Raw genomic sequence first — 288358 nt, 5'->3', positions numbered from 1 at the left:
CAAGAGCTTTATTCAGATGCTCTTCTGTGATGACTGACTCTGATCTGTCCTTGCTTCTTTTTATAGGAATAGAAGCAGCCCTAATTTTCTTCTTCTCCATTCTATCTGCTAACTTATCAGCAGCGTATTCCTTAGCCATCCTTTCCATGGCTGGAGTTACTTCAAACATAGAGTTTTTCAACTCAAGAGGAGCTTTCTTCTTCTTCAACTTGGGATCAGCTTCTTCTTTCTCTAACTCGTCCAGAGCTTCATCCAACTTCTCTTTATGGTAGACAGTTTCAGTCTTTCCTCTCTTTCTCTTAACACCTTTAAGTTGCTTGCCCTTGTCAGCAGCAGCTCCAGATGCAGTAGCACTCTTAACTTTCTTCACTTTAACAGGAGCAGCTTCATCCTGAGTGCTTGCATCTTCCTCCAAGATGTACTCAGCTACTAAATTGGCTAAGATTTCAGGGTTGCTTTCCTTAAAGATGGGAGGAAAGTCCCTGATTATCTCAGTCTCAGCAGTTGTCATCTCTAACCACTTTTCATCTTTAGGGGCTTCTTTGAAGAACTTCATAGAGTGTAAGCTCCTGCTACTGATAGTCCTTTCAGCAGTAGAGACTTCGAAACATTTATCAGAAGCACTCCTTGTCCTTTTTAAGAACTCCAGCACCCTTCCTTGATGAAAGATTTCAGACAGCAATCTTCCATAGGGTACTTGTTTTCTTCCTCTTGTAATGCTTTCGTTTATGGCCCAACAGAGATGATCCATTACATATCTTGGGAAGTTTATCTTTTCCAGAATAGCCATGAAGTAAATTGCTAGCTTCTGTTGATTGTTGGGTTGGTCAGATCCTCCTGCTCTTTGAAAGAAGCAATCATTACTGAATTTCACCAACATCCTGTTGTGAATCTCCATTTCAGAAGGCTTTGCATCTTTCTTCCCACCCAAAAGAGTGTTGTAGTAACCTTGTAGCAGGACATCTTCCTTCCTGACTATTTCTTGGAATCTTCCCTCTGCATGCCTTCTACAAGCTTTAGCTATAACTTCCTCAGTGATGGTTATAGGAATGCCCATCACTTCAGACCTTATTTCTAAGCTGTCAAACGATGTAGGATTCATATCCATGACCATTTTCCCTTTCTTTGACCCAGCTTGTTTGCTTACGACTTTTGCAGGCTTTTCATTGTATACTTCAGCTTTTAACCAAAAGTTCTTGACCAAGTTCACATATGTTGGCCCATTTAGCATTCTGAAATACTCAGACAGCTCCTGTGTCTCTATTAAACCTTCCATGTTTACTTCGTACTTCTTGAGTGAAGTAAAATCCACTGGTGACTCTATTTGGACTATCAAGGATTCCCATGGAATATCCATAGTCTTTTCTTTGTAGATGGACCCAGATTCTGATACGCTTTGCTTGTTTGATGTAGATTCTGAAACTTTTGAGCTTGATGATGCCATTTGATGATTGACGAAGATTTGAAGAAGATGAAGATTTTAGGGTTCTAAGTTTGAGAGAATGCGCTTACTTCGCAAAAGGTTTGAGAGCAAATGTGTTTGTTGTGAGTGAGTAGTGTGTGAATTGACAAAGTGTTAAAAGTAAAACGATTGCAATTCAAAAGAGACAAACAAACATAACATTAATGACAAAATTGGGGGCGCGTGAAAAGTACTTTCAAAGCTATTAAATCATCATTGCCCTTTTAGTTATACACCAACACATACAGGCCACGTAAGAAGTTCACAGAGTAACTACCAAGTTAGTGGGCCAGAAGTTACTTTAAAAAGTAACTCCCAACGTTTCCACTAATTCAACTATTCAGAAGCAACAAATCCAGCTTCTGGACTTCAGATGCTGATGTCATCATCAGAAGCGAGTTTTCCTCAGAACCTCAATAAAGAGCTTCTGATGGACTACCGCTTCTGAACTAACTTCAGAACCTAAAATCCTATTCAGGAGCAAGCAAACATTTAATCAGACACGAAGTGCATGTTCAAATTTTTCTTTATAAAATCAAATCTTTCAACAGTTAAAGGCTTAGTAAATATATCAGCCCATTGATTTTCAGTATCAATGAATTGTATATCTAAAATTCCTTTTTGAACATAATCTCTGATAAAATGGTGTTTGATTTCAATGTGCTTAGCTCTTGAATGCAAAATTGGATTTTTAGACAAACAAATAGCAGCAGTATTATCACAATAAATGGGAATACTGTTAGCAGTTATCTGATAATCTTCCAACTGATGTTTCATCCAAAGTAGTTGTGTACAACAACTTGCAGCTGAAATGTATTCTGCTTCTGCTGTAGACATAGCAATAGTTGTTTGTCTTTTGCTAGCCCAGGATATAAGATTATCACCCAGAAATTGACAATTGCCACTGGTTGATTTTCTTTCAATCCTATCACCAGCATAATCAGCATCACAGAATCCAATTAGCTTATAATCTAAGGATTTCCTATAAAGGAGTCCAAGATTAGTTGTTCCCTTCAAATACCTGAAGATTCTCTTGACAGCAGTCATATGAGATTCTCTAGGATCTGATTGGAATCTTGCACACAAGCATACACTGAATAAAATATCTGGCCTAGATGCAGTGAGGTATAACAAAGAACCAATCATACCTCTATACAGCTTCTGATCTACTTTAGCTCCTTCATCTTCTTTGCTCAGGTTGCACGTAGGATGCATTGGAGTGTTCATCACTTTACAATCTTCAAGTTTGAACTTCTTCAGAAGCTCCTTTGTGTACTTTGATTGATGAACATAGACTCCATCTTTGCATTGATTGATTTGAATGCCAAGGAAGAACTTCAGCTCTCCCATCATGCTCATTTCAAATTCATCCTGCATTAACTCAGAAAATTCCTTGCAAAGAGATGCATTAGTAGAACCAAATATTATATCATCAACATATATTTGCACAACAAGAATATCTTTTCCAAGGGTCCTTCTGAAGAGTGTAGTGTCAACCTGTCCTCTCTTAAAATCATTTTTGATTAAGAAATTACTTAGTCTATCATACCAAGCTCTGGGAGCTTGTTTCAAGCCATATAGTGATTTCTTCAGTTTAAAAACATGGTCAGGATATTTAATATCCTCAAATCCAGGAGGTTGCTTAACATACACTTCTTCTTCTATGACACCATTGAGAAATGCACTCTTGACATCCATCTGATATAATATTATGCCATGATTAACTGCATAGGAAAGAAGTAACCTGATTGCTTCCAATCTTGCAACTGGAGCAAACGTTTCAGTGTAATCAATGCCTTCTTGTTGACTATACCCTTGTGCAACAAGCCTGGCTTTGTTTCTTGTTACTTCACCTTCCTCATTCAGCTTGTTTCTGAATACCCATTTTGTTCCAATAATGTTCTTGTGCTGAGGTTTGGGTACCAGATCCCACACGTCATTTCTTTGAAATTGATTCAACTCATCTTGCATAGCTAGGATCCATCCATCATCTGAAAGTGCTTCATCAACTGTTGTAGGTTCAATCATTGAGATCAGTCCAATCATTGACTCTTCTTGTCTGAAATGAGATCTTGTTCTTCTTGGACTATCTTTGTTTCCAATGATTAGCTCCTCAGGATGTGAAGACTTGTGTTTGAATGTGTTTCTGGGAGGATCTTCTTGATGTGAGCCATCTTGTGCTTCATCAGAAGCAGCTTCATCTTGTGCTTCTGATGTGGGTTCAGCTTCTGGACTGTCTTCAGACTCAGCTATCTGATCAGGTTCTGGAGTAGCTTCAGGAACCTGTATCTCTGCAAAACTTTCACCTTGCTTTGAAGTTTTATCTTCAAGCTCCTTGTCATCAAATTTAACGTGCACAGATTCTTCAACACAGAGTGTTTCTGAATTATACACTCTGTATGCCTTTGACCTTTCAGAGTAACCTAAAAAGATTCCTCTTTGGGCCTTGGCATCAAATTTCTTTAGGTAGAGCTTGTTGTTCAGAATGTAACATGTACATCCAAATTGATGAAAGTAAGAGATATTGGGTTTTCTTCCTTTAAAGAGTTCATATGTTGTTTTCTCCAAAATAGGTCTAATATAGATCCTGTTTTGAACATAGCATGCTGTATTCACTGCTTCTGCCCAAAAATGTTTTGGTAAATTGTTTTCATGAATCATGGTTCTGGCCATTTCTTGTAAAGTTCTATTCTTTCTCTCTACAACTCCATTTTGTTGTGGTGTTCTAGGAGAAGAGAATTCATGGAAAATTCCATGTTTTTCACAAAAAGCTTCAAATGGCTCATTTTCAAATTCTCCACCATGATCACTTCTGACTTTCAAAATTTTTGATTCTTTTTCAGATTGAATTTGAGTGCAGAAGCTACTGAATACATCACACGCAACATCTTTACTCTTAATGAATTTCACCCAAGTCCATCTGCTGTAATCATCAACAATGACTAATCCATATCTACTTCCATATAAGGATGCAGTACTCACTGGTCCAAATAAATCAATATGGAGTAATTCTAAAGGTCTTGAGGTTGAAACAATGTCTTTGGTTTTAAAAGATGATTTCACAATTTTCCCTCTCTGACATGCACCACAGAGTGCATCTGAATGATAGTCAATGTCTGGTAGCCCTTTCACAAGTTGTAACTTACTAAGCTTAGAGATTAATCTCCAGTTAGCATGTCCCAACCTTCTGTGCCACATCCATTTCTTATCATTCACTGACAGTAGGCAAATCACCTTCTGATCAGCCAGTTCAGAAAAATTGATTTTATAGACATTGTCAACTCTCTTTCCCTTGAACACAATGGATTTGTCTTCCTTGTTGATTACTGTACAGTTGGGTTTTTCAAAAAGCACATCATAACCATTATCACAAAATTGACTAATGCTCAAAAGGTTATGTTCAAGACCATCTACCAACCATACATTATTAATTGAGGTAGAGGAATTACCAATAGTTCCTGTACCTATGATCTTGCCTGACTGGTTGCCTCCAAATTTCACATTTCCTCCCTCTTTCATTGTTAGGCTGAGGAACATGGACTTGTCTCCTGTCATGTGTCTTGAGCAACCACTGTCTAGGTACCATGACCTTTGCTTTGGCACTGCTCTTAGACATACCTGCATCATTGACATTTTTAGATTTAGGTACCCATTGTTCTATGGGTCCTGGAAGGTTAGTACTTAAGGCTTTACTCTTCACTTCTTGTACCTTGTGCTGTGAGTTGGGTTGCTTCTGATTAACCATTACCTTAGGTTTTGGTACTTCAGAAGCAGTAACTGTCTTCTTCTGAAACTTAGACTTCAGAACCCCAGATTTTGGTTTCACCAGACTCTGAGGAATAGGTTCTGATCTTTTCAGGATCCTAACCTTTGAAGTCTTGGAATCAGATTTGATCATAACCTTTGACTTAGAGTTCTTTGGCTTTGAAGTAATCTTAGCCTTAGAACTAGAAGCTTCAGGTTCTGATTGAACAACAGTTTCCAACTCAGCACCTTCTGGTACAAAGAATGTTTTCAGACCTTCCTTGATGCATTCACAACAAGACTTTAGATTGGTTTTATCAAGTTTCACTTCTGGAAAACCAATTCCTCTGCCATTGTTCTTGTAAATGCTATAAATCATAGAAGCTACTCTGCTTCTGTCAATACCAGATATAATGAAATCTTCAAGAGCAATTTCATGATTACTTAAAGGTTTTTCATTACACTTTTCTTGTAGCTTCTGACATAAGAACCTGAGCTGATCTTCATATGTTTTACACATGAAATCAAAGCCCCTAAGTCCTTGTTCAGAAGCTTTCAGATCCAATAGAGTTGATTTTTGCTGTTGTACCAAATCAGCATATTTTTCTTTTAAATCCTTCAACTCATTGGTTCTTACTTCAAAGTGTGTAAGAAGTTCTTTAAGTGACTCAACAAGTTCATCTCTGGGAATTTTGGAATATACCTCGTTTTCATCTTCTGAGTCTGAATCTGATCCAGCTTCTGAAGTTGCTGTTGCTACCAACCCAACAGCTACCTTTGCATCTTCATCAGCTTCCTCTTTATCAGATCCAGATTCACTACCCAAATCATCCCAGGTTGCCATTAAACTCTGCTTAATCTGCTTCTTGAATTTGCTTGGTTTGAATGTAGACCTCTTTGACTTGTCCTTTGATTTTTCTCTTTGAAGATCAGGGCATTCAGCAATGAAGTGACCAGGCTTCTTACAGTTGAAGCATCCCTTCTGATCTTCTTTCCTTGAGCTTCTGGAGTTACCCCTTTTGGCGAGAAACTTTCTGTTCTTCTTGGCCAGATATTGAAGTCTGTTTGAGAGCATGGCCATTTCAGCAGCATCTGGTTCAGAATCTGAACTTGACTGTTCTTCCTCTTCAGATTCAACCACTTTGAGAGCTTTTGATGACTTGCCTTTGGATGGAAGAGCTATTGATTTACTCTTCTTAGTAGACTCATGTTCATTAAGACTTAACTCATGAACTTTGAGAGAACTAACAAGATCTTCGACACTTAAAGTGTTTAAATCTTTAGCTTCCTCAATGGCAGTCACCTTAGGTCTCCATCTGGCAGGTAAGCTTCTGAGAATCTTGCCTACATGATCAGAAGCAACATAGCTCTTCTTCAGAATTTGTAGCCCAGAGACTAAGGTTTGAAACCTTGAGTACATCTCCTCAATAGTTTCATCATCCTTCATCTTGAATAACTCGTACTAATGTACAAGCATAAGAGCTTTAGCTTCTTTGACCTTCTTGCTCCCTTCGTAGTTAGAACAGAGTGAAGCAAACATAGCTTTAGCAGTGGATTTGTCACTCATCTTCATGTACTCTGCTTTAGGTATGGCAGTGACAAGAGCTCCTCTGATAATATGATGCTTCTTGTAGAGTTTCCTCAGTTCAGGAGTATGTTTCTTTCTATCCACAGCAGCTCCTTCTTCATCAAGGACTAAATCACCAACACCATCTTCCAGAATATCCCATAATTCTTCATCAAGGCTCATGATGTAACTGTAAAAGTTGGTCTTCCACCAAGAGAACTCTTCAGCATCTCCATTGAACTTTGGAACTTTTCCAACACTTGTTTTCTTACTATCACTATAATCATGTGAGACATTTTTATAGCCAGTATCACTAGAACCAGAACCATTAGGAGGAGGAGTAGTCATGTTTTTCTCAGATCTTTGACTGTTGCACGGTTAAGTGTTACACAACAGACCAAGGCTCTAGATACCAATTGAAGGTGAGAAAAACACAAGAAGGGGGGTTGAATTGTGTTTTGAAAAATTCTTCGTTTCTCTAAACAACTGAATACACTGATCAGAAGCTAAGTGAGATAGCTTCTGAAGTGATGATCAGAATCTAAATGCAGCGGAATAAAACAGAGAGAGAGAAGAAGAACGACACAAAGCAATTATACTGGTTCCTTCCACAATCCGGAAGTAGTCCAGTCCCCCTTGCACTTCCAAGGAGATTTCACTATGAGTAATATCTGATTACAAATGCTCAAGCACACAAGCAAGAGACTTCCAATGCTCAAGCACACAAGCAAGAGACTTCCTTTGCTCAAGAACACAATCAAGAGACTTCCTGCTCAAGCACAACTGCAAGAGACTTCCTAACTAAACAAAATTACACAGAAAATTGTTTAAGGTTGAACACTTGATATACAATCAGAGGTGCTCACAATACAAATCAGATACAGACTCAATGGACTTAAGAATTTCTAAGATATGACTTTGAGACACAGAAATTCTAAGTGAATGCAGAACAATTTCAGCAGAGGTTTGGTACTTGTGAAAATCTTGTGAGTCTTTCGTTCAGCGTTCTTGCATTACCAATTCTCTAGGTCTTCACTCCTTTATATAGAGGTGTGAAAGAGACGTTGTGAAATTGCCAGCACACCAAAGAGTCGTTGTTGAAGCTTGATCTTTCACCAATGATCTTTTGCCTGATTTGGTTGTTGTCCTATGAAGAACAAATTTGAAATCCATTCCTTATCCAAAGGAACATCTATGCAGGCGAAACCGTATTCTGGAGCTGTTTTCTTGTCCTGTAGCTCGGACACAAAACAGAGTAGTGGAGAACGTGGTTGTACAATTCGTACAAAGTACAATGTCAACGCTTTCGTCCAAATTGCAAACACACGCCTTCAAACACCTTTGAAATGACCGTTGCAAACTCCACTAATCCTTTGTTTGTGTTTTCGAATCCAATAGACAGCTTTTGCATTGATAATTCTTCAATTCTTGATTCTTTGCAAATCCAGTTGATATTCAGCTTCTGGTGAAATGACTTCTGATGAGGCAGCTTCTGATGATGCAGCTTCTGATGAGATGACTTCTGCAGCTTCTGATGATACAGCTTCTGATGATGTGGCTTCTGGACCTCTTGTCTTCAGGAGCACTATTCTTCAGGAGCAGCTTACTTCAGGAGCGCTATTTCTTCAGGAGCAGCTTGTCTTCAGGAGCGCTTTTTCTTCAGGAGCAGCTTGTCTTCAGGAGCGCTTTTTCTTCAGGAGCAAGTTGCCTTCAGGAGCGTCCAAGCTTCAAATTTTTGTTGTTTCCATAGCTCTTTATTTGCTCATTCAGAACCAATGATGATGTAACTTTATAATTATGGTCCTGTACACTTGAACAAAAATTAGCTAGTCCAATTTACAATTTTTAATACCTTGTTATCATCAAAACTCTTTAAGGTTTATTGTTAAACACATTTTGTTCCAACAATCTCCCCCTTTTTGATGATGACAAACAAAAGTATTTAAAATTGATCAATTGTTGTTAATCTAATTAACAAGTTGACTTTGGGGTTCTGAGGTTTGTAAGCTCAGAATCTGAGGTTTGTAAGCTCAAACTCCCCCTGAGTCTGATAGTCTTTAGGGTGAGGTTTGTAAGCTCCCCCTAAGTTCTATCCAGGTTAATTAAATTCATTTTTCGCGCAATAATATTATCAGAGCTTAAAAGCAAAATTGAATCATTGAAAGAATTAACTTATAGATAAGAAGAATGGTTCAATTAACTTTACTTGAATTTTGATACTCCTTCGTTCATTCATAGCTTATACCAATAAGGTAAGAAGATAGAAGTTTTTCAAAAATTTCAAATGCCATTAATGGGGCTCAGAGCCTTTAAATACTTGTCACATATACTCCCCCTTTTGTCATTATCAAAAAAAATTAAAATAAATCTAAACACAAAAGACAAAAAGATATGAGAAAAACTCAAACGTGAGAGAGTATACTAAGCAATGAACTAAATAAATCAGAGCAAAAAAAAATCATGTATATTCAATTGTCAGAAGCAGCTAAACAGTCAGAATCAGTAAGCATTCAGAAGCAAAAGAAATAAGACAAGATGATTTCAGAAGCAAGGACTAAGAAAATAAAACACACAACAAACAAAAAGTAAAACACAAGGGTGTGCAACTAAGGGTTGGTTTGATGTTGTTTCTTCATTTCTTCCATTTCTTCAATCTTCTTCTTCAACAGTTCTTCAAGTTGTTGTTGCCTCTGAAGAAGAGCTTGTTCCCTTTCCTTAGCTTCTTGTTGTTGCTGTGCCATCTGTTTCTTCAGAAGCTTACACAACCTTGCTTCTCTGGTCAAGTAATCCGTTTCAAAGAAGAAAGGCTGGTTTGCCAGGAGCAGTGTAGAGCTTCTTACTCTCAGACTCTGATTCACATGCTCCATTACCCTTCTGACTGAAGCTTGCTTGACTCTGATGCATTTAGCCTTGATTTCTTCAATAAGCCCAGCTGCCCGGTTCTGAAGAGATGCCCAGGAGTCTTCATATGCACCTGTGAGATCAATTGTCCTTCTTTGATCCACCAGATTATGCATCTGACTCAAGATTGTGAGAAGCTCAGAATTAATATATCCAGATTCCAGGATGTTTGTGGGTGGATGTTCAAGGATTTCAAGATCAGAATCACTGATTTCTAAATCTTGAATAGGGTTAGGAACTGGAATGGTAAGGTGTGTTTGTGTGTTTGAAGATGTGGGCTGGTCAGAAACAATGTGTGTGGTGGAGGTTGAGGCTTGAACGTTGACTAGAGAGATGTCAACATCCATGGGAGTTGGTTCTGGTGAGTGTTCAGGTAAAGGTTGAAATTCAGTTTCAGATGGTGGTTGTTGTGGTGAAGTTGTTGTTTGAGTGTTGAGTTGGGGGTCAGTGATGGCTATTGGTGATTGTGGGGGTGTTGTGGGTTTTTGTGGTTCAGGTGTTTGTTGATGGGGGTTTTCTGAAACAACATTTTCAGAAGCAGTTGCTTCTGGAGTTGTTTCAGAGGCTTTTTCTGAGGCTTTGTCTATGGGTAACTCACCTGAGTAGTGGAGAGCAAGATTGTCTAAGACAGAAGTGTCTTCTATTGGTTCAGGTGCTGATGGTGAAGAGGATGAAGTGGGGATAGAGGTGACTGGAATCTGGATTACCTGATCTGCAGGGCCAGCTTCAGAAGTGATAGTACTAGGTGCTTTCAGAACCGCTTCTGAAGCTTTAACAGCCACTTCCTTGACTTCTTCAGACTTCTTCTTGAAAAATTCATCACAATTCTCCAGACCTGAAGCCTTGAGCTTTTGATCCCTCTCCAAATTGTATTGAGCTTCTTTCCTTTTTAACTCAGCTAGCATCTGAACAGCTTGCCCATCAGCTTCTTTCTCCATATCAGAAGTTACTTCAACCATTGGAGTGAAGGTTAGTTCAGATGCCTTCTTCTTGTGCTCATTTGCCTTTATCCCATCAAGAGCTTTATTCAGATGCTCTTCTGTGATGACTGACTCTGATCTGTCCTTGCTTCTTTTTATGGGAATAGAAGCAGCCCTAATTTTCTTCTTCTCCATTCTATCTGCTAACTTATCAGCAGCGTATTCCTTAGCCATCCTTTCCATGGCTGGAGTTACTTCAAACATAGAGTTTTTCAACTCAAGAGGAGCTTTCTTCTTCTTCAACTTGGGATCAGCTTCTTCTTTCTCTAACTCGTCCAGAGCTTCATCCAACTTCTCTTTATGGTAGACAGTTTCAGTCTTTCCTCTCTTTCTCTTAACACCTTTAAGTTGCTTGCCCTTGTCAGCAGCAGCTCCAGATGCAGTAGCACTCTTAACTTTCTTCACTTTAACAGGAGCAGCTTCATCCTGAGTGCTTGCATCTTCCTCCAAGATGTACTCAGCTACTAAATTGGCTAAGATTTCAGGGTTGCTTTCCTTAAAGATGGGAGGAAAGTCCCTGATTATCTCAGTCTCAGCAGTTGTCATCTCTAACCACTTTTCATCTTTAGGGGCTTCTTTGAAGAACTTCATAGAGTGTAAGCTCCTGCTACTGATAGTCCTTTCAGCAGTAGAGACTTCGAAACATTTATCAGAAGCACTCCTTGTCCTTTTTAAGAACTCCAGCACCCTTCCTTGATGAAAGATTTCAGACAGCAATCTTCCATAGGGTACTTGTTTTCTTCCTCTTGTAATGCTTTCGTTTATGGCCCAGCAGAGATGATCCATTACATATCTTGGGAAGTTTATCTTTTCCAGAATAGCCATGAAGTAAATTGCTAGCTTCTGTTGATTGTTGGGTTGGTCAGATCCTCCTGCTCTTTGAAAGAAGCAATCATTACTGAATTTCACCAACATCCTGTTGTGAATCTCCATTTCAGAAGGCTTTGCATCTTTCTTCCCACCCAAAAGAGTGTTGTAGTAACCTTGTAGCAGGACATCTTCCTTCCTGACTATTTCTTGGAATCTTCCCTCTGCATGCCTTCTACAAGCTTTAGCTATAACTTCCTCAGTGATGGTTATAGGAATGCCCATCACTTCAGACCTTATTTCTAAGCTGTCAAACGATGTAGGATTCATATCCATGACCATTTTCCCTTTCTTTGACCCAGCTTGTTTGCTTACGACTTTTGCAGGCTTTTCATTGTATACTTCAGCTTTTAACCAAAAGTTCTTGACCAAGTTCACATATGTTGGCCCATTTAGCATTCTGAAATACTCAGACAGCTCCTGTGTCTCTATTAAACCTTCCATGTTTACTTCGTACTTCTTGAGTGAAGTAAAATCCACTGGTGACTCTATTTGGACTATCAAGGATTCCCATGGAATATCCATAGTCTTTTCTTTGTAGATGGACCCAGATTCTGATACGCTTTGCTTGTTTGATGTAGATTCTGAAACTTTTGAGCTTGATGATGCCATTTGATGATTGACGAAGATTTGAAGAAGATGAAGATTTTAGGGTTCTAAGTTTGAGAGAATGCGCTTACTTCGCAAAAGGTTTGAGAGCAAATGTGTTTGTTGTGAGTGAGTAGTGTGTGAATTGACAAAGTGTTAAAAGTAAAACGATTGCAATTCAAAAGAGACAAACAAACATAACATTAATGACAAAATTGGGGGCGCGTGAAAAGTACTTTCAAAGCTATTAAATCATCATTGCCCTTTTAGTTATACACCAACACATACAGGCCACGTAAGAAGTTCACAGAGTAACTACCAAGTTAGTGGGCCAGAAGTTACTTTAAAAAGTAACTCCCAACGTTTCCACTAATTCAACTATTCAGAAGCAACAAATCCAGCTTCTGGACTTCAGATGCTGATGTCATCATCAGAAGCGAGTTTTCCTCAGAACCTCAATAAAGAGCTTCTGATGGACTACCGCTTCTGAACTAACTTCAGAACCTAAAATCCTATTCAGGAGCAAGCAAACATTTAATCAGACACGAAGTGCATGTTCAAATTTTTCTTTATAAAATCAAATCTTTCAACAGTTAAAGGCTTAGTAAATATATCAGCCCATTGATTTTCAGTATCAATGAATTGTATATCTAAAATTCCTTTTTGAACATAATCTCTGATAAAATGGTGTTTGATTTCAATGTGCTTAGCTCTTGAATGCAAAATTGGATTTTTAGACAAACAAATAGCAGCAGTATTATCACAATAAATGGGAATACTGTTAGCAGTTATCTGATAATCTTCCAACTGATGTTTCATCCAAAGTAGTTGTGTACAACAACTTGCAGCTGAAATGTATTCTGCTTCTGCTGTAGACATAGCAATAGTTGTTTGTCTTTTGCTAGCCCAGGATATAAGATTATCACCCAGAAATTGACAATTGCCACTGGTTGATTTTCTTTCAATCCTATCACCAGCATAATCAGCATCACAGAATCCAATTAGCTTATAATCTAAGGATTTCCTATAAAGGAGTCCAAGATTAGTTGTTCCCTTCAAATACCTGAAGATTCTCTTGACAGCAGTCATATGAGATTCTCTAGGATCTGATTGGAATCTTGCACACAAGCATACACTGAATAAAATATCTGGCCTAGATGCAGTGAGGTATAACAAAGAACCAATCATACCTCTATACAGCTTCTGATCTACTTTAGCTCCTTCATCTTCTTTGCTCAGGTTGCACGTAGGATGCATTGGAGTGTTCATCACTTTACAATCTTCAAGTTTGAACTTCTTCAGAAGCTCCTTTGTGTACTTTGATTGATGAACATAGACTCCATCTTTGCATTGATTGATTTGAATGCCAAGGAAGAACTTCAGCTCTCCCATCATGCTCATTTCAAATTCATCCTGCATTAACTCAGAAAATTCCTTGCAAAGAGATGCATTAGTAGAACCAAATATTATATCATCAACATATATTTGCACAACAAGAATATCTTTCCCAAGGGTCCTTCTGAAGAGTGTAGTGTCAACCTGTCCTCTCTTAAAATCATTTTTGATTAAGAAATTACTTAGTCTATCATACCAAGCTCTGGGAGCTTGTTTCAAGCCATATAGTGATTTCTTCAGTTTAAAAACATGGTCAGGATATTTAATATCCTCAAATCCAGGAGGTTGCTTAACATACACTTCTTCTTCTATGACACCATTGAGAAATGCACTCTTGACATCCATCTGATATAATATTATGCCATGATTAACTGCATAGGAAAGAAGTAACCTGATTGCTTCCAATCTTGCAACTGGAGCAAACGTTTCAGTGTAATCAATGCCTTCTTGTTGACTATACCCTTGTGCAACAAGCCTGGCTTTGTTTCTTGTTACTTCACCTTCCTCATTCAGCTTGTTTCTGAATACCCATTTTGTTCCAATAATGTTCTTGTGCTGAGGTTTGGGTACCAGATCCCACACGTCATTTCTTTGAAATTGATTCAACTCATCTTGCATAGCTAGGATCCATCCATCATCTGAAAGTGCTTCATCAACTGTTGTAGGTTCAATCATTGAGATCAGTCCAATCATTGACTCTTCTTGTCTGAAATGAGATCTTGTTCTTCTTGGACTATCTTTGTTTCCAATGATTAGCTCCTCAGGATGTGAAGACTTGTGTTTGAATGTGTTTCTGGGAGGATCTTCTTGATGTGAGCCATCTTGTGCTTCATCAGAAGCAGCTTCATCTTGTGCTTCTGATGTGGGTTCAGCTTCTGGACTGTCTTCAGACTCAGCTATCTGATCAGGTTCTGGAGTAGCTTCAGGAACCTGTATCTCTGCAAAACTTTCACCTTGCTTTGAAGTTTTATCTTCAAGCTCCTTGTCATCAAATTTAACGTGCACAGATTCTTCAACACAGAGTGTTTCTGAATTATACACTCTGTATGCCTTTGACCTTTCAGAGTAACCTAAAAAGATTCCTCTTTGGGCCTTGGCATCAAATTTCTTTAGGTAGAGCTTGTTGTTCAGAATGTAACATGTACATCCAAATTGATGAAAGTAAGAGATATTGGATTTTCTTCCTTTAAAGAGTTCATATGTTGTTTTCTCCAAAATAGGTCTAATATAGATCCTGTTTTGAACATAGCATGCTGTATTCACTGCTTCTGCCCAAAAATGTTTTGGTAAATTGTTTTCATGAATCATGGTTCTGGCCATTTCTTGTAAAGTTCTATTCTTTCTCTCTACAACTCCATTTTGTTGTGGTGTTCTAGGAGAAGAGAATTCATGGAAAATTCCATGTTTTTCACAAAAAGCTTCAAATGGCTCATTTTCAAATTCTCCACCATGATCACTTCTGACTTTCAAAATTTTTGATTCTTTTTCAGATTGAATTTGAGTGCAGAAGCTACTGAATACATCACACGCAACATCTTTACTCTTAATGAATTTCACCCAAGTCCATCTGCTGTAATCATCAACAATGACTAATCCATATCTACTTCCATATAAGGATGCAGTACTCACTGGTCCAAATAAATCAATATGGAGTAATTCTAAAGGTCTTGAGGTTGAAACAATGTCTTTGGTTTTAAAAGATGATTTCACAATTTTCCCTCTCTGACATGCACCACAGAGTGCATCTGAATGATAGTCAATGTCTGGTAGCCCTTTCACAAGTTGTAACTTACTAAGCTTAGAGATTAATCTCCAGTTAGCATGTCCCAACCTTCTGTGCCACATCCATTTCTTATCATTCACTGACAGTAGGCAAATCACCTTCTGATCAGCCAGTTCAGAAAAATTGATTTTATAGACATTGTCAACTCTCTTTCCCTTGAACACAATGGATTTGTCTTCCTTGTTGATTACTGTACAGTTGGGTTTTTCAAAAAGCACATCATAACCATTATCACAAAATTGACTAATGCTCAAAAGGTTATGTTCAAGACCATCTACCAACCATACATTATTAATTGAGGTAGAGGAATTACCAATAGTTCCTGTACCTATGATCTTGCCTGACTGGTTGCCTCCAAGTTTCACATTTCCTCCCTCTTTCATTGTTAGGCTGAGGAACATGGACTTGTCTCCTGTCATGTGTCTTGAGCAACCACTGTCTAGGTACCATGACCTTTGCTTTGGCACTGCTCTTAGACATACCTGCATCATTGACATTTTTAGATTTAGGTACCCATTGTTCTATGGGTCCTGGAAGGTTAGTACTTAAGGCTTTACTCTTCACTTCTTGTACCTTGTGCTGTGAGTTGGGTTGCTTCTGATTAACCATTACCTTAGGTTTTGGTACTTCAGAAGCAGTAACTGTCTTCTTCTGAAACTTAGACTTCAGAACCCCAGATTTTGGTTTCACCAGACTCTGAGGAATAGGTTCTGATCTTTTCAGGATCCTAACCTTTGAAGTCTTGGAATCAGATTTGATCATAACCTTTGACTTAGAGTTCTTTGGCTTTGAAGTAATCTTAGCCTTAGAACTAGAAGCTTCAGGTTCTGATTGAACAACAGTTTCCAACTCAGCACCTTCTGGTACAAAGAATGTTTTCAGACCTTCCTTGATGCATTCACAACAAGACTTTAGATTGGTTTTATCAAGTTTCACTTCTGGAAAACCAATTCCTCTGCCATTGTTCTTGTAAATGCTATAAATCATAGAAGCTACTCTGCTTCTGTCAATACCAGATATAATGAAATCTTCAAGAGCAATTTCATGATTACTTAAAGGTTTTTCATTACACTTTTCTTGTAGCTTCTGACATAAGAACCTGAGCTGATCTTCATATGTTTTACACATGAAATCAAAGCCCCTAAGTCCTTGTTCAGAAGCTTTCAGATCCAATAGAGTTAATTTTTGCTGTTGTACCAAATCAGCATATTTTTCTTTTAAATCCTTCAACTCATTGGTTCTTACTTCAAAGTGTGTAAGAAGTTCTTTAAGTGACTCAACAAGTTCATCTCTGGGAATTTTGGAATATACCTCGTTTTCATCTTCTGAGTCTGAATCTGATCCAGCTTCTGAAGTTGCTGTTGCTACCAACCCAACAGCTACCTTTGCATCTTCATCAGCTTCCTCTTTATCAGATCCAGATTCACTACCCAAATCATCCCAGGTTGCCATTAAACTCTGCTTAATCTGCTTCTTGAATTTGCTTGGTTTGAATGTAGACCTCTTTGACTTGTCCTTTGATTTTTCTCTTTGAAGATCAGGGCATTCAGCAATGAAGTGACCAGGCTTCTTACAGTTGAAGCATCCCTTCTGATCTTCTTTCCTTGAGCTTTTGGAGTTACCCCTTTTGGCGAGAAACTTTCTGTTCTTCTTGGCCAGATATTGAAGTCTGTTTGAGAGCATGGCCATTTCAGCAGCATCTGGTTCAGAATCTGAACTTGACTGTTCTTCCTCTTCAGATTCAACCACTTTGAGAGCTTTTGATGACTTGCCTTTGGATGGAAGAGCTATTGATTTACTCTTCTTAGTAGACTCATGTTCATTAAGACTTAACTCATGAACTTTGAGAGAACTAACAAGATCTTCGACACTTAAAGTGTTTAAATCTTTAGCTTCCTCAATGGCAGTCACCTTAGGTCTCCATCTGGCAGGTAAGCTTCTGAGAATCTTGCCTACATGATCAGAAGCAACATAGCTCTTCTTCAGAATTTGTAGCCCAGAGACTAAGGTTTGAAACCTTGAGTACATCTCCTCAATAGTTTCATCATCCTTCATCTTGAATAACTCGTACTGATGTACAAGCATAAGAGCTTTAGCTTCTTTGACCTTCTTGCTCCCTTCGTAGTTAGAACAGAGTGAAGCAAACATAGCTTTAGCAGTGGATTTGTCACTCATCTTCATGTACTCTGCTTTAGGTATGGCAGTGACAAGAGCTCCTCTGATAATATGATGCTTCTTGTAGAGTTTCCTCAGTTCAGGAGTATGTTTCTTTCTATCCACAGCAGCTCCTTCTTCATCAAGGACTAAATCACCAACACCATCTTCCAGAATATCCCATAATTCTTCATCAAGGCTCATGATGTAACTGTAAAAGTTGGTCTTCCACCAAGAGAACTCTTCAGCATCTCCATTGAACTTTGGAACTTTTCCAACACTTGTTTTCTTACTATCACTATAATCATGTGAGACATTTTTATAGCCAGTATCACTAGAACCAGAACCATTAGGAGGAGGAGTAGTCATGTTTTTCTCAGATCTTTGACTGTTGCACGGTTAAGTGTTACACAACAGACCAAGGCTCTAGATACCAATTGAAGGTGAGAAAAACACAAGAAGGGGGGTTGAATTGTGTTTTGAAAAATTCTTCGTTTCTCTAAACAACTGAATACACTGATCAGAAGCTAAGTGAGATAGCTTCTGAAGTGATGATCAGAATCTAAATGCAGCGGAATAAAACAGAGAGAGAGAAGAAGAACGACACAAAGCAATTATACTGGTTCCTTCCACAATCCGGAAGTAGTCCAGTCCCCCTTGCACTTCCAAGGAGATTTCACTATGAGTAATATCTGATTACAAATGCTCAAGCACACAAGCAAGAGACTTCCAATGCTCAAGCACACAAGCAAGAGACTTCCTTTGCTCAAGAACACAATCAAGAGACTTCCTGCTCAAGCACAACTGCAAGAGACTTCCTAACTAAACAAAATTACACAGAAAATTGTTTAAGGTTGAACACTTGATATACAATCAGAGGTGCTCACAATACAAATCAGATACAGACTCAATGGACTTAAGAATTTCTAAGATATGACTTTGAGACACAGAAATTCTAAGTGAATGCAGAACAATTTCAGCAGAGGTTTGGTACTTGTGAAAATCTTGTGAGTCTTTCGTTCAGCGTTCTTGCATTACCAATTCTCTAGGTCTTCACTCCTTTATATAGAGGTGTGAAAGAGACGTTGTGAAATTGCCAGCACACCAAAGAGTCGTTGTTGAAGCTTGATCTTTCACCAATGATCTTTTGCCTGATTTGGTTGTTGTCCTATGAAGAACAAATTTGAAATCCATTCCTTATCCAAAGGAACATCTATGCAGGCGAAACCGTATTCTGGAGCTGTTTTCTTGTCCTGTAGCTCGGACACAAAACAGAGTAGTGGAGAACGTGGTTGTACAATTCGTACAAAGTACAATGTCAACGCTTTCGTCCAAATTGCAAACACACGCCTTCAAACACCTTTGAAATGACCGTTGCAAACTCCACTAATCCTTTGTTTGTGTTTTCAAATCCAATAGACAGCTTTTGCATTGATAATTCTTCAATTCTTGATTCTTTGCAAATCCAGTTGATATTCAGCTTCTGGTGAAATGACTTCTGATGAGGCAGCTTCTGATGATGCAGCTTCTGATGAGATGACTTCTGCAGCTTCTGATGATACAGCTTCTGATGATGTGGCTTCTGGACCTCTTGTCTTCAGGAGCACTATTCTTCAGGAGCAGCTTACTTCAGGAGCGCTATTTCTTCAGGAGCAGCTTGTCTTCAGGAGCGCTTTTTCTTCAGGAGCAGCTTGTCTTCAGGAGCGCTTTTTCTTCAGGAGCAAGTTGCCTTCAGGAGCGTCCAAGCTTCAAATTTTTGTTGTTTCCATAGCTCTTTATTTGCTCATTCAGAACCAATGATGATGTAACTTTATAATTATGGTCCTGTACACTTGAACAAAAATTAGCTAGTCCAATTTACAATTTTTAATACCTTGTTATCATCAAAACTCTTTAAGGTTTATTGTTAAACACATTTTGTTCCAACAGATTAAGCAGAGTTTAATGGCAACCTGGGATGATTTGGGTAGTGAATCTGGTTCTGATAAAGAGGAAGCTGATGAAGATGCAAAGGTAGCTGTTGGGTTGGTAGCAACAGCAACTTCAGAAGCTGGATCAGATTCAGACTCAGAAGATGAAAACGAGGTATATTCCAAAATTCCCAGAGATGAACTTGTTGAGTCACTTAAAGAACTTCTTACACATTTTGAAGTAAGAACCAATGAGTTGAAGGATTTAAAAGAAAAATATGCTGATTTGGTACAACAGCAAAAATCAACTCTATTGGATCTGAAAGCTTCTGAACAAGGACTTAGGGGCTTTGACTTCATGTGTAAAACATATGAAGATCAGCTCAGGTTCTTATGTCAGAAGCTACAAGAAAAGTGTAATGAAAAACCTTTAAGTAACCATGAAATTGCTCTTGAAGATTTTATTATATCTGGCATTGACAGAAGCAGAGTAGCTTCTATGATTTATAGCATTTACAAGAACAATGGCAGAGGAATTGGTTTTCCAGAAGTGAAACTTGAGAAAACCAATCTAAAATCTTGTTGTGAATGCATCAAGGAAGGTCTGAAAACATTCTTTGTACCAGAAGGGGCTGAGTTGGAAACTATTGTTCAATCAGAACCTGAAGCTTCTAGTCCTAAGGCTAAGATTACTTCAACGCCAAACACACACACACACACACCTCTATCCAACTCATCCACTTTTCACACAAACCCACCCTCTTCACCATATACTAAAAACAAAAATTCAATCTAGTCTACTTTAAAGGTTACGACCCTTCAAAAATGTCGTTTGAGACATAGAAATAGTTTCATTCATCACCCTTGATACCCTACCCGCCAAAACTTTAAAGAGTATCTTGTATAAGCCCCATAATAAGGAAATGGGGTGAAAATCTTTCAAAGATAAGGGGATTCACCTATGGGATCAAGGTAACAAAATATGACAAGAAACTTTGGAGCCTTTCGTATTCATGAAATTGATCAAATAAAATTTGCACCTCACTTTCTTTCACCACCAATTTGATGTCCTCCGTAGTAAACAGAACACTCAACTCTTGGCTCACCTCAAAAGAGAGGGTGCTAAAATGTGCCCCATCCAACTTCAGCCTCTCGCAATTTGAAGAGGGTACTTGCCTCTTAAAAATATTCCACCACCACATTTCTTCTCTCGATCAGTATTTGCACCCGATCAATTTCAACCTTAAGGGGTTTGATTGAATTCCGGTCAGATTTTTTTTTACACATCTTTGGAAATATTTGGTATTTGAATCCCCTTTGTTGAGCCACTACGACCTCGCCCTTTGCACCATCATAGAATCCTTACGCTTCAAAAGTTCCCACTATTCCCAAAACAAAAAATTTCTTGTTGCCACCTCGTGGTTATCTAGACCTATAACCTCCCCTTTTAAATCTAACTCTGCAATATTCTCCCTTAGCTTATCTACTTTAGTATCCATATTCCCATATTCCAGCCTCTCCCAATTTGAAGAGGGTACTTGCCTCTTAAAAATATTCCACCACCACATTTCTTCTCCCGATCAGTATTTGCACCCGATCAATTTCAACCTTAAGGGGTTTGATTGAATTCCGGTCAGATTTTTTTTTACACATCTTTGGAAACATTTGGTATTTGCATCTCCTTTGTTGAGCCACTACGACCTCGCCCTTTGCACCATCATAGAATCCTTACGCTTCAAAAGTTCCCACTATTCCCAAAACAAAAATTTTCTTGTTGCCACCTCGTAGACCTATAACCTCCCCTTTTAAATCTAACTCCGCAAAGCTTATCTACTTTAGTATCCATATTCCCATATTCCACTTTACTCCACACCCCTTTCAAGACCCTAAGTTTTGAGATCAAAACCACCCTCATCCACCCACTACAACTATGCCCGCTCCACATTTCCTCCGCTACCTTTTCGAACTTACGATTTTCAAGCCAAAAATTACTAAACTGAAACGGTCTCGGTCCCCAATCAACATAACCTCGCTCTAGTAACAACGAACAATGATCCGAAACATCTCTCGACAACACCCTAAACACTACACTCCCCCATTGTTTGACCCACTCTTCCAAGATAATCATATTATCAATACAACTCATGGTCTGCCCATTTGGGTGATACCGAGTGAATTTCCGACCCAAAATATTTACATCATCCACCTTTAACTCTCTTAAAAAAATGTTTAAAAAATTCATCCCTGCTACACTTGATGCTGAACTACCCTCATTTACACCCCTTCTTTCTTTCTAACAATACTAGTGGCGTATCCAGGACCCTGGACTAGGGGGTGCAGACTATTTTACCTAAATAATTTTTCACTTCAAAGAGTCGTCTCTTATTGCACCATAAACAAGTTAGTTTCTACCATTGTATTAATATACCTCACGATTAAATTAAATGAAAATATAATGTGTCTTTTTTATTCAATGGTAAAAAAAAATATTTGCACTTATTTTAGTAAAATTTAGTAAAATCTCATTATAATAAATTTTGTATCCCTAAAAAAAATTAGTAAAATTAGTACTTTTTAAAACGTTATTAAATTATGTAGCATTCAAATTTTGGTGAAGTAATTTAAATGTTTAACATGGTCATAGTCTTTTTTTTAAAAAAGTCATAGGGTCCGTTTGGATTAGCTTATTTTAGAGCTTATACAAATAAATAAGCTTTTATGTATTATTTATAAGTTTTTAAGGTATTATATGAAAAAACAGTTTATAAAGATACAATTTTTGTTAGTGATAACTTATAAATTAAAACAAAAACTTATTTATTACATAAGCTATTTTTCATAAGCTTAAAATAAGCTCAATCCAAACGGAGTCATAGTCCTTGTAGACAAAAGAAATTGAAAACAAAACAACATAAAATGCAAAAAGTAAAACATGTTGTCCACGTCCAGTATATTATATATCACTTACGATGGAATTTCACAAGAAACGTTAATGGTGTAGGGGCTTAATCAGTTGGGATTTGGAAATAAGCTCTTCGCATTTAGTTGAGAAAAAAAAACACCAATGAAACACAAACATTAAATAAAAAAGGCAAAAGTAAGAGATATAATCAAATCAATTAAAGAAAGTAAACAATAAGGATGAATATAAAAAGTAAAAGTTAGATACAATCGGGTCTTTATAATGTTAAAATTGAAAAACAATGTGCATCTAAAAAATACAAGCGTCAATATCTAATAGTCTAGAGGGGTGCAGGTCAGCAACAACTTTGATGTGAGAGAGTGTTGAAGCAGGGTGCGAAGCAGGGTGCGAAGCAGGTGCAAAATTAAAATGTCAGGGTATGCAAAATACATATAAACTATGATTACCGAGAGAAAAAGTCAAAATCCAGGGTGTGCATGTTCATAGAGGACTGGCTCCGCCCCTGAACAATACACTGCATTAAAATCACCTACAAAGCACCATGCACCCTCAACCAAACCCCTCTCCACCTCCAACAAAGAATCTCATAACCTCCTATTTGTCATTAAGTCACATTTAGAATAGACATTAACAACAAAGGTCCTCATCTTCAACACTCCCCGCTCTAGACACACCCCAAGAAAACCTTCTTGCGTAATCGAGAAAAGAAGGTTAGAGTTCGACTTAATCCACTAGGACAAGATACCTCCACTATTTCCCTTCAAATACAATAGTCAATGTTGAATCAATTGCAAATGAAATGAACACAAAAAAGCAACCTAGCTTTATGGATGCTAAAGGTGCCAATGAAGACAAAAATTTAAAGTTTGAACTGATATATGAAATTATTCAAAAATAGTTGTTGCAGAAGTGACTCAAAATTGGAATTCAGGAGATGCAAAAACCGGTGGCCGGATTTTGGAAATCGGGGCCCGATTTTTTGCTCAGTTTTGAGACTTTTGTCTCGGAAAAAATCGGTGCCCGAAGGGTGCAAATCGGCGCCTGATTTCTTACTTCAACATAAAAATTAAACGTATTTTTATGGACTGGATTTGTTCTAATTTTATGAGGGATGCTTTTACTATAAATATAGACCTTATATCAGATGAAACCTTTAGAGAAAGGGGGACTGAGAACAAGGGTTTAGAAGGCAACACAAAAACTAGGGTTTGTAGAGTTTGCTCTTGGCAACAAACACTAGGGTTGGGATTGATTCATCTTGGGAAACACTATTAGGATTGAGTCTCTTGGTCACGAGAAGAGATTAGGACTTTGGGTAGAATTAGGTTTGAAGACTAATTTTTATAACCTTTTGTTATCTTTTGTAAAGTTACTCATCATAATAGTGGAACGAATGACCGCTCTCCCCCAGACTAGGTCAGTATTGGATCGAACTGGGTAAACAAATTTTGTGTGTTCTCTCTTCTTTTCTCTCGTTGTTGTCTTATTTTGCTTGTGTTTATAACTGTCACCCACTTGTTTTGGTTGCTTGATTATTTTACTCCACACATCAAATTTTTATTGGTGTGGTTTTTTATCGAATTCACAACAATAGTGTTATTGATCACATTCGGACTGCATAAATGCTACTCTTGCTAATTCTCATATGTTTTATTTTGTTATTGTTATGCAGAGAATCATAAAGACTTGGTAAATGTAAACTAATATAAGAGTGTCGATCAATCTATCTATCTATCTATTTTAATTTATTAAATCAGATCAGCCAAACAATTTAATGACATCTCAGCTATTCTAATGCCATGAAATTGTAGTTTTGCCATGTCAAGATTTATCTGACATGTCACCTTTGAGTGGTGTGGGCATATATTGTTCTCAGTGTATCATGATGCACAACCATTTTTCCACAGTGCCCAAGCTTCTCTAAAACCTGTTTCCTCCTTCCTACGTTTCAGCTTGCAAATACAAATAAATAGAATTAATTTTATTTTTTGAGGGAAAATAGAATTAATTATTGGTTAATCCGTTATCATCTTTGAGCAAATTATATTATTATGTTACTTCAGTTACACTATGTGCATTAAAGTCAATATTCGTTGCCACACGCCCATTTTATTTTCCAGTTATGTAGGAATTCTTTGACCAAAACATGTTATTATTTTATTTCAGTTACTTCCCTACGGTACACTGGTACTGTGAGTCTCAGTTCCTTCAAACTTTTTTATTCTTTTCAAAAGCTTTTGGGGAGCAAGTTGTATTGTACTATGTTAGTTTTTCAACATATGTTTAACATTTAGAAGAAATAGAAATATGCAGTCATTGCATTTCTACTATTCAAATATCAAACTATATATAAATTACAAAAATTATTGCTTGATTTGTTGAAGCTAATCTGCCTCATTTCTTCTTTATTAGGACATGTTTTATTCTGTATTGCAAACTTAGCAGCAGTTCTTGCACCCTCCTTCCAAAAAAAAAAAAAACTGTATTATGATCTCCTTGCTCTGAAGCAATTTGAGAATCTTGAGGTATTTTCATGTCTATCCTCCATAATGCTTTCAGTTTCAAACCCTTATTATCAGTACTCTTAGCTTTTAATAAAGGAGAATGTTGTTTATAGCGAAAATCAATTCGCAGAATTTCACGACCCTTTATTTTGCTAACCGCTTCAGTGCTTAAGTGGAAGTTTTTTTTTGTTTGGCACCAAACAAGTTTTCGCGAGATCACTCTCGCGTCTGGGCCGTCCCTGAGGATTCGGAGGCTCGGCTCTGGGAATGAAAAGAGGTCAGTGATAAAATCAAAACATATTTTTTTTTTTAAAAGAGCAATGTTCTATTTATATTTTTTAAAAGATAAATATAAGGTGTCGTATATATGCAGTACACCCAAAGGTGAAAATGACTACCGTATACATGAGGAACCCCCACCTAACACCAGGAGCAAGAGGACCTAATTCTAATAGGTCTAAAAGGCTAAAACAAGGGGACAGAAAATGGCTGGGGGTATTAAAAAAAAATTGGAGGGCAGTAGTACTAGTGGGTATTAATTTTTTTTTTGAGGCCCATGGCTGAGGGAGGCCCAGTTCTGTTGAGCTGTTTGCACCCCTCAAGGCCGGGGACTCGCGTTATATAGCACTTCCCTTTAATAAAACCAAAACCTAAGTTTCTTTACAATTTTCTCTTTCACGTGTATTTTTTATAAAAATAATATTTTTAGTTTCTTGAAGAGTGGTTTATGTATCCTCCTTTAAAGCCTTCACGTACACAATTGTTAACAATAAAAATTATAAACATTTTATTCTGCACATAAAGAAAAGGAGTGACATTGGCACACCTACACTAGCTGAGTGGGAATGGAATTTATATCTTTCGTATGTTCCCCATCTATCAAATTAATTAATCTACCCTCATAGCCTCCTATTCCCAAATATTAAGCATGTGCAAATGCATGCAAAGTCTCTAAAAACAATAGCATCACATTAAGTTGATGAACTTATTCAATAATCGGTTGAAACTAATTTAAATATACCTTCCAAACAATGTATTAGCCAATATTTGAAATGCAAAAGAAATACAAGTTGAAATGGTAGTTTCCATAAATCTATAAAAACAAAACACTTATGCATACGTAGGGTTGCACAAGGAACAAGTTTGGATGGGTTATAAGCAACCATAAAATTGTCCTAAATTTTGATATCTTTCCACTTTGAAGTCCTAAACCCGAAAAAATCCAATAATCTATGGATCCATATAAAAGAGGTTTATTTCAGGCAAAATCGTATTGACCCGAAGTATATGAAAAATAGTTTTAGTGAATTTGTTACTACAGGAAAAAAAAAGATTTTTTTTCACTTAAATATTTGAACTGTTCTTTTTGTAAAAAAAAATTGTGTGAGACAAAGTTGAGACCAATCTAAAAACATTCCTTAAAAAAAAATATCGCAATTGTGCAACGCGTGGGTCTAAATCTAGTGAAGATAAAACTTAACTAGAAAGCACCCATGAATAATTCTAATTAACATGCCAATGAACCAAATTTCAGAAATCACAACAACAATCTCCATTATTAAACCAAATTGAACTCATAGCAAAACAACTATGTAGTCAAACAAACATGTATTTTATTTAATACAATAATAATTATAGAAGGTTGATAGCACAAGGTGACTGAAGAACGAAAGTCAATTATCCATTCAGAGTAAACCGTGGACTAATAATGTTCTCCAACTAGTTGTTGTCATACCAAGACTGCTTTTGAAGATAATCAATTATGCTCTTATCCACTTGAAAAGCTTTGGTAAGAACTTCGTCGGAAATAAGAGGATCAGATTTAAACAAAGCATTTGCAACGGTGATAACTCCTGGATTTTGACTGCTTAGTCCAGCGATAGCAACCGCGTTGCCATATCCTACATTCAGTTGAAAATGAATAAGACCAATTGGGAACACAAACACATCACCCTTGTTGAGCACCTTGGTAAAGAGCCGGTTGTTGTCTTGGTTTGATGAGACAAATCCAACATAAAGAGTGCCTTCGAGTACTATAAGGATCTCTGTTCCTCTAGGGTGGATGTGAGGTGGGTTTAAACCCTTAGGCGCAAAATCAACGCGAGCCAAAGATATACCAAGCGTGTTAAGTCCGAATAGTTGGTCTACAGTGACTGGAGTCACTTGAGATCCTAGTGCATTAGAGGCATTCCCAGCTTCAACATGTTTGAAGAAATCTTCAGCTTTAACAAGTGCGGGGTCTTTACAGAATTTCCCATTCACGAATACTGCAAATTATCAAATCATAGTTTTGTTATATCAAAAAAAATTCATTAGTATAATTCTTCTAGTCATGACCTAGCTAAACCAGCAATCACTGAGGACCAAAACAAAAGATTCTATACATACAAGAACTAAAACCATAAAAATATATTTATTGAGAGTAAAACTAAAATGTTTGATATTTGTAAGGAGCATTTGTATATTTAAGCCTAAAAATTGAGTAGTAATTAAGACTTAAGGAATATATACATACCACCATCTTTGGGGTCTTTGATTGCAACACAAAAGTCTTGGAGAGGGCTAGGGTCATAAGCAAAGGCAACAGATGATGCCAAAGCCAAGATGCTAACAAGGAAGTATACAACCTTCATCTTGCAACTCAGTACTACTCTTTAATATTCTTTTGTAAATAAACTTGTGAGAATTGTGTTTTTGTTGCATGTATTGCTTGCTATTTATAAGAATGAAACATTGATGTTTTTTGCATTTGATATTTACCGTCATTAATTTTTTATTAAACAATGAACCATTCTTTAACAACTACATGTATACTTGATCTCCAAACCAAAGTCAAGACCATTTTTAAACTTGTCTTTACCTGTTCTCTTAATGGTAATTTTATAATGTTCATGTATTAAATTTGGGTTAAATGAAATTAAGATAAGTTTAGACCAACACGATATGACACAAGTGATATATGCTTCGATCATTTAACCAATTTGTTTCGAGTTCGATCTTCGGCATATGAGCATGGCAAAATATATGTTAGGAGAGGTCGGTCAATTCCTTAAGTTTGCGAGTTTGAAGGGGAGGGGAAGGGAAGGGTTTGAGGGGTGGAAAATATGAGGGAAAATGGAGAAATCTTTCAAATTTTTAAAAGAGTAGTTTTCTAGAGAATGATAAATTAATGTATATGATTACTATATTTTTAATTTTAAAAATAATATAACAACATAGATTAAATATGAAGATTTCATATAAACCCTCCAAAACCCTCTTCTTTCTGTATTATGAAGAAAAGTTAACCCCCCAAAGCCCTCCCCTCCCATTTTCCTCTATTTCTTCCACTTGCTCATTCCTTTTTTCAAAGCCTCCCCCCCCCAGCCCCCCAAACTCGCAAACAAAGCCTAAATGAATTTCAATTATCTCAAGTGATTATTAGTCTATGATTTGTTTACAGGATACCTTTGTTCAAACAAAAAAAAAACCTACGATAAATTAGACTTTTTCTTAGTTTTTGAGAGTTAATTATAAACAATATATAGTTGGTGGAATATGGAAAATATTCGAGTTATTTGGCACAGTCATACCATTACTAAAATACGTTCACACGACAAAATTTGAAAGACCGTTTCTGGTTTACCTTTTCAAAAAATAATTAACAAGAGGGCTAAATCAAAATATGCTCTTGTACGTAAATGTAATTTAAAATGGCAAAGGTCTTGTCCAAATCAAAATATGATCAGTTTAGACTTTGTCTTAGTTCTGGAGACTTAATAATAATTGCACTCTCTTTTGCAAACTTACCTTTTGATGACTGCATGTGATTAGGATTTAAAGTTTATACATCGTGTAGTAGTTGTGGAATTAATGTGGCAATTTCTTTGAGTAATTTGATCACAATCATGCCATCACTAATACATATTCACAAGCAAAATAGAATGACCATTTCGGAATTACTTAGTCAACAAGTAATTAACTGATGGTCATTACAATCCAAAGGTTCAAATAAAAACACAAACATCTCTTGCTGATTAAGAATCGTAGTAATTTTCATTTAAATATTTTGTTCAAATAAAATAATTATTTTTTCTAAAATGGACTTCACATTTTATAGGTCAATAATGAAGAGAAGCAAAATTTTAATTTCAATTGCCAACTTCAACTACTACTTATGCAAGTGTGTCATCATTGCAAAATATTGATTTTTCTCTTTAGAAGTAGGCCTCCGGTTAACCCGAAAAGCAACATGATTTGCCTTGGTTTAATTCCGAATCATTTTGTCCTTCTTTTGTTGAAAAATGATTGCCCACTACCTCCATCATCTACGAAGTGGAACCTACACAAGAGCGAAGAGGCGGCAACATGGGAGGATGAATTTTTGGATCAACACGATCGTTTTCGAACACTCATGGATATTGAGAAAGGAGAGAGACCAGTTTCACCTAAAAAAGAAACAAATCAACATCATCCTATTTTGTGTGACACTCTGGTTATAGGAAATGAAGAATTTGAAGATCTTGTGGAACATTTAGATGATTTAATTTCATTAGATGAAATATGACACTTTCTTTTTGGTCGGTGTTCATCCTTTTTTTGGTCGATACGTATTTTTTGGGATATATAAAGTAATGACCATTTTTTGTGGCCAAGATGTAACTAACCTTTAATGAATTATATATATATATATATATATATATATATATATATATATATATTTGAGTTTCGCATTTATTATAAGTTAATGTACTTTTAGTGTAATGTGTTGCATAATGTGGAAAATTTGACGAATTTCAAACAATTGTGTAACGTTAACGTATTATCGGTTTTGTGTAATGTTACCGAAAAATTGATAAACTATGAAATGTTGATGTTTGTAATTGCTGGATGTTGTTGTTTCGGTTTGATTTCATGCGGAATTGCTGTTTGAAATTACAGGTAAAAACATGCCAAAATATCTTGAAATCACAGTGCAGACTGCACGGTTTTTTTTACTGGTGTGAACAGTAGTTAACTACCGTTGGCCTCAGCAGTAGTTAACTGTTGCCGATTTCCTGAACGGTAGTTAATTACCACTGGGGGCTTTTTTGAAATTTTCATGTGTTATTAGGATGTTTTTTAAGTCAGAAAAGCAACTTTAAACTTATCTTAATTTGAATTAAAATTAGAAGTTTAGCCCAGAGATTTAATTTGTGGTGGGTCAACTATGCTGAATCCCCACCTGCTCTAATAATCAGAAGCTTAGGGGTGTATTGGATTGAGATTTTAAAATATTATTTTGGCAAACAAAATTCTGAAGATTTTAAAAGACTTTGAGAGATTGTATTGATTTTATGGGATTTTAAAAGACATTCTTTAAAGGACTTTTTACAATCAGGATTTTGAAAACATGATTTTAATGGATTTATAACACGGATTTGCAAATATTTCAATAGACTTTATGAAATTTTAAGATTTGAGAGGATCACATGAACTCTTAACAAAATTCAAAATGACAAGAGTGAATGAAAAAAAATTATAAACTTATAATATGGAATTGAATAATAATAATTATAATAATAACAAGTTACTCTCTATCAAAAAATAAAAACAAGTTACTCAAAATAAAAATAAAAATAAAAAAATAAAATAAAATATTAATAATACTAATAATAAAAAAAAAACGTTGCACAATAATGTAAGGTATACTAACAACAACAGCAAACCCTAGCCGTCACCCCTTTTTTCTACTTCTTCTTCTTCTTGTTAGAGGGGGTGATTTAGGGTCAATTTTGACCCAAAAATCACCCCCTCCGAGTTGTTTTTCCTTCTATCCTAATTAAATAAGTAATTTCACATATTTTCTGTTTTCTTTCGTTTGTTTCTGTGATTTCGTCATCTCTGAACGACTCTGTTTGTTTTGATTTCCCGTCTTTGTGCGGTGTGTTTTTGATTTCCCGTCTTAGTGCGGTGTTTATTTGATTCAGGTTGAAAGATTAGCTTTGAGCAAGTGCAGATCCGATCAATGACAACGACTTTGGCGTCGTCAATGTTGCAGATCCGGAGACATGAGTATTCCGGAGACTTGGATATAGTCATATTTGTAGTCATAGATATATACTTTGCCGTTTTATGCTATTAACATATATGGATGTTGTGAATTTGTTCACAAATTCGTCCTTTTTTGTTTTTAGCGAATTTGGATTTGTATTGTATCGATGTACTCTATCAATTTGAATGAATGAATATTGTTTACTTTTGTAAAAAAAAAAACAGCAACAAAACAATCTGCTAAAAAAACAAATAATGGTAAATTAGAAGGAAAAAAATTGACTTAAAACAAACGTAAAACTTGAAATTTTGTATGGTGAACAGAATTATAGAAGAAGAAAAACTTAAAACTTAAAAATAATGAGAAGCAACATCCAATAAGGTAAAAAGATCAAATGTATGATGAACAGAGAATAATAACATTGAGGGCTTATGAATAATAACAACAAGAAAAGGGTATGTGTGTAGTATGAGACAATAACAAAGCAAAAATCATGGGAGTCTTGAAAATTCTCAAGGATATTGGTGAGATTGTTGAATGAGTATGTTATGTGTATGTTTTGTTAAAAAGTCTCATAAAATCCAATTCATAAAAGAATCCAATAAAATCTGTATACTTTATACTTTTGAATACCAACAGACATTTTATAAGTTAGTCGAAATCTTATTTGAATACCATCGGATTTCGTTTCCCTGATCAAAAAGTCTTAATTGTCTTGATTGAATACCACAAGATTTATTTATATTCTACTAGCAGAAAGACGGGCATTATCATACCCGTCTGTCCGCTTTTTCTACTGCTTTAAAGCATGTGATTATTTTATTATGTTTGTTTGTATAATTTTGATTAAAATTTTAAAATATTAATGGAAATTATTGATATATTGATTTATAAACAAAATATTGTCAAGGCATATAACAAAATTATCTATGAACTCAACATATTGTAGTTTGCCTGAATATAAAATAATGATCATTTATTGTTTATTCTAATAGTAATTAGTACATCATAACATAAATGTATAAATGACATGTTATGTAAAAGAAACATTGTTATGATTGCAATAAAAGAATATCTTTAAAAACTACATTTTTCGTAAAGTCTTCATCTTCTCCTTCTATTTTCCCTTCTTTAATGAGAACTTTTGTTGAATTTTAATAAACTCCTCTTGATAAAGCTACATATAATTGACCATGGCTGAAAACATGTCATGGAAGATAGATTCCGACATTGGGAATGGTCTGCCCTTGTGACTTATTTATGGAAATTGCAAAACTTAGTCTAACGGGAAACTGTTTTCTACTAAGCACAAAGGGAAGTCCTGAACTCGCATTTGTTTTTAATTTCTTTCTAGGCAAGAATGATCTTTGTCTAGCATTGCTTCTTGTTAGGATTTCCACATCCAACATATTCTTAAATAAACCACGACATAACAAACGTGTCCCATTACACATGCCATATCTAGGGTCTGTGTTTCACAACAACATCAAAGGTGCACCTTTTTTTACCTTTAAAATATGTGGTGGGATACTTCCTTGAGCAATTGAGTTTAAGAATTCATGTTGATATAAGTTATGAGTATCCCCTTCAACCTCGTCAAATGACAACAAATTATGTTCGTCTCCTGGAAGATTGATAATTATGTCATTCAATTTTTTAACATCATCATTTGTAGGTGTAATTATGGCTTTTTCGACCATATACGATGCATCACATCCATGCAAATCTAATTGTGGAAAAATATGATCAATAATAGTTTGTATTGACTGCTCTCATTCCCATGGTAATGCAATTTGAGGAGGTATCCTCACCATATCATTGGGTTTAGTAGGTTCAACACCGTCACCAATTCGCATAAAAATTATGCAAATTCAGGATCATTCATTGATCGCATATTTTGTACCAAATGTAGGACCTTGGTATTAACCCACAAATAAGACCTAATAATACATGCATATATCATTTGTTCCTTACTACCTTTTTAAATAACTAGAAGTACTTGACGAAAATCTCCACCATGATCATAATTTTTCCACCAAATGGTGCATCACAATCTAAAATATCTTTTAGTGTTCGATATAATGTTCTAAACAGTATCTATTTGTCATTGGGGCTTCATCCCAAATTATGGCAGCTGATACTCTAATTAGCTTTGCAAGATCTTTTTGCTTTTTTATATTGCAGATGAAATTTGGTTGTACATCAAAAGGTAAATTAAATCGGGAGTGGGCAGTTCTACCACCTAGTAATAATGTTGCAGCTATACCAGATGACGCGGTTGCTGAGATAAATTTTCCTCTATTTCTCAAAGTTTCCATTAATGCTCGATAAAGGAATGTTTTACCTGTTCCTCCTGGACCATCAACAAAAAATACTCGACTCTATTTACGATCAATGACATTCATAACGTTAGAGGATTTAAATTCAAATCTTTAACATTATTTTTTTGCTCACGTTTGTTGCTAACCTTTTTTTAGAGGATTTAAATTTCAATCTTTTACAATATTTTTTGTTCAAGTTTGTTACTAATCTTTTTTTAGAGGATTTAAAGTTCAATCTTTAACAATATTTTTTGCTCACGTTTGTTACTAATATTTTTTAAAAGGATTTAAAGTCAAATCTTAAACAATATTTTTGGCTCACGTTTGTTACTAATATTTTTTTAGAGGATTTAAAGTTCAATCTTTAACAATATTTTTTGCTCACGTTTGTTACTAATATTTTTTTAGAGGATTTAAAGTTCAATCTTTAACATTATTTTTTGCTCACGTTTGTTACTAATTTTTTTTAGAGGATTCAAAGTCCAATCTTTAACATATTTTTTTGCTCAAGTTTGTTACATTTATTTTAATATTTTAATTAAATTTATTCTTATCTATTTTTTACATGTGTTATTTGTATTTAAAATTAAGAGTATTTTTGGAATGAAAATTCCAACCCAAAAGTGCTGAAAGGGGTAGTTTTCTTTATCTATCTTTTATATGTGTTATATTGGAAATATAGACTAGTAGCATATTAGACTTAGTAGTTAAGTAGTATATATAGCTTGTAACTTCCCCATTAGTGGGTAACTTTCTCATTTGTAATATTACATTTCACTATCAATAGAACAATTCTATAAGCTTTTCTCTCCTTTATCAATGGATGCCATGTTTCCTAACATGGTATCAGAGCAAATTTGGTATCCTCCTTAAAGGATTTTCCGCTGCATTTTCTCGAGAAAATCTAATTTTCTCATCTCTCCCTTGTTTCTTTTCTCATTCATTTTTTTTCCTTTTTTCGAAGAGAAAATCTCAAATTCAATTTTTGTGTGTTCGTATTCAGTTCCTTTTCTTGATTTGTTCATCAATTTCCTCATTCCAATTTTCTGTTACGATCTGTTTTTGTCTTCGTGTTTTCTCATTTTCTCGAGAAAGTTCTCAATTTGGTTACTTCGATTCTGTTTGCGTCTTTCTTTAGTTTTCAATCTGATTCGCTTTCATCTTTGATTCGAGTTTCTTTCTCGAATTCACAATCGATCGAGTTTTTCAATCTATGACTAATTCCTTTTCTTGTTATGTTTGTTTCGATTCTTGCGATTGCGCTTCTTTGCAATTTCATCCTTGCAATTTTTCCCCAAATCTTAGGGTTTGCGATTCCAATTCCATTTTGCTTTTGATTTTCGATCTGATCTTCTTTGTTTGGTTTCCAATCTGATTCGTCTTGCCTTTGTATACGGCTCTGATTCTGTTTCATGTTCAAATTGATTCTATTTTACATCTTTTTCACAATCAGTAACTGAATGAAGATGAACTTATTAAAGATTGTGTGATATTGTTGATTCTTCAATCCATATAGCATGGTTTCTGTCCTGTTGGTCAACAAGAAGCTTCGTTTCAAGATTGTTGTAACTCTTGATCGCTCCTGCACTGTTTTTGGTAATCCATTGATTCATTGCAACTGGCCTTTGGACATTGGATTGAGCTGGTTCTGCTTCACACTGATATTCTCATGGATCTTCATATTTCTGATGTCTTTAAGATTCAATTCGGCTTCAGAGCAATCAGGTTTTGATATTCCTTTTCATACCTGTTTTTTTTTTTTTACATGTGGAATATGTTGTGAAGCTTTACATTGATGTGAGGAGTTGTGGTTATGGTTTCTACCTTCGGCTTCTGAGACACAGTTTCTGATTTGGAGTCATTATCATGAGCAATTCAATTCTTAAGCCTCAAATTTGTTGAATGGTTTGGTTACTTGAGCAACTAAATCAATAATCCATTGAGGCACTTTTTTTTTTTTGTGTTTTGCAACCTGTGAGTAGTTAATTATCACAGCCCTTAAGTTTGCTGCATCGTTATTGTGCAAAACTGAACATTCACTCATGATAGTGTTGGATTAGTTGTTTTGATAATCAATTGTGAGGTAATAGAGTTCTGGTGCATTATTTGCTTATCCCTTGAAGTTCTGGTGTTATAGTGAGGAAATAGAGTTGTGTTTGAGCAGCCAGATATTGTTGGTTAACTGACTCAGAAACACTGCTGGTCATGTTATGCCATCCTCAGTTGGTACTTGTTATTGGCAGTTTGTGTGTTCATTGACCTATTGTTGGTAGTTCCATGAAGTTGGGCACACATAGCAACTTCTACTCTAGTATTTGGTGCATCAGTTTTACCCTTTATGGAGGCTTAGTTGTGTGTATTTGTCTTAAGCTTGCTGCTGGTTGGAGCATATAGGTTGAAGCCTTTCAGCTCATGGTGCCTTGGTATTTGGTTTATCATGGTGCATTATTTGGTTTGTAAGTTCTTGCTGATGTGCATATTGACTTGTGTCAATGGTTGCTCAAGTTGTGTTTGCACAAAATGGTTATTAACAGTACTTTTGCTTGCTGTTCTGTTTGGAGATTTTTTTTCTTTGGATATTTGTTATGCTTCATTCTTGGAAGCATTGGTTTTTCTTGTCTCGGCTTGGCATAGGTGAGCATCACTTTTATCTTTGGAAGCTTGGTCTTGTTGCTTCATGGTACTTTTGGTGTGAAGTTTGTTCAACATTTGACCTCCTTCCATTGTTGACTATGGCTCTTCCTTGCATTTGGTTTTTATCTTGTCTCGGCTCGGCATTGGAGGGCACCACTTTTATCTTTGGAACCTTGGTCTTGTATATGACCTCCTTCCATTGTAGACTATGGCTCTTCCTTGCACTTCTTTCTTGTCTTGTGCTTCTATCTTGAGTGATTGAACACTCTTGATGGTTAAGCGTTGTGCCTTTTAAGGCTTTGTTGATATTGGCTTCTACCGGATGGTGGTTAAGCGTTGCTTTGATGCTTCATCCTTCAAGCGGTTAAACCTTGAGTTGTGGTTTCTACTTGTTGGATAGGTTTTTGGTTGTTGACTTTACTTTTGGCCGATGTATTTCCGGCATTTCTCCTTATGTTTTCATTTGTTTGATGTACTTTTCTATTGTTCATTCCAAGTTGGAAGTGTTGTGAACACCTTCCAACTTGTGGGGGACTATTGGAAATATAGACTAGTAGCATATTAGACTTAGTAGTTAAGTAGTATATATAGCTTGTAACTTCCCCATTAGTGGGTAACTTTCTCATTTGTAATATTACATTTCACTATCAATAGAACAATTCTATAAGCTTTTCTCTCCTTTATCAATGGATGCCATGTTTCCTAACATGTTATTTGTATTTAAAATTAAGGGTATTTTTGGAATGAAAATTCCAACCAAAAGTACTGAAACGGGTAGTTTTCTTTATATATAGTATAGATAGTATAGATATAGATAAAAGTCTTGAATACCACAAGACTTTTTTATTTTTTTTTGAAGGAAAGACTTTTTTATTTTTAGAAAGTTTTTGTTTTGAAAGAAAAAAATCTTTTAAAATCTCATGAAATCCCAATTTGATACACCCTTAAATTTGCTTCCTTTCTCTATGCTTTGAGCTAGGACGACAATACTAGTTATCCATCCTAAGGAACCATATGTTGATGGCCGGCAGAATGGGAGATTATGCCTCTCACCCTACAAAATAATTTTAAAAAATTACTACTATTCCTAATTAGCAAGACATGTTTGTGTCTTTATTAATTTGAACCTTTGGATCCTCAGCTAATTATTACTTGTTGACTCGGTAATTCAGAAATAGTCATTCTATTTTTCCTTTTGAATATGTATTACTGATGGCATGATTGTGACCAAATCCTAAGTTTACAAAAGAAAGTGCAATTATAATTAAGTCTCGAGAACTAAGACAAAGTCGAAACTGGTCTTATTTTGATTTAGCCCAGAGTTTTTCCATTATAAAATTACAATTACAAAAAAAAAAATGTATTAAACTGATATAAATTTGAATTAAAATCAGAAGTTAATTATTTGTTGAAAGGGTAAATCAGAAATGGTCTTTCAATTTTTCCGTGTGAACATATTTTAGTAATGGTACGATTGTGCCAATTACTCGAATATTTTCCAAATTCCATCAACTAATATTTATAGTTAAGTCCTCAGAATTAAGAAAAAGTCAAAACTTATCCTCTTTTTTTTAAACAAAGTTATCCCTGAGCACAAGGGAGAGATTAATCATTTTAGATAATTGAAATACATTTAAGAGATTAACTTATTTCAACATATAATTTTCCATACGCACCAGCCAAAGATTAAACCCTAGACATGATGGGTAAACACCGAAAAATATACTATTTAATATTTATGCCACAGAGTGTAGGTCTAAACACCTTAGACAAAATGGGTAAACACCAAAGAATATACCATTTATGCTACACAGTGTCGTCAAAAACATTTTCATTATAAAATTACCATTACGAGAATATGTTGTAAACTCAATGTCAAATGGACACGGTACTGCAATTAAAAATGGTCTTGACTTTGGTTTGGAGATCAAGTATACATGTAGTTGTTAAAGAATGGTTCATTATTTAATAAAATATTAATGACGGTAAAGATCAAATGCAAAAAACTATAATATTTCATTCTTATAAATAGCAAGCAATAAATGCAACAAAACTCAATTCTCACAAGTTTATTTACATAAGAAGAATATTAAAGAGTAGTATTGAGTTGCAAAATGAAGATTATATACTTCCTTGTTAGCATCTTGGCTTTGGCATCCTCTCTTGCCTTTGCTTCTGACCCCAGCCCTCTCCAAGACTTTTGTGTTGCAATCAAAGACCCCAAAGATGGTGGTATGTATATATTCCTTAACTTTAAGTCTTAATTACAACTAAATTTTTAGGTTTATATATGCAAATATTAGAGGTTTTGGTTTTAGTCCTTGTCAATATAGAATCTTTTGTTTTGGTCATGAATGTTTTTTTGTTTAGATAGCTAGGTCGTACAAAAAGAATTATATTACTGAAATTTCTTTGATATAACAAAACTATGATTTGATAATTTGCAGTATTTGTGAATGGGAAATTCTGTAAAGACCCCGCACTTGTTAAAGCTGAAGATTTCTTCAAACATGTTGAAGCTGGGAATGCCTCTAATGCACTAGGATCTCAAGTGACTCCAGTCACTGTAGACCAACTATTCGGACTTAACACGCTTGGTATATCTTTGGCTCGCGTTGATTTTGCGCCTAAGGGTTTAAACCCACCTCACATCCACCCTAGAGGAACAGAGATCCTTATAGTACTCGAAGGCACTCTTTATGTTGGATTTGTCTCATCAAACCAAGACAACAACCGGCTCTTTACCAAGGTGCTCAACAAGGGTGATGTGTTTGTGTTCCCAATTGGTCTAATTCATTTTCAACTGAATGTTGGATATGGCAACGCTGTTGCTATCGCTGGACTTAGCAGTCAAAATCCAGGAGTTATCACAGTTGCAAATGCTTTGTTTAAATCTGATCCTCTTATTTCCGACGAAGTTCTTACCAAAGCTTTTCAAGTGGATAAGAGCATAATTGATTATCTTCAAAAGCAATCTTGGTATGACAACAACTAGTTGGAGAACATGATTAGTTGATTGCTTACTCTGAATGGATAATTGTCTTTAGGTCTTGAATCACCTTGTGCAAGCAACCCTCTCTACTTATTATTATTGTATTAAATAAAATGCATGTTGATTATTTGACTACATAGTTGTTTTGTTTTAAGTTGAATTTGGTTTGATATTATATTGTTGTAAAATTCATGTGATTTTTTAAAATAATAATTTTCTATACCCCATCGATTATAATGTTAATTAGAATTATTCATGGTTGCTTTCTAGCCAAGTGTTTGTCTTCATTGATAATGTTATATCAGTTTACATTATTTAGTCTTCGTGTTTCTCTGCATAACAATACAACAAAGAAAGAAATCAATACAACAGAGAATTATTAAGTACATATGGGGAGAAGCGACATATACTACAATTTACATGTTGAATAGATGTTCATTGCTTCTTGACCAACAGAAGAAGCTTGGTCGAAGCAAGCAAAATGTAAGTCATCTTAAAGTCATCTTAAACATGTTCCTGATCAACTTAGAACGAAGTTAGATGATAAAGGTGAACAGATGATATTAGTAGGATATCTTGCAACTGGTGGCTATAGATTGTTTAATCCTATAGCAAAACAAGTGAAAATTATCAGAGATGTAATAGTTGATGAGCTGTAGAATTGGAGCAGTGAATATGACTCAAGATATGATCCTAAACTGATAGTTGAACATGATTCACATAGCAATGATGAAGTTACTGAGAATGAATCCTAGGTCAGAAGATCAAATATGTCATCTATGCTTAAAGAGTTTGATATGACTGACTTAGGAGAATTATCCTATTTTCTGGGGATAGAATTCAAAATAACCGGAGGGAATTGTAATGCGTCAAAGCAAATATGATTATTATTATATACTCAGAAAGTTCAACATGCAACATCCAAGTGAAACTAATATGAAGTTTGAAAAGGATGGAAATGAAAAATAAGTGACTGCTACAATGTATAAAGGTATCGTAGGTTCACTGGAGTACTTGTGTAGCGCAAGGACATACTTAGCATTTTATGTTGGATTGATAAATATATATGGAGAATCCTACAATGTATCATCTATTAGCAGCAAGAAGAAAATGAAATATGTGAAACGAACACTGAACTAGGGAGTTTTGTTTCCAACTCAGAAAAACGAAAAGAATGCAAGGATGATTTATTACTCAAACGCAGATTGGTATGGCGATAAAGATCACAGGAAAATCACTACATGATATTGTTTATTCTTAGGTAAGGCATCGATTTCCTGGTATTCTAAGAAAGAATCATTAGTAGCTCTATTTAGTTGTGAATCATAATACATTGATATTGCAATGAGTGATTGACAAGCTTCTTGGCTTGATTCACTAATGATGGAACTGAGAATCAAATAAGAGAAAGTTATGATATTGATGGTTGACAATAAATCTGCCATTAATCTAGCCAAAGATACTATAGCACATGGGAAAAGCAAACACATTAGAACAAGATTTCACTTTCTTAGCTTAAAGAGCAAGTCGCTAAAGAAAAGCTGGTTTTGAAGCATTGCAAGACAAAAGTTCAAGTTGCAGTTACCATGACAAAGTCGTCATTGAAGATTGAAACATTTGAAAGACTAAGAAGCATGATGGGAAGAATAGTGGATTCAACCAACATGAATTAAGGACGAGTTTTAGGAGTTAGTTAATTCATGTTTAGAAGTTAGTTAATTAGTTAGTTAGTTAGGGAAGTTTGTTGTAAAGTTTTTTGAGGTGGTTACTTGGTATCCAAGTAACTTGTATCTCAAGTAATATAGTATATAAATAGTTTAGCTCTCATATGTGTTTGTATTAGAGAATTTTGCAATATACAATGCAAGTTTACTTTCTACCATAACTCTCTCTAATCTCTTGTCTCTTCTCCTCTCTATTCTCTCTTAAAGTTCACAAAATCACTCCCTTTGTTCCAACATATTATATTGAGAAGAACAAAACCTCAAGCTTATAAATAGAATTAGAGAACAAAAGGGAAGATTAATTTGTAGATATGATAAATAAACAATAAAGTTTTGTTAAGATGACACATAGTAAGAATGAATCTTTCAATATTAAAATCAACTAATTACCAATTTTTTTTCCACCATTGAATCCAAAAAATATATATAATATTAGAGGTGTTGCTACGGGGTATCCAAAAAATAATAAAAGAATGTCTATTCTTATGAATTGCCTGTGTTTTGTTTGATCTATTCACGAATCCTTAGACATTCTTTTATTATTTTTATGTATTTATGTATCTTTAGATATAAATTTTTTTCTATCTATTCATGTATCCTCACACATTAAATTAATTCAGTGAAAAATAAACAATAACAACTACAAAGATATTAAGAAGGATGATAAAGTTTTGTAACTAAAACTTGCTTGCATTAATATTACAATTATTACATTAGATTAGATTAGACTAGATAGAATAAGAAAGGGTGAGAAGTTTTAAGAAATGTGAGAAGGTTTTTCTAAGAATAATCCAAATTTAGTTTATAGAAAATGATGAATGTACTGAAGCTTATATAGACATGCATATCATCATAAATCTTCACAAGAATAGCTCAAGCTCATAGCCAGATAGATAGATAGATAGTATTTTTCTGATGCAACAACCTGTGTATGTAGAGCTTTGATGGTAATGATGGAAGCTTGCATACACGGTGCGTTTTAGGCAGCTAGTATTTTTCATTGTGCAAAATTACTTTTTTGTAGGCAAACTTGCAGTAGTGTATTTTGAGAGACTTTGAGCATGTAGAAAAGCGGATTGAGAAGTCATCAAACAAATAGTGTTTATAATTAGGTAGTGGAGTGGATAGCCAGGGCCGGACCTTAGAGTGTGCAAACAGCTCTACCGAACCTGACCTCCAAAATTTGGGGGCTCAAATATTTTTTTATTTTTACAATGCATGTTGGAATAAATATGTACTATTAATGTTTTTATCTTTTAATTATTTTTCTTTTCTCTTTTTTTGGGACTGTATTATTAAGTTCTTGGGTTCAACTCCCACCTAGTTTTAATTTTTTTTTTTGTTTTTTTTTTTGTTTTGTGGACTATATTATTAAGTTCTTGGGTTCAACTTCCACCCAGGATTAATGTTTTTATCTTTTAATTATTTTTTTTGTTCTTGTTTTTTTGGGACTGTATTATTAACAAACACATTAGAACTTTATTTTTGTTCTTATTTTTTTGTTCTTTTCAATTATTCATTTTTTTTTGCCCAAACTTATAGTATAAAATAACAAAGCTCTAACGACAAAATTATAATTATTTTCGTAAAAAATAAAACAAAATAAACGTTATAAACATTTTTTCTCCTTAAAAAAAATTGAATTTTTTTCTTGGGGGCCTCTCTTATTTTGAGAACCAGACCACAAATTTCATGGGACCGGCCCTGTGGAGAGTTTAAATGCTTTGATGCTCTTTGATTTGTTGAATAACTATCAATGTTATATGGTCATTACTTTTTCAAATCTATGAGGTTCTCGCACGTCATATTCAGATTCTAAAATCCAAACTACATATAGAACGCATGAGAAACTCATGGAGTGAAAAAAGAAATAGTCATATCATATATCAAAGAAAAAAAAGACAAAGGCCCGATTTTTGGGCAGTGAACATGCTGGCACGATATGTAGTGGGAAGAATAAAAGTTACTTTTAGTACACTAACTTTTTCATTTGGTTATGTTCTTTTAAAGGGATTTTAGTCTTTTTTGTTATTAATTTCATCATCACGCAAATAATATTCTTTAAGATCCAACCTAATTCCAAAGTTCCTTAAAATGATTTCCTCTCTTTATTAGTTCTAAAAATCATTACCAAGTTGACTAGTATCTTCTACTTCCATAAAATCGAAAACTACATGTCAAGCATATATATTAGGGGTTTGTGGCGTGGTTTGGATCGATTTTTAGGCAAAATGTCATTCGAATCACATGCGGTTTGATTTGGTTTGAATGACTATTTTAAAAAAATTCGAACCGATCCGACCCAAATATATGCAGTTTAATTTGGATCGGTTTTTGCATATCCAAAATGCAAAATATATTTTTTTATTTACTTTATGTTGAATAATATGATTTTTTTATTAATATTAAAAATACACAAACACGGCAAAATAATGTGTTTGATGCAAAATATATTAAAAAATTAAAATTACAGTATTAAAATTATCAATTATTTTTTAAACATATGAAGTAATAATAGTATTGATTAAATTAGTACAATATATAAGATTAAAAACCAACAAGCAACGTAATAATGCAATATATATATATATATATATATATATATATATATATATATATACTTATAATAGAATAAATAAGTGTTAATATTTACTTTTGCAGTTCGGTTCGATTTTGAGTAAGTGATCCAAAATCCAAACCGATCCTAATGGTGTTTACAAAACAACATCCAAACGCATCCAAAAAATATTCGGTGTTTTGCGATTCGATTTTTTGAGATTGGTTTGCGATTTTATTTTAGATCGGTTTGGATTTGAACACCCCTATTATATTGCCATGAAATGCATTTTTCCCCAAAGAAAAAGAATAATTCTTCAAAACCTTCCTGTAAAATACTCCCCGACGTCGTAGTTCATTTCATTGATGGGAAATTCGAATGGGATTCCTGACTCCACCAACATCACAAATGACTTGTCAAAATGAATGAAGCTTATTTTGTTGTAAAAATTGTTTTTTCTTTAAACGTGATTTGAGAAAATTAATTGAACAAAAAATGGTTTGTCATGTTTTTCTCATGTGCCAATATTTTAATACCACTTGGTGATACACACGTTATATCACAAGAAATAATATAACTATTAAAATCTATTTGGGGTTAACCTAATGGTTGGTTTGAGATCTTAGAGTCTGCTTCTCTCAGTGTCTCAGGTTCGATGTCATGTTGAGGTCACGCAAGTGGACGGTGGGATTAAACCCCTCAGATTAGACGGTTCTTGGGCTAGAAACCAATTTCTAAAAAATATATATATGTAACAATATAAAAAATGTGTATGTATAAAAAAATTATTAGATTCTCATATCTCCCATCAGTTGTACTCTACGCCCATATGAAAAAATTGTTGTTTTCAATTGCATCAACAAATACAATTATGTCACTTTCCATGCTTGTTTTCGTGCATTTTTTTTATAATAAGCATTTGTTTTGTCAAAATTAAGAAGCACACAAGAGATATCAGGCCTCTATTCACACACAGAAATGAGATATCACCTTTCTGTAAAAATTAAAAATATCTAACCGATCCAACATCTATTACTTCAGGACAAAATAAAATTCTAGTAGTAAGATTCTTCTCTAATAAACTTGTTAATATATTACTTCAAACGATTGTTTTTTTGTTTTAAATTATAAAAATAGTGATTTTGATATTAAATAAAGTAGATATTATTTTTAGAGATTTTTCAACAAAAAAAAAATGATTTTTTGTGTTTGCTACCGTGATGAACATTATTTTTTCTCCTTAAAGTACCAACACGTGGATCAAATGTAATGTGGATGCGACATTCGGAGGAGCGATGCCGCTATTAGAAGGAATCCCTATGGCTATCAATAAAGGGTGGGAGAATGTGATTTTTGAGACTGATATGCATACTTTGTTAGATTACGTTTCTTCCCCTGAAGATGGAGTATCTGAATTTTTTTAGCCATAATTTCGTGTATTATTTTTTAGTTGTCTTTGCATTCTAGATTTTAGGTAAAGTCTATTAAACGATAAATAAACATGGTTGCTCATGCTCTTTTTAAGGTGGCATGTTCTTAGTCTAGTAACCTGTTTTTAATTAATGATATCGATTAAGTTGACTTCAGCAAAATAAAAAGAGAGAATAATATATATATGGCTCAAAAGTCAAAACTATCATATAGTAGTGCTTCTTTTCTGGAAAAAATAATATCTGCATCTAGTCTTATTTATTTACTTTGTTTCCTGGTTTCTTATCTATAGACCGTAATTTGATTTTGAGACGTAAATATAAGGTTCAAAAATGAATTGACAAGTCAAATATATGTCCCCACACCACCCTATGAAATGAGTATGAGTTTGCTCTATTTATCTAACTCTATTTACTACTATTAATTTATGAAATAGATAGACACAAAATAGAAAATTAGTGGTGCTCAGTGATGAGGTTCACTTACAAAAATTAGTGGCGCTTATATTGATGAGGATCTCATTAATCTTTCACTTTGTTTATATCTCGTAGATGAGAAAAAAAATAAAGGGTAGATTAATGAAGCAAAGTCGAACTCATATGAAATAGAGCACAATAACAAGGCTCAAATGTGACCAGTAGTTGGTTTAGCTTATAGTTTAATCATAAAAAATATATTGAATTACATGTAGACAAAGTCTAAGGTTAAGTTGTAAAAAATCATACAAAATACATTGGGTTAGGAGGCTTTTCAGAACGTGTTTGGTTAACGTTTAACATTACTTGATTTTTAGTTGTGTGGATAATATGAAAATAGAGAAATAGACATATCTTTTGATGGATATAAGGAGGAAGAAGTATATTCTTTAGACGAAAAAGTTAAATTTCATTTTTTATGTTATTTTTAATTTTAACTATAATTATTGGAGCTTTTTAGACACGTCTCATGCCGTCCTCGTGAGCTTAGCTCAGTTAGTATGGACAATGCATAAAATATGTAAAGGTCCGGGGTTCGAACCCCGGCCACCACCAAAAAAAAGATACATGCCGGAAGACATTTTTGGTTTAATAATGCATTTTTTTGGCATGTTAAGAAAATAAAATAAAATATCCAACTAATTGGCTTGAACTAAACACAATCCACCATGACTTTTTTAGTTGATATGATGTATCGCTTATGAATCACGATAACTTATATATATTAAAAAAAAAAAAGATATTGGGGTCTTATCGTATTTTTTTAGGGGATTATCGTACTTTTTACTATTTCAAATTTTATAATTAGATGGATTGTGATACTTCAAAATACAGGGAAATACTTGGGTGTCATTAATGGCACCGTGCCATTACATCCTGGCCATTGATGACACCCAAACATTGTGGATGTATGTGTGTGATGTGTGTGTGTGGTGGAGATCTAATAGCATGGTGTCATTAATGGCACCAAAGTACCACCCCAAAATACACGAAAACATCAAAATATATTTGAGTCTATCCATCTTATAGGTGTCACTAGATTCTGTCTCATATTCAATCAATGTCCACAATGATAATACAATATGGGTCCATATACTATTAGATATTAATTAATGAAAAATCCACCATGCATTGAATATGTGGTGTGCAGTGTTGAGTCATTTTGGCATGTTTTTGTTTTGTACTTGCTCAATAGGATAATGAAAATGACTCCCACCAATCCACTCATCTTAGCTATATAGCACTAGAGCTGTCAAAACGGGTCGGGTCTACCGGGCCGGCCCGCGAAAGCCCGAAAAAATGTAGGGCTTGGACACAAAAATTTGGGCCCGTTTAAATCCGGGCCTTTTAGCCCGAGCCCGTTAAGGCCCGAGCCCGTCACGGGCTAGCCCGACCGGGCCGCGGGTAGCCCGTTTAATTTTTAATTATTTTTTGACATTATAATTTTCTATAACCCACCATGAAGATGTAATCATGATTCAATTTTTTTTGAGAAGCATAGAAATAACTATACAATAAAAATGCACCTAAAAGCACAAGAAATGCTGTGCAGAAGCCAATAGCAGTACATGAATAACAGACTACAAACGACAAAGCCATAGCCCCTTAAACTTGTGCCTATTCTCAATAATGCTCTTAACAATTCTAACCAAGAAATGTACACCCGCAACAACTATTAACCACTTACTGCACTAGACAGATAATCTAATTAAACATACCAATTACCACAATTTGAGACATGACCAAGAAGTGAACATATACTTTAGCTTCAAATGAATACAAATTTGAGCGACAATTTTAAGAAGTGAGATACTTTATAAAAAAAACCAATGGTAAATTGCTAATTGAATTGTCGGTAGATATTTTTTAATGTAATTTTTTATTTTCAAATTAAAAGCTTTAAATAACCGGGCTGGCCCGAAAGCCCGTAGCCCGCAAAGGGCCGGGCTTGGACATATATTTTTAAGCCCGTTTATCTTCCGGGCCTTTTTGGCCCGGCCCGCAAAAGCCCGAGCCCGTCATGGGCCGGCCTGTCACGGGCCGGGTAGCCCGTTTTGACAGCTCTATATAGCACTCACCTTTGTTTAGGTTTTTTTTGGGTACTCCTTTGGATATTCCCCACTTCCAACTTTTGATTGATTCATGGATTTTGTAATTAAAAAAATATGGGTCATGCTAACTTGTATCCTAAAGACACATATTAAAGAATTCAAAAAGAGTAACTTTGTATTGGAAAACATAATATTTTAACTTTAAAGAAGTTGGCTACACGACTTTTAGTATGTATATTTCTATAACGAGTTCCTTAACATGTGCACTTGAGGGCACAAGTTAGCATTTGCCAAAAAATATTGATTTATGGATTTAATTGTTGTTTTGTATGTCTACATATATGCAGTGGTGGAGCCCTTCATGGGCTAGGGTGGGCCACTGCCCACCCGAAAAAATTATAAAATTAACGATTATAGGTCTGTTTTGCGAGTTTTTATATAATTTTGTGTCGGTTTTAAGTTTTGGCTGATCCAAAGTGGTGTAGTGGCCCACCCAAAAAATTTAAATAATTTAATTATACGTCTTTTTTGCAAGACTTTAAACAATTTTTCAACGGTTATAGTTTTCCGTGGTTTCAAAAGTGTCATACGAAATTTTTGTGATGTTTATATTTGGCATGTTAGCGGAGGCTTAGACTTTCGAATTTACATAGGTTTCAAATCTTCCGCATATTGTGATGTCAACTGAAAATTATCTCAGTTAATAGTTGTAATGTACAAAAAAAGTTTCATAATTTATAGTAGTTGTTAAATATGTAATTATTTAAGTATCCACCCTAACTTTTTAGTCAAACTCTGTCATTTCAACTTCGTACTTAATGCTTATTACAACTTTAATTTGTGTTTATATATTATAATTAATTTTAGTGGTCCACCCGAGCTTTTTTTTTCTAGCTCCGCTACTGCATATATGTGTGTGCATGTCTCTGATATGTGTCTCAATGTATCCCACAACTTAGACAATTTGAGTTAACTACGAGATTAACCATTGAATTGATGAGTTCATTGGGAGCTATTTCAGAATAACATGCAAAGGTGGTATTTATTGTGCCATGAGGGAGATCCTTGTTGAGTTGGATCGGTATATAGAGTTAAGAAGAAGATGGTTGCTTTTTTGACATTCAATAGTTCATAGAAACACATGTAAAAGACTAAAAAAATCCAGCAGTAGTTAACTACTGATGGTTTTCTAGTTATAAGCCAACAGTAGTTAATTACCACTGGGGGTATTTTAGTATTTTACTTGTGTTTTTAGAAAGATTTTGATGTTAAAAATCAATTGTCTAAGAAGAACCGCATAAATGAGTTCAAACACCATGGTTTCACCTTAAACCATAAAATAATGGGTTTTATTTTTTTCCACTCTATGCGTTTTTCATACGTTCTATTTTTTCTTTTCAAAAAATCATTTGTTCAGATTATATAATTAGAATTCATATAGAGGGATTTTTGGATTATACAATTTGAAATATGTTGAAACCCATAAATGATTATGTAATTGATGTCAAAGGTCTTTGTTGACCATTGTACCATCCGCATAAAAAATGCAAAGCAATTGCAGGGATCATATGAATGATCAACAATGACCATGATATCATAAACCACTCATAATAAAAAACGAGAGAGAAAATTTTAGAATGGATGAGAAGTGAAGAACGAATGAAAACGTTGAAAGATGCAAGTCTATTTATAGCCATAAAATGTTCCTAGATTGTACATACAGTGAAAGGAAATGTTAACTAAAATGCAATTACCACACCACAAACAGTTCAAACCTTTGATGTAACGCCACATGCCACATTTTAAGATGGTTCTGATTATATAATCCAAAATCTTCAGAGAAACATTCTGATTATATAATCTGAACTATCTAAGAATGTGTTAAAACTTGAGTTTTGAAGTGTTTTGAATGATGCATAACACATGAAAAAATTAAACGGCATAATTCAAAAGCGTAAAACGACATAATAAGATAAGTGGTGATGAAAGGGAGAGTGTTCCAACATTTTTTTTTTAAATTTGATTTTGGTGCCCTGACATATTTCTTTCGTCAGGACAACAATATCAAGTTCATCACAACCTCTTGGTGTTTAGATCTTCCAAATAATTTTTTCATAGTTCTTTGTTGTGTTTTATAGTAAATGAACTAAACATGTCTATTAATACAAGTTTTTGTGCATCGTGGACCAAAGAAACTGTGGGTGCAATGCCGACCATAGAAAAATCATGTCCTCGACAAATTCGGATTATAAAATCCGGGTTGTCCTTCACCCTACAAAGTACGAGGTTTAGCACAAATAATTTAATTTCATCGACATATAGATTAAATATAACAATTTCAAATATTAAACGACATAATTCAACAACGTAAAACACATAATAAAACACAACATAACATATCAGAGATCAGCCAAACTAACTTCATATAGTTTCTCCATTCAAACCCTGATTTCTTCATATATCTTGGGTTGAATAAATTATTTTCAAATATCTTCAAAAAATCATATCAGTGAAACATCTAAATCAATTAGTCATTTAGTATTGAGCCGACTAAATATTGAGTACATGGTTCTCAACATCGTCGTCATTCCTGAGTTTTATCTCGGTAAACTGGGCATTTCCATCTGACCCGATCGATGGACGTCGATACTCAACAATGTCCACCCTCCATGTGTATCTATGGACAAGTCGACGATTGATTTGGTCCAGCTAATCCTTCAACCCAAAAAGTGTGACATCATTTTGAACCCCGACCGGTTTAGATTTTTGCCCATTGTAGTAAACTGCAACTAATTTGGTGTTCAAATCAATTATTGAAGTGTCCATGATTATTTGGTGTGGTTTACAACATACGAACAACCACACCAATTCATAGAAGTTTTTCTGTGTTGTGGACCACATAATATGTCAGTTCAATGTGGACCATAGAAAAATCCTATAATTGATTGGTTCAGATTATATCATTTGAAGTATTTGTCACCCTACAAAATACGAGTTTTAACCCAATTTTGAACCAGTTTGGATTATATAATCCGCGCGAACCAGATCAGAGTTTTACAACACATTTTTTTTAAGATACATTAGATAAATCAAATTATGATATCAAATAATTATTCTAGTTTGTCAAATATATTTGCAAATATTTACATGGTGATATATGTATGATTAAATGATTGAATGAATTGTAAATTTTTTACACGGATTATGAATACAAATTATATCAAAATAATATTATGAAATCGTTGTTTTCTGTGTCTTGTATCTGGTCCTTATCAATTTTCTACCCTCAGATAATTTCTATTTTGCTCTAAAATGTATAACTTGAAAGTCAATGAAAGTTGTCATAGGAAAAAAAATTAATAGATTTCTCTCATGGTAGGTCACTTTTTTCTTCGTTGCTTTTGTCATCAATATCTCAAACAAGGATGGCAACAGGCAAGTAGGATGATGATGGATTGCTATGCTGAATTGGACAATACCTTCTTTGATGTATTAAAAGTCTATATTTTTCATAGAAAAATGTCTATATCTAGCATTTATATGATAGCGAGAGTATTTATTTATTTATTTAGTTTTTGACGATTGCAAATATTTATTGATATGCATGAAACTCAAAATTTTATATAAAATAAAACTATTATATAATATAAGAACATTCTTTTAAAAGGAATATAAAAATATATATTAACTTTGTTATATTTCATCAAAAAAATCTACTAGATAAATATGAAATAATGAAGAAAAAAATTTAAGTCATTTTTTTTTACAAAGAAAGGCTTATATAATTCGATTTATAATGATAAAATATGTTTTTTTAATGGATTTATAATAATATGTTGAATTATGGGATATATATGTCAAAAAACAAATGGACATTAGCTATGAATAGTAAATACATTGTCTTAGTGCATGAATTATTCGACAAACTCAACATGAAATATTAGCAATTTCATAATCCTCATTAGGTTGTCTAACAAACTCAACATGAAATTATTAAATGGGAGGAGAAAAGTTTTTTACAATAATCTAATATATTATATGACATTAAACTTAGAGACAACTCGTTTTCTATTGTGAAAAATGAAAATGTCGACAATCGTTTAGAATCAAATACAAAATCAACATGTTTTTTTTTTTTTGGTACAAAAAATCAACATGTTTTAAATGAAGATTATGCATCCAAGACAAGACAAGGTAAGTAAGTAAGAAACCACAAGCTTCATCTACATATCAAACAAAAAGATGAAAACCACTCGGGTAGTAACAAGGACAGAATTACCGACGTTGTCTCTATGAAAAATTTCACAATCTCTATGCAATTTTGTTGACAGAAAAAAGTTTATATCATCATAAAATATTATAGTATATATTATGTATTTAATAGGAAAAACTATTAATAATTTTTTTGGCAGGAAAAAATCAGATACCATGATCCTTATTTTCATATAATAGATAGATATTTAATTACTACTTCCTATATTCCATTTTAAGTGTTGTTTTAAAATAATTTTTGGTTTAGAGGATAAGATGGACCCCTACAATACAATCGACCAATATTTTAGTCCTCATAAAAAAAGTGGTGTGTTTGCATTCTTATAAAAAAATTTATCACGCATTTTTAATTCCTGTTAACTTCAAATTTGTTTAATTGTTCTTAAAATTTTAAATTTGAGAATGATTTTTTTTTCAGACATATTTAAAACATTAAAACCGTTTCTTTGCAAAAAATGAGTTCAAAATTCGTATTTTAAGTATGAATTATTACTTTAAACTTAAACTTTTGGTGATTAAAAATATTCTTATTTAATTCATTCCAAGTTAAAAAATTAATTTTTATAATGTTAATACATGTTTGAAAAAAATCATTAAAAAATATAATTAAGGATAATTAAACAAATTTCAATTTAACAAAAAATAAAATTGTATGCTGAAATAGTTTTAGGGACATAAACATGCCAATTATTTTTATAAGGATTAAAAACAAAATTATCTATATCTATATGAATCAAAAAGTTATTTATTTACTTTTATTTATTTACTATCCATTATATGAGTAATGCCCCATATATTCATGGATATAGATGCTTTTGTCTCCACTCACCGACTTCTCTATCACATGCATAACATGAAAGTGAAATTTGATAAGACAAGGAAAACATGTCAGTTTTATAAAGTTATTGATAATAATATCTTTTAACAAATATAGTAGTATGTGCAATAATATTGTGATAATTGAGTTTCTGAGATAGAAAAAAGTATATGCTATTTAAGCATATAGTATATCTCAAAATAAAAAGCGAGCATAATCTCTATATCACCCAATAAATACGGATAAGCCTAAAAAAAAAGTAAGTGAGATATAATTGTCATATTTTATTTTAGGGTTAAATATGTTTTTGGTCCCTATAAATATATCAACTTTTTGTTTTAGTCCCTCTAAAATTTTCCTTCAACTTTTAGTCCTTATAAAATTTTCAATCACTACTTTTGATCCCTATTTTAAAGTTAATTTTTGTATTTTTTAATGAAATTATGCAGAAATGTGTAGAATATTGTAAAAATATTTCTAAAAAAAAATTATAATTTTTAAACAAAACATAAATTTAATATGAATTTTTAACCATAAAAAAATATAAAAATTCATATTAAATTCATGTTTTGTTAAAAAATTCTAAATTTTTTGGGAGAGATTCTTATAATATTATGAATTTTTCTGCAAAATTTTATTCAAAAATATGAATTCTACATATGATTTTACTTTAAAATAGGGACCAAAAGTAGTGTTTGAAAATTTTATAGGGACTAAAAGTTGAAGGAAAATTTTAGAGGGACTAAAATGAAAAGTTGGTATATTTATAGGGACCAAAAACATATTTAACCCTTTATTTTATAGATAGACAAAATTACAATATTGAAAACTCAAAATAAAAGAGTTGCGATTCGAACCCATAAACACGTCATTCAACCTAAAAAATTTATCATTTTTACTAGTTAAGTTATGACGTGCTATAGATGTAAGTGACATTTATACAAAGAGCAATGCAATCAAATATTAAAAAACATCTTTCAACTTAATCAAATATTATGAACTTTTTTTGTTGTAAAAAAATATTACGAGCTTTAATTTAGTTATAAAATACAACAATATAAAATTTCTCGAAGAATTGTATGGTCTAAATGTTCTATCGACTTGATAGATTAGTGTTTATGTCCTCGTGAGTTTAACTCAGTTGGTATAGACAATATATAATATATGTAAAGGTTCAAACCTCGACCATCATCAAAAGAAGATTAGTTTTTGTAGTTGCACGCAAAGATACCAATTTCACACGACAATACCTCATCTTCCAACGTGGTTTTTGTATAAATATGGCATATGTAACCACATTGCTTCCATTTAACACAGAGCCGACTCGCTCTCACTAACTCAGCAACAAACACTTTCACCGAGTCAACTCGCTCTTCTCATTTCATTTCAGTAGGGTTTTTTCTCTATCCCCTCTTCTCTCTCCAAATTCAGTTATAGAGAGAGATAAACTTTTCTAGAGAGAGAAAATGGACGCACACGCAGTGCATTTGGCTATGGCGGCACTGTTCGGAGCTTCAATCGTCGCTGTATCGGCGTACTACATGCACCGCAAGACGTTAACGGAGTTACTTGAGTTCGCGCGTACGGTTGAGCTTGAAGGAGATTCCGATGGTGGTGAGAAACGGCGCGGTGGTTCTAAGAGAAGGAACGGTGGTGGTGGTGGTTATCGGCGTGGTTCAGGTTCGTTGCCGGATGTTACGGCGATTGCTGGTGGCATTGAAGGAAATGGATTGATGCATGATGAAGGGATTCCAGCTGGATTGCCTAGGTTGCAAACACTCCGTGAAGGTATTGTTTGAATTTTTTTTTTTTTTGTGATGAAATCGTGTTATGTTGTTGATTAATTGAGTTTAGCTATGATTTGGTTATTTATTGGTGTTTAATTTGTTTAGTAATGTGTTAATCTGTTTTTGATGAGTTTAAGCAGCTTTGATTGTGTTTAAAAGTAGATGTATTTTTTTTGCAGTAACTGGTAACTGTTCTGTCATGATATTGATATTGTGGATAATCATGGTTAATCACAGTCGATGCAGCCTTAAACAAGGTTGTATTGCGGATTGCACTATGTTGCCGCGAGCTCAGTTTGCGGTCACAGACCTTTTTGAAGTCAATTCTCAGTGAATTGGAAGGGATTGTTGCTCGTTGATTGTGTTTTTCTTCGCACATACACACAATATTATAGTACATTAGTGTGTGTGTGTGTGTGTTATGAAATAAGTATCGTCTGAAGTTTACATGTTAGTGGAAAAGATTATAAACACTAATTTGAATTCATGTATGATAGTGGAAAATAGATGTTGAAGGGAGAAGAATGTACTAGGGAATAAACTAAAGCATCAGAATAATCATAAGACTGAAAAAGATTATTCCATTTCAATAATTTCTCTTGGTGGATCAATTTTTCTGGACCACATTTCGCTGTCAACCCAGCTGGAATTCAACTATACGGCTGTTGGATAGATCATTGTTTTCTTTTAGGACACTAAGGTTTTTACACGATGTCTCAGTGTCTGTAGAATTAAAATACACGTCTGATTCTTTTGTGTTTTAACTGCAAGGGTGCTAGGATAAAAATGTAGTAGAGTAGCATCAACATATGGTTTTGGAATAAAGGGTGGGAGAAGGATTGAAAAACATGCTTGTTAGATTACTGCCACTTTTGCCTTATACTATGCATCTTACTTGATACAACTCCTGCATAAATGCACGAGCTCTCTTACTGAAAGAGTTATTCTCACTACTTGGTCTGACTAAGATTTGCATCTTACAGGAAAATCTGCAAACAATGGTTCATTTAAGAGAAATATTATAAGACCAACTTCTCCCAAGTCTCCTGTTGCAAGTGCCAGTGCCTTTGAAAGTGTAGAGGGATCAGACGATGAAGATAATTTGACAGACACCAAACTGGATACAACATATCTGCACACAAATGGAAATGTAGTAAGTCTGTAATTCACCCGTTAAATGAATGAAGTTTACCATTCATTTGATATTCTATATTTAAAGAAAGCTTACTCTTGAGGGGTAACCTTGGCGCAACTGGTAAAGTTGTTGTCATGTGACTGGAAGGTCACGGGTTCAAGTCCTGGAAACAGCCTCTTGTGTAAAAAACGGGGTAAGGCTGCGTACAATACACCAAATGGCGGGACCCCTTCCTGGACCCTGCGTATGCGGGAGCTTTAGTGCACCGGGTTGCCCTTTTTCTAAAGAAAGCTTACTCTTGAGATGATAAGCATCTGTCACAATCTTTCTTTCTCTCATCTTTTTGAATGCCTCCCCTGCCCTTCCTCCTCTCCTAGGCTTGCAATTTTAGCATTTTTCCCGTTAATATTTAGCCATGCTTCGATAATCACATAATGCAATTTTATCTATTCGCGGAAGTGTACAATTTGAATTATCTCTGATATTGAATTTTAAATCACCTGTGTGCAGGGTGGAGAAGGTAAAAATCCATACGAGACTTTGCCCAATCATGTCAATACTAATGGAGAGCAGATGGCAATCACTGCTTCAAGTATGATCCGTTCTCATAGTATTTCTGGTGATCTGCATGGTGTGCAGCCTGATCCAATAGCAGCTGACATTCTGAGAAAAGAGCCAGAACAAGAAATTTTTGCTCGATTGAGAATTACTCCTATGGGTATGAACTGTCAGATGATAGTCATTCTCTTGAAATCCACTTCCTCCAAACATTTGTTTGCTAAAAACAGTTGCAATTCTAGAAAATCATTTAGCAAACACTAATTTTAATATTTTCTGTTCAGAGGCTCCATCACCTGATGAAGTTGAATCCTATGTGATTCTTCAAGAATGCCTTGAAATGAGGAAAAGATATATTTTTAAAGAAGCAGTTGCTCCATGGGAGAAAGAAGTTATATCTGACCCCAGTACTCCAAAACCTAACCTAGAGCCATTCTTTTACACACCTGAAGGAAAGTCTGATGTGAGTTATTTTTATTTATATATTTTACATTTTCACCTGGTAAAGTTGAATCTCCTCATTTTATTTGTACTATAACTAAACGAGTATTATCTCTGTTGTGCCACAGCATTACTTTGAAATGCAGGATGGAGTTATTCATGTATATCCAAACAAAAACTGTAAGTTAATGAGGAACAAGTTTCTAAATTTTGAAGTTACCCTTGTAGCTGGGTTTTTTATGCATGTTTGCCTATTACTTGCAGCCAATGAAGAGCTTTTTCCTGTTGCTGATGCAACTACATTTTTCACCGACCTTCATCAGATACTTCGAGTTATAGCAGCAGGAAATATCAGAACTTTATGCCACCACAGGCTAAATCTTCTAGAACAAGTAAATACATGTCTAAATTACTGAATATAAGAATTACTCTCCTAGATTTGTGTTCGAGTTACAGATGAACTTGTGTGTGTATTCAGAAATTCAATCTTCATTTGATGCTCAATGCGGATAGGGAATTTCTCGCCCAGAAAAGCGCTCCACATCGAGACTTCTATAATGTTAGAAAAGTGGATACACATGTCCACCACTCAGCATGCATGAATCAGAAACATCTTTTGAGATTCATAAAGTCAAAGCTGAGGAAAGAGCCTGATGAGGTGATTGTTAAAACTCTTTGTCCCTGTGCTATACCATACTTAGCAGCAACTTTTTTTATTTCTTTTCCTGGACATTTACATTGAACTGTAAGGAGGAAGATAAATCACAAATCACTTGTTTTGTAAGACACATAAATAGTACTTGTATGCTCAAAATGATTACATCCTATGTTTAAGTGCAAAAGTAAATATGATACGCAGTGCTCTATGATCTTTATGTCACAGATTACTTGAACAATGTCTTAGGAAGTGACATGAATTGAATTGAATACTAATGTATATTTTAACATTCTACAGGTTGTAATATTTCGAGACGGAACATATCTGACGTTGAGAGAGGTTTTTGAGAGTCTAGATTTAACTGGGTAACGAACTAATATAATTTAAGTTGTTGCTATAATTGTGATTGAAATTTGTTGGAAATAAATTTCATTATTAATCTTGTTTTTGAACTTCTTTTAACAGATACGATCTCAACGTTGACCTTTTGGACGTTCACGCTGACAAGAGTACATTTCACCGCTTTGATAAGTTCAATCTTAAATACAATCCCTGTGGTCAAAGTAGGCTTAGGGAGATATTCTTGAAGCAGGATAATCTCATTCAAGGTAATTTTGTTTTTTTGGTAATGGCACATATGAAGTCATCATAATTGACAATAATGTGCTTGCTTTTAACTACAACCAATGTGGCAAAAATAATGTTGCACAAATAAAAAAATCACATAAAGTATAGTAAATATATTGTTGCAGTTCAGTGATGATGACCGAAAATATGATGGAAGTTTGTATGTGTCATGAAATGGTGAACTAGTGATAGAAGTTGCATTTGTTGCAATCAATATTGTATTGAGATAACGGGGATTAATAGCTGAGTAAGTCAAGTGGCTATATAAGTTTTATTTGATGCAATTAATTAGTGAGAGATTCAACTTTCTACCTAAAAGGTGTATTTGAGTTGCAAAAAGTCATGAAGAATAAACATCAAACTTTTTGACAGTGTGTCAAGAGCATGACCCAATTTGGAGGCATTTTCATAATGTAGCCTTCATCAATATCGTAACATCTTGGGTTGCATTATATTTGTAGACAATCACCATTTTTTATTTGTGTTGCATTTCTATTCTGATACAGACTAGTTAAAATTATAGACTCGGGTTTAAAAGAAGAAAGGGAGATAACAGAGATTAATTACCCTATAATAGGATGTACTTGATGTTGTGTTGGATGTGCTACAAAATACGAAAAAGTGATTGCTATATATACTTGTACTAGACTTGTTGGGATTGTTTGATTTTCTAAAATAAAGGATTGAGCCGTACAAAAATCTGGTCTATGTTTGATTTAGAAATGGTCATAGGATAGAACAAACCCGGCCATGATTTCTCGCAAAATTTTCTATTTTGTAATTTTATTTTCTTACAATGGACAGCATAGTTTCAAAGTTCGCAGACAACAATAGTTAATGTTTCACTTGTCGACTTACAAAAACACTTCCCTTTCTCTCTTTCTTTGGATTTGTGTCATGAGGTAGATTGGACAACTTGTGTGTGGTATTGTAATAGTTTTTTTGTTTTCTTAAATTTTCAAAGTTCAAATCCTATGTTTCCACTTGTTGACATGAAATAGATGAAAATGAATCGGCTTACTTGTTTGTAATCTGTTAAATGGGTGATTTTGGTCCCAAATGTTTTGATATATGACTTACTGTTAAGAAAAAGCCACAAGTATGGTCATTGTTGGAAAGAGAACATGATTAACACTAGTTGGTTTGAGGGTGGAGATTAGGATTAATTTATTAGGGTTTGTAGATCAGTGGTTTGTATCTGTAGTCTGATAAATGGGTGATTTTGGTGGGGAGTTTGGGTAGCCCAACTGGTTTTAGCCAAGGGAAAAGGAGTTGGAGGTCCTGGGTATTGCCGGATAATGAATTAGTGGATGAAACAGATGTGGGAAAGACTTGAAAAACAGAGCTATCTATTATATAAATGTATTAGTGCTAATTTTGGAGATTACTGTGTCCAGTTATGTTAACCGTTTCAATTTTGCTCACATTGATAGGTCGTTTCCTTGGTGAGCTTACAAAGCAAGTATTTTCTGATCTTGAAGCCAGTAAATATCAGGTGCTATGCAAAATCACGATCTATACCTTTATTAATCATTTCAGAAAATATAATGTTATTGCTATTTTACTCAAGTAAATAGAACACTTTTTTTTTCTTTTCGATATCTCCTTTTTATGTCATGATCTTCTGTATGTGTGCTTCTTAGCTTCTGGCATTAACCATAAACATGGACTAGTTTATTATTAATATTTTACTCGAGTTAATTCCTCCAAGTCTGTGGTTGTGACGCCATAAGCATGTATTCTTTTATTTAAATTCAATTCAAGGCAAATGGTCGTATAATTTTATTTGTGGGTGTCTATTAATTTTAAAACACACTTTTCGTTAAATTCCATTACAGAAATACCTACTAAAATTTACTTTTTTTTTTTAATTGTTATTGGTGATACCCTTCTTTAGCTTCAGCATTTGTGCTCATAATACTTGTTACAATATTCTTTAGATAGACTCCGAAACATTTGAAATTATTTTTAAGTTTATATGCATCTTTTGCTTTGTTTGTAGATATGATACATTAATATTATCCTGCTTAAATCTCATGTTTGATGCACCAAAGGGATAGGATAAAATAAGCCATTTTCCTATCCTATCCTGACTTTCCTTTGTAATTTCTATCCTGAGGATAGGCTGGGTTAGAAATTATCCTGATGGGATTAGAAGATCATTCCATATTTATTATCCTGATATTCTGCCATTTTTAAAATATTGTCATTTTTAAAATAATGATAGCATGTATTTTCTATTATAATTAATTACATGCCATTTTTATAATATTTAATCAATTATGAGAGCAATTTTTTCATTTAATTATAATGATATCATGTTTGTTATCATGTGCGCATCAAACACATGATAGAATTAATGTTTATCATGTCCTTATCATATCCTATCTCTATCCAGCTTTATATCATATTCTGCCTCTATCCTATCCTGACCATCAAACGGGCCCTAAAGGATTGAATTTGGCATTCATTTATGTTTGTATCTATCTATAATGATTTCCCACTTCCCTTTCTAGTGGTACAAATCTTGGTTTTTGTGAATAGTATTTTACCATATATTGACCTTAATTTTTGTATACTTATTCCTAGATTGTTATTTACTCATGTATTTTGTACCTAATTCATTCACAGATGGCTGAATATAGAATATCAATATATGGTAGGAAGCAAAGCGAGTGGGACCAGCTAGCCAGTTGGATAGTGAATAATGATTTGTACAGTGAGAATGTTGTTTGGTTGATTCAGGTATTCTCTAATTATTTTCTTAAATTAGTGATTAGTTAATCAAAAAAAAGTTGGTGATTAGTTTTATTTGTTAAAATGGTATAATAAATTTATCTTCAATTCCACACTTGCATAAATCAGTAATCTCTATAGTTGTCAATTTCACAGTTTTTAGCTTCATATTACAATCGGTGGATTTCTGCTCGCATTTTGTTTAAGATTTTAAGGTTAAACATTAATCCAAATAAATTATTCTGTTGATGTCCCTTTTAGGAGTAGAAGTATCTGGTAGTATTTCAGGAACTTTTCCATTTATGGTTTAGTTTGTTCACAAGATTTTATAGCTTTGTCAATTGGTGCTAGTTCTTATAAAATCTGTCTTGCAGCTTCCAAGATTGTATAATATATACAAAGACATGGGAATTGTGACTTCATTCCAGAACATGCTTGACAATATCTTCATTCCACTTTTTGAGGTTACTGTTGACCCTGATTCGCATCCTCAGCTGCATGTTTTCTTGAAACAGGTCTGGTATTTATCTGCATATTTTCAGTTAACTTCCATTTTGTTTGCTCCATAGATGCACGTGTCAGCAGTTTGGCTCCCCAACAATAAATATTTTGAAATGACCCATCATTTCATTCTTTACATCAAAGTTAATGCTCCGATAGGGATCAATTTGATGTTGATCAGTTTGATATTTTGATGCAAAAGGTTGAAAATGAAGGACCATTTTGTTGTTTTTATCATTCAAGGATCAAACTAATGACACAATTTTTGAAGGAATGATATAGTGTTGACTCTATGTTTTAGTTTAGAGTTGTGTTATTTGTACAATCATTTGTTGGACATCTTATGGGACAACCATATATTTAGAAAGAAAAGTAGGTATTGACACGAAAACCAAAACAATAGAGAGAGAAAGTAAAAACATAATGTGAGTATGAGAGAGAAAGTCGCACAAATGTTGTCAAAAAATGGTTGTACAAATATCATTTCTCTTTAGTTTATACTGTGTGAATTCTGTATTTATGGCGACTTGTATTGACTGCTAATTGTAGAACTGTTTTATTATCTACACTTATGAAATATCTAAAAGAGTGTAAATGACTACAACTATGCTCTGGGTAAATAAGTTTTCTTATGCAGTATCGATTACTGTCATCTAGTAGGCTTGTGAAGTATTAAACATCTAGCTTTTATTTGCTTTCATTTTTAAGGTTGTTGGCTTGGATTTGGTGGATGATGAAAGCAAACCTGAAAGACGACCAACAAAACACATGCCTACGCCTGCTCAATGGACGAATGTATTCAATCCGGCATATTCATACTATGTGTATTACTGTTACGCAAATCTGTACACCTTAAACAAGGTATGTAGTTTTTCACCAGCATGGTTCTAAATTGCTGCCAGAGTTTTGGTTGTTTAAGTTGCACTTGCATATATCCTCAGTCATACTATCTTATGATAGCAGTCATTTTGATTTGACTGTCAATATAGTCCATGCATTTTTCCCCGTAGGGACCATAAAGTACTAAACTACCTTAAATATGTATTTCAAGATTTTTATGCCTATAACTTGAATATTTGAACATTTTTTTTTGTTTTGACACACTGAACTTGTCCTAATATAAAATATTTCTCAGCTTCGTGAGTCAAAGGGAATGACTACAATCAAATTCCGTCCTCATGCTGGAGAGGTATATATATTGGACTATATTTTCTATGTCAATTAATTGTGGTATGGTAATCTGATCCTTCATATTTACTCTAGGCTGGTGATATTGACCACCTTGCTGCTACCTTCCTTACTGCTCATAACATTGCGCATGGAATTAACCTGAGAAAATCACCCGTGCTTCAATATTTATATTATTTGGCCCAGGTATGGCTCTTCCATTAATCGATTATTACTTGGTTATGATAAATGCAATGACTACTTAATTTTGGTGGGTACTTTTTTTACAGATTGGACTTGCAATGTCTCCTCTGAGCAATAACTCCCTATTTTTAGACTACCATCGAAATCCTCTACCTGTGTTCTTCTTAAGGGGATTGAATGTATCACTTTCTACTGATGATCCACTCCAAATCCACCTAACAAAGGAACCGTTGGTTGAAGAGTATAGTATAGCTGCTTCTGTAAGATCTCTCTGTCTCTGTACCGGCACTTGTGTGTTCTTTCAACAGACGATGCTTACGTTTTAGGCACATTTTTCCTTTACAGGTGTGGAAGTTGAGCTCATGTGATTTATGTGAGATTGCGCGTAATTCAGTTTATCAATCAGGTTTCTCGCATGCTTTAAAGGTACATTTCTTATTCCGACTCTCATGTGAAAGAAATTCCTTGCCACCATGACATTCTTTGTTTGATGAGCATGACCTAATTCACAATGTCAATATTTAGTATGATTCTCTTAAAATAATTTGATTCCATTCATATTCAATATTTATTTTGGGGTGGGGACCCAACTCTTCCGCCACTGCCAACAAGGCAAACTTATATAACCCCTTCTTTTATCCGCCATATGAAGCGTTGCAACTTCAACTATAAACCACTATCCAATTCTCCAATTTTTACCCCCTCAAATTGAAGGTGATGTGCAAATTGGTCCAGAGCTGAAAAATGTAGACCACTACCCCTAAACTTTCTAAAATGTGCCTTTTGGTCGTTCCAATGAATTTTTGTCAAAATTAACAAAATCTTCTGATGCCCTGATCAAGAGGTCATCCGTTGTATAACTTTGTTGATGGAAAAAGTTCAATTTACTACTTTAGGCCGTACTGAATGTAGTTTCTAGTTTTAAGAAACTAAAAAATATGACAATTTATGTTAGTCTGGTGGAAAATTATATGGAAGTATCAAAATGCACACTTCAGTTTCTGAAGAGCATAAGTGCACAACGGCACAACCCTAAGCTGGAGGGTTCAACTTGGACTTTCACTTGTATGTGATGAAAATGAAACAATAGTTTCTGAATCCATACTGAGTTATTACATGAATCGTGCATAAGTTTCCATTGGAGTGCTAGCATAACATGAAATGCTGTAATGATTATGATGGTAGATCTTTATAGAAATGTGAATCTTATGCTATTTAAAAATTATAGTTGTGAAGTTTACTGCATTGTTCTCAACTGATAATTTTCTTGTTTCAGTCACATTGGATTGGTAAGGAATACTACAAGAGAGGGCCAAATGGAAATGACATTCACAGAACAAATGTTCCTCACATTCGGTTGGAATTCCGTGACACGGTATGGATTAATTAATGCTTACACCATTATATATGTTTTTCTTTGTTCTTAATTTCTCATGTAACACTGAATTTAATAAACTATGCTTGATTAATTTATATGTATGTGTTAAATATGCTATGTAAACAAGTTAGGACTGCTAATGTATTATTGGAAAATAAAATTACCTTTCATTAAATTAGCTAAATTATTTGAAGGAATTATGATGTCTCCTTTATTTGTATTTGATTACTTTAGTTTCCTTCCATTCTCTTGGGGTCCTTGTTGGTTCACAATTCATACAATTAAGGTTTTGGTCCCTATTAAGAGTAAATTAGAGTAACATCCTTCTAACAGTCCCTCAATTAGAGTAACATCCTTCTAACAGTCCCTCAAGCACCAATGCAATAATATGTTAAACTGTAAGGGCCGATCCTTGTAAAACAGACAATTTTAACTTTGATTGACAGAAACTATTAAGTACTAAATTCTGAATGAGTATAAAAAAAATACACGAACCAATATTTAATGGTAGAAATCAAAGCCTAAAGAAAAAGGAAGTACTAAGGAGCCAAAATCTAATGTGAACTTTTAAATAGATTTCTTGAGTGTTGATAAAGGGAATAACACAACGAACTGCTGTCTTTGCAGATTTGGAGAGAGGAGATGCAACAGGTTTATTTGGGTAAATTCATCATTCCTGACGAAATAGAGAAATAATGTGGCAGAGTTCTGTATTTCATACATGCGCAATGGAGGCTGTGTCATAGGTTCTACTTCCTTACTTCCTGTTCTTTTTTCATAGTGTGTGCGCTGCAGATTTTGGCTGTTTTCATATTGCAATTTGACTATTCTTGACATGTTTCGAAGTTAACTGAATGTGAGTTGTTCACTTGTATAGGGAGAAAGTGAATTCTTCAAAACCCATTCAACATCAAGAGATATCCTTAGGCTGAAGATGTTATTACAGTGGGTCAGTGATATGAACCAAATATATAATATAAATAATAACTGAAGATCACTGAGCAAGGTTTACAGCTGAATATCATTGAGCTTGAGCAATAGAGCTTGGGAAGGTGTCTTCTTTAATTTAGGCTAGAGTTAAAGATGAGGGTTGGTAATAATTGCAGCAATTGTTAATGCATGTGGATATTAGAAATAAAAGTCAATATAATCCTTTGAAGGGGAGATTCTCTCAAAATTTTGATTCCTAATGGCTTGTTAGTTGAAAGCTGATGGACCTTGTTAGAAATTTTATTTTATTGTGTAACTTGTTCGTAGATGTGAGACTGTTTTACGATCTTCGAAATTAGAATGCCAAAAAAACTTGGCTTGTGTGTGGAATTAAAAGTTGTCTCAATTCATTTGATCATTTAAATGACCAAGATGTAATGATTTGATCATCGAACTTTGAATAAAACAAAAAGAGTTGTTAAGTATTGCTATGGTTTCTTTTTACTGAAGTTTTGTTATGATAAAACTATTTAAATGAAATATGAAAATTGATAATAGCTAACTCTTGTTTGTTTGGATTAATACGTGATGTTTCTTCCGATTCACTTATATTCCTAATCAAAATGAACGGCTTATTTTGATACGAAATATTTTGATGTGAAAATTAGCTAATTTACATCACTCCAATTTGAGCTTTGCTTTATACCGCTTTTCTCCTTTTACAAACATTCATCATCTATCAGTTCATTTGTCTAAGCTTGAATACTGCTGAAATTTACAAAAAAGATCAATACAAGAGGCTGTGAGATTCAGATTCTTTCAATAAAAAAAAATGTGGCCGTGAGATGTTTCTTTTATCGACAAAAATTGAGCTTCGAATTGAATATGCAGCACCCATATTAAACTCAGTTACAAATTACCACCAAAGGATCCTATCTCCGTATCTTTTTGTGCTTTGAATGGATAAACTTTCTCGCCTCGTTTGTGAAGCTATTGATGATAGTGTGTGGAAAGCTCCTAAGGCTGGTAAAAATGGTCCCATTATTTCTCACCTTATGTTTGCAGATGATTTGTTGCTATTTGGACATGCTACTTCTAGACAAATGCATTGAATGTTCAAATTCTAGATGTATTTTGTTGCCGCTCTGGTCAGAATCGAAGGTTAGTTTTGAAAATCTTGCACTTGAAGCTATTCCTATTTATCCCGTGTTGACTATGGCGATCCCAAAAGCTTGTTTAAATGAGATTCCAAGAATTCAACGGTCTTTTATTTGGAATGATTCGGAAGCTGGAAGGAAATTTCATGCTGTGAATGGATGCAAGTGACGAAACCTAAGAAATTCGGGGGTCTTGGGTTGAGAAAGTTAGAGGTTATGAATGACAATTGTTTTTTGAAGCTTGGGTGGGAGCTACCGAGCAATGATACTAAGTTGTGGTGTGCTGTGCTAAGAGGTAAGTATGATAGGGGAAATATGAATGAGAGTGTGGTGATGCATAAACCTACTGATTCAAGTCTTTGGAGATCCTTGGTTAAGTTTTGGCCTAGACTCTCAAAGTTTGAATTTTGGATTGTTGGCAATGGTGAAAAGGTTAATGCGTGGACTAGCAATTGGATTGATACTAATCTTTGTGTCGCTGATTTTGAGGTTAGTATTTCGAATGCTTTGAGCAATGCTAGAGTTGTTGATCTTGTTGATGCTAATGGAGAGTGGATCAGTGGAAGTTGCATATTATGGATGATTGGTTGCCGCAGAACATTGTGCAGAGAATCATAGCTATTGTGCCGCCTAGTCGAGATGGAGGGGACAATTTGAGATGTTGGCCGGGTGATATGAACGGTGAATTCACAGTTTCTGCAGCTTACCATTTGCCATAGAGTACCGATTACATCAATAATAATGAACACGGAATCAAATTTGGAGGTTGCGGGTGCATGAAAGAATGAGTTTATTTATTTTAATTATTCTGCACGAAAGATCGATGACCAATTTCCAGGGAAGTCAAATGACAATTGGTAGCCCTTGGTGTGTGCATTGTGAAACTGAAGTGGAAACAATTTTACATGTATTAAGTGATTGTCCCATTGCTATGGCTTTATGGATTAATTTAGTACCATTGGAAGCTAGAGATTAGTTTTTTAGTGTGGACCTGATGCGCTGGATTGAGCTAAACATGACTAATTCTTGCAAGTATAATTTTGATTGGAAGGAATATTGGACTATAGCTTGTCATCTTCTTTGGTTTCGATGGAGAAAACTTGAGAAAATTTTCAATGGAGAGAATCTAAATTCGCAGGACAGGTAGTGTGGCGGTTAGCCATTAATTCAAAAAATCCAGAGCTTGTTAAAATTAAACTGAAAGGTTAAAATTTGTCATTTGTATGGTGAAACTAATCGATGTGAAGATACTCTAGTTAATGACGGATCTTGAGTAATTTTGTTGGAGGTGGCAAAAACTATGTAAATATATATTACAACGTTGCAAGATTTAACCATGTGTAATGAACTAGTCAAAAGGTAGGTTTCTCTTGATTATTGTTTGGGGGCCGATTCAAGTTCCCGCATAATTTGTTTTTTTGAATAAAACATTAAAATTACAATTGAAAAAGTAGAAAAATTAAAAATAAATTAAAAATAGGAGGCAATGAAACCTCGAACCAACGCCATATTGTTGAATGAATGGCCACACTTCCACTACAACCAAGGAAATCTTGCTGTATTTTTTTTTTTTGAATCGGCAAAATATTATTATACGCCATCCCCGCAAGACGCGAGGTATGGACGAAACAAGATACAAATGGTGCCGTATATAGACGGTACACCATAACCACCTAAAAACACCCCTTGAGATAAACCCACCAAAACACATCACCACCTTAAAGAGACTCCCAAAAAACAAGCACTATAAACACGGTATCCACCACCGCTCATCGTCACTACTCACCCACAAAGAACACCCTAAAAAAATCTCAGACCCCAACATCCAAGCTGAGCCATATAACGAAGAGCACCTAACCGAAGAATCATGCAACTATCACAAACCTCGCAACCTCCGATCCACCGAAAGAGCAAACACAAAGCCCAAAAACCAACTTACGTCAAAGATTTGGCTCCCAATCTCGAATCAAAAGTGATCGGCCCACCAGACTATAGACCCAAATTAGTAGGGCACCCCCGCCCCAGGTACACCAGAGAAAACCAAATCAAGTCAAACAAAGATTGCAGCTAGATCCCGACTCCCGATCTTGAATCCAAATGAACCGGCCCACCGAAAACCAATACACAACATGTAAGACGGAAGACATGGCATGCGAAGATTAAACAACATACAAAACAAAAGGAAAAGGCTCAACACTACGTGACATGGCAAGACGGAAATCTTGCTGTATAAGTAGAGAAACACTTGTGTGGACCAGGACCAAGAATTTTGGTTTGGTTACACACAAAGAGAGAAGAGAGAAGAGAGAGAAGAGAGAGAAAATGGAGAAGAGAGAAGAGAAGAGAGAGAAGGCAAATTCTTGTGTGTGTGACCAAACCAAAATTTTTGGTCCTGGTCCACACAATATTTTCTCGTATAAGTATGCCTGGTATAATATATATAGCAAACTTGGGAGATACCAAGGCTCCCATGGGTCCCCAAAGAGATCCGCCTCAGACTCTTGTAAATATGGGGTGTGATAATAAAGAGTCTTGAACAAGTCAAATTTTATTAATCGATGTTAGTTAAATTTATACTCCTAGTCTGGTTGCTTTGTAGTCTTTTTTTTTTTTTTTTGGTTTTATGCCCTCCTTGTTTCCAAAAACCCAAGGAAATATGCAGAGCTTACTTGTAATTTGTTGATAAAAGGATTTAATTTTGAAAAATCTTGTTAACAAGTGTCCCCAATACAGTTTACGTATTACACCATCCATTTCAAAATACATGTCGCAGTCGACCAATGCACACATGTCAATACACAACTTTGATCATTAATATCTTTAATTGTATATAATAAAATATTATAAATTTTTTATATTTTGAAAATATTCGTTGAGACAAATCAAACATTTTATTCATATATTACTTAAAAAATGTGATCAAATTAAGTTATGTGAATAGTGCACATTGTAAAATCGCAATATGTATTTTAAAACAGAGAGAGTATAAAATAAGTAATTATTTTAAAAAAAAATAAAATATTTCAATTTTTAATACATTACATGCATTTTCATGAATACTTACTATTTATTGTCTTTAAAAAACACCCTATAAACATTCGTTACCATTTTTCAATTTTAAATTCTTAGTGTTTAACTTTTTTTAGTTATTGTAACACTAATTAGTACGAGTTAATCTCGAGGTCTAATTCCATATTAGATTCTTCAATTTCAAGCACTTTCAATTTCAAGCACCCTCAAAGTAATCCTCCGTTTTCTCTTAGAAGAGTTAAAAAAAAAAAAAAAAATCATAGCTCACTGCTTCAATCTGTCCAAAACAACATAGAGGGCGCTTGAAAAATAAAAAACTAGGGAGAGCATGAACACAATGCTTAAGAAGTTAAGATGAATGAACATAAACATTAGACATGACGTTACTTGCCTATGAAGACATTGTCATAACATACATGACGTTACTTGCCTATGAAGACAAAACCTCCTAGATTCATGCCTTCACTACCACAAAAGACTGTCATAACTAAACACTCATATGCAATTGAACACACCTACGACACTTAGAGGAGTTCTAGCAACACTCTCTTTTGAACACTCTTTCTATAAGTTAATTCAATGTGGGTCATACACTTTAGAAATAGAACCCAAATAAAGTGGTGAGACATACATTGATTTTATCCAATAAAAAAGTGAGTGTTAAAGAGTGTCCAAAAGAAAGTGTTACTAGCATTACTTACGACACTTAACGTAGTGCCCCACCACATGCTAGCTATTTATTACAATAACTGAAACACACAACAAGGCACACTTTGATCATTGGTTAGCTATATCGCTAACATTATGACCAACATTCCTACGACAACCTAGTTTTGAGAGACATTGAAGTTGGCTAGCATAAGAGTTAACACACACGCGAATTGGATATGGAACACCCATATTAAACTCAATGCAAATTACGACCCAGGAAACATGCAGAGCTCACTTGTAACACAGTTAAACAAGGGTTCGACTTTGAATTTTTTTTTTGCAGTTAGGGTCTTGTTTAGGAGACGTTTCCCCATAACACTAAGAGATTTCAACTCTTTAAAAAAAATCAACTATTACAATTTTCAATGCAGTCAATACACAACTTTTAATTAAAAAGTTATCATTTAAAGTGCTTAAAGAGAATCTCAAAAGCATTCATTAACATTTTCTCTTTGTTGTGTTAAGACTAAATCATGAGATTCTTCAATTCCAAACACCCTCCATTTTATTTTTATCCTCCGTTTTATTTTAGAAGAGCTCTTCAATAAGACGCATAATAACCTCACTGCTTCAATTATTCAAAAAAAAAAAAAAAAACCTCACTGCTTCAAATTGTCCTACTAAAACATACTTTTATCCTCCGTTTTATTTTAGAAGAGTTTAATTAATAAAAAAACCCTTGTCTTGATTCTTCTTACTTTTATCCTCCGTTTTATTTTAGAAGAGTTTAATTAATAAAAAAAACCCTTGTCTTATATCTTCGCTTCAATTTGTTCAAAAAAACAAATGCCTTAAATAAATAATTGGAAAGAAAGCATAACATAAACACAACACTTTAGATAACTAAACTCTTAACATTAGACATTGTCATTACATACATGATGTTACTTGGAAACAAAGACAACACCTCCTAGAGTCATGCCTTCACTACCACCAAAGAAAGTCATAACAAGACATCACATGAAATAAACAAACCTAAGACACAAACATTGACTACCACATGCTAGCTATTTATTTGAAAAATAAAAGCATACAACAAGACACATTTTGGTCATTGTCATTGGTTAACATCATGACCAATTTACTTTCTTACATTAGCCTAAAACAAACTACTTTTGACACAAGTTAAAGTTAGCTAGCATAAGAGAACACACATGGTGACGATGGATCACTTGTTTTGGCTCCTACCACCACCAGTCTTGAACTTGGACTCATCAATGTCAATACCTTCCTCTTCAGCACGTTCTCCTCCTGATTTCTCCATAGTGCTCAATCCACCTTTACGCCCCATCTGCTGATACCCTTCTGTCCCTAGTTGCTCCTTCCTTGTCTGCCCTCCCTTGCTCCTCCCTTTAAGGGAAACAATCATTAATCACCATAAATAAAAAATAAGTACATAATCATATATCACCCTAAGATTTGAAGTAAATAAAAAAAAAATCTTAAAAGTATGTATATAAAATGGATAAATCATATATAACATATAACCTTCAGCAAGATGTTCCTGAGCCTCGAGGCTCTTGCCTCCAGTACCACCAGGAACAACAGTCTCTCCCTGCTTAGCCTTTTCATCAAGCTCTTGTCGGTTTTGTTGTTGAGATGCCATAGTTTGTTTTTTCTCACACAAACTAAATTTTTTGGATTGGTTGGTTATTGGATTGGTTGGTTATGCTATGTAGTGTCACTTTCTTGATCAGTACTCAAAGCTATGTGGCTAAAACAAATGGTTAAGGTTTATATAGATAGCAAAATGTGACAAATAAATTAAAAAATTAATGTTGCATGATAATATTTTTAGAGTGGTAAATATTTGAGAATGAAGTAGAAGATGACAACAAGGTAAAAAAGGAACAGTAAGAGTGTTTATGAACTGACACGTGGATTACAGACGCGGCTAATTTAGAAACAAGACACGCATGTTTTTGGAACCATATGAATGACACGTACGAGGTCTAGGGCTTAGTGAATTTTCATGGATGCGGTTCTCTCACAATGCAATTGCACTTTTTACTTTGTGTTTGATGCAATTTGTTTCTCTGATTTTATTAGAGTTGTAGAGAAATTGTATATAATGTAGAGGATAAGTATTCAGATAACTATTTAACATGTTTTGGTTGATGTAATTTAATGGTTTGATTGTGGAGACATTTAATTAAAGATATATTTATAGACGCGGTGACACCCCCAGCTAGCCTGGGCACTAGCCCGAGCTCAGCTGCTCCTCTATTTGTACCAAGTCCAGCTCAATAGCCCTTTTTGTACTTAAAAAAAATAAAATTGGGCTAAATCTGAAAATTCTCACACGCAAAGAGATCTCGGAAAGGACATTTATTTATCTCCTAATTTTATTTAGCGCACTATTGGCAGGTTCATATCTCTTATTTTGAATGGTTAATTGTTCAAATTGACCATGCAAAATAAAAAACATATATTCTAGCATTGTAATTCGAGTTTTTTCTTATTTTTTATCGTATAATACACGCATAGTATAAAAATGTGACATAGATGTTGAATTTTTTCATGATTTTTTCCATACATGTTTAGCACGTTAAAATATAGCTTTACACAAAAAATTAAATTTTTTCGACCAGGGACAAATTAAATATGAATTTTTATTCCCCATAATTATGAATTTCTTAAACAATTTATAATTAATTTGTATCTCGTTTAAAACCTACAAAATTTCATTGTGAAGGTTCTTATCATCTTCTAGTCATGCCTGCAAAATTAGAAAACTAAATTTGACCTGTGAGTATACACTTACTCGGAACAAAATTTCAATTTTGCACGTTTTGGTTGAAAAATCAAAATAAATTGAAACGACTTCGAAATGCTATGAAACTTTACAGATCTTTTTTATGTATTTTTATAGATGTCTCTGCAAATAATGAGCTCAAAATTTGATTTATAGGTCGAGATTTCCGTTGTTTTGTTTTTTGAGTTTTTGACACTTTAAAAATTCATAATCAATTGGTCGTTTGTCGAAAATTTATAATATTTTGTGTAAAGCCATATTTTAACGTTCTTAACACGCCATATTTTACGATAAATTTTTTGCCCAGGCTCTATAATTTTCCTGGCTCCGCCACATAGAGGTTACAAATCAAGGATAATAGTTTACAAGCTGTTTTTGTAATATTTAGTTAAGCTTTAGGGTTAGTTAACCATATCATATCATATAATGGAACAACATTATTTAAATAGCTAAATGTACATAAGAATAACATCCCATTTGAGCCATTATAGAATGATCCAAAAGTAGGATCATTAATTAATTAATAGGCATTTCTATGGTGCAGTCAGGAAACTGACTTTTTTGAAAAAATTATTTTATTTAGCTAATAGTATAACATTTGCAGAAGGAAATTTTGGTGTATCAGAATTCTTATATATACAGTTGTCAATGTTTTGTTATGATTTGAAGACTCTTATTACTGCTTTTAAATAAATGATGCTACAAACTGGAATTGCATTGCTTTGAACGGTTGAGATAGATGATGTTGCTAAGGTACCGATTTTGTTTGAGTTTGAAAATAGAGTTGATGCCTCTAGTTTTGTATGTTGACCACAAAGCCAATCCGACTTCCCTTTCTTTTGCTTGATGTATTGCATAGTTTTGGTTTTGTGTCTGGCTTATCAAAATTACATTCTGAAAGTTGTAACAAATAATTATGCTACACACGTTGTTGTAATATTGTGGGCAGTGTTCTCTTGTTTGAAAAGAAAAATAAAAGGCAGCAATTGATTTCAAATTCGAATAGTTTATTTCGAAAATCTTAACAACGTATAACCTAATTAAACTAATTAGAAAATTGACAAAGACTTCATCAGAAAAAGTCATTCTCATGATTTCACCATTGAATTTTCCTTAATTAATACACCATCCGGTCACTAATATAAGTAAAAATTCACTTTTTAGATACATTCAATTAATGATTTATGTGACATATAATAAACACTACATACATCATTAATTAAATGTACCTAAAAAGTGGATTTTTGCTAGGGATGACAATTGGACCCAGGCCCGATGGACACCAGCAAAAAATACCCACAATGGGCAGGGTAAAACCCCGCTTTTATGGGTATGGGCTTGGGTCCGGGTAATTACCCCCAAATTTAGATGGGTATGGGTGCGGGTAAGGGCACTATACTACCCAGACGCTCAACCCGCATATACATATTTATATAATATAATAAATATTTTTATTTATTTTTGGTGTACAATTATTTAATTTATTTAGCTATTTAAGCATAAGCCTAAACCTAAAAACTAATACGGTAATCGCTTCATCCTTATCTTCATAAGCTCACGGACTACAAATTTATGATTTAAATCAATTTGATGTTTATTTTAGCATGCACTTTTTTATATGTATTTTGAATGTTTTTATTTTGATTTTCGAGGAATATTTTGGATGATTTTTTATTTGGCTAAATACTACGATTTCTACTATTTTATGAGTTGCTTTAAAAAAAATTGTATCATAGTTTTATTTCAATTGTGATGTTTTTTATTGTCATTTTATAATTAAAGTGCGGGTAATGGGTACGGGTATGGGCACTCAGGTGCCCATAGGGTATGAGGAAGGGTACTAAAGTTGTTACCCACGAGGGTACGGGCCCGGGTACGGACATTTTTTACAAACACGGACATGGGGAAGGGTACTATAGTACCCTACCCATTGGGTACCCATTGTCATCCCTAATTTTTGCTTATATTAGTGACCAGAGGTGTACTTGTTATTGTCAAAAAGTAGGATCAATTAATTTCATTATTACGGATATATTTATCAATTAATTAGTTAGTATATTAAGACAATATTGCTCAAATGTCTTTACTTTTTTTTTTGGTAGATAAATGTCTTTAATTTAATTTCAAATAACAATTCAATCCGTATAAACGGAACAATTTAAGAGACCAAATATACAATTAAATAAACATCATACAACATATTCTCCAATGCAAATGCATTATTTTGATACATATTCCCTACTCCCTCCGGTCACATTTATAAGCAAAAAAGCACTTTTTAGATTCATTCAATTCTTAATGTATTTAGTCAATATATAGGTCAAATACATTATGTATTCAATGAACCTAAAAAGTTCATTTTTGCTTATAAATGTGACCGGAGAGAGTATGTTAAACTACTTTAGCGGGAACACACAGACCAACAAGTAGTAGTATTGACAAATTGCCTACTTTTTTCAATTTGAAATCCAAATGAAGTTGTGAGAATATCAATCAATAGCCACATTAAATTTGTTGGGAATTTGCTCAACTGAAACCGTCTAACACTGTTGTATTCTTGTAAAGAGAGAGAGGCGTGTCATAACAAGCTGGTGAGTTAATGACTAGTTGAAATTTTGATAATTGGTGTTATTGATACAAGAGCATTAACGATAGAATTACATTAATTATAGGTAGCAGTAAGGTAGTTTAGTCCAGGGATATTTTTGGAATATCAACTAGTATTTTAGAATTATTAATAGAAAAAATATACTCCATCCCTTATTATAAGATCCTTTTGAAAAAAATAAGCTGGTGAGTGGGTCATGTTAACTTGTGCCTTAAGGGCACATGTTAAGGAACCCAAAATGAGCAACTTTGCATTGGAAAACATGATAATTTAACTTTTAAGAAGTTAACTGCACGACTTTTGATACATATATTTCTATAATAAGTTCCTTAACATGTGCCCTTGAGGGCACAAGTTAACATTTACCAAAAAATAATTGTCCCTCTTTATAAGACCCTTTTACAATTGTCAACTACATTAATGATTTCTTTACAAAATTACCCCTATTTACTCTACATATTTTTTGAAAAGCAATTAATTTTTTTTTCCTTTGATAAAAGAACAACATTAAATTTTAACATGGGAACTTTCATTCATGAGAAAAAAGAGTAGTTCAGTAACTCTCATTCATGCACCATTCTTCATTCTTTGAAGGTGCCTTTATAAAGATAATTTTGTTTTACTCCTAATGTCAATCAAAGAGCTTGCAAAATGGCGCCTCCTAATCTCTATATGTATATACTCCTGTTTCATGCCCTTGTTCCTAAAAAAATGCCCAGAAATTTGCAAAATAATTCCTAAAAGTTTAAATTTTGGAGCATTCAGAATTTAAATTTTAGAAGAAAAAAAAAAGTGATTTCAAATTTTAGTAAAAAAAAAAAGAAGGTGAATGTTCATTCAGGTTACAAATTCTTGTGCCACGGCCTTTCTAATACTAGTCTACATTCAATCCAAACTTTTCCAATATTCATTCACGTTGATTTTATTTTTTCGGTGCAATGATAAAATAAATTGGTGCATTATTCAAGTAGTAGTGGGCAATTAATATAGGAAAATAATTAGTTTTGATTTCAAATATTAGAAGGGTAAACATGGAATAAAATATCATTTGTCAACAAATTTAATACAATAATCAACTTTCTTAATACCTGTGTTTTGTCAAAAAGGGTCCTATAATAAGGGACGGAGGTAGTATTTCTTTAGTCTGTGTGATTTTCTCAAATTATCTCTTGTATAAAAGATCGGAGGGAGTATTTCTTTGGTCTGTGTGATTTTCTCAAATTGTCTCCTGTATAAAGGACCGAAGGGAGTATATGCCTCCACTACTCATTGCATATTCTCTTTCATCGTGTGTCAAAGTACATAATTCTTTGCTATATGTTATGCAACCCACAATATTTACTTATTTACTAAAAATAAAAAAGATTAATCATGTATGGAAATTAAAAATAAAAAATTCCAGGAAGTTTGAAATACTTTGCAACCACATATTTTATAAATTTCTGGAATAAAATACATACCATCATATTTCTGGGAAAAGCTTTCCTAGGAAAAAAAAATTGAATCCAGAAAAAACAAACGCATCCTAAAGTTATTAATCTTTAAATAATATCATGTTTTGGTTGACATTACATAGTTAGCTTACTCTTTTTACCTTTTTCTTTTGTCAAACTAATTAAAACGAACATCCACTAACATGAAAATACTATATACCCTCCAGTCACTAATATAAGCAAAAATCCACTTTTTAAATACATTCAATTAATGATGTATGTAGTCTTTATTATATGTCACATACATCATTAATTGAATGATAGTGACCGGAGGGTGTACATCTTTCTTGGATAAAATTGGAAGGAGGTAGTTTGAAGCTGAAGTAAGCATATAGTCAAATTCATATTTAGTCAAAATCATGTATGGTTCAAAACTTGTTTCACAATTCTTGCTTTGAGTTTTTACCAATTATTGTGTTCAATTCATGTCCTCTCTCTTTTCTCTCTTGGATACATAGTGTAAATTTAACATATAACAGAAGTACAGAACTAAATCAACTATCATGTGCTTCTATAGGTACTAGGGAAAAGTTTATTTGGTTTTCCTAATGTGTTCACCTTTTTGTCCTATACTATTCTCTTATTTTACTTTCCTCTCTTCTTTTGCCAAAATTAATTTAGTACTATTGTCCAATTAGGTTGGTCAAGTTGTATTGAAGTGATCCTTTTAAGATTTCAGGTTTGACTGCCTTTAATTTGGCTAATTCATACAAAACTATGCTCTAACTTAAAATGAAACCCAAAAAGTGAACGGTGAGATTGAACCTCTTAGATTAGTCAATCATTGAGTCGGATAACAATTTAAAATAAATTAAGCTCTACATGATATGGAAAAATAGAGGGATTGCATTTTTGATCCCCTTATTTTCACCATTTTACAAAATTGACCAACAATTTTAAAATTCTGACAGTTTTGGCCCGTCTATTTAATATTTTGTCTAAAATATTTTGTCTAAAATACTTAAAATGAAACCCCAAAAGTGAACGGTGAGATTGAACCTCTTAGATTAGTCAATCATTGAGTCAGATAACAATTTAAAATAAATTAAGCTCTACATGATATGGAAAAATAGAGGGATTGCAATTTTGATCCCCTTATTTTCACCATTTTACAAAATTGACCCACAATTTTAAAATTCTGACAGTTTTGGCCCGTCTATTTAATATTTTGTCTAAAATATGATGATATAACATGTGTTTAATGAAGTTTTCAAGAAGATTTCCTTATGATTTCATGGATGAAGATATTTCCCCCATCTTTAGATCATATACCATGACATTTAAAATCTATTACATCACCTTTTTTTAGTTAAAACATATGATGGATGGACCAAAACTATCAAATTTTAAAATAGGAGGATCAATTTTCCAAGAAGATGATAATAGGAGATTAAAACTTCAATTAAACCAATTTAAAATTCAGGGTTGTAACGTTGATCCCTTTGTTATGACCGATAACCAAACAAAAGAAAGCCGTAACAACTTATCTATTCAAATATAAATCCAAAAGGCCTTACTTATTTAAAACTTGCATTGACACGAGATGTATAGAAGCTTACTCAGTATTGAAACAAATTAGAAGGTAAAGTCCAACTAGTTACAAAGGGTGTTATGAACAAAATAGCTCATCTGATATGATAAATTCAAAACTAAATAAAAACTAACATCTTCATCTACAGATTAGTATTTGATGGTAGCACAAATTTCATCACAAATGCTGCATCTTTTCGTATTAAAAGACTAACATCTTTTAATATGATGATATAACATATAATTGAATAACAACGAAGTTATGAACAAACACAAACAATTTAACATAGTATTCAAACTCATAGAATTCACATGAGCTTTCACCACAACATCTTTTCGTATTGTGTTGCACCACTTTCAACCATCCCCGGCTGGCTTTCAACACAACTCTAGGCATCTCATTGACCATACGAACTTTCATCACAAATCCCTACAGAGTTGACTATAAAAATTCAAATGGTCAAGGAGACTCCGAGAGTTAAGAATGAAGCTAAATAACAATAAGACATTACATTATTTGAATAGAGTTACAGGTTAGCGACACAATTTGTTGTATATGATCATTCTATTTAAAAAAAAAAATCAATGAAAATATTATTTGAATGTCTAAAAATTGAAAACTTGTTTGTTTATCATATAAAAATACATTACTTATAACATCTGACTCAATTGATAGAAACTAAAAAAAAAATTATATAAAAAATTGTTCTTGGACAGTAACATCAGTGCCAAATAACATTTCTCAACACATAATGTATATATTATAAAAAAGTGGACAAGACCACAATTGGTTTTGAATCGAAACAAAATGAAAACATTAGAAACTTGTATAAGTAAAAAATAAAAATATACTTACAAAATAGAATGAAACAAACAAAGCATCAGTCTTATGTGTATTTAGAAATTAATTAATTACTTCCAGTCATCTCAGATATTTCATATATGAAAACGAAATCAAACAAAAATATGTATAAAAGATAATAATAAAATGAAAAACAAAAGAAAAAAAAAATGCAGTTTAACAAAATAAAAGAGAACCAATAAACGAAAACCAAACTGAGAAGACAACAAAGTGTAAGGAGAATGAAGATGGGAAAATGAGGCGTCGGCGTTATATAGGAGAATCCGAAAGGAATTAGGGTTTCTTGTATTTAACCCCATGGGCTTTATAATATGGGCTAGATTTTATTACGAGGCATGGTGTTTTATGAGTGGTGTTTTTGGCACCACCTCTCTTTTGTGATTTCACTATTACTTAAAAAGGGTTGTGTTAATTTGAGAGATACATTTGATATCAAATTTATATAACAAATTAGATAGTTAACACGGTTTTTTTTCTTCAAGTGGCCTAGTGATTAGAGTTTCATTATTTTAAGGTGAATTTATATAATAAATTAGATGGTTAACACATTTTTCTTTTGTCAAGTAGCCTAGTGATTAGATTTTCACTATCTTAAGGTGAATAAGTGGTGAGTCCACAAGTTGTCAAAAAAAAGCGGAGAGTCTACAATTGAGACACCGACCGATACATATAAAATGCAATGTTCCTACCAACTTGCTTTGATGCACAATTATTACGTGGGGGAGTCCAGAGACTATTTCGACCAATGAAATGCATAATTAGGGACAATATATTGATTTATTATTGTGACTACTCATTACACATTCAGAAACAAAAATAATTATTTACCTTTGTAATAAGGGAAGAGATTTCTTCAAAGTCATGAGTCGCATGCCCCACTCCACTCATTTCTTATTATAATTAGGGGTGGGAATAGGCCAGGCCGCCCTTCAGGGGCCTATGACTCGGCCTACTAAAAGCTCGGCTCGGCCTACCTCATTTAATAAATGAGTCAAGCTTGACCTTTTTAAAAAGCCTATTAATTTAATTAGGCCAAACTTAGGCTTATAAAAAGTTTATCAAGCCTATCAGGTCGATCCGTATATGAGTATATTACATTTTTCCTCATTTATTATTTATATTTATATATGTCAAAAAGAATTACCGATCCTTCAAATTCTCATACCACAATTATTATTATTTCATTTTTATTTATTTATTTTGTATTTGGGATACAACACAACTCTTGATGTTTCGTACTGTTTGGAAGCTTGTTAAGTTATCATTTAAGACTCATATGATTATTTGATTTGTGTGAACTGTTAAGGCTTGTTATTGATATGCCTAAGGCCAAGTATGATTATTGGATTAAGTTTGAAATCCTTGCTGTTATCAGACATGATTGAGTTTCTATCCATCTATAAATTTTACAATTGTGTTTTATTAGTTTAATTTGTATCTAATTAATGTTTATCTCTATATTAGGTACGTTGCACAAATTGAAAGAAAAAAAATTGATGAACAAACTCTGTTTGAAAATTGTAATACAAATTAGGCTTTTAAACAGGCTAATAGGTCAGGCCAGACTTTTAAAAAGGTCAAGTCAGACTTAAAATAAAGCCTTTGACTGGTAAAAGGCCAAGACTTAGGCCTTACTTTTTTCAACTAGACCTAGCCTATTTAAGAAAAGTCCGACTCGACCCAGCTCATTCCCACCCCTAATTATAATTATAAGCAAATTTAACGAAATTCATGCATATTAAAAAAATTAGTTAAAGACAAATATATTTTTTTATCTGATAAATATATACAAACATTTACAAGAATACCCTTATTGATCTTTCCACTCTCAAACTATTAGTAATAATAATGTGCGCTCCTTTTAGAAAATTGTTTTAACTAAATGAAGTGGTATTGAAAAATCAAATGATGTTTTATTCAGGGCACTATGAGAAGGATAATATTTAGGTAAAGCTAAAATTGCTTACATTAGAGAGAAAAAAAGTGTAAGTGTTACCTTTTGAGTTGGACTCAAATCACGTTGAACATAACACTAAAAATCACAAGAACAAAGTTGAGGCTATTATTATAAAGTCCTTTTATTGTCTCTTTTGATAATTCTTTGGTAGATTTTTTTAGGAAGCAAACCCGTTTATTTGCACGTACCTTAGTAGGGGTGGACACATGTATGGCTAGCATTCAAAATTGTAATGAAAATACCAATATTTTTTTTTTTTTTTTTTACTTTGATTGTGGCTGAAATAGCTTAATCTTTTGGTCAAAAAATAATTTGCAATCCCTTTCTAGATTTAACAAAAGTTTCAAATTATGATCTACCAATGACCATTTTATCTGTGCAATTTCTCCAGTTAGACATTTGTGACAAATGTAACACATAGTTTTACATAATTGACATCTTCATGTCACAAAAAAGGGTCTTAAATCTTAATTTGTCACAACATTGCAAAAAATATTTGATTCCAAGTATCAGGAACACCAGGCAAACACCAATGTATACAATCAGCATTCAATGGATTAGTCCTTTCCTCTTCAGTTAACAATTTGCCACCAATTTCACTATAAACTGAGGAATGACCATCAATTCTATACTCAGAGATTTGTGTAATATTGATGACTGTTACTGGAACTTTCATTTTCTTGATAACTTTGGCTACAACACTCATCATACCTTTATTTGAACCACTTCCCCAATGATTCTTCTTTTTCACTGGCCTTGTTTCATTGAAACATTTTGTACCATTCTTGTTTCCCCAATCAGCACTTCTGAAAAACATGTTACATCATCGTTAGTTCAAGTGTTTACTAAATTTGTCACTTTAATGTAGTGTTGTCAAATAGCGGTTATAGCGGCAGTATGGTCTATCGCACTATAGCGTAGTGAAATTAGCATAAAATGCTATTGTCCCATGATTCGCTATTTAGTACGAAATATTATTTTGTAGCAGCTATAGAGACGCTATAACGCTATTGACTAGCATAATTTGAACAAAGTGCCATTTTTTTTTTGTGATCTACGATTGACAACACTGCTTCAATGAAACACTAGATATATAAGACGAAGTTTGAGAGAGAGAAAGAGACTTTGTATGTGCAGGGGACATAGTTGTGAAGAAGACTCTAGTTTTGTTTGGATTGATAGTTGAGTCCACCCAATTTGCCCATGTCCTCAAACCTAAGTTGTAAGCAATTGATGTATCAAGTTCTTCATACCCTTCTTCTCCATTGCTAAATGAGCCCCACCTACATTTTAAAGTTGTGATTTTCACATAAAATAATTGACTATTACTTTCACCTAAAGATAAAATGTTGATGAATGAAAATGACCATAAAGAAAAAAGATCAAGTAGTTTCCTACAAGTAAGTAGATAGCCAGGTAGGTAGGTATGAAGAGGACTTACAATGCTTTAACTCTAAGACCACTCATCCACCAAACATAGGTATTGAAAACAAGGATATCAGCTCCTGTCCAATTTTTGGCACGCTCAGTAATTTCATCAACTTTTATTATCCTCTTCTTTGGATCCCCTATTATATGAATATCAGTGTTGGACTCCACAAGAAATGGTGCCCAATAGAATTCTATAGTAGCATTATATTCCTATATCAAATGAAACACATATAAAAAAATAAATTTAGCTTTCATTGTTCAATTACAAGGAATTCCTAGTGGTATTCTTGTGTTCACTTTTGTATGTACATAATTTATAGATATAAGAGTTTCATTTAGAATTGTAGATGCTTGAATCTACGTGTTTGACATTGGATCCGGATTGCCTGCAGTATAGAAAGGTTAGATTGGAGTTGCCATGCAATTCGAGCCATTTGATCTAAATCGAAAGGCTCATATTGAAAATGTAGTTGTCATAGTCATGCATTTTAAGTGGTCTGATCAAGATTGAACGACTCATATTCCAAGATTGAACACGAGCTGTTCAATTTCGATCAGAAGGCATGAATTGTTTGACTACGACAGTGTGACTATTTTCGACTACATGGAACCTAAATTCCAATTACCTTGGCTTTGAAGATTGAATGAACGCGCCCTCGTTTCATTGACTTCTTCTTTGCAGGTATGATACCTTGAATCAAACAAACAAAAGATTCCCATTGGTTTCTTTGAAGTGAATCTCCTACAAATAGCAACCTCTTTCCTTCAAGCTTTTTGAGGGCTATCTCTGGATTAAATCTACCAAATATGCAGTAGTCTATAAGAATGTGGCTTAAATTAGGTAACCATAAACTTCAATGGACAAAAAGTGGAAGATGAGCTATGAAACACCGGCACTAGACACCGGTAATAATTTGAGTAATTTAACTAATTGAATGTAACCATACATGTTAGTCTCATCGTGTGTGTATCAGATACTAAACACGTCTTTGATCTGAAGTATCGTTGCTACATAGAAGATGAAAAAAAATATACATGAGTTAGAGTGTGAGAAAACTTACTGTGGCAAGGTACAATCTTCTGGCTGCCACTCCCAATGAAGATAATCAGAATCATTCCTTCCATTCTTGACACAAGAAAATTGTTTATCTATGTATGGACAGCTTTTATGTGAGTATAAAGGCTGTATTGAACTGTTAAATATCCATTTTCCATTAGCAACATTGCATTCTTCTGGATCAAAATCAAACCTATCATCAATCCATGAGGCATTTAAAACCACATCCTCAATTTTTCTGTCATCTGTTGGAAAATTACATTATTAAGAGTCAAAGTTGTAAAGAAAAAAAAAAAGGAAAGTAGATTGAGAATATGATGAGATAGTTTTGGTGCAATTGTGAAGCTAATTAAATTACTCACTCCGCTCCTTTTTAGTTTTCGTTTTAAGGTTATTTACACATATTAAGAAAGCGAATAAGTTTTGTTATTTTTGATGAAATTATTTTTCTGCTATGATATCCTTAATTATTTATTATACTATTCCAACTATTTTTCTCTTTCCAATAAATAATTAAGGATATTATTGATAAAATAATAGTTAAAATCACACTTCACTTTGAAAAATGACATAAATAAGAACATAATTTTTCTACAAAAATTGCAATTGAAAAAAGAATGGAGTAAGTAACTTACTAGATTTTGATTTGATGTGCTTTCTGGGACATGTTTTGAATTTGAAAATTGAGGTGGAAGAAATGAAACTGAGCCTCTCAGCATACAAAACTATAGTGAAGAGAAGAATGCAGATTGTGGTAATAATGATTGGAAGAGAAAGCTTTTTTCTAAGAAGCTTCATTGTTTCTGAAGGGTTCATGAGGAATGGAAGAAGATTAAAGATGTGAAGAAAGAGTATGAATTAATGCATAGAGAAACAGAATGATGATGAAATTGTTGAGAGGGTTTAATGAATATTTTTATTTTTTGAGTAGGAGTGAAGTTAAAGCATATATAGTAGTATGTTTGGTTCATTGGTTGTGATTAAACTATGCCAATAATGGTAGTTAAGAGTTAAGACAAAACTTGAAAGATTAACATCTTTGGTGGTTAAGAGTTAAAATAAGACTTTGAAAGATTAACAACATCTTTGGCTTTGTGTTAGTTCCATTAGTGGAAACTATAGACTAATCCTACCATTTTTTTTTTTTTGAGGGGAACTAATCCTACCATTATATGCTTCTTTATTTTATTTAAATTTCGAACCATAAGGAACATCCACCCAAAATGTATTTTTCCCCAATAAATAAGAAAAATAGATGGTATATTTTTTTAACCAAAAAGTAAATGGTACTTGAGATGGATTGAGAAACTAAGAGACAAGGAAGGAGAAAATTAGAAGAGAAGCAAAGATAGGAAAGTAATTTTTTCCAATAAATATGAAAAATAGATTGTCAAAAGATTGAATTGTTTACTCGTGACTGAAAGTTGGTGAGATACATAATTTGATAGTTTGATTGTATTTGAAAGCATAACATGGGATAGTAAGTGGACATCACAATGCATTGTCAAAACTGATTTTTCAGACACTTCCAAACATTATCCTACAATTTCAAGAACCATTTTCAATATTTATTCATTTGTCATTGTTATGCATACATAGTTAACATTGATATTGTTAATGTTAAATGAAAGTTAACTTAGTTGATAATGAGTTAATTCAAGGTTTTGAGTTTAACTCTTGCTTGCATACCTATTTAATGGCTGGTTTGTTATCATCTCTATTAACGTTATATAAACCTTGATGCCTGTCCTGACTCTGGTGCGTCTCCTAGCTCAACTCGCATAAAATTTATGTCATAAAAAAAACACTAAAATTATTGATCATTCCTTGTCTCAAATTTTTATATTAGTTCAAATTAGTTTTAAGAATGCAACAATATTAAATCTATGGGGAAATTACACAAACCTCCCCTGAGGTTTATGTAAATATATCCAACCTCCCCTCTGTTTTCTCAAATAGCAACAACACCCCCTACTGTTAGTCTCCATCCACCTTCCGTTAAAAAAATGCAAATGTATCATTTTCAATTAAAAAATTGCTTTTCATCCATTTCCACAATAAATCAATCTATTGTACACCCACGGCCTCAAATGCAATTAAATGATTGCCCAGAAAACAAAACTCACGTAGACATAGAAGCCACAACAACAACCAGGCCCCTAATTAAAACATACGAAAAGGGAAAATATATAAGAAGACCCATCTTCAAAGTTCAAACTAGCTCTACCTATTCTTCCAGAAAAAGAGACATACATAAATCGACATAACAAGATAAAACAAACATGACAAAAAATTAAAATGAAATACAAATGGAAGTAACAGTAGATTGAAAAGAAATCAAATTAAGATAAACCACACTCTCTTGCTCACGATAGGTGGAGAGGGAGGGAACAAGATGTAAAATGATTGAGATACTTTGTTGATTTTGAAGCCACCAAATTTGATGCGGCAAACACAGTAATGAAATATCATTGCGTAATCGACGGTGGTACTAGTGAAAGAAGAGACGGGAAATAACAGTCTTGATGAGTTACTTGTAGCGAGTGTTATTTTGATGCCGATAACAGTACCAGAGGCAAAGAAATTGAAAGACCTTCACATGAAGGTGGAGGGACGTGGCCAGACAATCCAAATGTTAGTGTTAACCTAAAAACAAACGGTGTTAAGTTTCTAAGGGATGTACACATATATTTTAAAAGACTTTAAGGGAGGTTAATGCCTATTATAAAACTAGTGGGGGTGTTTGTGTTGTTTGAACAAACCTCAGGGGAGGTTAGTGTAATTTCCCCTAAATCTATTAAGAGAATCAATATTAATCTTTACTATTACTCGCGTAAAAGATATTCTATTTTCTCTCAAAAATTTCATTTTGAGCCATTGGGCTTAGGAATTAATCCAAAATAGGTTAAATTACACAAGTGATATTTAAGTTTGAGGTTTATAACAATGGAGTTTGTTAGAACACACCCACTAGTTTTTATGTGGGAGTGTTTTAGCAAAGCTACACCTTAGGGTGTAATTAACCACTTTTTAGTTATTTACTTGCTAAAACACTCCCACATAAAAACTAGTGGGTGTGTTTTAGCAAATGCCTATAGGATTTGCTAGAACACACCCAGTTGTTTTTGTTAGAAGGTGTGTTATAGCAACATACACCTTGGGGTGTATTTTACCACTTTTTAGTTATTTACTTGCTAAAACACACCCACATGAAAACTAGTGGGTGTGTTCTAGCAAACCCCTATAACAATTGGTCTTAAATTATTTTGGCCACCCATAATTTAAGATTTGAGATTTGTAACAAATTAATCCTTTTAAGTGATACGACAGAAGGGTTAAATAAAAAACGTTTATAAGTGTGACCAAGATAACTTAAAACCTGTGAAGCTCGAATACAAAATGCCCGTTTGTTACGGATTAAAATAAAAGTGATTTTCATATAAAATAATTTAGAGATTATACTTTAGAGATTATATGAAAAATCAGAATCTATTTTGCGTTTGTTTACTGTAATAAAAATCACTTTTTTTAAACAAATAATCTAGTTTGTTTGGATACAACTATATAAAAGGGATTTTTTTGTTACAAAATTAGTTCAATCTTTTAAATTATATTTTCTCTCTCCTCTTAAAAAAATCTATTTTATTTTAAGCTGCTCCTAACAACTTCTCATTTGAAGCTGTTTTTAGATTATTTTTAGATTATGATTTTTTTTAAAATATGTAACAAACGGATACAATAGTCTTAAAAGTGATTATTTTTTTAAAATAAGTGATTTTTTTCTTAAAAAAGCTATAACAAACGGACTCAATATTGATACGGATACGATAGTGCACCTCCGATACGTTGATACGGGAAAATTTCAAAAATAACATAACTTATTGATAAGTTACCAAAATAATTCCACTGGACTTATGTTGCTCCTCACTTCTTCTCATTCACTCAACTGACCATTCATCAATGGCTAACATCATCAACCTTTCTTCTACACAACTTCTCTCTTATCATCATTTCCCCTCTTTTTCTCCCCAAATTACCCCTACTCTTTCATTCAATTTCCACCCCAACTCCTCCACAAACCTACGCCCAATTTCCCTCAAACCCTACCATCCCCGAAAGCCACAGTCATGGCTCGTCGCCATGGCAGTGAAAAACCTCGCCGATACTTCACCGGTGACGGTGTCACCGGAAAACGATGAAGTCACCGGAGAAGAACTTCCGTCGGGTGCCGGAGTTTACGCCGTTTATGATAAGAACGGTGAGCTTCAGTTCATCGGTTTGTCGCGTAATATTGCTGCTACTGTCTCGGCGCACCGGAAATCGGTGCCGGAGCTTTGTGGCTCTGTTAAGGTAAGATTCTCAGTTTTGAATTGAAGTGTTATGGATGAATTCAGTTATTTATTCTCATTTTTTATTTTTTTATAAATTAAATGAAATAATTGTTTAGAACAATTTGTGGCATTAATGTAGCTTGAGGATAGATGCACTTACATTATTGAATAACTATTTACATTGATTTTATGTTAAAACTTAAAACCTTATAAGATTTAAACAAAAATAAGTTTATAGTAAGATGTTTTATTTATTTTTTATATATTTCAAAAGTTTATATATTGAGTTAATTTTGAATTGGTGTAAACTTTTATACATATTGAAACCTCAATTTTGAAATACACAAGTTTGTAAATTTTATTGCAGTAGGTGTGTGTATAATAGTCTTAAAGAGTTGGTTACTCAATTGTAAATTGGAAGAGAAAAAATTAAAAAAATTGCATCATAAAATCACATCCTTAATTTCGGAGTTTTGTCATGATGGAGATTGTTTTGAATTTGATCCAATTTCATTGTGGGAGCAACTTAATGTTGTATTGTTGAGTTTCAATGACTTCACTTCCCATTTCTACAAACTTAGTTACTATTAGTTAGTGTCTTCTCAAAGAATAATTGAGCCCCTAGAATTGTTTTGAAGCTTTGGGATATAATTGAGGGGATATACTCTCTCAAGGTTAAAGAAAGGGTGATTCTTGCATAGGACATGCATCTGTAAAATCCTCTTAGAATAAATGTTGATGGAAATGCTATGAAGCACAAACTCAGATAGGAACAGGACACGGACATGTTGACACCGATTATAATTCGAAAAATGACATAATTCAATGTAATAATGTGTCGGTGTCGTGTTGGTGTGGGACACAATACATATTCAACACCGGACACCCCTAATCCGAGGAATATATATGCTTCAAAGATGGAAGGAAAAGAAAAAATGGACCTCTGCTTATTATAAGAAAATGGGGAGTGATTTAAGTTCATTTTTTACGATGAAGGCTATCTGACACATTATGATTCCCAGTGTAATTAGGCTAAGAAAGAGTATTTAAGGCGCTTTTTAGGAATAAGGGAAAGCAACATGCTGAAGTGGAATTGGTTTCTTCCTTTACTTCTCTACAAGGGTAATGGAAAGGATACTTATTAGGCACTCTTTCTTTTATAGTCTTTCATAAGGAAAGGAAATAATTGGCAGGTGGTTTTAGGAACATAATAGAGTCGAAATAAAAGAGAAACAAATGATTCTTGTTACAATGTTATTCTTGATGGATGAAACCGGAAATCTTAAAAATGTTATTTCAAACAGGAATAGTAATTGAAACATGGTTTCAAGTACTAGGAAACAGAAGGAAAATTGCGTGTTATGTTTGATTGTTTATAAAATAGGGCTAAAAGACAAATGCCAAATTTTGGTTCTAACTCATAAATATGATGATAGTTTGAAGTTGGTAAGAAACATTGGTTCAGTTTGGTGGAGGGATTTAAGGTCTATATCATCATTACCGGGGTGGTTCGAGAGAAATTTAAGAAAGGTCATAAGAGATGGAAGAGATTCTAACTTTTGGACGGATCTGTTGGTTGATGGTGATACTTTATTTAATATAGGGTAAACAGTGCTTTTAGCCCCTGTAATATAGGCCACTTTTGGGTTTAGCCCCTGTAATTATTTTTTTTAGATTCCACCCTCATAAATTTTTTTTGTTTTGGTTTTGGCCCCTGACCCCCTTGAGTCAGCAGAATCTTTGACGTGGCATGTTGCGTCACCTTTTTTGATGACGTGTCACGCTGACTATAATTAATTTTATTTTATATTTTTTTTTGGGGTACACGTGGCATTTTTTTTTTTAAAAAATTAAAAAATTCTGGAAAAATAAAAAAAATTAAAAAATTGAAAAAAAAATCTGAAAATTAATAAAAAAATTCTGAAAATATTAAAAAATTCTGGAAAAATGAAAAATTAATAAAAAAATTGAAAAAAATATTAAAAAATTAATAAAAATGAAAAAAATTTAAAAAATACGGAAAAAGTTTAAACATTCTGAAAAAATTAATAAAAATAAAAAATGATTAAAAAATAAAATAATCTAATAAAATGAAAAATTCTGAAAAAATAAAATTTCGAAATTTTCTGAAAAAAATTAAAATTCTGGAAAAATGAAATTTTCGAAATTTTAATTAAAATTCTGGAAAAATTCTAATTAAAATTTTAACGAAAAATAAAAATTGTGAAAAAATTCTGGAAAATATTTAAAAAAATTTCGAAATTTTCTTGAAGATTAATCATTTTTAAAAAAATGAAATTTTTGAAATCTTCATTAGTATTTCTTGAAATTTCAAAATTTTCATTAGTATATATATATGTCGAGCTTAGGTTTTTTCAGTGTATTTATTTCCAAATTTTTTTTTTGGGAATTTTTGTGTATTTATAAACCGAGAATAAGGGAAAAAATATGTGTATTTATAAACCGAGCTTAGGTTTTTTGTGTATTTTTCGAAATTTCGAAATTTTCATTAGTATTTTTTCCAGGAATTTTTGTGTATTCCGAGCTTAGGTTGAATGACAAGTACTTTACAAAAAAAAAAAAATGAATTTTTTTCCGTTATACGGTTGAATGACAAGTACTTTCCGAAAAAAAATATGAATTTCTTTCATTTTTCCCGGTATTGAAAAAAATTTGGAAATATGAATTTTTTGAAATTTATTAATTTTTTCCAGAATTTTTTCATTTTTTTAATTTTACCATATTTTATTTTTTATTTTTAAAATTTTCCAGATTTTTGTTTTCATTTTTATTAGTTTTTCCAATTTTTTTAAAAAATTTCATATTTCAGAATTTTTTTCATTTTTTTTTTATTTTTTTAGAATTTTTTTCGTTTTTTAAAAAAAAATTTAAAAAATATTTTTGGCTTAATTAATGATTTGGTCCCTTAAGTTATTTGTTGGTTACATTTTGGTCCCATAAGTTATTAACGTTACAATTTGGTCCCTTAAGTTACTTTTTGGTTTCGTTTTGGTCCCTTAACTATTAAAAGTTTCGTTTTGGTCCCTTAACTTAATTTTTGGTTTCGTTTTGGTCCCTTAACTCTTCCTCCGTCAACCACTTTGGTCCTCTTTACGATAGGATGAATGTATTAGCGTTAAGGGACCAAAACGAAACCTAAAAATAAGTTAAGGGACCAAAACGAAATCAAAAAATAAGTTAAGGGACCAAAACGAAACAAAAAAATAAGTTAAGGGACCAAAACGAAACTTTTAATAGTTAAGGGACCAAAACGAAACCAAAAAGTAACTTAAGGGACCAAATTGTAACGTTAATAACTTATGGGACCAAAATGTAACCAACAAATAACTTAAGGGACCAAAAGAGTAATTAAGCCAATATTTTTTTAAAAAAAAAATTTAAAAAGAAATATTTTTAAAATTTTTTTAATTAAAAAAATCAGAAATGCCACGTGGACATTCATTTACACACGTGGCATTCAAAAAAAATTGAAAAATAAAAAAAAATGCCACGTCAGCGCCACCTCATAGATTCTGTTGAGTCACAGGGGTCAGGGGCCAAAACCAAAACAAAATAATTTTATGAGGGTGGAATCTAAAAAATTTTTTTTACATGGGCTAAACCCAAAAGTGCCCTATATTACATGGGCTAAAAACACTGTTTACCCTTTAATATATTAAGAGACTTCATGATTAACATTGGATAGGGGGGATCTCCTTTGCAGACATGGTTGTAGAGGAGAATGGAATGGATTAAGAGTGGTGAATTGGAATTGGAGGTGGCGGAGACTATTTCATTGGGAAGAAGAGTTGGTGGAGGTATTTCAAGGGCTAGCTGTAGGGAGGGGGAGAATGGCAGAAGGGAGTGGGGAGGAGGGAGCGGGGGCTGGAGCACCTTTATCTTTTCAAAGGTATTTTGAGTGGAGGCCGGAAGGTTCGTGAAAAGTTTGCTTTAATTTGGTTTTCCAATGTCACGACTATTTGGAATACTAGGAATGCCACGGCTTTTAGGCATGAAGGTTTTAATGGGGAGAAGGCGGAAATTTTAGCTTGGAGGATTCTCAAGAGCAAGCTTAAAGGTTTTAGCTTTTCGCTTAACCAGTGGCTTTTAAACTCTGTGGCTTGATTTGGAGCAAGCAGGGAGTTAAGCCCTTGCGTGTTCTGGTATTGCTTGGTCAGGTGCTGGTTGTGTCCCTGCTTGTTTGCTTGAGGGGGTATGGGTTGGAGGCGAGATAGTGCGAGGTTAGCAGGGGCTTGGCTTAATTCTTGCTGCCTTGTTTGGTTGTTTTTCAGTCCTTTTTGCAGCTTTGCTTGCAGCTGCATCTTCATCTGTGCATTGGAGGTTTAGCAGTGCAATTCTGTTTTGCAGTCGGTGTGCTGGAAGCGAGTTTTCATTGTGTTTCGAATTCTGTCGCAGCAGTTTCATTTTCCGGGGTCGAATGTTTCTTGTGTAGCGGTTCCAGGGATCTTGACCTGATTGAGAGTTTTGTGCTGATACTGCTGTGATTGATTTTTCTGTGGAGTGGCTTTTTAGTATGGTTTGTCAAATGCCATATGAGACTTCTTAAACACAATAAGTGGGCACAATTTAGTGACGTCAGAACCCAGCGAAATAGTGTTGAAAGAGGGTGCTTCTGTAACCCACAATTTCTTTTGGAGATTTTCTCTTAGTTAGAAAACAGTACCATGCTCTATGTTTGTCCACACTTGAATCTATCCAAGAGTTACCATGTTTGGTTCTCTGTTTGGCCCAAACAATGGTTTGGGCTAAAGCTAAAAGCAACAAGCTTTTATCTAGACCATGATTTGAGACTTTTCAATTGTGAAATCGAACATGCACTCAGTATAACTCACATGTCATGACCCATATGTCTTTTTCTGCATTTTAAAATCATTGAAAACACCTACAGATGTAATATACAAACAGTATTTGGAAGTGATATGATCCGTTAAATTTTTTTTTTTTTTTTTTATTCTTGCACTGTTTTTATTCTGATCAAGATCACCATGCTCTAAATCTCCAAATATTACTTTCCTGATGATGAATTTTTCATTGTGAAATTGTCTACTATATAGGTTGGGGTAGTGGATGAACCTGACAGAGAATCTTTGACCCAAGCATGGAAGTCTTGGATGGAAGAACACATAAAGATCAGTGGGAAAGTTCCACCTGGAAATGAATCCGGAAACGCCACTTGGGTAAGACCACAGCCTAAGAAGAAGGCTGATCTTCGATTAACACCTGGTCGTCACGTGCAACTAACCGTCCCTCTTGAAGAGCTCGTGGACAAGTTGGTAAAAGAGAATAAGGTAGTTGCATTCATCAAGGGATCCAGAAGTGCGCCGTTATGTGGATTCTCTCAGAGGGTAATAGGCATTCTTGAAAAGGAAGGAGTAGATTATGAGAGTGTAGATGTATTGGATGAAGATTATAACTATGGATTGAGGGAGACACTTAAAAAGTATAGCAATTGGCCTACATTCCCTCAGATATTTTTGAATGGTGAACTTGTTGGTGGTTGTGATATATTGACCTCCATGTTTGAGAAAGGTGAAGTGGCTGGTTTGTTCAAAAAGTAATTATTTGTGCCGGTGAACCTGCATTTTTAGGCATTGTTTTGAAATGAGGGACTAGCTAGGAGTAGAATGTGTGGAACATTAAGGGAAGAGAAATGCAGTTCATGTCTTGTTGTATTAATCTTTTAAATTAAATTCAAGGGTAGAAAGAAAAAAAATAATTATATGTATATTTTATTGGCAAATAACGAGCCTACTAATGTCTTGTTTTAACACTTCTACTCAGTAATACTTTTAATGGTATAAGTAATACTTTTAATGGTATACTAAGGTACCGTTTGACCAGACTTTTTTACGGTCTAAAAGCTACTCTAAAACAAAGTTAATATAAAGGTCTTTAGGAAATAAGCTGAAGTTGTTTGGTTTCTTTATTTTTTTTAGTTTTAAAGTTATTTTTAAGTTAAAAGTTGTTTGGCAAAATATTGTACAAAACTTTGAATTTATTATTTTTTTGGTGGTGTCCGGGGTTCGAACCCTGGACCTTACATATATTTATGCATTGTCTCTAGCAACTGAGCTAAGCTTACGAGGACAAAACTTTAAATTTATTATGAATTAGCACAATAAATAAAAAAATGTTTAAAAATTTTTTGAAGGGAAAAAATGTTTAAAACAAAAGTAATTTTTTAAGGTACTTTATTGATATTGTGTTTGGTCTAACTTCTCCTTAAAAATGCAGAGAAGTTGGAAAAAGCCGGGGCAAACGGTACCTAAGTACTAACGTCAAGATGGGCACTAACGAGCCTGTCTTTTAGCTTTCATTGAAAGAAAAAGATGTTGCACCAAAACACAATGTTTTTTATATAAGGTCTAATAATCTTTTCATTTTATTTATTTATTTATTATAATTTACAATATTGTTCCTATTGTGGTAGATTGTTCGTAATTTAATGGGATTTAACTATTTTTTAATTGATAATTTAAATTATATGATAAGCATGATGATAAAATAGTTTAAATGATGGATAAATATAAAAGAAAAAATTTAACAAAAAGAATGTATTTCTTTTATATAATGTTATAGAGACACGTATTTGTCACCTTTCTTGTTTAATAGCATCATGTCATGTCACCTTTCTTGTTTAATAGCATCTTCCATTGTACTGTATGACGTTTTGGTGTACCAATTTGTCAACAAATAGTAAAATATCTATTTAAAAGAAGAAATGAAATGCATGATGGTCGATGGAGAAACTTGGAACATTTGAGATGGGAGAAACAATCAAAGTCAAAAGTAGAAAAAGTATTTTATTATTAAAATCAATGGACAAAGCAAAGTTCCATTTGCATAGATGGTATCTGGACCAGACGGCTGAACAAGAGAGGTTGCAGTTTCTCATCCACACAATAATATATTATGCATTCTTTTTGTCTTTAAAGAACCTTACCTATTGTAGTATAATTGGTGTTCACTAAAATGCTTGATATATATACTCCAAAAACACAATACTAAGAATAAAATAATGATGATAAATTCCTTTGCTGTGATGCATTTGTTAGCTGCAGCTGTACTGGTATCAGTGGTCTCTGTGGCTAATGCATTCACAAGAAATGACTTCCCACCTCACTTCTTGTTTGGTGCTTCAACTTCTGCTTATCAGGTTTCCCCTTCTCTCTTTTTCTCTCATATCAATTCACTATGCATGAATCAAATTTGATAGCGAATTGATTTTGACATTTTTAGATGTTCTGATGTTTGAAGTTGATTTTTAGTCTCGAATTTATTGTTCCACCCACTTTATGATCAAATTCTGGTGTGCATGAGCATGACAGCAAATGGTGCTTGTGCTGTGCATTATTTATAGATGTTTGTATTGAGGTATTGGAGTACTGTGTATCTTTTGGATTGATGGAATTTAAGGTTTACAAAAAATTACTATGTAGATGATTAATATATTAAGCAATTTTGCTTCTTTGCGAAATCACCATATACTTTGATGTGAGATTACTATTTACTACATAGATATTCTCAATCTAAAGATGGTTTTGTATTAATATTTTTATGTAATTTGGATGATATGAAAGGTAGAAGGTGCAGCAAATGAAGATGGCAGGAAGCCAAGCATATGGGATACCTTTGCACATGCTGGCAATGGTACTCTTTCTTTGTCTAAAATTTTTGTGAAGATTAATTATAAAATCGTATTGAAAAAAAGTCTTTTATAATAGTACCAAATATTATTTCATTATGTACTTCTCATAGATCCTTTATTGCTTTCCTCAAATGCATGATTATATTATTTTATCATAAAACATCTATCACTCACTCTGTCTGAATTTTAGTCCCACAAGCCATTGTGATTCATTTAGTTTTAGAAAAATTCTCATATCCAGAAGAAAAAAGTAAGAATATTTGGCTAATATGTATAGAATACTGGCTATAGAGAAAACAAAAAACAATTACTATAACAGAGTTCTTTCAAAAAAAAAAAAATTACTATAACAGAGTTGCTATTGAAAAATTATATTGATGTTATCGTGTCCTTGCTACTGCATCAGTTAGCAGGTTCGAATCCTCCCATATTAGTTGATCATTGGGCCGGATACCGAGTTTAAAAACACTAGCAAAGAAACTCTTTCTATTAGAAATTGTGTCACGCCTAGCTCAACTTACAAAATCAACGTGTAGAGTGAGGGATGCCTCCCAGTTATAAGATCATTTTCAGGCATTATCTCATCCAATGAGACTTGTGAAAACTGAATATTATATTTCAGAGATATATATAATTTACAACCACTAATGTGTTTATATAGGCTAATGTAACTTGATGGGAAGACTAATAACTAATGGGCCCAAAACAACTAATCACTAATAATAATTAAAATAAACTATTTACAACACTCCCCCTCAAGCTGGTGAATGAATATCAATCATTCCCAGCTTGGAAACAAATTTTTCAAAGTTATTGTTGTTCAGCCCCTTTGTTAGAAGATCTGCAAGGTTGCCTTGGGAAGAGACATATGGAGTGCAAATTAGACCACAGTCTAACTTTTCTTTGATAAAGTGTCTGTCAACTTCAATATGTTTGGTTCTGTCATGCTGCACTGGATTATGGGCTATGCTAATAGCAGATTTATTATCACAATAGAGCCTCATTGGTTCATCAATCTTTATCCTCAAGTCTTTCAAGATGCTTCTCAGCCATAGTAATTCACATATCCCCTGTGCCATTGCCCTGAACTCTGCCTCAGCACTAGATCTAGATACCACACTTTGTTTTTTACTTTTCCAAGTCACAAGGTTCCCACCCAGGAAAGTGCAATATCCTGTAGTCGATCTCCTATCCACAATTGACCCTGCATAGTCCGCATCAGTGTATGCTTCAAGTCTCACACTTCCATTCCTTTCGAACAAAATTCCTCTACCTGGGGTTCCTTTCAAATATTGCACAATTCGAAGTGCATCTTCTAAATGAATCTCCTTTGGTTGGTGCATGAATTGACTGACTAAGCTTACAGCAAAAGCAACATCAGGTCTAGTATGTGAGAGGTATATAAGCTTGCCGACTAACCTTTGATACATTTCTTTATTAACTGCAACATCTTCTTCTGCATTCCCCAACTTCACATTTGGATCAATTGGTGTACTTGCAGGCTTGCATGCTGTCTTGCCAGTCTCTTGCAGAAGATCTGTAATGTATTTCTGTTGAGATATGAAAATTCCTTTCTTAGAGTGAGCCACTTCAATTCCCAAAAAATATTTTAATTTTCCCAAGGTCTTGATCTCGAACTCTTTAGCTAAGTGTTGGCCTAATAGTTTTTGCTCCTCTTCATCATCACCTGTCACTATAATGTCATCCACATATACCAGCAGCACTGTTACTCCCCCTGTTTCGGAGTGTTTGACAAATAAAGTATGGTTTCCTTGGCTTTGTTTGAAGCCTAAACCTACCATAACTTTAGTGAATCTACCAAACCATGCACGTGGAGATTGCTTTAGCCCATATAAAGCCTTTTTTAACTTGCACACGGTGTTGGTAGAAGTATGTTCACCGTATCCAGGGGGTACATTCATGTAGATCTCCTCTTCAAGTTCTCCATGAAGGAAGGCATTTTTCACATCAAATTGGTGCAAGTTCCAGTTGTAGTTAGTTGCTAAAGATAACATCACCCTGACAGTATTCATTTTTGCAACAGGAGCAAATGTCTCTGAGTAATCTACTCCATAAGTCTGAGTGAATCCTTTGGCTACCAATCTTGCCTTGTATCTCTCAATAGAACCATCAACCTTGTATTTTACAGTGTATACCCATTTGCACCCTACAGGTTTCTTTCCATTTGGTAAAAGAACCAATTCCCAAGTATTGTTCTTATCAAGTGCCTCCATTTCCATGTCCATGGCTTGTTTCCATTTCCTGTCAGACAATACCTCAGCTAAAGAGGTAGGTATAATGGTAGTGTTTAGGTTGGTAAGGAAGGCTTTATAGGTAGGTGATAACTGTTCAAAGCATAGGTAGTTGGATAGAGGGTAGAGTGGCTTATTGGTACAAGTTCTAGGATCTTTTATAAGGGCAATTGGAAGATGTAAGTCTTCAGAATCTATTGGGGGTACTTCTCTGGATTTTCGTTTCTTACGCTCTATTGGGTTGGATTCTAGCTCCTCAGGTGTGGATGAGTTAGATTCTGGTTCATGTGCATGAGCAAATTCAGAAATTGAATCACAAGAATTTGAAGGGTCAAGCAAAGTTACCTCATGTAACGTCGGATCAGACTCTTGGACATGAGTAGATTCAGGAATGGTCTTTCTTCGTGTATAAATCCTTATATTTTTCCCATATCTTACATCAGCTTCAACATTTACATGATTTTTAGAATCAACTTCCGTCTCAACATTGTCACCTCCAGTTTCAACCTCAATTTCTGGCCCAAAAGTAAGGTCAGGAAGTAGAAGAGACTCATCTTCCTTACTTATATTCTCCCCCTGAAGATGAGTTTGACCAAAATAACTTTCTTGTTCATGGAAGGTGACATCTCGAGAAACAAAATACTTATGAGATGGAGGATGATAACATCTATAACCCTTTTGAGTGGAGGAATACCCTATAAAGACACACTTTAAGGATCTAGGATCAAGTTTACTTCTACCATCACTATGGATATGGACAAACGACGTGCAACCAAATATTCTAGGAGTGAGATTATTGGAGGTGGGCATATAAGGATAGAACGACGATAAAACTTCTATAGGAGTTTTGGAGTCGAGGACACTAGAAGGTAAACGATTTATCAGATAAGATGCAGTTTAAACCGCCTCCCCCCAAAATCTCTTAGGAACTTTATTTTGGAATAACATAGCTCGAGTTTGATCTAACAAATGCCCATTTTTCCTCTCAGCAACCCCATTTTGTTGGGGGGTTTTGACACATGAAGACTCATGAATAATACCTTCTTTTTGACAAAAAGAATTAAACTAGTGATTAAAGTAATCTTTGGCATTAGCAGACCTGACTCTCTTAATACTTGCTCCAAACTGAGTTTTAACCATTGCAAAGAAATGTTGAAACACAGAGGTAACTTCAGACTTTTGTTTTAGTAAATAGACCCAAGTAACTCGACTACAATCATCAATGAATGTTACAAACCATCGACTACCTGATATATTTGCAACATTTGAGGGACCCCACACATCAGTATGAATTAAACAAAACGATGAAGTACTAATTTTATTTCTGACAGGAAAAGAGACACGCTTGTGTTTAGCAAGTTCACACACCTCACAACAATGACTCTCAACATCTAAATTTTTTAAAAGTGAAGGAAATAATTGTTTCATGACTCTAAATGAAGGATGACCAAGACGACAATGGTACAAAAAGACTTTCTCCTTGTTGGTCTTAATTGATTCAGAAAAAAAGGAATTGTTGTTGGAAATGTTAGAGGAGCTGATGAGATTCTGGTTATCAAAATAATAAAGACCATTCCATTCTCTAGCATTCCCAATCGTCTTCCCCGAATCCTTGTCCTGAAAAACACAAGCATTGTCACAAAAAACAACAATACATGATAGGTCTTTTGTGAGTTTTTTAATGGAAATTAGGCTAGTGGACAATTTGGGAATATGAAGGACATTTTTTAGGATTATAGTTGGGCTTATTTGGACATTTCCTTGACCCGCTACGGTTATAAGGGAACCATCTGCTATGGATATTTTCTTGTTGCTAGGACAAGGTGAATAAGTGGAAAAGTGTGTTGGTAAGGGTGTCATGTGGTCAGTGGCTCCAGAATCTAGTATCCAATATTGGTTAGATGGTTTATCCGAAGCATTAAATCCAACAGAAAATTGAGACTTACCAAGTGGAAGTGGAGAAAGAGATATACCTGTAAATGCCAGAGAAGTACATGTTGGTTTATCCAATTCCTTAAGAAAAGATCTCACCTTTTTTATTTCATCTTGAGTAAGGGGTTGAACCAATTCTCCTTTTGACATATTGACTGATGTCTTAGAAAAGAACAAATAGCCAAGGATCAACGAAAAAGAACTTTCTATGTGATTGGATTGAAAAGAAAACACAACCAATTCAAAATATAATTTTTTTATACGATGAACAGTGCACCCGGAGCGAACAGTGCCGAAGCAAACAGCCAACAATGAACAGTATCTGCGGTATGACACAGTGCCGCGATGAACAGTGATTTCTGATGAACAACGTTTCCAAGATCTCAAAGAGTCCGCAATTAAGGCGGAAACTCACAATAAATCGCAATTAAGGCGAAAAAAGAAAAAGTAACCGCAAAGACGGCGGCTAGGGTTTATGCGGAAGCAACGCCCCCCAAGATCGGGAGCTCTGATACCATGTGAAAACTGAATATTATATTTCAGAGATATATAATTTACAACCACTAATGTGTTTATATAGGCTAATGTAACTTGATGGGCAAGACTAATAACTAATGGGCCCAAAACAACTAATCACTAATAATAATTAAAATAAACTATTTACAACAAGACTCAAACACTATTTTCACGCCTGTGACTAAACATCTAGAGCATGACTCAGGTGGCCTAATAGCGGAAAATCCAATAACAGCGACCTAATAGATCTTGCATAGACTCTGATATCATCTTAAGATTTGGGTTGGGTCTAACTGAACCCTACAAAACTGGCTTGTAGACTGAGATCGATGTCTTCTTCTTAAAATTTTATTTTCAAGCATTATCTCATCCTATGTAGGTCTTTTAATGCAATACAAGTTGATGCTATTGATTTATTAGTTCTTCTATTACAATTAATCATGTTATGTAGTTAGGGCGGATGGGTAGCTCACTTGTTTGCGCTAAGGGTTAAAAGAGTTGAAGGTTCAGGGTTTGAATCTTGATAAGGAAGAAAATATTAACATAACAATTGCCAAACTGAAATTTACAATTCAAATAAATAAATAAATAATCATGTTATACAACATTGAAATTCTTCCTTTCAATTCAATTTACAGCAGGGCTATACAAAGGAAATGGTGACATTGCATGTGATCAATATCACAAATATAAGGTCAGTAGAGATGTATATCTTTTGATAAACCAGAAACATTATAGATTTTACCAATGGAATTAAGAAAACCTCTCATCTTTGACATAGCAAGAGACTGATTTTAAGTTAGTCTTCTTTACCTAAGAAACAGTGTACACTAACATGTTTTCATTTCTTGCAGGATGATGTAAAACTTATGGCTAAAATGGGCTTAGATGCCTACAGATTTTCCATATCATGGTCAAGACTTATTCCAGGTATGATCTCACAAAAAGGTTACAAATGATAGATTCAATACTAATTTCTAAAATAATGTCAAGAGATAATTTCTAGAATCAAGACTAATTTCTTGCATCAACTGTTTATTATTTGACCTTGATCTCATTTTAATACAGATGGGAATGGGCCAATAAATCCTAAGGGATTGCAGTATTACAACAACCTCATCAATGAACTAACAAGCCAAGGTTCTTTTGCAAACTTCTTTGCTGATGTAAAGTTCAATTAGTGTTGTCAATTGCAAATTGCGAAAAATAACAGTTTGTTCAAATTCCACTATGCCACACTGCTATAAGCCATGGTAGCCGCAATTTAACAACGCTTTGTACTAAGTGGCATATCGTGGAACAATAACAATTTGATGCTATAACTGTTGTTGACAACACTGAATTAAATCATCTCTGAAAAAACCGAATTATAAAGTTTCCCCTCCTTTATTTGTAGGAATCCAACCACACGTTACATTGTATCATTGGGATCTACCACAAGCACTTGAAGATGAATACGGAGGATGGGTTAGTCGAAGAGTTATGTATGGTTCCCAAACTATTGTCTATTTTTTGGAATGGAAATAATACTGCCTATTAACATGACCATTTTATCGTATATCAGAGTTCAAAGTTCCAATAAACTATGATCCTATTTAGATAAAAAAAATTCATTACACGCTTATAGCATAAATGCTCAACATGTAAGTGCTTATGAATATGCTATTTCTATACAAAAGATAAAATAAAGTTAAATTATTTTCGTATAAGCTATAAGCTATTTTGGAGAGCTTATGAAAATAAGCTAAAAACAGCTTATGTACATGTCATAAGCTCTCCAAACCGTCTCAAAAAAAAATGCAAACTCATATAAGTCAATCTAAACAGACCATATATCTAACACAATAAGAAAACGATCTTTCTGTAATTCATACTTTGCATATTTGTTTTTATGATTTCTTGCAGAAAAGATTTCACAGCATATGTAGATGTATGCTTTAGAGAGTTTGGCGATAGAGTTAAACATTGGACCACAGTAAATGAGGGGAATGTGTGTTCAATGGGAGGCTATGATGCAGGATTTTTACCTCCTCAAAGGTGTTCTTCTTCCTCTATATTTAACTGCTCCAAAGGAAATTCTTCAACTGAGCCATATTTGGTAACTCATCATATGTTGTTAGCACATGCATCAGCTGCAAGACTCTACAGGAATAAGTACAAGGTAAACTAGTGTATGATACATGCACCAATTTACATTTTGATTTAGCTAAAGCTTTTAACATTTAGTAACATAATTGCAATATTGTAAATTGCGGATCGTGGAAAGTAGTGATTTGTTCAAATTCCACTATGTTTCAACCAATGTTTTAAAACTATGGTAACTTGCAGGTCAAGCAACAGGGGTTTATTGGATTTAACCTTCTTGTTTTTGGTTTTGTTCCAATAACAAATGCAACTGAAGACATAATTGCCGCTCAAAGAGCACAAGATTTCTATATTGGGTGGTATGTAACATTTTGATTGTGATATCTATCTCTAAAATATGTTGTCATTGTAATTTTATTTGACCATTTAAGTTTATGCAAGTTGGTCTTCAAAATAGTTTCCAATTTTCACGAATTGGCGTATACATCCCTAAATGTAAAATGGCCACCAAAATAGTCGCTCTATCAGCATTGATTGTTAGAGACTATGACATTCCATGTTAACCGAACATGTATCCCCTCCGTGTTAATCCCACATCAATGCCATCACGCTGGTGATTGATTTGCTTATGAAATTTAGGTCCCTTAGGGATTAATTTCCCCATAATTAATCCATTTTCAACTTTAATTAATGACGAATATTTTCATGTGATGATTTAAATTTTATGTGCAAGTTTGTACCTAATGAGTTGATATTGATACAAGAAGATAACAGAGGAGGGACAATGTTTTAGTTACATTTCACACTTTCGGATATGTATTTGTAAATTGGCAAAAATAAGGGTCTATTTTGACTGATGTGTACAATTTCGAGGCCCAATTTTCCAATTCACTCACTACATTAACAATCCTATATATTTACTTATACAATAATGAATTTCCAAAGTTAATTTTATCTTTTCGTTGTTGTGACAGGTTTCTGAATCCCTTCATTTTTGGAGACTATCCTGCCATCATGAAAAAGAATGTTGGCTCAAGGCTTCCTTTTTTCACCAGTAGCGAAACAAATTTGGTTAAAGGATCACTTGACTTCCTTGGAGTCAATTTTTACTACTCATTTTATGTTAAGAACAACGCGAAAAGCCTGCAGCAAAAGAATAGAGATTACACTGCAGATATGGCTGTGGAGCTTACACGTATAATTATTTCTATGTCATTTATACCAATTTTGATTACATAACCAATTGTATATTTTGGTTTAAAATTTATGTGCCTATTAATGTTTTTTTTTTCTTCCTGATTGTAGCCTACACTGTAAATGGTACATCTACAGATGAGGTAAAAGTTAAGCACAAACTTTGTTGTTCCTTTTATTCTGAGTATTGAAGCTTCAATCTCTTCCACTTACTAGCTGATTTGTTTGTTTAGATTCCAGTTATACCCTGGACGTTGGAAGGGCTCCTTCATTCATTGAAGGACAGTTATGGCAACTTTCCAATTTACATTCATGAAAATGGTAAGTCTGCCATAGATAAATTTTTTGAAAGCTTCAAGATCTGTTGGTGTAAATTTTTTTTACTATGACATTCATTGATAACTTGTTGTTTTGGCTCTTTATATTATTCATTTTAACATTCAAGGTTTAGCTTTTAGAAAATTCGGTCCAACCTATTCTATTTCTGTTGGCTTAAATGCATTTTTAACCCCTTAACTTTTAGAAAGTTGCGATTTTGGCCTCCAAACAAAAAAGTAACAATTTTGTCCCCTAACTTTACAAAACGTTGCAAAACTGCTTGGAAGACGCCACGTGTCCCAAAACAGGGGGCCAAAATCGCAACATTTTGTAAAGATAAGGGGGCAAAAGAGCGTATTTCTCTAAAGATTGAGGGCTAAAATATTTCCATCTAGATAGAGGGTTAAAAGAGCACATTTCCCTAAAGATAGAGGGAAAAATTGTTATTTTTTTGTTAGGGGCCAAAATCACAACTTTTTAAAAGTTAAGCGGTCAAAAATACATTCAAGCCATTTCTATTTCTTTATCAATCTCATCAAAACCTTCATGGACAAAATCATCAAAATCTTCATGGACGATGATGAACCTTTGAACTTCTCAGGTCAACAAACACGTAGGAATTCATCATTGGGTGACTGGACAAGGGTGAAGTATATGCATGAATATATAGGGAGCCTGCTTGACATGTTGAGGTACCTATATTTATTAATGAATTCTAATGGAGTAATGAAGTTATTTTTTTGTTTTTATTTTTCTTTCCCCTCCATAATATTTTTCTGGTTTTGTTGGAACATTGACAGGAATGGGTTGAATATAAGAGGTTACTTTGTATGGGCCTTTTTAGATGTGTTTGAATTATTAGGTGGATATGAAGCAAGTTATGGCTTATATTACATAGATTTGAAAGATCCAACCTTGAGGAGGCAACCTAAACTTTCTTCTGTTTGGTACTCAAATTTTCTAAACAATAGAACTATGGACTCAAAGATCACCATGAAAATTGAGGAGAATTCATCTGTACTCTCCAACAGCACCTTAATGTAATTAGGACTAGTTAAAATAAATGTTTTCTCTCTAGCCTGCACTCTCTTTTTTTTCTTGGTCACATTTTGCTTCTTTGTGTGACCATGTAAGAGAAAGTGGCATGAATTATGGTGTTTAAACATAGGAACATGATTAGAATTTTAATAAACAAGACATACACATTTTTCCTATTTCATTAGAACTATATGAATAAAAATGTCTTTGATATTCAGTTCATATGCAGTCTTCAATATTGCTAAGTCAGCATACTTTTGATCTTCTATGACTCATGTATACAGTTAGCTCATTGAATTATGCTCAAATAATAGATTTTTCTTCTGATTGCTATTACAGACTTGCAATAGAGTAAATTATATAAGCATTAATATGAAGGAAAAAACAGAAAAAATAAACACAATAACATATATGTTATAAATTGCAATCAAAATCGATGGATTTTAACAAACAAAAATAATGCTAAATATATGTTATAAATTGCATATAGTCATAAATGGCTCAAAGTTTAACGTCTACAAAATACTTATTTTTTAGTAGTCATAATAATTCTAAACAACCTAGACAAAATACTTGAAGACAAATCCTAGATGTCTGACAAAATACTTGTTCATAAGTGAGTAAGTGACTATTAAGTTTCAAGGCAAAGAAAACGAGCACACAATCTGAATGAAGAAGAAATGAAATGATGATGGATTGAAGGAAAGCATGATGGATTAAAGGAAATGATGATGGGTTGAAGGGAAGAGACAATCTTGTTCGCTATAGTTCATTTTGAACTAGATATACGGTCATGAAGAGGCATTGTGGTGTGAAAGAATAAAAAAATTCGGTCTTTTATGTATTTATAGAATTGGGTTACGAGTACAAACTGGGTCAAAATTGACATGTATAAAAAAATGAAAAAAACCCTTCAAAATCCTGCGATTTTGCATGGATTTCACGATTTTGTGCAATTTTTATGTGATTTTACTACGATTTTGCCTGTTCTAGGATTCTGCTATTGATTTGAGTCGTTGAAGGTGAGTAAAGTCGCAACATCTTGGATTTTGGGGTTTAAGTCGGGATTTTGACAACGATATATATAATAGCTTCAACTCAAAACCACTACAAAGAAGTAAATCACACAAACAACATTAAAAAAAAACAAAAGGAACTTAAAATCCAATGTCTCAGCATCAAACTGTCTGAAATTAAAGGTAAATATATTACAATATCCAAATATGAGACTCCACATAAATTTTCAATAGCAATTATTGACACTTTTCAATACAATGGAAAACTTGGAAAACATCAACGTATAAACTTACTGATGTAATAAAACCATGTCATATGCTAGCTTGCATTGATGCACAACATTGTTATGAAGGCCAATAGTATTGTTATGTAAGATGCTCCAATAAAATGTTATCATGCCCACACCAGTTTCCTTTTCTTCATTGTGATTGGATTGGGATGATGGTGAAGACTCAACACCTTCACACTTTCGTTTGAGGAGTGGTCCACAAAGACCGAGATTACCTCTGCAGATTTTCTCATCGAAGTCTGCAAACTGTCCTGTAATAGGTGGTGTTCCATAAAGGTTGTTATAAGACACATCGAAGATTGATAAAAAATTCAACTGGGTTAGTTCATAAAGAATCTCACCACTCAAGTTATTGTAGAAAAAGTGATTGGAATAGGACCTGACAAGTGATTATGAGATAGTTTGAACGCTCTTGTTTGTCGTAGGTCTCCAATTTGAAAAGGGATGATACCTGTTAGCATATTGCATGAGAAATCCAATCCAGTCGTTTTCTCTAGGACTTTACCTTTGTAAAAGTAATCCTTGTGCTTTGTTGTGAAATCTACTTCCAAATGTATATCTTCTGTCACTGAATCATTCTGCCATAGGACTGTACTCAACATCATATTGTCTCGTTCCAAACGAGAATTTTTGAAGCAAGATGGTGTTGAAGCATTGAACATGTTCCATGATAGGTCCATCATGTTGATCTTTTTTAATCGACACAATTGAATTGGAATACACAACTCAGAGATTATCCATCCAGTTGGGAATGTTACCTGAAAATTTGTTCTCCCTCAAGTCTAAAAGTTTCAGCTGGGAACTTCCAGACAGTTCAAATGGTATAGATCCAGCGAGATCATTCTCCTTCGAAGCTATTCCATGACTACTTCAAATAGATAAACCAAGGAAGGAAACCACCATTATTGTTTGTTATATCCAAATATTGTATATCATCATTATGTATCAACCAACTTGGGAATGAGCCAACTATTTTGTTTCTGGTAAGGTCTTACAGTATCAAATTATATTGATGTGAAAGAAAACTAGGAATGACTCTTCCTTTGTTTTTTAAGTTTCAATGTGTTCTCCAATGCTTTCTTCGGAAATATATAGATCCTGAAGTGTGGAGTGATTAGCCAAAGTGCTTACTGAAAATGGTCCTTGCGTGTGATTTTCATAGAGTTTCAAGTATGTCAAGGATGTGAGATTGTTACTGTGAAAATGGCCGTCTCAAAAAGGTATAGGTTGTGTCTGATACCGTTCTCCGTTTTAACATAGCAAACAAAAATCACAGAAACAACTACGGCAAAGTCTTATTACGTGGTGACGAAACGTCGTTACGGCTGCAACGAACGGTAAGGAATTCATTTATTTTCTGATTTGATTTTTGTGTTCTTGTCTCTTCTAAAACATTAAAACCTAATTTATTAGTGGTTAATTTGGTTTATATAAGAAAAAAATTCATTACAAAATTATGAAAGAATTATAGTTATGAAATTATGAAGAAACAATGAGAAATTAAGTTATTATACATTATATGATAGTATAAATAATTTTAATAATATTTGTGCAATGTTATGATTGAAAATAACATGAGAAAATACACTTTGGATAACATAATTGGTTGAGGCAAATGGACATGTGGCTAGTGATTCAAAAATTAAGGAAGGTTGGACTATGCATAAGTAGGGAAATGGTGATCAATAATAGTTATGAAGAAAATTGTTGAAGTCTCTTCTCTCTCTTTAGTACTCTCTTGTACTCCAATAAAATGTTATCATGTCTACCATGGTTTCCTTTTCTCCATTGTCATTGGATTGTGATGACTCGACACGTTCACACTTTCGATTGAGGAGTGGTCCACAAAGACTAGGATTACCTCTGTAGTTGTCCTCATCAAAGTTTGCAAATTGTCCTGTACTAGGTGGTGTTCCAGAAAAGTTGTTGTATGACACATTGAAGGTTGATAAAAAATGCATATGGGTTAGTTCATAAGGTATCTTACCACTCAAGTTATTGTATGATAAGTCAAGGCTCTCTATTTGGGTAAGATTTGAAAAAGTGATTGGAATAGGACCTGACAAGTGATTATGTGATAGGTTCAAGGCTCTAATTTGTTGTAGGTCTCCAATTTGAGAAGGGATGACACCTGTTAGCTTATTGCATGATAAATCCAATCCAGTCATATTCTCTAGAATTATACCCTTGTAAAAGTATTCATTGTGCTTTGTTCTGAACTCCACTTCAAATTGTAGATCTTCAGTGAACATATATACATTCAATAAAGATTCAATCGACAAACTAACATTGAAGAAAGAATTTGTATTTGGTATAGAGTCATCATCCATTGAGAATTCAAATATATGTTTGTCATCATAATTATCATGGACATATTGTCTCATTCCAAATGACATATTTTGGAAGCAAGATGGTATTGAAGCATTGAGCATGTTGCGTGATAGGTCCATTATGTCTATCTTTTTTAACCGACACAACTGAATTGGAATAACTCCTTCAAAATTATTCCCTCCTAATAAAAGAACATGTAACTTTGATAGTTTGTCCATCCAGTTCGGAATTTTACCTGATAATTTGTTCTCCCTCAAATCTAGAAGTTGTAGTTGTGAGTCTTCAGAGAGTTCAGATGGTATAGATCCAGAGAGACCATTCTCTTGCAAATACAAGATTTTTAGGCATTCAAACGTACTGAAATTTGGGATTGATCCAATTAACTTGTTTTGAGAAAGATCTAAAATTTGAAGACCGGACATGTTGGAAATCTCAATAGGGATCTGACCTTCTAATTGATTTTGAGACAAAAGAAGGACAATCATGTTAGAAACCATCCCAATTGAACTAGGAATTTTTCCTGTGATTGAGTTATTGGATATGGATAGAATTAATAATCTTGTACTGTTTCCCATTAATAGATCTTCAAGTGTTCCACTAAAGTTGTTATTATTGAGAAATAAAGCTATCATATTCACTGAGTTAGAAAATCTAGGAATGTTCCCATGTAGAAAGTTGTTGGAGAGCTTCAAGTATTTTAAATTATAACAATCTGTGGCCAGTTGTTTAGGTAACTCACCCGAGAAATGATTATGAGAGAAGTCCAGGGACCCAAGCTCTTTCATCTTACCAATTGATGAAGGTATATTTCCTTCAAAGCTATTCCATGAAAAGTTCAAATAGTAAAGACTAGGAAGGAATATATCAATATCTTCTGGAAGCAAACCACTAAAATTGTTGTTTGATATATCCAAAAATTGTATGTCATCATTATGCATCAACCAACTTGGGAATGATCCAACTATTTTGTTGCTGGAGAGGCCCACAACCATCAAATTATATTGATATGAAAGAAAAGTAGGAATGACACTTCCTTTGTCCTTGTTTATGTTGCAATTTCTAAGAATGAGTGACTTCAATTGAAATTTAGGAAACCACTTTGTTTTTTCAGTTTCAATGTGTACTCCAGTACTGTTTTCCGGTGAAATATATAGATGCTGAAGATTGGAATGATTAGCCAAAGTGCTCAATGAAAATGATCCTTGCATGTAATTTCCATAGAGTGATAAGTATGTTAGGGATGTGAGATTGGTAATGAAGGATGTAAAATTTCCACTGAACAAATTATAGCTAAGGTCAAGAACTCTGAGATTTGTTAAGTTGCTTAAACACTCAGGAAGTTTAGCCCCAAACATGTTACTGCTGATATCCAGTTCTACCAAATCCTTCCATATGCATAGTCCTGCCATAATTAACGATGCCGTGTTTATATTATGCATTTTAAAAAATTCAATATGCTTAAACTCTAAATCCTTCCATAATTATCTATGCCATAATTATCCAGTTCTACCAAATCCTTCCATATCCTGTAACCAAAAAAAAAATCCTACCATATGCATAGTCCTTCCATATGTACCTTGTGAACTTTAATATGCTTAAACTCTAATGAATGCAAATTTGTGGAGAATTGGTATATTGATTCTTTCTTTTAAAAAATTGATATGTTGAAGTTCAATTATGATTAGGGGGAATTACAATTTGAGTGTTATGTATCCTTCACAACTTATTTTGGTAATAACTTCTTCTTCTTTTTTTTTTTTGTTGTATTTTTTTTAACGAGATGTTGTATTTATTTATTTAATATAGAATATTAAGAAATAGCTTTAATAATAGCTTTAATATTATATAGAATATCATGAGAATATAAAAAATTATTATAATAAAATGTCTTAATGATGAATTATAATCTTAGAGTTTCACTTAGGATTATATTTATTATTATTATTAGTTGAATTTTTTAAAACTATTTATGGTTGAGTCTATATATCTTTTTTTGGTCAAGTAAGTGGCTAGAAATTCACCTTTTTTTAAGGTGAATAAGTGGGTTGTCCGGGGTTCGAACCCCGACCTCTACATATATTATGCATTGTTCGGAGAGTGAGTATTTCGACATAAGAGAGGAGGGTAGTGTTATTTAAGCATATTGATAGATCTCTGGCAAGTGTACCAATAACTATCGAAGTAGTAAAAATATCGTTCCCACGAGGACTGTTTTTAACTTCAATAATTCAATTGCGTTATATAATTAGGATGTATAAAAGCGTATTTTGTTTTGCCACTAGGCAGTAGATTTGGTTTGATTTTAAGAAATCAAGTAAAGAAGTAAAGATTTGATTAAGAAAATAGGAGAGAAAGATGAGATCAGATCCGTCGAATCCTCTAAGTTCCCCTAATTGGTCTACTGCACCTATTTGTTATGAATCCTTTTCTAATTTACGATGATTAACAAAATAGCCCTAATCAATCCCTTGAGTTAGGACCCTCTTCTTAAACTACAGCCCCTAATTCCTTAGGTGGTCTAATAATTCTTGAAGGTTTTACCGAACGTTAACCTATTATCACTAACAAACGATTATCTATTCCTAGACTAACCCTGTTTATTAGAACAATTCAATTAGGTCTAAGTTGAAAGCCATGGTCAGTGGTCATTCATTCTCATGAAATCAAGTTATATGTGATCAAGATATAAAAAGCATTAAGAACAATTGAATTGAATAAACTAGAATTGAATTCATAAACAAAATAGAGTTTCACAGCAACATGTGTCAATTAGGGTTACAAAGATTCATCTCGGATCTAATCTCTAAGAGATTTAGCTACTCATAATTGAGTTTACAAATAGCATGATCAATGAAAGAATTAAAACATACATAAACTGGGTTAGAGATGATGAAATCCTCTCCGCTGCAGCCTTCTGGGTGTTAAAATCGCACTTTCGTTCTCCAAAATCGTCACCCTTTTCTTCTGGCTGAGTGCAGTATTTATAGAGTTTTTGGGCCTGACCTAGTCAAAATCGCGCCGCGCAGTTGTAATTGGCGCGCCGCGATTTCCCTCAAACAGGGACATATGCAAATGTGTCTCAAAAATCGCGGCAAGGCTAGGTTTTGGCGTGGCGCGATTTGCTTCGAACAGGCTTCAATATTTCAGCTTTTTGCACTCCAGAACAGTATAAATTGCACGTGAACTCTATCAAAATGTCACAATAAGTCCTAAAAATTACGTAATGACAGCATGTCATCACAACCCCAAACTTAAACCATTCCTTGTCCTCAAGGAATTTGCTTGCAACAGTGACAAACGACAGTAAAATAACAGTTACCTGACAAAACGATAGTACCCAAAAGTTCATTCTCCTTCTAGCTAAAGATGAGCTAGTTTGACTTGTTCGCATCCACCAATTCACAACTCCTCGCATCAAATTGAAACAGGGTTCTACCAGTCGACATGCAGGTCTACATATTACCATACGCTTGAAAAGTTTCTAAATATCAATCAAAGTCAATATCATTACACACTTTTGAGGTCTTTAGGGTTATAACGGGGCTTAGGTGAAAGGTGGGATATATTTGGATAAGTAGGCTACACAAAATTTGAGTTAGGCATTCCTACGGAAGTTAAAGCACAAAGTTCAATCCAACACGTTCATTCTCCTAATAGAACAACAATTGCAAAGGTACTAGAGAATATTTATAACATTTAGGGACAATCGAGTTTGAAGTTACTCGGATTTTCAATGTTTTGTCCCTTTTTCATCATTCAATTTCTCTTTTTTTTTTGATACACCATTTTTGTGTATATTTTGCATGACAATTTCATAATTCTTTTCATTTTTGTTCTCTTATTCTCTAGTACCCCCACCCCAAACTTAGTTGGTTGCAAATTCCAATAGCAACCCCAAACTTAATCTTTAGCAACATTCTACAATGCCTTAACTCAGAAAATACATTAAGGGACAAGTCCTAAAAGTCTCTAGGCTTGTAATGTAGTTTGTCACTGAACAAAAAGTTCTAATCCTACCGGCTCACAATTGGTTAAGAAAGGATAAATTCAACAAATTAAAACAGGGTAGGCTTCAAAAAGGCTCACAGGACCAAGCACTTTTGCCTCAATGTGTAATTGACAAAGACCAATCAATAATAGAGAAACAATGCAAGTTCTAGAAATGTAGTTGCATGGAAAACTAATCTAAATATAAGTAAATTGAAAAACAAGATTTGGCAATGAACCTTATGGCTGAGATTTCTGGGAGTATGTGACTACCTAGCAACGCCGTACACTTCGCCTTTGAATCAAGTCACCCCTCCTTTAGAACTTTTGGAATACCGTTTCATCAAACAACTGTTACTAAACTGGAATAGGTCACATGAAACAAAACAAATTCATTAATAATAAACAAGTGCAGGAGCAATTACAATAGGGAAATAAGTTCAATGGACTTTGACATTAAAAAGAAAATAAAGAAAATAAATTAAAAGAAAAATGACTGAAAATAAAATACAAAGCAGAAAATGCTAATCCATCAGTAGATCAGCCCATGTCCTGATCATCATCCGAGTGTCCAACCCCCGGTGTCCTCAATCCTTCAAAGATGCCATCCCCTTGATCTTGCTCGGTGGTATTGAAATCATCAGTGATTTCCCTCCTCATGCACAACCCATACTCTTCTTGATGTGTAAAATATTGCTCCATGCGCTCACGGGAGCCTCCAAACCTCTCATAAGACCCACTAATCGGACCCATATGCAATTGAGCCTCCGCAGCAAACGCAGCTGAGAACCTAGGACGGTTCACCCACAGCTGGTCCGAAGTCCCATTCATCCAATTAGCTTGCACATGCATGAATTCCTCAAGCTTTGGGTGAAGAGGAGCATAACCCCCTTGGCTACTACTCCCTCCTTGCTCCATTTGTTGTTGCCTTGCTGCCTCCCTCTCTCTCTCCTTCATATAGCCTTCATATTTCTTCACAAACCCATCCATGACCGAGTCGGTGATCGGCTTCATATTGCTTGTGTTGAGATCACTATCATAAGCCGGCACCAACTGTTGCTCACACAACCAGTTAATTAAGCTTCCATGCCCCAATTGTGTGGTGTTTCCGGTTGCTAGATCATGAAGACTATTGGCCAAGAGGCGGCCAATATCTATAGGGTGCTCCTTGATGATGGCGTAGGCAGCAAGCACCCTCTTGAGAGGAATTTCAGAGGTGCAAGATGCACTCTCAAGAGTCTGGACCACATAAGACACCCATGCCTTGGGTACCGGCAGCATCTCCGCATAGGTAAGCATCCGGGACTTTTTCCAAGTTGACCCAGGCCTACACATGGTGGTGATGATCTCATCAAAGGTATCCTCCGTAATGGCAAATCTCTCCCTCCTCAATTTTTCAACCCAACACTCCTCCGGTGCTTGAACATTCAGCCATGCATTGAGAGCATCCGGGCTGAAATCAATGTATTTGCCTCGCACAAAAGATTGAAAGGGTGTATCAGACACCCTTGCATTTGCAAAGAATTCGACGATCACCGTTTTGTTGTTTGCTTCGTCGATCATCTCATTCAACCTCGTCCACCCCCTCCTTCGTAATTCAGACTCAAAGAAAGGATATTTCACAAGCTTTGTGAAATCAAACTTCCTCTCCCCTATGACTTCGACACTCTTCATAGATTGATGAAACTCTTGGGCTTGGTCATTGATGAAATGGATGGCGTTTTCTGGTGGTTCGGATGCGGCACGAGGGCGTTTGGATTTGCTTGTGGATGGTTTAGGGTTGGTGGCTTTCTTTGAGCGGGTGTTCCTTTGGTTGGAGGCCATTTGTGAGTGAAAGGAAGATGGTGAATGGGAAATTTGTGGAGTTTTGGAAAATTGGTGAATTGTGGAGGTTTAGGTTGATGAATGGATGATGAATTTACGGTTTGATGATGTTTAGGAAGTGATTAAGATGATGATAGTTAAGGAATTTCGTGGTTAGGTTTGTAGGGAAATTTTGACAGAGTAACGATATGAAAATGGGAATGGGAAGGATGGTGAAAAAGGCTGGTTTTATAGGCCTGTTTGGTGAAAATCGCGGCACGCCAAAATGCAAGGCGCGGCGCGATTTTGTGTTGTAACGGCTAGTAACGGCTAGTTTTGCAACGGTTGGGAAGTGGTGGGTTGAGTAACGGTCAAAATTTTTTTAAAAAATCTGGGCAGACACCATTCAAAATCGCGCTGCGGCCAAAGGATAGGCGCGGCGCGATTTTATTCAATCAGGGAGGCTGCCTTTCTGTTCCTCAAAATCGCAGCATGCCTAAATACACAGAGCGGCGCGATTTTGAGCAAACAGGGAGTGTGTTTTGCTTTCTCAGGCCAAAATTTTTTTTTGTTTTCTTGAAAAATGCCTGAGTTCCTTTAAGTTCTGAAATTTTTTGAGGAGAGAATCATGCAAGACATCAGTACCTTGCATGATTTTCTTGGCAAGAGGTATATTTTGAACAAATTTTTAAACTTTCCTGCCTTGTATTGAAAGAAACGAAAAATATTTTTGTGTTTTTATTTTTGAAAGCAATAAAATCATACCTGAAAAATAAATAGTGGGTTGCCTCCCACCCAGCGCTTCTTTACCGTCACTAGCTTGACTGATGACTATCCCTAAGGATCAGTGGATGTCTCTCCCTCTTCATTGTTTGGGAGTCCTCCTTTACGGTACCGTTCGAGCTTTTGTTCCTTACCCTTGAAAGTTCCTTGTGCACCAGACTTCCTTAGATTCACAGCTTCATCAACAGGCTTGTCACAGTACCTCCTAACTCTTTCTCTTGTATCAGAGAAGATAGAAAGCATACACCTTTGAAAAGTAACCGGCCCGTTATGCATTCCAAAGGGGATCTTCTTATAAGCAAATACACCAAAAGGATTAGTAAGAGTAGTCTTAGGCATATTGTTCCAAGTTCCCAATCCCCCATACTTGTTGTCAAGGATGTCTCCTGATGATTGTTGTTGCATAAGTTCTGTGCTTACTTCAAGTTGCTTGACACACTCTGTCACCCCAACATCTTCAACCACTTCCTTACTTTCAATAGACTTAACAATTTTTCCTTCCATAGGTTGAATAGTTTGAGATTCGAGGGAGTTTTCTTCGACTGTTTCTTCACTAACGTCAATCCGGTAACACTTGTGGTTATCATCTTCGTTCTTTATTGCCTCAAAGATATTGAAAACTACCTGCTCCTTATGGAACCTCAACATTAACTCTCCACGTTCAACATCAATTAAAGCACGACCAGTTGCAAGGAAAGGTCTTCCTAGAATGAGTGGCATATCCTCATCTTCAGCCATATCTAGGACCACAAAATCTGCTGGGAACACCAAGTCATTAACCTTGACTAGTACATCTTCAATTATACCGAAAGGATAAGAGATTGACCGATCAGCTAAAGTAATGGTCATCCTTGTTGGTTTTGGTTCCCCACACTTAAGCTTCTTCATCATTGAAAGAGGCATCAGGTTGATACTTGCTCCCAAGTCACATAAAGCTCTTCCAATGTCTGCCGGTCCAATTGAACAAGGGATAGTAAAAGCACCAGGATCCTTCAGCTTAGGTGGCAGCTTCTTTTGAAGAATAGCACTACAATTTTCAGAAAGTGCAATATTCTCATCATCCTTAGGCTTCCTTCGTTTAGTCAACAAGTCTTTCATGAACTTAGCATATAACGGCATTTGATCGAGAGCTTCGCCGAAAGGAATATTCACCTGAAGTTGTGAGAAAAGTTGCATGAACTTCTTGAATTGGCCTTCATCCTTTTCTTTCTTTTTCGAAAGGTGAGGGTATGGAAGCTTCACATATGATGGAATAACCTGTGGTTTGTCTCCATCTTTCAAAATTTGACTCTTCGACTTCCTCAAGATTGAATCTTCATCAATTAACTTCTCACTTTTTTCTTCCTCTATTTTTTTCTTCCTTTCGTTTTCAACTACTCCATGATCATTTTCTTTTTCAACTACACCCTCATCATTTTTTTCAACTACATCATTCTCCTCCACCTCAACTACATCATCAACCTTCTTTTGAGCTTTTGGAACTAAAGGTGTCAAAACCTTTTTGCTCCTTAATTCAATAGCATTACCAGACTCATTCTTAGGGTTGTCTTTAGTGTTACCTGAGAATCCGCCTTTACTTTGTTCAGCCAATTGCTTAGCTAATTGCCCCAGTTGAGTTTCAAGCAGCTTCCTAGAAGCTTCATTGTTCTTTCTTTCAGCTTCTTGACTCTTCTTCATCTCTTCAAAGTTGCCTTGAGTCATCTTCATGAAGTTCATCATAGTTTCCTCAAGAGCTGATGGCTTCCTTTGCTGTTGTTGAGGAGGAGTGAGCATCTGAGAGTTCAAAGCATTGTTATTTGAGTAGCTTAGATTGGGATGCTTGTTGATGCCTGAATTGTAGTATTGATTCTGCCTTTGATAACCTCCCATGAAGTTAGCTTCTTCATTTGCTCCTTCTGGAACACATTCACCGTTGGGATGTTCTTCACCACATAAGTCACACTTGATCGCAGCCACTTGTTGTTGCTTATGAGCCAAAGTGAAGCCTTGAAACTCCTTAGTTAGAGCTTCAATTTGTTTGTTCATAGCTGCTTGGTTGGCAAGGATAGCAGTTTGTTCACTCACACCAAACACTCCTCTTTCCTTCTTCTTAGCTTCAGCACGATACTCATTTCCAGCCATGTTTTCTATCAAAGCTTGGACTTCATGATCAGTTTTGCTTTTGAGACTACCTCCTGCGGAAGCATCTAAGAACATTCTAGTGTTTGGTGTTACCCCCTCAGTGAAGATTTGGAGGTATTGCTTCTCGGTGAACTCATGATTAGGGCATCTCTTAAGAAGCAAATTGAATCGCTCCCAAGCATCATACAATGATTCACCTTCTCCTTGCTTGAAGTTAGAGATCTCCATCTTCTTGTCCCAATACTTAGACATGGGGAAATATTTCTCCAAGAACTTCAGCTCCAATTCTTCCCATGTTTGGACAGTCCCGTTTGGAATTGTTAGCAACCAATCTTTTGCTCTTCCCGTCAAGGTGAAAGGAAATAGCCTTAGCTTCTTTTGTGCTTCAGTCACGGTGGCTGGTTGCACACAAAACTCGCAAGTTTCAGCAAAGCGGCTCAAGTGTTCATGAGGACTCATAGCTTCAGCCCCATCGAATTGCTTGTCCCTCAAACCGTTGAGGACAGTTGTCTTGATGTCGAAAGCAACGGGGTTAGCTGGTTGAAAAGTGTGGGTCAATTGACCGCGATGAGTGGCTAACCCGTAGTCTCCTAGCTTAGGTCTTGGTGGTACAACTCCTTCTCCTTCCATAGTTGCAGATTTAGGAGAGGAGACTGTTTCAGATTCGGTTGAGAGTGGCTCCGGTATTTGTTCTCGAACACCCGGTGGAACGGACTGAGCTAACCTTTGCGATCGGACAGCTTTCCGAAGTGCTCTAGCAGTCCTTTCAATTTCCGGATTGTACTCTAAGTCGTCTGAGCTCTGTTTACCTCGCATAAACAGCAAAATACCTTAGTAGCACTGCACAACGCAAAGTAATCACGTGAATATGAAAACAGAAAAATAAAAATTAAAAACAGAAAATTAAATTGCAAAAACCCTAAATTATAACGTAATTGCCTTGTTGAAATAATTCAACAGTCCCCGGCAACGGCGCCAAAAACTTGATAGATCTCTGGCAAGTGTACCAATAACTATCGAAGTAGTAAAAATATCGTTCCCACGAGGACTGTTTTTAACTTCAATAATTCAATTGTGTTATATAATTAGGATGTATAAAAGCGTATTTTGTTTTGCCACTAGGCAGTAGATTTGGTTTGATTTTAAGAAATCAAGTAAAGAAGTAAAGATTTGATTAAGAAAATAGGAGAGAAAGATGAGATCAGATCCGTCGAATCCTCTAAGTTCCCCTAATTGGTCTACTGCACCTATTTGTTATGAATCCTTTTCTAATTTACGATGATTAACAAAATAGCCCTAATCAATCCCTTGAGTTAGGACCCTCTTCTTAAACTACAGCCCCTAATTCCTTAGGTGGTCTAATAATTCTTGAAGGTTTTACCGAACGTTAACCTATTATCACTAACAAACGATTATCTATTCCTAGACTAACCCTGTTTATTAGAACAATTCAATTAGGTCTAAGTTGAAAGCCATGGTCAGTGGTCATTCATTCTCACGAAATCAAGTTATATGTGATCAAGATATAAAAAGCATTAAGAACAATTGAATTGAATAAACTAGAATTGAATTCATAAACAAAATAGAGTTTCACAGCAACATGTGTCAATTAGGGTTACAAAGATTCATCTCGGATCTAATCTCTAAGAGATTTAGCTACTCATAATTGAGTTTACAAATAGCATGATCAATGAAAGAATTAAAACATACATAAACTGGGTTAGAGATGATGAAATCCTCTCCGCTGCAGCCTTCTGGGTGTTAAAATCGCACTTTCGTTCTCCAAAATCGTCACCCTTTTCTTCTGGCTGAGTGCAGTATTTATAGTTTTTGGGCCTGACCTAGTCAAAATCGCGCCGCGCAGTTGTAATTGGCGCGCCGCGATTTCCCTCAAACAGGGACATATGCAAATGTGTCTCAAAAATCGCGGCAAGGCTAGGTTTTGGCGTGGCGCGATTTGCTTCGAACAGGCTTCAATATTTCAGCTTTTTGCACTCCAGAACAGTATAAATTGCACGTGAACTCTATCAAAATGTCACAATAAGTCCTAAAAATTACGTAATGACAGCATGTCATCACATATCGTTGGAGAGGGGAATTTAATTTACTCTTATTTAATATTTAAAATCAATAAGAAATGCATGAATCTTCATTGTAATTAATCCATCCCAAAACTATCCTTTAAAGCAATTATGAAATAAAGTCATGGTTAGATGAAAGAAAATATATTTACAAATCAATCCAATTAATTATTTGTGTTTGCTAATATTGATACCTTCAATTGAGCCGTTCATTTGATTATTTTTTAAACTTAACTTTTTCAAGTTTCTCAAATGCTGAACATCTGCAGAAAAAAAAAAAAAACATAGTTAGAAGTGTAATTTTCAATAAATCCGTAAGAACTATTAAAAAAAAATGTAAGAATTATCTTTTACTTGGTGTCAAAGTATTTCAGAGCATTCAGTGATAGGTTATAAATTATTGTTAGAATTGAGACGCGATGTCTTTGTTATTTTTATTCTGCCTGAATTACTCGTGCTGTCCCTAAACTTAATTTTGTATAACGACGTTTTTTATCTTTGTTTCATGTTATTTTTGTCTTTCTGGTCAGTTTTCATATGAATTTTCAAAATCTAGGATTATGGTGTTGTTTTGGATATTAGAATTATATCGTGGTTGGATCGGAGAAAAAAGACAGGATTTATCGACGTTTTGATTAGCTCAATGTGGGTAGACAGGTGATCGCTGATTTTGGTCTTCTTGATCTAGGCTTCTCCAGCTATCCTTTCCCATGTCTAATGACTAGTGTAACTTCCCGTGCCAAGCACGGGATTCATTTTATCTAAAATAATTTAACTGGGTTTACACATAAATAGGTTTTTCATATATTATTTGATTTTTTTAGTTTAATTTCAGTCCAAAATTTTGATATTATTATGTGGTATTTTATCCTCATATTTAAAATTGAAACAATAAATCATTGTTTATTAGGACAAAAAAGTTAAATTTTAAAAATATATAACTATTTTTGTGAGAGTCATTGCCTTCCTTCTCCTCCACCCTCCTTCTTTGCTCATCCTACCAAATCCAAACCTTCCCTTCACAATGTAACCCCACACATCAAGGAGGTGGTGAGTTGATTCTTTGACCACCTCCTAGAACCCCTTTTTTAGGATCAGTTCCATCAAACCAGTCAGCACCTGACATGGATTGTTACTCTCAAATCTGGTTTCTAGATAGAGACAGTCTGGTGTGGTTGTCTCATGTTTTGCAGATCAGTTTTTTTTTCTTGGTTTATTGAAATCGCTGTGAATCTCCTCTGTTTTGCGGTGGTTGGGTTAGCGAGCATTGTGGTTGTGTTTCAACGGCGGTGGTTGGGTTTTTTGCCGCCATTGTCATCGAGTTTTGTGTTATCCTACCAATCGTGGTTGAAGTTTTCCTTCACGATCTGATTCTAATTATGAGCTCGACATTGCTTCGAAGTTGCGTTTTTTCATATATGGTCTCGCCGAAAATGGAGGCGTTGTCGTCGTTGTCAATAGTGAATTGTATGGCTAGAAATGGCCTTTGAAGCTTGTTGTTGTCATGTTAGATGCAGTGGGTTGGTGGCGTGTGGATCTGTTTTCATGTTGGCGATCAGTTCCTTACCGCCTTCAAAATTGGGATTCGGGACTCGTCAGTTCACACATCACATTTCTTTTACAATTTGGTTTCGTGCCCGTACTGCGGGTTCGCTGGATTGTGCAACATGATGTGTGAGTCTAGTAATGAATTCCGATTTGTTTCTTTGCCCAATGGATTGTCATGTATTGTATTATCATATTGCTGAGTAGTTTCTTGGTTTAACTGGGTTATGTTATGCACTATGTCCCTCGGTCTTTTTTTTTTTTTTACAAACAAAAATATTTTAATATAATTAGGGTGTTGCAGATCTATCTGCATCCCATTTACTTAAAAGGAATATTTTTAAGAGAGTGGGCAAAAGTACAACTATACTTAAAATATAAAAACACTATAAATAATTAATATATTCTTAAAAATATATCTAATTAATAAGAGTTCAAATTAACTTTGGTTTCTCACTTAATCAATATATTAAACAGGTATGATTACCTCCGTTTTAATCTACCAGTATGAATAAAATTATTACTTTTTTATTTAATCACAATACTCTCGGATTTCAATTATAAAAAAATATCTAACTTCAAAATTTCTCTTATAACATGAAATAGAGTCAAAGTAAGTTATATTTGTTTTAATTTAGGATAAAAAATATAATTATTTATTTTTTATATTTAAGATTGGAGAGAGTATTTCTCTCGGAAGCAAATTATCTCCAGTGAGAAATAATTGAGAAAACAACTTTCTTTAATCTCCTCCCATCATTTTTTTAATCAGAGATCATGAGTCACAAATTAAAACACTCTAACCTAATTTTATTATACTTTACTGTGATTTTGATTTCGAATTCATTGCTTCCTCTTTTTCCAAACAAACACTTTCTAACTGAATCCCATAAACTAAAACCTCCACCAAATGTGGGTTAGAAAAAAGTAGGAGATCTATGCCAACCCACTCAATTACATGCAAGTTCTTCAACTCATTAATGGTGATCCTAAGAGTAAGGTTAAAAAAAATCTTCTAGTATGCTAATGCGAGATAGATCAGAGAACTAAAAATAAAGGTAAAAAACAAAGGTCATAAATATTACCAATTATTAAAAACTGTATTTACTAACATGATTGTGAAAAAAAAAATTCCTCCATCAAAATATGCATACATTTTCTTTAGTTATTTTTGTCTCCATAATTTAATGATTGAATATAACATATAATTGAATCATATTAAACAAAACATTTTATTAATTCAACCGTTAAGATAATTATATAACGTCTAAAAATAAACTGTAACATTGAAAAATAAAACTATCTTCATTACAAAAAAAAATTAAATTATTGTGTTATTTTTGTAAACAAACAATAATATTTCTTCCAATTTATAGGAAGAAAATTATAGTCACTTACCAACCAAGTAGTTGTTGTCGTAAGATTCATTGAAAACATCAGGTGCAGGTGTAAAAGAATACACGTTTGTTGGGACCAAAGCTATTTTAGATAGTTTGACTTTTGTGTTGATTGTGAAATTCAGTTTGTATTTGTTGTGTGGTGGTCGATACGAACCACTGTTGCAAGCAACATCAAATGAGAAAATCGTGAACACCATTCCCTTTTGGAGCTGCTCCTTGAACTTGTAGATCAATGTTCTTCGTATAGACACACCAATTCGATCACCCTAGATAACAATGATTAAAACACTATACTTTAAACAAAAAAATACAAAAAACAAAAAAAAAACAAAACGATATGAAAAAAATAGCTTTCGATCCATTAGAATCAACCCCATGGAAAATGGTAGTTTTTATTTTTATTTTTGTAGTCTTGAACAAACCAAGCACGAACAACCCTCACAACCAATGTCCACGATTGTTTTCTTGGCGAAATATCAGAGATGAAGTCGTGTTTCGTAGACATTTTTCTTTGCAATAGAAAAAATTACAGAAATAACTTAGAATATAGATATCAGAGAACCAGAGAACAGAAAAAAGAAAAACTATATTTTGTGATTGTTGTGTACTCGTACCCAAAAAAACGCTAAATAGTACCATAACGGTTAATATCTATTAATTATTAATTTGACCGTTTTAAAATTAATATTATCAACATCTTTAATATTATAAAATGTGCATTAAACGATTAGATTATATTTCAAGTAATATAATTTTGTAACGAATAAAAATTAATTATATAACCTTAAAAACTAATTACTACAATTAAATTTTTAATTAGTAGGTTATTGTCATAGTGTAACAGATCAAAATTCAAAATATAATTTATTCAAGTTATTTATTATAATTTTGTAACCTACCAAATTTTTAATGTACCGTATAAATGTTACTCGAATACTAATTATATTATTAATTATTTGATTGTAACGTACAAATTTTTATTGTAACATATAAATTTTAATCGAAAAAATAATTATATTAATAATTATTTGATTGTAACATACCAATTTTTTAATATAACATATAAATTTTAACCGAAACAATAATTAATTAATAATTATTTGATTGTAACGTATCAATTTTTTAATGTAACATATAAATTTTAATCAAAACACTAATTATATTAATAATTATTTGATTGTAACCAACTATGTATTTTCTGTACAATTTAATGTTAAATAAAAAACGGTTTTTAATAATAATTATTAAGCTTGTATTAAAAATTAGGAGAAATTTTTGGAACAAATGCCAAGTAGGATTATGATGATGTGGACATCTTTAGAGGAGAGGATTTTGGAATAGGCTATTTCTAAAAACTCTAAATTGTTAGTATAAAGATATGAAAGGCCCGTATAAAGTCCACTACAAGTTAGACAAAGAAATGGCAACTAAAAGTGCCAGCCACTTGTTCACATCGGTAAAAGTTTTACGAATTCTGCTCTTCTCCCAACATATTTTTCTCCCGCCCAACTGAAGTTCCCAAAATACCCCTGCGTGAGTTAACTCACGTACGCAAGTGTTAATTCCAGCATGAGTTAACTCATCCAAGTGTTAATTTCCAGCTTGAGTTAACTCACACAAGTGTTCATTCCAGTGTGAGTTAAGTTGCGCAGCACATATTAAGATGCGCAAAATTCAGTTGGGCGTGAGTAAAATGTCTTGGGAGAAGAGCATAATTCAAGTTTTACACCTTCCAAGGTCCAGTTCAACCATTCATTCATATCCATAACATTGGAGGATACCTTCAATGGATAAAAAAAGAGAAAAAAAAATGCACTTGCTTAGATTTGAAGAAAGTTGGACTAAGGATGCCAATTGGGCACTTTTAGTGCAATCTACATGGCTAGTAAAAGAGGCAGAATTGTATCAAAAATTGATGCAATCAAGTCCATTAACAATGATATTGGTGACCGCAATTGTGAAATCTGTAAGGAAATTATGATGACTTAAAAACTCATGAAAAATAGTTCTCTATGGTCTACAGTAATGAAGGGGTTGAGGAAGTATAAAGACCTTAGAGTCACCCTTTATGTCGGAGGAAGTTAGAAAGAACATGAACCAAACACATACTTTAAAAGCCCGGAACCATGATGGTCTTTCGACTTTGTTTTTTCCCAAAATAAAAAAATACTGTTGGGGAATACATTGTTGAGCTTGTTGGGTATTTTAAATGAGGGTAAGTCCCCTGATAATGTTAACCAAGCTTTCAAGTGTCTCCTCCATAAAAGGATAGATGAAAAACAAATTTATTCTTTCAAAGGTCACCTAATCAAAGACAATGCCCTTGTTGCAATGGAATGCTTCCAGTAGGTCAAAAAAAAAAAAAAAAAAAAAAGACAAATGCAAGAAGGGGGTAATGGCTTTCAAGCTAGACATGGAAAATGTGTATGACAAAATAAAGTGGTCATTTATATAAGGGGATCTCCAGGAAAAAAGTTTTTCATAGAGGCTTGTCAACACCGTCATGGGAAGCATAACCACAATTTTTATCAAGTGCTTGTTAACGGCCAACCTAGTAGCAGTTTTAGTCTAGAAAGGGGTGTATGCCAAGGTGACCCACGTTCAACTTATTTATTTCTTTGCTAATGTCTTGACTGGTTTGTTGCATTAGGAAATCCAAAAAAATTCTCTACATGGTGTTCAAGTTGCAAGAAACGACCAAAAATCACTCACTCCTCTTCATGGATGATTGCCTGTTATTCGTTTTAGCCAACCAAAAGGAAACAGAGGTCCTAAACTTTGTTCTTACACAGTATCAGAGTACCTCTCGGAAGCTGGGAAGTCTTGAGAATTATGATGTCTTATTTTATCTGAAATGTTCCCGAAAGTGAGCAAACTATAATAGGCATAAAGGTTATAGCATCCTATACAAAGTGCTTGGGGATCCCAATGATTTTTGGAGGGTCTAAGAAGGAAGTCTTATCCTTTATCTGAGGTCAAGGGTTGGAATGGGAAATGTTAGTCTAAAGTTGGTAAGAGGAGCTTAATGAATGATACTATATGGAGGATGATTTTCAAGAAGAGATACTTCTCTATGAATGATTTTATGGATGCTCAGATTGGTTACCAACCTTATTATGCATTGAGGAGCTTAATGAATGCAAGAGATGTCATAGATTTTGGAATAAGAAGTTGCATATGGAAAAACAAGAAGATGAGCAACCTATGGCTACCTAAACGATCTAGTTTTAAATTTTGGTCCCAAATAAGAAATTTTAAAAAGTGGCCTTAATGTTAGAGCTGATTGACATGTACACCAAGCAACAGAAACGGGATGTGATCTTTACTTCAGTAAATTTCAGGCTTTACATATCTGAAAGTCCCGATTTCTTGGGGACTTCTAGACGACAAATTGGTATGAGGAAATGGATAGACAAAGTCCATAACTATCTTTGGATGAGAATGCAGGTTTGTGGAAAAATTTATGAAAGCTAAAGGTGCCACAGTGTGTAAAGAAGAGTATTATGTGAACAGTGGCAAAACATATTCTTTCGCCAAGGTGCAAACTGTCATGGAAATAGATAACTCTTGACATTATATGTGTGTTCTGCCACAATGGTGAGAAATCATTGGAACATTTATTTATGCTATGTCAGGAAATACAAAAGCTCTAGTTCATTTCACCATTCAAACTTCATGTACTGTATCAGGTAGCCCTCTCAAACTGGGTGTTGCAGTGGATCTCTAATCCAACTCAAGATATCACTCAACCATTTAGCCTAACCCTTGGAGAATTCTGAAGAATCGCAATGAAGTCGTGTCCAATAAGGGGATATTCAATTCTCTTAACATTGTCAAAGAGGTATCTTTGTTCATGGATGATTTCAACATCACCTTCTCAAATCTGAATGGTTATGCCTACCATATTTCTTTCCCAAGGACTGCAAAGTTGGAAGACCCCTCCAAGTGAATTTTTAACAATTAACATTGATGTTGGATGATTTGAAAATGATGTTTACTTGTTGAGGCCTGATTGTTAGGAATCATGAAGGTATGATAGTAGCAAATTAAACAAAGTTAGATGGATCATGTGTTGGCAAAGGTTACATGACTGTGCTATCACCTATCTTAGATAACTGGAAAAAAAAAAAGTACTTAATTTTGAGAATGAAATGGATTTAAAAAATGTGGTTAAATGCATGCAAAGGGAAATGAGATATGTTGTTATATATTGATTTAATTGTTATCGACTGCATAGATTTTCTAAGTAGAATACCTATTGTAAGTTTAATGTTTGCTAAAATATGTTGTAATAGAGTATCACACAACTTAGTAGTTGTACCTAGAAACTTAGGATCTTTTCCATGAAAAGGGAAATGTCATCTTGGCTTAATATAACACATTGGCCAACTCAGAAAACAAAAAGTTATGAAACTTCTATTTCAAATTTGCATATTTTTTAATGGCTGACTTGAACTCCTCTTTTTAATTATCTTCCTTTTTTCCCAAGAATTATGACAAACAAGTTTCACTAAATAAAACTTCAATTGATTGTAACTAGTTAAACGCCACATAAATAAATAACAACCACAGTATTTTTATTTTATTTAAATAAACTAAAAAACTTTCATGGACATTGAATTCAGTTGGGGGATTTTGTAGAAGAATTCTAAAAGGAGAATGGAGAATTGTACAAATTAGAAAGAGGAAGGTGAAACTGAAGTTCACGAAAGCAAAATTAGGGAGCACAAGCCCATTCGTAAAAATGCTCTCAACAAAACTAGGAGTGTTTGACCACTAATTAATTTACTTAGAATTATTCTATTCAATTTATTTAGAGTTTGTAAACTCATTAACATAGAGCCTCTATTGAGAATATGTTAACGTATATTGTAAATTCCTAAACAAAGTTCTCAAACAGAATAAATTTTCCTATAAAATGTTTTTGCATAAATAGTATTAATAAATTTTGTGTTTCTTTGTAATAGTTGAAACAACAATAATAATAAAAAAGGAGAAATGATATTTTGACAACCACTTTTTGACAACTTTTGGACAACTTTCTCTCTCATACTCACATGATGTTGTTATCCTCTCTCTTCCTTTTTCTCTCTCCATTGTTTTTGACCAATAAGAAGTGAGAAAAACAAGGTTGTCAACAAAGTTGTCATCAAATGGATGTCAAAATATCATTACTCTAATAAAAGTACCTTCAACATATAGAGAACCAGTACGATGATTACCACTCAAGTCCAATAGTTCTAGCCAGCTAAATTTGGCAAAATCTGTTGCAAGGACATAATATATTTGTTTTTAAGAAAATGAAAAGAAAAAAAAAACATTCGTCATAATATAAGAATTGAAATGTATACCTAAAGTGGAGAGAGAACAATTGAATTCATTGTAACTCATAATCAAACTCCTTAATGCTGTGAATCCATGCAAACTTGATATGATGTTGCAGTTTAGCCCATTTTCTGAAAGGTCTAAGACCTCCAACTCCTTTGATCTCAGAAATCCTTGAACAATATACATAATGATGAGTAGTTATAAGTGTGCAAACAAGTATTGCATTCACTTTTTGTTCCGATTTCTTTCCTCCTAATGAAAAGCCTTTGTTAATTAATTTCAATTCCTACCAATGATTCATAACCACTTTTTCATTTTATTTAAAGTCTCTTATTATCGTTAAAAATTAATATTTACTTGGGGATCTTATAATTGTCTTCTAGTTCATTCACTTCATCACTTATACTCCATAAATAAATTATTGAAACAAAACGTACCTTGAGCTGAGAAGTTTTCCATAAAAATAGAACCAAACTTCAAAGTTGTTAGAGCAGTCAATCCATTTAAACTTGGCAAAATGCTACTATTTAGATCGTTCCCTGAAAGATCTAATGTCTCCAATCTTTTAAGTCTAGGAAACCCTTCAAAAGAAACATAATAAGCTGTGAGAAGTTTACACTCGATAACAAACATGTTGTATAATGATGCCGTTTACTTTCTACACAATCTCTGATTAATGAAAACAGTTTATTTCAACACTTGTTGCAATAGAGAAATAAAAGTCACGAAAAATGAAGGGGAAAAAAACAACGAGTCATGTGAAATAGAAAAACAAACCACTCAATTTGTCTAAAAATTTAAATAGGTCGATCCTTTAATTAAAGAATTTATGAAATCATTATAAAATTAAAAACATTTTCATAGTATCAATCAATATCTGAGACTATCTTAAATGAGACTATCTTAAAGACCGAATTGGTCAATAAAAAACAAACGTGACTTAATTTTTTTTTAATTTCACAGATTAATTTTAGGTATTGTTAATTTAAGAAGAAAATAGTCTAACGCCTAAATAATATTATTATGTGAGACTTATATCTTCAAATTCTCCAAATCAACCGGTGAACCTCTTTAAAAAAAATTCATGAACGTGGGTTCCATGAATTTTAATGACTATTTGTAAAAAAAATAAAAATAATGACGTGTGACATATTAACAATTTTTTTTGTCAAGTAATTTATTAAATTCACCTCTTGTAGTAAATAAATGAAGAATAAGGATTCAAACACCGAACCTAACATACTGCAATGTTCCGACCAACTAAGTTACATTTATGGAAACATTTATATATTTCTCCCTTTATAAAAGGCCTCGTTAAAATTATCTCTCTTGTATTAATTATTTTTTAATTATGCTAGTGACATAACATTTACCGTATTATTTACTTTCTTTTTTTAAGGAATTTACCATATTATGTACAACACTTATTTTTGTATTGGTCGAAATTTATACTAATCCCACCAAATTTAATAAGACCTATTGATATTCTAGATAACTATAAAGATAAAAAGAATTCATATATTTCAATCACATATATAAAAAAGAATTATTTCATTCATCCATATGCAAGATATTGTAAATACTAAAAAAAATTGACAAGATTCGAACAAGCAGTCATATTCAAGATTAACAAACTTTTTAAATTTGTTAACTAAGTGTTATATATAAGTACTAAGGTAGCATTGTTGATTGATAAAACATACAAGATTCGAACAAGCAGTCATATTCAGCATATATATTAAATTAAATAAACTATACAAACAAATTGTACCTTGAGTGAAGAAGTTATTATCTATGTTGTTAAAACCGAGGTTCAAAGTTGTTAGAGCCGTTAATCCATTCAAACTTGACAAGATGCTACTATTTAGAAGATTCCATGAAAGGTCTAATGTCTCCAACTTTTTAAGTCTTGGAAAACCTTCAAAAGAAGCATAATAAGTTAGTTTCAAAGAAACAGAGGAAGCTATGAGAGATGACGTCGAGTACTTTCTACACAATCTTTGATTAATGAAAAATGTTTCTATCAACAGTTAATTTCTAAATTTGCTGCAATATAGAAACAAAAGTCATGAAAACTGAAAGAGAACAAAAAAACGGTGAACCATGGAATAGAGAAATTAATCACTCAATTGGCCTAAAAAAATACAGAGCTCGATCCTAAAATTAAAGAATTTATAAAATCATCGTAAAATTATAAACACTTTCATAGTATTCATCAGTATATGAGATTAACACAAAAAAATTAGTATCTCAGATTATCTTAGAGACCAAATTGATGGATACAAAGACAAATATAACTTGATATTTTTTTAATTATGCTAGTAACACACTTTTTACCACACTATTTACAACACTATAAAAAGGCCTCAGTAAAAATATCTCTCTTGTCCCTATAAGAAAAATATCTCTCTTGTATTATGTATTTTTTAATTATGCTAGTGATATACTATTTACAACACTTATGTTTGTATTGGTTGAAATTTAGATTGATCTCACTAAATTTAGTAAGACCCATCTGACATCTCTCTTAATTGAGATTTGAACAATGATTTTCATGTTGCAAAATAATAATCTTTTTTAGAAAACCTAAACTCATCGGTTAATTATTGCTAATTATGTAAATATAAATTAAAATGTTAACAAATTTAACACAACAAAAAAAAGATTAATGAACTTTTTTAATTTGTATAAGTTTATTAAAGAAATGTTATATATAAGGACCAAGGTAGTACCTTCGTTGCCAATCCAGCCTTGAATTCTGTTGTAGGACAAGTCGAGGAGCCGTAGCTCTTCCAATGGACGGAATAGTGAAACATTTAACATAATAAAAGGGGTCCAATATAGTAATTCTTGGATTGATATTTCAGTTACGTGACCAGAAGAGATGCTAGAGCACTTGACTCTGTTCCAAGAACAACAATTGCTATCTCTATCATCAACCCATGAACCCAATTCATATTTAGAATAGTCGTCTTGTGACAAGATGTAGTGCTTGATCTCCAACAGCCCTATTCTCTCCTTCTCTAAGCAACCGCTACATCTTTGATTTTGCATTAACATCAATGTTAGAAAATATAAAAGGGAACTAATTATCAAACCCATCTTCATTTTTTAGAAATGTATGTATATTGTGTGCAGTTTTGCTCCGAATTCCTATAATCACCTCATATTATTATATTATATATACTAAAATTATGGGATATTTTCTATTACAAGAAACTTCCTTCAAACACAAGAAAGACTTGGAGTTGACTAGAGATGATGACATTTAAGAAAGATGCTAAACTTATCTTGCACGGTATCCAATACGTATGTGCACATTGTAACCTTATGGGAGTCATAGTTTGGTGATTTGAAGGAAGGATGTAAGGATTTGAGTGGTAAAGTACGTAATTAACTACTAACATCAGTCATTAAAATAAATAACATTAAAGCTATAGTTGTATTGGAAAAAACTTAATAATTATTTTTTTAATTTTTACCCCTTCACAACTTGTTGTATGGTTACATGTGAAATACTTAAATTGAAACATTCTCCCAATTTATATATCATTTTACAATATCAATAAATCATTAATTTTTTCCTTCTATTATACTTGAAATGCTGTTTTAGCTATTAAATTTTGAGCTAACAACAGGGAAAGGAAAAGTAAGACTTGGAAAAAAAAAATTTGCCTACAATTGTTATTTGAATTTTCCATTCCTGGTCTATGTTGTAAGTCAGTATTTGAATTTTCCTTCTATTGGGACTTTTCAGTCTTGCCCCAAATTCCTGCATTCACCTTATATTGGGACTTTTCAATTGCAAGAAACTTCCTCGAAGCACAACAAAGACTTGGAGTTGACTAGAGAAGATGACATTTGACAAAGATGCTAATGTTATCTTGCAAGACTAAATTCGTATGTGAACATTACTGGTTTAATACTCTCTCCATCCTAATTATAAGTTGTTTTACGGTAATAATAAAACATTAATGCTAATTTTCCTTTTATACTCTTAAATATTGTGAACATTATTTATTAGTTTCACTCATTTCAATTTTTTAATTTATCTTTCTCATACCATTTATTAAGACAATTGTGTAAATCAACTCATAATATCTTTTTCCTATACAAAATTAATTACATTTCTTAATACATGTGAAATGACCAAAACAAAATATTATTTCATTTTTTAATTACATTTTATAATGACCAAAACAAAACAAAATTAATTACATTTTTTAAAGGTTGATTTTATCTTTCTCATTACATCTTATTAGAACGGAAGGTTGTTATGGGAGCTTGAGAATGATGCATCGATGTTGCACTCTAACCTTCCTCTTGTCGGTTTCTGCCACCATTGCTCTGTGATTCCTAATGCTTGGTGTGTTGATGTCATATTGTTTCTGATATTATTATTTGCTGAACCTGTAGCATGTCCATGCTTCCTGCCATTCGCATACTGCCCATCTCCAGCAAGTGATTCGCATGCTCCAAAATGCAGCTGCCTGTTTCTGTTATCTGTTACCTGATTGTTGTTGGCTTGCTGCAGAACTGCGAACATAACATCCACCGCACCGTTAAGTTGCTGAATTATTAGCGGATCAATAATATTCCAAAGTCCACTTGCGTGCCATATATTAACTGCTTTCGGACAACAAAAAACAAGTGAAAACTGTCATCATCTGTTGCGTTACAGACCACACAATTAAGAGGACACAAAATTAAGAGTTTATCTTTATGACTTCAAATTCTCTACATGAACATGGAGTGTATGTGTCTGTGTGTATTGATGAAAGGCAACTTTTGTCACCCGTCACATTTATAAAACATCACTGTTTTTGAAAGTGTACTTCCGTATGATATATTGTCTATACCGCACAAATTTGATGTCTTTTCTGGATCTGTATCGAGCACATTCAAATTTGTTTATGCATCAAAGGTTTTACTAGAACATTTGATAATCAAAAAGTACAGATATGTTTAATCCGATGTGAAAGATCAAAATTTTGAATATAAGACAATTATAAGAAAACTAGTGTAACAACGAGATGCAAGTGTTAATATATTTCATGAACCGGTTCCTCTAACGAAAAAGGATTACAATAGAGAAGTCCAATAAGGAAAAGAGAGGAATTAAACTATCTACTAAAACTCGAACAACATGGCCTCCCATAAGAAAAAACAACACTTAAGCCAAACATTCTAGGCACGCAAAAAGGCCACTTGCTTGGTGTGTTGATGTCATATTATTTATTACGCATACAAGGTTAGGATGTTTTAATTTCAATGTCAACAAAAGTTAACTGGAATATATGAAGCTATTCCAATAAGTGACGGCCAAAGGCCATTGTAGAAAGATCTCAGGAAAATGCATAAACACGCTAATCAATGTCACATACCTCTGTCATTGTTCTGGAACCAGGTTCAACAACTAATTGTAATCTCATAAATATAAACAAAGTAAGATACATTCACATTCGAGGTATGAGAAAAATATAGAAAGTTGCTTTTACAAAAAACAGAAAAATTGCGCAAAAGTGTTAATATGAGCACTAAACCTTTCAATTAAAAACAATAACATTGTGAAAGCAACTGTAAAACATAAGGTTTCATAATGAATTACTTACAAAAGTTGATGTCATGCCCGAAAAAGCACCTGCTACAAAGTCTTCCCACAACAGAGAGATCAATGTTTTTTCCCTTGAATATTTTCTGTAAATCCAAAAGTATAACATTGACCTAAACATACAATGTTTGGTATAAGATATTTGTGATAGATAGTTAGCGGTTAACCTTAAACTAATAAATCCAAAAGTATAACATCTTACTTAATATAAATGTTAAGCAGTCTGATAAGCATTTTTGCAACCCTAATCCCCAATTTCCCTCCCAAATCATGACATTAATGACAATTACATCAACATTTAACTATCTCACAATTCACATGACTCAAGGAATGTCAACTGTCTACACACGGCGCTCAATGAATGCTATAGAAAAATTAATTTTGTTGGGCTCAAGGTGGCTTCATGTCTAATTGTCTATCATACCTTCTATCATCTCATTTTTTCTGAAATCTCACTTCTTCTCTCATCCCACACAACGTTCTCATCCTCACCCACCGTCTTTCATCCACTACTCTCATGTTCCTATCACCTTCTTTCTCATCTGTTCTGGAAATTTTTTTTAGCATTCCTCCCTCATTTATTCTATATTCTCATCAGTCTAGAACTCTAACTAACTTCAACTTCTGCTCTTTCACACTTTCGACTTCTCCTCTCTTCCTTTAATGCTCATCAAATTTCATTGAAGATCTGTTTCTTTCTACCCTTTCAACACAATCTGCAATATTCTCCTCTCTACAATGCTTATCTCATTCATCATTTTCAGGTCAGTTTTTCATCAATTTCTGTCACTCTATTTTTGAATACACTTGCGATTATAGTTGAATTAGATGAAATCACACTCAATTGTTTTGACTATATTATTATTTTTTCTAATTATTTTGTTGAAATTTGTTGATTTTTGTTGGTTCAGCGAGAAGTGTAAATGGCTTCAAAACAAGTAGTGAAATCGAAATGATTGGGATCGATTGGAGCAAAGAATGGTGTAAATCGGTCGTCCTCTTCAACATCTTCGTCATCTAAACATTGTTGGCGAAGTAAGCCATAGTTCTATCCTGAAACGGTGCCTTTGGATTCTCAAAAAATGAAACTATGCCTTTGGATTCTCAAAAACTAAAACTGTGACGATTCAGTTTTGGTCTTTAAATAGGTGATTGTAAACTTTGTTTTTCAAGCAAAGCTTTAAAAATTGATGTTTAATATATGAACTACTCATTATATCATAATTCAATACATTGAATCATTCATTTTGGTTTTTAACGTGACAAGTTTTGATTTTTGGCTAAAATAGATTTTTAACATACACATTTTGTGAAGTGCAATCTAATAGACATTCTTTCGGCGGAGTAGGTTGAAGAGAATATCAAAGTGTTAGCATGGCGGTGGTTTCTTGGAAGAGTTGCTTCAAATCCATGTATGTATTATGGACATGGGATCCTTTCAACTGCATGACAAGGTAATTTTGTGCATAATTCAGAGTTGTTATATTGGAAATCTGTTGTGCTTTTGAAGGTGTTTTGGCCTAGGAATTGCTATTGTACAACAGAGTGTTCTGCTGTTACATTAGTGTAGCTGAACATAGCTGTGTTTATCCTTTTCTAGGGTTTTGATCCATCTCTGCGTGATCCATTTGCAATCGTTTCTATTTCTTGAAAAAAAACTTGTAAAAACCTTTATTTTCAATTTTGATTTTGATTCTGCCATTGACACACTGATATATCAAATTGATGATTGTGATGATTATATTTTTTTATAAAAAGATTGTCACGATTCTATACCAGCGAACCTGTCAAAACTGTGAACTTACCATATGGTGACAACTCTAAAGTAACTGACATTTGGCTTATCACAAGAGTTGCAATATATTTGTTGAATTTTGGTTGCCCTAATAAGCATAGATTTTTTATGTGTAACAATAAATATATTTTTTCTATGTTGGTTGATTATGCAATGTTAAAAAACCACTCAAATAACTGAACCATACACAGTGGGGTTTATAGTTCAACCAATTGAACCGTCCCTTCAGTTCGATTCTTAAAACATCGGTTGCTAGTGTTAGTGTTTCTTGTACATTAATTTGATACTTGTCACTCTTAGTTTGAAAAAATTCAATTAAAAAATTCAATTTCATGAAGCATCGTAAGAGTAAATATGGTTTTAGTTCTAGAACCATTCAATTTCATACAGCAACATCAAGCATTGCACATAAGTTCAATTCAATTCACATTAGAGAACTGAAGTATCCAATTTGCACAAAAAATCTTTTACGTATCAAACTTAATGTTCCTTAAGGATAAACAGAGACGAAGAAAGGCTACTAACAGATTCGCACACTGATTACGATTGAATCTATCTATTTCTGCTAATGTTGCGTTCTCTTTGTTTATTGTTCATTATGTTTATAGACTAAGCTCTTTTTTCATCATGCACGACCCATAGGTTCAAAATGCTAAACAATCCAATAATATATAACAACAGGATGGTCGTAAAGTTGACAAAAGGAACTCAACATCAAATGTATCAAACTGTCGGAAATTAAAGCTAAAGATACATTACAATATCCAATTATTTGAGACTCCAGGTACTACGGACATTCTTCAATACAATGGAAAAGTTGGAAAAAATCTACGTGTAAACTTACTTATGTAATAAAACCAGGCCATACGCCAACGTGCATTGATGCACAACACTGTGATGAAGGCCAATAGTATTGTTATGTAAGATGCTGTGAAACTCCAATAAAATGTTATCATGTCCACAACAGTTTCCTTTTCTCCATTGTCATTGGATTGTGATGAAGGTGAAGACTCGACACGTTCACACTTTCGATTGAGGAGTGGTCCACAAAGACCAGGATTACCTCTGTAGCTGTCCTCAACGAAGGTTGCAAACTGTCTTGTACTAGGTGGTGTTCCAGAAAGGTTGTTGTATGACACATTGAAGATTTCTAAAGAGGTCAACTTGGTTAGTTCATTAGGTATCTTACCACTTAAGTTATTGTATGATAAATCAAGGATCTCTATTTGGGTAAGATTGGAAAAAGTGATTGGAATAGGACCTGTCAAGTGATTATGTGATAGGTTCAAGACTTGAACTTTTTGCATGTCTCCAAGTTGAGAAGGGATGGTACCTGTTAGTTTATTGCATGATAAATCCAATCCACTCATGATGTCTAGGATATCACCTTTGTAAAAGTATTCATTGTGCTTTGTTCTGAACTGCACTTCAAATTCTTGATCTTCACTCGGTGAACTTTCATCATAAACCAATTGAGAACCAATGGGCAAACTAGCATTGAAGAAATAATTCACATCTGGAATAATTTGCTCTGTGAAATGTAAGGGAATTGAGAATTCAAAAATAGAACCGTCTTCATAATCTTCATCACCATATTGTCTCATTCCAAATGGCATATTTTGGAAGCAAGATGGTATTGAAGCATTGAGCTTGTTCCTTGATAGGTCCATTATGTCAATCTTTTTTAACTGACACAACTGATTTGGAATTTCTCCTTCAAAATTGTTCCATCCTAATAAAAGGACCCTCAACTCCGAGAGCTTGTCCATCCAGTTGGGAATTTTACCTGAAAATTTGTTCTCCCTCAAATCTAGAAGTTGTAGTTGTGAGGCTTCAGAGAGTTCAGATGGTATAGATCCAGAGAGATTATTCTGTTGCAAATACAATAACCTTAGAGATCCAGTTGTGAACTTTGGGATTGATCCAATTAACTTGTTTTGAGAAAGATCCAACATTTGAAGACTGGACATGTTGAAAATCTCAATAGGGATCTCACCTTCTAATAGATTTCCAGACATAAGAAGGACATACATGTTAGAAAACATTCCAATTGAACTAGGAATTTTGCCTGTGATTGAGTTATTGGATATGAATAACATCCCTAATCCTGTATTGTTTTCCAATACATCTTCAAGTGTTCCACTAAAGTTGTTATTATTGAGCAACAAAGCTAACATATTCCCTGAATTAGAGAATTTAGGAATATTACCACTTAGCAAGTTGTTGGAGAAGATTAAGCATTTTAAATCATCAGAGTCTGTGGCTAGTTGCTTTGGTAACTCACCTGAAAAATGATTATAAGAGAAGTCCAAGTGTTGAAGTTCTTTCATCTTACCAATTGATGAAGGTATATTTCCTTCAAAGCTATTCCATGAAAAGTTCAAATAGGTAACATTTGGAAGGAATATACCAATATCTTCTGGAAGCAAACCACTAAAATTGTTGTTTGATATATCCAAATGTTCTATGCCATCATTATGTATCAACCAATTATTTGGGAGTGAGCCATTTATATTGTTGCTGGAGAGGTCGATCAATATCAAATGATATTGATAAGAAAGAAAACTAGGAACCACACTTCCTTTGTCCATGTTTAGGTTACAATTTCGGAGAATGAGTGATTTCAATTGAAATTTAGGAAACCACTTTGTTCTTTCAGTTTCAACGTGTGCTCCAATGCTTTGTGATGAAATATATAGATGCTGAAGATTGGAATGATTATCCAAAGTGCTCAATGAAAATGATCCTTGCATGTAATTTCCATAGAAGGATAAGTATGCAAGAGATGTCAGATTGGTAGTGAAGGATGGAAAATTTCCACTGAACAAATTATTGCTAAGGTCAAGAACTCTGAGGTTTGTTAAGTTGCTTAAACACTCAGGAAGTTTAGCACCAAACATGTTATAGCTGATATCCAGTTCTACCAAATCCTTTAAATTGCATAGTCCTGTCATAATTAACTATCTCCTGTCATCATAAAAATCTTAAGTTTTTCCAATGACGTCAATATATACATTAATTAACTTTTCATTGTTTTTGTTAATTATTTACACTTTAAAATCAATATTGTACCAAAAAAAAAATTAAATCAAGAAGAAAGGTATCTTCATTGTAACAAAACCATGCGGTGAAGCAGTTATGAAATAATGTCATGGTTGGATGAAAGAAAATATATTTACAAATCAAACCAATTAATTATTTGTGTTTGGTAATATTAATACCTTCAATTGAGCCGTTCATTTGATTATTTTTTAAACTTAACATTTTCAAGTTTTTCAAATGTTGAACAACTGCAGAAAAAAGAGAGAGTACATAGTTAGAGATATAATTTTCAATAAATAAATCTGTAAGAACTATTCCCCAAAAAAATGTACAAATTATGTTTGACTATTTTTTTTGAAGAACAGATTATGTTTGACTTGGTGTCAAAGTATTTCAGAGCATTCAACGATAAGGTTATATTATTGATAGAATTGAGGCTTGATGTCTTGGTTATTTTTATTCTGGCAAAATTACTCACGTTTTTCCTGAACTTAATTTTGCATAACGATTTCGTATTTTATCTTTGTTCATGCCATTTTTATCCTTTTTATCCGTTTGCATATGAATTTTCAAAATCCAGGATTATGGTGTTGTTTTGGATTAGGTAGAGTAAAAGAGGTTTTGGTTTCATAGAACTCAACAACTTTAATAAGGATCCCTTAGGAAAACAGTGTTTAAGACTAGTTTCCAATGAGATCTCATTTCTAGAAAGGATTTTCAAGAAGAGTTACTTCCTCATGACTGATTTTATGGATGCTCATATTGGTTACCAACTAAATTATGCATTAGGATCTTAATGAATGCAAGAGATGTCCTATATTTGGGAATGAAGTGGTGCATATGACAAAACAAGGAGATGAAGGATCTATGACTACCTAAACAATCTAATTTTAATTTTTGGTTAGAAATAAGAAATTTAAAGAAGAGGCCTTAGTGTCAGAGCTGATTGACATGGACACCAAGTAGCATAAGCGGGATTTGATCTTTACTTCAATAAATTTGAGGCTTTACAAATATAAAAGTCTCAAATTATTGGAGAATCCAAGATGACAAATTGGTATGCGAATATGATAAAGATGGCATTTACTCATTGAGGTCGGCATACTATCGCGTCAAAAAGGAAATGGCTAGACAAAGTCCATAACCATTTTTCGATGAGAATGCATGTTTATGGAAAAATTTATGGAAGCTAAAGGCGCCGCAGTGTGCAGAGAGTATTATGTGGAGAGTGGTAAAACATATTTTTTTCGACAAGGTGCACACTATCAAAGAAAGAGATAACTCTTGACATTATATATCTGTTGTGCCACAGTGGTGAGTAATCCTTGGAACGTTTATTTTTGCTAAGTTAGGAAATACAAAAGTTCCGGTTCATTTCACCATTGGGTTTCAACAATAGCCAACATCACATTGGTGTTCAACCTTATGAATCTTCACCAATCAATACAAAAAAAGGTATGAAACTTCTATTTCAAATTTGTAGATTTTTTAATGGCCGACTTGAACTCCTCTTTTTAGTTGGAGTCGCCAACACCGTTACATCTTTAGTTGGTGAAGATATGGAGAATTATGACAAACAAATTTCACTAAATAAAACTTCAATTGGTTGCAACTAGATAAACGCCACATTAATAAATAACAACCACAATATTTTTATTTTATTTAAATAAACTAAAAAACTCTCATTCAATTCTAAAAGGAGAATGGAGAATCGTACGCATTAGAAAGGGGAAAACCACGAGGAAGGTGAACATAACCCTATTCTTAAAAATGCTGTCAACAACAAAATTAGGAGTGTTTGACCACTACTAATAATCATGAGAAGAAATACTAACTTATATATTGTTTATTTTGTTCTATTTTAATTAATTTACTTAGAATTATTTTATTGAATTTAATTAGAGATTGTAAACTCATTAACTTAGAGCCTCTATTGAGAATATGATTTATAATGTGGATTTTAAATTCCTAAACAAAGTCTGAATTTCTCAAATAGAATAAATTTTCCTATAAAATGTTATTCCATAAATAGTAGTAATAAATTTTGTGTTTCTTTGTAATAGTTGAAAACAACAATAATAGTAAAAGTACCTTCAACATATAGAGAACCTCTAAGTTGATTACGACTCAAGTCCAATAGTTCTAGCTGGCTAAATTTGACAAAATCTGTTGCAAGGACATAATATATTTCCTTTTAGAAACTGAAAATAAATACATCGGCATAATATAATAAGAATTGAAGATGTGTACCTAAAGTAGAGAGATAGCAATTGAGGTTGTTCTGACTCAAAATCAAACTCCTTAATGATGTGAAACCATGCAAACTTGTTATGATGTCACAATTTAGCATACTAACTGAAAGGTCTAAGACCTCCAACTCCTTTGATCTCGAAAATCCTTGAACATAATACATAATGATGATTAGTTTTAAGTGTTAAAACAAGTATTGCATTCACTTTTTGTTCCGATTTCTTTCCTCCTAATGAAAAGCTTTTGTTAATTAATTTCAATTCCTACCAATGATTCATAACCACTTTTTCATTTTATTTAAAGTCTCTTATTATCGTTAAAAATTAATATTTTCTTGGGGATCTTATAATTGTCTTCTAATTCATTCACTTCATCACATAAACTCCATAAATAAATTATTGAAACAAAACGTACCTTGAGCAGAGAAGTCTTCCATCCTATTACCACCGAGGTTCAAAGTTGTTGAGCAGTCAATCCATTTAAACTTGGCAAAATGCTACTATTTAGATCGTTCCATGAAAGATCTAATGTCTCCAATCTTTTAAGTCTAGGAAACCCTTCAAAAGAATAGTGAGTCATGTGAAATAGAAAAACAAACCACTTGTCTAAATATTTACATAGGTCGATCCTAAAATTAAAGAATTTATGAAATCATTATAAAATTAAAAACACTTTCATAGTATCAATCAATATCTGAGACTATCTTAAAGACCGAAATGGTCAATAAAAAACAAACGTGACTTAAAAAAAATTCATTTCACAAATTAATTTTATTTATTGTTGATTTAAGAAGAAAATAGTCTAACGCCTAAATAATATTAATATTTGAGATTTATATCTTCAAATTCTCCAAATCAATTGGTGAACCTCTTTAAAAAAAACTTCATAAACGGGGTTCCAAGAATTTTAATGACTATTTGTCAAAAAAAAAAAAAGAATTTAATGACTAAGTGCGTGTGACATATTACCAATTTATTTATCTTTTTTTGTCAAGTAATTTATTAGCTATAAATTCACCTCTTAAGGTAAATAAATGAAGAATAAGGATTCAAACACCGACCGTAACATAACATACTGCAATGTTCCGATCAACTTAGCTATATTTATGGAAACATTTATATATTTCTCCCTTTATAAAAGACCTCGTTAAAATTATCTCTCTTGTTTTTTGAAAGAAAGAACCGATATCTATTTTTATATTGTCAATTATTATAATTTTTAAAATTAATATTAAAATGTTAGCATATTTAAAACAAAAAAATATAAAAAATAAAAAACTTTTTAAATTTGTTAACTAAGTCTTATGTATAAGTACTAAGGTAGCACTGCTGATTGATTAAACATACAAGATTCGAACAAGCAGTCATATTCATCATATGTATTAATTAAATAAATAAATAAATTATACAATCAAATTGTACCTTGAGCGAAGAAGTCATTATCTATGTCGTTAAAACCGAGGTTCAAAGTTGTTAGAGCCGTTAATCCATTCAAACTTGACAAGATGCGACTATTTAGATAGTTCCATGAAAGGTCTAATGTCTCCAACTTTTTAAGTCCTGGAAAACCTTCAAAAGAAGCATAATAAGTTAGTTTCAAAGAAACAGAGGAAGCTACTATGAGAGATGACGTCCAGTACTCTCTACATAATCTTTGATTACTGAAAAAAGTTTCTCATCGGTTTATTATTTTATTTTTTTTGTCAAGTAGCCTAGTGCATTTAGATTCTGATAATCACTTCAGAAGCTGTCTCAATTAGCTTCTGGTCAAGTGTGTTCAGTTTTAGGAGAATTGAAGAATTTTTCAAAACACAATTCAACCCCCCCCCCCCCCCCCCCCCCTCTTGTGTTTTTCTCACCTTCAATTGGTATCTAGAGCCTTGGTCTGTTGTGTATCACTAAACCGTGTAACAGTCAAAGATCTGAGAAAAACAGGTCTGGTCCTATTCCAACTCCTACTGGTTCTGGTGATACTAGCTATAAAAATGTCTCACATGATTATAGTGATAGTAAGAAATCCAGTGTTGGAAAGATTCCAAAGTTCAACGGAGATGCTGAAGAATTTTCTTGGTGGAAAACCAACTTCTATAGTTATATCATGAGCCTAGATGAAGAACTATGGGATATTCTAGAAGATGGTGTTGGTGACCTTGTCCTTGATGAAGAAGGAGCTGCTGTGGACAGAAAGAGACATACTTCTGAGCTGAGGAAACTCTACAAGAAGCATCATATTATCAGAGGAGCCCTTGTCACTGCCATACCCAAAGCAGAGTACATGAAGATGAGTGACAAATCCACTGCTAAAGCTATGTTTGCTTCCCTCTGTTCAAACTACGAAGGCAGCAAGAAGGTCAAAGAAGCTAAAGCTCTCATGCTTTTACATCAGTACGAGTTATTTAAGATGAAGGATGATGAAACTATTGAGGAGATGTACTCAAGGTTTCAGACCTTAGTCTCTGGGCTACAAATTCTAAAGAAGAGCTATGTTGCTTCTGACCATGTGAGCAAGATACTCAGAAGCTTGCCTGCAAGATGGAGACCAAAGGTGACTGCCATTGAGGAAGCTAAAGATTTAAACACTTTAAGTGTCGAAGATCTTGTTAGTTCTCTAAAAGTTCATGAGTTAAGTCTTAATGAACATGAGTTAACTAAGAAGAGTAAATCAATAGCTCTTTCATCCAAAGGCAACTCATCAAAAGCTCTCAAAGTGGTTGAATCTGAAGAGGAGGAACAATCAAGTTCAGATTCTGAACCAGATGCTGCTGAAATGGCCATGCTCTCAAACAGAATTTAGTATCTGGCCAAGAAGAACAGAAAGTTTCTCACCAGAAGGAGTAACTCCAGAAGCTCAAGGAAAGAAGATCAGAAGGGATGCTTCAACTGTAAGAAGCCTGGACACTTCATTGCTGAATGCCTTGATCTTCAAAAGGAAAAGTCAAAGGACAAGTCAAGGAGGTCTACATTCAAACCAAGCAAATTCAAGAAGCAGATTAAGCAGAGTTTAATGGCAACCTGGGATGATTTGGGAAGTGAATCTGGATCTGATAAAGAAGAAGCTGATGAAGATGCAAAGATAGTTGTTGGGTTGGTAGCAACAGCAACTTCAGAAGCTGGATCAGATTCAGACTCAGAAGATGAAAACGAGGTATATTCCAAAATTCCCAGAAATGAACTTGTTGAGTCACTTAAAGAACTTCTTACACATTTTGAAGTAAGAACCAATGAGTTGAAGGATTTAAAAGAAAAATATGTTGATTTAATGAAACAAAAAAAATCAACTCTATTGGATCTGAAAGCTTCTGAAGAAGGACTTAGGGGCTTTGACTTCATTTGTAAAACATATGAAGACAAGCTCAGATTCTTATGTCAGAAGCTACAAGAAAAGTGTAATGAGAAACCTTTAAGCAACCATGAAATTGCTCTTGAGGATTTTATCATATCTGGCATTGACAGAAGCAGAGTGGATTCTATGATTTATAGCATTTACAGAAACAATGGCAAAGGGATTGGTTTTTCAGGAGGGAAACCAAATGAAATCAGTCTCAAAGCATGTTGTGAATGCATCAAGGAAGGTCTGAAAACAGTTTTTGTACCTGAAGGTGCTGAGTTGGAAACTGTTGTTCAATCAAAACCTGAAGCTTCTAGTTCTAAGGCTAAGATTACTTCAAAGCCAAAGAACTCTAAGTCAAAGGCTATGATCAAATCTGATTCCAAGACTTCAAAGATCAGGATCCTGAAAAGATCAGAACCTGTACCTCAGAGTCTGGTGAAACCAAAATCTGAGGTTCTGAAGTCTAAGTTTCAGAAGAAGACAGTTACTGCTTCTGAAGTACCAAAACCAAAGGTAATGGTTAATCAGAAGCAACCCAATTCACAGCACAAGGTACAAGGAGTGAAGAGTAAAGCCTTAAGTACTAACCTTTCAGGACCCATAGGACAATGGGTACCGAAATCTGAAAATGTCAATGATGCAGGTATGTCTAAGCGCAACACCAAAGCAAAGATCATGGTACCTAGACAGCGGTTGCTCAAGACACATGACAGGAGAGAAGTCCAGCTTCCTCAGCTTAACAATGAAAGAAGGAGGAAGTGTGAAATTTGGAGGCAACCAATCTGGCAAGATCATAGGTACATGAACTATTGGTAATTCCTCTACCTCAATTAATAATGTATGGTTGGTAGATGGTCTTGAACATAACCTTTTGAGCATTAGTCAATTTTGTGATAATGGTTATGATGTGCTTTTTGAGAAAACCAACTGTATTGTAATCAACAAGGAAGACAAATCCATTGTGTTCAAGGGAAAGAGAGTTGACAATGTCTATAAAATCAATTTTTCTGAACTGGCTGATCAGAAGGTGATTTGCCTTCTATCAGTGAATGATAAGAAATGGATGTGGCACAGAAGGTTGGGACATGCTAACTGGAGGTTAATCTCTAAGCTTAGTAAGTTACAACTTGTCAAAGGGCTACCTGACATTGACTATCATTCAGATGCACTATGTGGTGCATGTCAGAGAGGGAAAATTGTGAAATCATCTTTTAAAACCAAAGACATTGTTTCAACCTCCAGACCCTTAGAATTACTCCATATTGATTTATTTGGACCAGTGAGTACTGCATCCTTACATGGAAGTAAATATGGATTAGTCATTGTTGATGATTACAGCAGATGGACTTGGGTGAAATTCCTGAAAAGTAAGGATCATGCATATGAGGTATTCAGTAACTTCTGCACACAAATTCAAACTGAAAAAGAGTCAAAGATTTTGAAAATCAGAAGTGATCATGGTGGAGAATTTGAAAATGAGCCATTTGAAGCTTTTTGTGAAAAACATGGAATCATCCATGAATTCTCTTCTCCTAGAACTCCACAACAAAATGGGGTTGTAGAGAGAAAGAATAGAACTTTACAAGAAATGGCCAGAACCATGATCCATGAAAACAATTTGGCTAAACATTTTTGGGCAGAAGCAGTGAATACAACATGTTATGTTCAAAACAAGATCTATATTAGACCTATTTTGGAGAAAACAGCATATGAACTCTTTAATGGAAGAAAACTCAATATCTCTTACTTTCATCAATTTGGATGTACATGTTACATTCTGAACAACAAGCTCTACCTAAAGAAATTTGATGCCAAGACCCAAAGAGGAATCTTCTTAGGTTACTCTGAAAGGTCAAAGGCATACAGAGTGTATAATTCAGAGACACTTTGTGTTGAAGAATCTATGCACGTTAAATTTGATGACAAAGAGCTTGAAGATAAAACTTCAAAGCAAGGTGAAAGTATTGCAGAGATACAGGTTCCTGAAGATATTCCAGAACCTGATCATATAGCTAAATCTGAAGAAAGTCCAGAAGTTGAACCCACATCAGAAGCGCAAGATGAAACTGCTTCTGATGAAGCACAAGATGGCTCACATCAAGAAGATCCTCCCAGAAACACCTTCAAGCACAAATCTTCACATCCTGAGGAACTAATCATTGGAAACAAAGATAGTCCAAGGAGAACAAGATCGTACTTTAGACAAGAAGAATCAATGATTGGACTGATCTCAATGATTGAACCTACAAAAGTTGAAGAAGCACTTTCAGATGATGGATGGATCTTAGCTATGCAAGAAGAGTTGAATCAATTTCAAAGAAATGATGTGTGGGATCTGGTACCCAAACCTCAGCACAAGAACATTATTGGAACAAAATGGGTATTCAAAAACAAGTTGAATGAGCAAGGAGAAGTAACAAGAAACAAAGCCAGACTTGTTGCACAAGGGTATAGTCAACAAGAAGGCATTGATTACACTGAAACATTTGCTCCAGTTGCAAGATTGGAAGCAATCAGGTTACTTCTTTCCTATGCAGTTAATCATGGCATAATATTATATCAAATGGATGTCAAGAGTGCATTTCTTAATGGCGTCATAGAAGAAAAAGTGTATGTCAAGCAACCTCCTAGATTTGAGGATATTAAATATCCTGACCATGTTTTTAAACTGAAGAAATCACTATATGGCTTGAAACAAGCTCCCAGAGCTTGGTATGATAGACTAAGTAATTTCTTAATAAAAAATGATTTTAAAAGAGGACAGGTTGATACAACTCTCTTCAGAAGGACCCTTGGGAAAGATATTCTTGTTGTGCAAATATATGTTGATGATATAATATTTGGTTCTACTAATGCATCTCTTTGCAAGGAATTTTCTAAGTTAATGCAGGATGAATTTGAAATGAGCATGATGGGAGAGCTGAAGTTCTTCCTGGGCATTCAAATTAATCAATGCAAAGATGGAGTCTATGTTCATCAATCTAAGTATACAAAGGAGCTTCTGAAGAAGTTCAAGCTTGAAGATTGTAAAGTGATGAACACTCCAATGCACCCTACGTGCACCTTGAGCAAAGAAGATGAAGGAGCTAAAGTTGATCAGAAGCTGTATAGAGGTATGATTGGTTCTTTGTTATACCTTACTGCATCTAGGCCAGATATTTTATTCAGTGTATGCTTGTGTGCAAGATTCCAATCAGATCCTAGAGAATCTCATATGACTGTTGTCAAGAGAATCTTCAGGTATTTGAAAGGAACAACTAATCTTGGACTCCTTTATAGGAAATCCTTAGATTATAAGCTAATTGGATTCTGTGATGCTGATTATGCTGGTGATAGGATTTAAAGAAAGTCAACCAGTGGCAATTGTCAATTTCTGGGTGATAATCTTATATCCTGGGCTAGCAAAAGACAAACAACTATTGCTATGTCTACAGCAGAAGCAGAATACATTTCAGCTGCAAGTTGTTGTACACAATTACTTTGGATGAAACATCAGTTGGAAGACTATCAGATAACTGCTAACAGTATTCTCATTTATTGTGATAATACTGCTGCTATTTGTTTGTCTAAAAATCCAATTTTGCATTCAAGAGCTAAGCACATTGAAATCAAACACCATTTTATCAGTGATTATGTTCAAAAAGGAATTTTAGATATACAATTCATTGATACTGAAAATCAATAGGCTGATATATTTACTAAGCCTTTAACTGTTGAAAGATTTGATTTTATAAAGAAAAATTTGAACATGCACTTTGTGTCTGATTAAATGCTTGCTTGCTCCTGAATAGGATTTTAGGTTCTGAAGTTAGTTCAGAAGCAGTAGTCCATCAGAAGCTCTTTATTGAGGTTCTGAGGAAAACTCGCTTCTGATGATGACGTCAGCATCTGAAGTCCAGAAGCTGGATTTTATGCTTCTGAATAGTAGAGGTTAGTGGAAACGTTGGGAGTTACTTTTTATGGTAACTTCTGGCCCACTAACTTGGTAGTTACTCTGTGAACTTCTGACGTGGCCTGTATGTGTTGGTGTATAACTAAAAGGGCAATGATGATTCAATAGCTTTGAAAGTACTTTTCACGAGCCCCCAATTTTGTCATTAATGTTATGTTTGTTTGTCTCTTTTGAATTGCAAACGTTTTTACTCTTAACACTTTGTCAATTCACACACTACTCACTCACAACAAACACATTTGCTTTCAAACCTTTTGCGAAGTAAGCGCATTCTCTCAAACCTAGAACCCTAAACTCATCATCTTCTTCAAATCTTCTTCAATCAATCATCCAATGGCATCATCAAGCTCAAAAATTTCAGAATCTACTTCAAACATGTAAGGCGTATCAGAATCTGGGTCAGTCTATAAAGAAAAGACTATGTCTATTCCAATCAACTCTCTGCTAGTTCAAATAGAATCACCGGTGGACTTTGCTTCACTCAAGAGGTATGAAGTAGACATGGAAGCTTTTGTAAAAGCTCAGAAGTTATCTGGGTATTTCAAAATGCTGAATGATCCAACTTATGTGAACTTGGTCAAGGATTTCTGGTTAAGGGCTGAAGTATACAATGGAAAGCCTGCAAAGGTCGCTGGTAAACAAGCTGGGTCAAAGAAAGGGAAAATGACCATGGATATGAATCCCACTTCTTTTGAAAGCTTGGAAATAAGGTCTGAAGTGATGGGCATTCCTGTAACAATCAACGACGAAGTTATTGCTAAAGCATGCAGGGTGTCTGCTGAAGGAAGATTTCAGGAAATTGTAAAGAATGATGATATCTTGCTAAAGAATTTCTATAACTTGCTTTTGGATGGAAATACAGACACAAAGCCTTCAGAAATGGAGATTGAAAACAGGATGCTAGTAAAATTCTGCACTGATTGTTTCTTTCAGAAAGCAGGAAGGTCTAATCAACCCAACAACCAACAGAAGCTAGCAATTTACTTCATGGTTGTTTTTTGATAAGATAAATTTCCCAAGATATGTCATGGATCATCTCTGCTGGGCCATAAATGAAGGCACTGTTAAAGGAAGGAAGCAAATGCCTTATGGAAGATTATTGTCTGAGATCTTTCATCAGGGAAGAGTGCTAGATTTCTTGAGAAAGACAAGGGATGCTGCTGATGAATGCTTTAAGGTTTCCACTGCTAAGAAGACTATCTGTAGCAAAACCTTGCATTCCATGGGTCAGTTCAAGAACGCTCCTAAAGATGAGAAATGGTTAAAGCTGACCACAGAAGAAACTGAGGTCATCAGGGACTTTCCTCCCATCTCTAAGGAAAGTGACTCTGATTTCCTAGTTCAATCAGTTTCTGAGTATGTCTTGGAGGAAGATGCAAGCACTCAGAAAGAAGCTGCTCCTGTTAAAGTAAAGAAGGTCAAGGGAACTACTGCATCAGTAACTGCTACTGATAAAGGCAAGAAACAGAAGGACGTTAAAAGAAAGAGGGGGAAAGCTGAAACCGATTTTCACAAGGAAAAGCTGGATGAAGCTTTGGATGAAATAGAGAAAGAAGAGGCAGAGCCCAAGCTGAAAAGAAAGAAGGCTCCACTTGATATAAAAAGCTCTCTGGTTCAAGTGACTCTAGCCATGAAGTGAATGGCTAAGGAACATTCTGATGATTTCCTAGCAAATAGGCGAGAAGCAAAAGCTCTGAAGGATTTTGAAAGAGATGAGGAAGGAGAATTTCTGATCATGGAAGAAGCTGGTGTTGAGAACATAGAGCAAGGACAGATGGATCAGAATGAGAATCCTAGAACTCCAGAAGCTGATGCTTCAGGATCTGTTCCTACAGCTGGTGCACCAGATGCTTCCATATCAGTAGCTGGCTCTTCAGACAAGGTAATTCAGATTCCAGTTACCTCACCCCTCATTTCACCCTCTTCATCCCAACCACCTGCACCTGAACCTACAGAAGACACTTCTGTCTTAGACAATCTTGCTCTCCACTACTCAGGTGAGCTACCCAAAGTTGAGTCCACCTCAGAAAAAGCCTCTGAGACAACTCCAAAAGCAGCTGCTTCTGAAAAAGTTGTTTCTGAAAGCCCCCATCAACAACCACCTGAACCACACAAACCCACAACAACAATCACCTGTAGCTAACATTGACCCCCAACTCCACACTCAAACATCAACTTCACCTCATCAACCACCAACCAACATTGAGTCTGATCCCCAACCAGAACCACAACCAGAGCATATTCTGTCCCAACACACTCCCATGGATATTGACAATACCCAAATCAATCTCCAAGCCTCAACCTCAACTTCACAAGTTGTTCCTGACCAACCATCATCCTCAACCCAATCTGAACAACTTATCATTCCAGAATTCATTCTTGTTCAAGACATTTCTCTTAGTGATTCTGACCAACCCTCAGACCTTGAAATCCTTGAACAACCACCCCTGGATATCCTGGAATCTGAATATATTGACATTGAGCTACTCAAAATCCTCTCTGAAATGCATGATCTGGTGGATCAAAGAAGGACAATTGATCTCACCAATGCATATGAAGAAGCATGGGCATCACTTCAAGAGAGAGCTACTGAGTTGATAAGAGCTGTAAAGGATAAGTGTATCAGAATCAAGGGAGCTTCTGTCAGAAGATTAATGGAGAATCTAAAGCAAAGACTCAGAATTAGAAGTCCTAGACTGCTCCTGGCAAACAAGCCATTCTTCTCAGAAATGGACTACTTGACCAGAGACGCAAGGATGTTCAAGCTTCTGAGGCAGCAGATGGCACAAAAACAGCATGAAGATAAGACAAGGGAATTGGCTCTTCTCCAGAAGCAACAACTTCTTGAAGAACAGTTGAAGAAGCAAGTTGAAGAAATGGAGAAGATGAGGAAACAACTGCAAACCAAACCTTAGTTGCACACCTTAGTGTTTTATTTTTGTTTGTTGTTTGTTTTAATCCTTTTCTATTTCTTGCTTCTGAATGCTTCTTGTCTTTACTTCTTACTGCTTCTGAATACTTAATGGTTCTGACTAACAATGCCTGGATATTTTTGTTTACACTCATTGCTCTGACCTTATGATTTATTCATTACTTTGATTTATTTAGTCATTTATGCTCTGAATATATTGTTGATAAGACTATAGGCTCTGAGTTTACTTATTATACTCTCTTCTTGTTTGAGTTTTTCTCAAATCTTTGTCTTTTATGTTTATTTGTTATTTTTGATAATGACAAAAGGGGGAGTATATGTGATAGTATTTAATGGCTCTGAGCCCCATTAATGATATTTGAAAATTATTTTGAAAAACTTCTATCATTTTTACCTGAAAGGTATAAGCTATGAACGAAAGAAGGAGTATCAAATTTCAAATAAAATTAATTGAACCATTCTTCTTATCTATAAGTTAATTCTTTCAAAATTTTAAGCTCTGATATTTTTGTTACGCGCTAAAATGAATTTAATTAACCTGGATAGAACTTAGGGGGAGCTTACAAACCTCACCTTAAAGACTATCAGACTCAGGGGGAGTTTGAGCTTACAAACCTCAGATTCTGAGCTTACAAACCTCAGAACCCCAAGGTCAACTTGTTAATTAGATTAACAACAATTGATCAATTTTAAATACTATTGTTTGTCATCATCAAAAAGGGGGAGATTGTTGGAACAAAATGTGTTTAACAATGAACCTTAAAGAGTTTTGATGATAACAAGGTATTAAAAATTGTAAATTGGACTAGCTAATATTTGTTCAAGTGTATAGGACCATAGTTAGAAAGTTACATCATTTATTGGTTCTGAATGAGCAAATAAAGAGCAAAAGGCATCAACAAAATTGAAGCTTAGTGCTCCTGAAGGCAACTCGCTCCTGAAGAGAAAAAGCACTCCTGAAGTAAAGCCGCTCCTGAAGCTAGTATAGTGCTCCTGGAGACAAGAGGTCCAGAAGCCACATCATCAGAAGCTGCATCATCAGAAGCTGCATTATCAGAAGCTGCCTCATCAGAAGTCATTTCACCAGAAGCTGAAGATCAACTGGATTTGCAAAAGATTCAAGAATTGAAGAATCATCACTGCAAAAGCTGTCTATTGGATTCGAAAACACAACAAAGGATTAGTGGAATTTTGCAACGGTCATTTCAAAGATGTTTGAAGGCTTGTGTTTGCAATTTAGACGAAAGCGTTGACATTGTACTATTGTACGAAGTGTACAACCACGTTCTCCACTACTCTGTTTTGTGTCCACGCTACAAGACAAGACAACAGCTCCAGAATACGGCTTCGCCTGCATAAGATGTTCCTTTGGATAAGGAATGGATTTCAAATTCACTACAAGAAAAACTGCATTTTGCGACTTTTAAAAACGCTGATTGCGACTGTTAGAAGGGTCGCAAATGTACATTTGCGACTGTTCCCCAACAGTCACATTTGTTGGGGTCGCAACTGTCTTTTGCGACCCTTCGTGGAACAGACGCACCAACAGCCGCAAAAGGTGCTGCGACAGTTGCGAACAGTCGCAAATGACGAGATTCATATGGAATTTAAGGGACTTGCGACATTTGCTAACAGTCGCAAATGTCTAATTTAAAAATTATTTTATTATGCCTGCGACTGTTTGAACAGCCGCAAATGTTTAATTTAAAAATTATTTTATTATGCCTGCGACTGTTGGAACAGCCGCAAATGTCTAATTTAAAAATTATTTTATTATGCCTGCGACTGTTTGAACAGCCGCAAATGTCTAATTTAAAAATTATTTTATTATGTCTCCGACTGTATTTATTTACAGTGTATCTTGCTGTCAATTAAGAATAGAAGAGGAAAAGAAAAGCAAGGAACAATCAGCAAACAACCCCCAGTATTAAATAGAATGGTAATTGTAGTTAGAAAACTTGATTTAGCATGCAGGGAAACATTGAATTCAACAAAAACAGTTTCAACTCAAAACATGGGCCATTTAGGTATTTTAATATAAGCTATGACAATATACTATGAATATAAAAATATAATTTTAGTATCTATGCTGGCATACTTTACATTCAGGTTTTTATCAGATCGAAGAGTAACTAGAGCAGGCAAAACATGAGTTGAAGCAGCCTTTGCATCAATATATGGAACCTAATAATTAGCAAGCTGTCTTAGTTTAGGCATTTGTATGAGATGCATCTAGAAACTACGAAAACAGCAGTCTTACAAAATAACTTTCAGCAGCTGGGCGGCAGTTATTTTCATGCTCATGTTATCAACTGAGAAATAACCTTCATGATCCCAACTGAGAAATAACCTTCATGAGATGTCTTGCAACCTACAAGAAATTTTCTGGAAGTTATCAAACAACTCTACACCACTCTCAATTAAAAATACATTTGATTTCCGGAAGTTATACAATAAATCTCCCAAATCCAACTGCACCAGGGCATACGAAACACAGAAACCTAGAAAGCTTACATGGGAATATTGGTTAAAGTATGAAGAGTACAGTCACATAAGAGTAGGCAAGAATAACTAATGATGATTATTTTACTTATTTCTATCCTTTTGGAACTTCTTTCCATTATAAATACTATAAACAGCCCAAGGATGATGTATTGTCCGTCTCATTTTGGCCACCCTAACGAAAAAGGCGTCGAGCTAACGACGTTAAACAAGCGCTTGTTGGGAGGCAACCCAATTTTGTGAGTTTATTTACTGTTTTTAATGCATAATAAGTTTAATAGTCATGAGCATGCATCAAAACATTCAAAACAGAAAACAAACAGAGAGCAGAATTCTGAACTGTCTCAACTCGCAATGGCGAGTGAAACAGCTCGCAATTGCGAGCAATTTGGTCTTTGACCAATTTTGACTGCCATTTACTCGCAACTGCGAGTAAAGCTGCTCGCAACTGCGAGTAGCTGCAGTTTGGCCAGTTTTAATCAATTTTTGGATAATGGTGTGTGATGACAATTGTTTTTAATTAGTATTGTGATGTTAGTATTCATATTAGTATTGTATATAGTTGTCTTTTGTAGTTAAAATTATGTGTTAGCACTTTTGGTTAATTTAGTACTTCATTTTATTGTGGAAGTTTCTTTTGTATCACTCTTGCTTTAATTTCAATTCTCAGATGATTGATAATGATTCATAGTTGTGTTCAAAAGCGCAAAGCCAAGGTACAAGTTTCCAGTTTTTCTAGGTTTCTACTCAAATATGGAACGAGTACTTTGTGTAAATTTCATGTCATTTAGTTCTTCGCAATAATGTGTTTGTTTGTGAACCACTTAGTACTAGCTAAAAGTGTTTCCTCAAGTGTTTGTACATATGCAAGGAGACCGGATTCATTGTTTAACTCGGTTGTTTTATGTTAAATCTAATAATTGTAGTAAATTGTGTGAAGGCATGGAAGTGATCAAGGCACATTTTTTGGTAATGAGTGAAACATACTTGACCACAAATAGCCTACCTTGTGAGAAGAGCGAGTATTTGCTAACCCACTTGAGCCAAATGAATCGGAGTCCTCAATTATGAACTGTCAATTCATAAGCACAATGCTTGATGAATTTGCCTTTAAACTTTTCAATATCCAGTTCATTTTTGACGCACTTTAAGACTCTGATATGTTTGTAATTGTTGAACTCTAAACCTTTATTGTTTATTTGTCCCTTTTGCCTTAGAGTAAAGGAACATTCAAATAGGGGGTATTTTGATTCAAGTTGGGGAGAGAAGGTAGATGTAAATCTTATGTCAAGTATATTGGTGTAATTTTATCTTTGATCAAGACAACATGGTGTTGTAAATACAAAAAGAAAAAGAAAATTTGTACATGAAAAGAAAAAGAAAAAGAGAAAAAGAAAGAAAAATTCAAAAATAGAATAAGTTGTCAAGATCAAAGTGCTTCCTGTTTAATCACCAAGGTTTTGTAATGATTGGTAGGAAAGATTGTGGATTTTAATGGTTGATACAAGAAATGTTCCTCTTTGATAGGCTTTTTGATTTCAATTGCCCCACATATGACATTTCTTTTGTAGCCAAGCCAAGTTATAACCCTCAAAGACCTTTTGATCCATGTTTTCATGCCTTTTGAAATGATATTTGGATGGACACATAACTTGATTGGAATGTTAACTTGGTTGCCGGATGTGTGTTCATAACCCTCATTTATATGTTTTCAATTGTTTATCTACTTTCAAAGAAGTGTGTTAGGTGTGGTTCGTAAGTAAATATATTATTGTCTTGAAATATTTGACATGAACTTTGTACTTAGGACTCATCTCATATTAGTAGTAGAATTCTAAATTAGTTGGAAACTTAAACTTGCCCGCGCATTCACTTTTAAATCATTCATCTGAAGAGTTTTCAAAGCCTTTTGTACTTGTGTCTTGTCAATAACTTGTTTGATTTTCAATCCTTTGTTTGAGGACAAACAAAGAGTTAAGTTGGGGAGAGTGATGAATGTCATAAAAGTGTTAAATTCATGTTATATTTTAAGCACTTTTTGTTGCTTGCTTTGCAAGTAATTGAAGGAAAAGCCGAGAAATAAGCGTTAAATGCCTTATTACGCTTTATATGTCTTACTCTATCCTTTTATGCAGGAATTTACCCCAAGACACAGAGCAAAGACCAAAAATCATGAAAAGTGCAAATTAGCAGAGGCTGGTTTTGAAGAACGTCGCTATTAGCGACAAATACGCCATTAGCGTAATTGGTCCAGACATCCACGCCATTAGCGTAGCTGGAGCGAAGCTAAAACTGGATTTGAAGAAACACGCTATTAGCGTGATCTACGCTATAAGCGTAAAGGTTCCAGAGGACGACGCTATTAGCGTAGCAAGGGTGAAGAAATAGGGCAAGGACCAACGTGGCACACTGCAATTGGCCAGAACTTAGGCCGACCAACCACGCTAATAGCGTATAATTCGCTATTAGCGTAGGTGTAAAAACTTAGCCCTTTAAAATAGAAGTTTAGCCTCACTCAAGTGGCCCACTTGCTATTTATGTAAGATATTTATGTAAGATATTATTTTAGATATTATGTTAGATATTATTTTTAGATATTTTGGGCTTGCTTTATTATATATATTAGTAGTTCATTAGGGGAAATGAGTAGATAGTAACTTAGTTAGTTTTCCATAGCTTTTCTCTTAGTTTTTCATTGTAATATTTTAGAGAGAAAATAGGGTAGATCATATGAAGTGAGAGTGATTTTGGAAGTTGGATCCTTATTCCTTTGTTGAGACATCACAAGTGTAATGGTTCCTTCCTTTTCAATCCATCCTTGCAAGGCTTCCATGATGATGTGTAGCTAAATACTCTTTGTTGGGATGAGAGGTACTTGATTCTTGCTAACATGTAATCTTTTGATCTTGCAAAATATGATTCTAGCAATTTATATTCAATATTGTTGTTATTCTTGTGTTAATGCTTTCAATGAGATTCAAGATGATTTGGACACAAACTCTTGAATCTAGAGCTAGAATAGCAATATATCTTAGGTTAACTTACTTGACATCTTTGTTAATCTTGTGATAATCACCATAATCAAGAGTTTAATGCTTTTGGATGCTTAATCAGGCTGGACACGGTCGATTAAGTTATCCGATCGACTTTGTTATCGTTTAAGGGATTTGGACACGAATGTTTAAACGATAACTTAGAAATAATTATATCGCTTTGGACACGAAGGGTAGTTTAGAATTGATTGTGATAATGTTGTTTATAAAGCTAGAATTCGTATGGATCATTAGTTTACGTGTGACGCTTGGTTAAGGAACGCTACTCCTAACAAGTTTCAATCCTTATTAATCTCATCTTTTACTTTTTGCATTTAGTTAACATAGTTGTAAATTCAAACAAACAATCACCCTTTTTACTTAGAATGATATTTGATGTTGAAATATCCGTGATGTCGCACTAATCCCTGTGGAGACGATACAAATACTTATCTTGTTTTTGATGCAAAACTACATACATCACATTCATTAGCACTTACTCCCTCCGGTCACATTTATAAGCAAAAAACAACTTTTTAGGTACATTGAATAATTAATGTATCTAACCTATAAATGTGACCGGATACATTAATTATGCAATGTATTTAAAAAGTCATTTTTGGCTTATAAATGTGACCGGAGGGAGTATTATTTTGGCACTTTATATTATTCATTTTAACATTCAAGGTTTAGCCTTTGGAAAATTTGGTCCAACCTATTCTATTTTTATTTCTTTATTAACATCATCGGAATCTGCATGGACTATGACGAACCTTTGAACTTCTCAGGTCAACAAACACGAAGGAATTCATCATTGGATGACTGGACAAGGGTGAAGTATATGCATGAATATATAGGGAGCCTACTTGACATGTTGAGGTACCTCCATTTTCATTTTCTAGTATACATTTCCAACATTTCTTAATGAATGCTAATGGAGTTATATTTTTCTGGTTTTGTTGGAACAATGACAGGAATGGGTTGAATATAAGAGGTTACTTTGTATGGGCCTTTTTGGATGTGTTTGAATTACTAGGTGGATATGAAGCAAGTTATGGCTTATATTACATAGATTTGAAAGATCCAACCTTGAGGAGGCAACCTAAACTTTCTTCTGTTTGGTACTCAAATTTTCTAAACAACAGAACTATGGACTCAAAGATCACCATGAAAATTGAGGAGAATTCATCTGTACTCTCCAATTAAAGAATTTGCCACTTAATGCAATTAGGACGTTAAAATAAATGTTTTCTCTCTAGCCTGCTCTCTCTCTCTTTTTCTTGGTCACATTTTGGTTCTTTGTGAGACCATGTAAGAGTAAGTGGCATGAATTATGGTGTTTAAACATAGGAACATGATTAGAATTTTAACAAACATGACATACATATCTTTCCAATTACATTAGAACTATATGAATAAAAATATGATTGATATTAAGTTCATATGCAGTCTCCAATATTGCTAAATCTGCATACTTTTGATCTTCAGAATGACAGAATTCTTCTTCTGATTGCTATTACAGACTGACAACATAGAGTAAATTTTATATAAACTGTAATATGAAAAAATAAACAGAAAAAAAAAACACAATAACATATTTGATAGTATTGAAATTAAAGTTAAATATAAAAATTACAATATCCAATGTCTCGGCATCAAATGGTCTGAAATTAAAGGTAAATATAAAAATTACAATATCCAAATATCTGAGACTTCACATAAGGTTTCAATAGGAACAACAAACACTCTTCAATACAATGGAAAAGTTGGAAAAAATCTACGCATAAACTTACTGATGTAATAAAACCAGGCCATACGCCAACGTGCATTGATGCACAACACTGTTATGAAGGACAATAGTATTGTTATGTAAGATGCCGTGAAACTCCAATAAAATGTTATCATGTCCACGACGGTTTCCTTTTCTCCATTGTCATTGGATTGTGATGAAGGTGAAGACACGAAACGTTCACACTTTCGATTGAGGAATGGTCCACAAAGACCAGGATTACCTCTGTAATTGTCCTCATCAAAGCCTCCAAACTGTCCTGTACTAGGTGGTGTTCCAGAAAGGTTGTTGTATGACACATTGAAGATTTCTAAAGAGTTCAACTTGGTTAGTTCATAAGGTATCTTACCACTCAAGTTATTGTATGATAAGTCAAGGCTCTCTATCTGGGTAAGATTTGAAAAAGTGATAGGAATGGGACCTGACAAGTAATTATGTGATAGGTTCAAGGCTATAATTTGATGTAGGTCTCCAATTTGAGAAGGGATAACACCTGTTAGGTTATTGCATGACAAATCCAATCCAGCCATGATCTCTAGGATTTTACCCTTGTAAAAGTAATCATAGTGCTTTGTTCTAAACTGCACTTCAAATTGTAGATCTTCATCCAACAAAATTTCAGTCATTGGTGGTATAATGGACAAACTAGCATTGAAGAAAGAATTCACATTTGGAATAAACACATGACCGAAGGACGTTGAGAATTGAAAAACAGGTCCGTCATCATCAACATATTGTCTCATTCCAAAGGACATATTTTGGAAGCAAGATGGTATTGAAGCATTGAGCATGTTCCGTGATAGATCCATTATGTCAATCTTTTTTAACCGACACAACTGATTTGGAATTTCTCCTTCAAAATTGTTCCCTGCTAATAAAAGAACATGCAACTCTAATAGCTTATCTATCCAGCTGGGAACTTTACCTGAAAATTTGTTCTCCCTCAAATCTAAAAGTTGTAGTTGTGTGTTTTCAGAGAGTTCAGATGGTATTGATCCAGAGAGGTCATTCTTTTGCAAATACAAGAACTTAAGATATTTCAAGCTACTGAACTTTGGGATTGATCCATTTAACTTGTTTTGAGAAAGATCTATAATTTCAAGACCTGACATGTTGGAAATCTCAATAGGGATCTCACCTTCTAATAGATTTTCAGACATAAGAAGGACTTCCAAGTAAGAAAACATCCCAATTGATCTAGGAATTGTGCCTGTGATTGAGTTATTGGATATGCATATCATTCTTAAACTTGTATTATTTCCCAATACTTCTTCAAGTGTACCACTAAAGTTGTTATTATTGAGAAATAAAACTTCCATATTCACTGAATTGAATTTAGGAATATTCCCGCAGAGAGAGTTGTTGGAGAGAACCAAATATCGTAACGTATCTATGGCCAGTTGTATTGGAAACTCACCCGAGAAATGATTATGAGAGAGGTCCAAGAATTGAAGTTCTTTCATCTTACCAATTGATGAAGGTATATTTCCTTCAAAGCTATTCCATGAAAAGTTCAAATACTGAACACTAGGAAGGAATATACCAATATCTTCTGGAAGCAAACCACTAAAATTGTTGTTTGATATATCCAAATATTTCAGGTTATGATTTTGTATCAACCAACTTGGGAGTGAGCCAACTATATTGTTGTTTGATATATCCAAATATTTTAGGTTATGATTTTGTATCAACCAACTTGGGAGTGAGCCAACTATATTGTTGTTGGAGAGGTCCATCAGTATTAAATTATATTGATATGAAAGAAAAGTAGGAATGCCACTTCCTTTGTCCATGTTTAGGTTGCAATTTTTAAGAAGGAGTGTCTTCAATTGAAATTTAGGAAACCGCTTTGTTTTTTCAGTTTCAATGTGTACTCCAGTACTGTTTTTCGATGAAATATATAGATGCTGAAGATTTGAGTGATTAGCCAAAGTGGTCAATGAAAATGAACCTTGCATGTAATTTTCGTAGAGGGACAAGTATGTCAGTGATGTGAGATTGGTAGTGAAGGATGGAAAATTTCCACTGAACAAATTATAGCTAAGGTCAAGAAATCTGAGATTTGTTAAGTTGCTTAAACACTCAGGAAGTTTAGCACCAAACATGTTATAGCTGATATCCAGTTCTACCAAATCCTTTAAATTGCATAGTCCTGTCATAATTAACTATCTCATGTCATCATAAAAATCTTAGTTTTTCCAATGACGTCAATATATACATTAATTAACTTTTCATTGTTTTTGTTAATTATTTACAATTTAAAATCAATATTGTACCAAAAAAATTAAATCAATGAGAAAGGTATCTTCATTGTAACAAAACCATGATGACGCCGTTATGAAATAATGTCATGGTTAGATGAAAGAAAATATATTTACAAATCAAACCAATTAATTATTTGTGTTTGGTATGATACCTTCAATTGAGCCGTTCATTTGATTATTGCTTAAACTTAACATTTTCAAGTTTTTCAAATGTTGAACATCTGCAGAAAAAAAAGAGAGTACATAGTTAGAGATATAATTTTCAATAAATAAATCTGTAAGAACTAGTCCCCAAAAAAATGTACAAATTATGTTTGACTATTTTTTTTTGAAGAACAGATTATGAATGACTTGGTGTCAAAGTATTTCAGAGCATTCAACGATAAGGTTATATTATTGATAGAATTGAGGCTTGATGTCTTTGTTATTTTTATTCTGGCAAAATTACTCACGTTTTTCCTGAACTTAATTTTGCATAACGATTTCGTATTTTATCTTTGTTCATGCCATTTTTTATCCTTTTTATCCGTTTGCATATGAATTTTCAAAATCCAGGATTATGGCGCTGTTTTGGATTAGGTAGAGTAAAAGAGGTTTTGGTTTCATAGAACTCAACAACTTTAATAAGGATCCCTTAGGAAAACAGTGTTTAAGACTAGTTTCCAATGAGATCTCATTTCTAGAAAGGATTTTCAAGAAGAGTTACTTCCTCATGACTGATTTTAAGGATGCTCATATTGATTACCAACCAAATTATGCATTAGGATCTTAATGAATGCAAGAGATGTCCTATATTTGGGAATGAAGTGGTGCATATGACAAAACAAGGAGATGAAGGATCTATGACTACCTAAACAATCTAATTTTAATTTTTGGTTAGAAATAAGAAATTTAAAGAAGAGGCCTTAGTGTCAGAGCTGATTGACATGGACACCAAGTAGCATAAGCGGGATGTGATCTTTACTTCAATAAATTTGAGGCTTTACAAATATAAAAGTCTCAAATTCTTGGAGAATCCTAGATGACAAATTGGTATGGGAATATGATAAAGATGGCATTTACTCATTGAGGTCGGCATACTATCGCGTCAAAAAGGAAATGGCTAGACAAAGTCCATAACCATTTTTCGATGAGAATGCATGTTTATGGAAAATTTTATGGAAGCTAAAGGCGCCACAGTGTGCAGAGAGTATTATGTGGAGAGTGGTAAAACATATTTTTTTCGACAAGGTGCACACTATCAAAGAAAGAGATAACTCTTGACATTATATATCTGTTGTGCCACAGTGGTGAGTAATCCTTGGAACATTTATTTTTGCTAAGTTAGGAAATACAAAAGTTCCGGTTCATTTTAGTTGGTGAAAATATGGAGAATTATGACAAACAAATTTCACTAAATAAAACTTCAATTGGTTGCAACTAGATAAACGCCACATTAATAAATAACAACCACAATATTTTTATTTTATTTAAATAAACTAAAAAACTCTCATGAACATTGAATTCTAAAAGGAGAATGGAGAATTGTACGCATTAGAAAGGGGAAAACCACGAGGAAGGTGAAATTGAAGTTCACAAAAGCAAAATTAGGGAGCATAACCCTATTCTTAAAAATGCTGTCAACAACAAAATCAGGAGTGTTCGACCACTACTAATAATCATGAGAAGAAATACTAACTTATATATTGTTTATTTTGTTCTATTTTAATTAATTTACTTAGAATTATTTTATTGAATTTAATTAGAGATTGTAAACTCATTAACTTAGAGCCTCTATTGAGAATATGATTTATAAACAAACTGCACACTCCTAAACAATGTCTGAATTTCTCAAACAGAATAAATTTCCCTATAAAATGTTTTTCCATAAATAGTGGTAATAAATTTTGTGTTTCTTTGTAATACTTGAAACAACAATAATAGTAAAAGTACCTTCAACATGTAGAGATCCAATAAATTGATTAAAACCCAAGTCCAATAGTTCTAGCCGACTAAGTTTGGAAAAATCTGTTGCAAGGACATAATATATTTATTTTTAATAAATGAAAATAAAATCATTCGTCATAATATAAGAATTGAAGATGTGTACCTAAAGTAGAGAGAGAACAATTGAACTCATTTCCGTACAATATCAAACTCCTTAATGATGTGAATCCATGCAAACTTGATATGATGTTGCGTTTTAGACTATTTTCTGAAAGGTCTAAGACCTCCAACTCCTTTGATCTCAGAAATCCTTGAACAATATACATAATGATGAGTAGTTATAAGTGTGCAAACAAGTATTGCATTCAGTTTTTGTTCAAATTTCTTTCCTCCTAATGAAAAGCTTTTGTTAATTAATTTCAATTCCTACCAATGATTCATAACCACTTTTTCATTTTATTTAAAGTCTCTTATTATCGTTAAAAATTAATATTTTCTTGGGCATTATATAATTGTCTTCTAATTCATTCACTTCATCACATAAACTCCATAAATAAATTATTGAAACAAAACGTACCTTGAGCAGAGAAGTTTTCCATCGAATTATAACTAAACTTCAAAGTTGTTAGAGCAGTCAATCCATTCAAACTTGGCAAAATGATACTATTTAGAGAGTTCCCTGAAAGATCTAATGTCTCCAATCTTTTAAGTCTAGGAAACCCTTCAAAAGAAACATAATAAGCTGTGAGAAGTTTACACTCGATAACAAACATGTTGTATAATGATGCCGTTTACTTTCTACACAAAATCTCTGATTAATGAAGACATTTTCTTGTTAACAGTTTATTTCAACACTTGTGGCAAAAGAGAAATAAAAGTCACAAAAAATGAAGGGAAAAAAAAACAGCGAGTCATGCAAAATAGAAAAACAAACCACTCAATTTGTCTAAAAATTTAAATAGGTCGATCCTTTAATTAAAGAATTTATGAAATCATTATAAAATTATAAACATTTTCATAGTATCAATCAATATCTGAAGACTATCTTAAATGAGACTATCTTAAAGACCGAATTGGTCAATAAAAAACAAACGTGACTTAATTTTTTTTTTTTTTTTTAATTTCACAGATTAATTTTAGTTATTGTTAATTTAAGAAGAAAATAGTCTAACGCCTAAATAATATTATTATGTGAGACTTATATCTTCAAATTCTCCAAATCAACCGGTGAACCTCTTTAAAAAAAACTCCATGAACGTGGGTTCCATGAATTTTAATGACTATTTGTCAAAAAAATAAATAAATAATGACCAAGTGTGTGTGACATATTAACAATGAAGAATAAGGATTCAAACACCGATCCTAACATACTGCAATGTTCCGACCAACTGAGTTACATTTATGGAAACATTTATATATTTCTCCCTTTATAAAAGGCCTCGTTAAAATTATCTCTCTTGTATTAATTATTTTTTAATTATGCTAGTGACACACTACTATCTGCAACACTTGTTTTTGTATTGGTCGAAATTTATGCTAATCCCATCAAATTTAATAAGACCTATTGATATACTAGATAACTATAAAGATAAAAAGAATTCATATATTTCATTCATCCATATGCAAGATTGAATAACACTTGAATTTTTATATTGTCAATTATTTATAATTTTTAAAATTAATATTAAAATGTTAGCATAATTAAAAAAAAAATCAAAATTAACAAACTTTTTAAATTTGTTAACTAAGTCTTATATATAAGTAAGTACTAAGGTAGCATTGCTGATTGATAAAACATACAAGATTCGAACAAGCAGTCGTATATATTCATCATATGTATTAAATAAATAAATAAATTATACAAACAAATTGTACCTTGAGCGAAGAAGCTATTATCTATGTTGTTATCACCGAGGTTCAAAGTTGTTAGAGCCGTTAATCCATTCAAACTTGACAAGATGCTACTACTATTTAGATGGTTCCCTGAAAGGTCTAATGTCTCCAACTTTTTAAGTCTTGGAAAACCTTCAAAAGAAGAATAATATGTTAGTTTCAAAGAAACAGAGGAAGCTATGAGAGATGACGTCCAGTAATTTCTACAAAATTTTTGATTAATGAAAAATGTTTCTATCAACAGTTAATTTCTAAATTTGCTGCAATATAGAAACAAAAGTCATGAAAAGTGAAAGAGAACAAAAAAACGGTGAACCATGGAATAGAGAAATTAATCACTCAATTGGCCTAAAAAATTACAGAGCTTGATCCTAAAATTAAAGAATTTATAAAATCATCGTAAAATTATAAACACTTTCATAGTATTCATCAGTATATGAGATTAACACAAAAAAATTTAGTATCTCAGATTATCTTAGAGACCAAATTGATGGATACAAAGACAAATATAACTTAATATTTTATAATTATGCTAGTAACACACTATTTACCACACTATTTACAACACTATAAAAAGGCCCCAGTAAAAATATCTCTCTTGTACCTATAAGAAAAATATCTCTCTTGTATTATGTATTTTTTAATTATGCTAGTGATATACTATTTACAACACTTATGTTTGTATTGGTTGAAATTTATATTGATCCCACTAAATTTAGTAAGACCCATCTAACAAAGAATTCATATATTTTTTTATTCGTATATAAGATATTGTAATTAGAAAGTACTGACAGCTCTCTTAATTGAGATTTGAATATTGATTTTTCATGTTGTAAAATAATAATCTTATTTAGAAAACTTAAACGCAACGGTCAATTATTGCTAATTATGACAATATAAATTAAAATGTTAACAAATTTAACACAACAAAAAAAAAATAATGAACTTTTTTAATTTGTATAAGTTTATTAAAGAAATTTTATATATAAGGACCAACGTGGTACCTTCGTTGCCAATCCAACCTTGAAAATTGTTGTTGGACAAGTCGAGAAGGCGTAGCTCTTCAAATGGACGGAACAATGAAACATTTAACATATTAGGATCTGGGGTCAGAAATAGTAACAAGTCAAGGGATAATTCAGTTATGTGACCAGAAGAGCACTTGACTCTCTTCCAAACACAACAATTGCTAGCTCTATCATCAACCCATGAACCCAATTCTTTGTTATTGTAAGAATCTCCTTCGTCTTGTTGTGACAAGATGTAGTGCTTGATCTCCAGCAGACCTATTCTCTCTTTCTCTAAGCAACCGTTACATCCTTGATTTCCCATTAACATTAAAATCACAAAATATAAAAGAGAACTAATTATCAATCCCAGCTTCATTTTTTAGGAATGAATCCAATAATCACCTCATATTATTATATTATATATACTAAAATGATGGGATATTTTCTATTACAAGAAACTTCCTTCAAACACAAGAAAGACTTGGAGTTGACTAGAGATGATGACATTTAAGAAAGATGCTAAACTTATCTTGTATGATATCCAACACGTATGTGAACATTAGTAGTCTAGTTGTTGCTTTCAATATTGTTGTAACCATATTTTGCATTAACATTAATGCCACAAAATAAAAAGTGAACTAATTATCAAACCTAGATTCATATTTGAGAAATATGTATGTATTATGTATATTCTGTTACTTTCAGTGTTTCCCCAAATTCCTATAACCACCTTATATTATACTAAAAGATACGACTTTTTGAATTGCAATAAACTTCCTGGAAGCACAAGATAGACTTGGAGTTGACTAGAGAATATGACATTTAACAACTATGCTAAACTCATCTCGCAAGATTAAATACGTATACATTAGTAGTTTAGTACTAGTTGCCAAGGTTCTAAAAAACGATCTGTCATTATAAAAATGGCTGCAGCAAAAAGTATAGATAGTGTCCGACACTGTTGTTCTCCGTTTCAATATATCGAACAAAAATCACAGAAACTACCGCGACTAAATCTTATCAAACTGTTAAGAAACGTTGTTACAGATACAAAGAGTGGTAGGGAATATATTTAGGGAAATGTTAACAAGTGTTATTAGGGTATTGTTTAAGGATCTAAAAATTGTAATTTTACATTAGAAATTATGTAGTTATGACTTGTGTTTTCAAGACAAAGTTTCTTTTTGTGGAATCCTTAAACAATACCCTATGACATTTGTTAGCGAGACTCATATATTTTTGATTTTTTTTTTTTTGCTTTCATTTGACTCTATTCCAAAGTAACTCTTGGATGGATAATTCAGTTATGTGACCAGAAGAGCAATTGACTCTATTCCAAACACAACAATTGCTATCTCTATCATCAACCCATGAACCCAATTCATTGTTACTATAAGAACCCAATTCATTGTTGCTATCCCATTAACATCACTAAATATAAAAGAGAGCTAATTATTAAACCCAGCTTCATTTTTTAGAAGTGTATGTATATAAGTATATTGTGTGCAGTTTTGCTCCGAATCCTATAATACCTCACATATATACTAAAATTATGGGATATTTTTTATTACAAGAAACTTCCTCCAAGCATAAGAAAGACTTGGAGTTGACTAGAGATGATGACATTTAAGAAGGATGCTAAACTTATCTTGCATGATATCCAATACGTATGTGAGCATTAGTAGTTTAGTTGTTGCTTTCAATATTGCAACCTTATCTTTCAAAAAAATTATGAGAGTCTTTGTTTGATGGTTTGAAGGAGAGTGGATGTAATGTAAGGATTTGAGTGATAAAGTGGTCATTTGTTCAACTTATCCATCAAACAAACAGTATAGTAATTAACTACCAAAATCGGTCATTAAAAAAAATTAACCAAAGTCAAATAACGTTGAAGTTAAAGTTGTATTGAAAAATACTCACTAATTCTTTTATTTTATTGTTGCCCTTCACAACTAGTTGTATTGTTATAGGTGCAATACTTAAAATGAAACTTTCTCCCAATTTATATATCATTTTACAATATCAATAAATCATTAATTTTTTCCTTCTATTATACATCTTTTTGTTCTAAGTCAGTCAAATTGAGCTAACAGGGAAAGGAAAATCAGAACTCGAAAAAATTCATGGTCTCTTCAAACTGAAAACTTTCGGTCCCTGCCCACATCGGAAAAAAATAAGGAATCAGTGAGGAGAGGAAAAAGTATTCACTTTTTAAACTATCATATAATAAACCTTGATGTAGCCATAGTTAATTTTGATATACACCGTCAATGTAAAAAAAGTTATATTATTAATAAATCACAATCAATCATATGTACAAGTAGTTATCATTGAAGTTAAATAGTTTTAATGATATGACAATTATGAGTGTAAAAAGTCTTTAAATTGACGGCGCATATAAATTAAACGCATAGGAAGAGCAAGATGTTACCTGAAAAATATGATAACATGTCATTCAGTTTTGTAACTTCTTTCCAGCAAGAATCATTATATCGAGACTTTTCAGTCTTTGCCCCAAATTCCTGTATTCAACTTATATTGGGACTTTCCAATTGCAAGAAACTTCCTTGAAGCACAAGAAAGACTTGGAGTTGACTAGCGAAGATGACATTTGACAAAGATTCTAATGTTATCTTGCAAGACTAAATACGTATGTGAACATTACTGGTTTAATACTCTCTCCGCCTCAAATTATAAGTTGTTCTCCGGTAACAATAAAACATTAATGCTAATTTTTCTTTTATACTCTTAACTATTTATTAGTTTCACTCATTTAAATTTTTTAATTTATCTTTCTCATACCATATTAGACATCTGTGTAAATCAACTGAAATGACCAAAACAACTTATAATTTAGGACGGAGGGAGTAGTTGCCAAGGTTCTAAAAAAACGATATGTAATCAAAAAAATGGTTGCGGCAAAAAGGTATAGTGTTCGATACCGTTGTTTTCCATTTTAATATATCGAGCAGAAAATCATGGAAACTACTGCGGCAAAATCTTATCAAGCTACGAAGAAACATTGTTATAGCTGCAAAGAATGGTAGGAAATACATTTATTGTCTCATTTGATTTTGATTTTTTTTATTTTTTATGTTCTTAACTCTTCTAAAATATTAAAACATTAATTTATTATTTTTTTTTGTTTTGTTTATATAATGAATAAACTTATTCCTAGTTCATCAAATAGACAAAAGTGCTTGATGCATTATTTAAGCCATGAAGCTCTTCCACCTAATGAACTAATCATATGGGTTGAGTTCTTCTCATGGATTTAAGTCCTAATTATTGATACTTTAATTGAGATTGAGCCACGGAAAGGGCTATCTATAGGTAAGATTAAGGTATTCCACTAAATACTGATAGGTGAGTGAAGCCCCGCCAAAAAGAAAAAGTTTAATTGTTGTAAACAGAGAGTGTACAACAACTATACACACTCAACCAATTAAAACCCATAACTTTGACACATCATATTACAATTCTAAAATTAATATTATATTTAAAAAATAATAAAATGTGAACAGAAATGAATATGCGATCACTTTTCTCATTGTGTCATACATGGAACTGAGTGTTCAATAGCTTCCTCTCTTTCTAACGTGAGTCCAAATATAGCTTTTGAAAATGGCTTCTGGTAATAACTGTTGTGAATTCGATGAAAAATCACACCAATAATAAACTTGATGTGTGGAGCAAGGGATAGTCAAGCAACCAAAACAAAGTGTATGGAAGTTATAATCACAAACAAAAGTAGAAAACAGCAGGAGAAAAGAAAGAGAGAACACAAAAGAATTTGTTGACCCAGTTCGGTCCAAATTGACCTAGTCTGGGGGAGAGAGCAGTCCTCCGTTTCACTATATGATGAGTATCTTTACAAAAGAGATGTCAATGGGTTACAAGAATAAGTCTCCCGCTTAATTCTACCCAAAGTCCCAATCTCTTCCCGTGACCAAGAGACTCAATCCTAATAGTGTTTCCCAAGGTGAATCAACCCTCAAACCCTAGTGTTTGTTCCAAAGAGACAAACTTTACACAAACCCTAGTTTTGTTGTTGCCTTTCTAAACCTTGTTTCAGCCCCCTCTATCTCAAGGTTTACACTGATATAATGCCTATATTTATAGTAAAAGTAACTCCCATAAAATTGGAACAAATCTGGCCCAAAAATGTTTCTGAAAAATACTGTCACGCAAAATCGGGCCCCAAATTTACCGAATCGGGCGCCGATTTTTCCCGAACAAGAAGCCTCCTAAAGGCAGCCAAAATCGGGCCTCGAACTTCAGAAATCGGGCGCCGATTTTGGGTCTTCCAGCAAACATCATTTTTGCACTCCAAACTCCAATTTTGAGTTACTTCTACAACAATAACCATGCAATTTCCATATAACTCATTTAGCATAGATCTTTTTCATGTAGCAATATAGTTCTTTTTTCTTTGTTTCCATACATGACATGTTTACGGTGTGAGTTTTTATGAGCTTATTTAAAATTGGAAATTGATTTAACTACGTTGGAGAAGCATTGTAAGCAATGTTCTGCAAACTGAGTGTTAACACTCCGAGTTTACCGAGTTTACGTTTTTAGGTACCAAAATCATGTTAACTCGGAGGTAAACTCGATTTCTGGTAAAATCGAAAGGTTTGACGAGTTTGACCGAAGTAACTCTCACTAAACTCGTGTAAACTCGACCAAGTTTACCGAGTTTACATCTAACAAAAAAGAAATTCAACCCTTTTTTTGGGCCCATTTCAAAACCCAATTCTTTTTCTACAAGCCCAAAGACTGAAATGTTTACTAAATAGTTACCTTTACAGTAACACATTGTTCCTGAGATAAAACGTTTATTTTCCTTTCTTCTCTAAGTTCTCAAACCATGAACAAGGGAGCACATATTACTTAGGGCTGCGATTCCAACGGCGGAAATTCATATTTCGACGTCGAAGATTGCGACGCCGGTTAGGGTTGCGGTGGTGGTGTTTATTGACCTTTTGAAGAAATTAACTAGTTTATTTTCTAGATAGTTTTATTAACAACTTTAGGAACGTGTGAAACTTGCTTTTTTGGATGGTTTTATGGATGGCTTAAACTTATGATTTTGTGCGTTGATTTTTGTATTTTGATGCTAAGTTGAACATAACGTTTTATTATGGTAGTTTGGTATAATTCGCCTTTGTAATTAAGTCATATTTTGCACTATTGACCTATTTACAATATTATATTAGCTTATATATGGCATGCATATAATAAATTTTATATAATTTTAATTCTAGGTAAACTCGTACGAGTTCTCGAGTCGAGTTTACGAGTCGAGTTTACCTAGGCAAAACGAGTTGAGGTAAACTCTCAAGTTGTAAAACCTTGATTGTAAGCAATAAAGAGTAAATAAATAAACAAATTGCATTCAAGAGATTGTGCCTAATATGCACTACTTGAGCTAGGTGTGTTGTACTTGTACATTAATAAAATTACGTTGCCTTTCAAAAGAAAAACAAAACTTGCTAAGCATGCTTGACTAATTTTTTTTAGAGCAATATACTTATAGCATTTCATTATAAATCAAATCATGGATACATGTTGGTACATCATTAAAAAATCGGAAGCTAGTCAAAGAAGTGGCTGCCTTTGTCAATTCATGGACAACCTCATTCGGTTGCCTCCTAATAAACTCATGAGAGTTTGCTTAATTGAAGGAGCAATACGGAATATTACTATCCATAATGATTCCAAACTCAGCAATATCTCCATTGCTTTGGTTGAAATAATCTGCTACATGTTTCAAATCTACCTCAAAATCAACATTTTGTAGCCGTAACTCATGAACCCACTGAATAGCATAATTCAATCCCAAGGCTTCACCCACATCTACTGAGCAAACCGAGGAGAACCACATCGTTTTTGCACGAACAAAACGCCCTTCTTCGTTACAGATACACATGCCTATACCCAGCTTGTTAGCAGAAGTTAAGAAGGAAGCATCCACGTTGCATTTGAGCCTTCCACGCAGCGGTTCTGCCGTCGATGTGTACTGTTACTGCTAGCCGAATCTGATTCTGCATTATTACTGATCCTCTATCGCACACGGGTCAAAAACGAGTAATTAAAATTGTAGCTTAGGGTAGCGACAAGAGTGTCGTGTCACAAGGACCCTTATCAAGTAGAAAATATTTGAATCAATTAAGAACTTTAAATTAGGGGGGTTTGTTTTCGGGTTGTGAAGAACAATAAAAAGGATGAAGAATTCAATTAATAGAAAAGAAATCCACTGGTTTTAGGAAACTTTGTTTATGTTCTCAGAAAATATTTGTTTAAGAGGTTTATGCTTTGATTGATTATAAAACTCATTTAACAAGCGAAAATCAGTTTTATAAAGAATTCGTTTGATTAAGAATCATACATGTTCAACTAACTATGGTGATGATCAAGCGTCACCAATAACAAAGTTAATATCATAACAAGATTCGATCAACCCTTTTTGCAAGCGAAAAAGAAAGCATATATATATATATATATATATATATATATATATATATATATATATATATATAGGGCATATCACATGAGAATGGTAATCTTGTATGAGAATGATGAGAATACATATCAACCATTAGCTTAAAATAGATGGTCTAGATTAAAAGCTTTATTTTAAATGACACATGTGCCTTTCCACATCTCATCCAATCTCTTGAACCCTTCATCTTCTTCCCTTCTCCAATCCACAAACATCTGTAAAATTTGTTAACGCCAAACAAGACAAAGTCTGCAAAATCACTTGCCATAATCTTTAAGGAAAATATCTTTAAGGAAAATACAATCACCTAGCCACTGCTAATTTCTTTCACACCATTAACGTTGAAGGCGATTTCAATGAGTTTAATTAATTTAAAAACTTAATTTCTTTCACACCATCAACGTTGAAGAAATAAAAATAAAAGGGGCATCTTCGTTGATTTCCTTAATCACGTAGCAATTTTGTTGATTTCATTAAAAAAAAAAAGTGTTGATTGCAATTTGAGAGAAGAGAACTGTGACTTGAAATTATAGAATATAGAGAAACTACATGGTGGATCAATTAGCTATGGAGTCTGATGGAGAATTTAATATTTGAAACCACTTCAATCATGTTTTTTGTAAGTCAGATAATTGAAGGAGCATCCCGTAGATTGGAGAAGAATCAGAGATTAGAAACTCATCCCGAAGATAATTGAAGGCACATGTGTCATTTAAAATAAAGCTTTTAGTCTAGACCATCTATTTTAATTTAATGGTTGATATGTATTCTCATCATTCTCACATAAGATTACCATTCTCATGTGATATGCCCTCATATATATATATATATATATATATATATATAGTTTTCTGTTCAAATTAATTTAAACAAGCGATGAATTAATTCGAACAATCTCAACGATATGAATATGAAACAGAATAATTAAGCATCAATTGTACCAAATTCATACACATAAAAGAGACATGAAAATTTATATATGATCAGCATTAACATAACAAATTGCTATTAAAACCGAACCTCAAGAGTCAACAACAAAGTTCATTCACCAATGGATCGAAAGAGAGATTAGTTCTCCATAGAAAGCAGCTGCCTTAGGGTTTCTATTTCGTGAACAGTCAATGAGCAGCTCTAGCTGATTTTTTTTAGTTTTAAATTACATGGGAACGGGTCTTAAAAGTATCCGGCCGAAAAACATAAGTTGTCTCAAAATTAATTATTTAAAATAACGTCTGGAACATAACGCAATTATTTGACTCCTGTGCGCTCCTAACTGGGTTCTGGCCTCAACATGAAAGTTGTAGTATTTTCTCTTAGCTTTCCAACGCATGGTCGCGGGCGGCAATCCAATAAACGCAGCTCCAGTTATGTCCTGTGCAATAAAAGGTGTCAAATTACTGTTTATTCAGAAAATAAGTAGCCAAAAAAAATAAGTGCAAAACTAAACTAAACTTGGAAAACAATTAAAAACACTAAAAATAAAGGGAGAAATCATAGAATTGCCATAGCATAAGATAGAAGAAAGTACATTAAAAATGCACTGATCAATTACTCATGACAGCAACTGCACCTTCTAGCTGTGCAGGTCGCTGCAGCTGCTTCTTATTAGCATTTCTCCATTCTTCCAACAAGTATTTAGCTCTTTCAACCACACTTGTGTTATTTTCAGTCAACTGCTGCCACAAATTAAGATTTCTACTCTTCCAAATGCTCCATAGAGTCGTGGCAATAAATTCAGCTTGCGACGCAGCTGCATCTTCCAACACATGAAATATTATCTCCGGCGCATCATCAAACCTATGTAATAACGGCTCAATTAAGGACCACACTCCTACTGCTGTTCAGCTTGACTACTTGATTAGTATTCATATGTGAACAATAAATTTGTAATTCGTGTAATTCCATTTACTTCCACCTGGTCAATGAATTCAAAATTTTTTCAGCTTCTTCCTTTCTACTATCGTTATAAATCAAAACATTGATACGAGAACTTTAATCCAATTCACCCATTTAATTATGCATCATTTACTGTAGAATCATAAAAAAAACAACCTTTAACCTCCCATGATATAACGTATCAATAACTTCTATTGACCAAATGATTTAAATTTTCCATTCCAAATTGATCCATTAATTAAATAACATAATGAGTTCATCTTTAGGAAAATATGCATATAGCATTTCATTAGATATTAAGTCGTTAATACAAGACTGTATATTCATATAAATTTGGGAGCTAGCTCGAGATGTGACACATATGAGTTTGTTAAAAAAGAATGACGCAAATGTATACATCCATAATAACACCGAAATCGGTAATGTCTCCACTACGAAATCAACTTTCTTCGAGTCCACAGTGAAATCAACATTCGCCAATTGTAAATCCTTTATCCATATAGTTTTGGATAATACATAATTTCCCTCGTCGTCCCGGGTACATATTCCTATCCCCACTTCGTTACGGGAGTTTGAGAATGATGCATCGACGTTGCACTTCAACCTTCCTCTTGCCGGTTTCTGCCACCATTGCTCTGCGATTCCTTATGCTTGATGTGTTGATGTCATATTGTTTCCGATATTCCTCCAACAAGTGATTCACATGCTCCAAAATGAAGCTGTCTGTTTCTGTTATCTGTTTCCTGATTGTAGTTGGGTTGCTGCAGAACTGCGAACATAACATCCTCCACACTGTTAAGTTGCTGTATTATTAGAGGATCAATAATGTTCCAAAGTCCACTTGCGTGCCATATATTAACTGCTTTGGAACAACAACAAAAAACAAGTGAAAACTGTCCTCATCTGCTGCGTTACAGACCACACAATTAAGAGGACACACAATCAAGAGTTCATCTTTATGACTTCAAATTCTCTACATGAACTTGGAGTGTATGTGTCTGTGTATTGATGAAAGGCAACTTTTGTCACCCGCCACATTTATAAAACATCACAAATGTTTTTGAAAGGTTTTACTAGCACATTTTATAATTAAAAAGTACAGAAATGTTTAATCTGATGTTAAAGATCAAATTTTTGAATATTAGAAAATTATAAGAAAACTAGTGTAACAACAAGATGCAAGTTTTAATATATTTCATGAACTGGTTCCTCTAAAGAAAAAGGATTACAATAGAGAATTACCCAAGGTTGAAAATCAGATTACAATAGAGAAGTCCAATAAGGAAAAGAGAGGAATTAAACTATCTACTAAAACTAGAACAACATGGCCTCCCACAAGAAAAAACAACACCTAAGCCAAACATTCTTGGCACACAAAAAGGCCAACTCTTGCTATAGTAGGAAAACAAATTACCCATTAGTAGCTAAACGTATCATAGTTGTGATGTGAGTGGGTGTTCTTACTTAGTGGGTTGAGAATAGAAATCTTAAACAAGAAAACCAGTTTTAAAAAGGATTTTATGTACTTAATTTTTAGCAAGATGTCATTTAAGTATCTCGTATCAACAAAATTGGAATCTAAGGAAACGTAATCGAGTAGAAATATAAGATCACAAATCCTCGGTACAATCCAATATCTTCATCCTGTGCCACGATAGGATACCTGCATAGACCATATTTGGCAGTTATACATGAACACTGAAGCACTTTAGCTTCTTATATTCCCCATCAGTGTGTGCTTACCACCGATTATAACATCTTCAAATCGAATATTTCAATTTTTGCACCAATAAACGGAATTAATCTTTTAGATTTGTTACTATTTGAAATTATTTAGATATAATGTGTGCACATATATCAGTGTGTCCATGACTATTAAATGATGATTCAAAAAACAAAGCTTACGAACAATCATAACTAACCGGAAATGGCATCTAATACTAACGGGAGTGACGACTCCTCTGGTAACAACTTCTTTTGTTTATTACCCATACAATGTAATTAAAAATATAAGAGATTATTAATGAACCCAGGGTCAACAGCTAATTGTAATCTCAAGGATATAAACAAAGTAAGATACATTTACATTCGAGGTATGAGAAAAATATAGAAAAATGCTTTTGCAAAAACCACAAAAATTGCGCAAAAGTGTTAATACGAGCAATAAACCTTTCAATGAGGGTTGTAAGTTATTACTTGTATTCTATGAAAGAAACTGTAAAACATAGGGTCTCAAAATGAATTACTTACAAAAGTTGATGTATTAAGAATGAGGGTTGTAAGTTATTACTTGTATTCTATTAAAGTAGCATTTTACGAAGATTTTTACAAAGAAATAATCATGTCCTGAGCGAAAACCAGATCAGCTCTTAACAGTTCACGCGGTTCCATGACAAAATCGTTTATACATTTGTTCCAAGAAGCTGGTCAGAGCGGCTATAATTGAACGATTTTAACAACTATGTTCAATTATTTATTAGATTTGCAAGAGAATAGGGCACCTAGAACAAACTTGTGTCCTACAAAATTTACAGCCCCTTCTGAGATATATCACTCCTAGCAGTTTGGCAAAAGTAATTCCCACAAATAACAAAATGAATCTTAAGTTCACCATCATTGTCTATGGGTGTTTCTTCGGTTTTCCTCGGCGATTGTTTGAAACTCTTTTCTCATTGTTTGAAACTCTTCGGTTTTCCTCGGCGATTGTTTCTTCGGTAACTAATTACAATATTTTGTTTTAGAGAACAAACTAAAAAAAATTCACTTCGAAGTAAAATAAATTTACATTATTAGCTAAATATATCATAGTTGTTGTGAGTGTGTGTTCTTCTTAGTGGATCGAGAATAGAAATCTCTTCTTGTTTGAAACAGAATGTTATCTACTTATGTTTGAAGATGTAATTTAAGTAACAACTATCAACGAAATTGGAATTTAAGGAAACATAATCGAGTAGCTAGCAATAAAAGATCAAAAGTACTTGCTGTTAGGTTGGTTTTTTAATGTTTTGGGCACGAATCCTCGGTTTAAGCCAATAACTCCATCCTGTGCCACAATATCTGCATCAACCAAAAAATTAATATGGTATTTACACAAGAACACTGAAGCAAATAAACTTCAACTATTCCCCAGTGTGTGCACAACAAATATAATGTAGCAGTTTTTGCACAAATAAGGTAATTAATTATTCTTAAACATTTGTTACTAATTCAAATTATTCGAATGTAATTTGTGTCGTCCATTTTCAAAGAAAAGAGGTAATTAATTTTATTTTTTTGAGAGAAAAAGAGGTAATTAATATGACAGACAAATATGCCCAAAAAGTTAATAGAAGATAGAGAAAAGGTTCATTAACTGCATCTTATCCTGTGCAACATTGCACAGGTTAGAAAAACCCTTCTTAAAAATGTTCTCAACAAAATTAGGATGTGTTTGACCACTAATTAATTTATTTAGAATTATTCTATTCAATTTAATTAGAGATTGTAAACTCATTAACATAGAGCCTCTATTGAGAATATGATTTATATCGTAGATTGTAAATTCCTAAACAAAAAGTTCGAATTTCTCAAATAGAATAAATTTTCCTATAAAATGTTTTGCCATAAATAGTGGTAATAAATTTTGTGGTTCTTCGTAATAGTTGAAACAACATTAATAGTAAAAGTACCTTCATTGTGCAGGGAACCTCTAAGTTGATTACGACTCAAGTCCAATAGTTCTAGCCGACTAAATTTGGCAAAATCTGTTGCAAGGACATAATATATTTCTTTTTTTCAAAATGAAAATGAAAACATTCGTCATAATATAATTAGAGAGAGAACAAATTATATTAAAAAAAACGTACCATGAGCGGAGAAGTTTTCCATCAAATTATTACCCAACTTCAAAGTTGTTAGAGCAGTCAATCCATTCAAACTTGGCAAGATGCTACTATTTAGATTGTTCCATGTAAGGTCTAATGTCTCCAACGTTTTATGTCTTGGAAATCCTTCAAGAGAAGCATAGTAAGCTATGAGAAGTTTACACTCGATAACAAAGTCTGAATTTCTCAAACAGAATAAATTTTCCTATAAAATGTTATTCCATAAATAGTAGTAATAAATTTTGTGTTTCTTTGTAATAGTTGAAACAACAATAATAGTAAAAGTACCTTCAACAGTAAGTCGATTGCGATTCAAGTCCAATAGTTTTAGCCGGCTAAATTTGGCAAAATCTGTTGCAAGGACATAATATATTTCTTTATTAAAAATGAAAATGAAAACATTTGTCATAATATAAGAATAGAAGATGTGTACCTAAAGTGTATAGAGAACAATTGAACTCGTTGTAACCCAGAATCAAACTCCTTAATGATGTGAATCCATGCATACTTGTTATGATGTTGCAGTTTAACCCATTTTGGGAAAGGTCTAAGACCTCCAACTCCTTTGATCTCAAAAATCCTTGGAACAATATACATAACAAAAAGCTTTTGTTAATTAATTTAAATTCCTACCAATGATTCAATTTTGAACACCTATTTTATCACGTTCTTAAAAATAAGTGTCTTGAATCCTATTCATCACTATATACTCCATAAATAATACCTTGAGCGGAGAAGTTTTCCATCGAATTACCACCGAGGTACAAAGTTGTTAGAGCAGTTAATCCATTTAAACTTGGCAAGATGCTACTATTTAGATTGTTCCATGTAAGGTCTAATGTCTCCAACTTTTTAAGTCTTGGAAAACCTTAAAAAAAAAAATAGTAAAATTTTTTTTTTCAACCGATTATTTTTTTGTTAAGTAGTCTAGTTGCTAGAATTTACCTTTTTAAATGTGAATAAGTGGGGTGTCCGGGGTCTGAACCCCGGCCCCTGCATATAATAATGCATGTCCCTGCCAATTGAGCTATGCTCATGATAGAGACTTTTTCAACCGCTTTATTTCAACTATTTTAGTAGTAAAAAAGTAAAGTCATGAAAAATTTTTTTAGAGAAGTCATGAAAAAACTTTAACACATTCAACCATGAGAAATAGAAAGTGGAAACTCATTTGAGTGTGTCTCGTGGTATTAATTTGAGATCATAGAATGCACTAATCTTAAGATTTTAAGTTCGATTCTCTCTTTTTACCCATTTTCTTGGGCTTGTTTGACTCTTTCAAAGAAAATAAAAAATGAAACGGGAAACCAATTTCATCTCCTCGGAGGTTTTTTAAATGATACAAACAAACACCCCTCTTGTTTTTAGATAGACACCAACCACTCTTACTTATTGTTTCAAAAAAGCAAATTAATTAACTTTATTTTTGTTTTGAAGGACATATTTTATTTTTCTAAGAAATTATATAAGTACAACCATTTTAAAATCTTTTGAGACAACTTTCTCTCTCCCATTCTCATTACGTTCTTATTTTCTCTCTTGATCTTTCTCTCTCTATTGAAGAAACATGACATACTCCCTCCGTTTTTAAATATAAGCAAAATTTACTTTTTAGGTTCATTCATTTAATGATGTATGTGGTCCATGTTATGATCAGATAGTAACTAGTCAAGGGATAATTCAGTTAGGTGACCAGGAGAGATGTTAGAGCACTTGACTCTTTTCCAAGAACAACAGTTGCTACCTCTATCATCAACCCATGAAACCAATTCTTTGCTAGCTGTGTTCAAAGAATCTCCTTCATCTTGTGACACGAAGTAGTGCTTGATCTCCAACAGCCCTATTCTCTCTTTCTCTAAGCAACCGTTACATCCTTGATTTCCCATTAACATCAATGTCACAAAATATAAATGTATGTATTTTGTGTGCAGTTTTGCTCCGAATCCTATAATCACCTCATATATATTATATATACTAAAATTATGGGATATTTTCTATTACAAGAAACTTCGTCCAAGCACAAGAAAGACTTGGAGTTGACTAGAGATGATGACATTTAAGAAGGATGCTAAACTTATCTTGCATGATATCCAATACGTATGTGAGCATTAGTAGTTTAGTTGTTGCTTTCAATATTGCAATCTTATCTTTCAAAAAAAAAAAAAATTTATGAGAGTCTTTGTTTGATGGTTTGAAGGAGAGGGGATGTAAGGATTTGAGTGGTAAAGAGGTCATTTGTTCAACTTCTCCCTCTAACAAATAGCATAGTGAGTAATTAACTACTAGCATAGGTCATTAAAAAAAAAAAAATTCACCAGAGTCAAATAAGATTAAAGTTATGGTTGTATTGGAAAAAACTCAATAGATCATTTTTTTAATTTTTGCCCCTTCACAACTATTTGTATGGTTACATGTGCAGTATTTAAATTGAAACATTCTCCCAATTTATTTTACAATATCAATAAATCATTAATTTTTTCCTTCTATTATATTTTTTTTTTTGTATTAGAATTTTTCATTCCTGTTCTATGTTCTAAGTCAGTAAAATTTAGCTAACAGGGAAAGGAAAATCAAAACTCCAAAAAATTCTTGTTCTCTTCAAACTGAGATTCATGTTCTATGTTCTTTGTTCCTCTCTACATCTGAAAAATATGGAATCAGTGAGGAGAGGAAAAGGTATTACTTTCTAAACTGAAACCTTGATGTAGCCATATTTAATTTTGATATACCGTCAGTGTAAAATAAATTACACTATCAATAAATCACAATCAATCATATGTACGTCTTTAGAAGTAGTTATCAGAAGTTAAATGGTTTTAATGATATGACAATTGCGAGTGTAAAAAGTCTTTAAATTGACGGCGCATATAAATTAAACTTATAGGAAGTGAAAGATGTTACCTGAAAAATATGAGAACATATCATTCAACTTTGTAAGTGTCTTTCTTAAGAATCATTGAAATCTGAAGTCTTCTGCTAAATGCTTGATTAAATAGCAACCGGTTTTGGAACTCCGACACAAATGGGAACCACGATAAAACTCACCGAAATAATACTTTTAACTAATACTAGTTTAGAGACCCGGCGTTGCCCGGGTTAGATATTAAATAAGTTTTATAAGTTTGTGTGCACGAATACACGTGTCAGTATATTAGATTGAATTTATTTAAATTTAAAATTATAATAATATCATAAAAATATATCTAACAAAAATTCTATTACACATGTCGTTTTAAGTTTTAATATATCGAACAAAAAATCACGGAAACTGCCGTGACAAAATCTTATTAAGCTGCGAAATATGCAAAGAATGGTAGGAATACATTTATTGTCTCATGAGTTTAATGATATTACAATTCTAAAATTAATATTATATTTAAAAGATAATAAAATGTGAACAGAAATGAATACACGATCATGTAAGAGCTTTTCTCATTGTGTCATACATGGAACTCAGAAAATAATAAAATGTGAACAGAAATGAACACACGATCATGTAACTGCTTTTCTCATTTTGTCATACATGGAACTCAGTATTCAATAGCTTCCTCTCTTTCTAACGTGAGTCCAAGTATAGCTTTTGAAAATGGCTTCTGGTACCATGCAATTTCCATATAACAATATTTAATAATGTAGCAATATAGTTCTTTTTTCTTTGTTTCCATACATAGTATGTTTACAGTTTTAGTGGAAATTTGAATACTTTGTTTTTGTTTTTCAACAAAAAATTAGATGGTACAGTGTGAGTTTTTATGAGCTTATAATTAATTTAGTTTAAAATTGGAAATTGATTTAGGAAAATTCTATGGTGAAGTCATGAGAATGACTTTTCTGGTGAAGTTAACACTATAACATCAAAAATGTAGTGAGTAACACCCCACTGTTTGTACAATGACATCAAAAGTTCAGTCCTCATAGTATCATCAATTCATCAGATTAACAAGACCACACTTAATCTAATTTTATCCTACCTTGTTTTAAGCGTAACACCCCACAAAGTGTAACACTTAAGACTATCACATAATATCATCAACTCTGTTTGCATGTTAAAGATTCCAACAATAAAATAGTACATGTAAGTCCAAGATGTTGCAAGCATTACTAGATGAATTACTATTGATCATTAATCAGTAATCAACAATTTAAAAATGAATCAAACCTTAAGATCAAAATTAACTTTTTCAAAAAATTCAGTTTCATGACTGCACCGTAGAAGCTCCCATTGATTTAACTACATTGGACAAATTGTTAAGCCATATAGAAGTAAATAAATAAACAAATTACATTCAAGAGACTGTGCCTAATATGCAAAATAACTAGTATAAGTAGAATGACAAAACACATTTTATATTGTTTGTAGTATTCTATTTAGTTGTTTGCTATAAGTAGAATGACAAAACACATTTTTTATTTGTAAATCAAAATTCATGAGATTTTCTTTGTAAATCAAAACCCTGCAATATTTACAAAGAAAAACCTTGCTACTAAGAAGATTAATCGAGGCAAATTTACTTGATTTTTCTGCACTTTTTCAAACATTGTTCTTGCAAGCGGTTCTCTATTCTGTCAGAATTTTGAAGTTGTGTTATTGTGTTCTTGATGTTGAGTTTGACTGGTATTGTCTTAGCTACGGGTGTGGCAGATATGGTGCGGCGTTCATATATTCCAATTATCATATGTACACTTTTCCACTCTTGCACCACTTGAGATAGGTGTGTTGTACTTGTACATTAATCAAATTACGTTGCCTTTCAAAAGAAAAAGAAAAAATCTTGCTAAGCATGCTTGACTACTTTTTTTTTTTTAGAGCAATAAACTTGTAGCATTTCATTATAAATCAAATCATGGAAATATGTCGGTACATCATTAAAATAAGCGTTCACAATTGACCTATTAGAAAGTGTTGTCTTCATATTTTAGTCAGATTGATTACTCATTGTTATAGCTTGTATGTTCATTTCGACAAATTGTTGTGTTCCTGCATTCTACACCCGAGTTGCCGATCAGTAGAGACTAGACAACTTAATTAGAAGATTGTGATACAAATAAGTAAAATCTTATGCTGATGAAATCTTCTGTAATATAGAAGGGAGATCTTTTGTCAAATTTGATTAAAATATGTTCAGATTTAAAAACTCTTATATTGAATTTGTATGTTGTGAATTGTGATATTTGGAATAAATTTTCTTATGAAATAAACTTTGATAGATTGGTCTAGGCATTGCTTTCTTAATGTCTTTCTTCTATTATTTAGATAATTGTGGCTAAGGCTTAGGAAGATTACTACAATTTGTCAAAAGGCAAATAGAGAACTATGCTATAAGTGAATTTCGTATCTCATCCTACTTGCTTCTCACGCGTCTTACTACATTTTGGGTTGTGTCTTTCAAAAGCAAAAAATGCCTTGAAAATCCCTCCATTTTTCAGATAAAACTTCATTATGAATCCAAAAATAGGGTGAGATGTATTGTGGGTGCGAAAAGAAACTGTCATACTAGTCTCTACACTATAACAGATAAAATTTCATTATGATAAGATCAAGATAAAACAATATATATAAAATAGTTAATACTATGCTATAACCTGATGTTTTTACAATAATATAATATATATGATAATTAATATTTGTAGTCCTAAAATGCATTTTATGAATAAAAAAAATTGTATATATAAAATAGTTAACTTTTCAATAAATTTGTGCAAGCTCTTACATGGATAGTCAGTGTAGATTGAAGTTTTATGCATACAATCAAATAAGAAAATGTTGAGTATATGAAGGAAGAAAACAAGTTGTTGTGTCCAATAAGAAAATAATTTCACATGAACAATTGACTAGTCAAAATATTAAATATTTTCCAAGAAAATCAGAGCAAATTGTTGAGTCAAATAATAGAGACAAATGAACAGAAAATAGAAAATAAAAGCTATGAATGGACAGAATGTGAAATTTGTGGAAGATAAATGATAATGAAGAAAGTCTCACTACATGTTAAAACATCAAACAGACCTTGCGTATTGGATTGGTCACATAATTTGATTAGAGACCAAATTATGTTACATCAAAAGTCTTGTATAAACTGCACGAGTCAATAAAGATGAAATAAAATTGTAGAATATACTGTAAGAGCCAAAACTCCAATATCTTTTTTGGAGTTGATCAAGTTAGCCTCTTCAATGGGCTAACATAAGATATAGACATGTGATGTTAGTCTTAAACCAAATTGCACGGTCAATGATAATCAAGTTCACTACAAAACATTCCCATCTAATCAAGATATAGACACGTGATGTAGTCCAAACCAAAATGCACGGTCCATTCCTTTATTACAAGAACAGCTTCTTAGTATGTTTCTAGCATTTCATCTTAATTTCTCATCTTTATTACAAGATGTTTTATCTTGGTTTTCGGGTGTCAAACATTGATTACGTTCGAACCTTTTAACCGGTGATATCTCATTTTTTCTTGGGAAGGGAAAAAGTAAGCAAAACCCTTGAGAATCGAGGTCCGGGAGTTGTTTTCGCTACGGGAAGGTGTTAGGCACCCATAACGACTATAGTAACCTATAGGAACCGTCTTTAATTTCTACGCGCGCGCTTTATTTTTAAATGCTATTTTGAAGTGTTATTTACACCTAAAGTTTGCTAAATGAAGAATTGGAGGGAGAAGAATGTTTTTGGATTTTTATTTTATTTGAATTGAAGAAATTTTGTTCCTTGCCTACGTACCCGTTTAAGGGATCAAATCCACCGTAGTTCTCTCTCAAAAAATATTTTTGTTTTTGTTGGTTGATTTTAAGTTTGAAAATGGAGTTTGAAGAATAGAAAGAGGCCTCAAGGGCATGAGATTAGGAAATTGTGAGGTTGAATTAGTCATTTGCAAAAACAAGTCAAAGTATGATTAACTTTTATTGAAATTTGATTAAGAAAATGAAAAGGAAAATCAATGGGGTTTTGACCCCAAGGTTTATTATGAAAAATGCTTGAGTGAAGTTGTTCACATTTGTTTGGAAAATTGGATTTTTCTAAGTATAAGTCCTAGGCATTCATCTAAACATACAATCCTAAACATACATCTAAACATGCATATTCTAACTATATAGTGATGTGTGTGCATGTGTCGGTGCTTGTGTCAGTGTACATCATTAGAGTCCATTGTCCTTTACATCATATCCTAGATACATTCTATGGCCTCTTTGTCAAGAAAATTAAGAGTGCATGAAGGAAAAATATTACAAAACTCCTAAGTGTTTACATCCTAACTTTGGTACAAATTAAATTGCAAGAAAGAAATAGAGATGAATACGGGATGAAATGGAGATGCTCATGAAGTGATGAAACATGAAATGAGAGGAGTTAGTAGCACATGACAATATCAAAGAAAATAAAGCAAGAGAAACACTAGAATATAAAGGATAGAAAATGAGTGCAAACATGGCTAAAATTTATTCATAGAATGCAAGAACCATATGACCTATAATTCTCACATTCCAATGCATTTTTAAAGGTTTAGAAACAAGTCTTGGAATGGGAATTAAGGCAACATGATTTACTTGGCATTTTAGAACAAATTTTAAGCATTTTTTGCATTATTTACACAATGACTTGTAAGCTAAGTAACCTACCAAGATTCACAATTATGCAACAATATTAAACACAAACAGTAGCTAAAACCTTATGAAATCAAGTGGTATAGGTCACCAATATTCATCAAGCAATTTGGATTAAAATCAATCAAATTTTCATTTATTTTTTTTTAGCACAAAATATCACAAAATAGTAGGAAAATTAGCCACATTATGTTCACCAATCTTTAATATGCAAAATTATCACAAGAACACTACAAAGTTATCAAGAAATGTGTATGCAAATTTTTAGGATTTTTAAAGCATTTTTAAGACACAAAAACATATAAAATTTCACAATTTTTAACCAAAATAGTAAACAATTGTCAAGAAATATATCACACACTTTTTAACCAAGATTCAATATATGAAAATATCACAAAAATATCAAGAAAATAGTTAAGAACACATAGGAATTTTTTTAGGAATTTTTTAAAGGATTTTTAGGCTAAAAGTGCAAGAAAATCACTAATTCTAAAAAAAATAGCAAAGAAAATGCTTCAAATATTTTCCTCAGGCTTTAGCACAAAAAAAAAGTCACACAAATGTTAAGGAAAATATCAAGAACACATAAGAAAAATTCTAGGATTTTTTATGAGAAGATTGAGCAAACAGAGGTGTGAATATCAAAAAAAACAAGAACATGCAGGAATGGGGGGGGTGGATATAGCAAAACCAGCAGACAGGTAAGGAACTGGGCCTAAGGACGGGTCAGGGTGGAACCAAGGGTTGAACCGGTTCAGTGGCCTATATAAGGCCTTGAACCGGTTCAAGGTTCACTTTCCCATTCCCTTTCTCTCACTAAACAAAGACTTAGAGAGAGAGAGTCTGCAAATGACTCTCTCTTCTCCGACGAGACACTCCACTTCCGACGTGGTGGCCCATGGTGGCGCCGCCGCGTCGGAGCTTCAACCTTCTCCGATCTAAAAAACAAGCACATCTTCTTAAAGCTCTTTCCCTCCTTTTTATGATTCTGAAAACGTTTTCTTGAAAACGAGCTTAGATCGAAGCAGATCTAGGATTGTATCGTTCGGTTCTATATTTTCAACTTTCATGAAACGAAACCCTAACCTACTCGATTTTCTTCCCTGATTATGGAATTGAACTCGTATTTGAAAAACAAACGGTGAATCTTCATGATTTTTCGAATTAGGGTTTCGTTTCGAATTTTTCTTTGAATTTCTTCGAAGTTCTCACTTCGATTCACCGTTTATTTTCAATCTTGAGTCTTCGATGATGATTTAATAGTGCAGACGAGAAGATTCTTTGAATATACCTGGATTTAATGGAGGTTCGAACGAAATCCTTGAGAAAACCTTCGATTCTTCTTCTTCTCCCTCTCTTTGACTGTGATCGTGTGAATCCACTGGATTTGCACTTGAATTGCAGTCCTCACAGTTCGATGATGATGATTCTTCGAAGAATCTCTGAGAACTAGCACGAAATCCACTTCGATGTTGCTCAATTGATGATTCTGGAAATTTCTTAGGGTTTGCGCGTGATTTTGCTAATTTCTTTGTGAAATTGAAGTGATTTTGATGAATGTAATGGTTTCGTGATGTTGAATTTGGCAAAAAAAACTGAAGGATTTGGTGATGAATTTGTTGTTTGGAAGTGTAACTGAATCGGTTAGGGTTTGAAGATTCGTTGAATCTTCAAGCTGTTCTTGAACTTTCTGGGTTTGATCTGTTTTGGTGAAGTGAGAGAAACTGAAATGTGTTTGTGATGATTTTTGGATGAGTTGGCGTGAAGTGAATGGTTCTGCAATGATTGAGGCCTTTTATAGGCTGACACCTGTGCCTGAGACCCAGTAATGAGCTGACACGTGTTATGGAATGATGATCTGGACAAAATTTGGACAAAAGGACCAATCTGCAAATTCTTAAAACTAAAGGGCCAATCTGCAAATTTAAAGAAATTATTCTGCAAATTTAAAAAACTTAAAAAACAAGAATTTTCGAAATAAAGGACTAAAAAATATTTGATACTAGGATAGGGACCAAAATGCAAAATTTTTGGAAATTTGGGACTTAGAATGAAAAAGGTAATAAAATTGAATTAAAAAACGTAATTTGAAATAAACGTAAAGTGAAACGACTAAAATTTGACAAAACGGACTAAAATGAACCCATGGCCTAAATGAGGTACTTCAAAGTAACCTCTCTCTGCCGAAATTTCGTGTGAAATGACCAAAATGCCCCTGGGGCTAAAACGACTGAAAATGACTCAGATACAAATTTAAAAGTGGATTTTTAACAGGGATTGAATCAAAGACTCATACAAGCAAAATTAAAAGACTCAGAGACAATTTTTAGGATTTGAACAGAGTTTTGAAACTTGAAATGACCAAAATGCCCCTAGGGGCAAAACTGGCATAAGAATGACTTCAAATGCAATTTTTAAAATGGATTTTGACATAGAATGAAACAGAGACTCATTCAAATCAAATGAAAAGACTCAAACAAATTTTTAAAAGACTGAAAGAAATTTTAACATGGGAAATGACTAAAATGCCCCTAGGGGCTAAACTGACTAAAAAAATGACTCAACTGATATTTTTTGAAATGAATTTTGACATGAGATTGAAACAAGGACTTATACAAACCAATTTAAAAGACTCAAACAATTTTCAAAGATTAAAATGAGTTGAATGCAGGAAATGACTAAAATACCCTTTTATGTGAATTTTGCAAATAACATTGAAATAAAATGCAGGGAAAGATGCAATTGATCAGAGACAGTTCAAATGACTTATAATGCAAGAAAAAAAAAGAATTGAATAAGTATTTTTAGGTCCAAAATTAGGGTATAACAGCTGCCCCTATTTAAGTTTCTTTGTCCGGAGAGTCAAGAGACGAAGTCTTAGAGTTGACGGGACGAAGATACTTAAATATTAACATTTGCACTGCTTTTGGACATAAAAATACGTTTTCAGAGTTGAAAAACATGAATGTTATGCAATATGTTGATTATGAATGCAAGACAAACAACTGGAGTCTATGGAACCTATCATGTCACTGGGGATTCAGATAGACACTGTCAGGGTAGACAAACCAGGGATAGAAAGTAAGGTACAAGCTGCTCTTTGGGTCGAGCTAGTCACTTGACCAAGGAATACAAAACAAGAGATAGGTGCAAGCTGTTCTTGGGATTGAACTTGACACTTGACCGGAAACATAGACATATAGGCAGATACAAGTTGTTCTTTGGATCGAACTCGACACTTGATTGAAGATACAAACAGATAGGCAGACACAAACTGTTCTTTGGATTGAACTGGCCGTTTGGCTGGAGACATAGACAAAAGGGTTGATACAAGCTGTTTCTTTGGATCGAACTTGCTTGTTGGATTATCACCACATCATGTGGGAGAGTGCAGACTGTTCTCTTAGATCGAACTTGTCGTTTGACCGATAACAAAGCATAAGCTGGGTACAAACTGTTCTTCAGATTGAACTTGCTGTCTGACCGATAACAAAGCATAAGCTGGGTACAAACTGTTCTTTTAGATCGAACTTGTCGTTTGTCCGGAAGCATAGGCATATAAGCTGGTACAAGTGGTTCTTTTTTTGGATCGAACCTGGCACTTGACCAGTAACAAGATACATTGGAAGTCTGGTTTAACAAGATACCTATTGAGGGTAAATTGTCATTGACTTGACTTGGAAATAGACATGACCATTTTTGTTGGCCCAAAAGCAAATTGAGAGTGAATTGACATCGATTTGAATTGAAAGTTGACATTGAAAGAGAGATTGTAGGTTGAGAATTGAGATTGAGCATAGACATAGACATAGACATTGGATTGAGAGTTGAAATTGACATTGAAATTGGATTGAAATTGGATTGAAAATTGACATTGACATTGGATATTGTCATTGGAATTGGAATTGACATTGACATTGACATTGACATTGATATTGACATTGGATATTGACATTGACATTGGCATTGGAGATTGTCATTGAGATTGGAATTGAAATTGGAATTGAAATTGGAGATTGGAAATTGCTTCGAATTGAAATTGAAATTAAGATTGCTTCGAATTTGACAGTTGACATTGAAATTGAGATTGCTTCGAATTTGACAGTTGACATGATTGGATTTGACAGTGGAATTGGAATTGAAATTGAAATTGAATTTGACAGTTGACAGTTGGATATGCAACACGTATGTATGGTATAGCAAGATTATTGGATGTATGAGCACATAAAATGCATGATTATGCATGTATGAATGCTTGGAATGCATGATTGATTGGCAGTTGGACAGAGAAGCTTCACAAAGGCAGACGAAACATTGGAAGATTGGGCACGTAGTGGCTCGTGCTGCAACATATTCACAGGGGAAAACCTCTTTGGAAAAGACCGTCGTTGAGAGACGTATCGAAACCATGGCTGAGGGCAATAAAACTTGTAAAGGATAGACCCTTGGAGGGTTCTTGGATACAGGTCGCCATTGCTAGGCGTGTCAGTGCTGGGTAAACATTGGATGTTCGCATCTGTGGTCAATGCTTTTTCAATACTTCATTCTTTTATTTTTCATTTTCAAACCCCATTTTTGCCTGAACCGCCCTTTCGGGTTTTCGATTCACCGGGGAATAAATATTCTTTTCATTGCCCCATTTTTGCCTGAATTGCCTTCATAGGTTGTCAATCAGCGGGGTGCTCATTTTTGCCTAAGCCGCCCTTTCGGGTTTTCAACTTAGCGAGCTTTTCATTTTCATTTTTTCATTTTTTTCATTTTCATTCTGTTTTTCATTCTTGCCATTGACCACAGATCATCCCGGGGAGTAACCTGCTTGTGACATGTATTGGAATTGACATTGACATTCATTCATTCATGCATGTTTCATTGAAATGTACCCTGTTGCTCAGGTTTGCTTTCAAAATAGACAAAAAAATTTTAGCTTTCAAAAGATGTTTGTTTCAGACATTGACATTATCAAATAGAAAGAAATCGTTTTGTATATAGCATTGAAAGTAGAAAGGAAAAATAGAGTTTCAAACAAAAGCACAGGCTCAAATTGATGTGGAAGAGTGAAAGTCAGCCAAAGGCATGACTTCACGGATTTACAAAGCTTGGAAAATGGTAATTTTATTGGTTGGTGATACATTGAATACGATGACCGCTATATTTCATAGAAATTTTGAATTCACAAGTACAGAAGCCTCTGATGAAGACGACCGTTGACAGTTGCAGATGCCCCAAGGGGTGATGGTGATTTGCCGGATATAGTTACTTGTCTTTTATTGTCAACCTCATTTTTGCATGAACCGCCCTTTCGGGTTTTCGGCTCATCCAGGCGCTCATTCTTGCCTGAGTTGCGTACAATCTCAGCGAGCTTTTCATATTCATTTTTTTTGTCCCTAACTTTTGCCTGGATCGCCCTTTCGGGTTTTCGATCCACCGGGAAGCGCATTTTTGCCTAGGCCGCCCTTTCGGGTTTTCGACCTACCACGCTGTTCTTTTCTTTCTAGACAAAGTATTTCTTGACTATATCGGCATTGACAGGATTTGGGAGTTCGACACCATCCATGTGTGTAAGAATCAAAGCACCACCCGAGAAAGCCTTCTTGACAACATAAGGACCTTCGTAGTTAGGTGTCCACTTGCCCCTTGGGTCGGGTTGCTGGCTTATCCTTCTTTTCAATACAAGTTCGCCTTCCTTGAATTCTCGCGGTCGGACTTTCTTGTCAAAAGCATTCTTCATTCGCACTTGATACAACTGTCCATGAGCCATAGCATCCATACGTTTCTCTTCAATCAGATTCAATTGATCATACCTACTTTGACACCATTCAGCCTCAGTTAATTTTGCTTCCATAATTACTCGAAGAGATGGGATCTCCACTTCCAGAGGGAGAACTGCTTCCATGCCATATACCAAAGAGAAAGGAGTTGCCCCGGTTGAACTGCGCACTGTAGTTCGGTAACCATGCAAGGCAAACGGTAGCATCTCATGCCAGTCTTTGTAAGTAGTGACCATCTTCTGAACAATCTTCTTGATGTTCTTGTTAGCGGCCTCAACTGCACCATTCATCTGAGGTCTATAAGGAGAAGAGTTGTGATGTTCAATTTTGAATTCTTCACATAAAGCTTGCATCATGCTATTGTTCAGATTGGAACCATTGTCAGTGATGATCTTGTTGGGAACACCATATCGACAGATGATATTATTCTTAATAAACTTGACAACCACTTGCTTGGTCACATTTGCATAGGAAGCAGCTTCAACCCACTTGGTGAAATAATCAATCGCCACTAGAATGAAACGATGTCCATTGGAAGCCTTCGGTTCAATCCTCCCGATCATGTCAATGCCCCACATAGAGAAAGGCCATGGGGAAGAGATAACATTGAGGGCATGTGGAGGCACATGAATCTTGTCAGCATAAATTTGACATTTGTGGCATCTCTTGGCATGTTTGTGGCAATCACGTTCCATAGTTATCCAGTAATAGCCGGCTCTTAACAATTTCCTCGACATAGTGTGGCCCGAAGCATGGGTCCCAAAGGTACCATCATGTACATCATGCATCAACTTCTCAGCTTCTTGTTTGTCAACACATCTCAGCAAGACCATGTCATAGTTCCTCTTGTATAGGATTTCTCCGTCCAGAAAGAATCTACTAGCCCATCGTCTCAAAGTCTTTTTATCCCTGTTGGAAGCACCAGGTGGATATTCACGATTCTGCAAGAATTGTTTGATGTTGTAATACCAAGGCTTTTTATCATTCCCATCTCTATCAGCTTGATCTGGCATATTTTCAATAGTAAACACATGAGCAGGTCTATCAAGACGCTGCACTTTGATTACAGGCACATCATTCCAGTGATTGACACGAAACATAGAAGACAAAGTAGCGAGAGCATCAGCCATCTGGTTTTCATCCCGAGGGATGTGGTGCAGTTCAACCTTTGTAAAGTATGTCAACAGACGTCTTGCATAGTCACGGTAAGGGATCAGCTTCTCATGATGAGTCTCCCATTCACCCTTTATCTGATTAATGACAAGTGCAGAATCTCCATAGATGTCAAGGTGCTTAATCCTCAGGTCGAGGGCTTCTTCAATGCCCAAGATGCATGCTTCATATTCAGCTATATTGTTTGTGCAGTCAAAAGTTATTCGAGCGGTGAAAGGAATGTGGTGCCCCTGCGGAGTTACAATGATGGCCCCAATTCCTTTACCATAAGCATTAACAGCACCATCAAACACCAATCCCCATTTGCTATTGGGATCCGGCCCTTCATTGATCAGTGGCTCTTCACAGTCTTTCGCTTTCAAATACATAATCTCTTCATCAGGGAAATCAAATTTAATTGGCTGGTAATCATCAAGAGGTTGACAAGCAAGATGCTCAGCAAGGACACTTCCTTTGATTGCTTTCTGAGCTTTGTACACAATATCATATTCAGACAACAACATTTGCCAACGCGCAATCTTTCCAGTAACAGCAGGCTTTTCAAAGATGTACTTGATTGGATCCATTCGGGATATCAACCAAGTTGTATGATTCACCATATAATGACGCAGGCGTTTGGCAGCCCAGGCTAAAGCACAACAAGTCTTTTCAAGCATTGTATACCGAGTCTCACAGTCGGTGAACTTCTTGCTCAGATAGTAGATAGCATGCTCTTTCTTACCAGTCTCGTCTTGTTGACCGAGAACACAACCCACTGAATCATCTAACACTGACAGATACATAATCAATGGCCTTCCTTCCACTGGCGGGACAAGGATAGGTGGTTCCAACAGGTATTCTTTAATGCTATCAAAAGCTTCCTGACATTCATCGTTCCATACAACAGGCTGATTCTTTCTGAGCAGTTTGAAGATTGGTCCACAAGTAGTGGTCATGTGAGATATGAATCTTGAAATGTGGTTTAGACGTCCGAGGAAACCTCTTACTTGCTTTTCAGTTTGAGGGGCCGGCATCTCTCTGACGGCTCGGACTTTGTCAGGATCAACTTCAATGCCTCTCTGGCTGATAATGAAGCCTAGCAACTTCCCAGATCGTACACCGAATGTGCATTTGTTAGGATTCAACCGCAGCTTGTACTTTCTTAATCTTTCAAACATCTTTTTCAAATACACAACATGCTGCTCTTCATCACTTGACTTCACAATCATATCATCAACATATACTTCAATTTCCTTGTGAATCATATCATGAAACAGAGTGGTCATACCCCTTTGATAGGTAGCACCAGCATTTATCAAGCCAAACGGCATCACTTTATAACAGAATGTTCCCCATGGAGTGATGAAGGACGTCTTTTCTCTATCTTCAGGAGACATTCGTATCTGATTATAACCAGAGAAACCATCCATAAAGGAGAAGACTTTGGATTGAGCAGTACTGTCAACAAGTACATCAATATGAGGCAATGGGAAGTTATCTTTTGGACTAGCTTTATTCAAATCTCTGTAATCAACACACATTCGAACTTTCCCATCTTTCTTTGGTACTGGTACGATGTTGGCAATCCACTCAGGATATTCAGCTGTCATGAGGAAACCCGCATCAATTTGCTTCTGTACTTCAGCCTTGATCTTAAGAGCCATGTCTGGACGAGACCTTCTCAATTTCTGTTTGACAGGAGGACATTCAGGTCTTGTCGGTATCCGATGTTCCACAATCTTGGGATCTAGACCCGGCATATCTTCATAGGACCATGCAAAGACATCTGGATAATCATGGAGAAGCTGAGTAATCTTCCTTTTCACTTCTAGCTCAAGTGCAGCACCAATCTTGATCTCTCGCTTGTTCTCTTCAGTACCCAGGTTGATGAGTTCAATCTCTTCCTGGTGAGGCTGAATGGCTTTTCTTTCCTGCTCAAGCAGTCGAGTGATCTCATACGGTATCTCTTCATCATCATCCTCATCTTCAGCTTCATATACAGGGAATTCAAAATTTAGAGGAACCATAGGGTCATTGTGTTCAATCTGCATAATATGATTGGGATGATTTTAGAAAAAGTTTTTCATGCAGATTTTTGAAATTAATAAGAAAAAAACAGATGTTTTGGTTTTTTCTGGCATTACCATTATTTCCAAGGAAAAGGCACTAAAAAGTAAAAAACAAAGAGTCGTGAGAAAGACGACAACTTTTATTGATAACGGCAATGCCGAAACAAACACGCCCTTACAATGATATCACTTTCGCCTTGGGCAGAGCGAAAGGATTGTTATTTTGAAAACAAGAAAACATGAGCAACAAGACACATTACATGGAAGCATGCATGACTAAGGGAACATCAATGGCCTCCCAATTTCTCACAGTGCCTCCTGGTACAACAAATGTAGGCACGTGACTACCTTCAGCAGCATCTTCAGTAATAGCATTGATGAACCCAACACTGTAAAAGGTTCCCTTTGAAACAGCAGATGTCGGGGAGAATCCAAGGCCCTCTTTACGTTTGTTTTCCAAGATCTGAATCACTTTGCCCCAGCCAGCAGCTTGCCCTGCTTGAACAGCCTTCTGGGCGTCCTTCAGTGAAGCCATGCTAGCACCAGCCCTCCGGGGCTCTGCACCCTCAACAGTCAAGCCTTGAAACGACGTCCCTTCAGCGGACCCTGCTTCAACACAAGAGAACGATGATACCTGGTTAACTAGATATGCTTCCTCACCATGCACAGTGACAATCTTACCATTCCTCATGAACTTGAGCTTCTGATGCAAAGTGGAAGTTACCGCTCCAGCGTCATGGATCCATGGTCTTCCGAGGAGACAACTGTAGGAAGCATTGATGTCCATAACTTGGAAAGTAACTTGGAATGTCTCTGGACCAATGGTAATTGGCAAGTCTACCTCCCCGAGAACATCCTTGCGTGATCCGTCGAAAGCCTTAACCAGATAGCTACTCCCCCTCAAGGAGATTCCATGATGGCTCAGTTGTCTTAATGTGGACTCAGGCATTACATTCAACGATGATCCAGTGTCCACCAAAACGTTAGATATCATATCAGACCCACAGTGCACCGAGATGTGTAGAGCCAAGTTGTGGTGCTTCCCTGCTTCGGGGAGCTCATCGTCACCAAACCCCAAGTTGTTGCAGGCAGTAATATTACTCACTATCCCATCAAATTGATCCACAGAGACTTCGTGGTCAACATAAGCTTGCTCCAATATCTTCATTAACACCTTCCTGTGAGCTTCTGAGCTCATAAGTAGAGACAAGATGGATATCTTTGATGGGGTTTGTAGCAGCTGGTCAACAATCTTATAGTCACTTTTCTTGATAAGCCTCAGGATTTCGTCCAGATTGGACTCTTCAATAGATTGGCCTGCTGGGCCGGTGTTCTTGTCAACAGGAGGAGCAACTGGTGGTGTTATTGTGGCAATAGGTGTCACCACCTTCTTTTGACACAAGGGTGGACGGATCTTTCCACTTCTCAGAGTTGTAATTTCACCGGCAACATTGTCAACTGTAGCTGGGGATACCAGAGGCACCTCCACTCCGTTCTCAATCATGGTTGCATTGTACTTGTAGGGAATTGCTTTGGTAGAGGTATAAGATACCGGACCAGGTAGCCTGATCACCAAAGGCTCAACATTCTTTGCCTGAGATACACTTTCAACAGGAGAGTCATGGAACACTGGCACAATCACACATACATCACTGGCAATCAAGTACTTGTCATCCATCAGGCTCTGGATATCATTTTGCACAACACAACAGCCCATAGGATTCCGAAGACATTCTGAACAAGAATCATGATCATGTTTGAACAGAGAAGCCTGGCAAAGTTTGACATGTAATGGCACCAAAGGAGTAACGACATTGCGGACATCCAACATGGGATCCTCTTGAGGAACGGGAACCCCTTCAAAGGCCTCAATCATGTTAACAGCAGCATGGTTTGGAAGCGGATTGTCAAGGACATGAGGAACACTGTTCTCAAAAGTCAAACGTCCTTTTTCTATCAGATCTTTCACAATATATTTCAGAGCAAAGCAACCTTCGACATCATGGCCTTGAGCACCCTGATGGAATTCACATGTTAGGTCCTGACGGAACCTGGGAGGCAATGGATTAGGCGGAGCCTTGCCTGGTCTAGTAACGCAGTGTCCCTTAGCCAATAGAGTTGGGAGCAGCTCACCATACCGCATTGGTATTGTTGGAAAAGAAGGTTTGGGTCGGGGATCCTGTTGTTGCTGCCGTTGCTGTTGAGCAGGAGGCTGTTGTTGTGTTTGCTGAGGAATAGCATTGACGGGCATTGGTGGTTGACCCGGTGGTAGAGGATATTGCTGGTAGAATGGTGGGAAGAAAGGGTGTTGAGAGTATTGCATGTAGTGATAAGGCAGAGGTAATTGTGTAGCAGCTGCAGATGGGTTACCAGACACCATTCCTACGTCAGATTCTTTCCTCTTGTGATGACCGTTACCGTACTTCTTTGGTGCACTGTTTGAAGGTTCACCCTTCTCAAGGACAATAATACCATCTCGGACAGCCTCTTCTAGGCGAGTTCCCATTGTAACCATATCAGAGAAGTTGTTTGGGGCAGCGACTATCATCCTCTCTTTATATTCCTTCTTCAGAGTCTTCAGGAATGTCTGTGTTAGTTCTTCCTCATCAAGTCGAGGAGAAACACGGGCAGCTGCCCCTCTCCATCTTTGAGCGTACTCACGGAAGGTTTCATCTGATTTCTGAGATAGGGCTTTAAGAGAGTCCCTATTTGGCTTCAGACGGGTGTTGAATTCATATTGACCTTCAAAAGCAGCAGCGAGTTCCTCAAAAGTATGGATGTTGTCTTTGCTCAGACTAGTGTACCAATCTGCTGCATCATCTGTCAAGCTACTCTGGAAGCAATGGATCATCAGCGCATCATTATCGGCGTAATTAGACATCTTTCGGACATACCGGATAACATGGTTGTGTGGGCAAGAAGTCCCATTGTACTTGTCAAATTCTGGCTCTTTGAATTTCTTAGGAACCTCAAATCGGGACACCAAGCATAGATCACGAGCTTTAGCAGGAGCACCATTGTTTCCTCGGCTAGCCTTGACCTCACGGAGTTCTCCAGCCAACTCCCTTAACTGTCTCTTCATAGCTTCCATTGCAGGATCTTGTCCACGCGGAGTGTCAACATCAATCACCTGTTGCACAGTGTGCACAATAGGGTCGGTAACAACGGTAGTCACTTGAGGCATAGCAGTAGACACGGGAATCTGTCCTTGACCAGCAACACCAGAGACACCAGCAGCAGTATTAGGAGAGTAGTAAGCTGAGAGGCCATAAGGACGGCCGTTGGGCATAACAAACCGAGCATCAGTAGCCACAGTAGACGGTGGGATAGATGGAATTGTTTCAGTAGTGGCTGGAGTAGAAGTGGCTGGTTGTTCCTGTGCAGCCATCATAGCAGACATAGCGTCATGTGCCTTGGCCAAATCTTCTTTCATAGCAGCCAATTCGGCACGGAGCTGAGCATTTTCCTCTTCAAAGTTAGCCATCATTCTTCTCTTGTGAAATCTTGTTTGATGAATTCTGTCTGGTTGGTAGACTTTGCGAACACGAGCCACTTTTCAGACTGCGGCGGACAAAACCAGGAGGCAATGAGCACGAGAAAAGTTTTTTGTGACCAATGGATGCATATGATGCATGAAATGTGTTAATGCATATGCAAAAAAGATTCTTTTTATGTGTTATCGAAGGGTTTTTAGACAAATTAAAAACTTGTAAACATTACTAAACAACAATTAACATAAACGGGAATCAAACAACCAACATATAGTTTTACAAGACAAATCCAACATGAACAAAGGGAAATAACAACAGGAAATGGAGGTCCTCAAGCATAGGAAGTGGAAGCATCATCCTCAGACTCAGACTCATAGTCGCAGTATCGTGCATAGAAGTCATGGGCCCCCTAGCTCTCTTGGAGTCCCTCATAAGCAGTCTATCTTTCTCCTCAATCTCTCTCTTAGCCTTGGCTAACTCTTTCTTCAGTGTCAAGACCTCATGAGTCTTCTGCTCATCCTTTCCATCCAAAGTCATGATCAAGTTCTCAGCCTCATAGTATCTAGCCCTCCACTGATGCTTCTCCCGACTCTCCATAGCTAGATGCTCCTGATACATCTCCTGGGTAGGTGGGAGTAGAGGCAAAGGCATGGTAGGGACAGTTGCAGACACATATCTCATGGAAGGGTAAGGCATACCAATCTCCTCAGCTTGGTTTATCACCCACTGTGTATAGGTCTCATGAGCGATACCGGACCTCACACCCATATGCTTTACCTCTTTCTTCCGAAGCTTGGTCCAAGCTTCCATGAAATCTTCTCTAATTCCGGTGGGAGCATTGGAGTAGTGAAAGAAATAAGGAGTCGTAGCAAGATTGACGGGCTTATCTTTCATCGGGAAACCAAATTGTCGCAAAGCAAGCTCCGGGTTATAGTTGATTCCACCCCGGGTACCAAGAAGAGGTACATTAAGAAACTTTCCACCACCAAAGATAATTTCCTTGACTCTAGAAGCTGGAGTGAGCCAAACCGCTTCATTAGGAGTGAGAGCCATAATCCTCTGTGAAATAGACCAATTCCTCGGATTGTCGTGGAAAGACTGCGGAAGGTGCGAAATAAACCACCTATAGAGGAGAGGCACACAACAAAGAATGTATCCACGACCTTTGTCGTGAATAGCATGGTATGTGTCGGCCAGCAAAGTAGGGACCGGATTCTTGGAGTGGAAGATCATAATAGCATTCATGTCCACGAAGCCATCAAGATTCGGAAAGAGAACAAGCCCATAGATGAGAAGTGCAAGAATAGCTTCAAGAGTGTCCTGACAAGTGGTATTGAGGTTGGCTTTCCCAAAAAGATACTCTGAAGTGAACCCTCGGATGCGTGCTTTAGTGACAAGATTCTTGGAGCCATCGGTGGTCCTGAGATAGAGATCCTTAGCAATAACCAATGGAGTAAGAGGAGGCTCAAGTCCTGAGAAAGGTATCCCCTTAGCAATAGACAGATCCATCAAAGAAGAATAAGCCTCTAGAGTAGGCACCAACTGAAAGTCGGGGAAAGTAAAGCACCGATACTTCGGATCATAGAATTGCACTAGAGTGTGCACAAGCTTCTCATCCACATTAGTATGGAGAATAGGAAGTAAAGCCCCATAACGGTGTCGGAAACCGGTCGGATCCTCAATCTTGAGTGCCAAATCTCTCAAACTAGCCAAATCCACTTCCTTGAACTTGTAGGACTTAGTCATCTTCATTCCTACAATGTTTACAAATTCAACTTGTCTAAGCCCTTCTATAACAATGCATGACAAAAGGTTTATGCATGAATGCATGTATGCATGAATGCATGATTATGTTCAAGTTCGGAGAAAACATGGTGGGTGAAGTTCAAAGTCGAGGAGTCATGGGTGGACACGGCGTCCGGTGAATCTAGGGCTTTAGGATAATAGTAACCGGGTTCTAAAAAGGTTCCCAAGTTGCAACCTCTCCGACGTATATCACGGTGTCACGAGACAACACTCGCTCCATGATTATCCGTGGAAGGTCTAACTTGAGTGTAGTATCGCGTGACGACTAAAATTCGAGACAACACTCGGTTTAGCCTCCGCACTACGTCCTAGAAAAATGGCCATGGATGGGTTTGGTTATCTACGGTTCATAGCGTCATAGAACAATTAGAAGTAAAGTGCCTAAACGCGACAACACGCGCCGACAACATCACCCCCAAAATGCCTCAGCTATGTGGGATTGATCGCATAATCCAAAACACGAGGCAACCCCCGGAATGAATTGTCGATTATATCCCTCCTAAATCCTAAGTTCACTCAGCCCGGGTGCAGGACTTTTGATATTCTCACCCCACACGTTTGCAAGAATTTAAACATTTATTCACATAGGAAAGCAAGTAAAAGAAACAAGTAAAAAGAGCGCAAGCGTGGAAATAAAGACTAGGCGTAACTCTCGAATCTCCCCAGTGAAGTCGCCAGCTGTTTTATCTTGGTTTTCGGGTGTCAAACATTGATTACGTTCGAACCTTTTAACCGGTGATATCTCATTTTTTCTTGGGAAGGGAAAAAGTAAGCAAAACCCTTGAGAATCGAGGTCCGGGAGTTGTTTTCGCTACGGGAAGGTGTTAGGCACCCATAACGACTATAGTAACCTATAGGAACCGTCTTTAATTTCTACGCGCGCGCTTTATTTTTAAATGCTATTTTGAAGTGTTATTTACACCTAAAGTTTGCTAAATGAAGAATTGGAGGGAGAAGAATGTTTTTGGATTTTTATTTTATTTGAATTGAAGGAATTTTGTTCCTTGCCTACGTACCCGTTTAAGGGATCAAATCCACCGTAGTTCTCTCTCAAAAAATATTTTTGTTTTTGTTGGTTGATTTTAAGTTTGAAAATGGAGTTTGAAGAATAGAAAGAGGCCTCAAGGGCATGAGATTAGGAAATTGTGAGGTTGAATTAGTCATTTGCAAAAACAAGTCAAAGTATGATTAACTTTTATTGAAATTTGATTAAGAAAATGAAAAGGAAAATCAATGGGGTTTTGACCCCAAGGTTTATTATGAAAAATGCTTGAGTGAAGTTGTTCACATTTGTTTGGAAAATTGGATTTTTCTAAGTATAAGTCCTAGGCATTCATCTAAACATACAATCCTAAACATACATCTAAACATGCATATTCTAACTATATAGTGATGTGTGTGCATGTGTCGGTGCTTGTGTCAGTGTACATCATTAGAGTCCATTGTCCTTTACATCATATCCTAGATACATTCTATGGCCTCTTTGCCAAGAAAATTAAGAGTGCATGAAGGAAAAATATTACAAAACTCCTAAGTGTTTACATCCTAACTTTGGTACAAATTAAATTGCAAGAAAGAAATAGAGATGAATACGGGATGAAATGGAGATGCTCATGAAGTGATGAAACATGAAATGAGAGGAGTTAGTAGCACATGACAATATCAAAGAAAATAAAGCAAGAGAAACACTAGAATATAAAGGATAGAAAATGAGTGCAAACATGGCTAAAATTTATTCATAGAATGCAAGAACCATATGACCTATAATTCTCATATTCCAATGCATTTTTAAAGGTTTAGAAACAAGACTTGGAATGGGAATTAAGGCAACATGATTTACTTGGCATTTTAGAACAAATTTTAAGCATTTTTTGCATTATTTACACAATGACTTGTAAGCTAAGTAACCTACCAAGATTCACAATTATGCAACAATATTAAACACAAACAGTAGCTAAAACCTTATGAAATCAAGTGGTATAGGTCACCAATATTCATCAAGCAATTTGGATTAAAATCAATCAAATTTTCATTTATTTTTTTTTAGCACAAAATATCACAAAATAGTAGGAAAATTAGCCACATTATGTTCACCAATCTTTAATATGCAAAATTATCACAAGAACACTACAAAGTTATCAAGAAATGTGTATGCAAATTTTTAGGATTTTTAAAGCATTTTTAAGACACAAAAACATATAAAATTTCACAATTTTTAACCAAAATAGTAAACAATTGTCAAGAAAAATATCACACACTTTTTAACCAAGATTCAATATATGAAAATATCACAAAAATATCAAGAAAATAGTTAAGAACACATAGGAATTTTTTTAGGAATTTTTTAAAGGATTTTTAGGCTAAAAGTGCAAGAAAATCACTAATTCTAAAAAAAATAGCAAAGAAAATGCTTCAAATATTTTCCTCAGGCTTTAGCACAAAAAAAAAAGTCACACAAATGTTAAGGAAAATATCAAGAACACATAAGAAAAATTCTAGGATTTTTTATGAGAAGATTGAGCAAACAGAGGTGTGAATATCAAAAAAAACAAGAACATGCAGGAATGGGGGGGTGGATATAGCAAAACCAGCAGACAGGTAAGGAACTGGGCCTAAGGACGGGTCAGGGTGGAACCATGGGTTGAACCGGTTCAGTGGCCTATATAAGGCCTTGAACCGGTTCAAGGTTCACTTTCCCATTCCCTTTCTCTCACTAAACAAAGACTTAGAGAGAGAGAGTCTGCAAATGACTCTCTCTTCTCCGACGAGACACTCCACTTCCGACGTGGTGGCCCATGGTGGCGCCGCCGCGTCGGAGCTTCAACCTTCTCCGATCTAAAAAACAAGCACATCTTCTTAAAGCTCTTTCCCTCCTTTTTATGATTCTGAAAACGTTTTCTTGAAAACGAGCTTAGATCGAAGCAGATCTAGGATTGTATCGTTCGGTTCTATATTTTCAACTTTCATGAAACGAAACCCTAACCTACTCGATTTTCTTCCCTGATTATGGAATTGAACTCGTATTTGAAAAACAAACGGTGAATCTTCATGATTTTTCGAATTAGGGTTTCGTTTCGAATTTTTCTTTGAATTTCTTCGAAGTTCTCACTTCGATTCACCGTTTATTTTCAATCTTGAGTCTTCGATGATGATTTAATAGTGCAGACGAGAAGATTCTTTGAATATACCTGGATTTAATGGAGGTTCGAACGAAATCCTTGAGAAAACCTTCGATTCTTCTTCTTCTCCCTCTCTTTGACTGTGATCGTGTGAATCCACTGGATTTGCACTTGAATTGCAGTCCTCACAGTTCGATGATGATGATTCTTCGAAGAATCTCTGAGAACTAGCACGAAATCCACTTCGGTGTTGCTCAATTGATGATTCTGGAAATTTCTTAGGGTTTGCGCGTGATTTTGCTAATTTCTTTGTGAAATTGAAGTGATTTTGATGAATGTAATGGTTTCGTGATGTTGAATTTGGCAAAAAAACTGAAGGATTTGGTGATGAATTTGTTGTTTGGAAGTGTAACTGAATCGGTTAGGGTTTGAAGATTCGTTGAATCTTCAAGCTGTTCTTGAACTTTCTGGGTTTGATCTGTTTTGGTGAAGTGAGAGAAACTGAAATGTGTTTGTGATGATTTTTGGATGAGTTGGCGTGAAGTGAATGGTTCTGCAATGATTGAGGCCTTTTATAGGCTGACACCTGTGCCTGAGACCCAGTAATGAGCTGACACGTGTTATGGAATGATGATCTGGACAAAATTTGGACAAAAGGACCAATCTGCAAATTCTTAAAACTAAAGGGCCAATCTGCAAATTTAAAGAAATTATTCTGCAAATTTAAAAAACTTAAAAAACAAGAATTTTCGAAATAAAGGACTAAAAAATATTTGAGACTAGGATAGGGACCAAAATGCAAAATTTTTGGAAATTTGGGACTTAGAATGAAAAAGGTAATAAAATTGAATTAAAAAACGTAATTTGAAATAAACGTAAAGTGAAACGACTAAAATTTGACAAAACGGACTAAAATGAACCCATGGCCTAAATGAGGTACTTCAAAGTAACCTCTCTCTGCCGAAATTTCGTGTGAAATGACCAAAATGCCCCTGGGGCTAAAAGGACTGAAAATGACTCAGATACAAATATAAAAGTGGATTTTTAACAGGGATTGAATCAAAGACTCATACAAGCAAAATTAAAAGACTCAGAGACAATTTTTAGGATTTGAACAGAGTTTTGAAACTTGAAATGACCAAAATGCCCCTAGGGGCAAAACTGGCATAAGAATGACTTCAAATGCAATTTTTAAAATGGATTTTGACATAGAATGAAACAGAGACTCATTCAAATCAAATGAAAAGACTCAAACAAATTTTTAAAAGACTGAAAGAAATTTTAACATGGGAAATGACTAAAATGCCCCTAGGGGCTAAACTGACTAAAAAAATGACTCAACTGATATTTTTTGAAATGAATTTTGACATGAGATTGAAACAAGGACTTATACAAACCAATTTAAAAGACTCAAACAATTTTCAAAGATTAAAATGAGTTGAATGCAGGAAATGACTAAAATACCCTTTTATGTGAATTTTGCAAATAACATTGAAATAAAATGCAGGGAAAGATGCAATTGATCAGAGACAGTTCAAATGACTTATAATGCAAGAAAAAAAAAAGAATTGAATAAGTATTTTTAGGTCCAAAATTAGGGTATAACACAAGATACAATGGTGTTTGTCAGCTCTCTTGTTTTGTTAGTTGATAAACTATTTCACCGTCACCGTTTCAAAAGTTTCAAATAGGTCCTTTTAGTTTGAAACTTTTGAAACTTAAAGGACTAATTTGGGAATTCTGTTAAACTAAAAGGACTTAATTGAAACTTTCGAAACTTAAAGGACTAATTTTGGAATTCTGTCAAACTAAAAGGACTTAATTGAAACTTTCGAAACTTAAAGGACCAACTTGGGAATTCTGTCAAACTAAAAGGACCAAAAGTGGTATTTGGCCTTTAATTATCAACTAACTATAGTTGATTACTAACTCTAGTCGAAGTACCTTAACTAACTCCACATAACTTCCAACTATCTTAACATCTGATTCTAGCTGTGCAGGTCCTTGCAGCTGCTTCTTATCAAGTGTTTAGCTCTTTCAACCACACTTATGTTATTTTCTGTCACCTCACCTGCTGCCACAAATTAAGATTTCTACTACTCTTCCAAATGCTCCATAAAGTCGTGGCAAAAAATTCATCTTACGACGCTGCTGCATGTTCCAACACATGAAATATTATCTCCGGCGCATCATCAAACCTATGTAATAACGGCTCAATTAAGGACCACACACCTACTTCTGTTCAGCTTGACTACTTGATTAGTATTCTTGTGTGAACAATAAATTTGTAATTCGTGTAATTCCATTTACTTCCACCTGGTCAATGAATTCAAACTTTTTCCAGCTTCTTCCTTTCAACTATCATTATAAATCAAAACAATGATACTGTAGAATCATTAAAAAAAAAAAAAAAAACCTTTAACCTCCCATGATATAACGTATCAATATCTTCTATTGACCAAATGATTTAAATTTTCCATTCCAAATTGATCCATTAATTAAATAACATAACGAGTTCATCTTTAGGAAAATATGCATATAGCATTTCATTAGATATTAAGTCGTTAATACAAGATTGTATATTAATATAAATTTGGGAGCTAGCTCGAGATCTGACACATGTGAGTTTGTTAAAAAAGAATGACGTAAATGGATACATCCATAATAACACCAAATTCGGTAATGTCTCCACTTCGAATCAACTATCTTCGAGTCCACTGTGAAATCAACATTCGCCAATTGCAAATCCTTTATCCATATAATGGTGTGGTAGAGTCCTAGAGCTTCGTCTATTTCCACGGTGCATAACAGTGTAAGCCACATAGTTCTGGATAACACATAACTTCACTCGTCATCCCGGATACATATTCCTATACGCACTTTGTTACAGGAGTTAGAGAATGATGCATCGACGTTGCTCTTTAACCTTCCTTTTGCCGGTTTCTGCCACCATTGCTCTGTGATTCCCTATGCTTGATGTGTTGATGTCATATCGTTTCTGATATTATTATTTACTGAACCAGTAGCATGTCCAAGCTTCCTGCCATTCGCATACTGCCAATCCTCCAACAAGTGATTCGCATGCTCCAAAATGCTGCTGTTTGTTTCTGTTATCCGTTTCCTGATTGCTGTTGGCTTGCTGCAGAACTGCGAACATAACATCCTCCGCACTGAGTTATTAGCGGATCAATAATATTCCAAAGTCCACTTGCGTTCCATATATTAATTGCTTTCGGACAACAAAAAAACAAGTGAAAACTGTCCTCATCTTCTGCGTTACAGGCCACACAATTAAGAGGGTACACAATTAAGAGTTCATCTTTATGACTTCAAAAACATGACAAATATTTTTGAAAGTGTACTTCCATATGATATATTGTCTATGCCGCACAAATTTGATGTCTTTTCTGGATCTGAAACGAGCACATTCAAATTTTGTTTAAGTATCAAAGGTTTTACAAGCACATTTGATAATTAAAAAGTACAGAGATGTTTAGTCCGATGTTAAAGATCAAAATTTTGAATATAGGAAAATTATAAGAAAACTAGTGTAACAACAAGATGCAAGTTTTAATATATTTCATGAACCGGTTCCTCAAACGAAAAAGGATTACAATAGAGAAGTCCAAAAAGGAAAAGAGAGGAATTAAACTATCTACCAAAACTAGAACAACATGGCCTCCCACAAGATAAAACAACACTTAAGCCAAACATTCTAGGCACGCAAAAAGGCCAACACTTGCTACTAGCAACAAGAAAGTGAAAAACAAAACTACCCATACCATTAAAAGACACCCAATAACAGCAGACCAGACTTAACAAGGCCGATAAAAAATCGGAACAAAACTTCAAGCTCGGCCAGAAATTGAAGATTGTAACCACGCTGCACAAGTAAGCCTAAATAATCACAAAAGATAGCCACCCAAAAAGCAAAAGGATCTGCCTTAGAGTTATATGTAAATTGATATGATTATTAGTTTATTACCTGATGCCATTTTCAAAAGCTGAATTCAAAATTGGATTTTGTGTTGTTTGAGGAAGTTTTTTTCTTATTCAAATTAAGGAAGGCTCTGCTCCTATGCCGATTTTTTTATGCAAGCGCAAGCTAGAAACAATATACCAAAAAGGAGAGGAAACCAGCAACAGGGAACTGAATTTCATCCAACCAAGATAACAAAATGTGGTTACTGAATTCATCGTATAATCATGTATTCAGACTTTTCTATTAGTTATTTTTTAAAAATATATTAATTTTAAAATTAAAATATGATGTGTCAAAATTGTGGATTTTGATTGGTTGAGTGTGTATGGATTCCTTACACTGTCTGCTTACCATCTTTAATCTCTAATTTTATTGCATCATTTACACTGCAAAAAAATTCAGCAAAAGAAAAAATGGCTAAAACAATAAGCCCTAAGTTCACCATCTTTGACTATGGGTGTTTCTTTAGTTTATTGCGGTTTTCCATTGAAACTCTTTCTCACAATCTACTTATAAGTAAAACAAATTACCCATTAGTAGATAAATATATCCAAGTTGTGATGTGATTGTGAGTTCTTACTTAGTGGATTGAGATTAGCAATCTTAGAAAAGGAAACCAGCTTTAAACAGGATTTTATGTACTTAATTTTCAGCAAGATGTCATTTAAATATCAACTATTGGAATCCAAGGAAACGTAATCGAGTAGAAATATAAGATCACAAATCCTCGGCACAATCCAATATCTCCATCTTGTGCCACGTTAGGATACCTGCATAGACCATATTTGGCAGTTATACTATACATGAACACTGAAGCATTTTAGCTTCAAATATTCCCCATCAGTGTGTGCTTCACACTGATTATAACAGCTCATCAAGGAGTATTTCAATTTTTGCACCAATAAATGGAATTAATCTTTTACATTTGTTACTAATTGAAATTATTCAACTATAATGTGTGCACATATATCAGTGTGTCCATGACTGAAATATATGAAGCTATTCCAATAAGTGACGGCCAATGGACATAGTAGAAAGATGCATAACCTTCCACTCTTACCATGCTCAATTCGCCCTAGAAAAGCCATTCTGTTCATTAAATCAGACAGATCTCAAGAAAATGCTTAAACATGTTAATCAATGTCATATACCTCTGTCATTGTTCTGCACCCTGGTTCAACAGCTAATTGTAACCTCATGGATATAAACAAAGTAAGATACGTTGACATTTGAGGTATTAGAGGAATTCATTTGATGGATCTTTGAAACATGTCTCAGAGCTATTTGAGGAACTCTTGGATATGCTATGACGACAAAGATGGTAACAGAAGTTGTATGCAACTTAATTGGAAATCGCTGCTATTGTATTCAACAACATGGTTTCAATACAAAAGGAGGAAAGAAACCACAAATAATAAGAGATTTGATAATAATAATAATAATACGTGTTACAATAAACTAAAATCATTCTCATACTTAGTACTAAGATAATTGATAACATAAATAACTAGTACAAGTGTACAAGTACAACCACATTTCAATGAGACTATTAACATACATGACAAGATCCGTATAAGGGATGAGCCAAAACCTACAACCCGTTAAAACCGACTACTATTCAGGTGAAACGGTCAGATCCAAACGGATTAAAATCTCTGAAAAAATAGAGTATAAGGGTTGTATCTGGTCGGGAACAGTTGTGCAAAAATTAACCCATTGCAACCCAAGCCACACAGAAAATGAATTTCTTCTCTTTGGTACTAAAATTTTCTAAAAAATAGAACTATGGACACTCCCTTAAAAAATACTGCCTCTTAAGGGTTAAAATACATGTTTTATCTCTAGCTTGCTCTCTCTTTTTTTCCTTGTTCAAATTTTGCTTCTTTGTGTGACCATGTAAGAGAAACTGGCAAGAATTATGTTGTTTAAACTTAGGAAAATGATTACAATTTTATTAAACATGACGTACACATTTTTCTTATTACATTATAACTATATGAATAAAAATATGATTGATATTAAGTTCATATGAAGTCTTCAATATTTCTGAGTCTGCATAATTTTGATATTCTATGACAAATGTATACAGTTAGCTAATTGATTATGCATTAATATGAAGATAAAAAAAAAAAACAATAACAAATTCAATAGCTTCAAATCAAACAACTGCAGACAAGTACATCACACAAAAAACAATGAAAAAATAAAAAGAGCTTAAAATCATGTCCAGCATCAACTGTCTAAAATTAATGGTAAATATAAAAATTACAATATCCAAATATTTGAGACTCCACATAAAGTTTCAACAGGTACTACAAACACTCTTCAATACAATGGAAAAGTTGGAAAAAATCTACGCATAAACTTACTGATGTAATAAAACCAGGCCATACGCCAACGTGGATTGATGCACAAGACTGTTATGAAGGCCAATAGTATTGTTATATAAGATGCTGTGAAACTCCAATAAAATGTTATCATGTCCACATTTGTTTCCTCTTCTTCATTGTCATTGGATTGTGATGATGGTGAAGACTTGTCACCTTCACACTTTCGGTCGAGGAGTGGTCCACAAAGACCGGGATTACCTCTGTAGCTGTCCTCAAGGAAGGTTGCAAACTGTCCTATACCAGGTGGTGTTCCAGAGAAGTTGTTGTATGACACATTGAAGGTTGATAAACCGTTCAACTTAGTTAGTTGAGAAGGTACCTCACCACTCAAGTTATTGTATGATAAGTCAAGACTCTCTATTTGGGTAAGATTTGAAAAAGTAATTGGAAGAGGACCTGATAAGTGATTATGTGATAGGTTCAAGGCTTTAATTTGTTGTAGGTCTCCAATTTGAGAAGGGATGACACCTGTTAGCTTATTGCATGATAAATCCAATCCAGTCATATTCTCTAGAACTTTACCCTTGTAAAAGTATTCATTGTGCTTTGTTCTAAACTCCACTTCAAATTTTAGATCTTCTTTCAACGAATTTCCAATCCATGGAGGTCGAATGAACAAACTAGCATCGAAGGAAAAATATGTAGGAACTATGTACATTGAGAATTCAAAAATAGGACCGTCATCATCATCAGCATATTGTCTCATTCCAAATGACATATTTTGGAAGCAAGATGGTATTGAAGCATTAAGCAAGTTCCGTGATAGATCCATTATGTCGATCTTTTTTAACCAACACAATTGAATTGGAATTTCTCCTTCAAAATTGTTCCCTCCTAAGAAAAGAACCCTTAACTCTGAGAGCTTATCCATCCAGATTGGAATTTTACCTGAAAGTTTGTTCTCCCTCAAATCTAGAAGTTGTAATTTTGAGCCTTTAGAGAATTCAAATGGTATAAATCCAGAGAGATCATTCTGTTGTAAATACATGAACCTCAGAGATCCAGCTGTGAACTTTGGGATTGCTCCAATTAACTTGTTTTGAGAAAGATCCATAATTCGGAGTCTAGACATGTTGGAAATCTCAATAGGGATCTCACCTTCTAATTGATTTTCAGACATAAGAAGGACAATCATGTTAAAAAACATCCCAATTGAACTAGGAATTGTGCCTGTGATCGAGTTATTGGATATGCATAATATTTCTAATCCTGTATTGTTTCCCAAAACATCTTCAAGTGCTCCACTAAAGTTGTTATTATTGAGAAATAAGACTTCCATACTCACAAATTTAGGAATATTCCCACGTAGAGAGTTGTTGGAGAGAATCAAGTATTGTAAATTATCGCAATCTGTGGCCAGTTGTTTAGGTAACTCACCCGAGAAATTATTATGAGAGAGGTCCAAGTGCTCAAGATTTTTCATCTTACCAATTGATGAAGGTATATTTCCTTCAAAGCTATTCCATGAAAAGTTCAAATACTTAACACTAGGAAGGAATATATCTTCTGGAAGTAAACCACTAAAATTGTTGTCTGATAGATCCAAATATTGTATGCCATCATTATTTATCAACCAACTTGGGAGTGAGCCAACAATATTGTTGCTAGAGAGGTCCATCAGTATCAAATTATCTTGATAAGAAAGAAAAGTAGGAATGGCGCTTCCTTTGTCCATGTTTAGGTTGCAATTTCTAAGAATGAGTGACTTCAGTTGAAATTTAGGAAAACACTTTGTTTTTTCAGTTTCAATGTGTACTCCAATACTGTTTTTAGATGAAATATATAGATGCTGAAGATTGGAGTGATTAGCCAAAGTGCTCAGTGAAAATGATCCTTGCATGTAATTTCCATAGAGGGATAAGTATGTTAGGGATGTGAGGTTGCTAATGAAGGATGAAAAGTTTCCACTGAACAGATTATGGCTAAGGTCAAGAACTCTGAGGTTTGTTAAGTTGCTTAAACACTCAGGAAGTTTTGCACCAAACATGTTATTACCAATATCCAGTTCTACCAAATCCTTCAACTTGCATAGTCCTGTCATAATTAACTATGTCAAGTTTATATATCCTTCACAACTTTAATTTTAATTTAAGATTCAAGATGATAATACCTTCAATTGAGCCATTCATGTTATTATCCCGCAAACTTAACATTTTAAGGTTTCTCAAATTTTGAACATCTGCACATTAAAAGAAAAGGATATAATTAATTGCAAATTGCATGGACCTCCCCTCTCCCATATATAATTAAGGATTAAATAAGTAAATAGTCCCCCTAAATATACCAACATTTGATTTTAGTCTCTCTAAAATTTTCCTTAGGCTTTTTGGTCCCTCCAAAATTTTCCATTAGGCTCATACAAAAATTGAATTGTTTTTAGTCTAAAAATACTTGCATTTTCACTTCAAAATGTGCCAATGAAAATTCGCCACTTACCATGGTGTTGCTTAGTGATTTCACAAGTTTTCAAACGGTGTGTAACTGTAAACCCGTACCCTTGCTATAACTAAATCACGTTCTTAATTATCTTACTGCCTCATAAGCCATATGTTAAAGTCGTTACAAGTATTTCACCACTAATCCTCTCTTTAAAGTCATGCACTCACACAAACACTAACACAAATTTGTAATCTCATTTTATTTTCATGGCCTCCCTTTCTTTATAGGTAGCTGGGATGATATATTTTGTCATTTTATAGTCACAATTGTTCTATGAAGTTTTTTTTTTTAATGTAGAATAAGGATAAGGAAAAAAAATCATTTTTTATTAATTTTCTTCAATTTGATTAGAGATTGTAAACATATTTACTAGCTTAAGTGGGTCGTTTGCGTACACATCATATATTCACTTCATTTTCAATTTAAATATCTAATAAACATTCATTCACTCCAATCCATTTTTAATATTGAATTCATGCATTAATTTTTTAAGAGAGAGAATGCTTGTTCAGGTCTTGCATCTCAATAACAATCCCTCTTATTTCGTCTCCAATGGGAATAGGTAATAAGCTCTACATGCTATTAGACAAAACATTGTCTAATAGCTCTACATGCTCTTCGAGCCTCTATTGAGAATATAATTTCTAATTTAGATTGTAAAGTTGCAAACAAAGCTAAAATATCTAAGTGGAATTGAAGAAACTTTCCTATAACTATTTTGCCATAAATGGTAATAAATTTTGAATGCCTCAATTTCTACTAGTGGAACCAACGATAATGGTAAAAGTACCTTCAACATGAAGAGAACCAGTGAGTTCATTACCAGCCAATTCCAATAGTTCTAGTTGACTAAATTTGGTTAAATCTGTTGCAAGAACATAATATGTTTATTTTTTGTTCTAAATAAAAATAAAACACATTTATCACAAATATATGTTTTAAGATACGTGCCTAAAGTAGAGGGAGAACCATAAAAGTTGTTGTAGCCCAGTGTCAAACTCCTTAATGATGCGAATTCATGCAAATTTGTTATGATGCTTCGGTCTAGAGAATTACCAAAAAGATTTAAGACCTCTAACTTCTTTGATCTCGAAAACCCTTTAACAAATACAAAATGTTATAGTAATATACATTGAATAAATCATTTAGTCCTTATACTATTAATCTCTTAAATTTAGTCCTTAAGTTATGTAAATATAACTAGTGTGTTAACCCGTGCAATGTACGGGTGATATGCTATTAATTTTCAATCGAAAAAATATATTATTTTTATTTATCAATGAAATTTATTTATCTTATATTTTTTTAAATATGTCCGTGTTTTTTCTTTTTCCCGCAATGACAAATATGTGTCCCGTATTTTTTACGTTTATCATGATAGATATATGCCTTGTGCTTTTATGCATAGTAAAAATATATTTCTATTTTTTTATATATATTAACCAAAAATATATGTATTTTTTTATGTATCAATCACAAATATTTGTCCCTTGTTTTTTCTTTAGATTTTCCAATGAAAAATATTTCTCCCATATTTATTTATTTATTAATGACTAATATTTTAACAATGTTTTTTATTTTATTTTTATCAACGAAAAATATTTGAGCCATAAATTTTTATTTATCGATAACAAGTCTTTGTCCTATGTTTTTTTTTATATTTATAATGAAAAATATATGTTATGTGTTTATTATTGACAAATAATTTTTAGTCCATGTCTCATACTTTTTTTATGCACCAATTACAAATATTTGTCTTCTTTTTCTTAAATGAATTATTGATAAATTTTTGTCTAGTGTTTTCTTGATATTTATCAATGACAAATTTTTGTCCCGTGATTGTTTTTGTAAAAAAAAAAAATTAGTCCCGTGATTTTTTTTTTTTTGCATGAGTGATTAATAGTTGTCCCATTTTTTTAATATTTATCAATGGCAATATTTGTCTCGTGTTTTTTATGTATCAAAGAACAAATACATGTCTCTCATTTTTATGTCTCATTGCTAAATATGTGTCCCGTGAATTTTCTTAATTTATTAGTGACAAATATTTGTCATGTTTTTTATTTATTTATATAAATCAATGACAAATATTTGTATTGTGTTTTTTATACTCTTCACTGATAAATATATGAAATGCAATTAATGTTGTACTTTTTTTTTCATTTTCGCTCAACTTTTTTGAATAACGTGACATTTTTTCCTTAAAAAACAATAACATGTCATTTTTGTTTTATAATACGACCATTTTATTGTTTCTACTTTTTTTAATATTTTGTTTGTAAGACTATTTCAATTTTAGTTTTTAATTTTCAAAAAAAATTGACGGACAAAAAAAATTATATGCAAGAAGCAATGTAATCAATTGAGATTATGATTCTTTGACTAACAATCAAAACTATTGAGTTAAACATTTTCTTTTATCATAAATGGTGTCATTAAAAAAAAGTTTGTCATAAATGGTGATTTGATTATGATTGTTAGTCAACTTTGCATTGTCATTTTGCCACATGTAATTTTTCCTTTGTATTTGATCTTGATATGCCATGTGGATTGTTTCATTTTGTTTATTCTCAAATGTATGTATAGAGGATAAGTAATTTTTAAAATATACAAAATTCATCAATTTATTATATTTATATAGTTTAGTGACTAAATTGAAGATAGTGGTGCGATGAGTGGTGGAAGGCCCTCCGTACCACCCTTTTTCTAGTTCTCTCGGATTCTCGACGGTGGTTTCTCGGAGGTTCTGTTGCCGCCGACCTTGGTGAGTTTTCGAGGTCCTGGTGTGACTCGTTGGATTTGTCTCTCAGATCTAGTGGGTTGCTGTTTTGGCCTTCCTTTCCGTCGAGTTTTGCACGCCGGTGAAGATCTTGTTGTTCCAGCCGTACTCTTTCGCCGGATCTTTGCCGCCGGCGGGCTGTTTGTTTTGTGGGTTTGCGACGGTTTGTTTTTTGTCGTTATTTCTGTTTCTGTTTGTTTTCGTTTTTGATACAGGAAGCTGAAGATTGTTGGAGGGTTGTTCGACCTAATTTGTTGATCTTGAACCTGGTTTTTCCTGGATTTGAGATTTGGATCTTGGTTCTGTCCTAAAGTTGCTCGAAAGGGCCAGGTTCGTAGATGCACCGTGTTGGCGGTAGTAGTCTTATCGAACCTTATGGATGGTATTTGCCGCGACTTTCATGTGTTGTTGGTGGATTGTGTGATGACAAAACCTTTGCGACTCTGTGTTTCGGTTCGTATTTGGTTGGATAGGCCCGAAAGGGCTTTTAGCTTGCTTCGTTGTGAAGGGAGTTGTTGGATCGTGGATCGTTTCTGTGTTGACAGACGATCCATACGCCTATTTGATGCTCTGAATGCTCACTCCACGTCTTTTTGCAATTCGGTTTCGCGCTCACACGTGGGTTCGCTGGATTGTCCGTGTTAGTGAATGTTTAGGGCTGTGTTTTTTATACCACTTATGTACTATATTGTTGTATCGCCCGTCTCGGGTTGTTTTTGTGGTTTTTTGGGTCAGGTGCATGCCCCCCCAATCTTGTACTTCCTGGTTTTTCTTTATCTATTTTCTTTTCTGGCTTAAAAAAAAATAAGAAGAAGATAGTGTTATACTATAAGAAGTAAATTGAAAGTTTCTTCAATACGAAAGGTTTCAATTTTGTTCCAATTTCTTTCCCCTAATTAAAAGGTTTCATTTATTAATTATTTTAATAAAAAAACTTGCACTCACTTTTTATTTTATTTTAATTTAAGTGTCGTATGATCATGATAAAATATGGGTGCTTGAAACTAATAAATTACAGATATTGTTGAACGTACCTTGAGCTGAAAAGTTATTATGCATCAAATTATCATCGAGATTCAAAGTTCTAAGAGCAACTAAACCATTCAATCTTGGCAAGATGCTACTAGTTAGATTGTTTAATGAAAGGTCTAACGTCTCCAACTTTTTGAGTATGGGAAAACCTTCAAAAGAAGCAAAGCTATGCAAAGTTAACACTCGAAAACAAATGTCTGGGTTACACAGTCTTTGATAATTGAAAAATGTATTTTTCAACTGCTTTATTTCAACAATTGCAATTGCATCACATATTATACTGTTATTGTGGAATTAACAAAATTAGTCAACTAAATTTTTATAAGTGCTCTACTATACTGTGCGAAGAAATTTGTCGTGAAAAATCACGATGCTGATGTGTGAAATGGTGGTAAGATATAAAATATGGAATTGGTGGAATAAAAGGGGTAGTTGTGGTTATAAGTTTGGTCTAAGTAGTGAAAAAGGAACATATCGTGGAAAAAATTTCACTAGCTTTAGCATTATTGTTTTTATAAATTTGTTTAAGAAATATTATATATACCTTGGTTGCCAATCCAGCATAGAATCCCGGTGTTGGACAAGCTGAGGAGGCGTAACTCTTCAAATTCACCAAATACTGAAACGTTTAACATCTTATTATTACAGGTCCCAGAGTCTTGTAGTAAGTCATAGAGAAATAGTTCAGTTATGTGACCAGAAGAGCTTTTAGAACACTTGATTCTGTCCCAAGAACAACAATTGCTATCTCTATCATCAACCCATGAACCCAATTCGTTGATATTATAAGAATCTCCTTCGTCCTGTTGTGACAAGAAGTAGTGCTTGATCTCCAACAGCCCTATTCTCTCTTTCTCTAAGCAACCGTTACATCCTTTATATTGCATTAACATTAAAAACACAAAATAAAAAAGGGAACTTAATATCAAACCCAGCTTCATTTTTGAGAATTGAATGTATATTATGTTACTTTCAGTTTTGCCTCAAATTTCTATAACCACTCAATCACCTTATATTATTATATATAGCACTAAAATGATGAGACATTTTCATTACAAAGAAACTTCCTCGATGCACAAAGAAAGACTTGGAGTTGACATTTGAGGAAAATGCTAAAGTTATCTTGCATGCAGTTAAACACGTTTATGAACATTAGTTTAGTGTAGTCTTTTTACATTACAGTTATAGTTAAACTGGCAAAAACTTTCAGAACCCTTTAAGGTGGGGTTAGGACTTTTGTTAAACAACGTTGCCAAAAATGACTTGTGAATACGATAACAATAATTAGTAATATTATATGTATGCAAAAGCCAAAGTTTATATAGCTAATCCTATACTTTTAACTATAGGATATTTGATCCTCTTCATTAATATAAACATTGATGATAATAATGCAATTTAACACGAAACACACATCAAGGACATGTCAATGGTTGATCAAATATTTCTGCAAACATCTTATAGAAAAACAAGATATCTGAAGAGGTAATTTCGGTCTTAAAGAGGTTGAGGGTTGTAGCTGATGTGGTTGTTTTGGTGTGTATTATCAGTTCTGTTCCTGCTGTCTTGTTGGTCTTTCCAGCTGTTTTGGTGGTGGAATATATAGCTGTCTTTGTTTCTGATGCATTGCGTTGTTTTTCCATGTTGTTGCTGCCTCCCTGTGCTGTCAAGGGGCGTTTTGTTGCTGCCTGTTCCCATAGGGCCAGCAGCGGCCCTGTTCTTGTCGGCTCTTGGTAGTTTGTAGCAATGGTTTCATTTGAGAGTGTTGTTGGGTTTATAGGTTTTGTCCGCATATATATGGAACCTTTGTATGTTATCTGTCTCTTGGCAGCCGTGTGCGTCTTGCACATGCTTGCTTTCAATAAACTTGACTATCTCAAAAAAGAAAATGCAAATGTATGTGCTAGAAAAATCAATTAAGCATGGAAGGGTAGTTTACTTAATCAACTTTCCTGTTGAACACCATTTTCATTTATTTACATCAAATTTCACCTTATTTAGCTTACATCATTTCTTTTTAATATAGTTTATTTAATTGTGTTAGTTGTTGCTACATAATTTTTAATAGTTACTAGTTTTTATTAGATTAATTTTTTTTGGGTTCATTTTACTAAAAAAATAATAATAATAGTTATGTTTTTATTATTTACTTATGTTGCCGAAATTTCTGTGCAGTCCTCTCTATTTGTTATTCTTATATTTACTAACTGGTCTTGGGATTTTCTTTCATTGCTACAGCTTTTGCAAAATCGTGTTGGTTGCCAGATTTAGGGAGTTCATTTTGAAATTGACTACAGAGTTGTTTATATAAAAGTAAGTATTTCCTCTACATGTTTGATATATTGTTTATTATTTTGTATTGAAAAATTGAGCATGGCTTGCATTTTGTCTTATATTTTCTCTGTTCTATTGTCGCTTGCTCAATGCATAATCACTAGTGAAATTCATAAGATCAATAGTGAACTATAGGTAACCTAGTGGAGAATAGGTAACAACTAGCCTCACTGCAGTAACAGAATTATAATTTAGACCTATTTCCAGGTTGTCTCTCTGTTAATGTTCCATACAAATGCTACATGTTCAATATGTTAGAGTAAATTCTTGTACATATATGAACACAACCATCATTCATTCAATCAATACTTTCCCAGCAAAGAAGTTTTTCGAATTTCAATTCAAATGAAGGAAAAAAAAACTCTGATTTGAATTCAATGCATGCACATTACAATGAAAAAACACGCATTAAATTCTTCTACATGCATTACCTTCTCCACAATAATTGTCAGCTTTTTCATGTTGGGTCCTTTTATCAAAAAGCACGTGGTGAAGTTTCATTGCTGAAGCAACCAAGTTGGTTTCAGATAATTAAATTTTAAGGATGGTTTTGGTTTCTTAGCTAGGCTCTCATCAGCTATGCTTAAGACCCTGAGGTGCAGAATGTTGCTCTTTGGCTCCATTAGGAGTATATGCCTTTCACTAACTTAGGCCTGACTAGTTAACCATATTTTACAAGACAAACATTTATGTTTTAAGAAAATTGAATTTCAAACAAATATGTAACCATTTTTCTTATTGAAATTTATAATTTTTTAATGTCTAGTGTTAGAAAGGATTTCTGGTTGTCTGAAATTTTATGGAAAGATAAGTAGAGTTTGATAAAAAAATTGTTCTATCCAAAATTTGAACTTGAATAACACTCTTGGTATGGATCCTATATATATGCCATTATAGGACTACGACCCTAAAATTGGGCCTATGATTCGTAGATATAAAGCAATTTGGTTGTTAGAACCAATTGCTAACTAGTTATATTTGTTACTTGTTAGGAACTATGGATCGGAAATGGATGTCGGCCAATCGAGCGTCAAAAGAATACGAAGATGGGGTGCAAGAGTTTGTTAGGTTTGCTATTGCTAATGCAGAAGACACTAGCAAAATCATATGCCCTTGTTTGGAATGCTGTTATACGGATGTTAGTGCCAATGATTTGCAAGATCACTTAATATGTAATGGAATTGATAAAAGCTATACATGTTGGACAATGCACGGGGAAAAGAAAACTAAGTCCGCTAAGAGGAGGAATGAGAGAGATACATCAACTGATTTCGAAAAAGATACAAATTTTGAGTTTGATCGAGTTGAAGAAATTCTGAATGTAATTGAAGATGATCTCCGTGATTGTCCTAAAATGTTTGAGAGGGTAGTAATTGATGCAGAGACACCATTGTATGAAGGATGTACTAAATTCACAAGATTGTCTACGGTCTTAAAATTGTATAAGTTAAAAGCAGGAAATGGATGGTCTGATAGGAGCTTCACAGACTTGCTAACTTTGTTAAAAGATATTTTGCCTAAGAATAACGTGCTCCCTAGTCGAACCTATGAGGCTAAACGATTGTTATGTTCTATTGGCATGAGTTATGAGAAGATACATGCTTGTCCAAATGATTTCATTTTATTTCGAAATGAGTATGCATCATTAAATATGTGTCCTAAATGTAGCGCTTCACGATATAAGAAGTAAGAAACGGGTCCATCCAAAGCACTATGGTATTTTCCAATAATACCAAGATTTAGGCGCATGTATCGTAATGCGGAAGATGCAAAGAACTTAACATGGCACGCAAATGAAAGGGTTAATGATGGAATGCTTCGACATCCTGCAGATTCTCCTCAATGGGCCAAAATTGATAATGACTACTCAGATTTTGGGGAAGAAACAAGAAACCTACGTCTTGCATTGTCTACTGACGGAATAAACCCTCATGGTATTCAGAGTGGTAAGCACACTACTTTGCCAATGATTTTGCTGATTTACAACCTACCTCCATGGCTATGCATGAAGCGCAAGTTCATGATGTTGACTATGTTAATTTCTGGGCCCACACAACCAGGAAATGATATAGACATATACCTGGCTCCATTAATTGAAGATTTAAAGCATATGTGGGAGACAGGTGTAGAGGTATATGATGAGTATAGAAAAGAATCCTTCAGATTGAGGGCTATGTTATTTGGAACAATTAACGATTTTCCAGCCTATGGGAATCTATCAGGCTATAGTGTCAATGGAAAGTGTGCATGCCCCGTATGTGAAGATCATACAAATTGGATACGGTTGGAACATTGTCAGAAGAATGTATTTCTTGGGCACCGTAGATTCTTAAATACCAAACATCGTTATCGAAAATGGAAAAAAGCATTTAATGGTGAATCAGAAGAAGATAGAGCTCCGTCGCCTTTGACTGGCGATCAATTATACGAAAAAGTCAAGCTTTTGAGCACTGAATTTGGAAAGCCTTTTTCAGGGGAACTTATCACTGGTGGATGGAAAAAAAAAAGTCAATTTTCTTTGAATTGCCATATTGGAAGTCATTGTATGTACGACATTTCCTTGATGTGATGCATATTGAAAAAAATGTTTTTGATAGTGTCGTTGGTACATTACTCAATATACCAGGAAAGTCTAAGGATGGCATCAAGGCAAGGCTAGACATGCAAAGTATGGGATTAAGGAATGAACTGAGGCCGGTTAAGAAGGATGGGAAGCGTACATTTCTACCTCCAGCAGCTCATACTTTGTCAAGAAAAGAGAAAAAGATCTTTTGTAAGTTTCTTCACAATGTTAAAGTTCCAGAGGGTTACTCTTCAAACATTAAGAGTTTGGTGTCTATGAAGGATCTCAGATTAAAGGGTTTAAAGTCCCACGATTGTCATGTTTTAATGGAGAATTTTCTTCCAATTGGTATACGTTCCATTTTGCCTGAAAATGTGCGATGGACCATAACTAAACTTTGTTTCTTCTTCAAAGCTGTTTGTAGCAAAGTTATTGACCCTGAGAAGTTGCCGACACTACAAAATGAAATTGTTGTCACCTTATGTGAGCTTGAGATGTATTTTCCCCCCTCTTTTTTTGACATAATGGTTCATCTAACTATCCACCTTATCATGGAAACACAATATTGTGGACCAGCTTATATGAGGTGGATGTACCTGATTGAGCGTTACATGAAGATATTAAAAGGGTATGTAAAAAATCGAAGTCGACCAGAGGGTTGTATCGTTGAACGGTATATAGTTGAAGAAGCTGTTGAGTTTTTTACTGACTTCCTCTCTAATGTTGAGTCCATAGGGCTTCCAATGTCACGACACTCAGGAAGAACAATAGGGGAGGGGATTGGTGCAAGTAAACTAGTGACCATCTCAAATAGAATTGGAGCAAGCCCACTTGTATGTTCTACACAATGCCGATGAGGTTGAGCCATATGTTGAAAAGCACAAGGAAATTCTTCAGAGTTTGAACCCTAACAGAAGTGAAAATTGGTTAACAAGAGAACACAATCGGAGGTTTATATCATGGCTAAAAGAACACGTTTTTTCAGAATTTGCTAAAAATCCAGATTCAATTTCAGAAAGATTGAGATGGCTAGCAAATGGCCCAAATGCAAATGTTCTCTCTTACTCTAGTTATGTGATTAATAAGTATACATTTTATACGAAAGAACATGATCAACAAAGCACTATGCAAAATAGCGGTGTCACGCTCGTAGCCCAATCTCTGCATATCTCAAGTGCCAAAGACAGAAATCCAGCATTTGCCAAATTGTCATATTTTGGGGTCATTGAACATATTTGGGAGTTGGATTACTCATCTTTCCAAGTGCCTGTGTTTGGTTGCAAGTGGGTTGATAACAACAATGGTGTTCAAGTTGACCATGGGTTCATGAAGGTTGATCTTAACAGAGAGGGGTATAGAGATGAGCCTTTTATTTTAGCATCACAAGCTCACCAAGTGTTCTATGTAACTGATCCTGCCGATGAAAAGTGGTCTATTGTGCTTCTAAGTAACAAAATAAATGACCACCATGATCAAGAATGTGAAAATAGAGATGTTGAGGATGATCCTTTCTTCAACACATCACATTCACTTGAGGATGAACCAATCACAGATGATATTCTCTATATGAGAAACGATCACAATGATGGGATTTGGATCAATCCATCATTATGGGTAAGAAAAAAACAGAAAACTAGGACTCCAATTACAAGGAAGAGGAAAAGGCCGACTTGATCTTGTATGGATATTAATTTTTTTTTCTTTTATTGTTATTGATTCTTAATGTTATTCTTGTATGGTATATTAATTTGTTTACACTTTTCAGGTGAATGGGTTCTACTAATGATGAATGTGGTTCTAGTAAGAAAACAATTGCTAAACGTGGTGTGACCCGGTTGCCGAAAATTCACAAAGCCAAAAGCAATGGAAATAGGATAGAGGTAAAATTTGATGTTAAAGATGTGGCAGCACCATGCAATTTGCAGTTTGATGTTAATAAATATTAGCGAGACTTCAAAGATGGAATTGGACATCATTTTGTTGATTTTTTGTTTATGAAACTCTTTGAATGTTAATAGATATTAGTGAGACTGCTGATTATTTTTATTTTTTTGCACTTCAATTTTGTTTTAGGTTCAATGGAATGCAAGACGTCAGCCAGTTAAGCATAATAGTAAGAGTTTTGCTAGTTTCATTGGTGTCACAGTTCGTCGGCTAGTTCCAATTAGCTTGGACAATTGGAGTGCAAAAAGAAACAAAGCCGCTGTGGATGTCTATAAAGAAAACATTTGGGATGAAATTCAAGTAACACACTAACTCAATCTAGTTGTAAAATTTTATTTAAGTTAATCTATTTGCGGGGTTGTTCAAATAAAAGTTTAGAAGTAAACTGAACCTTTAATTGAACTAATCTCCCTTTTAAGAAATTGAGCTATATTAAAGTTAATCTATTTCTATTTTTGTTATAATTGGTCATGATATACATTGTCTTGCAGAAAGCTTTTGTAATTGGCGATGAACATCGTGAATATGTATTGAGAGAAGCTGGAAAGTTGCATCGGACATTCAGAACCAAAATTGCCAAGTTTTTTCTGAAAGATAGTAATGGTGATTTTAATAAACAACGTCCTGCGAAATATTCTTACTGTATAAAACAAGAGCATTGGGATAACTTTGTAGCTCAGCGTATGAGTATACATTTTCAGGTAATATTTTTATTACTTAGTTATGGATCCTTAATGTTTTACATGCTAATAGTTTTACCTCATATATTACAATTTAAAATTCTAGTATTAGTGATATTGTTGGGGGATACCCTTTTATTAGCCAAATAACTTTATAATTATTGCAGAAACTTAGTATTGAAAATCGAGAAAGAGCATTGAATCCTCAACATCCATATAGAAAATCACGTTTAGGTTGTGCTCGTCTTGAAGATGATATGGTAAGTTTATGTATAAAAGTGTTGTACAAGATGTTAAAAATGTTTTGTAGTTGTGTTAATTTGTCAAAATGTATATATAGATAGAAGAGTCCGGAAATGAACCGGTAACCCGTTGTCAAGTGTGGAAGGCTGCCCGTGTCAATAAAGATGGAGTGATTGATAATGAAAATGTTCAAGGAGTTGTGGATGAATGTGTAAGTCAAATATTAATATTTTGCATGCATGTCAGATTCTCTTGTTAATTATGATGATGGTTAACAAGTTTTTTCTACTTATCAATGTCAGGAGAAGTTAACACAATCTTTAACTGAAGAACAGAGAGAAGACCTTGGTCCTACAGATATATTATTTAAGGCTCTAAATAATCCCAAAAACTACTCTGGCAGTGTTAGGAGTTATGGTTTTGGGGTATGTTCTAGAGACATAAATCCACGTCAAATTCGGCCCACACAAATGGACCTTGAAAAACTTTATGGCATTTGCAATAAACTGAAGAATAGAGTTGAGGTGTTAGAGAGAGAGAAGCTGGAGAGATATAAGTTAGAGAGGCAACAAACCAATGAAATAATAGAGACACATCAACCTGAAAGAGTAGCAGAAAGGCAACATACTCAAAAAGTGTCTGAGAGGCAAAACACTGAGAAAGTGGCTGAGAAGAAACAGCCTGAAGAAGTAGTTGAAGAAGTAATGGAGAGACGACAACCAAAACAAGTGGTAGAGAGGCAAAAACCTAGTGATAAAAGGTCTTGCAACGCTGTATCATTTGGCAACATTCTGGAGGTAATTACTATGTTTATTAACTCAGAAATTCCAATATTTATTTTGCTCAATAATGATAATAATGTTTACATTCATATCGCAATGGTTTAGGGTCTTTTGTCTGTTGATATCTATTTATCATCCCCAAGTCGGTGTTTGGTTGCTCGTGGTAAACTATATAACACCGAAGGTAATATAGTGCACGACATTACATTACCACCTGGATATGTCAAGGTTAAGATCGAAGTTTCTATTGTGCCAAATGCTCCATTGCCTATATCTGTTGAATATGGAGATGTATCCATGGTTGGTCAGGCAATAGGAACAATTGTGCCATGGCCACTTAAACTTCTTCAATTTGTTGGTGAATGTGAAAAGGTAAATTTCTTATTATCTACTTGCTTGATCGCATGGTAATATATACCTGTTTTATTATTTTATCACTAACCTTCATTAATGTAACTATGTAGATTCCTAATCAATTCCAAAACAAAGATGAGAATATCCAGGGAAGTGTTGAATCAGTTTCATCACCCAACAAAAACAACAAAAAATTCAAAATTCAAGAGTCCCCTAAAGTTGGTTGTTCATCTGGTCTTGCAAATTTACCGTTCCTTGAAATGTATACAACAAAGATGTTGAAGGCTGGATCCTCAATTCATATAAATATGGAGGAGAGTATATTTGGTGAAGAGTTTTTAGAGCGTCTACGGGTAGATAATATAAAAGAGATTATTGATCATAACTGGTTAATTGCCTCTATTATCACTGTATTTTCCAGGTACCTCTATTATTACCAATGTTCTCTAATTTGACCAATCAATTAATATTAATGTTATTTATATTGTGAGATAATATTAATATCTTTAATTGTTTTTAATTTGAAGGTACTTGTTTGACAAGTTCATTAGTCCAAATGGATTAATAACCAAGTTCTCCTTCATATCCCCACATGTATCACGGGACGATAATCAAGGAAATGCTATAGCAAAAATACTCTTAAAAGATAAGTTGTTCAAGGATAGGATGATTCTTGCACCTTGCAATATAGGGTGAGAATTCTATTCAAATTTTTATTTACGTCAACAAAATATATTGAATGCAAATTTTTTATTGTAATATTTAAATGTTTGGTGCAGTAAACATTGGGTGTTGCTTGTAATCAATCCTGATGCTGAGATGATATATTACATGGACCCGTTGAATGGTGAGCCAACAAAATATCAAAATTTAAAAACAAAGTTTGATAAGTGAGTATCGACTCTTTTAATTTCAAAATTATGTAAGTATGATTATTTATAATAATTACTCATTTGAAGTTAATTTAATCTTGACAGTGCTTTGCAAATTTATGGTGCCCATATTAATTCTAAAGTGTCCAAGTCAAAGAAAATTACATGGCCAAAAATAAAGGTAGATTGAAATTAAAGTAGTTTTTATACAATTATGTAGAGTAAAAGTAATCGATGTAACTTTTTTTTTTGCAGTGCCCCCGTCAAATTAATGTTATTGACTGTGGATATTTTGTAATGCGATATATGAAAGAGGTCATCATGGAAAATGAAAATATGATCCCCATAAATGTACGTGATTTTAATTATTATTAATTTGTAATCTTATTAATGTAATTTAGTTCTAACTCAATTTTATTTATTTATTTATATTTGAAGTACTTTCCTGACCACAAATGTCGCACCTACTCTAAAGATAAGTTAACTAATGTCAAGGAGGATTGGGCTAGCTATGTGGTGGATGATGTTTTTGGTGAGTTTTTGTTGTCTTTTTCTTTGTTTTTATTTTTTATTTTTCCCCAGTATGGTGTACCCTTTTTTATGATAATAAAAACAAATTTGGTAAGCATAAAAAAGTAATCTATCAGCTATAATGATACACAACTCAAGAAAATAAAGACATGTATAATAATTTCATAATAAACATATGACTTAAATGTTTGACTTTTGAAAGCTGATGATTTTATTGTTTATGGTATAAGTAGTTTGTTACCTTGAGATTTTGAACTGGTTTTAGTTAATATTTTGCTTCGAAACTATCGATAAGAGAAAAGAGTACCAGGGTTGTTCAAAATAACTATTTAGTTAAACTTTTTGGTTTTTACCAAACTGTTTTGACAATTCAGTTTGACATAATTAATATTTCTTCCATGAAACAGGAAACCAAGAAGCTGTTATTCTTCCTAACTAGGTCATTGTATATGTGATTCATATTGAATTAGAAGGTTGAAAGTGTTGGGGTTAATTTGCGGCTATGAAAGTGGCCTTTTAATAGCACTTTGTAAAGGAAAGGCTATTAAAAATACACATATTATGATAACACTTTTTAAGGAAACGCTATTAAATACAGCATGAATCCTATTCAATAGACCTCTTTGATAGCACTATAATGATACTACAATAGCACTTTCAAGAAATGCTATTAAAAATCAGGCTTTTAATAGCACTTTAAAAGTGCTAGTAAAGAGGATGCACTTACAATAGCGGCGCGTTTAATAGCACTTTTAAGTGCTATTAAAGGTAAAAAAAAAGTGCTATTAAACATCTTTTTTGGCGTAGTGGTGACCAAACATTTTACTTTGAAGACTTTGATTTTTTTTTTTTGAATGGCTTTAACCTTTTTTGTTTGAACACAACCTTTGACCTCTTACTGTTTTCTTCAATGTCGCGTGAGCATAGTCCAATTGATAGAAATATTATAGTATGTAGCGGTCGATATTTAGTATATAGAATTCTAGTCATTAGGGTATTGAACAAAAAAATACCCTTCATCTAGACAGGAAAAAGTATAGTTTTCTAACGCTCATAAGAGTGTCAATAGGACAAAAATTTTGTTTTCTACATTAAAATTGACCAATTACAATTTGAGTATTTTTTTAAGAAAAATTGGTAGTTAACTTTCAGTTCCAGAGATAAATGGAGTCTGCAACATTTGAATGCACATCCAGGACACAAAACAGCTTGTCTAGACACCTGTTTGTTTGAAACACCATTCAACAAGCAGTACAATAATTAAACAACAACTATCGCTTATAATCAACAATAAAACTTACTTTACACCATTCATAATTCAATAACATTACATCAATTCAACAATACATTAACAATACGTAAACGATTGAAATTCGACAACAATCCAACATTATGAAAATTGACAACATTACACATCATTATATCAAGTCTCTACTCAGACAATTGACAATTCGGGAGCTTGCAGCTTCAACGAACTCAAAGATATAGCATATTATTATCAACCATCCAGAAAACATGGATATTACATTATCATCATCCGCAAGCACCTCAAGATGATAAACAATATTTCCTTTGTCATTATCATCCCACAAATCTATGCACGGTACCTGTATAAAAACTTGAGACACATTTTAATTTTTACCAAGATGAACAAACTATTGGTTAAGTTATGTCTTCAACTCATCCAACTTGTCGGTGGGGGTTAAAAATATCTTAAATCTCCTATTGAAAGCTTCATATCTAATATGACCTTAAACTTTTCGATCTTGAGACATGATTCACATTCCAGATGTAGATACAAGAGAAAATTTTAGACTAAATGAAATGAACTAAATAATAAAATGAACTGTAGATTAACCAAAGACATATATTTTTATAAAATGTGGTGCAGTATTATCGACATAAATTCTATTGAAAGCTTCGTATATGATATGACCTTCAACTTTTCAATGTTGAGACATGATTCACTTGACAGATGTAGATACAAGAGAAAATTTTAGACTAAATGAAATGAACGAAATGATAAAATGAACTGTATATTAACCAGAGACATATATTTTTATAAAATGCAGTGCAATATTAACCACATATATTGTCGGTCTTTTGTTCACCAAAACATAAAAGATGTATATTTATTTAATGTTAGTTTTATATTGGCCACACAAAAGAAATATTGGTGCATTATCGACCACAAAAAAATATGTTGGTGCATTATCTACCACAAAGAAGTGTGAACACCAACAAAAAGTATCATATCCTATAAGGTGAAATTGCTTTTTCAAATTCTTCCTCTTTTTCTTCTTCACTATCCAAAGGAATTTAAATTACTTCATTTGATTCTTTCTTGTTTGTTTTCTCTCATCTTTTAATATTCACGAGTTCTCAAAATCAAGATTGTCAATTCGAAGAGTATCTTCACATATCTCAAATTCCCTTTCTTATGCAGTTTTCACTCCATAGATGGAGGTATTACACTACGTCCATCTTTCAAGTATACATGAACAAAGTCTTTCGAAATTAAGCCAAGATATATAGTGTGGGTATTTGGATTTAGTAGCGGTTGTCCTATAATTAGGAAAAAGGTTTCAGAAATACCGGTTTCATGTTTTGCCAACTCAACCACAACTTTATTGTAACAAGTTGCAATAATGTGACCCATAAGATTCTAAAACAGGATCTATGTTCTAAAATAGTATAACTCCTCCCAAAAGATTCTTGTATCTAAGTGAATTGCACCACCAACATATTATGTATATCCTATCAACATCTTGCCAAATCTCTGATAATATTTGTTAAATATTTCATCAACTTTCCATGAACAGATTCAACTCTATTAGTGGTTATGTTGCCAAGATGCAAGACAAGATATGTCCATGCCCTCACAATATTTTCATTCAAAGGATTCAATAATGTAATTTCAACATAGGTAATCAACACTAACATTGACATCCTTAGATTTAACTATGCAGTATTTGATGCATTTAACTCTTAAGATTTTTAGTGATATAAAATTGACAAACTAATGCAGTATTTTTAGGAAAAACAATGGCGACAACATTCATTAGTGTGTTTTCCTGTCAGTCACAATCATATTTGACATATTGTCTTTTGACTTCAGAAGTTCAAGCAACATTTGAAAAACCTAATTGAAATTATCCTCTTTATCAAACGTCATAGAAACAAAAATAACACAATATATTTTTTCAATTGATGTTACCCCAACTATCTCAAAACAGCTGGAAAAGTGTTGAACAACTGAATATATTTAGGATGAACCAAAAATATATCCTAAACAGTATTAGACTCACAACTGTTTCTACAATTGAAAACTTATTTGCTCTCCTCCAAACATCTGAGTTAATGGACGACATTGGCAAAGTCACCAAATCGCAACAAGTAGCAAAGTAGTATCGTTCTCCTCAGGAATTGTCGTTCAACTCAATAATTAGCAAAACTTATTTTAAAAGTGAAAATTATTCAAAGATGAATAGATTGCAGGGTTGAATTGCCCCTCCCAATGCAATATTAGGTTTTTGTGATTCAGATGATTAACAACAATTAAGGTTTCTGTAAATCACCCTTTCGTCTTTGATTGAAATTTACCTTTTAAGAAATAAACCAACTTATTTTGTGTATCATTGATTTAATGTTTCAGGACGGTGCTACTCGTTCTGAGTTACCCTAGGTAACTTGTCTAGGACCCACCGAAGTAGTGTACTACGTTATCAGCAGAAAAGTAGCGATGAAGACTACTTTAATCCTACAAATCAATCTACAAGGTTACACTTGTAGTTAAACAATTGTCGAAGCATTAATAACAGACATAATCTAATTTAAATCTCAACAAGATAAAAAGAAATAAACTGAACGAAAACTTTATGAATAAATTCCAACAAATAAGAAGGGGTTCATCGTGAAACCATAATCAAGAGGTTTAGTTGCTCATGGCAACATAAATGATAACAAAACAATAGAAAAATGTACCCTAGAAAGAATAAAAGGAGTTTCTGAATAGAAGGATCTGATGTTTGACCCTTGTTCTGAACCGTCAATGTTTCTGAATGAATAAAACAGTGTGCAAAGGTTTTGATGACAGGTCATCTTACGTTATTCTTAGCATGAATTTTCTTCACTTTTTATTGTCTTCAACAACCTTCTAAGAACCCTTAATATTCAATTTACAACCTTGATCCTTCACATGATGTCTTGAATTGATGATTTACACGACTCCTCACTATAAAACACTCAAAACACCTATGGATAAAATTGGATTACACTGACTCGAGTGAAAACAATACAATATGTTCCTCAAACTATTGACAACTCCTCTAACTCTCATCTTATTTGTCTTCAAATGCAGAGAAAAAGTACTAAAAACACAGCTAAAATGTCATATGATGCCCTATCATCATAAGCATATGTTGCATCTCTATTTTTTTTTAGCTTTGGTGGACTTCTTGAACCTTTCACGTGCATTGTATATTGATTTTATATTTGTCAAATTGTATTTTCTTTCATTTTTCAAATTCACCGATATATGCTTAAGTCGCATCAAACTCTTTGTCAGGTCGACAACAATCTTATTGTTTTTCTCAATTAATCTACCTGCAACAAGGGGACCCAATCAATCATATCCTCTCTAACTTTCCATGAATTTTCGGTGGAAAAGTAAGGCACTCTGTCTACCTCATGATCACCACGTTTCACAACTCTGGAACTAACATTTGGACATCAATAGAAGCTTTAATAGAAGGTTTTGTATCAGCATAAGCTTCAACTATAGACAAGTTCAATTCAATGGAACACTTGACATTACTTGGTTTTGACTCAACATAATTATCAACCGCATTCGACCATAACTTTTAGCAAATAAGAAAACATTGCAAAAAAACTGTTAAAAATTCATTCAACCATTAAATGCAACAAAATGGGAAAAAGTGCAAAAATCCAAAAACTGGACTGCTACGGCAGTTAACTGCCATTCTTGCAGCGGGTGTTAACCGACGTTGGCACCTACGGGAGTTAACTACCATTACGAATTCATCTCAGAAGCAGTGAAAATGGTAGAAAAAAATTCAACAACGTAAATGGGTTAAAAGATTCAATACTTGTTTCTTGATGTCAAATGAGTGTAGAAACTTTCTAACGATCCTTCTTTAATGATTTGTGACACATTTTTTGAAGAAAAAATTTTCTAAATTTTTTGGATGGAATAGGCTATGAAAGGTGGTGAGTGAATAATGTGTAGTACAAGTGAGCTGCCTTATATAGGGACATGTCTGAAACGACAGTTAAATGTCATAGCTGGTGTGGCAGTTAACTATCGTTGACTTGAGTGAACGTTAGTTAACTTCCGTTGAAGGTATTTTCGGCAGGTTAGGACGCCTGAGAGAAAATGGGTGATGCCTAAAGAGCAATTTTGAAAATATTATTGGCCGACAAAGAAAAAAATAGGAGCCTTGAATTTCATGACCTAAATCAACCAAAAAAATCAAAATATAATGATGGGCTAGGGCAAAAAAAAATATCTCTCTGAATAGGAGGCTGTGGGAGTTTGGAACTTAGTTGATGATAACATTCAATCGACTATTTCCTAAAAAAAATAAAAAATGAAATTTACTCTAAATTTGTTCTCCTGCTTATTAAATTGGTAAACATATTAGTGTATCTTTCAATACAGTGATTTTTTTTTAGGAGAATGCTAACCAGTGCCCCAAGAGCTAAAACTAGATGGTTTTAACTACTATGTTGAATTATTTGTTAGATTATCATTAAATTAAACACAAATATTTTGCCACTAAAATTATTTGTTTTCTAAATAACCCAAATAGAACAAAACCAAAGGAATATACAGCCCCTGCTGAGATATATCTCTTCTTGCAGTTTAGCAAAAGTAATTCACACAAATAAATGAAAGCGGACTGAGAGAAACGATGATGATTTTACCTGCTGCTCTAGCAACAGAACCAGCGAGAAACAATGCGGTATCTTTGGAAACAAGTGCGACAACAGGGAGTGGGTGATTTAGAAGCTGAACTGGCATTGAGGGTGGTTTCATTGTTCGGTTTGGTTTGAGATGCAGAGACGGTGGCGAATTTGGAATGAATGGTGTTGTTTGTGTCGATGACTATTAGGAAAATAGAATGATTGTTCTCATTAACTGAAAAGGGAGGTTACAATGCATATATATACAGAAAATAGAGTGCATGGTAACTAAATCTGTGCTAGCAACTAGCCTAGTAAAACTAAAGCTATGGTTGCTTGCTCTGCAAGTAATCTGCTTTTGTAGTATGCTTCTCTTCTTCTTCTATATTCTGTGATATCCCCCCACAAGATGGAAGTTGATAGATATCTTTCAACTCCATCTTGGACAAGAAAGAAGAAAAATGCTTAGGAAACAATGACTTAGTGAAAAAGTCAGCCAATTGATCCTGAGAAGAAACTGGAAGCAACTTCAGTGTGCCATTAAGAAGCTTCTCTCTCACTATGTGGCAGTCAATCTCAAGATGCTTGGTTATTTCATGGAATACTGGGTTAGCAGCAATATGGAGAGCACTCTGGTTGTCACAATAGAGAACAGGAAGCTTGGAGCAACTGATATGAAGGTCATGAAGAAGGTACAAGATCCACTGAAGCTCACATGTTGCAGAAGCAAGTGCTCTATACTCAGCCTCAGAGGATGATTTAGAAACAGTAGTTTGTTTCTTGGTTCTCCATGAAATGAGTGAATCCCCCAGAAAGAAACAATGTCCAGAAATGGACCTTCTAGTATCCAAACAGCCTGCCCAATCAGCATCTGTGAATCCCTGAATATGAATGCCTGAATGTCTGGGAAAGAACAAACCTTTACCAGGACAACCTTTAAGATATCGAAGAGTTCTCAAAGCAGCATTATGGTGAGTAACAGTTGGATTGGATAAAAACTGACTCAACTGTTGTGTTATAAAGGTAATATCAGGCCTGGTATTGTTTAGATAGATTAATCTGCCAATTAACCTTCTATAAGCAGGGACATCTGAAAAGGGTGTACTAGAATCATTATGTAGCTTCACAGCAGGATCAGAGGGAGTGGAAACAGGTTTGGAACCAATGAAACCTGAATTAGATAGCAAATCAAGACAATACTTTCTCCAACAAAGAGAAATGCCTGATTTGGAATGAGCAACTTCAATACCAAGGAAATATTTAAGTTGCCCAAGATCCTTGATTTTGAACAAATCATCCAACACAGTTTTAATGTGATGAAATTCAGAAAGAGAATCACCAGCAAGGATGATATCATCAATATAAACCAGAAGAATAGTGATGGAGTGATCAGTTTTCTTGATGAACAAGGAATGGTCTGATGAAGCTTGAACATAATGTTGCTGAAGCAAAACAGAAGTTAGTTTCCCATTCCACTTTCTGCTAGCTTGTTTCAACCCATAAAGGGACTTTTTAAGTTTGCACACCTGATTAGATTTAGCTGTTTTGATGCCAGGAGGAAGAGTCATGTAAACATCCTCTTGCAATTCTCCATGCAAAAAGGCATTGTTAACATCAAGTTGATGAAGAAACCAGTTGTTAATGGATGCTAAAGCTATAACAAGCCTGACTGTGGTCATCTTAGCAACAGGTGAATAGGTATCAAAGTAGTCAAGCCCTTCAATCTGTGTATATCCTTTAGCAACCAAGCGTGCCTTATATCTTTCAACAGTCCCATCAACATGATATTTGATTTTAAACACCCATTTGCAGCCAATAGGTTTGGCATGAGGTGGAAGATCCACAATATCCCATGTACCAGTCTTCTCAAGAGCCAATAACTCAACTTGCATTGCCTGCTGCCAGCATGAATGCTTGGTTGCCTCAGCATAAGAAGTTGGTTCAGGATTGGAATTCAATGAAAGAATAAAAGAAGCATGATTAGCAGACAAATTATTATATGAAACATAATTGGAAAGAGGATATGTGGAAGTATTATTACAAACATAATCCTGTAAATGGGGAGGAGCAGTTCTAGTTCTATTTGAACGTCTTGGTGAAGGAGGAGTATCATTGATGATGGGTGAAGAAGAAGAAGGAGGAGGCAAGATATCATCAATGACAGGTGGTAAAAACTGAGATGCTGAATCAGTAGGTAAAGTAGGGTTGGGAGGAGATGAAGATATGAAATAGTGCCATTCATGAGTAGTGGAAGAAGGATTTTTAGGGTAAGGCAAAATATGTTCATGAAAAGTAACATGTCTAGAGATGAAAATTTCTCTAGAATGAAGGTTAAAGAGAACAAAACCCTTGAAACCAGACTTGTAGCCTAAGAAAATAGTCTTGTTGGCTCTGGATTGAAGTTTGGTTATGTGATTATGTAAAGTTGAAGCATAACAGAGGCATCCAAACACCTTAAAGAGGGTAAGATCAGGTAATTTGTTATGGAGGATAAAGTATGGAGATTGATGATGAAGTAAAGGTGTTGGGACCCTATTGATAAGAAACACAGCATGTAAAATGGCATATGACCAAAAACAAGGTGGTAGCTTGGATTGAAACAACAAAGCTCTACCAACATTAAGTATATGTTGATGTTTTCTCTCTACCCTCCCATTTTGTTGAGGGGTTTCAACACAAGATCTCTGGTGAACAATCCCAAGAGATGCCTAAAAATCAGATAGTAAAAACTCAGGCCCATTGTCTGTTCTAATGGTTTTGGGAGTGATATGAAATTGAGTCTGGATTAAGGTGATGAAGTTTTTAACATGATTAGAAACTTCAGCTTTGTTCTTAAGCAAAATAACCCAAAGGAATCTACTATGATCATCTAGTATAGTCAAAAAATATCTATGACCATGAATGGAGTCAGTAGAGATAGGCCCCCAAATGTCAAAATGAAGTAACTCAAAATTACTAGATGCATTAGTTTTACTGATGGGAAAGGGTAAATGTTTATGTTTAGCAAAGTGACACAAATCACAAACAAAACTTTTATTGACAGTAATAGATGGATACAAAGAAGACATGGAAATCAATCTAGAATGGGATAAATGCCCAAGTCTGAAATGCCATAAAGCATCAGAAGGTACAATATTGTCAGAAGTACAAGTAGAATTGACAACTGAATTACAAACTTTATTAGGAAAAGAACTAGGAACTAAAGCTGAAGCAGGAGCAGGAGGAAAGTAATGATATAGGCCATGCACTTGCTTAGCCAAACCAATCATCCTCATAGAGAAGTTGTCCTGTATAATACATTGATTTAGTGAAAAATGTAAATTGCAAGACAAAGAATCACAGATTTTGGCAACAGAAATAAGATTCAAATGAAATAAAGGAGAATATAAAACATGATGAAGATGAAACTGGGGAGTGAAGGAAACAGTGCCAGCAAAAGAAACAATGTGAGATTGGCCATTGGGAAGATTAACTTTGACAGGTTTGATTCTATAAAATGCACTGAAATAAGACATTGTGCAACTAATATGTTCATTTGCTCCTGAATCAATGATCCATGAAGTAGAAGAAGAAACAGAAGGTATACCTGAAGAGGCTTCATTAGCAGAAATGAGAGATGACACAAGAGGAGAAGCAGTAATAGTGTTGGTAGCAGGACTGGAAGAGGAAGATGCAGGGGCAACCAAGCTTGCTTGCTGTAGCAGAGAAACAAGTTGATGCATTCAAGATTGCACCAGAAGGAAGCTCATCAGAATTAGCCTGCACCATAGCATTTGAACGAGGCTGTTGCTTCTCTTTATTGGGATAACCATGTTTTTCATAGCAAAAATCAACTGTATGATTGTTTCTATGACAAAATGTGCAATATCTGGCAGGTTTATTGGAATTGTTCTGATAGCCACCTCTACCACGTGATGGAGGCCTTCTAGCATCAGAAGCATTCAACTGCACTGAAGTATCATCAGTAACACTCAAAGGAGTGAGAGAAGCTGTGTTATTTTCTTCATGAACCACAAGAGAGTAAACTTTGTTCAAGGAAGGAAGAGGATCAAGTAACAAGATCTGAGTTTTAACAACTGAAAAAGAATCATTCAAACCAGTTAAGAACTGCATAATCTGATCCTCATTTCTATGCTTCTTAGCAACTTTTGAAGCATCACAACGACAAGGATGAACACAAACACAATTAGGAATGGGGCGGTGTGAAGAAAACTCTTCCCAAAGTGCCATTAATTCAGTAAAGTAATCAAGAACAGATTTGTTCCCTTGCTTCAGAGAATTGATAGAAGAACGTAAATTTGCAATTCGAATCCTATCAACTTTGCGGAAGCGTTCATGAAGATCTTGCCAAATTTCCAATGCAGAATCATAAAAAACAACTGTTTGTGCAATTGATTCAGAAACAGAGTTGATGATCCATGATTGAACAAGATGATTGCAACGTTCCCATGCAGGACGAAGTAAATCATCACTATCTGGAACTGGAATGGTTCCATTAACAAAGCCAAGCTTGTTCTTCGTTCCAAATGCACGTTCCATTGAACGTTTCCATGACAGAAAATTGGAACCGTTGAGTTTTGGAGAAACAGTGAGGGAGTTAGGACCTTCACTAGGATGAACAAAATACTCAGATTCAGTAACTGGTTGGTTTACACCTCGCGCCATGGATGAAGATAAGCAAGATTCAAAGAAGAAATTCACACAAATTGTGAAAAACGAAGAACAAGTTCAATTGAACAAATCAATCGAAAAAACAGAGTAGAACAAAACAAGAAATTTGCAACAATTGATTGCAAACACTGCAAATCAATGAAGAAGAAACGCAGAAAAATGGATCAAAATTGAAGGATCCATGAAGAAGATGAAGAAATGGTGCAACGAAAACGGTTACGGATCGTAACTAACTTTCCCAAAGAAGGGAGAAAAAGCTCATGATACCATATTAGGAAAATAGAATGATTGTTCTCATTAACTGAAAAGGGAGGTTACAATGCATATATATACAGAAAATAGAGTGCATGGTAACTAAATCTGTGCTAGCAACTAGCCTAGTAAAACTAAAGCTATGGTTGCTTGCTCTGCAAGTAATCTGCTTTTGTAGTATGCTTCTCTTCTTCTTCTATATTCTGTGATAATGACAGTGAAAACAGAGGCATTGTTTGTCACCTCCATTGAGAGCTTTAATCGTGTTTAAATTAACATGTTAGTAGAAATTCGTGGAGCTTGTATTCTTGATGTTTAGTTTTCTTAGATCATAAGATACTTTGTGTCGTTGAGGTTTGGCTCAGTACATTGGACCTTTGAATTTGAATGTCAAGGTTGAATGAATTATAGGCTACTTCTTTTCCTGAGATGTTGATATGTTGAAAAACAGTCCCAAATACTGTTGGGACTATAGTTCAACAACTTTAAAATACTTGAATTGAAATGAAACTGCAAACAAACCACTCAAATAATAGTGTTTCTTTTACATCAATTTGATACTCGTTTTTTTTTTCTTCTTCTTGTATCATTCTTTTTGATGATATCAAAGGGGAAGTAGAATTTGACAAGTTTATAGAAGTATATTAGATTAGATGCATAATAGGATCATGTTAAAAATTCATTGAGAAACATTAAAATGGGTTTATAAGTCATTTTTATATATCGGATCCGACTTATAACATGTTCTTGATTCAAATCATGTGTTCCCTGAAGCTATTTTAAGAAATATAAGAGTCGTGATTTGACTTACATAAGTCTCTCACTTTGTAAGTTGATGTGTAAGTTGAATCATCAAATCTTTGACATGATTTTTGAAACATGGGAGGAATCATGTTGATAGATAATTTGTGACTTCCATGTTCATTGCACAAAATGAAATTATCTTCACCAACAAAAAATACAAGAAAGGAGAAGAAAAGGGAGAACAATTTCAATAAGAACACTAAAAGGAAATCTGCATCGTGGATTGGGGTATGATTTTCTAATCTCTTGTCATAATTTATTGTATAGGGCGAGTTATGATATCGAGTTCCTTATTGATTTTTACTAACAAGTTTCAAATATTCTAAGACTAAATTGGCCAAGAGATCATTGGTCAAATAGAAGTATTTTTATGTAAAATATATACACTACTACATATATGACCTTTAGTTACACTGAACCCGCAACAAAAGGAAAATTGTTACTGTTTAATAATATTTTATAACACTAGAACGCTGACCCGTGCGCCGCACGGGTCTTTTAGAGTTGAATGTTATAATATTTTTAACCATGGATATTGTATCTTTATTTGTTTTGGTAGAGAAGAGCGCAGAGCCCAAATTATTTCTTGATATTTTATTTTTATTAACATATTAAATTGTCATGTAAGTTTGAAGCAAAAATTGTTTTTACATTGTGTAATTACATTAGATAATATAAAAAATTAGTTATAAATTTGTCTTGTATTAACATTATGTATGCAATGAGATTATATAAAAAAGGGAAATGATATTTGAACAATTATTTTTTAACAACTTTTATGACAACTTTCTCTCTCATACTCACATTATGTTTTTACTCTATCTCTCTATTGCTTTGGTTTTTATGTCAATACATCATTTTCTTTATAAAATTTTGTTTGTTTCAAAAGTTGTCCTATATATGATGTTCAAATAACACAACTCATATAAAAAATAGTGATATGGATCCTTAGTACATAAATCTTCTAACAAATGTTGCTTGGTGACATTATTATATATATTTTTACGACGTATTTTCCCTCTTTTTACGATTATCAAACATGTTTCATTGCAAAGATTCTAATGATTGATCAATATTTCTCAACGACGTTATTGAGACTGCAACTTACCAATTTGAATGCCATTTATCTCAATATTGACCTTCAATGACATTTGAATCTTACCAATTTTTTTATTTTAGTTTTAAGGGATCTATAAACATAATTATACTTATATAAAAACACCTTAAAAATAGCGAGGGCAACAACTTTATAGACTCCAAGTCATTAAACCTTATTAGCTTCCTACTCCCTCCGGTCCTATTTATAAGAGAAATTTTGGTCAACAAAAGTTAATGTATCTAGTTAACAATTTGGTCCAAATCCATCAACTTTTGTTGACCCAATTTTCTCTTATAAATAGGACCGGAGGAAGTAATATTTTTTTAGGAAAAGATACTTGCATTATAAATTTGTAACAGAAGTAGCCAAAATGGAAAGACACAAATCTAATGTACTAATTGATTTAAGTATTAATATTAGTTCCAATGGAAATATGGTTAATATAACTACCTTTCAATAATTTTTCAATATCCATCGTAAGCAATGGAGATTTTTTCATATTTCATTACCTAACTACTGCCTATGATGATCATTGCCACATAGTTGCTTTAAAATAATTAATACTACCTCCGTCCCAAATTATAAGACCCTTTTGAAAAAAAAAATTGTCCCTTTTTATAAGACCCTTTTGCTATTTTCAACTACATTAATTATTTCTTTACATACATGCCCCTGTTTATTATACATCTTTTTCTTCAATAAGCAATAAATAACATGTTGAAAACATAAACCAACCCTCTCTCTTAAAGGATAAAATTGTAAAACCAATAGTAATTACAAACATATTTAATACAAATATCCACTATCTTAATTCCCGTTATTTTTTCAAAAGGGTCCTATAATTAGGGACGGAGGTAGTAGTTTATATGAGTAGCAACTGAAATAGTTTAGATGATATTAGATATAACAAAGAATAGTTGTATCCTATATTGGTAGAATAAAGCAAGAGCAATGCAAAATGAGCATAGTTAGTGTAATATGTACCCTACATTGGTAGAATGAAGCAAGAGCAATGCAAAATGAGCATAGTGAAATAATATTACAAAGGTGTACAAATTGCTAAAAAAATATATGGAGGTCCTAAATAAAAAATATGAAACTGAACCACACCTATCATTATGAGGTGTCGGCCACTATTATTACTCTTAAAATGAAAACACACCAGCAAAAAAATAAAAAATAAAAGCATTGGAGTAACCAAAAAAAATTCAAGGCATTGGTGTATTAACCATCATTTCTACTCAACCATCACATTTCTGTCAGCTTAATTTTCGATCAAATCAACTTGCTGTAGAAACAAATATAGCAAAAATGACCAGATGACTGATACATTCATATAAGAATAATGGCATATTATGAAACATCAAAGGATGTCCATAAACTGGATACTTAGAACAAAATGCGGGAATGGTTGAAAAAGAAATATAAAGGCTGATAAACCGTTCAATTTGCTTGTTTACCACGTGAATTAATGTGTGTGGGAAATAAACAGTTGTATGACCCAATATTCTATCCCATATACTGATAACTGAAATTCATTGGAAATTCCCTATTAATTAGGCGTGAGCATATACCATTTCCCAATTAAACAAAAATAATAATTGCATTTTTTTTATTTTTCCTTCGTCATTTTTTTTCCAGCATTTGAAGCTCAACCGTTTGTATATATCACTTCCAACAAAATAGGGATTAAACAGCCATAAAAGCTCAACCGTTTGGATTTATACGCAGTAAAATCATTTATAAAATAATTTTATAAATGATTTATATTAGTTTTTGTTGGAACATGTGTGGAAATTGAGTTAAAAAGACTAAACACAGATTCTCATGTTGGGTAGAACTAGTGTTGTGTGAATTGAAAAAAGTGGAAGTCCCACATCGGATGGAACACACACATTAGTAGTGTTTATATAGTGGGGGTGTACCTCTAATTAATGGGGGTACATAAGCACTAGAGAAAAAATATATATTGATATATATTTTATTATTTGGAAATGATAAATTAAATAATTAATTTAATCATTATTAGAAAGTGCTTTCTTAGTCCCCAAGTTTTGCTAAAATATTTTGGTACATAATATAATATATTTTTGTACTAAATTTAATATATTTTAGTACTCAATTAAGATATTTTTATACTAGATCTAATATGTGAATTACTTAATCGCAAAGTAATATGTTACTTGTTCCCAAAGTTTCTCATATTACTTGTTCCCAAAGTTTCTCACTTATTAGTTGTGAATTTTCTCTATAAATAGAGAGCTCACACAGTGCATTCCACACACCTTGTCGGGAATTCTTTTCTTCTCCTCTCCCTCCGACTTGTGTTAACAAGTTTCTTCTGCTTCTACTCCTTTCTGTCCCTTTCGGTTTCAAATAGAGCGGTTACGTACCGTATCGAGTGGCTTCAATCAATCGATTGAACCATATTTTTAAGAGTGTTCTTAAGACCATAGTCCCTTTTCGGTTTAATGTCCCTTCGGAATTAAGAATGGTTTTAAGTTCATAGTCCCTTCGATAATATATGTCCCTTCGGAATAAAGAGTACTTTTAAGATCATAGTCCCTATTTGGAATAATAATGTCCCGTCGGAATAAAGAATGATCTTAACGGTATATAAATATTATAACAATATTTTTCTATTTGAGGAGAAATGGTGGTAACACCATATTTGAGTGGTCATAGTACCATATTGATAGTTTGGAGAGCTTAAGGGTTAGAATGGTGGAAACACCATATTTGAGTGGTCTTAGCACCATAATAGAATGGTAATAATACCATATTAAAGTGGTTTCAGTATTAAAGAGTGGTCTTAGTACCATATTTGAAGGTGTAATTCTCGAACGGTTTTCTACGGTACAGTAGTTAACCGCACAGTTGTAGCTGGGCTTGTTTTATCCTGGAGGCGGCGTGGTTGATAGTCTACCTTGCACAATTTTGGGTAGTGCCACGAAACGTCTTAAAGAGAGCGACCTGGTCGTGACTCAACCTAGTAACAACTTCGGTAGAAAATAGAATTTGGAAATCCAAATACAATAATTTGGAAATCCAAAAACAACAGTTTTTCATGAAACTTAATAGTTATTAACAAATTATTACTACAAATTATTCATTATATTAATTTATAAAATGAAATATAAATCATGTTTATCAGATAACTTAATATTAATAACCAACAAACTATTGAAGTTCCTTAATATTATCTTTGATACCCATGTTTATCAAATAACTTGATTTCAATCCAACTTACATATTTTTCTTTTCTCTTTATTATGTCACACAGATTAAAGCTTAAAATTAAGTTAAGTCTATTTTTTTTGTCAAGAAGTTAAGTCTATTTTAAAAACCGGTGGAATAATCAGTTTTAATTTTTTTTGTTTATATATTTTGCTGATACGTTGCATTATAACACGCATCTATTAAGTTTAAATTGGCATCTGGATAGCTTTATACTATCACCAGGTGTGCACATGCCATTGATATTTTATGGAATATGAATATAACTAACTGATTGCATTCAGTACTCTACACATTCATTGCTTTTAAAGGTGCAATTTAAAGTTAGAACGTTGTCTGCATATCAATAACCCTAATCACGGTTCTGGATTTTTTTACTGATTCAACCATGTAAAATGTCATCTACTTTTAGTTTGCTTATATGAAAATACTAATTATTTAAATGTAAATTGAAATAACCAAAACATGAAATAGCAAATTTGATAACACAAAACTGATGCTTCCTCACAGTGACAACTGAAGCATCTAATGTTTAACGTATAACAGAAAAAGAAAAAAAAACATAAAAACGCTGGACCATTAGACAACCAACTAAAATGAAAAGAACACCAAAATAGATCATCCAACAAAAGAAAAAAACATGGAAACTCCATCCCCAATAACTCCATTGATCCTTTCCACCAAAACTTCAAAATGATTGTTCTTAGGATCAACTAAAGTTGCAAAACGATTAATCTAATCGCCAAAGTCAGGAGTAAACATGCTCTATAGCTGCAAAGCGCCCTAAGACAACAACAAATCCAATTAGAATATTTCATAAGAAAAAATGAACATAAACAGGCTGCATATAAGAAAACATAACAAAACGCTCTGTCAGACACAAAACATGAGTCAGAATAAATCACAAACATACATCCTAAAAAGAAAAAATTGTTATTTATATCTTATTATACCAAATATCCCTTGCTAACATCATCCTCTGTTAATTTTTTCACAATCAAGCTGGAGATTTCCAACAGGGTGGCGATAAGAGAGAGCTTCTATATTGGGTGGGAGATCCTCGTTGAAGTGTGGATGAACAGAGGATTGGTCAATGACAAATCGCATGGGAGGATCAAGGATAGGACACCTAACATAAATGTTAATAACAAACTCAGAAAAAAATGGATTTCAGTTAGCATGAATTGATATTTGAACACCAGTTAAGCAGTGGAAGGACAGAAGACTTTTGGAATTTTTTTTTTTTTTGAAGATATGCAAGTGACGATTGGGATGGCAGGATTGCCATGTATTTATAGTACAAAAAAAGTTGTAGAAGGGATGCCTTGGAAACCAACATACGTAAGATGATTGGCTATGTAACTGAGTTTGCATGGGATATGGGAAAGGTCAAATTTAATAGCATGAAAAAAAGTACATTGACCAACACTCCCCACTTATTCTCACGCGGCCTATTAGGGAAAAATCAACAATCAAGATTTGAATTTCAAAATGGGGATAAAATAGGAGGGAAAAGTGGTAGAGTTAAGTGACTATCATCACTTACTCTTAAAGCTTATTAGGTCTAGCTTATCCCTAAACCTAATTTTTCCCTCTAATTCCATGTCATTTAATGCTAATCCCTAGAACCCTAAAATATTTCCCTCTAACCATTTCAAATTTGAATTTGCTATTTTCCCTCCCATCATTTTCTAGGTTGTTGAACGTTTTATTTTCTAGGTTATTAATTTTGGTCTGAATGTTTTATCATTTTCAATGTATTCCTTTGGGTTATAATTAAAACGACCCTTGGCATAATCCATGCAAGATTGAACAGATATCCACACATGCAAAATTCTGTTTCCAAAGCATAGTTATCTACTACCCCAATGACCCATACTTTGCTATATAAATAAATGCCAATCGGACTTTAACTATCTCCTTCATATCCCAAAAAACACGTCCTTATTTTGCTGATGTCTGGAGGGAAGATTGAGACCTTGCTTGTATACCATTGTTTGTCTGGTCTGTAACACGCTGCTTTCATATCTGTTGTTTTTTAAACTCTTAATTTGTGCGTAGCCTTAGTCTTTTTAATTTTATTTGACAGTTCCTTTGATGGCTTATCCTATTTCTGAGATGGACTAGGTTATCAACAAACTGAGATTGAAGTACATGACTTTCATTGTTGTTATAGGGTGCTGTTATGTTGCCAAACATTTTTGGAGCTGATTTTGGAGACAAGATTCATTGTTTTGTCTTCTTGACTGACCCAAAACACAATCAATTCGAAGTTTGTGTTGAGAGAACCAATGGTTTGTTCTTTTTCTCCAAAGGCTGGAAGGCGCGCTGAAGGATTTTTACGGGATTGGATTGGGTGCATGGATCACGTTGATTTTTGCTGGACCAGGACAGTTTGCAATTGCCGTGAAGGATAGGTTTGGGAAGAATGTTAGGTGTCCCGTCTTTGAACCTCCTATGAAATTTTTCATTGACAAAACATCTGTTCAACCAACCTTCAATGATGTTCTCCCTCCCTTAACTGCTGCTCTTTCTTATCGTCACAATGCGAATAACTTGACAATTGATTTTGTGAAAAAATTGGATGAAGATGATGTGCACAAAGGGTTTTTGGTATGAATGTTATTTTCGTTAAATTAGTGGAGTATACTAAGATTTGTTTGTTCAGTGACTAATACGAATTTCTTTTTGTGATTTTTTTTACTTTAATAGATGTTGAAATATGAAGGACGCGTTCAGCAGATTATTGACATGGCTGCCACCACCGTAAAACTGGTGGATGACTGTGGAAATGAGTGGGACTGTGTTTTGATGTTTGGATCGACTCCGTATGAGAACTGCAGGATTGGTGGGAGCTGGAAGCGTTTTGTTGATGCTCGCAGAATTTTTGAAGGTGTGAGGATTAGGATTGGCGCTCCGGTGGTTGGAAACAACTCCACTCTCTATGTTAATGTGATCGAGAATTGCTGAAGTTGGAGTGATGGAAGATGAAGTTCAGTGTTTTGGTGTTCAAGTGTCTTTTTTTTTTTATTGTTGTTTTCGTTTAATGAATGTTGGCCTTATTTTGGGATGTGTTTGCCTTAATAATGAATGAACAATGGTAGTGTTTGGCAACATTTCTTTTTAGTTTAAGTCTGTATTTTGGTTGGTTGTACGATTGGAACGAAAAATCCAAGATCAATTGAGTGACGTTTCTGTTTCTTTATAATTCAATGAGTATGTTCTTTAGTTATGCACTGATGTCTACATTGCTTTTTTTCATTTTCTGCAAACAAGCATAGTAATATTTTGACCAGACATTTAATTAGCGCTCATCTATAGTTGTTTTGCGATTTAAGTAGCATAATTAAACTATTGGTCAAGCAGCATGGAAGCAACGAAGAAGACAACCAATTATATGATTTTATCAAACTAAATATGGTCTGATCAATAAGAATTAATTAAGCTATATGTATTGTATCCAAGATAAACAGGTTTTATTAATATTTATTTTAAGTTTGTATTTGTAGAAAGCATATATTATTAGATAGAGTCTATTTTGTATTTGTAGAAAGCATATATTTTAAGTTGAAAAAAAAGGCTGATCATTGAAAAACAATGGTAATGAATACTAAGCATCCTGCATTTTACGTGATTATTTCCACCTGAAGAAAGTGAATAATTCAAGGTTGTTACTTTGGCAAAAAAAAGTGTATTTAGTGGGTTAATGAACAATGTGAAATCAGTTAGTTAATTCACTTTATGCATTAGAATAAAATTTGGCAGCAAAACTATTTACTCCATTTACAACTAAAATTCATGGCTGATTGTGGAAATTCACTTTATGATACTCCCTCCGTTTCAAAATGAGTGTCGCTTTAGCCAAAAAAAATTGTTTCAGAATGAGTGTCGCTTTCAGTTTCCAATGCAATAAAAACTTTTTCTTTTCAATTGTACTCTCCAATTAACACTACAAGAAAATCAGCAAATTGCGACACTACATCTGCGACCCCTACCTTGTAACTGCCTCAAAGTGCACATTTGCAACGGTTGTTGCGACTGTTTGGGTGAACTGTCGCAGCTTTCTTTGTTAAATTAGATTGTGACTATTTGGGTGAACTGTCGCAGTTTCTTTGTCAAATTAGATTGCGACTGTTTGGGTGAACTGTCGCAGTTTCTTTGTTAAATTAGAGAGCGTGTTACAATTTCATTCCCCGCTTGTACACTTTCCCCAAATTTTCATTCCCCGCTTCTCACTTCCCCAAAACCCCCAAATCTCCATCTCACTCTCAAATTTTTCATCTCACTCTCAATCGTTATGCCTTCTCACTCCCAAAACCTAACCTAACCTAGCTGTCACACTTGCTCAAGATTCAGATTCTTCTCACTCACAAAACCTAACCGCTTTGAATCGGTTCAATTGATGCTACAATCGGTCACAGTGAGGGGTTCGCTGGTGGAGGGTGGATAAGAGTCACAGTATACACCGCCGTGTGTCTCCTTTGTCGACTCCGACAAAACTCGTCCGAGCACCATCGCAGGTTACCTCAACTGCGAAACAACACATGCCCCTTTACCATTTTCGATCTTTGTCGTGAATCAACCGATTAAAACTGAACAGCAAGAACTTGTTTTGGTTCCCTTTCTGCAACTCGTTCGGGTATTTTCGATCTTCAATTTTCTTGTTCCGATTTACATTTGTTCATGTCATTTTCCCCTAATATAATATTTCTGAATCAAAAATAAAATTTGAAATTCTGAATTGCAGAAAACGGTGCGTTGCTATGGACCCATCTATAGTGAAGCTTCTCGAAGACGATGAAGATGAAACTATGCATTCAGGCGCAGATGTCGAAGCCTTCCAAGCTGCTTTGAATCGAGACATTGGCGAAGATGCTTCTAATTCTCACCTTTCTGATTCTGACGCAGGTATTCATTATTTTAAATTTTTCTGTTTGCTCGATAAATTCTTAATCACATTCATACATAGTGGTATCATGATTGCTTCATTTTTTTTTATTTTTTTAAGGAAGCAATAATTCATTCAGTCAATCATTACCAACATGGCCAACTTCGACGAGTGCAATTTTGCCATAATATTTTATGGTTAAAAGTGATGTAAACGTAGTAAAAGTGCTATCTAATGTGTATTTCAACTAGATGTATTTTCATTACGAGATGTAAGGGGGAAATTAATCTCCCTGTCAATCTGAAAAGATGTGTTAACCACCTTAGAAGTAATGTAGCTATCAAAATCAGCCTCTTTTGGTAAGACTAGATTATTATAGTCTTTCTAAAACGACCATATAAAAACTCCAAAATACGTAGGCTAATAAGTGGTAGTTACTCCAATGTTATTTTATCATTCAAGCCAAGCATGTAAGATGAGGTTAAAGAATTTAGCTTAATTGTCTTATGTGATGAATTTGTTCCAATAATGTTGAACATACTTACAATCTCAAAGCATATATATAATGTAAGATTTAGAAGATTGTGATAGTGTTGTCATTTTTGTGAAAGATAAATTATTAGCTTTTCCGTCTAGATAACTTCTCACACATTTTATCAAGATTGGGTGTTTTTTTGGCGTTTTATGGTGCTTTTGGGGCTGTTACTGGCAGCTGAGTGCTGCTGCTGTTATGCAGCAGTTCTGTGCCCAGTTTTGGTGTTTTTAGGCAGTTTTTTTTGTCTATAACAGCCCCTGCTGGGCGCTGTTTTAGCTGGCCAGGGCCGTAGGTGTTTTTGGTGGTGTTGCCTAGCTTTAGTCGTGAATGCTGTCCGGTTTTGGATCGTTGAGATGCACTTAGTTCGCTAGGAGGAAAAAGAGTACAAATAGGCACCATAAATTCAAAGTTGTTTGTTGATTGTATGGATGAATCCTTAGCTTGTTCCTGAATTTGATTTAACACCAGGGAATTATATAAGGTTTACTAGTGATTGGTTTTGCTTCGTAATTTTATAAATATAGATATCAGTCTCTAATACTAAAGTCATTCATGTGTGTGGCTGTCAATTACTTAAGGGCCTAATATATGTATATTATAATGTCAATTCTGTTGTGATTGTTGCTTCCGATTGACTTGCTTATCCAAAAGGGTATCACATAATGCTTTTGCTTTTGGATCTGTTGCATTTTTCTGTGAAATTTTGGTTTTTGATCATACCCTTTTGGTATTTGTTGCTACTATTTGGTGCTCTAAAGGTGTGTTTATGCGTTGTTAATTTGTGGTTAGACCAGACAACTTGATTAACATGGAACTGATTTCGTTAAACACTCACATGTTGTTGAATAATTTGTCAAGATTTTCGTATGCTAGTATTGAAAAATTGTCGATTTTATGATGACTAGAATAACTAATATGTGAGCACCATGATTCCAGGATGAAATGAAGCAACTAGCAAAAAGTGAGAGGCTAGCAGTTAATGTGTCAAATGCAGTTAACTTGGTACTATTTTCTTTATGAACTAAGTGGTTCCTAGTGATCTCTAACAGGGTGAAGAGTAATAGCATTCTACTTTGTGAAATATTTTGCACTGCTTATTCAACTTTCGGTATCTTTTTCTTTGGTTCTTTTACTGAACTTATTGGTTGAAACTTGAAAGAAGATAGCCTGACATGTTGCACAGGAATATCGTTTAAGAGTGTAGTTTCAATCAAGCACAATTATGAACACACTGAAACAGAATGAAGTGTCATTTCGCTGAACTTATCATTGAAATAAGCTCACTTATATTATGTTTTCGAGATTTCTGCTTCATGGATGATATTGTATTGTATATTCATTCATACTTATACTTGAGATTTTTTGTTAATTGATATACATTATGCCAGGGGAATTCAACAAAGTACAACTTTTTCACTTTTTTTGCCAAAAGGATTGTTTGAACAGGTAAGTTACTTTTAAATTTTTTGATTTTGATTCTTGGGAGTGTGATGCATTGAATTGGTTATTGAAAGCTTACAAGCTTGGGTTGCCATTATATGAATTGTTGCACTGTGCTGAAGCTTTATTCATCACCTGTTTTTCAAAGTACATAGGATGATTGTTGCAGATGGCATGCCTTTTGTCTTTACGGTGCATATATATGATCACTTTTCAGTTTTCACAATTTTTATGAATCTGTTTTTAAATATTTTATTAGATCTGTCTGGTTGGTTCTAAGTAGATGTTGTGTTAAGAATGCCACCCTAGTCCTGGAATATCATTTTTTTTAAAGTTACGTGATTGTTTAAGGCATTTTATGCTAGTTACTCTTAAATTAGCTTTCTTTCAATCATCATTGATGCAAAATCACAGTGGTGGAGTCCAGTGACTTTTTGATTTATTTGCCACAAATAAAATGGCTTTTGGGTATTGTTTTAAAATATGTGAATGTCGTGAAGTCAAAGCAATAACGGCTCAAAATAATTATACTGAATTGTATGAGTCAATGAGTTCAATCTGTTTCTAACTAAACAATCCTTTTATTTAACTAACGATAGAAATTCCTGTTTATCATGCGGTTCAGGAGGGTTGCTAATCTGTATTTTCTTACAATCTCTATTCTTTCTACCACACCAATCAGGTACGTATATGTTAGTTAATTCACAATTAGACTAGATGGTTGTTTTGCTACTCGCAAGCTAAATTGTGAGAAAAGGGTATACTGACTGAAGGGGAACAAGAGTAATTTATTTTCTTCAGTTGACTTCTTATCTTCCAGATATAGACTATAGTCGACAGTAGCTTTTCCAGCTCTTTAGTTCTTATTAGAAAGAACCATTATGTTAAGGCATTTTATCTGTAAACATGGGCATTCTTGATGCCAGTGCAGCCTTCATCAATGGTTTTATTATATGAGCCTCATTTTTTTTTGAAGATACAAGCCTCATTTTTATTGTCTGTCTGATTTCTTATTACTACATGACTACTTGAGTGCTTTCGTTGATAAATTGATAATTCAACTGAGTTACATTTGCTGAACTATTTGTAGCAAAGGTATATGCATCAATTGAGAGCAGATCATTAGCTGTGATTGCTTCCACCCTGGATTCTCTCTTGGATCTTTTGTCGGGGTTCATATTGTGGTTCACTGCCAATGCCATGAAAACACCAAACCATTTTCACTATCCAATTGGAAAGAAACGAATGCAGCCGGTGGTAAGTCTTTAAGTTTTATCAAGTGTAGCAATAGTATCCTAATGTCATGACTCATGAGAGCGAAAATGAGGCTAATTGGATATATATTTTTAAATAAAAATTTCAACGGTTAAAGAGTAATAGGGATTTAAATTGTGGATTGCATCACATGGGTGCAGCCTCAATATTGTGGTTTCAGCAGTGTCCACTGTTGCGGGTGTAAATCACAAAGAAATCCGTAATGTAACGCCACAACGTAGTGAGTGCAGCACTCGCATCATGCGGCAATTGACTATATATATTGCTCAAACAAATTATTTTTCTATCTTCCTTTTTCTTTATATCATAGATTTAAGAGGTATGTTAAAGTAATAGAAAGATGGTAATGAGATAGATGTGAGATTTTAGATGGAAAATATGAGATTTTAACTGATGCTAAGAAAAAATAGATTCACAACACAACTACTGCAATAAGCATAGCAACAGCTTCAATGCCCATAATGGCAATGCCTGCAATCGTTATCTCAACCGGAATTTAAAACCATGATACAAATATTGACTTGAGACTTTTTATGCAGGGTATCATTGTTTTTTGCATCAGTGATGGCAACCTTGGGATTGCAGATTTTGATCGAGTCTGGCAGGAAAATTATTGCAAAGATAATTGAGATTAGTACTTGTTTCACTATGAATGAGTAATCAAAGCTTTTGTTTATATTTCCTGAAGCTTTGGTTTCTTGTTGTACTAGTAGCTTCTGCATTTGTTTCCTATTTTTTGCGTTTTCTGGATTTTTTTTATTCCTTTTGATTCATTTTAGGTTAGATTCTAAAGTTTAAACCACAACTAATGGTTGTGGCTTAAGTGCTAAAGTTCACTCCCATGAGGTTTTGTGATAATATGGAATCCAGGTTTTGTGTTCATGCCTTGTATCAAGCATAACATAGAATCCTTGAGAATGCCTTAACTGTGTATGAGGCGAGATGGGGGTGTGTTTCTGTTTTGGTTGCGGTATCAGATGCAAAACCTGTTTTGCTAGTTCTATTTTTGGCTGGTTGGGAGTTTCTGCTATGGGCCTGTCGTGTTTTGGTGCCTGTGTGATTTCTAGGTGCCTGCGTGTTTTCTGTTTTGATTACTATCTTGTTTACAGGAGGCTAAAACTCTTACAATGTTTGGTTGAGACAAAAAATAGTTCATTGTTGATATGCATTTAGCTCTTTGTTTATTTGATAGCATTATTGTGCACAGTTTCCATACCCAAGTTAACTCCTACTACTTCCTATTTGTTTCCTTCTTATTTTCACCCTTTTTTCTATTCTGTAATGTCAAGAAACTTGCCTCAAGACTTCTGCTCATGAAATTGCAACTGTTTTCTAGGTGAAAAATCCAACAGCGAGAATTGAGCATGAGGCTAGTACGTCGAAAATTGGTGAAGATCAGTTATTTTACTTTCAACAGAGAGGAATAGACTATGAAAAAGCAATGGCTGCTATGATCTCTGGATTTTTCCGTGATGTCTTCAACAAGCTTCCCGATGAATTTGGCTCCGAGGTGAACCAACTCATGAGCTTGAAGCTTGAGGGGTCAGTCGGATAAACAGCTTGTTAGGCATCATTATTTTGAATTAGCTCAAGCCATTGGTTCTTAAAATTGTGGAAGTTTTCAGAGGTAGTGTGTCTGGAAAGATGTGTACATGATGTATATGATATGTATAATTTTGTCTGAAACATATATAGATTTTGTCTGGAACCATGCCGCAAAGAATTCATGAAACATCAAGTTTCAAACCTTAATGTATGTCTATTATTATTATAGTAAGAGTCTCACATTTGATGAGATAACGTCTGACGATATGTTTCGAGTATAATTAAACTGATTTATTTATTTTTTTAAAAAAAAATTCAACAACTGCGACAGTTCCAAACTGCTGCAATGTGATTTTAAAAATATTTTTCATCAATTGCGACTGTTATAAACTGTCGCAACACCCCTTTCAAACAAAAAAAAAAGTACTTTGCGACTGTTTTGAACTGTCGCAAGACCCATTGCGGCTGTTGCAGCGGCTGTTTCGTGAACTGTCGCAAAATGCTGTTGCGACCCCAACATCCCTAACAGTTCAAGAACAGTCGCAGATGTGAAATTTGCGACCCTTAGAACAGTCGCAATCCGTCATTTTAAGGGTCGCAAAATGCATTTTTTCTTGTAGTGTAATACTCTGCACACCACTTCCAATGTATTACTTTTAAAACTAACCAATAGTTAATAAGGATAATTTGGTAAAATAACCATTCTTTTTCTCTTAATCATTGCATTTCTTAATATGTGTGTAAACACCTAAAACGACACTCATTTTGAAACGGAAGGAGTAAGTAATATTAGTTTTGCTGCACTTATACGTGTAATGCAATAAAAAAATGTGAACTACCAAAACTTTTCTTTTTCTATTTATTGTTTGAAAAAAATAGTGAATTAATTAGTTAACTGCACTTACACAACTTTTTTTCATTTGCCTATTTGCTTCCCAATGTCATAATTAACGTGGTAACCAACAACAGAGTTTATTTCACATATTTGTTAGACTTCTCCACACTAATAATTTAAGGGCGGTTCTAACTTGTGCCCTTAGGGCACATGTTAAGAAAACCAAAATAGGAAATATTCTCTAAAATTGTGTGCATTCAATTCATTAAAAAGTTAAAGATTAAATGAAATTCACACATTCCAATAAACAATTTCTACTTTTGATTCATTAACTTGTGCCTTAAGGGCACAAGTTAACATTTCCCATAATTCAAATATGCTTATTTTGGAAAACTTGGATGACATCACTTTTTTTTTAAGAAGCTAAATTACTTGGATGATATCACTAACTTTCAAAATAGAGCTATATTAACAACTAAAAACTCCATTGTTGAGAAGATCAACGAACACATGTTGGATATGATTCCAGGTGAAGAGATGGTTTATCTTAGTTATGATTCAACAATCAAGTAAGGCAACAGTGGAGATGCGATTGAGGACGTCCATACACCAGAATTTTTAAACACTATTGTTGCTTCAGGACTTCCAAATCACAAGTTAAGATTAAAAGTTGGCGTGTTGGTTATGCTATTAAGGAATTTAGACCAACAGTATGTAACGGAACCAGATTGATTATAACTAGGATGGGTAAATTTGTGTTGGAGGGTAAGGTTATATCTGGAAGTAATGTTGGAGACAAAGTCTTTATACCCCGATTATCGATATCACCTTCAGATGTTCGTATTCCTTTCAAGTTTCAAAGAAGGCAATTTCCTATAGCCGTCTCATTTGCGATGACTATCAACAAAAGCCAAGGGCAGTCACTGGCACACCTCGGTGTATATCTACCAACGTCGATCTTTTCACATGGACAATTATATGTGGATGTGTCGAGAGTTACATCAAGAGAAGGGCTTAAAATACTTATAATCGACGAAGACGGTGAAGATACAGATGAGACATCTAACGTAGTCTATGAAGAAGTATTTCGAAATATTTGATATGGATGCATATCATTATTGTTGTTCTAAAATTCTCAAAAACCAATTAGTGTCGTATGTACTATTTTATTTCATAACTGATACACTACATTGTCAACTATATTTATTTTTTCCACCTTCAATTTAACTCATGGGCATCAATGTATGAAATCTTATAGCTTATAAGACCCGTGCGGCGCACGGGTCGGCTATCTAGTATATATAAATGTTAAACAGTGCTGATTAACCCTAATTCCGCCACTGTTTAACCTAATCCCGCCTTTTTTGAGGGTTTAAAAAATCTTTATGAAAAAACTCTTTGCAGGGATTCGAACCCACAACATTATGGTTCCATGTAAGCACTCCAACCACTAAACCAATAATTGTTTTTGTGATATAATTTTGATTCCACTACCTCATATCCAATACCAAACACCCTCATTAAAAAAACTAATTAATCCCTTTTTCTTTCTTTACAGAATTGAACATTGAACGGTTCTGAACCGTTATTCCTTTTATCTCAACCCAGAAGGCAACGGTTTCCATCCATTTCTTCCCTTTTTTCCTTCGATTTCTCCTAAAAATTGTGACTGTAATGCAGATTTCGTCCATACTAACTTATTAATGGTATGATCACTAAAATAATTTTGATATAAATCCTATTTTATTCATTTTGATTTTGTGGATTATGATTGTGTCAGTTTTGATGAAAGTTGATGGTTGAAATCCTATTATGATTGTATTGATTATATTGATTGTGATTGTGTCAATTTCCTTGGTTGTCAATGCTTTAAATAATAAGACACTTAAGGCTTTAAGTAATAAAACACTCATGCTTTAAATTGTAATGGTTACTATTGACACTTTCAAATCCAAATCATCCTACTATATGGAGACACTGGAATGGTGTCGTACTAGGACTGCTGCCATGGTTAATGATGAATGTTTCTATGTAGTTTACAAAGAAGTATTTTCGAATGTTTAATAGTTACTTATCTACTCTTTTTAGACTGAATGTAACTTGATTTGTGATATTGAAAATGATTTTAATTTGAATTATTCAATAATATAATTGTAGTATTTATTGAAATCTAATACAAAATACATTTATCTAATTTGATGTTTATATTGTCAAAAAAAATTGAAACAAACAAGAAATACCCGTGCATCGCACGGGTCAGGGTCTAGTTAGCATTTAATGCAGGATAATTAGAGGGAAAAATTAGGGTAAATGGTTGCAAGACCTAATAAGCATTTAGAGTAAGGGATTTGTGGAAAACTGTTACCGGCTCTAACACTAATTTTGATTAAAAAAAGAAAGTGTGGCAACACTTGGTTTCATACTTTCAATTTATGTCTTATTTCACAATAAGTTACACTTGTTCAGATCAACATGTTGTATTATTACTTGTTCTGGGGTTCTGAATCTGTCAAAAATTATCTTAGGTACGCTGTATGCACTATTTCAGATCTTGAGGCTCTAGATTCAAATGATTGTTTCAAGCTATCGGATATGAATTCTTGCTATAAGTTTATGTTTCTTTGTATCTGTTGGATTGATTGAATAAGAAAAAAGTGTATATGAGTCATAGCCTTTTTTAATGTATATTGTAGTCAGGTAATAGTTACATATTTAGATCAATAGTTAAATAAGAGCATATACCCTGTTTCTATCTTCTAACTAGTATCAGAATTGGACAGTACATACATTGCCCGAATTTCTTGATGATTTTATCAAGGAGCTGCTGTCTTGTTTGGCTGAAGGCTTGATTCCATTCACATTTCTCATTATTTCAGCCTAAAGTCCCAAAAATATAGACACTTTATTATTATTATTATTATTATTATTATTATTATTATTATTATTATTATTATTATTATTATTATTATTATTATTATTATTATTATTATTATTATTATTATTATTATTATTATTATTATTGTAAAAATAATAATCTCCTAAGATCGAAAACACATCTATATACCAATACCTCATATCTAATTTTGATCGAAAACACATCTAATTTTGATTCCACTACCTCATATCCAATACCAAACACCCTCATTAAAAAAACTAATTAATCCCTTTTTCTTTCTTTACAGAATTGAACATTGAACGGTTCTGAACCGTTATTCCTTTTATCTCAACCCAGAAGGCAACGGTTTCCATCCATTTCTTCCCTTTTTTCCTTCGATTTCTCCTAAAAATTGTGACTGTAATGCAGATTTCGTCCATACTAACTTATTAATGGTATGATCACTAAAATAATTTTGATATAAATCCTATTTTATTCATTTTGATTTTGTGGATTATGATTGTGTCAGTTTTGATGAAAGTTGATGGTTGAAATCCTATTATGATTGTATTGATTATATTGATTGTGATTGTGTCAATTTCCTTGGTTGTCAATGCTTTAAATAATAAGACACTTAAGGCTTTAAGTAATAAAACACTCATGCTTTAAATTGTAATGGTTACTATTGACACTTTCAAATCCAAATCATCCTACTATATGGAGACACTGGAATGGTGTCGTACTAGGACTGCTGCCATGGTTAATGATGAATGTTTCTATGTAGTTTACAAAGAAGTATTTTCGAATGTTTAATAGTTACTTATCTACTCTTTTTAGACTGAATGTAACTTGATTTGTGATATTGAAAATGATTTTAATTTGAATTATTCAATAATATAATTGTAGTATTTATTGAAATCTAATACAAAATACATTTATCTAATTTGATGTTTATATTGTCAAAAAAAATTGAAACAAACAAGAAATACCCGTGCATCGCACGGGTCAGGGTCTAGTTAGCATTTAATGCAGGATAATTAGAGGGAAAAATTAGGGTAAATGGTTGCAAGACCTAATAAGCATTTAGAGTAAGGGATTTGTGGAAAACTGTTACCGGTGTCGCGTCATTTTTCGGAGATCAAGCTATTTTTATTAGCATAGACTCGCTTTTTATTTCACGACTTTGAAAAAATTTATTTAAATTGGGGGGTCCGGGGGTTGGTTATATTTAGGGAAGGTATTAGCACCCTAAATATTCGTAGTACTCTACGAGAACCTCTTGATTTTATTTAACTTTTTGTGCTTGAACTTGCTTGCTTTTTTTTGAAAAAAAAAAAATGAAATTTTGAAATGATTAAAAAAAGGAAGACCTAATTATCTACATTTTATTGATTTGGAAGGACGAGTGTCCTCTGCCTACGTACCCGTGAGGGATCAAAACCTCGTAGTTCGGGGTTAAAAAAAGACGTTTGATTTGTTTTATGTTTTTTTATTAATTTTGAAAAAAGGTTTTAAAATAAAAGCCAAGTGGCAAATAAGAATTGGTTTGTATTTTTTATATTGAAAGAAAAATAACTCAAAGTAGGATTAAAATTGACTTGAAATTTGATTAAGAAAGAAAATAAAAAGAACGCTCGCTTGATTGAGAAATCAAGGTTTATTATGAAAATATTTTTGTGATTTTGGTTATTTGCATGTTTTTGTTATTTTTGAATATTGAATAGAACATAAAATAAACTAACGTAGCAATAAAAAATAAAAGCGTGAGAATTTTGTAGCGACGTTGATCGCCACAAAATCTCCTAACCTAATCTGTTTTTCGATATATAAAAGCGGTAAAGAAATAAAAAGACACACACACACACACACATATTTTTTCTCATTTATATTTGTACAATTGACCTAATTACATTCTAAATCTATGCAATAAGATAAATGACAAAATTTTAAAATGCATGTGATATGGTAAACGATAAAATAAAAATGCATGATAAAATAAAAAATGCATGAATAAAGGAAAAAGAAAATAAATAAAAGGGAAATAAAAGAGACTGGGGATTCGAAATGGGCCGTTGATTTGATCAACGGCCCTGATCAAATCAAGGGGCAGATGCTGCATACACCCCGCCACACCGGATTCCAGGGATATAAATATCCCTCCTCGTACGGCTTTTCCTCATTTTCATTGTTGTTTCTCTCTCATCTTCTTTCTCGTTTTCTACTTCTTCTTTCTCCTTCTTGTCTTCTTTTTTTGGTTCTTTTCAAAACAACCTACAAAATAAATAATAAAAAAAAGGTGACCTTGAACAACAGAAGGTTTATACCTTTGGTTTAGAGATTGGACCGGTTTGTGTGGCTGTTGGTTCCGATCTGTTGCTGTGTGTATTTGTTCGATAAACACTGGTGAAAATTGTGCGGGTTTGCAGGTTTATTGTGGATGAAATTGTGTCTGTGAGATTGTGTTGATTTTGCAGGTTAATTGTGCTGTGATCAATTGGGTTTTTTTTTTGGTGAATTTTGTGTGTGAATTGGCTTTGAAAACTTTGTGATTCTGGATTTTCTTTGCAGGTTCGATTGTTGAAAAAAATTCGTCCCTTTTCTGACTGTTTCTGCCCTCCTCTTAAACAATTTTGCAACGCTCAAATTGGACAGCAATTAAACCTTGATTGAATGGGAATTAATGTGAAACGCGTTTCTTTGTTGAGAATAGAAAGAAACATCTGACCCTGAAATTGGTTGCCTGTGATTGAGGCGCGCTGGACAGAGTTTTTTTGGACCTCAGGACAATATTTCCTAACCTATTGACACTTTGTTTTTTAGACTTGGACAATTAAAAAAACAAAAATAATAAAATGGAAGTGATTAAAATTAAAAGAAAACTGACTAATTAAAAGAGAGAGAAAAAAAAAAATTAGAATTAAGATTAAAACTATAAAATTAAATAAAAGATGGAAATTGAAGAGTAAATAACAAATAATAAAAAAACAATAACGCTAAAAAGAAAGAGAAACGAGGGCCTGACTCAGAACCAAATATGAGCTTCTGCCGAATTTTTCACTGAAAAGTCAGGGGCTAATCAGGGTCAAACGGCTTATGAATGTATGACCTTAGGTCAAAAATTGGGGTATGACAGATGCCCCTATTTAAGTTTCTTCGTCCGGAGATTTGAAGATGAAATCTTTGAGTTGACGGGACGAAGAGACTTAAATACAAAAGTACACCAATTTTTGATCTAAGATGCTGTGAAATGCTCATGATGCAATTATGAATGCAGGACGGCAAAGATGATTTGACTGGGACGAGAAACAAACAACGGGATACCCAATTCGTTAGAGAAAGGGATCTGATACTGCTGGGGAATGTAGTTTTACTGGGGAAAAGATTGTCTACTACCGCATTGGTTTGGAACGATAGCTTAATGAAGACAAAAAAATTTTAGCGACATCACTTGAACAGATAAACTGGGGATGACACTTTTGAAATTGATTGGCGACGTCTCTAGAACAGATAAACTGGGGACGACACCATTGAACTTGAAATTGAAATAGAAATTGACTGGTGTCCATTGTTTAGGACTGACTGCTTAAAACAAGATAAAAAGGAAACTCAAGCGGTCCGTTGTTTTTGACTGGCAGCTTGAACGAGATGAAAAGGTAGACTCAAGCGGTCCGTTGTTTAGGACTAGCAGCTTGGAACAAGGTGAAAAGTAAACTCAAGCGGTCTGTTGTTTAGGACTGGCAGCTTGGAACAAGATGAAAAGTAAACTCAAGCGGTCCGTTGTTTAGGACTGGCAGCTTGGAACAAGATAAAAAGTAGACTCGAGCGGTCCGTTGTTTAGGACTGGCAGCTCGAAACAAGATAAAAAGGTAGACTCAAGCGGTCCGTTGTTTAGGACTGGCAGCTTGGAACAAGATGAAAAGTAGACTCAAGCGGTCCGTTGTTTAGGACTAGCGGCTTGAAACAAGATAAATGATAACTCAAGCGGTCCGTTGTTTGGGACTGACAGCTTGGAACAAGATGAAAAGTAAACTCAAGCGGTCCGTTGTTTAGGACTGGCAACTTGAAACAAGACTAAAAAGATATATCAAGCGGTCCGTTGTTTAGGACTGGCGGCTTGAAACAAGACTAGAAGGTAAACTCAAGCGGTCCGTTGTTTAGGTCTAGCAGCTTGAAATAAGACAAAAAGGTAAACTCAAGCGGTCCGTTGTTTAGGACTGGCGGCTTGAAACAAGACTAGAAGGTAAACTCAAGCGGTCCGTTGTTTAGGACTAGCAGCTTGAAATAAGACAAAAAGGTAAACTCAAGCGGTCCGTTGTTTAGGACTGGCAGCTTGAAACAAGACAAAAAGGAAACTCAAGCGGTCCGTTGTTTAGGACTGGTAGCTTGAAATTAGATAAAATGTAGACTCAAGCGGTCCGTTGTTTAGGACTGGCAGCTTGAAACAAGACGAGAAGTAAACTCAAGCGGTCCGTTGTTTAGGACTAGCGGCTTGAAACAAGATAAACATTTGCGAGAATCCACTCGGCGTTTGCGAGAATCCACTCGGCTTTTAATGAGTGACATCTCTGGACCAGACACACTGGGGATGACACTTTAATGATGAGAAGGTAAATGTCAGATGTTCATGTGTAGAAACTTGCGGCTTGACGCAATGATAAGTAAAGACCGAACTGAAGAGACACGACCGAAACAAGATTTTGGTGACTAATGCAATCATGTGTGAATGATGCCATGCATGAGTGTATGAATGTGTGAAAACATTAATGTATGAACGTATGATTGTATGAATGTTTGAAAGTTATGAATGTATGATTGTATGAGTGTATGAATGTAACTTGTATGACCGTATAAACTGGATGTGACAGGCGACTCGATGAAACGAGGCAGGACAGGTAAGATGGGAGGCAGACTGACATCGCAGTACAAACACTCGACAAACTTCCTTGGAGATGATACTATTGTGAACAAATCGAGCCGTTGATGGTGTAAAACCCGGCACAGGGTAGCAACCGATGAATATAAACTGATGAATCTTGAGGAGAAAGCCCATTGTCGTACCAAAAATCTGGAAGAAGCCGCCATTTGTAAACCGACGCAGAGTGCTCTTTACCTAGCATGCTTCAACAGTCATTTTTTTTTTGTATATATTTTTTTTTGAAAATCCCTAACTTTTGCCTGGACCACCCTTTCGGGTTTTCAGTCCAACGGGAATATATTCCTTTTTTATGCCCCTAATTTTTGCCTGGACCGCCCTTTCGGGTTTTTCAGTCCACCGGGACGCTCTCTATTGCCTAAGCCGCCTTTTTCAGGTTTTCAACTTAGCGAGCATTTATTTTTGTATTTCTTTTTGTATTTTTTTTTTTTGACTGTGAAAGCATCTTACTCGAAGCAGAGGTCCTCTCCACAGTGTTTAGCCATGTTTCTCTTCTGGAATGTAACCGTTCTCGAGACGGATGTTGATGTACGTTTCAACTACTCACGAGTTCAAGGAGAGTGTTTGTTGCTCACACTTTTCAAAAAATGTTAAAAAGGTTTTGTATTTTGAAAATTTTTGCTTCAAGTATTGCCATCAAAAATAGAAGAAATTTTGCAAATAGAATAAATGAGAGTTCCAAATAAATGGGCACAGGCTCGAATTTGATGAATTGAGTGGTGGCCTACCAATGGCATGGCTCCACGGATCTTTGAAAAATTTGGAAAATGGTAAATATATGGGAAGGTACATTGAACACATATAACTGTTATACTTCCTGACAACTTTGAATGCCCCAGTTCTGAGTCTTTGGTTTGCAGATGCTTTGAATCGGAGGTTCTTTTGACGACTGGATGCCCCAAGTGGACTGTGCTGACTGATGCAGTTACTTGTCATGATCCTTAACTTTTGCACAGATCGCCCTTTTCGGGTTTTCAATCTATCAGGATAACCATCATTTTTTTTTTTGTCTCTAATTTTTGCCTGGACCGCCCTTTCGGGTTTTCAGTCCACCGAGACGCTCATTTTTGCCTAAGTCGCTTTTTCAGGTTTGCGACTTATCGAGCTTTTATTTTGACAAAGTATTTCTTGACTGCACCGGCATTCATAGGACATGTGAGTTTGTCACCATCCATGATTGTAAGAGTCATTGCTCACAAGTCTTCATAATTAGGCGTCCACTTGCCCCTGGAGTCTGGTTGAAAAGATAGTACCTTTTTGGGCACAAAGTCTCCTTATTGAATTTCAAGGGGACGAATCTTCTTGTTGGAAGTTTGTTTCAAGCTATAAGGTCGTCATGCATTTAAAGTTCAACCAAGCTGAGATTTCAGCAGAACTCCTATTGACGGGACTTCGACCTCCACAGGAAGCATGACCTCCATGTTGCATATTGGGGAAGGAGGGGGGGTTGCCCCTGTTGAAATGTGTACTGAAGTACGATATCCATGCGAGGCAACAACAACATCTCATACCAGTCTTTGTAATTGAATGTCATCTTCTGGATAATATTTTTGTTTGTAGCTTCAACGGCCAAGATGCCCCAGTATGTGAGAGATCTCGTCGGGAATCTCTTCATTCCCTTCTTCAGCTTCGGACACAGGGAACTCAAAGTTGGAAGAGAGTACATGGTTAATGTGTTCAACGGGTTTATTAATGCATGATTTGATTATTGATTTTGACAAGTAAGTATAAGTTATGACTATGCAGGTATTTGAGAATGATTAAAATAGAATTTTTTGGTTTTTTGTAATACCATTTTTCCAGAAAAGCACAAAATAAAAACAAAGTCGGGATCAAAACGACCTTTTTATTAATGATGGAAAATACATGAAGCAAAAAGCCCTAAACAAGCTCACTTTCGTCTTGGGCAGGACGAGAGGATGTTTTTTTTAAAAAGCGAAAAGCAACAAACAAACATTATTTGAACAAATAAGTAGCGGAAGGAACGTCAACAGCGACCCAATTACAGCTAACCACTCCATGCGTTAGGTCTTAGAAGGTCAGGCGGTTGGTCCGGATCAAATTTTGAACTGCCTTCTTCATTGCATTACAATGTTCAATATCATGGCCAGGTGCCCCTTGATGGAAGTTACAGAAAAGGTCAGGTCTATACCATACTGGCAATCTTGCTGGCACCGGAGGAGGCGACTTGGTCTGGACTAGATTCTTTTCGAGCAACTGTGGAAGCAAAACCGCATATTTTATAGGAATCGGGTCATACTGCGGCGTTTTTTGGGCCTGGCGATGTGGATCGACTTGCTGCCCTTTCACCATATTCACTCCCTGGTCTTTATCCTTTGAACTGCCAGCAGGGACACTTTCATTGATCAGTCGTCCTTCTCGGACTCCTTCTTCCAACTGTACACCTATAGTAACCATCTCAGCAAAGTCCTTGGGGGTACTTCCGACCATATTCACATAATAGAACTGACTGAGAGTTTTAAAAAAGAGCTTGGTCATCTCCTTCTCTTCTATGCGCGGGCTGACTTGGGCAGCAGTATCCCTCCACCGCTGGGCATACTCTTTGAACGTTTCGTTGTCTCCCTGAGTCATAGCTTGTAGATCACTTCGATCTGGGGCCATATCCACATTGTAACTGTATTGCTCCACAAAAGCATCACACAGATCTTGAAAAGTTTGGATATTTGTTTTATCTAGATTCATGTACCATTTTGAGGCAGGACTAGCCAAACTTTCATGGAAGAAATAGATAAGGACTGAATCATCCTTGGAATAGGCAGACATTCTTCTCACATACATTGTTAGATGTTCCTCAGGACAGGATTTGTATGTTAGATGTTCCTCAGGACAGGATTTTCCCTTATACTTCTCGAAGTCTGGTACCTTGAACTTGTGGGGTATTTGAACATTTGGCACCAAACAAAGATCATAAGCAGTCTTCCCAAATATTTTCTTCCTGTGGAGGGCTCTCACATCTCGCTGAATTTCATCATATTTTTGCTGCAAGTCATTCACTCTATCATAGGCTTCCATATCCCCTGAATAGTAGATGGGCTCTTCTTCTTGTGGAATGGTATGCATCACAGGTGCTGAATAGGTCATAGAGACTGGAGGAGCTGTCATAGGAGGTGGAGGAACATGGGCTACATATTGATGGGTAGGCATCTGAGCTTCACAAGCAATGGGACGGAGTATTTCGCCAGCAGTAAGAGGCGGGAACCAGGGCACGGAACGTTGTGGAGCAGAGTACTCCGGAGTATCGGCACAAAACATCCATTCAGGGCCAATAGAAACAGTTTCGGCTTGAGTCCTGATAGGAGGAGCAGGAGGACGTGCTTGAGCAACCGTCAGTGTCTTCATTAATTCAGTCATTTCGTCCATCTTGGTCTGCATGGCTGCAATTTCCTCCCGAAGCAATTGATTTTCTTGCTCGAGAAAATCCATCTTCTCTTTATGATTGCTCGAGTGTTGTACATGCGAGTTGGTTTCGGACGAGGACGCCATGACACTTTTGAGATTGGTTGACCTTTTATGGAGAAGGAAAATTTGTGAGACTCAGAATTGAGACCATGAAATGCACGATGATGCATGATGTTATGCAAAAATAGACACACATTTTCGAAGGATTTGTCAAAGTAATTGTAAACATCATAAGGAATATTTTCATTTGATAATTTGAAATGTTGAAAACAGTTCCCTCAAAAGAAATGCCAAAGACAAAGTCCCTGACAAAGCTAAGGTCTAGTTTGAGACTTTTGAAATTGTATTCCTTGGTGTCCCTCTTTACAAGGTCTATACCTCTGATGTTTACAAAGATTTATCTAAGTCCTTCAATGTTTAATGAGAAAAAAAGTTAATGAATGTATGCATGTATGCATGATTATGCTAAAGAACGAAGAAAACATAATGAGGTTAGGTCCATGATGATGGAGTCAAGGGCAACAACGCCATTTTGGTAAGGACTATGGTTTCATTTGTACTTGTAACAAGGGTTCTACCAAGTTCCCAAAGTCTGCAACCACTTCCAAATATTATCGGGTTACAAGATTACTCTTGTTCCAATGACATTCGTAGGAAAGTCTCGTTTGGGTGTAGTATCGCGTATCAACTAATTCAAGATTACTCTTGATCAGCCACCGCACTACGTCCTAAAAGGCCAAGATGAGTTAAAGGTAACTAAAGGTCCTCAACTTCGACGGTTACTTGAAAGTAATAGTGCCAAACACGATTACTCATGTCAACATAGTACTACCTCCAAGAACCTCCATTGAGCGGGATTATCACATGTACTAACACTCAAGATTACTCTTGGAATAGCACTTTGATTATATCACCATCCTATCTTAATGTTCCCTCAAGCCCGGGTGTAGGACTTATCTCACCACTCACGTTTAAGAAAGGAGAAAGAAGAAGGATGAACAAATATATACACGGATTTCCATCTTTTATTTTTTTGTTTTTTTGATTTTTTAAGCAAGTTATAGCACAAAAATTAAATAAGACCAAGTTAGGCTCAACCCTCAAAAGATTTTCCCCAGTGAAGTCGCCATTTCTGTCGCGTCATTTTTCGGAGATCAAGCTATTTTTATTAGCATAGACTCGCTTTTTATTTCACGACTTTGAAAAAATTTATTTAAATTGGGGGGTCCGGGGGTTGGTTATATTTAGGGAAGGTATTAGCACCCTAAATATTCGTAGTACTCTACGAGAACCTCTTGATTTTATTTAACTTTTTGTGCTTGAACTTGCTTGCTTTTTTTTGAAAAAAAAAAAATGAAATTTTGAAATGATTAAAAAAAGGAAGACCTAATTATCTACATTTTATTGATTTGGAAGGACGAGTGTCCTCTGCCTACGTACCCGTGAGGGATCAAAACCTCGTAGTTCGGGGTTAAAAAAAGACGTTTGATTTGTTTTATGTTTTTTTATTAATTTTGAAAAAAGGTTTTAAAATAAAAGCCAAGTGGCAAATAAGAATTGGTTTGTATTTTTTATATTGAAAGAAAAATAACTCAAAGTAGGATTAAAATTGACTTGAAATTTGATTAAGAAAGAAAATAAAAAGAACGCTCGCTTGATTGAGAAATCAAGGTTTATTATGAAAATATTTTTGTGATTTTGGTTATTTGCATGTTTTTGTTATTTTTGAATATTGAATAGAACATAAAATAAACTAACGTAGCAATAAAAAATAAAAGCGTGAGAATTTTGTAGCGACGTTGATCGCCACAAAATCTCCTAACCTAATCTGTTTTTCGATATATAAAAGCGGTAAAGAAATAAAAAGACACACACACACACACACATATTTTTTCTCATTTATATTTGTACAATTGACCTAATTACATTCTAAATCTATGCAATAAGATAAATGACAAAATTTTAAAATGCATGTGATATGGTAAACGATAAAATAAAAATGCATGATAAAATAAAAAATGCATGAATAAAGGAAAAAGAAAATAAATAAAAGGGAAATAAAAGAGACTGGGGATTCGAAATGGGCCGTTGATTTGATCAACGGCCCTGATCAAATCAAGGGGCAGATGCTGCATACACCCCGCCACACCGGATTCCAGGGATATAAATATCCCTCCTCGTACGGCTTTTCCTCATTTTCATTGTTGTTTCTCTCTCATCTTCTTTCTCGTTTTCTACTTCTTCTTTCTCCTTCTTGTCTTCTTTTTTTGGTTCTTTTCAAAACAACCTACAAAATAAATAATAAAAAAAAGGTGACCTTGAACAACAGAAGGTTTATACCTTTGGTTTAGAGATTGGACCGGTTTGTGTGGCTGTTGGTTCCGATCTGTTGCTGTGTGTATTTGTTCGATAAACACTGGTGAAAATTGTGCGGGTTTGCAGGTTTATTGTGGATGAAATTGTGTCTGTGAGATTGTGTTGATTTTGCAGGTTAATTGTGCTGTGATCAATTGGGTTTTTTTTTTGGTGAATTTTGTGTGTGAATTGGCTTTGAAAACTTTGTGATTCTGGATTTTCTTTGCAGGTTCGATTGTTGAAAAAAATTCGTCCCTTTTCTGACTGTTTCTGCCCTCCTCTTAAACAATTTTGCAACGCTCAAATTGGACAGCAATTAAACCTTGATTGAATGGGAATTAATGTGAAACGCGTTTCTTTGTTGAGAATAGAAAGAAACATCTGACCCTGAAATTGGTTGCCTGTGATTGAGGCGCGCTGGACAGAGTTTTTTTGGACCTCAGGACAATATTTCCTAACCTATTGACACTTTGTTTTTTAGACTTGGACAATTAAAAAAATAAAAATAATAAAATGGAAGTGATTAAAATTAAAAGAAAACTGACTAATTAAAAGAGAGAGAAAAAAAAAAATTAGAATTAAGATTAAAACTATAAAATTAAATAAAAGATGGAAATTGAAGAGTAAATAACAAATAATAAAAAAACAATAACGCTAAAAAGAAAGAGAAACGAGGGCCTGACTCAGAACCAAATATGAGCTTCTGCCGAATTTTTCACTGAAAAGTCAGGGGCTAATCAGGGTCAAACGGCTTATGAATGTATGACCTTAGGTCAAAAATTGGGGTATGACAACCGGCTCTAACACTAATTTTGATTAAAAAAAGAAAGTGTGGCAACACTTGGTTTCATACTTTCAATTTATGTCTTATTTCACAATAAGTTACACTTGTTCAGATCAACATGTTGTATTATTACTTGTTCTGGGGTTCTGAATCTGTCAAAAATTATCTTAGGTACGCTGTATGCACTATTTCAGATCTTGAGGCTCTAGATTCAAATGATTGTTTCAAGCTATCGGATATGAATTCTTGCTATAAGTTTATGTTTCTTTGTATCTGTTGGATTGATTGAATAAGAAAAAAGTGTATATGAGTCATAGCCTTTTTTAATGTATATTGTAGTCAGGTAATAGTTACATATTTAGATCAATAGTTAAATAAGAGCATATACCCTGTTTCTATCTTCTAACTAGTATCAGAATTGGACAGTACATACATTGCCCGAATTTCTTGATGATTTTATCAAGGAGCTGCTGTCTTGTTTGGCTGAAGGCTTGATTCCATTCACATTTCTCATTATTTCAGCCTAAAGTCCCAAAAATATAGACACTTTATTATTATTATTATTATTATTATTATTATTATTATTATTATTATTATTATTATTATTATTATTATTATTATTATTATTATTATTATTATTATTATTATTATTATTATTATTATTGTAAAAATAATAATCTCCTAAGATCGAAAACACATCTATATATAAAATAATAGAACCATCCTTGTGTATAGAATTCACTGATTTGATTGTTTTGTGTTGTGACAATAATGAAGTCATTTACACAGTTTACTACTATATTTTTGTTACTCTCTTGCTTTCTGAGTATCCAAGCAGAGAAACTCAAATCCTCACAATCATGTGAATTTGAAGCCATTTTTAATTTTGGTGACTCTAATTCAGATACTGGTTGTATGTCTGCAGCATTTTACCCTGCTATTATGCCTTATGGTGAAACCTTCTTTCACGAGGCTGTTGGTAGATTTTCTGATGGCCGTCTAATCATATATTTCATTGGTATATAATTCTATTCTTTCTACATTATCATTTATTTATATTAGCACAATGATTCATGTCAAAAAATATTACAACAGTGATATTTGTTTCATGTATCTTGTGTCACACTTAATCTTCTCTGCTTTCCAAGTTTCGTTATGTTGTGTCTTTGATTTATTATCAACGCGCACATGAAAAATAATGGGATTCAATTAAAATATAACTTTGTTCAAGCGTACATATTAAACTCAAAGTATATGTCCTTATTCAACATTGTATTTCAAGATAATGATTGTGAAGTATTTTATTTATACATGTAGCCAAGCACTAGGGGTGTTCATGGTTCTAAACTGCATTGGAACTGAACCATATTAATGGATACAATTCAGTTTTTAAAACCACTTTAAAAAAAACTGGTTTATTTTTCAAACCAGTTCCAGTTCGGTTTAAAACCGGTTCTGAACTGGTTTACAGTTTTGAACCGGTTTATTTATTTCGAACCAGTTTTGAACCGGTTTACAGTTTTAAACCGGTTTTTGAACCAGATAATTCTTGAACTAGTTTTCAAACCGGATTTTAGTCATTGTTTTTTAATGAATCAAGCTCAAGCATTGCAATCAAAATTATGATTGCTTCAAACAACCACTGAGATCTAACAATTCAATCGATAATCTACAACAATGAAGATGAAGCTTGATACCACTGCTCTCGAATCGTTCCCGTCTTTGATTTCTCATGGAATCAACGTTGCTGGAGAAATCTCTGCACCCCCATCGTTCCAGCTTCCCAATTCCAACGATGTAAGCTCAAGCATTGTTAAAGGGAGTAAAGCATGCTTTTTGTGAGTGTTAATTTTGTTCTAGAGCTGAATAAAATTCCAACGATGGTGAATAAAATTCCAACTTGCCTCACATTTATGCAATATATCAGATTGGAAGACCAGTGGTGTTAATTTTGTTCTCGGGATGTTAAACATTTTGCAGATAATTTTATTTTATTTTTTAAAAAAAGTTCTTAAATTCAAACCGGTTCTGAACCGGATTTAAACTGCACTGGAACTGGTTTGAAAAAGTGGTTCAGTTCAAAACTGTTTGAAATGGTTCAGTCCAAAACAGGGTTGGATGCAGTTTGGTTCATAGTTTGGTGCAGTTAACTGAATTATTTGAACACCCCTACCAAGCACCTTAGAATGGCATTTTTGAGTGCATATATAAACTTAATTGGAACAAGCTACAAGCATGGTGCAAACTTTTCTGCAGGGTCATCAACCGTTATGCGACAAAACAAGACGTACTTTGATGGTGGCACTCCTTTCACCCTTGAAATCCATGTAGAACAGTTTAATCAGTTCAAATCACGCACTGGGAAGTACTTCACACAAGGTTAAAAGATAGTGAAATGCAGAATACATATATAGCTTAATTTAATTATAGCTTCAATTTTACTAGTGATGTTAAATATTAAAGTTTCCTGAAAATGTATGGTTTTGATTTGCAGCAAATAAAAGTTCATACATAAGACATTTTCCGAGACCAGAGGACTTTGCCAAAGCAATCTTCACTCTTGATATTGGTCAAAATGATATTGCTGATGTTATTAGTAAGGTGGGAAAGGAAGATTCCCAAGCATTAACCTCAAAAATTGTGGATTATTTTTCTAAACAAATTCAAGTAAGTAATACATGTTATTTTTGAGCCTCACATACTAGTCCATGTAAGAGTTGGGATTCAGGATAGCGAGGGGAATGCTGCACAGCCTGTTGAATAGCTCCATAAACCTATGACAGTTAGATATGGATCAACATGAATTTCAAGGTAGGTAGTTGTTTCGTAAGAAGTGTAATAGGGAATATCATTTAATGCAGATTGCACAGATCACACTCTCTATAGTTTTGTCTCTAGGCATCAGTTTTTGAGAAACAGGGAGTATACACTGATGCAGGTCTTATGAGCCGTTTTTGGGTGGATTTCCTAAGGTTAAGAGGTTCTACACGATTTAGAATTAGTTCTGTTATGGTACAGTTTGCAAAATGCTCCCGTGGAGTTCACAAGTTTGTCTCGGGCAATAATAGAAGCTCTAGCTACAGATTCCTTGCAAAACTTGCAGTTTCCTTTACTAACCTACTTTTATTGCGACAGTAGCAACACTATCAGATCCTTTCTATGTTTAGAAAGTAGCAACACTTAAATCAATAGGATTTTGGTTCTTGCTTCATCTTTAGTAAAGATAAATTCTACTCCATCTTTAAATCTAAATTTTTTAGTAATTATTGGATTTGGTTCAATATATCATTTATACCTAAAATTTACTTTTACTTTGTTTTTGTTCTCACATTCCTTCTAAATACTTGCAGTTAGAAGATTTTTGTTGCTTTAAGTGAAGCTATGAAAGATGGTGTGGCATGCCAAGAAGAGTTTTTCCGCAGTAGCTTGCTTAAATCCCCTCATGGCTAGTTTTTTTTTTTTATTTTTTTTAATTTTTTTTTATAGATTTTGGTGGAAAAAGTGATTAATAGGTTTAGTTAGGATATCTTATTTCATTGTAATGTTATCCAAAATTGTGGATCAACATGTTGATCCAAATATAGTATTGTGATTTGCTTGGATTATGTAAAGACACTTGTTATGTGATTTCTAGATTTAATGTGGTGGATCGAGTACAGAATTTATCCATCCATTTGGGAATTTTACCTGAAAACTTGTTCTCCCTCAAGTCTAGGAGTTTCAGTTGTGAACTTCTTGATAGTTCAAATGGTATTGATCCAATTGACTTGTGTTGAGAAAGATCAATAATTTCAAGCTTTGACATGTTGGAAATCTCAATAGGGATCTCAACTTCTAATAAATTCTCAGCCATAAGCAGAACTTGCATGATAGAAAACATTCTTATTGAACTAGGAATTGTGCCTGAGAATGAATTATTGGATATGGATAGCATTGCTAATCCTGTATTGTTTCCTAATACATCTTCAAGTGTTCCACTAAAGTTGTTATTGTTGAGAAATAACCCAAACATATTCCTCGAATTACAAAATTTGGGAATATTACCACTTAGAAAGTTGTTGGAGAGGGTCAAGTATCATAAATTATCACAATCTGTGGCCAGTTGTTTAGGTAACTCACCCGAGAAATGATTATAAGCGAAGCCCAAGTACTTAAGTTTATTCATCTTACCAATTGATGAAGGTATATTTCCTTTAAAGCTATTCCATGAAAAGTTCAAAGAGGTTACACCAAGAAGGAATATACCAATATTTTCTGGAAGCAATAAACCACTAAAATTGTTGTTTGATATATCCAAATGTTGTATGCCATGATTACGTATCAACCAACTTGGGAATGAGCCAAAGATATTGTTGCTGGAGAGGTACAAGAATACCAAACTATGTTGATACGAAAGAAAAGTAGGAATGACACTTCCTTTGTCCTTGTTTAGGTTGCAATTTCTAAGAATGAGCGACTTCAATTGAAATTTTGGAAACCACTTTGTTTTTTCAGTTTCAATGTGTACTCCAGCACTGTTTTTCGATGAAATATATAGAACCTCGAGATTGGAATGATTGGCCAAAGTACTCAATGAAAATGATCCTTGCATGTAATTTCCATAGAAGGATAAGTATGCAAGAGATGTGAGATTGCTAGTGAAGGATGGAAAATTTCCACTGAACAAATTATTGCTTAGTTCAAGAACTCTGAGGTTTGTTAAGGATAAGTATGCCAGTGATGTCAGATTGGTAGTGAAGGATAAAATATATTGATTTTTTTTTTAAATTTAAAATTAAATTTACAAATTCTTCTGATTGGTATAATTCATGTAATTATCCCTTAAACTTAACATTTTTAGGTTTCTCAAATTCTGAACATCTGCACATTGAAAGAAAAGGTATAGAAATAAATCAGTTTTAAAGAACACTCCCACCTTCAATTCTGAATTTCTGCACATTAAGAGTAAATTACGTTGACCTCACTTATAGTTTTAAATAACACTCCCGCTCTCTCTAGTTTTAAAAAAGACTCACCTCCCCTCTGCCCTCACAGGGCCATTTATGAGATTTTGGTGGCCTAGGGCGAGCCTATAATTTGAGTCCTAAACAAGAGTATATAACAATTTTAAATTTCCAAAGTGTGAAAATAATTTGCTTGAAGAGGATAGTTTTTACTATGTTACGAAATTATCTAACAAAACACCAAACTTCGTAAAAAATAACATTCAAATGCTCATATAAAACAATCCCTATGGGCATTTCTTGTGCGGCGTATCATTTGGGGGTCAAAGAATGCTTTTAGAGAAGATTATAAGTGGAGTATAGGGTCAAGTGAAAGTATCAAGCTTTGGGACCAAAACGGGTTAGTAGATGGGAAAGATATTCGTAAGCCCGAAATGTTGCCTGAAGAATTGGAGAATAGTGTAGTGCCAAGCTTACTTTTACCTCAAACTCAGACTTTGGAATGTAGCGAAATTTGTAGTCTCATGAGAAACAAAGATATGACGCAAATCTTGAACACATCAATGTTTTAAGTTGTCCAAAATGACGAGCATTTCGAGGTATGAATCAAATGGTATCTACTCGGTTATAAGTGGATAAATAATTAGTCTTCAGCAACCCGTTGATACTAATACTCTCCAAAGTGAAGGTAATTGAAGCCTATGTGGAAAACACATGCATGTTCCCCCCAAAAGTTAAATATTTTCTAAGGAGGATATGTAGAAATTGTTTACCAATGAGAATGAGATTATATGATGGAGGGGTTGCTAGTCCAAAAAATTGTGTTTTGTGTAGTGAAGGCGACGAAGACAGCTTGCATATATTCTTTTTAAGTGTCCAAACCGCAAACTGGCAGCGTGTAGTCATGTGTGAATGCATACAGCAAAATGAGAACGCAAGTACAAATGTAAGCTTTGTTATGGTTGCAATTTTACAAGGGTTAGACGAAAGAATCAACCATTTTTCCATGTTTTCTCTAGACAATTTGAAAGCAAAGAAACGATGTCATTTGGCGAAATTAGTCTCTAACCAGTCTAGTAGTTTGTGAGAGAGGTTCAAATCTTCTATAAGGCTGGAAAAATGTGCAAGAAATTCGCAATAGTGTGGTTGTACAGCAGCGGCAAGTTGGCAACACAATATGGAGGAAACCAAATGCAGGCTCCTACAAATGTAATGTGACTACATCGTTTTTGATTTCTAGAAACATAGTGGGAATTGACATTTGTGATCGAGATGATCAAGGGAGTTTTGTTTTGGAAAAAAAAAAAAAAAAAACTACGTGGATTTCGCCTGTGCTCATTGTTGCTGAAGGAGAGGCAATAGGCTTACTTCATCCTCTTATATGGGTCAAAGGCCTGCATATTAACATTGTTACATCCGAACTTAACTCTAAAAGAATGGTTAATAGCTGAATATGATTTTGGAGCTATTATTTGATAATGCAAAAATACGTTCTCATCTTTTTTCAAAAACTCAACGAAAGAGTTTATTAAGAGACAAGTCAATGAGATTTTTTATAGTTTGGCTAGGATGGCCACACCATATGCTAGTTTTCGTTTATTCATTGAAATACCTTGTTGCATCCAAAAGATTATTATGAATGAAATGTGATAGTTTCATTTCGTATTAAAAATTAAAAAAAATCTCTTCATCCCCTCTAAAATTGAAGAAACAAAATATCCTACGATTTTAAACTTTTTAATTCCAAGTCATTTATTTGTTTGCCATTTTTTTTTCTTATTTTCTTTCATTTACTATGTTGTTTGTAACATCCATACTAAACTTATCTAGAATATTTAGAATGTGTGTTAAATTTAGTACTGGATATATTAAAATTACAATAATAAAAATTTCGACTGAATAAATATATACATCACTGCAGGATCGTACATTTGCTATCTAAATACATGTCTAGAACCGTAATAAATAATCTGAACTAGTACGACACGAGCGTGTGAAAATATATCATTCAGCCTCTTGTATTGTCTCCTTGCCACGTACAACCTGCTGATCTGAAATAAAATAAAAGGGATATTAGGGTGAGACGGGATGTCTTAGCGAGTTCCACCTATACTAGGCTGTAGGCAATCTCAGGGAACCTAGGATCGTCATCTGTCTCTAAACTCAACCCTTTTTGGGTTTATACAGTTTTGTCATGCATAACTGAGCGATCGAGCGATAACTAGGATCGCTATCTGAAATACTGATACTAATGCTAAAATCATAATCGCAATTATAGTCATAATGTCTGTCATATTATGTTAGAAATGTTAGCGTTGAACAAACAATATTATCTGAATTGATTTTACGGAATAAACCCAGAGTAACCCCGGAATTTATTCCACTGCTAACCGGTAATGATTCCAACTGGCGGGAACCGAACTGACGGGGATACCGGACTACTCTGATTATCGTGGGGTCATTCTCACGGATAGTGCCCGTTCCAAGTGGCGGGAACCTTTTGTATCCTAGCTGGCGAGGATAGCAAAAGCCACGACTTATAAATTATTTAATATTATAGACTGAACTGATTTTCTGACAACTGAAATAACTCTCAACTCCACTACTAACGGGGAGTTAAAGAGGAATACCTTAACTTAATTAATTTCTTGTAATAACAACATTCTGAATCTAATAATAAAGACATAATAATCCTGTCTTTAACATGTTAATAAGTTTTCCCCATAATTTTATAAGTACTCTCTTGAATACACGATCATTGATTTAAAGTGTAATGCTTAATTCACACCCCTTTAAAATGTATTTCGCAATGAAAAGACAAATTCACGTTCATTTTAAAGATTCGGGAGACAAAAGTAGTGAAAGCAGTGCATTTTCTTACAATTCTGGGGTTACCTATTGTTTTATCTTGGTTTTCGGGTGTCAAACATTGATTGAGTTTGAACCTTTCAAACCGGTGATATCTTATTTTTTCTTGGGAAGGGAAAAAGTAAGCAAAACCCTTGAGAATCGAGGTCCGGGAGTTGTTTTCGCTACGGGAAGGTGTTAGGCACCCATAACGACTATAGTAACCTATAGGAACCGTCTTTAACTTCTACGTGCGCGCTTTATTTTTAAATGCTATTTTGAAATGGTATTTACACCTAAGAGTTACTAAATGAAGAATTGGAGGGAGAAGAATGTTTTTGGATTTTTGTTTTAGTTGAATTGAAGGAATTTTGTTCCTTGCCTACGTACCCGATTAAGGGATCAAATCCACCGTAGTTCTCTCTCAAAAAATGTTTTTGTTTTTGTTGGTTGATTTTAAGTTTGAAAATGGATTTTGAAGAATAGAAAGAGGCCTCAAGGGCATGAGATTAGGAAATAGTGAGGTTGAATTAGTGAATTGCAAAATATGGTCAAAGTAGGATTAGAGTTCATTGAAGTTTAGTTAAGAAAATGGAAAAGAAAATACAATGGGATATTGGATCCCAAGGTTTGTTTGGAAAAGATTTGTGTGAAGTTGTTCACATTTGTTTGGAAAATTGGTTTTTTCTAAGCATAAGTCCTAGGCATTCATCTAAACATACAATCCTAAACATACATCTAAACATGCATATTCTAGCTATATTATAGTGATGTGTGTGCATGTGTCGGTGTTTGTGTCGGTGTACATCATTAGAGTCCATTGTCCTTTACATCATACCCTAGATACATTCTATGGCCTCTTTGCCAAGAAATTAAAAGCATGAAAGAAAAATATTACAAAACTCCTAAGTGTTACATTCTAACTTTGGTACAAATTAAATTGCATGAAAGAAATAGAGATGAATATGGGATGCTATGGAGATGCTTATGAAATGATGAAACATGAAAGGAAAGGAGTTAGTAGCACATGACAATATCAAAGGAAGTAAAGCAAGAGAAGTATTAGAATATAAAGGATAGAAAATAAAGGCAAAATGAGTGCAAATATGTCTAAAATTTATTCATAGAATGCAAGAACCATATGACCTATAATTCTCACATTCCAATGCATTTTTAAAGGTTTAGAAGCAAGTCTTGGAATGGTAATTAAGGCAACATGATTTACTTGGCATTTTAAAACAAATTTTAAGCATACTTACATTATTTATTTACACAAGTAACTTGTAAACTAAGTAACTAATCAAAATTCACACTCATGCATTAAAATCAAGCACAAACAGTGGCTCAAGCTCCCTCAAAATTATCTAACGTGTATCACAAACAATTATCAAGAATTTGAAATGGATTTAGACAAAATTTTCATGAATTTTCACAAAAAACAAAGAAGTAAAGCAAGAAAATGCAATAGTATTTTTCATCAATATTTTCAGTAAACAAAATGCATAAAAACATCACAAAAATTAACAAGAACATGTACAAAAATTTGTAGAATTTTTCAAGTAATTTTGATCATAAACAGAGGTGTGAAAAGCAAGACAGTGTGTCAAATAGCAAGAAAGCAAGCAAAAATCCAGAAAACCCAAAGAAACGACCCAGGCCCAAGGTCTTGATGGATCCTGGACTATCCAAACGCACTGGGAGCGTTGGATTGATCCAGCCCCATGAAAACCCTAGATCTAAAGGTCCATATTGGAAGGCACATGGAAACACAGATCAAGTGCACAATAAGAACAAATCTAGGCCATACACGTCATCATCAGTCAAACGAATGGTTCAGATTTGAAAGGAAAGGGACGAACCAAATGAACCGGCCTGGTCTGAGTGAACCGAACGGTTCAAAGTGCTTATAAAAGGAGAAAGACACCGGTTCATTTCATTTCCCCCCTTCAATTCTCTCTCTAACATCTCTCCTAGTGAGAGAAGCTCTGCAACTCTCTTCTTCTCCGATCATCTTCTCCGATGAACACAACGGCGGAGGTACGGTGGCTCGCCGGTGGCGCCACCGTACCTGAACTTTTTCTAAATAATTTTCATATCGTTGTGTTCGTCTGAGTCTCCTCTTTACGATTTCGAAACTGATTTTTGAGAACTGGCCTGGATTTGAACAGATCTAAGTTTGAATCTACAACCTAGGGTTTCAAGACTTTCTTCTAATTTCTTCGAATTTAAACCCTATATTGACTTACTTTTCATGCTGATGATGAATCTGTACTCTAATTCGAAGAATAAACGGTGAATGTTCATGATTTTCGTTTTTAGGGTTCGGCCTTCAATCTTTTTCAAATGTTTTCAGATTTCCACTTCAATTCACCGTTTAATCTTTCACTTGAAACCTTCGATGATGACTTACGAACTAAACGAGAAGGTTTATATGGATTTACCTGGATTCGTTTGGAGATTCGAACAAAAGATCCTTGAATGAGCTTCTGATCTCTCTGGTAAGCGTTGAACCGAAAATAAATCGGTGAAACTCTCTTCTTCTTCTTCGTCGGTTCAAATCTTGCTTCGATCTTCTTCTTCTCTTCCCAGACCTTCGTCTTGTGATCGCCTACGGGCTTGAATTGCAAGAGGAAGAAGAAACCGTTCGATGATGAGGTTCTTTTCGCAGGAAAAACCACTGAGAACTTGATACGTAAAAATCTGAAAGAAACTTCGAATTGAATGGTTTTGATTATGTTCTTGTAATTTTCATGCTGAATTGGTGTAATTGTTGATGAATCTGGCAAGAATCAGTGATGAATTTGTGGATTTGTGATGAATTCGATGTGGTTAGGGTTTGTGTTCTTGAGCTTTTTCTGGAGAATTGATCAAAACGGTTACGGTTTTGATCTTGGAGAAGAAGAGAGAGAATTGTTAATGGTGTTTTTGGTGATGTGTCAATGGATGAATGGTATCTGACTTTGACTGTGATGACTGGGCTTATTTATAGCTGACACATGGAATATCTGGACCAATGGAACTTTGACACGTGGCAAACCTTTGTAACAAACTTCTGTGGACCACTGGGACTCTGACACGCGTACAGAATAAGTGACTTAGGACAAAAAAGGGCTAAATTGCAAAATAACAAAAAAAATAAGGACGAAAATAAAAAAAGGGAAAAAAAACACAAAGGACTAAAATGCAAAATTTAATAAGTATTAAAAAAAGTAAATTTGAAATAAACGTAAAGTGAAACGATTAAAATTTGACAAAACGGACTAAAACGAACCAATGGCCTAAATGAGGTACTTTAAAGTACCTCTCTGCCGAAATTTCGTGTGAAATGACCAAAACGCCCCTAGGGCTAAAACAACTGTAAATGACTCAGATACGGATTTTGAAATGGATTTTTAACAAGGAATTGAAGCAAAGACTCATACAAGCAAAATTAAAAGACTCAGAGACGATTTTTATGATTTAAACAGTGACTTGACACTTGAAATGACCAAAATGCCCCTAGGGGCAAAACTGACTCAAAATGACTTCAAAATGCAAATTTTGGAATGGATTTTGATATAGAATGAAACAAAGACTTATTCAACCTTCTTGAAAGGACTCAAACAAAGTTTAAAAGACTGAAAGAAACTTTGACATAGGAAATGACTAAAATACCCTTACATGTGAATTTTGCAAATAACATTGAAATAAAATGCAGAGAAAGATGCAATAGATCAGAGACAGTTCAAATGACTTATGATGCAAGAAAGGAAGAATTGAACAAGTATTTTTAGGTCCAAAATTAGGGTATAACAGCTGCCCCTATTTAAGTTTCTTTGTCCGGAGAGTCAAGAGACGAAGTCCTAGAGTTGACGGGACGAAGATACTTAAATATTAACATTTGCACTGCTTTTGGACATAAAAATATGCTTTCAGAGTTTCAAAGATATGAATGTTATGCAATATTTGATTATGAATGCAAGACAAACGACTGGAGTCTATGGAACCTGTCATGTTACTGGGGATTCAGATAGACACTGGCAGGGTAGACAAACCAGGGATAGAAAGTAAGGTACAAGCTGTTCTTTGGGTCGAACTAGTCACTTGACCAAGGAATACAAAACAAGAGATAGGTGCAAGCTGTTCTTGGGATTGAACTTGGCACTTGACCGGAAACATAGACATATAGGCAGATACAAGTGGTTCTTTGGATCGAACTTGACACTTGGTTGAAGATACAAACAGATAGGCAGACACAAACTGTTCTTTTGGATTGAACTGGCTGTTTGGCTGGAGACATAGACAAAAGGGTTGATACAAGCTGTTTCTTTGGATCGAACTTGCTTGTTGGATTATCACCACATCATGTGGGAGAGTGCAGACTGTTCTCTTAGAACGAACTTGTCGTTTGACCAATAACAAAGCATAAGCTGGGTACAAACTGTTCTTCAGATTGAACTTGCTGTCTGACTGATAACAAAGCATAAGCTGGGTACAAACTGTTCTTCAAATCGAACTCGCCGTTTGTCCGGAAGCATAGGTATATAAGCAGGTACAAGTGGTTCTTTTTGGATCGAACCTGGCGCTTGATCAGTAACAAGATACAAATTGAGAGTCTGGTTTAACAAGATACCAATTGAGGGTAAATTGTCATTGACTTGATTTGGAAATAGACATGACCATTCTTGTTGGCCCAAGAGTAAATTGAGAGTAAATTGACATTGATTTGAGTTGAAAATTGACATTGAAAGTTGAGATTGGAAATTGGAATTGGATTGAGACATAGACATTGACATTGGATTGGAGAATTGCAACTGACATTGAAATTGGACTGAAATTGGATTGAAAATTGACATTGACATTGGATATTGACGTTGACATTGACATTGGATTTGAAATTGGAAATTGACATTGGAATTGGATTGAAATTGGAATTTTGACATTGGGATTGGATTGAAATTGGAAATTGACATTGAAATTGACATTGGAATTGGAAATTGGCATTGGAATTGGAATTAGAGATTAGCATTGGAAATGGAATTGGAGATTGACATTGACATTGTCACTGGATGTCAACATTGGAATTGGAGATTGACATTGACATTGTCATTGGATGTCAACATTGACATTGTTATTGGAGTTGAGATTGCTTCGAATTTGACATTTGACATGGTTTGAAATTGAGATTGGAAGGTTGAGATTGCATCGAATTTGACAATTGACATTGAGTTGAATTTGACAGTTTGACATTGAAATTGAGGTTAGGATTGACATTGGAGATTGGAAATTGCTTCGAATTTGACAGTCGACATGATTGGAATTGAAGTTGGAGAGTGGAAAATTGCATTGAATTTGGCAGTTGAAAGTTGGATATGCAACATGTATGTATGGTATAGCAAAATTATTGGATGTATGAGCACATAAAATGCATGATTATGCATGTATGAATGCTTGAAATGCATGATTGATTGGCAGTTTGACAGAGAAGTTTCACAAAGGCAGACGGAACATTGGAAGATTGGGCACGTAGTGGCCCGTGCTGCAACATATTCACAGGGGAAAAACCTCTTTTGGAGAGACCGTCGTTGGGAGACGTATCGAAACCATGGCTGAGGGCAATAAAACTTGTAAAGGAGGGGCCCTTGGAAAGTCCTTGGATACAGGTCGCCGTTGCTAGGCGTGTCAGTGCTGGGTAAATATTGGATGTTCGCATCTGTGGTCAATGCTTTTTCAATATTCCATTCTTTCATTTTTCATTTTCAAACCCCACTTTTGCCTGAACCGCCCTTTCGGGTTTTCGATTCACCGGGGAATAAATTCTTTTCATTGCCCCATTTTTGCCTGAATTGCCTTCATAGGTTGTCAATCCAGCGGGGTACTCATTTTTGCCTAAGCCGCCCTTTCGGGTTTTCAACTTAGCGAGCTTTTTATTTTCATTTTTTTCATTTTTTCATTTTCATTCTGTTTTTTCATTCTTGCCATTGACCACAGATCATCCTGGGGAGTAGCCTGCTTGTAACTTGTGTTGAAATAGACATTGATATTCATTCATTCATGCATGTTTCATTGAAATGTACCCTGTTGCTCAGGTTTGCTTTCAAAATAGCCAGGAAAAGATTTTTCAATTTTCAAAAATGTTTGTTTCAGACATTGATATTATCAAATAGAAAGAAAATATTTTGTACATAGCATTTGAAAGTAGAAAGAAAAATAGAGTTTCAAACAGTAGAAAGGCTCAAATTGATGTAGAAGAGTGAAAGTCAGCCAAGGACATGACTCCACGGATTTACAAAGCTTGGAAAATGGTAATTTTATTGGTTGGTGATACATTGAACACGACGACAGCTACATTTCATAGAAATTTTGAATTCACAAGTACAGAAACCTCTGATGAAGAAGATCATTGACAGTTGCAGATGCCCCAAGGGGTGATGGTGATTTGCCAGACATAGTTACTTGTCTTTATTGTCAACCTCATTTTTGCATGAACCGCCCTTTCGGGTTTTCGGCTCATCGAGGCGCTCATTCTTGCCTGAGTTGCGTACAATCTCAGCGAGCTCTTTCATATTCATTTTTTTGTCCCTAACTTTTGCCTGGATCGCCCTTTCGGGTTTTCGATCCACCGGGAAGCGCATTTTTGCCTAGGCCGCCCTTTCGGGTTTTCGACCTACCACGCTGTTCTTTTCTTTCTAGACAAAGTATTTCTTGACTATATCGGCATTAACAGGATTTGGAAGCTCAACACCATCCATGTGTGTAAGAATCAAAGCACCACCAGAGAAAGCCTTCTTGACAACATATGGACCTTCATAGTTAGGTGTCCACTTGCCCCTTGGGTCGGGTTGCTGACTTATCCTTCTTTTCAATACAAGTTCGCCTTCCTTGAATTCTCGAGGTCGGACTTTCTTGTCAAAAGCATTCTTCATTCGCACTTGATACAACTGTCCATGAGCCAAAGCATTCATACGTTTCTCTTCAATCAGATTCAATTGGTCATACCGACTTTGACACCATTCAGCCTCGGTTAATTTTGCTTCCATGATTACTCGAAGAGATGGAATCTCCACTTCCAGAGGGAGAACTGCTTCCATACCATACACAAGAGAGAAAGGAGTTGCCCCGGTTGAACTGCGCACTGTAGTACGGTAACCATGCAAGGCAAAAGGGAGCATTTCATGCCAGTCTTTGTAGGTAGTGACCATCTTCTGAACAATTTTCTTGATATTCTTGTTAGCGGCCTCAACTGCACCATTCATCTGAGGTCTATACGGAGAAGAGTTGTGATGTTCAATCTTGAATTCTTCACATAAAGCTTGCATCATGCTATTGTTCAGATTGGAACCATTGTCAGTGATGATCTTGTTGGGAACACCATATCGACAGATGATGTTATTCTTGATAAACTTGACAACCACTTGCTTGGTCACATTGGCATAGGAAGCAGCTTCAACCCACTTGGTGAAGTAGTCAATTGCCACTAGGATGAAACGGTGTCCATTGGACGCTTTTGGTTCAATTCTTCCGATCATGTCAATGCCCCACATAGAGAAAGGCCATGGGGAAGAGATAACATTGAGAGCATGTGGAGGCACATGAATCTTGTCAGCATAAACTTGACATTTGTGGCATCTTTTGGCATGTCTGTTGCAGTCACGTTCCATAGTTATCCAGTAATAGCCGGCTCTTAACAGTTTTCTTGACATGGTGTGGCCCGAAGCATGGGTCCCAAAGGTACCGTCATGTACATCATGCATTAACTTCTCAGCTTCTTGTTTGTCAACACATCTTAACAAGACCATGTCATAGTTCCTCTTGTATAGGATTTCTTCGTCCAGAAAGAATCTGCTAGCCCATCGTCTCAAGGTTTTTTTATCTCTGTTGGAAGCACCAGGTGGATATTCGCGATTCTGCAAGAATTGTTTGATGTTGTAATACCAAGGCTTTTTATCATTCACAACCTCATCAGCTTGATCTGGCATATTTTCAATAGTAAACACATGAGCGGGTCTATCAAGACGCTGCACTTTGATTACGGGCACATCATTCCAGTGATTGACACGAAACATGGAAGACAGAGTAGCAAGAGCGTCAGCCATTTGATTTTCATCCCGAGGGATGTGGTGCAGCTCAACCTTGGTAAAGTATGTCAATAGACGTCTTGCATAGTCACTGTAAGGGATCAGCTTCTCATGATGAGTCTCCCATTCACCCTTTATCTGATTAATAACAAGTGCAGAATCTCCATAGATGTCAAGGTGTTTGATTCTCAGGTCAAGGGCTTCTTCAATGCCCAAGATGCATGCTTCATATTCAGCTATGTTGTTTGTGCATTCGAAAGTTATTCGGGCAGTGAAAGGAATGTGGTGCCCCTGTGGAGTTACAATGATGGCTCCAATTCCTTTACCGTAAGCATTAACAGCACCATCAAACACCAATCCCCACTTGCTATTGGGATCTGGCCCTTCATTGATCAGCGGTTCTTCACAGTCTTTTGCTTTCAGGTACATAATCTCTTCATCAGGGAAATCAAACTTAATTGGCTGGTAATCATCAAGAGGCTGACAAGCAAGATGCTCAGCAAGGACACTTCCTTTGATTGCTTTCTGAGCTTTGTACACAATATCATATTCAGACAGCAACATTTGCCAACGTGCGATCTTTCCCGTAACAGCAGGCTTTTCAAAGATGTACTTGATTGGATCCATTCGGGATATCAACCAAGTTGTATGATTCACCATATAATGACGCAGGCGTTTGGCAGCCCAAGCTAAAGCACAACAAGTCTTTTCAAGCATTGTATACCGAGTCTCACACTCGGTGAACTTCTTGCTCAGATAGTAGATGGCATGCTCTTTCTTACCAGTCTCATCTTGTTGACCGAGAACACAGCCCACTGAATCATCTAACACTGACAGATACATGATCAAAGGCCTTCCTTCCACTGGTGGGACAAGGATAGGTGGCTCTAACAGGTATTCTTTAATGCTATCAAAGGCTTCCTGACATTCATCATTCCATACAACAGGCTGATTCTTTTTGAGCAATTTGAAAATTGGTCCACAAGTAGTGGTCATGTGAGATATGAATCTTGAAATATAATTCAGACGTCCGAGGAAACCTCTGACTTGCTTTTCAGTTTGAGGGGCCGGCCTTTCTCTGATGGCTCGGACTTTGTCAGGATCAACTTCAATGCCTCTTTGACTGACAATGAAGCCTAGCAACTTTCCTGATCTTACACCAAACGTGCACTTGTTAGGATTCAACCGCAGCTTGTACTTTCTCAACCTTTCAAACATCTTTTTCAGATACACAACATGCTGCTCTTCATCACTTGACTTCACAATCATGTCATCAACATATACTTCAATCTCTTTGTGAATCATATCATGAAACAGAGTGGTCATACCCCTTTGATAGGTGGCACCAGCATTTATCAAGCCAAACGGCATCACTTTATAACAGAATGTTCCCCACGGAGTGATGAAGGACGTCATTTCTCTATCTTCAGGAGACATTCGTATCTGATTATAACCAGAGAAACCATCCATAAAGGAGAACACCTTGGATTGAGCAGTACTGTCAACAAGTACATCAATATGAGGCAATGGGAAGTTATCTTTTGGACTGGCTTTGTTCAAGTCTCTGTAATCAACACACATTCGAACTTTCCCATCTTTCTTTGGTACTGGTACAATGTTGGCAATCCACTCAGGGTATTCAGCTGTCATGAGGAAACCTGCATCAATCTGCTTTTGTACTTCAGCCTTGATCTTAAGAGCCATATCTGGGCGAGACCTTCTCAATTTCTGTTTGACAGGGGGACATTCAGGCCTTGTCGGTATCCGATGTTCCACAATCTTGGGATCTAGACCCGGCATATCTTCATAGGACCATGCAAAAACATCTGGATAATCATGGAGAAGCTGAATGATCTTCTTTTTCACCTCTGGCTCAAGTGCAGCACCGATCTTGATCTCTCGCTTGTTCTCTTCAGTACCCAGGTTGATGAGCTCAATCTCTTCCTGGTGAGGCTGAATGGCTTTTCTTTCTTGCTCAAGCAGTCGAGTGATCTCATACGGTATCTCTTCATCATCATCATCCTCATCTTCAGCTTCATATACAGGGAATTCAAAATTTGGAGGAACCATAGGGTCACTGTGTTCAACGGGTTTATTATGGTTCAATCTGCATAATATGATTGGGATGATTTTAGAAAAATGTTTTTCATGCAGATTTTTGAAATTAATAAGAAAAATACAGATGTTTTGGTTTTTTCTGGCATTACCATTATTTCCAAGAAAAAAAAGCACTAAAAAGTAAAAAAACAAAGAGTCGTGGGAAAGACGACAACTTTTTATTGATTAACGGCAATGCTGAAACAAACACGCCCTTACAAAGATATCACTTTCGCCTTGGGCAGAGCGAAAGGATTGTTATTTTGAAAACAAGAAACATGAGCAACAAAACACATTACATGGAAGCATGCATGACTAAAGGAACATCAATGGCTTCCCAATTTCTCACAGTGCCTCCTGGTATAACAAAGGCAGGCACATAACCACCTTCAGCAGCATCTTCAGTAATAGCATTGATGAACCCAGCACTGTAAAAGGTTCCCTTTGAAACAGCAGATGTCGGGGAGAATCCAAGGCCCTCTTTACGCTTGTTTTCCAAGATCTGAATCACCTTGCCCCAGCCAGCAGCTTGCCCTGCTTGAACAGCCTTCTGGGCATCTTTCAGTGAAGCCATGCTAGCACCAGCCCTCCGGGGCTCTGCACCCTCAACAGTCAAGCCTTGGAATGACGTCCCTTCTGCGGACCCTGCTTCAACACAAGAGAACGATGATATTTGGCTAACCAGAAATGCCTCCTCACCATATACGGTGACAACCTTACCGTTTCTCATGAACTTGAGCTTCTGATGCAAAGTGGATGTGACTGCTCCAGCGTCGTGGATCCATGGTCTTCCGAGGAGACAGCTGTAAGAGGCATTGATATCCATGACTTGGAAGGTTATTTGGAATGTCTCGGGTCCAACGGTAATTGGCAAGTCCACTTCCCCGAGAACATCCTTGCGGGATCCATCAAAAGCTTTAACCAGATAACTGCTACCCCTCAGAGAAATTCCATGATGGCTCAATTGCCTTAGTGTGGATTCAGGCATTACATTCAGAGACGATCCAGTGTCTACCAATACGTTGGATATCAGGTCAGACCCACAATGTACTGAGATATGTAGAGCCAAGTTGTGGCGTTTCCCCGCTTCGGGGAGCTCATCGTCACCAAACCCCAAGTTGTTGCAGGCAGTAATATTGCTCACTATCCCATCAAACTGATCCACAGAGACTTCGTGGTCAACATAAGCTTGCTCCAGTATCTTCATTAACACCTTCCTGTGAGCTTCTGAGCTCATGAGCAGAGACAAAATGGATATCTTTGATGGGGTTTGTAGCAGCTGGTCAACAATCTTATAGTCACTTTTCTTGATAAGCCTCAGGATTTCGTCCAGATTGGACTCTTCAATGGATTGGCCTGCTGGGCCGGTGTTCTTGTCAACAGGAGAGGCGACTGGTGGAGTTACCGTAGCAATGGGTGTGACCACCTGTCTTTGAAACAAGGGTGGACGGACTTTTCCACTTCTCAGAGCTGTAACTTCACTAGCAACATTATCAACTGTAGCTGGGGATACGAGAGGCACTTCTACTCCATTCTCAACCATGGTTGCACTGTACTTGTAAGGAATTGCTTTGGTAGAGGTATAAGATACCGGGCCAGGTAGCCTGATCACCAAAGGCTCAACATTCTTTGCCTGAGATACACTTTCAACAGGAGAGTCATGGAACACTGGCACAATCACACATACATCACTGGCAATCAAGTACTTGTCATCCATCAGGCTCTGGATATCATTTTGCACAACACAACAGCCCATAGGATTCCGAAGACATTCTGAACAATTATCATGATCATGCTTGAACAGAGAAGCCGGGCAAAGTTTGACATGTAATGGCACCAAGGGAGTAACGACATTGCGGACATCCAACATGGGATCCTCTTGAGGAACGGGAACCCTTTCAAAGGCCTCAATCATATTAACAGCAGCATGGTTCGGAAGCGGATTGTCAAGGACATGAGGAACACTGTTCTCAAAAGTCAACCGTCCCTTTTCTATCAGATCTTTCACAATATATTTCAGAGCAAAGCAACCTTCAACATCATGGCCTTGAGCACCCTGATGGAATTCACATGTTAGGTCCTGACGGAACCTGGGAGGCAATGGATTAGGCGGAGGCTTGCCTGGTCTAGTGACACAGTGTCCCTTAGCCAATAGAGTTGGGAGTAGCTCACCGTACCGCATTGGTATTGTTGGAAAAGAAGGTTTGGGTCGGGGACCCTGTTGTTGCTGCCGTTGTTGTTGAGCAGGAGGCTGTTGTTGTGTTTGCTGAGGGATAGCATTGACGGGCATTGGTGGTTGGCCCGGTGGCAGAGGATATTGTTGGTAGAATGGTGGGAAGAAAGGATGTTGAGAGTATTGCATGTATTGATAGGGCAAAGGTAGTTGCATGGCTGCTGCAGACGGGTTACCAGACACCATCCCTACATCAGATTCTTTTCTCTTGTGATGACCATTACCGTACTTCTTTGGTGCACTGTTTGAAGATTCACCCTTCTCAAGGACAATAATACCATCTCGGACAGCCTCCTCTAGGCGATTTCCCATTGTAACCATATCAGAGAAGTTGTTTGGAGCAGAGACTATCATTCTCTCCTTATATTCCTTCTTCAGAGTCTTCAGGAATGTCTGTGTCAACTCTTCCTCATCAAGTCGAGGAGAAACACGGGCAGCTGCCCCTCTCCACCTCTGAGCATATTCTCGGAAGGTTTCATCTGATTTCTGGGACAGAGCCTTGAGAGAGTCCCTGTTTGGCCTCAGACGGGTATTGAATTCATATTGACCTTCGAAAGCAGCAGCGAGTTCCTCAAAAGTATGAATGTTGTCTTTGCTCAAGCTAGTGTACCAATCTGCTGCATCATCTGTCAAGCTACTCTGAAAGCAATGGATCATCAGTGCATCATTGTCGGCATAGTTAGCCATCTTTCGGACATACCGGATAACATGGTTATGTGGGCAAGAAGTCCCATTGTACTTGTCAAATTCTGGCTCTTTGAATTTCTTAGGAACCTCAAATCGGGATACCAAGCACAGATCACGAGCTTTAGCAGGAGCACCATTGTTTCCTCGGCTAGCCTTGACCTCACGGAGTTCTCCAGCCAACTCCCTTAACTGTCTCTTCATAGCTTCCATTGCGGGATCTTGTCCACGCGGAGTATCAACATCAATCACCTGTTGCACAGTGTGTACAATAGGGTCGGTAACAACAGTAGTCACCTGAGGCATAGCAGTAGACACAGGAATCTGTCCTTGACCAGCAAAACCAGAGACACCAGCGGCAGTATTAGGAGAGTAGTAAGCTGAGAGGCCATAAGGACGGCCATTGGGCATAACAAAACGAGCATCAGTAGCCACAGTAGATAGTGGGATAGAGGGAACCACCTCAGTAGTAACTGGAACAGAAGTGGCTGGCTGTTCTTGTGAAGCCATCATAGCGGACATAGCGTCATGAGCCTTGGCCAAATCTTCTTTCATAGCAGCCAATTCGGCACGGAGCTGAGCATTTTCTTCTTCAAAGTTAGCCATTATCCTTCTCTTGTGAAATCTTGTCTGATGAATTCTATCTGGTTGGTAGACCTTGCGAACACGAGCCACTTTTCAGACTGCGGCGGACAAAACCAGGAGGCAATGAGCACGAGAGAAGTTTTTTGTGGTCAATGAATGCATATGATGCATGAAATGTGCTGATGCATATGCAAAAAAGACTCTTTTTAGGTTATCGAAGGGTTTTAGACAAATTATGAACTCATAAACATTACTAAACAACAATTAACATAAACGGGAATCAAACAACTAACATATAGTTTTACAAGACAAATCCAACATGAACAAATGGAAATAACAACAGGAAATGGAAATCCTCAAGCATAGGAAGTGGAAGCGTCGTCCTCAGAGTCGGACTTATAGTCGCAGTATCGTGCGTAGAAGTCACGGGCACTCCTAGCCCTCTTGGAGTCCCTCATAAGCAGTCTATCCTTCTCTTCAATCTCTCTCTTAGCCTTAGCTAACTCTTTCTTCAGTGTCAAGACCTCATGAGTCTGCTGCTCACCTTTTCCATCCAAAGTCATGATCAAGTTCTCAGCCTCATAGTATCTAGCTCTCCACTGATGCTTCTCCCGACTCTCCATAGCTAGATGCCCCTGATACATCTCCTGGGTAGGTGGGAGTAGAGGCAAAGGCATGGTAGGAACAGTTGCAGACACATATCTCATAGAGGGGTAAGGCGTACCAGCCTCCTCAGCTCGGTTTATCACCCACTGTGTATAGGCTTCATGAGCGATACCGGACCTTACACCCATATGCTTTACCTCTTTCTTCCGAAGCTTGGTCCAAGCTTGCATGAAATCTTCTCTAATTCCTGTGGGAGCATTGGAGTAGTGAAAGAAGTAAGGAGCTGTAGCAAGATTGATGGGCTTATCTTTCATCGGAAAACCAAATTGTCGCAAAGCAAGCTCCGGGTTGTAGTTGATTCCACCCCGGGTACCAAGAAGAGGTACATTAAGAAACTTTCCACCACCAAAGATGATTTCCTTAACCCTAGAAGCGGGAGTGAGCCAAACCACTTCATTAGGAGTGAGAGCCATAATCCTCTGTGAAATGGACCAATTCCTCGGATTGTCGTGGAAAGACTGCGGAAGGTGCGAAATAAACCACCTATAGAGGAGAGGCACACAACAAAGAATGTATCCACGCCCTTTGCTGGAACGATCGTGAATAGCGTGGTATGTGTCAGCTAGCAAAGTAGGAACCGGATTCTTGGAGTGGAAGATCATAATAGCATTCATGTCCACGAAGCCATCAAGATTCGGAAAGAGAATAAGCCCATAGATGAGAAGTGCAAGAATAGCCTCAAGAGTGTCCTGACAAGTGGTATTGAGGTTGGCTTTCCCAAGAAGATACTCTGAAGTGAACCCTCGGATGCGTGCCTTAGTGACAAGATTCTTGGAGACATCGGTGGTCTTGAGATAGAGATCTTCAGCAATAACCAATGGAGGAGGAGGGTTTTCAGGTCCAGAGAAAGGTACCCCCTTAGCAATAGATAAACCCATCAAGGAAGAATAAGCCTCTAGAGTAGGCACCAACTGAAAGTCTGGGAAAGTAAAGCACCGATACCCCGGATCATAGAATTGCACTAGAGTGTGCACAAGCTTCTCATCCACATTAGTATGGAGAATAGGGAGTAAAGCCCCGTAACGGCGTCGGAAACCAGTCGGAT

General features: G+C 34.5%; 17 protein-coding genes, 3 long non-coding RNA genes, 1 other non-coding gene and 4 pseudogenes across 33 annotated transcripts; 11 read left to right on the top strand and 14 right to left on the bottom strand.

The window, feature by feature from the left end:
- Nucleotides 1–26306: 26306 nt before the first annotated feature.
- LOC146926447 (germin-like protein subfamily 1 member 7) lies at nucleotides 26307–27476 on the bottom strand. Its single transcript, XM_085758802.1, has 2 exons — nucleotides 27294–27476; nucleotides 26307–27045 (listed from the first exon to the last, which is right to left on the bottom strand). The coding sequence occupies exons 1-2, from the start codon at nucleotides 27409–27411 to the stop codon at nucleotides 26498–26500; spliced, it is 666 nt and encodes a 221-aa protein (XP_085614928.1). The 5' UTR covers nucleotides 27412–27476; the 3' UTR covers nucleotides 26307–26497.
- A 7421-nt stretch (nucleotides 27477–34897) lies between these two features.
- Nucleotides 34898–36413, top strand: LOC146926446 (uncharacterized). The gene is made up of 2 exons (XR_015034133.1): nucleotides 34898–35086; nucleotides 35483–36413. It is a non-coding gene; the product is annotated as an uncharacterized LOC146926446 (long non-coding RNA).
- Nucleotides 36414–37802: 1389 nt separating this feature from the next.
- Nucleotides 37803–39034, top strand: LOC146926445 (putative germin-like protein 2-1). Its single transcript, XM_085758804.1, has 2 exons — nucleotides 37803–37978; nucleotides 38194–39034. Exons 1-2 carry the CDS (start codon nucleotides 37861–37863, stop codon nucleotides 38739–38741), a joined length of 666 nt encoding a protein of 221 aa, XP_085614930.1. The 5' UTR covers nucleotides 37803–37860; the 3' UTR covers nucleotides 38742–39034.
- Nucleotides 39035–53372: 14338 nt separating this feature from the next.
- On the top strand, nucleotides 53373–64673 carry FAC1 (AMP deaminase, putative / myoadenylate deaminase). Of its 2 annotated transcripts, none has more exons than XM_085758800.1 (20): nucleotides 53373–53854; nucleotides 54837–55003; nucleotides 55499–55706; nucleotides 55831–56009; nucleotides 56116–56167; nucleotides 56252–56379; nucleotides 56466–56645; nucleotides 56943–57010; nucleotides 57111–57253; nucleotides 58706–58767; nucleotides 59904–60017; nucleotides 60383–60523; nucleotides 61218–61370; nucleotides 61645–61698; nucleotides 61773–61883; nucleotides 61967–62140; nucleotides 62226–62306; nucleotides 63157–63255; nucleotides 63886–64004; nucleotides 64136–64673. In XM_085758800.1, exons 1-19 carry the CDS (start codon nucleotides 53533–53535, stop codon nucleotides 63952–63954), a joined length of 2505 nt encoding a protein of 834 aa, XP_085614926.1. In that variant the 5' UTR covers nucleotides 53373–53532; the 3' UTR covers nucleotides 63955–64004; nucleotides 64136–64673. The 2 variants fall into 2 exon arrangements, with proteins under 2 accessions (XP_085614926.1, XP_085614925.1); XM_085758799.1 differs by having other exon boundaries at nucleotides 54837–55006.
- Nucleotides 64674–69903: 5230 nt separating this feature from the next.
- Nucleotides 69904–70791, bottom strand: LOC146926443 (protein SLE3-like). Its single transcript, XM_085758798.1, has 2 exons — nucleotides 70575–70791; nucleotides 69904–70436 (listed from the first exon to the last, which is right to left on the bottom strand). Exons 1-2 carry the CDS (start codon nucleotides 70690–70692, stop codon nucleotides 70255–70257), a joined length of 300 nt encoding a protein of 99 aa, XP_085614924.1. The 5' UTR covers nucleotides 70693–70791; the 3' UTR covers nucleotides 69904–70254.
- A 9830-nt stretch (nucleotides 70792–80621) lies between these two features.
- On the bottom strand, nucleotides 80622–83584 carry LOC146926442 (protein trichome birefringence-like 3). The gene is made up of 6 exons (XM_085758797.1): nucleotides 83415–83584; nucleotides 82784–83024; nucleotides 82349–82520; nucleotides 81733–81932; nucleotides 81416–81574; nucleotides 80622–81097 (listed from the first exon to the last, which is right to left on the bottom strand). Exons 1-6 carry the CDS (start codon nucleotides 83575–83577, stop codon nucleotides 80767–80769), a joined length of 1266 nt encoding a protein of 421 aa, XP_085614923.1. The 5' UTR covers nucleotides 83578–83584; the 3' UTR covers nucleotides 80622–80766.
- A 3100-nt stretch (nucleotides 83585–86684) lies between these two features.
- CXIP2 (CAX-interacting protein 2) lies at nucleotides 86685–92950 on the top strand. Its single transcript, XM_085758796.1, has 2 exons — nucleotides 86685–87129; nucleotides 92186–92950. The coding sequence occupies exons 1-2, from the start codon at nucleotides 86740–86742 to the stop codon at nucleotides 92687–92689; spliced, it is 894 nt and encodes a 297-aa protein (XP_085614922.1). The 5' UTR covers nucleotides 86685–86739; the 3' UTR covers nucleotides 92690–92950.
- Nucleotides 92951–94143: 1193 nt separating this feature from the next.
- LOC146926434 (beta-glucosidase 11-like) lies at nucleotides 94144–156764 on the top strand. 2 transcript variants are annotated; one of them, XM_085758789.1, is made up of 13 exons: nucleotides 94144–94287; nucleotides 94712–94781; nucleotides 100118–100173; nucleotides 100334–100409; nucleotides 100548–100619; nucleotides 100876–100963; nucleotides 101385–101640; nucleotides 101808–101923; nucleotides 102539–102759; nucleotides 102870–102901; nucleotides 102992–103079; nucleotides 156034–156124; nucleotides 156220–156764. In XM_085758789.1, the coding sequence occupies exons 1-13, from the start codon at nucleotides 94150–94152 to the stop codon at nucleotides 156449–156451; spliced, it is 1536 nt and encodes a 511-aa protein (XP_085614915.1). In that variant the 5' UTR covers nucleotides 94144–94149; the 3' UTR covers nucleotides 156452–156764. The 2 variants fall into 2 exon arrangements, with proteins under 2 accessions (XP_085614915.1, XP_085614914.1); XM_085758788.1 differs by lacking the exons at nucleotides 156034–156124; nucleotides 156220–156764 and adding exons at nucleotides 103678–103768; nucleotides 103877–104336.
- On the bottom strand, nucleotides 105284–106580 carry LOC146926440 (receptor-like protein 13; annotated as a pseudogene).
- On the bottom strand, nucleotides 107148–109160 carry LOC146926439 (uncharacterized). Its single transcript, XM_085700401.1, has one exon. It carries the CDS (start codon nucleotides 109158–109160, stop codon nucleotides 107148–107150), a length of 2013 nt encoding a protein of 670 aa, XP_085556527.1.
- LOC146926438 (small nucleolar RNA R71) lies at nucleotides 116576–116682 on the top strand. Its single transcript, XR_015009207.1, has one exon. It is a non-coding gene; the product is annotated as a small nucleolar RNA R71 (small nucleolar RNA).
- Nucleotides 121280–129954, bottom strand: LOC146926437 (receptor-like protein 14). Of its 5 annotated transcripts, none has more exons than XM_085758792.1 (6): nucleotides 129532–129954; nucleotides 128571–128717; nucleotides 127237–127380; nucleotides 126823–126969; nucleotides 126661–126735; nucleotides 121280–121737 (listed from the first exon to the last, which is right to left on the bottom strand). In XM_085758792.1, the coding sequence occupies exons 1-6, from the start codon at nucleotides 129905–129907 to the stop codon at nucleotides 121733–121735; spliced, it is 894 nt and encodes a 297-aa protein (XP_085614918.1). In that variant the 5' UTR covers nucleotides 129908–129954; the 3' UTR covers nucleotides 121280–121732. The 5 variants fall into 5 exon arrangements, with proteins under 5 accessions (XP_085614918.1, XP_085614919.1, XP_085614917.1 ...); XM_085758793.1 differs by having other exon boundaries at nucleotides 126694–126735; XM_085758791.1 differs by lacking the exon at nucleotides 121280–121737 and adding an exon at nucleotides 125068–125479.
- On the bottom strand, nucleotides 134849–141065 carry LOC146926436 (uncharacterized). 2 transcript variants are annotated; one of them, XM_085758786.1, is made up of 6 exons: nucleotides 140919–141065; nucleotides 139912–140054; nucleotides 139498–139644; nucleotides 139339–139413; nucleotides 137427–137495; nucleotides 134849–137152 (listed from the first exon to the last, which is right to left on the bottom strand). In XM_085758786.1, the coding sequence occupies exons 2-6, from the start codon at nucleotides 139931–139933 to the stop codon at nucleotides 135006–135008; spliced, it is 2460 nt and encodes an 819-aa protein (XP_085614912.1). In that variant the 5' UTR covers nucleotides 139934–140054; nucleotides 140919–141065; the 3' UTR covers nucleotides 134849–135005. The 2 variants fall into 2 exon arrangements, with proteins under 2 accessions (XP_085614912.1, XP_085614913.1); XM_085758787.1 differs by lacking the exons at nucleotides 139339–139413; nucleotides 139498–139644; nucleotides 139912–140054; nucleotides 140919–141065 and having other exon boundaries at nucleotides 134849–137172; nucleotides 137427–137500.
- LOC146926435 (uncharacterized) lies at nucleotides 151693–152097 on the bottom strand. Its single transcript, XR_015034132.1, has 2 exons — nucleotides 151972–152097; nucleotides 151693–151895 (listed from the first exon to the last, which is right to left on the bottom strand). It is a non-coding gene; the product is annotated as an uncharacterized LOC146926435 (long non-coding RNA).
- A 76-nt stretch (nucleotides 156765–156840) lies between the features above and the next one.
- Nucleotides 156841–165652, bottom strand: LOC146926433 (receptor-like protein 9a). 5 transcript variants are annotated; one of them, XM_085758782.1, is made up of 8 exons: nucleotides 165557–165652; nucleotides 164122–164455; nucleotides 163100–163249; nucleotides 161802–161945; nucleotides 161388–161534; nucleotides 161231–161305; nucleotides 159451–159519; nucleotides 156841–159186 (listed from the first exon to the last, which is right to left on the bottom strand). In XM_085758782.1, exons 1-8 carry the CDS (start codon nucleotides 165596–165598, stop codon nucleotides 156995–156997), a joined length of 3153 nt encoding a protein of 1050 aa, XP_085614908.1. In that variant the 5' UTR covers nucleotides 165599–165652; the 3' UTR covers nucleotides 156841–156994. The 5 variants fall into 5 exon arrangements, with proteins under 5 accessions (XP_085614908.1, XP_085614907.1, XP_085614909.1 ...); XM_085758781.1 differs by lacking the exon at nucleotides 165557–165652 and having other exon boundaries at nucleotides 164122–165036; XM_085758783.1 differs by lacking the exons at nucleotides 161231–161305; nucleotides 165557–165652 and having other exon boundaries at nucleotides 164122–165036.
- A 9926-nt stretch (nucleotides 165653–175578) lies between these two features.
- LOC146926432 (putative receptor-like protein 8) lies at nucleotides 175579–205398 on the bottom strand. The gene is made up of 6 exons (XM_085706909.1): nucleotides 205389–205398; nucleotides 205214–205300; nucleotides 178085–178336; nucleotides 176680–176742; nucleotides 176374–176568; nucleotides 175579–176271 (listed from the first exon to the last, which is right to left on the bottom strand). The coding sequence occupies exons 1-6, from the start codon at nucleotides 205396–205398 to the stop codon at nucleotides 176114–176116; spliced, it is 765 nt and encodes a 254-aa protein (XP_085563035.1). The 3' UTR covers nucleotides 175579–176113.
- A 2215-nt stretch (nucleotides 205399–207613) lies between these two features.
- LOC146926431 (receptor-like protein 1) lies at nucleotides 207614–214986 on the bottom strand. The gene is made up of 6 exons (XM_085758779.1): nucleotides 214570–214986; nucleotides 214028–214174; nucleotides 211166–211312; nucleotides 211005–211079; nucleotides 209886–209954; nucleotides 207614–209809 (listed from the first exon to the last, which is right to left on the bottom strand). The coding sequence occupies exons 1-6, from the start codon at nucleotides 214964–214966 to the stop codon at nucleotides 207711–207713; spliced, it is 2934 nt and encodes a 977-aa protein (XP_085614905.1). The 5' UTR covers nucleotides 214967–214986; the 3' UTR covers nucleotides 207614–207710.
- Nucleotides 214987–217356: 2370 nt separating this feature from the next.
- Nucleotides 217357–220596, top strand: LOC146926430 (uncharacterized; annotated as a pseudogene).
- Nucleotides 220597–220603: 7 nt separating this feature from the next.
- Nucleotides 220604–224837, top strand: LOC146926429 (uncharacterized; annotated as a pseudogene).
- A 16825-nt stretch (nucleotides 224838–241662) lies between these two features.
- Nucleotides 241663–243552, top strand: LOC146926428 (uncharacterized). The gene is made up of 3 exons (XM_085706908.1): nucleotides 241663–241704; nucleotides 242603–242929; nucleotides 243029–243552. Exons 1-3 carry the CDS (start codon nucleotides 241663–241665, stop codon nucleotides 243284–243286), a joined length of 627 nt encoding a protein of 208 aa, XP_085563034.1. The 3' UTR covers nucleotides 243287–243552.
- Nucleotides 243553–244266: 714 nt separating this feature from the next.
- Nucleotides 244267–247190, top strand: LOC146926427 (uncharacterized). 2 transcript variants are annotated; one of them, XR_015008125.1, is made up of 4 exons: nucleotides 244267–244955; nucleotides 245064–245224; nucleotides 246676–246741; nucleotides 247128–247190. It is a non-coding gene; the product is annotated as an uncharacterized LOC146926427 (long non-coding RNA). The 2 variants fall into 2 exon arrangements; XR_015008124.1 differs by lacking the exon at nucleotides 247128–247190 and having other exon boundaries at nucleotides 246676–246850.
- A 2206-nt stretch (nucleotides 247191–249396) lies between these two features.
- Nucleotides 249397–251934, top strand: LOC146926426 (uncharacterized). Its single transcript, XM_085706907.1, has 3 exons — nucleotides 249397–249402; nucleotides 249791–249996; nucleotides 251475–251934. Exons 1-3 carry the CDS (start codon nucleotides 249397–249399, stop codon nucleotides 251932–251934), a joined length of 672 nt encoding a protein of 223 aa, XP_085563033.1.
- An 8739-nt stretch (nucleotides 251935–260673) lies between these two features.
- LOC146926425 (uncharacterized) lies at nucleotides 260674–262086 on the bottom strand. Its single transcript, XM_085706906.1, has one exon. It carries the CDS (start codon nucleotides 262084–262086, stop codon nucleotides 260674–260676), a length of 1413 nt encoding a protein of 470 aa, XP_085563032.1.
- A 6779-nt stretch (nucleotides 262087–268865) lies between these two features.
- LOC146926424 (receptor-like protein 15) lies at nucleotides 268866–269903 on the bottom strand (annotated as a pseudogene).
- A 13399-nt stretch (nucleotides 269904–283302) lies between these two features.
- Nucleotides 283303–284904, bottom strand: LOC146926423 (uncharacterized). Its single transcript, XM_085708080.1, has 2 exons — nucleotides 283866–284904; nucleotides 283303–283790 (listed from the first exon to the last, which is right to left on the bottom strand). The coding sequence occupies exons 1-2, from the start codon at nucleotides 284899–284901 to the stop codon at nucleotides 283441–283443; spliced, it is 1386 nt and encodes a 461-aa protein (XP_085564206.1). The 5' UTR covers nucleotides 284902–284904; the 3' UTR covers nucleotides 283303–283440.
- Between the last annotated feature and the right edge of the window lie 3454 nt (nucleotides 284905–288358).

This window comes from Medicago sativa, chromosome 4 (assembly GCF_051527215.1).
Source record: "Medicago sativa cultivar Bolivia chromosome 4, Bolivia_mono, whole genome shotgun sequence".
Lineage (NCBI taxonomy): Eukaryota > Viridiplantae > Streptophyta > Magnoliopsida > Fabales > Fabaceae > Medicago > Medicago sativa.
Note: the sequence above shows the minus strand (reverse complement) of the source record. Positions and strands in the feature narration are given on the sequence as shown.

What these genes read in the sequence shown, in the direction of transcription:
- FAC1 (XM_085758799.1), top strand. Translation starts at nt 53,533, where the DNA reads ATGGACGCACACGCAGTGCATTTGGCTATGGCGGCACTGTTCGGAGCT. An exon ending in GCAGGATAATCTCATTCAAG is followed by an intron (nt 57,254 to 58,705) that starts GTAATTTTGTTT and finishes TCACATTGATAG; the next exon opens with GTCGTTTCCTTGGTGAGCTT. An exon ending in TGCATGTTTTCTTGAAACAG is followed by an intron (nt 60,524 to 61,217) that starts GTCTGGTATTTA and finishes TTCATTTTTAAG; the next exon opens with GTTGTTGGCTTGGATTTGGT.
- LOC146926431 (XM_085758779.1), bottom strand. Translation starts at nt 214,966, where the DNA reads ATGAAGCTGGGTTTGATATTAAGTTCCCTTTTTTATTTTGTGTTTTTA. An exon ending in TAATAACTTTTCAGCTCAAG is followed by an intron (nt 211,313 to 214,027) that starts GTACGTTCAACA and finishes TATTTGTTAAAG; the next exon opens with GGTTTTCGAGATCAAAGAAG. An exon ending in TGGTTCTCTTCATGTTGAAG is followed by an intron (nt 209,955 to 211,004) that starts GTACTTTTACCA and finishes TTTAATGTGCAG; the next exon opens with ATGTTCAAAATTTGAGAAAC.
- LOC146926437 (XM_085758790.1), bottom strand. Translation starts at nt 129,907, where the DNA reads ATGAAGATGGGTTTGATAATTAGTTCCCTTTTATATTTTCTAACATTG. An exon ending in AGGCTGGATTGGCAACGAAG is followed by an intron (nt 128,718 to 129,531) that starts GTACTACCTTGG and finishes CTTCTTTTGAAG; the next exon opens with GTTTTCCAAGACTTAAAAAG. An exon ending in GGAAAACTTCTCAGCTCAAG is followed by an intron (nt 126,970 to 127,236) that starts GTACGTTTTGTT and finishes ATATTGTTCAAG; the next exon opens with GATTTCTGAGATCAAAGGAG.
- LOC146926434 (XM_085758788.1), top strand. Translation starts at nt 94,150, where the DNA reads ATGATGATAAATTCCTTTGCTGTGATGCATTTGTTAGCTGCAGCTGTA. An exon ending in ATGGTACATCTACAGATGAG is followed by an intron (nt 102,902 to 102,991) that starts GTAAAAGTTAAG and finishes TTGTTTGTTTAG; the next exon opens with ATTCCAGTTATACCCTGGAC. An exon ending in AATTTACATTCATGAAAATG is followed by an intron (nt 103,080 to 103,677) that starts GTAAGTCTGCCA and finishes TGAACTTCTCAG; the next exon opens with GTCAACAAACACGTAGGAAT.
- LOC146926432 (XM_085706909.1), bottom strand. An exon ending in GTGCTCTAACATCTCTCCTG is followed by an intron (nt 176,743 to 178,084) that starts GTCACCTAACTG and finishes TCCTTGCAACAG; the next exon opens with ATTTTGCCAAATTTAGCCGG. An exon ending in CAATCGACTTACTGTTGAAG is followed by an intron (nt 176,569 to 176,679) that starts GTACTTTTACTA and finishes TGAGAAATTCAG; the next exon opens with ACTTTGTTATCGAGTGTAAA.
- CXIP2 (XM_085758796.1), top strand. Translation starts at nt 86,740, where the DNA reads ATGGCTAACATCATCAACCTTTCTTCTACACAACTTCTCTCTTATCAT. An exon ending in AGCTTTGTGGCTCTGTTAAG is followed by an intron (nt 87,130 to 92,185) that starts GTAAGATTCTCA and finishes TCTACTATATAG; the next exon opens with GTTGGGGTAGTGGATGAACC.
- LOC146926443 (XM_085758798.1), bottom strand. Translation starts at nt 70,692, where the DNA reads ATGGCATCTCAACAACAAAACCGACAAGAGCTTGATGAAAAGGCTAAG. An exon ending in TCAGGAACATCTTGCTGAAG is followed by an intron (nt 70,437 to 70,574) that starts GTTATATGTTAT and finishes TTTCCCTTAAAG; the next exon opens with GGAGGAGCAAGGGAGGGCAG.
- LOC146926425 (XM_085706906.1), bottom strand. Translation starts at nt 262,086, where the DNA reads ATGGATTTTCTCGAGCAAGAAAATCAATTGCTTCGGGAGGAAATTGCA.
- LOC146926447 (XM_085758802.1), bottom strand. Translation starts at nt 27,411, where the DNA reads ATGAAGGTTGTATACTTCCTTGTTAGCATCTTGGCTTTGGCATCATCT. An exon ending in CAAAGACCCCAAAGATGGTG is followed by an intron (nt 27,046 to 27,293) that starts GTATGTATATAT and finishes GATAATTTGCAG; the next exon opens with TATTCGTGAATGGGAAATTC.
- LOC146926439 (XM_085700401.1), bottom strand. Translation starts at nt 109,160, where the DNA reads ATGGCAGGACTATGCATATGGAAGGATTTGGTAGAACTGGATATCAGC.
- LOC146926442 (XM_085758797.1), bottom strand. Translation starts at nt 83,577, where the DNA reads ATGAAGCTTCTTAGAAAAAAGCTTTCTCTTCCAATCATTATTACCACA. An exon ending in GCACATCAAATCAAAATCTA is followed by an intron (nt 83,025 to 83,414) that starts GTAAGTTACTTA and finishes ATTTTCCAACAG; the next exon opens with ATGACAGAAAAATTGAGGAT. An exon ending in GAAGATTGTACCTTGCCACA is followed by an intron (nt 82,521 to 82,783) that starts GTAAGTTTTCTC and finishes CATATTTGGTAG; the next exon opens with ATTTAATCCAGAGATAGCCC.
- LOC146926428 (XM_085706908.1), top strand. Translation starts at nt 241,663, where the DNA reads ATGATTGGCTATGTAACTGAGTTTGCATGGGATATGGGAAAG. An exon ending in TTGCATGGGATATGGGAAAG is followed by an intron (nt 241,705 to 242,602) that starts GTCAAATTTAAT and finishes TTGTGTTGAGAG; the next exon opens with AACCAATGGTTTGTTCTTTT. An exon ending in ATGTGCACAAAGGGTTTTTG is followed by an intron (nt 242,930 to 243,028) that starts GTATGAATGTTA and finishes TTACTTTAATAG; the next exon opens with ATGTTGAAATATGAAGGACG.
- LOC146926423 (XM_085708080.1), bottom strand. Translation starts at nt 284,901, where the DNA reads ATGGGCTGTTGTGTTGTGCAAAATGATATCCAGAGCCTGATGGATGAC. An exon ending in GCTCAAGTTCATGAGAAACG is followed by an intron (nt 283,791 to 283,865) that starts GTAAGGTTGTCA and finishes GTGTTGAAGCAG; the next exon opens with GGTCCGCAGAAGGGACGTCA.
- LOC146926445 (XM_085758804.1), top strand. Translation starts at nt 37,861, where the DNA reads ATGAAGATTATATACTTCCTTGTTAGCATCTTGGCTTTGGCATCCTCT. An exon ending in CAAAGACCCCAAAGATGGTG is followed by an intron (nt 37,979 to 38,193) that starts GTATGTATATAT and finishes GATAATTTGCAG; the next exon opens with TATTTGTGAATGGGAAATTC.
- LOC146926436 (XM_085758786.1), bottom strand. Translation starts at nt 139,933, where the DNA reads ATGGAAGACTTCTCTGCTCAAG. An exon ending in TTGCTATCTCTCTACTTTAG is followed by an intron (nt 139,414 to 139,497) that starts GTACACATCTTC and finishes TCCTTGCAACAG; the next exon opens with ATTTTGTCAAATTTAGCCAG. An exon ending in AATGAACGGCTCAATTGAAG is followed by an intron (nt 137,153 to 137,426) that starts GTATTAATATTA and finishes TAATTATGACAG; the next exon opens with GACTATGCAATTTAAAGGAT.
- LOC146926426 (XM_085706907.1), top strand. An exon ending in ATGAGCTTGAAGCTTGAGGG is followed by an intron (nt 249,997 to 251,474) that starts GTCAGTCGGATA and finishes TTGTTGCTTCAG; the next exon opens with GACTTCCAAATCACAAGTTA.
- LOC146926433 (XM_085758781.1), bottom strand. Translation starts at nt 164,503, where the DNA reads ATGAAGCTGGGATTGATAATTAGTTCTCTTTTATATTTTGTGATTTTA. An exon ending in TAATAGCTTCTTCGCTCAAG is followed by an intron (nt 161,946 to 163,099) that starts GTACAATTTGTT and finishes TTTCTTTTGAAG; the next exon opens with GGTTTCCTAGACTTAAAAGA. An exon ending in GGAAAACTTCTCTGCTCAAG is followed by an intron (nt 161,535 to 161,801) that starts GTACGTTTTGTT and finishes ATATTGTTCAAG; the next exon opens with GATTTCTGAGATCAAAGGAG.